Genomic DNA, 288,358 nt, shown 5'->3' with positions numbered 1-288,358 from the left:
AACTGGATAACCTAGAAGAAATGGACAACTTTCTACAAAAATACAACCTTCCTAGGCTGACCCAAAAAGAAACAGAAAATCTGAATAGAGCAATTACCAGCAATGAAATTGAACTGGTAATCAAAAACCTACCTAAGAAAAAAACTACTGGACGAGATGGCTTCAATGCTGAATTTTATCAAACATTTAGTGAAGGCCTAATACCCATCCTCCTTAAAGTTTTCTAAAGAGTAGAAGAAGAGGGAATACTACCAAACTGATTCTATGAGGTCAGCATCACTCTAATACCACAACCAGGCAAAGATACCACAAAAAACAAAATTACAGACCAATATCCCTGATGAACATAGATGCAAAAATACTCAACAAAATATTAGCAAACCGAATTCAAAAATACATCAAAAAGAGCATCCGTCATGATCAAGAAGGATTTATTCCTGGGATGCAAGTATGGTACAACATTCAAAAATCCATCAACATCATCCACCACATCAACAGAAAGAATGACAAAACCACATGATCATCTCCACAGATGCTGAAAAAGCATTTGACAAAATTCACCATCCATTCATGATAAAAACTCTCAGCAAATGGGTATAGAGGGGAAGTATCTTAACACAATAAAGGCCATATATGACAAACCCACAGCCAACATTATACTTACAGTGAGAAGCTGAAAGCTTTTCCTTTAAGATCAGGAACAAGACAAGGATGCCCACTCTTTCCACTTCTATTCAACATAGTACTGGAGGTCCTAGCCATGGCAATCAGACAACACAAAGAAATACAAGGCACCCAGATTGGTAAGGAAGAAGTCAAACTGCAAACCCTTTTGCAGATGACATGATATTGTACATAACAAACCCTAAAGAATCCACTCCAAAACTACTAGATCTAATATCTGAATTCAGCAAAGTTGTGGGATACAAAATTAATACACAGAAATCTGTTGCATTCCTATACACTAATGATGAACTAGCAGAAAGAGAAATCAGGAAAACAATTCCATTCACAGTTGCATCAAAAAGAATAACATACCTAGGAATGAACCTAACCAAGGAAGTGAAAGACCTATAGTCTGAAAACTACAAGACACTCATGAGAGAAATTAAAGAAGATACCAATAAATGGGAACACATCCCATGCTCATGGATAGGAAGAATTAATATTGTCAAAATGGCCATCCTGCCTAAAGCAATCTATAGATTCAATGCAATTCCTATGAAAATACCCTCAGCATTCTTCAATGAACTAGAGAAAATAGTTCTAAAATTCATATGGAAGCACAGAAGACCCTGAATAGCCCAAGCATTCTTGAGAAGGAAGAATAAAGTAGAGGGGATCTCGCTTTTCAACTTCAAGCTCTACTACATAGCCACAGTAATCAAGACAATTTGGTGCTGGCACAAGAATAGAACCATAGACTAATGGAACAGACCAGAGAGCCCTGATATAAACCCAACCATATATGATCAATTAATATATGATCAAGGAGCCATGGACATACAATGGGAAATGACAGCCTCTTCAACAACTGGTGTTGGAAAAACTGTACAGCTACATGCAAGAGAATGAAACTGGATTATTGTTTAATCCCATACACAAAAGTAGACTCGAAATGGATCAAATACCTGAACATAAGTCATGAAACCATAAAATTCTTAGAAGATGACACAGGCAAAAATCTCCTGAATATAAGCATGAGCAACTTCTTCCTGAACGCATCTCCTCAAGCAAGGGAAACAAAATCCAAAATGAACACATGGAACTACACAAACTAAAAAGTTTCTGTATGGCAAAGGACACCATCAACAGAACAGAAATGCATTGTACAGTATGGGAGAATATATTTGTAAGTAACATATCCTGCAAGGGGTTATCATCCAAAATATATAAAGAATCCACACACCTCAACACCCAAAAGGCAAATAATCCAATTAAAAAATAGGCGGAGGATATGAAGAGAAAATTCTCCAAAGAAGAAATTCAGATGGCCAACAAACACATGAAAAGATGCTCCACATCACTAATCATCAGGGAAATTCAAATTAAAACCACAATGAGGTATCACCTCACACCAGCAAGGATGGCCAACATCGAAAAGACTTAAGAACAAATGCTGTTGAGGATGTGGAGAAAGGAGAACCCTCCTACACTGCTGGTGGGAATGTAAGCTAGTTCAACCATTGTTGAAAGCAATATGGAGGTTCTTCCACACACTAAAAATAGAAATACCATTTGACCCAGGAATCTCACTCCTTGGAATTGACCCCAAGAATACAACTTCTCAGACTCAAAAAGACATATGCACCCCTATGTTTACTGCAGCACTATTTACAATAGCCAAGATATGGAAGCAACCTAAGTGTCCATCAGTAGATGAATGGATAAAGAAGATGTGGTACATATACACAATGGAATACTATTCAACCATAAGAAAGAAACAAATCTTACCATTTGCATCACCATGGATGGAGCTGGAGGATATTATGCTCAGTGAAATAAGTCAGGCGGAGAAAGACAAGTGCCAAATGATTTCCCTCATTTGTGGAGTATAACAACAAAGCAAAACTGAAGGAACAAAATAGCAGCAGACTCACAGACTCCAAGAAGGGACTAATGGTTACCAAAGATGAGGGGTGTGGGAGGGTGTTTGGGGAGGGAGTGAGATTGGGATTGAGGGTTATTATGTTTAGTATACATGGTGTGGGGGGTCACGGGGAAAATACAGACCATAGCACAGAGAAGGCAAACAGTGACTCTGTGGCATCTTACTACACTAATGGACAGTGACTGCATTGGGGGATGGGTGGGAGCTTGATAATATGGATAAATGTAGTAACCACATTGTTTTTTCATGTGAAACCTTCATAAGAGTGTATATCAATAATACCTTAATAAAAATTTTAAAACAAAAAAGAAAGGTTATATAAAAAGAACACAGGCATATTTGAAAAAGAACTAATTCTATCTATACCAATACTACTATGGTAATGAAAATAAACTCATTGAAAGTAATAGTTTAATGGATAGATTAGGCAGCTGAAGAGAGAAACAGTGAACTGGAAAATAAAGTTCTGTCATTGTTCAAACACTGGATGAAGACAACCTTCCAGACCTGAAATAAAGGCCCTTCCAGCCTTGTCCAGGAGCAAGTCTACCCCTCACAGGATGACTAGCAGATGTAAACTCCGACTTCAGACAGCACAGGCATCCAGGTCCTGTCCAGGCAGGTAGAGGGAGTGAGCTCCATAGACTCCTCCTGGGAGGGGTGCTGGTTGGTGGTACACCTGAGTGGAAGTCCCCAGCGGACAGGAGGTCACAGTTAACGTCAGGAGATTTCCATGATGCCAATGATATTGATGTCATTGTAGGGCACCCACACATGGGGTACCAAGGGGCCCAAGGCTGTACACCACGTGTTCAGGTCCTCCCCAATTCCTGTACTTCAGACACTTAAGTTGAACTTCACACACTGCCCCAAGTGATGGGTGTGAACATGAACTTGCTTCCTGACCCACCCCCACTCCGTCCAGGTGGAGGTTCCAGCAGCGACCCCAGTCAGAGACTCAAGATCACCATCCCCATGGCTGGCCCGAGCCTTCGTCCACAGGCAGGCTACACAGTCAGGCCTGGCTCTGTGTAACCACCACCCCTTACTGAAGGACCCCTGAGAAGCGTATAGGCGCACACATCTTAGTCTGGGGACATGTGCCACTGAAACTCAGATCACCACTGGGTTGAGCAGCAGACAGCATGGCTGTGGTGTGCCCTGACTTGTGTTCCCAGAATTCCATAAACAGTGTCTGGGCACATGTTCACCTGACACCCACAGTGACCAGCACGAGGAGGGAGGGAGCCTTGGACAAGGGAGACGCCAGGACCCTGGTGGACAGCAGTGGAAATCCCTGAAATAGAAGAAAATGTAAAATCAAGTGATAGGGCCTCAGCTGGAACATGGCCCAGCACCTCTGTCCTGACTTGCCCTCACACACAGAAAGGGACCTGACCTGGCCCTGTGTTGTCACCCAGGTTGGCTGCAGGGCCATGTAGGGAAAGCAGTGCTCAAGAACCTGACTGGCCTTCCCTCCCTCATCTAACTGACCTGCCCTATTATTAGGGCCCCTGTTGCCCTTAGCGACAGAACTCTGCAGGGTTCTGAGCAGTCCCCTCCAACCACAGACACTGGCACTTGGAGGCAGAGCTGTGGAGCCCCCACAGCCATGGAGGGCCGCAGTCTGCCACCAGACTCACGTGTCAGCTGATCCTGGAGCGCCTGTGGGAGGCTTTCCTGGCGATCGCTGAGAGCTAAGGTTACCTATCAGGACTCCTTGGAGTCCCCTGGGGAACCCTGGCAGGTTGTGTGCAAATGCTCCTTAGAGTCCCCTGGGAGACCCTGGCAGGCTGTGTGCAGATGCTTTTCACAGTAAGGAAAACATGGAATTCACGACGCACCAAGGCTCAGGGCAGAAGCTGTTCTGCCCGCCAAGAAGTACCTGGAAACCGTGGTGACACTGCGAAACAAACGACTCCAACTGATGACACTGGCAGGCCACCTGCGGGGGAGGCCAGTCTCCCACCCTACAAAGCCTGAGCTTGGCAGCGTTGGCCACACACCTGATGCTGTCCCTTCAGATCATTCTGGGCTTTCTGGCAAAGGAATGGGGGAGCCAGTCTCCTACACTTGCAAAGGCCACTGATGAGAAACCGACCCTCAGGGCATCACAAAGGATGGAGCACAACTTGGGAAGAAAATGCTGGATGACTGGAAAGGAAACACTGCTTTTCCAGAAAGGGCAGAAGTCCTTGCCCAGGACATCGCAAGATGGAGGCAGAAGCTAAAGGAAAAGGAGGAGAAGGAAGGGCTGCTGCGGTCGAATGCACTTGCAGAGCAAACTCTGAAAGAGGGAGTCAGCCGACTGCTGTCAGTGGCTGAGACCCTGCTCCACGCCGTCCCCGCCCCTGCCTCCCCTAGACATCTCCTGGAGGGTGGGAGCCTAGAAGTCAAGCAAAAGCCAGAAGCGGGAAGCTGCAAATACCCCGTCCCCCGTCAGAAGTGGCACTGAAGGCTGACATGCACGCTGCTGACTTCCCTGTGTCCCCTCAAAGTCCTGAGAGAGCCAGATCATTGAAGGAACAAAAGCAAGTGAATGAAGAGCTGAGAAAACAAACAGCCACACTCCAGGCAGAGGAATCACTGCTGAGGGGTGAAATCCTACAGCTGAAAAGTCAACTACTTCAGCTGAAGCTCCAGAATCTGCTTGAACTACACCAAGAACGTACCATGCAACTTGAGAACCAAATCGCTAAGGAGGAAAAGAGGTGTTCAGAAATTGAGAAGAAATTGATTAACTTGTGCAGAAACTGGAACTCCAAGTTTCAGATTCTCCAGCTGTGCAAGAAGATAGCTGAAGACATGGGCAAAGAATTGGAGAGAAAACCAGGTCCTTCTACCAAAGGGAGTTCCTCTTGCATGAGAAAAGGGCTGAGAAAAGCTGGAAGGCAGCCATGCGGACTGAGAGAGACCTCATGAAGCTAAGAGAAGGCGACCGTGTCAGACAAATGCTGGCCGGTGCCCAGGCCCACCTGCAGCCGTTCCCAAGTGGCCCTTTTGCTCCTGTTGCTCGACCTGCAGCCCACAGAGGCCACAAGCTGTCCCGGGATCCCCTGAAACCTCAGGCCCCCCCAGGAAGGAGGAGGGTGTCACCATGAGGGCCCAGGGTGCAGAGGTGACCTGCAGGTGTGACTCAGCTCACAGCAGCTGGGTCCTGACCACCCACAGCCATGGCACAGCTCTGCAGTTGTTTCTATCTTTAAGCTAATTTTGATTTCTCTCTTTTAGGTTTAGCTACTGTTATTTAACTGCTATGACAATTCTCTTGTTGAGTAAGCATAGCATTATAATCTTAAGAGTATTTTTCAAATAAAGTTTAATTTAATATTTTAAAAAATTACTATCCTTTGTCACCTTCATAGTATGAAAAGAAAATCTGAATTAGGAAGTAGGAAGAATCTCTGAATTAGTTTCTTATTAAACTGAGTAAATTTCCCTTAATAAAATGCTCACTACTTCTTTTATTTTGTTTTTGCCCCCCAATAATATCATCACTGACCCCAATATATAAGTGTACACCCAATGAGCAGAGAGATGCTGTCTTTTCAGTGAGTGGTAAGTTTCCATTATTCTTTTTGTATTCAAATTGTGTCAGTGCTTTGAGCACTAGAAGAATTTGCTTAGAGTAGTTTACCAACATCTTGCTTCTCGGAAACACAGACAATTTGAGTTTCAGTGACCTTCCATATTCACTTGTTCAATGCTTTCATTTTGTAGATAAGAAAATAGAGGACGAGTAGGGCCCAATTTCTAAATACCACACAGCTTCCCTCAACTACAAATGCCAGCTTCCATCCGTCTATAGTCACATGGTCACCTTTAAAATGTATAGTAAACATTTGAGTGTCTAATAGGCATTAGATACATTTACATGCTATTTCAGTTATGCTTATGGTTTGGTTAACATTTTGTTGTAGAAGTTGGAAGCCCCATTATAGAGACAAGGAAAATAAAATCAGTATATAACTAAATGAAGCTCATTGACCTAGGAAGTAGTGGAGTGTCCATTTAGTGACATCTCCAAATTAGATGTTTTTTTTTTTAATGCTTTACCATACAATTAGCCAGTAATTTAGTGAATGGATGCATGAACCCAGCACTCTGATTAGTGCTAGAGCATCTGCCGGCTAGGTTGAGGATCTTAGAGCTATCATGAGAAGAAAAAGAAGTCCCTTAAGCTTCAGTTGCTATCTTCTATTTGTTAGAATAAAGAGGGGGAAAAAATCTATTTCAGTAAAAGTATCCAGGGTGGTACATGGGTGGGAATGCAGAGCAAGTCAGAAGGATTCTGCCTCCTGACCACAGTGCATTGGCTCTGAACTTCTTGATTCCAGGCCATAATGATGGGCTCCCTTTCTAAATTTTGCAACATTTCTTGTCCTTGGTTAATTCTTTTGGTACTTTTTCATGATATCTACTGTATTGTTAGATGAAATGATGATTTATTTTGTCGTTATTTACATTTGCATGTGCTTAGAGGCCTCATTTTCCTCACCCTGATGTCAGCCCTGTGCCTAAGTCTCATGTCCCCTTGAAAACAAAAATCAAGAACCATGTTTTGTATAGCACAATCCTTTAAAGTAGAAGCTAAGATTTTATTTATTAATTGCTCTTGTTTTGGTCAAGAGTGCAAAGTGGGCAAATAGTTCAACAGACAATGTTTGTCTCTAGCTGTATTGTCTTTCCTCATCTTTCAATGCTTTCTCTCTCTTATTTTACTCTCTTCTATGCATACACCCCAAGTCCAAAAGAAACTAGCCCCTTAATACTTCCTACTAGATAAACTTTTTTTTTTTTAGATAATTATTTTTTATTGAAGGGTAGCTGATGCACAGCATTACATTAGTTTCAAGTGTACAACACAGTGATAAAACATTTATATACATAATTCTAGGTTCCAGCTATCAACCTACCAAGCTGTTACAATATTTTGACTGTATTCCTTATACTATACATTACATCCCGGTTACTTATTTATTTTACCATTGGAAGTCTGTCCTTTTTTTTTTTTTTTTTTTGTGAGGGCATCTCTAATATTTATTGATCAAATGGTTGTTAACGACAATGAAATTCTGTATAGGGGGGTCAATGCTCAATGCACAATCATTAATCCACCCCAAGCCTAATTTTCATCAGTCTCCAAACTTCTGAGGCATAACAAACAAGTTCTTACATGTAGAACAAATTCTTACATAATGAATAAGTTACATAGTGAACAGTACAAGGGCAGTCATCACAGAAACTTTCGGTTTTGCTCATGCATTATGAACTATAAACAGTCAGTTCAAATATGAATACTCATTTGGTTTTTATACTTGATTTATATGTGGATACCACATTTCTCTCTTTATTATTATTATTTTTAATAAAATGCTGAAGTGGTAGGTAGATACAAGATAAAGGTAGAAAACATAGTTTAGTGTTGTAAGAGAGCAAATGTAGATGATCAGGTGTGTGCCTGTAGACTATGTGTTAATCCAAGCTAGACAAGGGCAATAAAACATCCACGTATGCAGAAGATTTCTCTCAGAATAGGGGGGGTGAGGTTCTAAGCCTCACCTCTGTTGATCCCCAATTTCTCACCTGATGACCCCTCTGCGACTGTGCCTGTCTTAGGTTGTTCCTCCCTTGAGGAATCTTACCCGTCTCTGGCTAACCAGTCATCTTCCGGGGCCATACAGGGAAATGTAAAGTTGGTAAGTGAGAGAGAAGCCTTATTGTTTGAAATGGTTAGCTTTTTATTTCTTTGCATATTTATGCCCTGTAGCTTCTATGCCCAGCATTTGTCTTGAGGTATCTTTACCACTTGGAAGAATTATGATACTCGGTAAATTTGATATGAGGCACGAATTCTATTTAAGGGTTATAATTAGGAAGGAAGAAGAAAAGCTATAGAAGTAGCAGGGGGAAGAAAACATGGGAAGATTGATTATTTCTTTGACATATCTTCTTGTAGAGTAACTTCAGCATGTATAGGTTTTAAGCTACTACTTAAATTGCGCACACACATTAACATAATAGGAGTATAGTTACATAACCAAAGCATATCTGTAATTACCAGCCATCTAGAGTGAAACCAAGAAAACCACTTAGGCACCTTAGCCATTTGTGAAAACTTTTCTATGATATGGTGGATATTGTCCAACTGAACTTGAACAGTCTGAGAGAAATCAGGCAAATTAAAACAACCCATTCCTGGGGAATGTTCACATCCCTTATGTTCTATTAACAGTAAATAGTCTGTAGTTGTGAGATTTTGGAGCGCTACAATTTGCACTTCTCCTAATTCTTGGTTGAGTTCTAACAGTATAGATCCAGTCAAATTTGTTGTTTTACTGTATGCACAGGCCAGCTTAGATATCTCCTTCATTCCCATGGCAAGTCCAGGAGCTGGTGGGATGAGGGCATCTACAGCTGTAGTAGAGCGTGGATCTTTGTTGGGGTTTTTTGATGATCATCTTCTGGCATGAGTCTTCCAGAGAGTGCTGATGTTGGAAGTTCCCTTTCATATCGTATCTTAGTTCATTTTCGGGGTAGCCAAATTAGGCTTTGATCTTCTCTATAAACGCAAACAGACCCTTTGCCTACACTTTTATATGCCCTTTATACCCTTGTGCAGAACTCATTGGAGGTTACCACACAGGAACTGCCCTTTTCTTGTTCTGTTTTGTTTTGTTTTTGGTATCACTAATCTACACTTACATGACGAATATTATGTTTACTAGGCTCTCCCCTATACAAGGTCTCCCCTATAAACCCCTTTACAGTCACTGTCCATCAGCATAGCAAAATGTTGTAGAATCCCTACTTGCCTTCTCTGTGTTGTACAGCCCTCCCCTTTCTCCTACCCCCCCATGCGTGCTAATCTTAATACCCCCCTTCTTCTCCCCCCCTTATCCCTCCCTACCCACCCATCCTCCCCAGTCTCTTTCCCTTTGGTACCTGTTAGTCCATTCTTGAGTTCTGTGATTCTGGTGCTGTTTTGTTCCTTCAGTTTTTCCTTTGTTCTTATATTCCACAGATAAGTGAAATCATTTGGTATTTCTCTTTCTCCGCTTGGCTTGTTTCACTGAGCATAATACCCTCCAGCTCCATCCATGTTGCTGCAAATGGTTGGATTTTCCCTTTTCTTATGGCTGAGTAGTATTCCATTGTGTATATGTACCACATCTTCTTTATCCATTCATCTATCGATGAACATTTAGGTTGCTTCCAATTCTTGGCTATTGTAAATAGTGCTGCGATAAACATAGGGGTGCACTGATCTTTCTCATACTTGATTGCTGCATTCTTAGGGTAAATTCCTAGGAGTGCAATTCCTGGGTCAAATGGTAAGTCTGTTTTGAGCATTTTGATGTACCTCCATACTGCTTTCCACAATGGTTGAACTAACTTACATTCCCACTAGCAGTGTAGGAGGGTTCCCCTTTCTCCACAGCCTCGCCAACATTTCTTGTTGTTTGTCTTTTGGATGGCAGCCATCCTTACTGGTGTGAGATGATACCTCATTGTAGTTTTAATTTGCATTTCTCTGATAATTAGTGATGTGGAGCATCTTTTCATGTGTCTGTTGGCCATCTGGATTTCTTTTTTGGAGAACTGTCTGTTCAGTTCCTCTGCCCACTTTTTAATTGGGTTATTTGTTTTTTGTTTATTGAGGCGTGTGAGCTCTTTATATATTCTGGACATCAAGCCATTATCGGATGTGTCATTTTCAAGTATATTCTCCCATACTGTAGGGATCCTTTTTGTTCTATTGATGGTGTCTTTTGCTGTACAGAAGCTTATCAGCTTAATATAGTCCTACTTACTCATTTTTGCTGTTGTTTTCCTTACCCGGGGAGATATGTTCAAGAAGAGGTCACCCATGTTTATGTCTAAGAGGTTTTTGCCTATGTTTTCTTCCAAGAGTTTAATGGTTTCATGACTTACATTCAGGTCTTTGATCCATTTTGAGTTTACTTTTGTATATGGGGTTAGACAATGGTCCAGTTTCATTCTCCTACATGTAGCTGTCCAGTTTTGCCAGCACCATCTGTTGAAGAGACTGTCATTTCCCCATTGTATGTCCATGGCTCCTTTATCAAATATTAATTGACCATATATGTCTGGGTTAATGTCTGGATTCTCTAGTCTGTTCCATTGGTCTGTGGCTCTGTTCTTGTGCCAGTACCAAATTGTCTTGATTACTATGGCTTTATAATAGAGCTTGAAGTTGGGGAGTGAGATCCCCCCTACTTTATTCTTCTTTCTCAGGATTGCTTTGGCTATTCGGGGTCTTTGGTGTTTCCATATGAATTTTTGAATTATTTTTTCCAGTTCATTGAAGAATGTTGCTGGTAGTTTCATAGGGATTGCATCAAATCTGTATATTGCTTTGGGCAGGATGGCCATTTTGACGATATTAATTCTTCCTAGCCACGAGCATGGGATGAGTTTCCATCTGTTAGTGTCCCCTTTAATTTCTCTTAAGAGTGACTTGTAGTTTTCAGAGTATAAGTCTTTCACTTCTTTGGTTAGGTTTATTCCTAGGTATTTTATTTTTTTTGATGCAATTGTGAATGGAGTTGTTTTCCTGATTTCTCTTTCTGTTGGTTCATTGTTAGTATATAGGAAAGCCACAGATTTCTGTGTGTTGATTTTGTATCCTGCAACTTTGCTGTATTCCGATATCAGTTCTAGTAGTTTTGGGGTGGGTCTTTAGGGTTTTTTATGTACAGTATCATGTCATCTGCAAATAGTGACAGTTTAACTTCTTCTTTACCAATCTGGATTCCTTGTATTTGTTTGTTTTGTCTGATTGTCGTGGCTAGGACCTCCAGTACTATGTTAAATAACAGTGGAGAGAGTGGGCATCCCTGTCTAGTTCCCGATCTCAGAGGAAATGCTTTCAGCTTCTCGCTGTTCAATATAATGTTGGCTGTGGGTTTATCATAATTGGCCTTTATTATGTTGAGGTACTTGCCCTCTATTCCCATTTTGCTGAGAGTTTTTTATCATGAATGGATGTTGAACTTTGTTGAATGCTTTTTCAGCATCTATGGAGATGATCATGTGGTTTTTGTCTTTCTTTTTGTTGATGTGGTGGATGATGTTGATGGACTTTCGAATGTTGTACCATCCTTGCATCCCTGGGATGAATCCCACTTGGTCATGGTGTATGATCCTTTTGATGTATTTTTGAATTCGGTTTGCTAAAATTTTGTTGAGTATTTTTGCATCTACGTTCATCAGGGATATTGGTCTGTGGTTTTCTTTTTTGTTGGGGTCTTTGCCTGGTTTTGGCATTAGGGTGATGTTGCTTCATAGAATGAGTTTGGGAGTATCCGCTCCTCCTCTATTTTTTGGAAAACTTTAAGGAGAATGGGTATTATGTCTTCCCTGTATGTCTGATAAAATTCCGAGGTAAATCCATCTGGCCCGGGGGTTTTGTTCTTTGGTAGTTTTTTGATTACCGCTTCAATTTGCTGGTAATTGGTCTGTTTAGATTTTCTGTTTCTTCCTTGGTCAGTCTTGGAAGGTTGTATTTTTCTAGGAAGTTGTCCATTTCTCTGAGGTTTCCCAGCTTGTTAGCATATAGGTTTTCATAGTATTCTCTAATAATTCTTTGTATTTCTGTGGGGTCCGTCGTGATTTTTCCTTTCTCGTTTCTGATACTGTTGATTTGTGTTGACTCTCTTTTCTTCTTAATAAGTCTTGCTAGAGGCTTATCTATTTTGTTTATTTTCTCGAAGAACCAGCTCTTGGTTTCATTGATTTTTGCTATTGTTTTATTCTTCTCAATTTTATTTATTTCTTCTCTGATCTTTATTATGTCCCTCCTTCTGCTGACCTTAGGCCTCATTTGTTCTGCTTTTTCCAATTTTGATAGTTGTGACATTAGACCGTTCATTTGGGATTGCTCTTCCTTTTTTAAATATGCTTGGATTGCTATATACTTTCCTCTTAAGACTGCTTTTGCTGTGTCCCACAGAAGTTGGGGCTTAGTGTTGTTGTTGTCATTTGTTTCCATATATTGCTGGATCTCCATTTTGATTTGGTCATTGATCCATTGATTATTTAGGAGCGTGTTGTTAAGCCTCCAAGTGTTTGTGAGCCTCTTTGCTTTCTTTTTACAGTTTATTTCTAGTTTTATGCCTTTGTGGTCTGAAAAGTTGGTTGGTAGTATTTCAATCTTTTGGAATTTTCTGAGGCTCTTTTTGTGGCCTAGTATGTGGTCTATTCTCGAGAATGTTCCATGTGCACTTGAGAAGAATGTATATCCCGCTGCTTTTGGATGTAGAATTCTATAGATGTCTATTAGGTCCATCTGCTCTACTGTGTTGTTCAGTGCTTCCGTGTCCTTACTTATTTTCTGCCCAGTGGATCTATCCTTTGGGGTGAGTGGTGTGTTGAAGTCTCCTAGAATGAATGCATTGCAGTCTATATCCCCCTTTAGTTCTGTTAGTATTTGTTTCACATATGCTGGTGCTCCTGTGTTGGGTGCATATATATTTAGAATGGTTATATCCTCTTGCTTGACTGAGCCCTTTATCATTATGTAGTGTCCTTCTTTATTTCTTGTTACTTTCTTTGTTTTGAAGTCTATTTTGTCTGATATTAGTACTGCAACCCCTGCTTTCTTCTCACTGTTGTTTGCTTGAAATATGTTTTTCCATCCCTTGACTTTTAGTCTGTACATGTCTTTGGGTTTGAGGTGAGTTTCTTGTAAGCAGCATATAGATGGTTCTTGCTTTTTTATCCATTCTGTTACTCTGTGTCTTTTGATTGGTGCATTCAACCCATTAACATTTAGGGTGACTATTGAAAGATATGTACTTATTGCCATTGCAGGCTTTAAATTCGTGGTAACCAAAGGTTCAAGGTTAGCCTCTTTAGTACCTTACTGCCTAACTTAGCTCGCTTATTGAGCTGTTATATACACTGTCTGGAGATTCTTTTCTTCTCTCCCTTCTTGTTCCTCCTCCTCGATTCTTCATATGTTGGGTGTTTTGTGCTGTGCTCTTTCTAGGAGGGCTCCCATCTAGAGCAGTCCCTGTAAGATGTTCTGTAGAGGTGGTTTGTGGAAAGCAAATTCCCTCAGCTTTTGTTTGTCTGGGAATTGTTTAATCCCACCATCATATTTGAATGATAGTCGTGCTGGATACAGTATCCTTGGTTCAAGGCCCTTCTGTTTCATTGTATTAAATATATCATGCCATTCTCTTCTGGCCTGTAGGGTTTCTGTTGAGAAATCTGATGTTAGCCTGATGGGTTTCCCTTTATAGGTGACCTTTTTCTCTCTAGCTGCCTTTAACACTCTTTCCTTGTCCTTGATCTTTGCCATTTTAATTATTATGTGTCTTGGTGTTGTCCTTCTTGGATCCTTTCTGTTGGGGGTTCTGTGTATTTCCGTGGTCTGTTCGATTATTTCCTCCCCCAATTTGGGGAAGTTTTCAGCAATTATTTCTTCTAAGATACTTTCCATCTCTTTTCCTCTCTCTTCTTCTTCTGGGACCCCTATAATACGGATATTGTTCCTTTTGGATTGGTCACACAGTTCTCTTAATATTGTTTCATTCCTGGAGATCCTTTTGTCTCTCTCTATGTCAGCTTCTATGCGTTCCTGTTCTCTGATTTCAATTCCATCAATGGCCTCTTGCATTCTATCCATTCTGCTTATAAACCCTTCCAGAGTTTGTTTCATTTCTGCGATCTCCTTTCTGGCATCTGTGATCTCCCTCCGGACTTCATCCCATTTCTCTTGCGTATTTCTCTGCATCTCTGTCAGCATGTTTATGATTCTTATTTTGAATTCTTTGTCAGGAAGACTGGTTAGGTCTGTCTCCTTCTCTGGTGTTGTCTCTGTGATCTTTGTCTGCCTGTAGCTTTGCCTTTTCATGGTGATAGGAATAGTTTGCAGAGCTGGGACGAGTGACGGCTGGAAGGACTTCCTTTCTTGTTGGTTTGTGGCCCTCCTCTCCTGGGAGAACAGCGGCCTCTAGTGGCTTGTGCTGCGCAGCTGCGCACAGACAGGGTTTCTGCTTCCTGCCCGGCTGCTATGGAGTTAATCTCCGCTGTTGCTGTGGGCGTGGCCTGGCTCGGGCAGCTGCTCCAAAGTGGTGGAGTCGCGTTGGAGCAGGAGCGGCTGGGAGGCTATTTATCTCCGTAAGGGGCCTCCCTGCTCCCTGCAGCCCAGGGGTTAGGGTGCCCAGAGATCCCCGGATTCCCTACCTCTGGATTAAGTGTCCTGCCCTGCCCCTTTAAGACTTCCAAAAAGCACCCGCCAAAACAAAACAACGACCACCAAAAAAAAAAAAAAAAAAAAAAAAAAATTTTTAAATTAAAAAAAAATTTTTTTTTTGATTAAAAAAAAAAGGTGGTTGCTCGTTTTTCTTTATTCTCCGGTGCCAGCCTCGGGCCTCTGCTCACCAGTCTTGCTGCCCTGTTTCCCTAGTATTGAGGTACCTATCCCTTTAACACTTCCAAAAAGCGCTCACCAAAACAAATCAGCAAAAAAGCAAAAAAAAAGAAAATGGTTGCGCACTTTTCTTATGTCCTCCGACACCCGGCCTCCAGTGCCCGCTCACTGTTCTTGCTGCCCTGTTTTCCTAGTATCCAGGGCCCCCTGGGCACGTACTGTGTCTGCGCTCTGGCCCGGATTGCTGGGGCTGGGTGTTCGGCAGTCCTGGGCTCCGTCTCCCTCCCGCTCTGCCTATTCTTCTCCCACCGGGAGCTGGGGGGATGGGCGCTCGGCTCCCTCCGTGTGGGGGCTTGTATCTTACCCCCTTCGTGAGTTGCTGGGTTCTCTCAGGTGCGGATGTGGTCTGGATATTTTCCTGTGTCCTCTGGTCTTTATTCTAGGAAGGGTTGTCTTTGTTATATTTTCATAGATATATGTTGTTTTGGGAGGAGATTTCCGCTGCTCTACTCACGCCGCCATCTTCCGCCCCTCCTAGATAAACTTTTGTAGCCTTTTCTAGAAAATTAGGCTTTCCCCTGATTAATGCTTCATTTCTTTTGTGGCCTGATCTGTTATGTGTCACCTATCACAGAAGTTGAGCTAATAAACTAATTAGCACTGAAGTATGATGACTAGAAGAAGTAATTACTAATCTCTTAACAGAAGCATTAGGTTAAAACAGGATATTTGGAGACACAAGATTTGAGTCTATTCACTAAACTTTTAATTAGCACTTGAGTACACATTATGGCTCTCAAACATTTTCACCATTTAAGTAAAACATTCATAAAATTCATTATACTCCATGTCCCCTGTGTTTTGAAATACTTTGTTTATCACACAAAATTCATTTTTAGCAATATCTGGTTTCTTTATTACATATACACACCTATTAAAGCTTCTGGTCTTGATGAGATAACTAATGTACAATATTACTGAACTGGTAGGATTCTAGCCAACAGCCAAGAAACTCAGATTCTTAAACAGTCTATGCAGCCTTATCATTGTAGATGGATAATCTCCTTTGACATTTTAGAATATGGACTAAAACACATGGATTCCCCAACAATATCATCATATCTCTGGTGGTCCAGCAAGCCCAAGTTTAGAATCACTAGTAGAACAATTACTGTATACTGAGCTTGGCGCTAAGTAATATGAAACTAAGCCAAGTGCCCTTCCTTGAAATGCCTAGGGTCTGCTCTCTCATATGGATAACCTTGGCTTTTGAGTGTACAACACCTGCCTGGGTTTCTCACCTCTGTTTTGTTTATTCTGATATTTTTGACTATCTAGGGCTCTCCTCAGAATAGAGCACTTAAGCATTGTTATCTTTTGTTATCTCAAGCACTGGTAATTCAGATACTTCCTGCCTAGCAGGGGGCCTAGGGGCTGCTTCCAAGGAGAAACTGAAGAAGGCAGCAGAATTTAGATCATTCACGTGAAGATGGACTAGTCTCTCTGCATTCGAATTTCAGCTCTTCCACTTTTGAGCTAAAGGATGTTGGGCAAGTTTTTAACCCTCTTAATGCCTCATTTTTCTTACCTGAAAAATAGAAATAAGAATACTTAACTCCTAAGGTTTTAATGAGGATTAAATTATATATGTAAAGCATTTATCGTAATATAGTCACATAGTAATTAGTCAATACATTTCATCCATTATTATTACTATTAAAGGGGAAAAGAAGAGAAATAGTATCAGGTTTGAAGAGATCACTGCTTTGAGAGTTAAACAAAGGACAGGCTGAGGTAGATAGGAAAGAAGAGCAAAGGCAAAGAGCAATAAAGGTGAAGCAATAGGGTGGAAAAGCTTAAATTATAGCCCAAAGGACCTGATGTCTCTCTTTTCTGGGTAATGTTGGGTGATTGTGCTTATAATTTTAAATAGACATTGCTTGTTTTAAAGAAAAGAACGTTTTCAGGATTTATAAAATTTTATGTACAGAGGTTTTCCTTATACATAGTTTAAATGAAAATAAAATTAATAATGAAATCTAAGTTAGGCCAACAGTTCCAACTTTTAGCTCTTAGAATTTATGTCACTAAACTTCAGTGTTGGATTAGCAAAGAACCAAAATTCATTCTGTAACCTTGGAATTTGAGAGCTCTATTAGTTTCCTGTTTGTGTTGCAACAAATTGCCACAGACTTAATGAATTGAAACAACACAAATTTATGATTTTACCATTTTTGAGGTCAGAAGTCTGAAATGCATCTCCCTGGGCTAAAATCAAGGTATTGGTAGGACCTAGGGGAAAGTCCATTTTCTTGCCTTTTCCAGCTTCTAGAGCTAGAATGCATTTGTTGGCTTGTGGTTACCTTCCACCTTGAGAGCCAATAATGGCCAGTCAAGTCTTTCTCACATCGCATCTCTCTACACTGATTCTTCTGCCTCCCTCTTTTATATTTAAAGATTCTTGTGATTATACTGGCCCTACCCAGATTACCCAGGTTAATCTCTCCCCAAACCAAGGTTAGCTGATTAGCAACCACAATTCCATCTGCAACCTTAATTCCCCTTTGCCATGTAATTTAACATATCCAAGGGCTCCAGGGATTAGGATATGGTAACTTTGAATGGCCACTATTCTGCCACAGCAGTGTACTGACTACATTCTATTTTCTCAAGCTTACAGAACTCAAATAGAATAGAACCAAATTTAGATTTTCATATATATGGTTAATTAATACATTAATGGAGATTACTTCTGAAGTCCAATTAGAAAACAGTTTTCCTCATTTACTAACAATTTGAGGAAACTGATTACCTTTACTATGACCTCTTCATTTTAAATGAGAATCATAATACTTATTTTATATTGTGAGAATTAGAGTTAATTTATGTAAAAGATTAGGATGATACAAAATGAACAGTCCATATATTTAGTTATTATTGTTAGCCAGTTTTACTAACTATATAATCTCTTAAATTTATATGTGGTGTTACATATTCATCAATTATTATCAATTCATCCATGCACTCATTCCATCCATTGATCTACCAGCATTTGTGGGACATCTACTGCAAAATGAATGCATACTATATGTAATAGGAATAACAAAAATACCTTAAAATTGTATAGCACTTTGCATTCCCACCTGTTTATCCTGTCTGACCCTACTTAGAAGAAATGGTTCTTGCCCTCAGGGACTTGTAGTCTCCATGTGTATTGAAGTCTTGCAAGGTATTGAAGTCTTGCAATACTGAGAATAGGCACTCACTAAGGCATGAGAGTCATTCAGAGTAAGTCTACAGATACGGAGCACTTCACCAGGAAACAATACAGTGTCCACCATCCCTAGATTGTGTTCTTTCATACAGGGCCATAAAGACAAGTCTCAGCAGGTTAATGAGGCCCTGGCAGTTTAAGAGAAAAAACAACAAAAGTAGCAAAGAGGAAAACAATCTATGATGTGGTAGCTATAATAACTTCACGAGTTCCTCCATCAAACAGTTAAATCCACTCAATAAATTTCCAGGTTTATGCTTCTTCCAAAAAAGGAGTGGCAGAAAACCCAAAACAAAATTATTTGTGCAAAATTCCCTCAGGTTATGACCTGAGAAAGGTTTATAGAGCAAGCACTGTGCCACTTTCCCCAGAGCAGGTATTATGATACATCCACTTACTGTTTCATATGTTAATCATTGACTGAATAATCACTTCACACCTTAGAGGATAGGGTAGGGGGAGTTTGGGTAGTTTTCACTAAGATAAAGAAAAGACCATTGCAAAATAGGTGAAATGGTGAATCCTAAAAGAAACAGTAAATGAGGGCACAGACAAGAATTTTAGCTTGATTGTCCCATTCCTTCCACTAATCTCGAGTCTGGATGCCCATCGGGAGCTTGGCTCCCAGGTGGATTTCTGGGAAGAGAAAGCCACCATTTGCTCACTTTACCCTGGGGCCACCCAGCTGCCAAGTGTCAGCTGAACAGAGGTGCATCAGAGGCCTGCAGTCAAAAGGCAGCAGGATGGCCAATTGCCATGAATTTCTGCAGCAAGTCTGGCATCTTGGCATCTTGCTGCTCTCCCCCTCCCCCAGGTTAATTGCTGAGAACCTCCGCCTTAAAAGCTGCTTATTCTACCAACTTCAGCTGCTGCCCTCCTTTCCCGATGCTGCTCTAATTCCATACCTCCTTACACCCTGGAAGTGAAACAAAGTCCCTCATATACCTGGCTCTACTTGTGAGACCACCTACGCGCTAATGTAAATGTTTCTTTTACCCTTTATTCACCCCCATGGGTAAAGGCAAAATTGCCATGTCCCCCTTGGACCTGATTGCTAGGCAACGCTCAGCCATGTGAATTTGTCACTTCTGTTTGGCGCAAATTTCAATTTCACCTCCAACTGTAACAACACTGCTCGATATATTTTAGATGCCACTGTGGTTGGATGGCATCCCAGGAAAGATGTGAAGTACTACTGCCAGGAATGAATGATTGGCATTGGGTAAAGCAATTCTCTGAACTCAGCCTTGGCATACCATTAATTGTTAAGTCTGTTCTGCTACCACCAACCTCTTGTCAGAATCATGTCTATTGTAAGCCTTGCAACAAGAGTCCAAATGGTAGAGCTCCCTTTCAGTAAGATCCGAATTATTCCAATAATGAAGCAATGGATGTCTCGGCTCACATGTTACTTCTTTCTACTTTCCTCTATTGGCTGCACTTTCATGTGCAAAGAAAAGTAGTTCCACATTTGAATATTACTGAGCTAAATGCTATTGTGTGCCAATTCAGGTTCTGGCCCTGGATAAGAGATTTACCTTCCCTTTGGTTTTCTTCATCACAATCTGTTTTCATTCATGGTAACAATTAAATGCTGCTATGAGGAAACAAGTTATTAATGGAAGATAAAAATTTATGCTAAACACACTCTGCTGACAATAAATACATAACATTTGACATGTAAAATTTACATACTGACATTAAATCAGAAAACATGCAACACACAATTATAATTTTTGAATAAACACGAACTATCACTGGCAAGATATAATGCTGTAATTCCCAAAGTCTCCATCTAATATGGTCTCCCCAGTGTTCCTATATATGTGTTGAACATTATTTGTCCTTAAAAGACGTGTTCACTTGCCTAACTATCTATATCAAATATCCTTAAATACTGCACAATTGCTCAATTGAGTGCAGAGATGCTACAGTGTCGAATGCTTTCCTTTCGGTGCTCTGTGCTAAATACTGGTGAAAATAGTAAATCTGTTTTGATTCACCTTCAGCCCCTCTGTCCACCAACTTTTCAATCAATTAATTATTTTTTTTCCTCAAAGCAAAACATTCTCAGAAAGCTTGGAAATATTTTCCTGGAATGAAGTCTGATTAAATGGAAGGAGTCAATCAGCTACAAGTAAGAGCAGTGTTTCAGACTTAGCATGCATTCCTTGATTCATTGGAAACAAAAGGAGTTTCTGTAACAGTGTGAATGAACCATGGAGTGTGCATGTTCTTTTAAGAAAGGCCAAGGGTGCAGTTCTATTTTCTTAGCTCTGCTTTCATATTTATGTGTCTCATTTCCAGCTCATTGCTGATGCCTCAGTTGCGCTATCCATCACTACTTTTATCCTTCTTGTTCCTCAAAAAGAACATAAAATCCTTTTTTATGTGGTGGTAATATTATTGCAAATAAAAGCAAATACCAAAATCTTTATTAGTCTGCCAAAATAATAAACTATTTAATAAAAGCATGCTGTAAAAATAAGGTCATTTGCATCACTCAAGTTACTTGCAGGAAATACAGAGAATTATTGGTCAAAAAAGTACAAACCGACAGCAATTATTTCCGTTGTTCATCTGACACACTGTGCAATAGGGTTAAAATTTTGTTGTTATTTTGCATATTTTCTGGGGTTTAATGCCTTTAATATTGCTTAAAACTGGTTGCATTTTGGAAAATGAAAAAAAATGTCCAATTCTCACACAATACTATTTCCTCTTTGTAGAAATATTTTGGGTGAGGGATAAGGACTAAGTAGATTGGTCTCTTTTTTCATACCTTTTCCATAAATGTAGCAGTTGACCTACTGATAACCTTGGTATTCTAAGATTTACTGCCTAAATATTTACCATGTTAATATCCAATATTAATTTTATTTGCTTTGGATTTGTGTCCATGTTTCAGCTGTATAATTTTTCCCCTCTTTGTATTCACCTTTTGTCATTTTTGCATGCACACCAATATAAGATGTTTTATTTGAGGTTAGTTTAACAGCAAAAGTTAACAGTAAATGTACTATTTCTAAATAATGTTTGATCTTTTACCATATTGTTATATAAACCCAGTGATTCTTTTTCTTTTGCAATTTCCATCTTCAGCTGGCAGATTTGCAAATATATTATTGATATGTATGTAACCTAGCAAAATCAGCATCGTGGTAAGGATTAAAATATCACTTGTATAGCCCTTACATCGCCAAGAACAACCTGTATACCAGTTCTTCTCCATGAAAAGCAAACACAACAATTAAGCAAATGTTATAAATCTTTTCAAAACTACATATTAAATATTTACATTACTTTGTTCCATGATGACATTAAAAATCAAGAAAAGCTTTTCAAACTCCAGTTATTACTATTTTTACTTTATAAAACCTTTAGACTGTGGTTGTTTTCTTTGGGCCATAATTTAATCATTGCCAGTTTTACTGACTCCACATTAACCTGAGAAAATGAGGTACAATTCTATACAATGTAATGAACCTACGGGATAATTCAACTATGAAAATTTGGACATGTAAAATAGTATTTTAAGAGGCAAATAAAGGCAATTAAATTCAGACACTGTGTATGGCTTGAATTATGTACCCCTAAGATTCACATGTTGAAGCCCTAACCCAGATATCTATTTTAGCCAATTCTATCATTCAAATGCATTAAAGACACATAATCCAACTGACTGTGAGCAACTCAGTGTCACAGTAGAGCAAAACTCCAAACTGATTCCCTAAATTCTGTGTTGTCATACAAGTATAGTTCTGAAAATCTTCCTTCATATTTGAAATTCTTCATCCCAAGAGTTCTTAACCCATTCTTGCCATTTTTTTCTGGAGACAGTGTAGATCTACCCAGGGGGCACTAGGACAGGTTGCAGCCTACCTTGGCAGCAGAGATAACACTGGAGCCTCGGGGACCAGAAGATACCAAGACTTTTAAGTCCACCTAGAGGCATCATCTGATTTACTGCTCCATTCTCAGACAATGAGTGGGGACTTAAATTCTCAGAAACATTTGAAAAAGGGAACCTCTGGAAAGAGGATTGGAATTCCTGCTACTAAAGACAATATGGACTTGGAGCATTGTAATATGGTTATAAATATAAATGAGACAATTTTTATCACATATAGCATTTTTTTAAAATTCCTATTTTACACAGAAGGAACTATAGCCCAAAGATGATAACAGTCTCAAAGTTCATAATAGACCCAGGATTCAAACCTGAATTTACCTGGCTCCAAAGCCAGTACTTTTCCACAACCCCAAGTTTCCCTGCCTGATCCATCCATTTTCTGCTTTGTCAACTGTAGCATGTCTCTCCACCTACATTTAAGACAGCCACCTAAAAAGTAGTATCATCATACCTCAGATAAGTTAAGAGAGCATGTTTGAGGTGGTAAATTAAGCATAGAAAGAAGGTTAAAATGGCCTCCCACTAAAAGTGCATAGCTCTGTCTAAAAAGCTGAGATAAAACAGTTTGTGGATATGGAAAAGGAGAAGAATGTGTGGAGAAACCTTACCAGTTTGTACAATTCAAGCAAAGAGATCTATATTTTAACTGTGTAAATCAGATAATCATACTTTCCCATTACCAGCAAAGTATTATCCTGCTTTAGTCATCCCATGGCCTGCTTCTGTACACAAATCTCCCTTTGCCTGTCTCTTATAAGGGCACTTGTGATTCTGTTTAAAGGCCCCTGGATAATTCAGGAAAATCTCACCACCTCAGTATCCTTAACTTAATCACATCTGCAAAGATCCTTTTGCTATACAAAGTAACATTCGCAGGTTCCAGAGTTTAGAATTTACCTGGATATACTTGAGGGATATTATTCAGCCTAATACAGGCATTCATACAAGACCTGCATTTTATTAATAGAGAAATAAAGCAGTCATTCATATTTTTTAAACAAAAGTCTGTATGTTTTTAAGAAGATGGTGATAATATTTATTGAGTGCTTACTTTGTGCCAGGAAGAGCTCTAAATATTTTACATATATTGTCTAGGTTAATAACAACAAAACAAATTATAAGATAGGTTCTTTGTTATTCTACTTTAAGGATGCTGAAAACTGAGGCACACAGTGTGATTACTAAACTTGCCTAAGGTCACAACTACATCTATAAATTATCCAGATTAAGTACTTGCATATACAAATAAATTCCTTAAAATATCATTTCTATTGCCTATGTAGTTATTCTAGGACATTATGCAGTTTACAGGCTTGCAGCTACAATGTGTTCTTTTTTTATCAGTTATTTTCAGACAAACTTCAATTTCCTTGCTTTGGTATTTTTACATGGAATGGCTTCTAAACAATAAACCCACTAGTTTCTCATTCTTCTACCAGTAACAGTAATCCTAATTTTATTTCCTGAGCACCTTTCTTTCCACCAAAAGTCACAAAATTCAGGATAGGGTTATGTAGTAAAAGAAAGCAATGCCTTTCGCTGAAGAAGGATGAGAGAGAGTAGGCCTTGGCAGGCCTTGGCATTTGCTCAATATCTGTGATTACCCAACTCATTAATTGCTTGTTTTCATTTGAAAGTCTTCTCTGAATGTGTTCCTTATAACTTTTAAAACTTCTTTTCACTCCCTTGTTTTCAATGACCTCTTATAGGCTTACAGATGGAAATGTGTTTCCCTTATCCTTATAGGTCACCCATGTTCTATTTTTCTTTGTAGCTGAGGAGGGAGTGAACAAAAACAGCTTTGCCACTTAAGATCTTCAAAAACATATTCCTTAATCTTTGGTGCTTTCTCCATAGCTCAGCTACATGATGGTGTGTGGGAAAAAGTGTTTTTTTTTCTTTAATTTTAATCTTGGTGTTTTGAAGAATACACCTTAAATAATGGAAAAGTTGTAGAATTTGAAGATTCAATGAAAAGTTTAAGTTTGTTCTCAAACTTATTGGCAAAGATTATGGGGTTTATTGTGTTTAGCTAGGTTTTGAGTTGCCCCAAGAATGCATGATTTGTTGTTATTGGATTACTTCCCTTGTAACATTACCAGATTATATAACATTACCAGATTATACCTGGCCCCTTCAACTTAAATAAATGGAGTAACCCTCATGGGAAGAGTTTCATACATTACACCATGTAGGAAGAAGAATGATTTTCGGCAGACTCTGGCCTTTTAGTATTTCATAACCCATGCTACTATTGGTATTCTCTCTCTCCCAAACAAAGAAATAAATATACCATGGTAATATTATGCATAAAGAAGAATTGTCTTAAAATTGTGGCTAATTAGCTGTGGTGATAGGTCATGTTCAAATAAACCATATAGAAAAAGGCTGATTTAATTTTTTTTAACTACAAACAATACTGAAATCAGACTACTGAGAGAAGGAACTGAATGGTCAAGTGAGTCATGAAGTTTAGAAGTTAATTAATAAATTGGTAGAAATTCATGAGATAATTAGAGAATAACACAGACATTGTACTTCTAGCTTTATTTTATCCTACAGGACAGCACTTTAATAGATCTGGAGAATTACAGGTATATATACACACACAAAAGAGGGGAAAAAAATATAAAAGCATTGTTCTCATGACCCTACATTTAGGGTGATCTGTAAAGCGTTTTAATTAAAAAGTTGCTGAAGAAGAAACATCTGATGAAGAACAGAGAGCAGGTTCCTCAAGTGACTTAGCAGTTTCCAGTAGCATCAACTGTTGCAGTGAAAACAAAGATTTCTAATCTTGGAACTTGGCAGGTGAGTGAGGAACAGATTTCTCAATATAATGTTTTGATTTTTGAGAAATAAATGGATTTGTGGTTTTTCTTTTGCCTGCTCTACATTCAGTCACATAGTTTATTACCAACATGGGAGGCTGATTACAAATATTTTTATTAAAAGAATTCTCAGTTTTCTATTAACAATTTCCTAGAAATTTGGCCCCTTTTGGGATCTATAAGGTAGTTTAAGTCTGCAAAAGTGAGCATATACTTGAATATGCTGATATTAAGATATACATAAGCCTGTACATGGGTGTTTGAAAAGGAAGAGAGGATCTAATTGAGAAGTTGAGGTTTTTAGTATTAGAGTTTCTTTTTGAACAACATTAGTTTCTCTCACTTTATTAATTTCTCTCAACTTTTTCATTTTACTGATTGCAAATGTTGAGATGTTGAGAAGGTACAGAGTTGTTTGAGATATGTTTACACCCTGCAGCATACCATCTTAGGTTTCTTTAAGTGCAATGGATGTTGCATTAATGAGGGCTGTTGTCAACGCTATGCCAGTAAAACTGCCAATTAAGACAAGAAAAGGTACTTCTAGAGGTTTTTTAAAACATAAATTAGCTAGGTAATTGGGCTATATAAAAATACACTTAAAAAAATAAATTCCCCACTAATAAAGTGTTTTTGAGACAACTGGATTCTACCTATAAATTTTGCTCTTCTTCATGGTCTCTACCCCAACCTTGAAAATAGTCCCTTGTCCACTTGCCCACTGTACATAACCATGTGGGCCTCAGGAGTAATACAGACTATGAATTTACTGTTCAAGTATTTGTCTCCTAAAGTGAGGACAGGTAGGGAAAACACTAAGCAAGTCAATTTTTGAAAATCATTTGCAAGGCTGCTGTAACACATTTTGCAGAATGAAAACAGATGGTCTTTAGGATCTGGAGTATATTGACAGGGCATTTATAACTCAGAACACTAAGGGTATTTTTTACTATGGTGGCAAAGGGATACAAGCTGACATCTCAGAGAATATGGTATTTTACCTTGACAGAGTAAATTGTGAAAACGCCAGATTTCCACAATATTATATCTCACAGAATTAAGTCATCTAACATAATAAATCCTTTTAATTGTCTTTATCCAGTGGGTCAAAGTTCCTCACTTATTGTATACTAATATTTAGAACACAGTATGATTTGTTTTGAAGTATTTTATACTGAAAGCTCTTAAATACTTCCAAATATCAGCTTAATTGCCCTGATTATTAATATACATTTAAAAATCAACAGTAAAAGTTTTTTTCCTGATACATATGGCTAAAATAACCATAATTGTTTAGTAATGGTATAAAAATAACCACACCTTTTGATTCTGGTTAAATATTTAACATTAAGCTAATTTAATATGCATTTTGCGTCCATTAAACTTGATAACCATTTGAAAAACTCCACTTATACTACTGTAGACTTGGTGGCTTGATTTAAATGTGTCTTTTTTTCTTTATCAGAGGAAAAGAAAATTACTTCTTTAAAATTGTCATTTTTCTTTAATAATTTCTTTTCTCTCTTATGGCATCAGATAAAACAGAAGAGGCCTAATGTCTCTGTTTTCAGTGAAGAATTTTCATATAAACTAAAATATTCTCTTTCTCTCATATTACTCAAACTAGGTTCAACCACCCACCCATCCAACAATGATTAAGTGCATACCATGTTAAGCACTAGGACTAAAAATATAATAAGTAATCTTATCCCTTAAGAGTTGTGTACACTCAAGGTGCTAGTTGGGAAACTGAAGAAATTAGTGAAGGTGTGTGCAATAGCAAATAATCAGGAAGGGATATTGAGGTATTCAGGGACTGGCAACTCCAGGAGGCCTGAACCATTCCCAGACCCTATGTTTATGGAGGGATGGGGAAAAAGAGTGTTAGCAGCACTTGGTGAGGACTGTAGTTAGGGAAGCAGGGCCATAAGGCAGAAGAGTATAATCACTGCTAGAAACACAGCATGAAGGCAGAAAGCAGGGAAAGAAATATTCCAATTTCTCTTTCCTCTTTTATTCTCCTGTCTGGATCTCTGGCAAAACCCAACAGAAAGCCAGAGGGCAAAAGCCTGAGTGACGCAGTCCAACTGGGATCCATCTCAGGGCAGAATAGGGCAGAAAATGCATTGAGGCCATAAAAAACAGCCTCTGCAATGGCTTCCAATGATCCCTGCCTCCTAGTATTCATTCCCTTGTGTAATATCTTCCCCTTGTAGGTGGGCTACACATAGTTACACACTTCTGATGAATAGAATAGGACAAAAGGGTTGAAGTGTCACTTCCATGACTGGCTCCATCTTGGGCTTCCATCTTGGGCACTTCCTTGCTTTTTCACTGGCTCATTCTATGGGAAGCCAGCTATCATATTACGAGCTGTCCTATGGAGAGTCCCACATGGCAAGGAAATGAGAAAAGTATCCAGCCTAACAAGGAACCAAGGCCCTCAGTCACAATCCAATCTAGCCAATAGCAATGTGAGTGAGCTTCAAAGTGTCATCAGTCAAGTCTTCAAATGAGGCTTCGGCCCTCTGAGAGAACCTGAGCCAAAGGATCTAGCTAAACCATGTCTGGGCTCTGTCTCACAGAAACTGCGAGATAACAGAGGACTGTTGTTTTAAGCTGGTGATTTTGGGGAGTAATTTGTTATGCCACAACAGATAACTAACATGTGGGAAGAGAGAGGACAGAGAATAACCAGCAGAGTTCAGCATTTTTGCCTCACAGCACCTACTTTTGCCCTTTCATCACCTGAAGAAACTCTTGTCCCACAAACTAAAGTGATGCTAAGTCCATCAGCTATCCTATAATCATGGAGTGATTTCAGTTCATTCATGTCTTTTCCTGAAACTTAAATTGTATTTAACCTTGCATCAGAACTTTTCACATCCAGTAGCAGAGAAAGGGAAAAGAAAACAAGTTAACATAAGATGTAGTCACTATAATACCTGCTCTGTAACTGGGCATAAGATCTAAAATGATATCCATCGTTTCTTTTTTCCTATATTTTTGCTGACTGGGTGTGGGTAAAATTGTAATATTTCCAGAATATCTCACATGGCTTTAGTACCTCTGCATATCAATAGGCATTCAGAGATGCAAACAGGTATGGCTTTAGTGCATTTGCATCATTCCTCAGGGGTGGAGAGAAGTTCATCTCCTTATCAATGGGTAATTACCTGGACAACAGAGGGTTTATCTGTACCTGAGAGGTGAGGGGGAGGGCTGGTTTTGCTTCTGCTGGAGCAGGAGAGAAAGAAGGCCCCAGCTGCAGTTTATAAGCAATAAACAGATTTTAAACTTTATTTCTCTCTTTGACTGATTTTGGTTTTTAGAGGTATTTTGCCCTGGGATTTCCTCTCCCCGGATTTACACTGGGGTTATTTACTTGGTAGGGAGATCAAAACCTTTATTTCCACAATTTAAAATTCTTGGTGTTAATGGTCTTTATTGAGGTTCTGCAGTTTCCTATTGACCATTTTTATGGAATAATTAAGAGGTTCCTCAGTGAAACCCATTAGCTCCACGCATGTTCTCCTTGCCCCTTTTGTGTCACAGTAACCCAATTTCCCATGATAAGCAGATCCCATTGAAACAGGGACCCTGGATGTAGTCAGAGTAGGGTGAGGGTCTCTGGAATCAGCAAGGCAGGATATTTGCAATCAGAGCCATGTAACTACATGCAAAGAAACCCCCCTACTAAAACTCTGTGTTAAATCTTCAGCTCAAAGAAGAGTCATTCTTCAGTGAGATCAGTTAATATACCCCAGATAAAGAAGAGTAGCATGTATTTATTTTATGCTAATTATTTATAATCGTGTATAAGATTCACTTTAACATGCTTAAAGGCCCTGGTCTATGTGCTGTCTTTCCTCCTTCAGATCTAATGGGGTGATTTTGCAAACTGGGCAAACTAATTTAGCATGCAAGCCCAGCCACAATACAGTAAAAGGCAAGAAGGATTCCACCTTAAAGATAAGATTGCATTTAACTTATTCTTTAGCAAACAATTCCTCAGCCCACCTTGGGGTCAGACTGAGCAGGTGGCCTTGTTTCATATGCCCCCCAGACCAAGATGCTGGTATCTTCCGAAGAAATCAACAAAGCAGGAGGTTACTTGTATCAAGTTACTTGTAAATATCCCAGGACCACTTAGTAAATCCAAGCTTTTTTCATGTTCTCCAAAAATCCTTATCGGCCTATAAAACCCCTAGACAATGCACCACCCTGGACTTTCTTGTCCCCTCCTGGCGTGAGCCAGGAGTCTGTCCTTTCACTTTATTTCTAAATAAAATCCTGTTCCTTGCTCTCCTACCTTGAGTGTTCGTGAAGCTCATTCTTCGGCTTCGTGAACAAGAACCCTGGCATCACCATTACCTTAGCTAGCTGAGTATGACCTTCCTATTGGTTCTTTGGAATAAGGAGACCTAAATAACCAAACAACAATCTCAGCTTCTAATTTAATGAACAATGACTGTTTCCTGGCAAAAACTGTCTTACCTTGGGAATTGGAACTTCTAAACCTTATGAACCCTTAAGTGAAATATGAGATATAGTGAGAGAGGTAACTCCTGCCTCCACTCTTTGGTTCCTGAACCTCTCTATTCCAGCAATGGGAAAAATAAAATTATGTACCTACTGTTAGTATAGGTACTTAATACATTCTACAGCGTAGCAACCTAAACTCATCAGTTGTTAGTTTCTAAGTTGGCACCTCAGCTGATAAAAATGTATATTTTTAAATATATTCAGAAGCTGTGGAAATAACCATAGGATGGGTCTTGGCACTTACTGGAGCCACTGACAGATAGAATGGAGTCAAAACTTCATTTATTATCTGACCTCCATAAGTCTATATTCTTAACTACTAGACTATTATAATGGGTCTTTTTTTAAATGAAAACTTAAAGTTGGTTTATTTATTTTTTTATTGAAGTATAGTTGATACACAATCTTAGATTGGTTTCAGGAATTCAACACAGTAGTTCAACATTTACCCATATTATTAAATCCTCACCCCAACTAATGCAGCTATTTTCTGTCAACATAAGAAGTATTACAGAATCATTGGCTATATTATCCATGCTGACTACCGTCCCTGTGACCGACTTACATTATGATTGAGAATTTTTGTGCCCTTTATCCCCCTCACCCTACGTACCCACCCACCCCAATGCCTTCCCCATGGTAACCACTGTCACTTCTCAGTGTCAGTGAGTCAACTGTTATTTTGTTCATTCTGTTTTGTTTTTAAATAGTGTTTTGTATATAAAGACTAGAATTATCTCAGAGACACTATCTTTCCCTTCAACAGAAAAAAATCATCCTAGTAAGTGACCATAGGTTCATCTGAAAAAGCCATAGAAGTCATTTCTGGTCATACTGCAGGCCACATTCTTCTCCAAAGTGTCCTAGCTTACCCTTTAATTAAATGACTTGAGATGTGTGAATTGGTGTAAGTCTAGAAACTGAGTATGAGGCCAAGAATTCTCACTATGACAACTTAATTTGAATTTTTATTTAAGTCAAGAAATACCTTTGAATGTTGGCCATTTAATTCCCCAGTGACCTAATGATCAATTAATCACAGGCACACATATCCTTGCTGGTGAAAACACTCTAATTATCAGTGTCTAGTAGGATACTTGTGTCCAACTTGTCTCTGACACTTAGGAGCAGCCACTTGTACCTATTACTCTGGGATCCCATTTTTTAAAATTCAAATCATGGAGTTCATTTTCAGAGCCACGTCTCCCATGTTCATCATTAGCTGTTAGTGACAGCCACCACAGGGGTTTTCAAGGAGGCTGCTGTTCCCCTTATCAATGCATTTTAACATGTTTTGAATGAAAAAGATGTCCTCCAGGATGTTCTGGGGTAAGGGAGGTGAAATGATGGTGGAGGAAATTGCACATTTTAAATCTGTTCTAACATTCTCATTTCTCTAAGCCATCAAGCTTCATTTCCTACATTATGTTAGGGTAGCTCTATAATCTCAACCTCATTTATCATGGGCAACTATTAAGTTCAGGTTTCCATTAACCAGCCAACTTTGAGACTCATTTCCAACTGTTTCAGCTAAAATACTGACTATCAAATCCTAGAAGTTCACATGCATACCTTTAGCATACCACGGTGTTTCTCAAACTTTAACATGCACCAGTATCGCCTGTAAGTTTTATTCAAACAGATTTCTGAGCCCCCTGTCCTGGAGCTTCTGATTCATCAAGTGTAGGATGGGGATTCAGAATTTGCATTTCTAAGAAGTTCTCAGGTGATACAGATGCTTGTTAGCTGGTCCAATGACTGAACTTTCAGAACTACTGGCCCAATTCAATTGTATAGTTTGCATTGACCCAAACTCTGTAGAATTCAATCTAATTTATGCCTACTAGATACTTGATTATACAAATTGGTGAGATGACCTCCTCCCAAAGCAGATCTTGCAATTTTCTCTTGGGGTTTTGCCAGGATATCATTCTTTTTTTACTATGATTATTATTATTACCTTTTTTAAAAATTTTGATATTGTTAATGTACAATTACTTGAACAACATTATGGTTACTAGACTCCGCCTATTATCGTGTCCTCCCCACATGCTCCATTACAGTCACTGTCCATCAGGGTAGTAAGATGCTATAGAATTATTACTTGTCTTCTCTGTATATACTGCTTTTCTGGTTTCACCCCACCCCACTACATTATGTGTACATTATCCCTCCCTTCCCACCCATCCTCCTCAGTTCCTTTCCCTTTGGTAACTGTTAGTCCAGTCTTGGGTTCTGTGAATCTGCTGCTGTTTTGTTTCTTCAGTTTTTTTCTTTGTTCTTATACTCCACAGATGAATGAAATCATTTGATACTTGCCTTTCTCCACCTGGGATATTTCACTGAGCATAATATCCTCTAGCTCCATCCATGTTGTTGCAAATGATAGGATTTGTTTTTCTCTTATGGCTGAATAATATTCCATTGTGTATATATACCACATCTTCTTTATCCATTCATCTACTGATGGATACCTAGGTTGCTTCCATTCCTTGGCTATTGTAAATAGTGCTGAACTAAACATGGGGGTGTATATGTCTTTTTCAAACTGGGCTGCTGATTCTTAGAGTAAATTCCTAGAAGTGGAATTCCTGGGTCAAATGGTATTTCTATTTTGAGTTTTTTGATGAACCTCCATACTGCTTTCCACAATGGCTGAACTAATTTACATTACCAACAGCAGTGTAGGAAGGTTCCCCATTCTCCACATCCTTGGACACATTTGTTGCTGTTTGTCTTTTAGATGGTGGCCATCCTAACTGGTGTGAGGTGATATCTCATTGTGGTTTTAATTTGCATTTCTGTGATGATTAGCGATGTGAAGCATCTTTTCATGTGCCTGTTGGCCGTCTGAATTTCTTCTTTGGAGAACTGTCTGTTCAGCTCCTCTGCTCATTTTTTAATTGGCTTATTTGCTTTTTGTTTGTTGAAGTGCATGAACTCTTTATATAATTGGGATGTCAACCCCTTATCGTATAAGTCATTTATGAATATATTCTCCCATACTGTAGGATGTCTTTTTGTTCTACTGATGGTGTCCTTTGCTGTACAGAAGCTTTTCAGCTTGATATAGTCCCACTTGTTCATTTTTGTCTTTGTTTCCCTTGCCAGGGGAGATATGTTCATGAAGAAGTTGCTCATGTTTATGTCCAAGATATTTTTGCCTATGTTTTTTTCTAAGAGTTTTATGGTTTTATGACTTTCATTCAGGTCTTTGATCCATTTTGAGTTAACTTTTGTGTATGGGGTTAGACAATGATCCAGTTTCATTCTCTTACATGTAGCTGTCCAGTTTTGCCAACACCAGCTGTTGAAGAAGCTGTCATTTCCCCATTGTATGCCCATGGCTCCTTTATTGTATATTAATTGACCATATATTCTTGGGTTTATATCTGGGCTCTCTATTCTGTTCCAATGGTCTATTTGTCTGTTCCTGTGTCAGTACCAAATTTTCTTGATTACTGTGGCTTTGTAGTAGAGCTTGAAGTCAGGGAGCGTAATTCCCCCTGCTTTATTTGTCCTTCTCGAATTGCTTTGGTTATTTGGGGTCTTTTGTCATTCCATATGAATTTTAGAACTATTTGCTCTAGTTCATTGAAGAACACTATAGGTATTTTGATAGGGATTGCATTGAATCTGTAGATTGCTTTAGGCAGAATGGCAATTTTGACAATATTAATTCTTCCTAGCCAAGAAGAGCTAGGGGATGTGTTTCCATTTATTAGTGTCCTTTTTAATTTCCCTTAAGAGTGTCCCATAGTTTTCAGGGTATAGGTCTTTCACTTCCTTGGTTAGGTTTATTCCTAGGTATTTTGATGCAACTGTGAATGGAATTGTTTTCCTGATTTCTCTTTCTGCTAGTTCATTGTTAGTGTATAGGAATGCAACAATGTCTGTGTATTAATTTTGTATCCTGCAACTTTGCTGAATTCAGATATTAGATCTAGCAGTTTTGGAGTGGAATTTTTAGGGTTTGTTATGTACAATATCATGTCATCTGCAAACAGGGACAGTTTGACTTCTTTCTTGCCCATCTGGATGCCTTTTATTTCTTTGTGTTGTCTTATTGCCATGGCTAGGACCTCCAGAACTATGTTGAATAAAAGTGGGAAGAGTGGGCCTCCTTGTCTTGTTCCCGATCTTAAAGGAAAAGCTTTCAGCTTCTCACTGTTAAGTATAATGTTGGCTGTGGGTTTGTCATATATGGTCTTTATTATGTTGAGGTACTTGCCCTCTATACCCATTTCCTTGAGAGTTTTTATTATGAATGAATGTTGAATTTTGTTGAATGCTTTTTTATCCAGGATACCATTCTTACTATGGTCCTGGAGGCAGTAAGAGGTGAGAGGGTCTTGAAGAGAACAGATACCCACTAGAGAGGCAACTGTCCCAAGTGAAGTTACTGAAAAGTTTCTCTGCAAAGAAAAGACTGGTTTCCTCAGACAGTGGGAGAGATCTGCTTCTACTCACAAGGCAGGTTCCAGAGGATATGGACATTTAATGTTCTCAGACTCATCAGTTCCTGTCCAAAGGTCCCCATTCCAAATCATAGCTCTTCACTTCTTTCCAATAAGTGCCCCTACCTTAGTGTAAGAAATGTAAATTCAAATGTGGATCTTAGGTTAAGAAATCTTGCTTAAACTTTCATAAATACTTTCTGATATTCACTTCATGCTTTGGTTTAAGACTTTCAAGCACTAGGCTTATCTTTTTCTTTTTTATAAGCTTTAGAACACAGAAATAGCAAATCTCACAATCTTTTAATCCTCATTGTTGCCATAGTGATCAAATGCCACAACTAGTGATCTCCTAATGCCTTACCCCAGCTGACACTTCACCCAATATCAAAACAAGGGATAATTTGAGTAATAGTGCTGTAACTGAATGCCATGAATTACATTTTATGACTCACCTTCTTTGCTTAATTATCTATTCAATAAACTTATTCAAATTGAGTTAATTTGTACATACCAATATGACCTCTTTCACAATTACTTCCACAATTGCTTTACTTCTTAGAGTTCTTTATAGAAGTTCAAAATATGGTTTAGAAGTATTTAATTTCAACAGTTAAAAGGCTGTCATGACAAAATTCATTGACAAAACAACTTGTTTCCTGAAATAATTTCCTGAAAAAACAAGAAATGTAGTCTGATCTTAGCGTACAGATTACTTTGCTTTTAACATCTGTTGTTCATTCTTTCATCCATCAAATATCTGTAAGCACTTCCCATACACCAGGAAAACAGACAAATAGAAACTCCATGAGGAGGTGTGTAGGTTCTCTTGTTCGCACTCCCAAGACCTACGGTTCACCCTTTTGTGCCTTGCTCTGTTCCCCAGTTGGCTGATCTCTGTATCAATTGGCTTCCTTACCCTCTGATTTTGCATGTTATTCAGCCAGTGGCAAGCACTAGCAGGAGATAGGCAGGGCAGATAGAGAAAAAGATTAGGGTATTTTTTTCCTGTGTGATTTCCTTATCCTGGTGCACTGTTTTGGTAACGGCTACATCTACCAGTCTGTTACTAGAGCTCTTACTGAGTGAGACCTCTTCTATCACTCTAGTCTCTATAAAGGTCCAATGACACTATTTTCTTCCTTTCCCTCTCCAGATTTAAGGTACTCTTAGCTTCCTGGTGTTGCTAATTCCTGGATATCTCAACAACCCTGGGTGATTCCTTAATCTTGCCCATAACTCTAAAAAAGTGCTTTTATTCTATTTCTTTCAAATCCCAGTTTACTGCCATTAGTTTGACTGAAACAATAGAACTGGACATTCTTTGCCTTCATCCAACTGAAAATGTAGTAGGAAATATAGGCATTTAACATATTATAACTGGAAAGCACAACGTTGTGATGTGACCACACAGAAGCCTATCTTACCTAGCTTGTGAGATCCAGGCAGGTTTGTTATGTGAGATGTTAAAGTTCACATAGTCAAGAGTAGATAGCTAAGAATGTATGTATTTATATTTCAGCAAAAGAGTCTTCTGTGTTTTGAATCAAAGAGTTCTGTGAACTATAAAACTATTTGAGAATCTTGAAAAGTAACTTCAAGGAAAAATTTTGCTATTTTTGTGTTAGGATGAGGTAAATTTTGCCATATTCAAATTCAGTTCATTCTCTTTCACTTCACACCCTTACAAGCCATTCTTACACATGCTTGCCAGGTTACTATCCAAATAAAATGGCAGGATTATCTCCTTCCTGAGATAACTCAGTGACCCCCAAATTTTGGTCACCTCTAAAATCTCAATAGCTTAAACAACAAAAGTTTACTTCTCGATCATGCTAAATGTCTATCCTAGTACATGGGGGCTTTATTTCAAGAATTAGGCTGGTAGAACAATGGCTGGATGATTGCCAGTCCCTGGGCAGAGAGAAAAGAGAACCAATGAAGTATGTAGTGGCTCTTGAAAATTCTCCCCAGAAGTGACTTCTGTCACCTCTGCTCATTTCATTGACCAAAACAAATCACATAATCACTAGACAGAGAATGATGGTCTCTTAGTAAGGAACTCCACAGGGAAGGAAAATAGAAAATTTGGTGAACAATAATAAAAGCTACTGTATCTACCAGATGGCATCTTGTTAATAGATGCAAATCCTATAGTCTTGGAAAGTCTTGATAAGTCTTAGGAAGCAAAACTCTTTCCCATCAGATACAAATTTAGTGTTGAGTTTTTAACTAGTACTAATACGGACAAAATGTTTCCATTCATTCACACGTTAGTATTCTACATTAATAGCATTGGAATATTTCAACTGATTGACAATTATTGTGCATTCTCTCAAAAGAGAGAATTAAGGACATGTAAATATCCTTTTGCCTGAGAGGGGAGAAAGGAGTCAGTGACGAAGAAAAAGAAAAGCCTGTAAACTGTAAGGCTGAGAGCACTGATGGGAAGAGCAAGCACATCGAACACTGACATGCCAAAGTCCCCCGCTGCTGCCCCCTCCCACATTGGACACTGATGACGTGTCAAAGTCCCCAGCTGTTGACTCCTCCCAACCTGAAAAATGTGCCTTGGGCTAGCCAATCCCCACACCGCTGTAAGTCTAAGCTCTGCCTCCCCCTACCTTCTTTAAAAACTTGCTGCCTGTCTGCTTACACGCGAATTCCCCAGCCTCTATTTCTATAGACTGGGAAAATCTCGCCCGGGTGTTTGCGTTCAAATAAACTACCTGGCCCTTTGTTGCCTCTCTTTGCCTGCTTATTTCGACTGGAATTTATCTTACATAAACAAATTAGCTAGATAATTTATTTGTTCTTTATTATTTTATATCTCTACCTTTTATTTTAAAAAATATTTGAGATTTTAGGGACTGATTTCTAATATTGTTTTTTATTATCAGTATTCTGAAATATCAAATCAAACTAATATCCACTATAATTTTCCAAAGAATTTAACTGTAAAAAGCATTCATTTTTTCCAAGTCACAATACAAAATTATATCCAATCAAGATCATTATGTTAAAACTACATATGTATATAATTATCAACAAAAGATAAGTATGGAAAAATTAAAATCAGTATTTCTAAGGATATCATCAAATATCTCCCATTATTTTTATTCCATTGATGCTTATCAGTAAATTTGCTTGTTTAAAAATCCTAACTTTCATTTCTGTCACATTTTTTGTTGCAGATAAATTAAATCACACCAACCATATGTTCTTCTTCCTCATACCTGAATAGTTCTCAAATATCACTTACTTTCCCTGTATGTGCATGTTGAGATACATATATGAGAAATGAAAAACAATACTAGACTTATGTACACACATAATCCAAAATACACATTGCTAAACACAATGAAACTTTAATCTATTAGGCCCTACTAAAAGCCAATGTACAAAAATCTTATTGATGAAATGAAAGCTGAAAGAGAAAATTATCATAATTAAAATGTTCAAATTCTAAATATTACTATAATAGCAATGAAAATTTTCCAAGTTTAACCTCTATTTTTATAGACTCTGTTTTCCAGTTCCTCTCACAAATTTCTCCATTTCAGAAAAACATAGGTTTTTCCATTTAAATAAACTAATTAATTCAACTATCCTTACCATTGTGTCACCATTTCAAATTTAGTTTGTTGGACTTTGGAATTCATCTAATTACTCAGAAATACACAGCTGGAGAGAGAATTATTTATAAACTTTTACCAGAGCCATGAGGTATTGCTATGAGTGACTGCAGGCCATATATGTTCCATGGTGAAAAAGAAATGACAGATGGGCATGATCTTTATGTGCTCCCAATATTTTCAAAGCTGTAGTTGACCAGATTCAGATGGTTGATTTAGAGTCTAGGACACTTATATGTTTGGGCAAAACTTTAGAGGAATAAAAATAGGTGTAACATTGAGCCAGATGTCATAACATTTTACACCCATTTTACAGAGAAGTTCTGGAACAGAATTAGTGGTTGAAAATGTATTTTCTACATTTCTTGAGAAATGTTCTTTTCTAATGATATTAGCAAAGGAAGACTTTTTTCCCTTTTTTAATGGATTATTATTGCAACTCTAGAAATTCAGAATGTGTGAGAATATATGCCACTACAAAATTGCAAAGCAGATAGTTTTATGATTGTAAAACTGACAATCTGGCTCCGAAGTCAGGAAACCTGGGTTCTAGCCACAGCTCTGTCACTAAAACACTATGTAGCAAACACTAATTACCTGATATATCTGTATTTCTCTTCTTTCTTCACTAAATTGAAAAGAAAATATTTTCTTAAACCTATTTCAAGAGGATATTATTAAGATATATGAAACAGAACTTGTTAAAGTAGTTGGAACTCGTCAAAAGAAAGATGATCCATAAATGCACATTATAATTATACAACATTATGTATACCACACACCAGAAATTTCTTCCTAAATAAGAACAATGAATAAAATTACAAAGAAGGAATCTGGAGAGAAACTTTTTGAGTAGGGAATATTAAAAATATCAATTTATCATTATAAAAAACTCTAAGGTTTTCCTATGATGCAATTTTATACACAAAACATCTGGCAATGGAGATTGGGACTGGAGATATTAATATTATTTCCCATGTGTCAAATAGGTAACAATGAATTTCAAAAGAATTTCATCATCCATCTCCAATTTATTGAGACACCTTGAGAGAAGAATCTATAACGCTTGGTTACAGATTGGGGAAGTTACCTTGGAGACTAAACAGCTGAAGGATGGTATCCTCAAAAAACAATAAATTGGTAGAGGTATGAGTTGTAGTAATATGGTAGGAACATGACATGTCAAGATACTGACTTAGTTTTGAATGTGCTGGGAGTGCAACTGGGGATGTCCAGAGTTCTCTAAATTGGTTATATTCCAATCATATTTTGGAGGGGTTTCACTTTAGCCCCATTAGCTAGAATTAGAGACCTTGATGTTCTTGATGGAGACCTTTAAAAAAAATGAGGTAAGTCTATATGTAGTGATACAGAATAATGTCCTAGATATATTTAGAAAAACAAAATATACAACAATGAATGTAGCACGTTCCCCTAGGTGAAAAATAAGTGATATATGCTTACATATTCATAAATTCATCAAAAGATACAGAAAAGTGGGTAATGTGCTGCCTCACAGAAGGGATGTAGGAGACTGGAGGTCTGAAGAGGAAGAGAGACCGGTTTTATTCCTTGCTCTGAAATCTACATTGTCTGATATGTATAGCCACTCCAGCTTTATTTTTAATATTGTTTGCATAGTATACATACATACGTTTTTTATTAACATTATTTTACTTTTAATTTGTGCCTTCATATTTAAAGTGAATTTCCTGTAAACAGAGCATAGTAGGGTCTTGTTTTTTGTCCAATCTTTAAATCCGCATTTTTAGGTGGTTAGACATTGACATTTAATATACTTATTTATATTGGTGGATTTAAATCTAACAATCTGATACTTGTTTTCTCATTTTTTTCCCTTCTCTTTTTCCTCTTTTTTCTGCCTTCTTTTGGACTAAATGAGTATTTTTATATGATTACATCTTAACTCCTTTTTGACTTATTAGCTATAAATCTTTGTTCCATAATTTTTTAGTATGTGCTTTAGGATTTACATGTGACAGGTGCTATGACTAGTGTATTTGTGTATATTCAATCCTCACTTCATAAGGTAAGTTTGGATATTCCTATTTTACAGATGAAAAATAAAGGTCTTGCTGAAATTAAATTAATGTCTCAGAACCAGAATTCAAAGCCAGGTTTCTCTGACCCCAAAACATACTTTGTAATATTAAAACAATATTGGAATAACTTTTAATCTTTCATACAGTCAAAAAATCTATAAGAAAAACACAAGCTAAAAACTGAATTGCCATTACATTCTAAATCAATGAATAAACATGGAGATTATAAAGGCAGAAAGGGTTTAAACATAATGGATTGCCAGAATTTGGAAATAAATTCAAGAATATGGTATTGTTCTCTCTCTGAAACTGAGTACAGTAAAACAGAACAATGAAGAAATAAGCTATCTGCAGAAGTAAAATCTTACCCTAAAACAAAGCTTTAATATATGTTCCTGGTAATATTAATGAATAATGCAAATTTCCTGTCAGGTATTTATAACTGGCTAATGCCTGATAGAAACCAATACAGCATTTGAAAATGTAAGTGCTACTAATGATGGTGTTGGAGGCTTTAGCTGCCCCATAATCTCCAATACTACCCTCAGATAAACTCACAACTTAAATATGAGTCCTTAAGATACAAATGCAATTTTAAGACAAGCCCCCTTGCTTCCACTTTTAACTATTCAACCATTCATTAAATATCTTTGATACAGAAATTCTAGAACTCCCATTATATGGGGAAAAGAATGAAAGAAAAAGGATGCCCCACCAGTGCATGCCGATATATTAATCTCCTTCAAAGTTTAATTCCTAGAGTGCATATACTCATCCATATGCATATATTAAGTTTGAGAAAGGGAATTAATAGAATAATAACAACATTTATTGGATAATTAAAACTGACTCCATCCTTACCAATAATTGTTCTGTTAATTAAGATATTAATTGCATATAATAAATTTGAACAATTTTAAGGGAAGTGCTTGATGAATTTTGCCAATTGCATAACCATTGTGTAACCACTGCTCCAATCAAGGTATAGAACACTTAAAATATGACCTCAAGGCCTTTTGACCTTGATGACCTCTCTTCATTCTGACTCCAGGCAACATTGATCCCCTTTTTATCACTGGTACCTTTGCCTTTTATAGAATTTCATATAAATTGAATCATGTAAAATGTAGTCTTTTGTGTTTGACTTCTTAGCATGTTTCTGAAGTTCATCCATGTTGCTGTATGTATTCCTGAGCAGTATTCTATTGGTATGAATATATCATAGTTTGATTATCCATTGGCCAGTTGATGGTGATCTGGGTTACTTTACGTTTTTAGCTATTATGAATAATGCTGCTATGAACATTCACATACATTATGACATTTTTGTGAGGACATATGTGTTTATTTCTTAGAGGTAAATACCTAGGTGTGAAATTGCTGGAACATATGGTAAAGTTGTCTAACTTTATAAGGTATTTTCAAACTGTTTTACAAAGAGGCTGTATTCTTTTTACATTCCTACCAACAATGTACTAGGGTTTTAGTTGCTCCATATCCTTGTCAACACTTAGTTTTATCAGTCTTTATGACATTTGCTTGTGGGTATGTATTGATTTCTCATTTTAGATTTATTTTATCACACAGTATTTCAATGACAGAATATTTACAATCTGTGCTTTCCTATTAGCAAAATAATCAGCTGACTCACATGTATTCTGGTTTATTAGTGAGTCCTCCATGAAACTATATAGCTTCCAACAGTTCTCTATAGTTTAATCTATCCTAAATAAATGTAAAGTTGATTTTTTAAATCTATGGAGCTGAAGACTAGATCCTATACTTTTCTGTGATTTTATCAGAGTATTGCCTACCTGAAAGACCTAGCCTGAAGCAGTCAGGCATCCTTCCCCTCTTCCTTCCTTCCATTCTACCAATTATCCATTCTTCCAATGATCATCTATTTTATTTACAAAGATATATGTTGATTTTAGAAAGTTAAAACAATACAGGAAGGTATATGTAAGAAAGTAAAAAAAACTTTTTGAATGTTACCACCATCAACATGTGGATATTTTTTCCTCAGGCCTTTCCTTATATAAAATAAAAATAGACCACGTTGCTGTAATGAACTTTTAATTCTTTAACACCAATTATGTATGGTAGATCATATTTCTCCCTATTTTACAGATAACAAACTAAAGAAAAGAAAGTTTCAGTAAATTGTCTCAAATTACAAAGCTTAGTAAGTGGCAGTGCTGACATTCAAATTGAGGATCTAACTCCAGAATACAAGTACTTAATCATGATTCTACACTGTCTCCCATACATATGCTTATATATATGTGTGTGTATTCTTTGTATGTTAATGCAACTATATTTCATAGTGCTAACAAATATAGGTAGACACAATGATTGCATTATCTTTTTACTCTATGGGTGTACTGTGGTATATTTACCATAGTATATTTATTTAACCAATCCCCTAATTATTAATATTTAGCTTGTCTATCTTTCAATATTATAAACAACATCACAAGGAACATTCTGGCATAAACATCTCTGTATTATTGTCCAACTATCTCCTTGAGAGAAATTCCTAGGGATAGGAATGCTTATCAGAGTGTGTGCACATTAAAGATTTTATATGTAGTCCCAAACTGCCCTCCAGAAAAATTGAACTTACTTCTTCAGCAGCTGAGCATGAGATTGTTCCTTTCTCCATACTCTTGCCAGCTGCATCTTCACCAATTTTTGTTTCTTTTAATCTCTGCTAACCTGAAAGTTAAGAAATGGTATCACATGGTTATTTTATTCCACTTATTAATGGAACTAAATATTTAGTCTTTTAAAATATATAACTAATGCAGATATACTCATATAAAGTAGTCAAACAATACATAGATGTTTATGAAGTGAAAATTAGAAGTCCCATCTCCCCCTTTTCTCACCAAAAGTAACATTGTGACAGTTTAGTACATAACTTTGTAGAACCATAAATATCTACTTACATATTTATGCATATGTATAATTTTCCTTTGATACAGATGGAAACATCTTTTACAAGTTGCTTATTGTGCTTAAAATATGACTTAGAGAATTCTTCATTTTTCTTGTAGAAGTACCATAACTTATTCAGTTCTGTTGATGAAATTTAGGTTAATTATACACATTTTTTTCAATAAATATATATTAAGTACTACTCTACACCAGGACTATTCTAGAAATGAGAAATACAAAGTCCCTGTCCTGCTGAGATTTCCATTTTGCAAATTATGCTACAGTGGACACTCTTGTACATTTTTGCACATATATGGGTGCAAAATATCTCTAAAGGAAAGGGTATAAGCATTTAAAAATTTGATAAATAAACATAACAGGCCATCAATAAATACTAGCTGGGTAAATAAATAAGGATTACTATCTAAAGTTAAATTATGAAATTAATAATAAGCAGGTATGTTTATTTTGTGTTTATTTTGAGATTACATTTTTAAAAACTAGTTTCTAAGATTAAAGAAAGGAGCTAACCAAATGAAGATTTCTGTCATCTCTGGGAAAACTGGAAGAGCTGATAACAATAGGTCCACCTTTGCACAGGACAGCAAGAGCCAAGCGATGAGTGAGTAGAGGTTTGCCACTGTCTTCACCATTCCAAACTGTCTTATACCACTTCACTCATTTATGTTACCTGCATGGTTCCTTTGAACTTGCTGCTCTCTATTATGGAGTAAAGAGAAAAGTATCTAAGAGAGACAGACTGATTCTCAGGCTTACAATGTTTAACAGTGCCCTCATACAATATATTAATTCATGTAATACAGGAATTTCTTTTTCAGAAAGAGGGTTCATCAACTCTTTCTGAAAAGAAGTATAGAAAAGGATTCAGGAGGTAAAGGTCCTTCCAAACGTATCTTGGAAACAGGATATTTTGGTCCAAATAACCAGCTAGTCATTTCAGTGGCAGATATAGTATAGAAGTTAAGAACATAAGCTTTAAAACTAGACTGCCTGGGTTTGAATCCTGGCTCTATCACTTACTAGCTCTAAGACTTTGGGTAGTGCTATGGACTGGATGTTTGTGTCACCTCAAAATTCATTTGTTGAAGCTCTAATCCCTAATGTATTGTGAGGACCTTTGAGAGGTAGTTAGGTCATGATGTTGGACCCTCATAAATAGGATTAGTGCTCTTATAAAAAGAAGCTCTCTCCACCGTATGAGGATACATCCATCTGCAAACCAGGAAGAGGGCTCTCACCAGCACCTGACCATCCTGGCATTCTGATCTCGGATCCCCCAGCCTCCAGAACTGGAAAGAATAAATATCTGCTGGTTAATCCATTCAGACTGTGATATTTTGTTATAGCAACCCAAACTGACTGAGGCAGGCAGGTTGTTTAAATTCTTTGTACTCAGTTTCCTCATCAGTAAATAGGAATAACAATGTATCCTACTTTATAAATAGGCTGTGATATTTAAGTGTCACTATATGTAAAAGAGTGTCTGGTCTACATAAACTGCCATTATTAGTATAGGTGCATTCAGATGCTCATATAGTGATGTCCTTAAATTTATACTCCAAATAATTACTTAATTCCTTTTTTCCTAAATCCTCACCAGGAAATCTCATGGCTTCCTGTATGGCATGATTTTAGGAAGATGCACTGGCTTAAAATCCTTTCAAGGTCTCTGAGGGATAACTACCTGTGGAGTTTTTATTATATTATTTGAGCTTTATCAATCAGTACATCATTAAGATATGCTTCCAAGGAAGCAGAATTCAGTGACAGCTTGCAACTTTTTATTACCAGCTATAGTGTTTGGCTATGGGGAGTTTCCCCTAAGAAACTGGCAAGAGATAGAGGCTTTTTTGAAGCTGATTTTCTACTCACCTATTGTATTGACTTTACAAACTAATTCAGTCATTTATTTGTACAGGTTGAGATTGTAGGAAGTATGTTCACAATGCTTTTGAAAGTTGAATCTTTGACAAGTCATTTCAGCATATTATAAAAGCTATTTTTGACTACACTGATATAAAAAGTATTAACTTGTTGACATTGACAGGGCTGCAGTTACCTTGACACTATGTATAGCCCTATGCACATAAGGACCTTCCTAAACCAGCTTTTCTTGAAGTTTGGGCAAATTACTTATAGAGAAATGGATATTATTTGACAAAAATATATTTTTCTTATTCATGATTCCTCTTAAAAACACTTTGTCAGGATTCAATATTGTTATGATACATGTTCAAGATTAGTATATTTGTTTAAAAGTAAACTAAAATATTTCCTTAAAATACTGTTGTTTATAATTTAGACTTTCATGAATTCAGATGGACTTTCCATCAAATACTATTCTTAGTGTGAATGAACTCTTCATTCTACATTTCTTACTCTAGCAGGGCATAACATTAAACAAGTAATGTAAATGTTCTTTTTCCTCATTATGTGATTTTGTGAGTCATTCTGTGATGCTCAGATCTTTCAAAAACACCTGCTGTGGAGAGAACAGATGATAGACAGCCTTCAACTGCCACACTTCTGGATCCACTGTGGAGTTCAGAGGAGGACACCCTGCCCCCATGCCACTCCCAGTTTTTGATGGAACACATTAGGGGCAATAATCTGGCCTTTTCTGCTTACACAGCTTCAGCTGGCAACATGAACTCTACAGGCACAGAATCCAATTCCACGGAACATCTACAGTAAAACCCATTTCATAGAGAAGGGATGGGAATGGGCCCATGCCCACGGACTCTTACTGTCATGTCATATAGTATACTATTTACACAAAGCTGGTCTCACAGAGTACCAGAAAGGCCTACTGAAACAACAACTACATCAGTAGCTCAGAAACAATACTCTACAAGGATGGTGCACCATCCCTTAGGGTATAGTTTAGGCACTAAGTCAGAGATCTCTACATGGCACTGTATTTCTGATAGGAACGATGTGTCGATCTTGGAACCAAGGTATGAAAGCAAGAATGTCCTCATTTACAATAACTCCCAATAGGGAACTTTGTTCTTTACCTCCCACAACTTTGGGCTAAGCAGAGTTAGAGGTCCTAGTCTTCAAATGTTTTCTCTCTTGCTAGGGTGAACAGCAGTGATGCACTGAACTACAGGCTACTTAATAGTGAGGCACTTTTAACTCTTTGTACCCAGGGACCAGCAGGCGGGGATAATTAACTCTCATTAGCAAGAAGAGATGGGGCTGCTTTTACACAGTGAAGACAAGAAAGAATACAAATGCGGAACCCAGGTGATCCACTTGGGTGCCTCTTAGCCCTTGCTCAAAAATAACTGTGAATGGACACATGTAGCAACCCCAGACTAAAAAGGGTATGATGACCAAGTCTAAGACCTCTTAGAAATAAATGTTCAGGTCATACCACCAGGTAAATCAACAAGATCTGCAGAGCCAATAGACGAGAGTGAAAGAAATATGAAGAGAAAAGTGGAAGGCAGGACAAGTTCCAATACAGCCCAAGATCAATTGTAATGACAGGGACTATAGTTTGTTTTTGTCCTAATTAACTCCCCTTTCTAAATTTATCCTTAGCAAGAGGAGTTCATGGGGATCATAGAGGAGCTATATCATGAACATTATTATGAACTGACCGATAGTGTCTAGCTATAGCATGTTTGGATCCACCCTGAGTTGCACCAGGCCAAGCTTTTCCTGTGCTGCCCGCAGACAATGTCTGAGCACAGTGGAAATACTACAACTGGGTTTTTCCTGTTCAATTTTGGATTCCTCTAAAGGACATTTTAGTTCAGGATACCCCATTGGTCTGCTGAGGCTTTCAGAATTATAGTGTCATCAGGGTCTATTGCTACTCATTCTTTCTTCTCTGTCTGCTTTTCTAGGTTCAATCTGCATTCCAATCTGAGTCTCCCTGCCTTCTCCTTCCTCTCTCGTTATCCTTCAAAGGTATTTTCTCCAAATCAATCTCTTGCACATCTAACCCTGTCTTGGTGTCTGTACCAGAGGACCATATATGACACCGTGGGTGTTGCTTTCAAATTTCTGCAAAAGAAAATGACACCACACAAGGTGATTAGAATGATTTAAGAAAGATCCTCATTGGGAAAAGTTAGAACATAATTTAACCTATAGTTTCTAATATAACTCTTTTGAGAATCAAGAATTGCTCTGATTTTGTTCAGTCAGCTATTTAAAAAAAAACCCTCCAAAAATACATATGAATCTAAGAATAACCCTGATGGTTGATTTCAGAATTGCAAATATGACTATTGAGCTAGAATGGATTGAACCTATCACTTGTATTGTGGCCCTAAAGGGACATTCAAGCACAGAGCCTCCTGTGGTAACTGAAAGGAAAGCACTAATGAGAGGAAGTACAAAAAATTTTAAGAAGAACACATGTAATAGTGCCATCTTAGGTAGCCAGAAACATTCATCAATTAACAGAATTCATATAAAAAGTTTTTTAAAGGAGGGAATAGACGGTAAGAGAAACATTTTTTTTCATGGGAAACAAGGACCTGGAGAAGAGATACTTAATAATAAGGCACTGGAAGAGATATTTAATACAAAGGTGCTAGGATGATTCCAGTGGAGGAGAGCAACATCATCAAGCCAAGGACTGGGTGACCTAGGATAATGGTATAAACGTATTTCCTAAAATACAATTTAATTACAGGATATGCACATTGTTAAATAATTGTTTCTTAAGGGTGTCCTAAAACAAAGCTTACAGAGTCCAGTTACCAGACAGAAAGAAACATAATAATTCTAAGGATGTTGTTTTAAGAAGAGAGTCTGAGTACCTCCTCTCCCTATCCCTTTGGCAAGTTGCAAGGAAAAGATATCCCCTGGTTTAAACTAAAGAGGACTCTTTGAGAGTGTTCTAAATTTATTTCATCAAAATCACTCACTCACCCTGTTACTTATTACTAATTCAAACAATCTCCTGAAAAATGATGGCAAACAGGCAGAATAACCTTCCTGGTGTTAAAATTCCTCATTTGGCTTTCCATAATCCTGGGTAATCTGGCATCATTTTATATAATCTGGCATCATTTTATATCCAACCAATTTATTTTCCCCTCTCTCCAATATATTCTCATGACACATTGGGCTGGTTTCCCTGCTGCTACTGAACACACCACACTCATTTGTGTGTAGGGGGAAAATTCTCCTCTAGTCTCTTAGGGTCTCCAGCTGGGCCTAAGAACTGACATAAAACAACTTAACAGGCAAAAAGCATACAAGTTTTATTAAAATTTCTTACATGTACATGGAGTCTTCACAAGAGAATGAACAACACCTGCCTACCCTCACCTAAATGGTGGCACCTACATGCTTTTCTAAGACATCGAACAAAGAGAGGCAACTGTGGAAAATTATGTGGAGAGGCTAAAGGAAAATAAGAATTATTTTACAATTTTTGTTTGTGCAGATTTCTTTCAGCCTTGATTCCCTGTATCTGGCAACACGAATGTCTTCTTTCCTCCAGTACAGGGAGGGCACCTTTTACATGGGAGTTTTATCCCCAGCTTTCAGGAATAAAAAGGAAAGCCAGAGTGCCATTCATGCATCTGCTGTTTCTCAAGTACCTTTAACTTAAGATAAGCAATATGTCAAAGTGGCATATTTTGGGTAACATGTTCTGAACTCTTCTCCTGTCTAGCTGCCTTTGTTTGTAAGGTCCACCTGTTGTTCCTCCTGTTCATTTCTGCTAAGGTTTCAAATCCTGTTCTTATTCTAGCATTTACCCTGGGGGTTCAACTAATGGAGCTCTTACCACAAACATCACTTAAATTGTTATGACCCCCTGTGTTGGAAATACTTGATTAATGTATTTGTCTTATTTCCCCAACTGGACTGCAAACTCCTTAGTAAATATTCACAATTATAGAACTGGAGTTAATGAAAATATTATAGTATAATTAAATAGAATGCTTACTATACAGTGGCATGATTTTAAGTTCCTTATGTACATTTATTTAATTAAGGACATTGGCATCATCCTTCACAGTTTTCTTTTTCTCATGTCTTGTATCTAATCCATGCTCTATCTTAAAAATAGAGCTGGAATCCTCCTATTTTTCACCAAGTTCACTAGTACCATCCTGGTTGCAGGCTCCATTTCTCTCTTGGATTTTTTCAATAGCCACCTAATAGGTGTACTGTCAAGACAGCACAGTATATTCCCTTCAAAGTTTGACATCACAGATTCAAACCCTGCAATGGCCACCAATTTCACTCAAAGTATAAAAGACAAAGTTCTTTCTGGCCTACACAACCCTCTAGGGTCTCCCTCCTCTCTTCATCACTGGAACTTCATCTCCCACATTCTCTGCCCTGCTTTCTCTGCTTTAACCACAGTGCCTAGCCTTCTGTTTTGCACAAACACATAGTGCACCTAGGGTCTGGCTGTAGTTTTTTCTTGCGCTCGGAGCACACCTAGTCATACACAGCTAACTCTCTAATGTTGGCTCAATTCTCACGATCTCAGTAAGTCATCTCTTGATGCTCTTTTGAATTCAACTTGCCCTTTCATCCCCTTTCTGATTCCTCTCAATCTCTTAATTTTTTTTCATAGCAATTACCAATTTTTACATACTATGTTTTTTAATCTGTGTATTTTAGCCCTATTTAAACTTCATGAAGGTACTATCCTTTATTTTATTCATGCATGTATCCCCAAACCCTCAAACAGTGCCTGGTGAAAGGCACTCAGTAAATACTTGAATGAATTTAGAAGCTAGATTTTCTTTCATCAAGGCCACTGCTCTTTGGTGACCAGCCTTCCGGCTTCTCAGCTTCCATATGATGCTAACGGCCAAAACCACAAGAGGCTTAGAGTTCCTTAGGCTGGGTCAGGCTTTAGGTCTGGAGTACAAAGGAGATATAAGCTAAACTAAAGGGTACAGTTCGTTTCTTGGGGGTGACTGAAGAAGTAAGGAGAAACGTCCTCTCTCTTTGCACGTCCACGGGTGTTTCAATTTGTAGCATAAGTGACTTCGAACATTTTCCTACCAAAACAAACCCAGTGGCACCGTACTTGGACTCTGCGACACGGACTTTGCCCTTCCCCTCGCAGCTTCAGCGCCCTCACTTAGGTGGTTAGGCCATGCCTAAACGTCATTCTTTTCGGGGCCGGGGTGTCTCTGCCACAGGGCCGTGGCGCCGACCAGGCGTAACCTCCGCGGCCAGGTGTCCCGCAGGCAGCTGCAGGGGCCGCGGTGCCCTTCCCAGACAGGCGGCGAGGCCAACACCCGGGCGAGGCCCCGTAGAGCGTCACGGCGGGCGCCGCGGCGGCCACTGCTCGGCTCCAGCCCGCGCCCGCCGTACGCACGCGCACTGTGCCCAGCATGAGGGTGGCAGCTCTCATCAGGTAACGCGGCGCCGGGCCGCCTTCCTCCCTTGCCAGCCTACCCTCCAGGAGCGGAGGGAGCTGCCGCCGCCAAGGGCGCTTTAGAGAGGGTGTCTGGGCCCGAGCTGCCGGCTGGCGCTATTCGGCGACGCCTCCCGGACCTCAGGAAAAGGCGGGGCCTTAGATCCTTTGCCGCGCGGCTAGTCTCCCGGGCTCGCGCCCTGCAACCTGCCGGTCGTCGCTTCTCTGGTCTTCTGGCCCTCAAAATTGGATTCACTTGGGGAACTTTAAAAACTACTGATTCCTGCGTCTCATTGCCAGAGCCTTGGTTTAATTACTCTGACGCAGCCTGGGGTCGAATTCTTAAAAGTTTTAATGTTTGAGAACCAGGACGTGATTCCACTTAGCCCCACCAGCGCGTCTCACAGCTTTCTTCATCCCCTTCTGTAGCTCCCCTCAGTCTTTCTGCCGGGTCCTCTGGGTCCTGCGTCCCTCCTAACGCTGACACTGCCTCCACCCTTTCCCACTTAGGACCATCTCTCCCTCACCTGCAGTCCCACGTGTGTCTGGATTGCTCGTGATATGGATGTTTTGTACCTTGTGGTTCAAGTACAGAGAAGGGATCTCCTACCTCAGGATGGAGAAGGAATTGTATCAGTTTTATCCTAAATCCAGTTGCTTTTGCTACAAATACTTAGAGTGACCTCATGGTAACGGACTCTTGTCTCAAAAAGAAGTATGAACTCTATACTGAGCAGTCTTATTTGGGTATATAAAGTCCCATGACAACCAAAGACAGGCCAGTTTGTGTTGCCGTACTCAATCTGTAAACTAAAGCAAAAGGGAATGTAAAAATATTTAAAAGAGAATTAGACTATTTGAATATTTGATGAGATTTGTACCTATATAGAGTGCTTAAGATAATATCAAAGCCATGCGTTTTCTTTTCTAAGCCCTTTGAAGATTTCGTGAACGTTTTTTGTTCAATGCCCTAGGTAATTGATACTGGCAAACAATAGTGACTTATTGGCGATGTAGCATAATCCCTTCTGTAGTGACTGGCATATTCCAGTTTCTTCTGATTCAATGCCATTTTTAGAAGACTCTAATGTCAAAATATTTTTTTTTAATAATTATTTTTTATTGAAGGGTAGCTGATGCACAGTATTACATTACATTAGTTTCAAGTGTACAACACAGTGGTAGAACATTTATATACATAATTCGAGGTTCCAGCTATCACCCTACCAAGCTGTTACAATATCTTGACTATATCCTTATGCTATACAGTACATCCCGGTTACTTATTTATTTTACCATTGGAAGTCTGTCCTTTTTTTTTTTTTTTTTTTTTTTTTTTTGTGAGGGCATCTCTCATATTTATTGATCAAATGGTTGTTAACGACAATAAAATTCTGTATAGGGGAGTCAATGCTCAATGCACAATCATTAAACCACCCCAAGCCTAATTTTCGTCAGTCTCCAATTTTCTGAGGCATAACAAACAAGTTCTTACATGTAGAACAAATTCTTACATAATGAATAAGTTACATGGTGAACAGTACAAGGGCAGTCATCACAGAAACTTTTGGTTTTGCTCATGCATTATGAACTCTAAACAGTCAGTTCAAATATGAAAACTCATTTGGTTTTTATACTTGATTTATATGCGGATACCACATTTCTCTCTTTATTATTATTATTTTTAATAAAATGCTGAAGTGGTAGGTAGATACAAGATAAAGGTAGAAAACATAGTTTAGTGTTGTAAGAGAGCAAATGTAGATGATCAGGTGTGTGCCTGTAGACTATGTGTTAATCCAAGCTATAATGTCAAAATATTTTTAATCAATGAATTTCATCTGTAAAATGGATGATTAGGTTTGAAAAATTGTCTTCATTTGATCTAGATAGATAAGGATAAAAAAATAGTTCAGGAAATGAGTAATTCACATCCACGTGCAGTTTGTCAAAAGTTTTAACTACTGGAGTGAGACTCATCAACTGAAGATTCAGAAATCTTGGAGGGAAGGAGAGAATATTGGTGTGAAACATTACACTAAAAATTCTCTAATAGGCATATATTATTTTTATAATAAAGGAAACTACTGAAAAAAAGTCAATGTTGGAAAATTCTTGTTACTCTAATATCTGAATAAATGGTAGGAGACCTGTAAGTATGAGTACATAACAATACATATATATGAAAATGAATGCATACATAATATATATCCATGTAAACTTGAATATACATGAATTTAAACTTAAATATACTGAATTTATTTGCAATATATCTTTTTTGCATATATATGTACTAAAATGAGAGATGGGATATGTGTGTGTATTTTAGGGAATAAGTGAAACAAAGATTCTCACTTATCTTTAGGTCATAAAGAACATTATTTTCCTTACGCACAAAAGATTCAGCCATTGAATTTTGCAGTTGAATGACACTTTGAGGATTAGCTAGGACATTCTCTAATTTTATAATGAATCATGTAAACCCAAGCACATTGAGTAACTTAGCTTAGTATCCCAGAATTGGGAATTAGAATTCTGGTCTGCAGGATTTCTCACCTAACATATGCTTATGTGCTGTGTGATGTTCTTAGAGGGTAATAAAGTACTTGGCATTTCCCAAACTTCTTTGACCTTGGAAACCTTTTGTTCTTAGAGTATTTTCTGGACTCAAGTATTCCATAGAACACAATTAGTGAAATACTATATTAAAACCATATTTGAAATCTTGGCATATTTTAAAATAAATGATAAGGCTAAGTTCTGATTATGATTTAATCTTTAATATTCTAAATATTCTAAAGAATTTGTCAGATTCTTTTGTCCTGTGGAAATAGAGGAGCAATATTCAATAGTGGAAGTTGTTGAAGATGTACTTACGGTAATATCAGAATCTGAGGAAAGGGAGCGTGATGCATAGTTTCACTTTGTCCCTTGCAATCACTGAACCCTTGAGAAAATAATTGTTAACTGTAATGTGGTAGAGGTAGACAAATGTTAGGAACTAAAAAAAAAAGGCAAAAAAGGGCCAACTTACAGGATAATCAATATCTTTTTTAAAGTTTCTAGGGCTTTGAATAAATCTGGACATTGCCTGGGGATACTTTTGCAGATCTTAAGCAAAGGGAACAGAAGGGAAAAAAAGAAGAGAGGAAGCACTGATAAAAGAAAGGAAGAAATACGTAGTGAGAATTAGTAGAGTATTAAACCAAAATAGCACAGAGGTTGCCATTCAACCTTATTATAAATGAACTATAATTTGTCGTGACTTAAGTGATTTGCCCCTATCTTAGGTAGATTTGGACCTAGAATTTAAAAGTTCCTTTCAATCTGTTTATTGGATTTATGCTCAAGTCTTATCCATCATAATATATGTGATAGCTTCCATCATATGTGTGTGTGTGTGTGTGTGTATGTATAGTGATAGACCGATATTTTGTCAGTATAATTCAATATTTTGTTTTCTATTCCTGCAGAATTTGAACCCATCAGGTATATCAAATTTTGTCATTAGAATGGATCGCAAATATTTAATTTCATCTTAGATTTGGTGATGGTGGCCAATTACATTTCTTATAGTGAAACAGAATGAATGTTAATGTTTTTCTCTTTTTTCATAGTGAATTTCACCTAAAGAATATATATATATATAAGTATTTAGCTGGAGTGTAAAATTATATCATATTTTATTTGCAAAGCATTTTGTGTATTAAGTAAAGCCACAATCATAAACCAAAAAGTTATATCATATTTTGTTTAGTATGTTCTTGTTATAATGGCATATAATTTCATAAACTCTTTTTTTAAATTTCATAAACTTGTGAATAGCAACCTTAGACATCCAGATTCACTTGTTCAGTTTGCTTATGCTATAGAAATTGCATGGGTTTTTTTTGCATTCTAATTGTAAAGCAGTCCCTCAGATATTCTGAAAAGCTGAATAAATGTGTTATATTTTAATATCTAATCATTCTATGTTGAATAATGGTCAGTAACCTGATATCTCTTTATCTCTTTATTTTTTAGTGGTGGGAAGGACAGCTGTTATAATATGATGCAGTGCATTGCTGCTGGGCATCAGATTGTTGCTTTAGCAAATCTAAGACCAGATGAAAATCAAGGTAAGTATATATTTTTATCAGGTAGTTCTCTAAATGACTGAAAGTACAACTTCATAATTACATTCTTTTGTATGCAGTATGAAAAGACAAAAGAACTAATATATTTATCTATCACCTATTAGATGCTAGGTTCTGTTCTGTTTTCAATTACGTATCCTTTAATCCCCATAAGAGCGTGTAGAGTTTTATCAGAGAGAGATACTAAGGCTTAGAGTTTTATAAATTTGTCCAAGGTAAAATAGCAGGAATAAACTCACAGAGCTGAGACTTCAACCCTTTTCAGAATGTACTGCCATTGCACCACAACACATTTCTAAGCGTTTTAAGCAATGTGCAGGTAAATAAGATATAACCTCTAGGAGCTATGAGACATATATTGATAAATGATAACAAAATAATTTTATTGTTAAAAGGATCCAGTTTAGCCATTTTAGATGTAAGTTAAGTGTGAGACTTGAGAGAGGCATAAAATAATACATTTCCACATTTTACTTTATTCATAAAATAACCCACAGACCTCATTTTAGCTACTTTTTAAAGTTTTCTCCCCAATGAAATTTCCCCAATAAAAGGAAAAGAAGGGACATGAGCTCAATAGTCCAAGCAGGTTTATTGCTAAACCGGAGAGGGACCTCTCTGTTCTGGCGAGCAGAACAAAGAAGGCCTCTCTTACAGGCTAAGAGGCTTTTTATAACGTCTTTTGGGTGGGCTTTTGAGGGGGTGGGCTGGGGAAAGGGCGAGCTTGTGGCTTGCTGATGTGACCTCTGGAAAATGCTTGTGGCCTAAGTAAAATGAAACGTAAGTCTCTCTGAGATGGTGGGTGGGCTTATTCAAATGACAGTACTCCTGTCTGGGTTCTATCACCCAATTAGAACTTTTTCCTTTCTTCTGTGTCCATGTCTGTGTCCAGATTTCCGCTTTTAATAAGAACACCAGTCATATTGCATTGAAGGCCCATCCTAATAACTTCATCTTAACTAATTATGTAAGTGATGACCCTATTTCCAAATAAGGTCATATTTTGAGTTACTGGATGTTAGGACATCAACAGAAGAATTTGGGAGGGACACAGTGCAACCTACAACAATATCTTTTTCTCTACTGCAATGTAATTGAAATAGTTTTAGGTGTACAACATAATTATTTGGTAATGTATATACTGCAAATTGATTACTGCAATACATTTAGTTATTATCCATCACCACATATTAAAATGTTTTCTCCCAATTAGAACTTTTTAAAAAATAAAAAATGCATCAATTTGCTCTTTTATTATACCTGTATAGCTATAGATATTAACCACTAAAATTTAATAGGGAGAGATTAACATTTATCTAACTTTATTTATTGTTCACATGGCTCTTCTAATAAGATCTTTTTATCATCTCCTTTACTTAACTTCTTTTGAGACTCCATAGTTTTGCCTTACTGTTATTTTAGATGAATTAAATGAGTCGTGTATGTGAAAATGCTAATCATAGTTCCTGGCATGAAGTTGACATCCAGTAAATTTAGTTGAATCTGAATCTGACACTGAATATTTCCTTTTCTTCTTCTTTCCTTCCTTTGTTCCTCCCTTACCTCCCTCCCTTTCTCCTTCCTTCTTCTTCAAGGCTGCCAGTCTATTGGCTTTTTGTTTTTATATCTTTTTACAGTTGTCTTCTGTTTATTTTGCCTTTGCTTTTTATTGCCACATAGATTGATTGGAAGTTCCTCGAGAGGAGAGGTCATATTTTCTGTGTTCCTTTAATTGCTCCTTAGCACTTGGGACAGCTCTATGCCTCTGAAAGGCAGTCACCCGAACTTATTGGTAGATAGATGAATAATGAACTGACTAGAATTAGCCCTGGAATAGTGAGCAGTTATTTCGTCAGATATTTGAATTTTCTTTCTTTTTGATGAAGACCCAAGTAATGATGGAAATGAAGTGGGAAGATAGAGATTAGAAATATTTCATAGGAAGAATTAGAACAGTGCCTGTAGAGTGTCAGGGTAACATGCATTCAAGGATTTTGTACTGGAATTCCTATAATGAAGTGTATCTTTTTAGAAGTGAGGTGTTTTGAAAATGACTTACTTCTAACTTTAAATAATAAAGAGAAAACTCTTTGACTAAGGGTGAGTGGGTACACTGTAATTTCTATAAGAAGAATTGCCTTACAGTCCGTTCTGTTACCAAAGGAAAGAAACTTCCTTATCCCTCTGGCCAGACAAGTGGCTTTTTTAGGCTTTTCATCTGAGAGGTCTTGGTATGTAAAAAGCAGATGTTTATATAGTGTGTAATACATTAATGATATAATTTCCACCCCTGGAATTTCTCTCTTGTTTTCAGCTTTTCTATGTGAATTATTATAGTTACCTTGTACTCAATCATTAATGTATAATTTCCCATGTGCTCATGGTTTACTGGCAGGCTGGATAAGATGAAAAGCAAAGTGTACCTTTAAATTATATCTCACAGTGGAATGGACACATTTATTTAGAATATTGTTATAAAAAATAAATAGGAAATGGAACTAGAATATTATTAAATAAAATCTGGAAAAAAATCAACTATAGTAATTGTGGAAGAGAATACATAGCTGTGGGTTAGTAGATGGATAGAGTTAGCTAATCTTGATTTAAAGTCAGCAGAAAGTTGGTGATTATTGAATGAGTCATTGACTTCTTTTTTTGCCCGAATGTTATGTAAAAGTAACTGGTAGAGATGACTCCAGTATAAAGTGAAGTTGGTTAGAGTGAATTCACAGCACTGGCTTTTCAACATTAGTCTGGAAAGGAATTTATCCCCATCAATGGTGATAATATGAACTTGTCATAACACAAAACCATATCTTTAGATTTGTAGTAGGGACTTTTGTGGCATGTTAATTGAGGTGCTTCAGGCAAGAGAGGAGCCTTTTGGTTTTATTTGCACTATTACCATTTTTGCAATGTAGCTTCCATTAATAAAAGTTACATTGTGGTTAGGACTAAATGGAGCCTTAAAGGAAAGTTGTCTCCTAGTTTTTTGAAGGAAAAAGTTTTAATTCATATGCTAACATCAGGAAATTTCTTGCTAAGAGGCAAAAAGTTCTTTAAATATATTAATTTGATTGTATATCCTTTAAAACGAAGACATTTCAAGATCCAGCTGAAGTTTGAAATGAGGATAGGTTGGAAGGTTTTTGAATAACTTTGGCTCTATCTCTACTTCCAACTGTGACTAGGGGTAGACAGATTTGTTATAATAATGTGGGTACATTAAAGCCAGTCTGATGTGTGAGTTCAGAAACTTGGTGAGCCAAAATGTGATGGCATATGGTGATGGTTTGATTATGGGAGCAGCCCTTACTATATCATTTTCATGCCTTTTGATAGTATACTTTCACATTCAGTGGCAAGCCTGGACCTTCTCTGCATATATGCATATACACACACACATACATACATGTATGTTTGTAGTGTTTTGTAACTTTCTGTATAAACTTAACATTGTAAACACTTTCCATGTCATTAAGTATTTTTGTATCATAGAATCTCCTATATATCTTGGTTGGAACATAAATACCCTATGAAATATAAGTGTTCTGTGGATAGATAAATTTGAGAGATAGTTCATACTCTCTGTCCTTATTTAAGCACCTTAAAGCATATTAGCCTAGAAAGAATGACAGCAAAGGCACCTTTTCTATAAAAAACATGGTTTATCCCCATTTTTTAAATAAACCTATTTGACCACAGATTCCTTTTTTCATTCAATACCTATTATTGTATCAAGGAATTTCTATTTTGAAGAACATACTTTAGAAAATGCATTTCTTTAAAATCATTAATGGCTACATAGTATATGTCATTATAATAATATACTATAATTTTTAATATAATGCTCTTATAAATATCTTTGCAAATAATCTATGTGCATTCATGATTCTTTTTGCTAAAGAGTAAAGTTATGAGATCAAAAGTCTATTCCAGTATATTTCTAAGTCCACTTGTATTACCAGAGTCTAATGTGACTCATCTGTTTTGAAAATTTTACTCATTGATATTTGTGGAATCTTGTGACAGCCAGTGATTGTTACTGCTCTGCTTATGTGTCAGTACACATTTATAACTGCTCTAACAATATTGAGTTTTATTTATTTATTTAGATAAACAATTTTATTGAAAATATATTACAAAGCTTATGGGCCCACATGCAGCATGGTGATTTTTTAAAAATTTTCTTATTGAGGTAAAATTAGTATTAAATATATGTTAGTTTTAGGTGTTCAACATAATAATTCAGTATTGTATATACTACAAAGTGATCACAAATAAGTCTAATTACTATCCATCAACATCCATCACCCATTTTGCCATCCCACAGCCTACTTATCCCTCTGATAATTACAAATCTGTTCTCTGTATCTCTGTTTCTTTTGTTTTATTTGTTTGTTTCTTTTGACTTTTAGGTTCCACCTGTAAGTGTCATCATTCACTATTTGTCTTTATCGGACTTGCTTAGTATGATAGCCTCAAGGTTCATCCATATTGTCACAAATGGCAAGATTTCCTTATTTTCGATGGTTGAGTAGTATTTCATTGTATATGTATACCACATCTTCTTTATCCATTCATCCATTGATGAAAACTTATCTTGTTTCCATATCTTGACTCTTGTGAATAATGCTGCAGTCAACATGGGAGTAAATATGTCTTATCTAATTAACAGTTTTGTTTTCTTTGGGTATATATCCAGAAGTGGAGTAGCTGGGTCATATGGTAGTTCTATTTTTAATTTTTTGAAGAATGTTCATACTGTTTTCCATGACTGATGCACCAATTTACATTCCCACCAACAGGGTACAAGAGTTCACTTTACTCTACATCTTTGCCATCACTTGTTATTTCTTGTCTTTTTGATACCAGCCATGACGGGTGTGAGGTTATCTCTCATTGTGGTTTTTATTTGCATTTCCCTGATAGTGATGTTGCAATTCTTTTTATGTGCCTGTTGGCCATATGTATATCATCTTTGGGAAAATGTCTAGATCCTCTGCCACTTTTTTGAATTGGATTGTTAATTTTTTTGCTATTGAGTTGTTTGAGTTCTTTATATATTTTGGATATTAGCCCTTATTGGATATATGTTTTACAAATATTTTCTTCCACTGAATAGGTTACCTTTCTATGATGATGATGGTTTTATTTGTTGTACAGTAGCTTTTTGGGTTGGTATAGTGCCACTTGTTTATTTTTGCTTTTGTATTTTGATATGGATTGCATTGAATCTATAGATTGCTTTTAGCAGGATGGCTATTTTGACAATATTAATTCTTCCTATTCATGAGCATGGGATAGATTTCCATTTATCGGTGTCTTCTTTAATTTCTCTCATGAGTGTCTTGTAGTTTTCAGAGTATATGTCTTTTACTTCCTTGTTAGGTTTATACCTAGTTATTTTATTCTTTTTGACGTAAGTGCAAATGGAGTTGTTTTCCTGATTCTTCTTTCTGCTAGTTCATCATTAGTGTATAGGAATGCAACAGATTTCTGTGTATTAATTTTGTATCCTGCAACTTTGCTGAATTCAGTTTTTAGTTCAAGTAGTTTTTTGGTAATTAAAAATGTTGAGGTATGTACCCACTATACCCATTTTGTTGAGAGTTTTTATCATGCACAGATGTTGAATTTTGTCAAACACTTTTTCAGCATCTATTGAGATGACCATGTGGTTTTTATCTTTCTTTTGTTAATGTGGTGTGTTATATTGATTTATGAATATTGTACTATCCTTGCATCTCTGGAAAAAATGACTTTTGGTCATGATGGATGATCTTTTTGATGTGTTTTTGGATTCGATTTCCTGATGTTTCGTTGAACATTTTTGCATCTATGGTCATCAGGGATATTGGTCTGTAATTTTCTTTTTTTGTGGTATCTGGATTTGGTATGAGAGTGATACTGGCCTTATAGAATGAGTTTGGGAGTATTCCCTCCTCTTCTACTTTTTGGAATGCTTTAAGAAGGATTGGTATTAACTCATCTTTAAATGTTTGGTAAAATTCAGCTGTGAAGCTGTCTGTACCTGGAGTTTTGTTTTGGGGGAGTTAATTTTGATTATCAATTTGATTTCATTGCTGTTAATTGTTCAGATTTTCCATTTCTTCCTGGGTTAGGCTTGGAAGATTGTATTTTTCTAGGAAGTTGTCCAATTTATTGGCATATAATTTTTCATAGTATTCTCTGATAATTCTTTGTATTTCCATGGTGTCATTTTGATTTTTCCTTTTTCATTTCTGATTTTGTTTATGTGTGTACACTCTTTTTTTTCTTGTTATGTCTGAATAGGGGTTTATCTGTTTTGTTTATTTTGTCAAAGAACCAGCTCCTGGTTTCATTGATTTTTTTCAATTGTTTTATTCTGTTTCATTTATTTCTGCTCTGATCTTTATTATGTTCCTCCTACTGACTTTGGATTTCATATGTTCTGCTTTTTCTAGTTTCTTTAATTGTGATTTTAGACTGGATTGTCCTTGTTTCTTCTGGTTAGCCTGTATTGCTGTGTACTTTCCGCTTAGAACTGTCTTTGCCACATCCTGCAGCTTTTGGGCTGTTGTGTTTTTGTTCTTATTTGTCTCCATGTATTGCTTGATTTCTGTTTTAATTTGTTCATTGATCCATTGATTATATAGAAGCATGTTTAGCCTCCATGTGTATAAGTCTTGTTTTCTTTGCATAATTTATTTTTAGTTTCATACCATTGTGGTCTGAGAAGCTCCTTGATACAATTTCAATCTTTTTTAATTTATTGAGGCTCTTCTTGTGGCCTATTCTGGAGGATGTTCCATATACACTTGAGAAGAATGTGTATCCTGCTGCTTTTGGATGGAGTGTTCTGTAGATATCACTTTTGAGCTAATGTATTGTTCAGTGCCTCTGTTTCCTTATTTATTTTCTGTCTTATTGATCTGCCTATTAGTATGAATGGTGTGTTAAAGTGTCCTAAAATGAAGGTATTGCAATCTATTTCCCTTTTAATTTTGTTAATATTTGTTTTATATATTTAATTGCTCCCGTGTTGGGTAAATAGGTATTTATAATGATTATTTGCTCTTGTTGGACTGATCCCTTTATCATTAATTTAATGGCCTTTGTTTCTTTTTACTTTCTTTGTTTTGAAGTCTATTTTGTCTAAGTACTGTTACTCCTGCTTTTTTCTCTTTGTTATTTGCAAGTAGTCTTTTTCCATCTCTTCACTTTTAGTCTGTGTATGTCTTTGAGTTTGAAATGAGTCTCTTGTAGACAGCAATATAGATGGGTCTTGTTTCCTTATCCATTCTTCTACTCTGTCTTTTGATTGGTACATTTTGTCCATTTACATTTAAGGTGCATATTGATAGATAGGTACTTATTGCCATTTTATTAATTATTTTCTGGCTGTTTTTTATAGCTCCTCACTGTTCCTTTCTTCCTCTCTTATACTCTTCTCTTGTTATTGATGGTTTTCTTTAGTATTATAATGGATTCTCTCTAATTTGCTTATTTTTGTGTTTGTGTATTTATTGTAATCTTTAGTGTTGTGGCTAACTAAGGCTCAATGATAGCTTCTTTACTATATAATAGTCTATCTTAAATTGATGATTGCTCTGTTTCAAACACAATCTAAAGGTACTTCTTTTTTCCCTTCTTCTTCCACTTCTACATTTTTTGTATTAGATGTTATAATCTGCACTTTTTGGGTATCCTGTGATGATTTTGTATGTGCTTGATTTTGCTTCTTTTGTTTTGTTTTAATTTCCTACTGTTTGGTAATTTGTTGGTCTACTAACTTTACTGTAGGTTTATTTTCACTGGTGAAAGCTATTTGGCCTTAGGGTCATTTCCATCTACAGCAATCCTTTTAACATATTGTAAGTCTGACTTAGTGGTGGCAAATTCCTTCAACTTTTGTTTATCTGGAAATTGTTTAATCCCTACTTCAAATTTAGATGATAATCTTGTCAGGTAGAGGATTCTTGGTTGGAGGTCCTTCAGTTTCAATATATTACGTGTATCATGCCACTGGTTTCTGGCCTGTTGAGAAGTCTGCTGATAGCCTGATGGGATTTCCTTTATAAGTAGTCTTTTTTTCTCTCTCTGGCTACTTCCAACACATTCTCCTTATCCTTGATCTTTGCCTTTTTAATTATTATATGTCTTGGTGTGTCCTCTTGAGGTTCCTTTTGTTGGGCATCTCAGATTCTATGACCTGAGTGTCTATTTCCTTCCCTAGATTGGGGAAGTTTTCAACAATTATTTTCTTAAAGAGACTTTCTATCCCTTTGTCATTCTCTTCTCCTTCTAGTACCCCTGTTATGCAAATATTGTTTTCTTTGGAATGGTCACATAGCTCTCTTATTCTTTCATTCCTAGAGATCCTTTTTTTCTCTCTTCCTCAGCTTCTTTGTTTTCCTGTTCCCTAATTTCTAGTTCATTTACCCTCTCCTCTACATGATCTAATCTACTTTTAAATCCCTCCATTGTATGTTTCATTTCAGGTACTATATTCTTCAGCTCTGAATGGCTCTTTTTCAGGTCTGTCGCTTTGTCAACGTCCTCCCTGAGATTTTGAATACTTTTCTGTAAGTCCGTGAGCATGTTTATGACTTTTATATTAAAATCTTTATCAAGAAGATTGGTGATCTCTGTTTCATTTAGCCCTTTTTCTGGGGTTTTGTCTTATAGTTTTGTTTGTATCAAACTCCTCTGCCTGCTCATTTTGTCAGGGATTCTGCATTTCTTCCTTTGTATTAGATGTCTCTGCTATGCTTTCTGGTCTAAAAAGTGAGAGCTTTATGAAGAAGGTGTGCTGTGGTGTCCAGAAGCTCAAGATTCTTTACTTTCTAGTACCTGGTTCTGTTTTACAGGGGTCCCAATTGTTGGTGTGCTGTGGGTGGGCCACCTTTTTGTCTGTCTTATGTAGTGGTCTAAGTCTGGGTGGACAGTTGCTTGAGCTGCTGCCTTTGTGATCAGCTGAGGAATCTGTTGAGTTCTCTGTGCATGGGGCTGCTCTCTTCCTGGCCATCAGCAATGATACTGCTACAGAGTTAATGGGGTGAGCAGACCAATGTGCCCTGGCTGAACACGCTGTACCAGGTTTGAAAACCCACCAGGAGTAACAAGCTCTTAAGGCTGGCTCCTCCAGGCACCTCTCCAGTTGGGCTGAAATGGAGCCAAGCAAGCAGGGAGAGTCTCTCTCTGTCTTCCAGGCAGCAAAGTCTGATGCTGCCTCTGGGCCAAGTGTATTGTCTGTGGGCAGCATGCGTGGGGAGGAGCCTCGGGCTGCATTGCTTGCAAGGGGGATAGAGCATCTGGGGCTCCCAAGATTTCCCTATCTGTTGGGCCAAGGTAGGGCTGGGGAAGTATCCCCCACCTGCCTTTTCTCCTGAGGAGAGAGTTCCATCCAACCTTTGTCCCCTCTGGTAACCTTTCCATTGCTAGCAATTTTCAAACTGCTGCCTCTACTTTGGGTCTCAGGACTGGCAAAGTGTGCCTGCCCTCCACACTGGAGTCTTAGCCTCCCAGAGGGTTCCACCTGCCCCTGGTGTCCAGCCCTGATAATCACCAACACCCAACATAATGTGAGTTTGTGCTCTTGGAGCAGATCTCTAGGGCCAGACGTGCAGTGCTTCAGAGCTCTTACCCTGCTCCCTGCTCTGTTCCTCTTTCTCCTGACTGTTCCTTACCTCCCGAGTGGAAGAGCTTGGGTCCTACTCCTTCTCAGGCTTGCCACCTCACCCCTTTCTGGTCCTCTCTTGTTCCTCAGGTGTAAGGAGTCTGTTCTGCAGTCTTTAGGTCATTTTTAGGTCTAGTTGCATTTGCTGTGTTTTCCTCTTTTGTGTTTCTGGGAGGAGGTTTCCATCTTGCCTTCCTATTCCACCATTTTTAATCAGTCTGTCTACTAGGTCTTGACCACAGGGGCCAGAAGTGCTACCTGCCTCAGAAGATCAGATGAGGATCTGGGAGTCAGGAGATAGTGGGAGCTATAACAGAGCAAGGTCATCCACGTCTTAAGATTTTAGCATCTTGTTTTACATCTTTTTATTTTGTATATCCCTAAACTAAACATTGTAGTTATAGTTAATTTTACATTTTTTTTAAACTTATGCTAGTTTTATAAGTGATCCATCTACTACTCTTACATATATTCACCTTTACTAGTGAAATTGTTACTTTCAGACATTTTCTTGTTATTTTGTTTTCAGTTTAATGAAGTCTCTTTAACATTTCTTATGTGTTTAGTGGTGGTGAATCTCTCCTTTAGTTCTAAATGATTAATCATGCTGGGTAGAGTATTTTGAGTTAGATGGTTTTTCCTTTCAGCATTTTGAATATTTCTTGCCACTCCCTTCTGGCCTACAAAGTTTCTGCTGAAAAATAACTGACAGTCCTGTGGGGATCCAACTTGTCACAAGTTGTTTTATCTCTTGCTGCTTTTATTATTCTTTCTTTATCCTTAACTTCTGACATTTTAATTAATGTGCCTTGGTGTAGATCTCTTTGGGTTCTTATTTGGGACTCTATACTTTCTGAACCTGGATATCTATTTCTTTCTCTAGTTAGAGAAGTTTTTAGCCATTATTTCTTCAAATAAGTTTTCTGCCCCTTTCTCTCATTCTTCTTCTGAGCCCCTGATAGTGTGAATGTTTTACTGCTTGATGCTGTCCAAGAAGTCCTTTAATCTATCTTCACTTTTTTAAATTATTTTTTTCTTTTTGTTCCTCTGTCTTGGTGAGTTAAGTTGCTTTATCTTCCTGCTCACTGATCTGTTCTTCTGTTTCATTCAGTCTTCTGTTGAATCCCTCTGGTGTATTTAGTTCAGTTATTGTGTTCTTAAGCTCTGTGACTTCTCTTTGGCACTTAAGTTTTCTGTCTCTTGTTCTGTGTTTATTCTTCTCCTGAGTTCAGTGAGTATCTTTATGACCATTTCTTTGAACAACTTATCACATAGATTACTTATCTCTGTTTTATTAAGGACTTTTTTTGAGGTTTTATCTTGTTAAATTTACAACATATTCCTCTGTTTCCTTTTTCTGCTGGACATTCTGTGTTTATTTCTATGTATAGGAGAAAAAACTGTCTCTCCCAATTTTAAAGGAGTGGCCTTCTGTAGGAGGTTAACCTTATCATTCAATCTTGTCCTAGCTCTTCATTGTCTCTTGAACCTTTGTGATTGTCTAATTAGCCTGATTTATTTTTGTCCATCACAGTTGTTGAGGTTGGGCCAATACCTACTAGTGTTCAAAGGGAGTGATCCCAATCAGCACCTAGTTTCAGGCTGATTGAAGCCAGATCCTTAGGTAGCAGCTTTTCAAGTATGCAAATACATGCAGTCCTGTGGGACTGCAGTTATAAACCCTGCTGACCTTCAGACCAAGAGATCTGGAAATATCACCTAGGTAACTGAGCAAAAATCAGGGCTTCAAACAAGTGTAATAGGTCCTTTCTGAGAGGTACCAGTGAACTCTGAGGCCAAGGGAGGGTACTAAAATAGTGTCTCCCTACTCATGTTCCCTGAGAGTGCCTGTGTAGCTTCTGGAAGTGTGGCAAAACTGAAACCTGTCCCTCAGGTAGAAGCTCCAGTGTAAGTACATGGACCTTTTTCATAGACAGAGTGTGGGTGCATATCAGTCTGCTGTTTGTGTAGTGCACTGGGTGTGGTAGCCTACCCAGAACTGCCCTGTTGTAGTCCTGGGGGGCCCAGAAACACAACCCCCTATGGCTACCAGGGCCAGATGATACAAGAGGCATTCCCTGTGTGGACTGCACTTGCCCAGCTTTGGCCAGCATCCTGGAGATCGCTGAGAGTGGGACTTGTCTATGGCTTTAGTGATGCAGGGGATGAGCACTGGGAGCAGAGCACACCTGCAGTTGTAGAGATGCTGGAGAAGAGTGCTGGGCGTAGGGCATGCCCATGGCTTTAGTGAGGCTGTGTGTGTATGCCTGCCTGCACTAGCAATATAGAAGGCAGTGCAAAAATGGCCCTCACCAGTGCCTCAGTCCCTAAAAGTCCCAGCTGGTCCCTGCCCCTTGGGCACATACTTTTAGATTAATAAATGAATTTCCTTCATATATAATCTAGTCATCACTTGAGCTACTGCCTTTTCACTGGGTCCCAGGATGAGTGAGTTTTTGTGCTTGCCCCTCAAAAGGAGTATCTCAGATCTCCACAGCCCCTAGGGTTCCCTAGATGTAAGCCCTATCTGGTTTGGGGCTCATCTTTCTGGTTCATGTCCTAGGGATTGGGGTGCCTGATGTGGGGCACAAACCCCTCACTCCTCAGAAAGAAGCCCCAATCCTGTTAGATTCCTCCCTATTATGGGTTGCTGAACCAAGGGTGGGGTTTTTGGCGAGTTCATTTCTCCACCTCTCCTGTCATCTTAATGTGGCCCTTTTATCCCTTGTTGTGGAAGAGGCTGTTCTGCTAATTTTCAGGGTTTTTTTCATCAGGATTTACTCCATAGGTAGCTGTAGATTTGTTATATCCATAGGAGGAGGTGAGTTCAGGGTCTTCCTTATGTTGCCACTTTGGACCACCTCCAAATTTATATATGTTTCATTGGAGCGCTGAATATAAATATTAAGAGCATCTAAATTTTTTCTTAACAAACGTTTGTCACCTATGACTCTTTAGATATTAAGTAAGAAAGATTTTCTTCTATACTTGTATGACTTTGTGAATAACCTTGAATGATTTGAAAACCGATTTACATAATAAAATCTTTAATTGAATAAACGAATCAAAATTTATTGGATACATTCATCTTCTCTAAACATTTATTGTATATAGTTTTAAAAATTTATATATAATTGTATTTGTAATTAGCAGTAGAGATGACTGGAGCTGATGTAAATGGGATGCAACTATGGACAAATGTGCAGCTCTTATATTTTATTTCACTTGTAAATGCAGAGAGAGTGGAATAAGCTTTTAAGTTATGTGTTACTGCTCTCCATGTAGTAAAATAGATGGAATTTCAAATCCACTCTCTTTTTCACTATGTTTTACTGATTATTTCTACTTTAACTGTTGTAGGGGGTCCAGATGAGCTAGATAGCTACATGTATCAGACAGTGGGTCATCATGCCATTGATTTGTACGCAGAAGCGATGGCTCTTCCTCTCTACCGTCGCACCATAAGAGGAAAGAGCATGGATACCGGACGAGTGTACACCAGATGCAAAGGTGACGAGGTTGAAGATCTCTATGAGCTTTTGAAACTTGTTAAGGTATGCAAAGTGACCCATTAATTATATTTACTGACTTTTGTGTGTAATTTATTAAATTACATTTTCTGAATTATTTAGTAATAAATAATTTATAACTCTTAGTAGCCCAACTATTCTTTGAAAGGATATTTTGTCTTTTTGGATGGAAAACTGTTATTATGCCATTGTATTAAATAGCACTTAAAAATAAAAGTTTTGGTATATTTTGGCATCCAGGATTGTGAAATATATTTTAAGTTTTTCTTTTCCTTATTATTTTGTAGCTAGTAACCTTTCAGTCATTTTTTTAGCAACTACTTTTTGAATGTCTACAATAGGCTTGGTATATAGTTCTAGGCATTGGAGATAGGGCAGTGAACAGATCAAATTTCTGTCCTGTTGGAACTTATTTTCCAGTGGAAGGAGACAGACAACAAAGAAACAAGTAAATAATATGTTTGGTGGTAAAGTATACTATGAAGAATAATAAAGCAGAGTCAAGGTAATAAAAGAGTTATGGCAGGGTGGTCAAGCAAGACCTTTCTGTTATGGTGAAATCTGAGTAGACTTAAAGAAAGTGAAAAATAGAGCCTTGCTTAAATCTATTAGAAGAGTTATGAATTAAATATTTAAGTCCCTGTATATAAGAGTTTGGCAGCCCTTGTGCATTCAGTGTTAATTTCTCTCAACAGAAAGTTTAGGAGAGAAAGTGTGGGGTTCATGTATCTAGTAGGTACTATACTCAGTAAATGTTAATTAATGGAGGTTATTTTATATTAAGCTACTGTCTTTTCCTTCTTATTGATAGCCAACTATTTGAATATGAATTTTATCCAGACAACTAGAGTCAATTCATATAACGAAACTGAGAATTTAAGCCAATATCTCCTGGATATCTTATCATTTTTTTCGCAGAGGAAAGGAAGATTTCTGTCCCTTCTACCAAGGGACATTGTATTTCATTTTCTTATTCTTCAAAAAAATTCAGCTTTTTAGGAGTTAGGGCATGAACCCATGAAAATTTGCTGGTCTCAAATAGTTACTTCAATGATATACCTTACGTTTGATCAGTTAATATAGTTTTTGATTCAAAAACTGTATGTAGTACTTAATTTCTTAATTAAAGTATTTCATATTTTGTATGTCAGAATATTTTCATTTCTGTTTACCTTTTAAGTAAGAAACTGATAGGGGACATACCTTGAAACATTCCATAATTTACTGTTGAGTTATGGATAGCGTAAGATGTAGATACTTTTCAAAGGAAATCACAGGGACCTGATTTTTTCCCTCTGGGAAGATTAATACTAATAACAACAATTTTGATGATCAAACAAGGGTGGAAGTTATAAAGAGTTCCACTTTTAATGGTCTTTTGTCCGTGCAGACAACTAAGATCTTGAAAAGTGTTCACTTTGAAGTATGAAATACTGATGCAAATTCTACATTTTCAAAATTTCTTTTTCAGCATACAAAGAAACTAGATCCTAAGTTTTTAGCAAAAACCAATTATTACAAAGTGGTGGGACTCACAGTAGAAATAATTAGATTACTTAAAAATCACTGATAACTTTGGAAAAGCTATGTGATAATAACCTTCCAAGAAAGGGAAAGATAATAAATTACTAATCAATTTAATTAAAAATGGGCAGATTTGTAATAATTAAGGAGAAATTTCCCTTTCAATCCATGCTATCTTTGGAGAAATGGATGCTTTGCCATTATCTTTATAGTAACCGTCAGTTATGACATAAATTAATGCTAATGTTAAATCTTGACAACTGCTTTGGAAGTTTATACATGATAATTATAACTGTAGTTGAAAGAGATGTTATCAAGTTGTCTGGACTAAATAGTTCCTTCTTTTCCTGTATGGAAATATTAATTTTACTGTAGGATATCTTAAGGACATAAATATCGGAAATACATTGCCTTTATGGAATACATTGTATAACCAGGGTTTATAGTTAAATCCATTTATGAAACACTGGTGCAAAGACTCCAATAGAGGTCTTCCATATTCTAATGTATAATTGAGTAATTACAGAAAAAAATGAATCTGGAGGAGCTATAATTCTTCAAGTTAGTCTTCACTCATTCTAAGACAACATGAAACTGTGTATTTTTAGTCCTTTAAATATTAATGGAGCATTGAAAGCATTCAGATTCATTTTCATTTTAAACATTTATTTATAACAGTGCTGTTTTGTGACTTTCACATGTAAGTTAGTCTTTTGTATTATAATTCTTTTTTCCCCAAAATATTAGAGGTAATTTTTTAGTATAGGATGTTCCTTTTTACAAAATGTTTAATTGGCTATTGCTGAAAAGAAGTAGGAAAGTCTTAGAAGAATTTACAGAGTTAAAGTTTCTTAACTATTTGGTAGAAGTCATGAAAACTAGTAGAAATGTAATAGGCCTTTTGATCTCATAAATTACTAGATGATTATGAAAAATACATCTCAAACTGCTTGGAGAATACTGATTTTCACATAGCTAATCATTCTTTTTCTATGTAGAATTTCTTTAATATTAAAATGTCACTTCACTTCTTATCTGGGTTAATTTGGCATATAGGTAACCTGTATTATTACCTGAAAATAAAGTAATTTTCAAGTTATGTGTGTTTTCTTTTTACACAAGCAGTGTAATTGTTACTGAAGGTTACATATAAACACCATATTTCTATATAGAGTATATTTACAGATCAACATATTTTTTCTTTCTCCACGTCTGGAGCCACTTTTTACTGGATCTGATGTCTTCCTCTTTCTTCGTTTACTCCCTCTTTTCAGTGGAGTCCATCTTGAGGAACTTCATTAGAGAAGGAACTTTCAAATCCTTACATTTTGAAAATGTTCTTATTCTGTCCACATATTTGATTGATGCTTTAGATGAATTTAAAATTTTAGATTGAAAGTCATTTTTCCTCAAATCATTGAAGGCATTGCTCCATGGCCTTCTAGAATTTTGTTCATGAGGAGTTTGGTACTGATATGATATTTTGTTCCTTTTTAACTGAGTCATTTTTCCTCTCTATTAACTCTTAACGGTTGTATCTTTATGCTTGGTGTACTGAAATGTCACAGTACTGTATGTTGAATATTGCATATTGAAGGATGCTTCTGTATCCCTTCTGCAGCTTCCTATTGAATAGCAGCATATCTCAGTCATCTTGTCCTTAATGATAGTTCAGGGATGGCATTAGTCCAGGTGAAAGTCAGTAATAACATGGTATTCTCCTGGCTACTGGCCATAGTGACTGGATCCAGAATGGTTTTGTTAACCCTATGTGACAAAATAGAATGAAACCTAGGATGATGGATGTTTTGCAGAAACGAGCTTTTTCTCCTATACAGAGGTATGTGTGCATATGAGACCTAGAACTGCTATGGCCTTTTTATTTTTGAGGGAAGAAAACCTGAGGTCACATCTGACATACAAAAAAATGGCAGAGCCAATAGAATTATGTGAGGATGGCTCTGAGAAAACCTCTTCCTTTATTTATTTGATAATTTGCTCCCTTTGATTTTCTTGTTTCCCTCTTTCTGTTATTCTCTCTGATCAGATGTTAGACCGAGGTGGAATCTTCATGATTCTTGTCTTTTCTCATATATTTTCCATCTGTTTGTCTTTTTGTTATACATTCTGTGAGATTTCTTTTTGAATGTCCTACTTTCTTGTTGAATTTTTTTTATTTTAGTGATCATATTTCCAATGGCAAGAACTTGTTTATTGATTGTTCCTTTTTTATAACAACCTGTTTCTCTTTCTATAAATGTAACATCCCTACACCTTTCTAAAAATACAGATTAGTGATTTTAAACATTGTCTTTCATTCCCTGAAATATTGATGTTGACTTTGGGATCTTTTTTCTCATATCTCTTTAATGTTCCAGGCTTTTCTCAAATATCTTGGTTGCTTGTTCACATCTAATAATAAGGCATGAGGAAAGCTGCTTTTTGTTTTAGGTTTTCCAGCCTCACATCTCAGACTTGTTATACCTGGAGTTCAGGATAATGTGGCCTAGTTTGGTTCCTTTGTTGTCTTTCTTCTCTTCCATGCAAACAGTAGGTGAAAGCCTCCTCTGTTGATTTATCAGTCATCATTACTTCTTCATCTGCTTTCTAATTCAAGAAATTATTTGAAATCCTTTTTCTATTAATGTCTCCTGCCCTTATTCTCTTTGGTTTTTGGAGGCTATACTTTTATTTTCATTTTAATGGAATCGCTTGATGCAGCAACCTGTGTTAATTTCTTTCTAATGGAGTTTATTTCATATTATTCCCTAAGCTGAATATTCAAATTCTTTCTTCTAATCTTTGGAACTTTTTTTCTCTCATACTCTATTTCTCATTAAGTATTTTCTCTTGGTGTTGATAACCATAGATTTCTTTTTTTTTTTAATTTTTAATTTTGATATGACCATACATTTCTTAATGGATTCTTTTTGTGTTATTTAAATGTAGCAATTAATGAATAATTGTCCTTTTTTAAATAGGATATTTACTGTTGATAGAAAGGCTTGTAAATAACTGATTTTTTAAACTAGATTTTAATTTAATATTTTTAGAAAACATCGATTGCTATTTTACTCATATTGGTTAGATTTATTTTGATTACAAGGAACAGAAATTTATATTCAAGCTAGTTTAAATTTTAAAAAAAGAATTTACTGGCAATTGCCTAAACATAAGTTTGGCTTCAAGTAGACTTGATACAGTATATATATTATATAATCAAAGTCCTTTTATCCCCGTTTTTATCTCTTGCCTCTCCTTTCTGTTGATTAAATTCTGAGTCTGGACACTTATATTTAGAAAATGGTTCCATTTACATTCTTCCTGGTTCAAATCTATTAGGGAAAGCTCAGAGGAAAATCCAGCTTTGTTTCATTGTCACTCATTGTCCCAACTTGTATCATCCATAAACCATTTGTTGTTGGGAGATTATTTCATTTGATTGGGCAGGGCTAGAACACGTGCCATTCCTGGAGCAAGAGATGGAGTCATGATTACCGTGGCCACATTTTACTATGGTTCTGTGGGAAGAACAGAAGCCACTGTGGGAAGGGTGGATATCCAAATATAAAGCAGGCTGTTGCTCGTAGAAGGGTGAACTGTGACAGGGGAATAAAGAATGACAAGTTTCATGAAAATAAATAGGTTCCAACTGCTTACAAAGTTGGGGACCGTCCTAGATGGGTCTTCCAGTATCTCCCTCCTTTCCTCCTTCTCTTCCTGCCTTTCTTCTTTCTTATATTCTTTCAAATATAGTTGACCTTTGGAACCACAAGAGTGAGCTTATAATCTGAGACCTGTATATTCAGTTGTTTATGATTTCTCCACCAGGCATGGTAAATTTATTATCTTTCTGCAGAAATTCTTTCCATATTCTATATTTCCCTCTTAGTTAAAAACATCATCATTTCCCCATCACCTAAGGCTAACCTTGGGCCCCACTACTAGACATCCACTTTTCCTCAGTCCCTTCCCACCCCAGCCACCACCATTAGATCTCAGGACCTGTTGATATTTCATCTTTAACTCCCGAAATCTGACCATTTGACTTCATTCCCATCATTACTTGTTAATTACAAGTCAACTTGCCTTCTGTATTGACTTGTGCACCATCCAGCCCTTCTACCATATTGTCATCAGCTTATCTGCATAAATACTTAAATAACCCACTGTTAAGATAAAGTCCAAATACATTAGCCTGACACCTCTTCTTTAAGAATAGACCCTGGCATTCCTTCTACCTGTCTGATCCTATCATTCCCACACAAGTTTCTGGGTTCTAGTTATAATGAACTAATTAAGTTTCTAGGAAATTGCTTTTCTATTTGAGTCTTTGTGCTTTTCTATTATTTTATCTGTTTCCTAAAGAACCCCTTCTCTCTTTATACCCTTCTATGAAATTGGATCTAATTTCCCTTCTTCAGTCTTTTTCTTAGCAGCTTGCCTGTACTTATACTGTGCTTCTCAGGACATACTAGGATTGTTTATGGCTATCTCTTGCTAGATTGTGAAACCCTCAAAGACATACTCAGTGCTCTTCATTTTTATATCTGTAGTGTCCAGCAATGTTGTAGCATATGGATGGATTTTAAAAGTTTGTTGAACAAATTAGTCCAAAATTTAAGAAATGGTTTTTTAATATAATAATTTATCTGATTCAGGGGAGCCACAATATTATTATAATATGATGTGAAGCTATTGGTAAATTAATTTTATTTTTTTTCTATTGAAGAGCTTAAAATGAAATGGGGATCATGGTAAAACTTTTCAAAATAAGGTGTTCTATCAAATTTGGTTGTATAACCATTCGGTACACCAAGAATAATTTCCAGCTGCAGAAAATTCTATAAAAATACTGAGCAGATGCTTTTTCAAATTATTTTTGGTATCTGCATGTTAGAAAACATGGTTATTATGGTGGAAAATTACTCTGTGAATCTCTCTTCACTGTGGATCTTGGGGAAAACACCTAGATCATTGAGTGGCTTGAGGCAAACCCAAATGGTTTGAAGTGGGAGGAACATATAAGATGGCCTTAAGATTTGCAGGGAAGATCTAGACTTAGTGCTAATTAAACAGGCACATAACTCTATGTAGATTGCTCCTGGCTCTTCAGCATTGCACAGCTTGCCTCAAGGCCTATCAGTTCCCAAGGTTTTGGAAATTAAACTTGGTCCCTTGTCACAGAAAGGCTTTGCTAGTGTTAATTCTGGACTCCAAATAGGGAAAGTTGGAATTAGCACAGACCAGTGTCATTTTGATATCCAGGTGTGGTTTTATTGAGGCACTGCCGCTTCTGGCCCTTTAAGGTAATAAAGTCAAGCACACATGAGAAAGCACATCATGGAAGATCTGTCTGGAAATAAAATATTGGATCATACTTGTCAATTACTACAGTTTGTAAACTTAACACAGGACTAGAGTCTTCATCTATCACAACCATTTTGTTTTATTTAAGTGAAAGAGACTAGGATAAAAGAAAATATCAAAATGCATTATATATAGTAAGGTTAATTATTTTGTGAAATTTTTGTGTGTACATGTATGTTATGCTAGGCTGTTATATTGTATATGTATTTCTTATTAATGTTATGGTCAAGCAAATTTGAAAGCTATTACCCTGAAGGATTTTGCAAAAGGAATGACAGAATTGTCTAGGAAATTGCATTTCTATTTGAGTTTGTGCTTTTCTACCATTTTATCTGTTTCCTGAAGAACCCTTCTCTCTTTATACCCTTCTATGAATTGTGGCAAATGGCAGGATTTCCTTCTTTCTCATGGCTGAATAATACTCCATTGTGGTGTGTGTGTGTGTGTGTGTGTGTGTGTGTGTGTGTGTTTTCCCACAACTTCTTTATCCAATCATCTGTTGATGAATTAGGTTGTTTTCATATCTTGGCTATTGGAAATAATGCAGCAGTGAACATGGCATTGCAAATCATCTTTTTGAGTTCCTGTTTTTATTTCCTTCAGATAATATACTCAGAGGTGAGAATTGCTTGGTCATATGGTACTTCTATTTTTAGTTTTTTTAAGAATTTCCATAGTAGCTGAACCAGTTTAAAGTTCTCACCAATAGGGCACACAGTGTTCCATTTTCTCCACACCCTCCCCAATTCCCCAATATTTGTTATCTGTTGTCTTTTTGAAGACAGCCATTTTAATCGGTGTGAAGTGATATATCATTGTGGTTTTGGTTTGCATTTACCTGATGATTAGTAATGTTGAGCATATTTTCATGTAACTATTGGCCATTTGGATGTCTTCTTTGAAAAAAGTACCTGTTCAGTTCCTCTGCTCATTTTCTTTTTTTTTTTTTTTTTTTCAAGTGTACAACACAGTGGTAAAACATTTATATACATGATTCTAGGTTCCAGCTATCACCCTACCAAGCTGTTACAATATCTTGACTATATTCCTTATGCTATACATTACATCCAGGTTACTTATTTATTTTACCATTGGAAGTCTGTCCTTTTTTTTTTTTTTTTTTTTTTTGTGTGTGTGTGTGTGTGTGTGTGAGGGCATCTGTCATATTTATTGATCAAATGGTTGTTAACAACAATAAAATTCTGTATAGGGGAGTCAATGCTCAATGCACAATCATTAATCCACCCCAAGCCTAATTTTCATCAGTCTCCAATCTTCTGAGGCATAACAAACAAGTTCTTACATGGAGAACAAATTCTTACATAATGAATAAGTTACATAGTGAACAGTACAAGGGCAGTCATCACAGAAACTTTCGGTTTTGCTCATGCATTATGAACTATAAATAGTCAGTTCAAATATGAATACTCATTTGGTTTTTATACTTGATTTATATGTGGATACCACATTTCTCTCTTTATTATTATTATTTTTAATAAAATGCTGAAGTGGTAGGTAGATACAAGATAAAGGTAGAAAACATAGTTTAGTGTTGTAAGAGAGCAAATGTAGATGATCAGGTGTGTGCCTGTAGACTATGTGTTAATCCAAGCTAGACCAGGGCAATAAAACATCCACGTATGCAGAAGATTTCTCTCAGAACAGGGGGGGTGAGGTTCTAAGCCTCACCTCTGTTGATCCCCAATTTCTCACCTGATGGCCCCCCTGCGACTGTGCCTGTCTTAGGTTGTTCCTCCCTTGAGGAATCTTACCCGTCTCTGGCTAACCAGTCATCTTCCAGGGCCATACAGGGAAATGTGAAGTTGGTAAGTGAGAGGGAAGCCTTATTGTTTGAAAAGGTTAGCTTTTTACTTCTTTGCATATTTATGCCCTGTGGCTTCTATGCCCAGCATTTGTCTTGAGGTATCTTTACCACTTGGAAGAATTATGATACTCGGTAAATTTGATATGAGGCACGAATTCTATTTAAGGGTTCTAATTAGGAAGGAAGAAGAAAAGCTATAGAAGTAGCAGGCAGAAGAAAACATGGGAAGATTGATTATTTCTTTGACATATCTTCTTGTAGAGTACTTCAGCATGTATAGGTTTTAAGCTACTACTTAAATTGCGCACACACATTAACATAATAGGAGTATAGTTACATAACCAAAGCATATCTGTAATTACCAGCCATCTCCAGTGAAACCAAGAAAACCAGTTAGGCACCATAGGCATTTGTGAAAACTTATCTATGATATGGTGGATATTGTCCAACTGAACTTGAACAGTCTGAGAGAAATCAGACAAATTAAAACAACCCATTCCTGGGGACAGTTCACATGCCATATGTTCTTTTAACAGTAAATAGTCTGTAGTTGTAAGACTTTGGAGCGCTACAATTTGCACTTCTCCAAATTCTTGGTTGAGTTCCAACAGTATAGATCCAGTCAAATTTGTTGTTTTACTGTATGCACAGGTCAGCTTAGATATCTCCTTCCTCATTCCCATGGCAAGTCCAGGAACTGGTGGGATGAGTGCATCTACAGCTGTAGCAGTGCGTGGATCTTTGTTGGGGTTTTTTGATGATCATCTTCTGGCATGAGTCTTCCAGAGAGTGCAGATGTTGGAAGTTCTTTTTCATATCGTATCTTAGTTCATTTTTGGGGTAGCCCAATTAGGCTTTGATCCTCTGTATAAACACAAACAGATCCTTTGCCTACACTTTTATATGCCCTTTATACCCTTGTGTAGAACTCGTTGGAGGTTACCACACAGGAACTGCCCTTTTTTTTTTTTTTTTTGCTTTGTTTTTGGAATCACTAATCTACACTTACATGACGAATATTATGTTTACTAGGCTCTCCCCTATACCAGGTCTCCCCTATAAACCCCTTTACAGTCACTGTCCATCAGCATAGCAAAATGTTGTAGAATCACTACTTGCCTTCTCTGTCTTGTATAGCCCTCCCTTTTCTCCTACCCCCCCATGCATGTTAATCTTAATACCCCCCTACTTCTCCCCCCTTCTCCCCCCTTATCCCTCCCTACCCACCCATCCTCCCCAGTCCCTTTCCCTTTGGTACCTGTTAGTCCATTCTTGAGTTCTGTGATTCTGCTGCTGTTTTGTTCCTTCAGTTTTTCCTTTGTTCTTATATTCCACAGATAAGTGAAATCATTTGGTATTTCTCTTTCTCTGCTTGGCTTGTTTCACTGAGCATAATACCCTCCAGCTCCATCCATGTTGCTGCAAATGATTGGATTTTCCCTTTTCTTATGGCTGAGTAGTATTCCATTGTGTATATTTACCACATCTTCTTTATCCATTCATCTATTGATGGACATTTAGGTTGCTTCCAATTCTTGGCTATTGTAAATAGTGCTGCAATAAACATAGGGGTGCATCTGTCTTTCTCATACTTGATTGCTGCGTTCTTAGGGTAAATTCCTAGGAGTGGAATTCCTGGGTCAAATGGTAAGTCTGTTTTGAGCATTTTGATGTACCTCCATACAGCTTTCCACAATGGTTGAACTAACGTACATTCCCACCAGCAGTGTAGGAGGGTTCCCCTTTCTCCACAGCCTCGCCAACATTTGTTGTTGTTTGTCTTTTGGATGGCAGCCATCCTTACTGGTGTGAGGTGATACCTCATTGTAGTTTTAATTTGCATTTCTCTGATAATTAGCGATGTGGAGCATCTTTTCATGTGTCTGTTGGCCATCTGTATTTCTTTTTTGGAGAACTGTCTGTTCAGTTCCTCTGCCCATTTTTTAATTGGGTTATTTGTTTTTTGTTTGTGGAGCCGTGTGAGGTCTTTATATATTCTGGACGTCAAGCCTTTATCGGATGTGTCATTTTCAAATATATTCTCCCATACTGTAGGGATCCTTCTTGTTCTATTGATGGTGTCTTTGGCTGTACAGAAGCTTTTCAGCTTAATATAGTCCCACTTACTCATTTTTGCTGTTGTTTTCCTTGCCCGGGGAGATATGTTCAAGAAGAGGTCACTCATGTTTATGTCTAAGAGGTTTTTGCCTATGTTTTCTTCCAAGAGTTTAATGGTTTCATGGCTTACATTCAGGTCTTTGATCCATTTTGAGTTTACTTTTGTATATGGGGTTAGACAATGGTCCAGTTTCATTCTCCTACATGTAGCTGTCCAGTTTTGCCAGCACCACCTGTTGAAGAGACTGTCATTTCGCCATTGTATGTCCATGACTCCTTTATCAAATATTAATTGACCATATATGTCTGGGTTAATGTCTGGATTCTCTAGTCTGTTCCATTGGTCTGTGGCTCTGCTCTTGTGCCAGTACCAAATTGTCTTGATTACTATGACTTTATAGTAGAGCTTGAAGTTGGGGAGTGAGATCCCCCCTACTTTATTCTTCTTTCTCAGGATTGCTTTGGCTATTCGGTGTCTTTGGTGTTTCCATATGAATTTTTAAATTATTTTTTCCAGTTCATTGAAGAATGTTGCTGGTAGTTTCATAGGGATTGCATCAAATCTGTATATTGCTTTGGGCAGGATGGCCATTTTGACAATATTAATTCTTCCTAGCCACGAGCATGGGATGAGTTTCCATCTGTTAGTGTCCCCTTTAATTTCTCTTAAGAGTGACTTGTAGTTTTCAGAGTATAAGTCTTTCACTTATTTGGTTAGGTTTATTCCTAGGTATTTTATTTTTTTTGGTGCAATTGTGAATGGAGTTGTTTTCCTGATTTCTCTTTCTGTTGGTTCTTTGTTAGTATATAGGAAAGCCACAGATTTCTGTGTGTTGATTTTGTATCCTGCAACTTTGCTGTATTCCGATATCAGTTCTAGTAGTTTTGGGGTGGAGTCTTTAGGGTTTTTTATGTACAGTATCATGTCATCTGCAAATAGTGACTGTTTAACTTCTTCTTTACCAATCTGGATTCCTTGTATTTCTTTGTTTTGTCTGATTGCCGTGGCTAGGACCTCCAGTACTATGTTAAATAACAGTGGAGAGAGTGGGCATCCCTGTCTAGTTCCCGATCTCAGAGGAAATGCTTTCAGCTTCTCGCTGTTCAATATAATGTTGGCTGTGGGTTTATCATAGATGGCCTTTATTATGTTGAGGTACTTGCCCTCTATTCCCATTTTGCTGAGAGTTTTTAACATGAATGGATGTTGAACTTTGTCAAATGCTTTTTCAGCATCTATGGAGATGATCATGTGGTTTTTGTCTTTCTTTTTGTTGATGTGGTGGATGATGTTGATGGACTTTCGAATGTTGTACCATCCTTGCATCCCTGGGATGAATCCCACTTGGTCATGGTGTATGATCCTTTTGATGTATTTTTGAATTCGGTTTGCTAATATTTTGTTGAGTATTTTTGCATCTACATTCATCAGGGATATTGGTCTGTAGTTTTCTTTTTTGGTGGGGTCTTTGCCTGCTTTTGGTATTAGGGTGATGTTAGCTTCATAGAATGAGTTTGGGAGTATCCCCTCCTCCTCTATTTTTTGGAAAACTTTAAGGAGAATGGGTATTATGTCTTCCCTGTATGTCTGATAAAATTCCGAGGTAAATCCATCTGGCCCGGGGGTTTTGTTCTTTGGTAGTTTTTTGATTACCGCTTCAATTTCGTTGCTCGTAATTGGTCTGTTTAGATTTTCTGTTTCTTCCTTGGTCAGTCTTGGAAGGTTGTATTTTTCTAGGAAGTTGTCCATTTCTCTGAGGTTTCCCAGCTTGTTAGCATATAGGTTTTCATAGTATTCTCCAATAATTCTTTGCATTTCCGTGGGTCCGTCGTGATTTTTCCTTTCTCGTTTCTGATACTGTTGATTTGTGTTGACTCTCTTTTCTTCTTAATAAGTCTGGCTAGAGGCTTATCTATTTTGTTTATTTTCTCGAAGAACCAGCTCTTGGTTTCATTGATTTTTGCTATTGTTTTATTCTTCTCAATTTTGTTTATTTCTTCTCTGATCTTTATTATGTCCCTCCTTCTGCTGACGTTAGGCCTCATCTGTTCTTCTTTTTCCAATTTCGATAATTGTGACATTCGACCATTCATTTGGGATTGCTCTTCCTTTTTTAAATATGCTTGGATTGCTATATACTTTCCTCTTAAGACTGCTTTTGCTGTGTCCCACAGAAGTTGGGGCTTAGTGTTGTTGTTGTCATTTGTTTCCATATATTGCTGGATCTCCATTTTGATTTGGTCATTGATCCATTGATTATTTAGGAGCGTGTTGTTAAGCCTCCAAGTGTTTGTGAGCCTCTTTGCTTTCTTTGTACAGTTTATTTCTAGTTTTATGCCTTTGTGGTCTGAAAAGTTGGTTGGTAGGATTTCAATCTTTTGGAATTTTCTGAGGCTCTTTTTGTGGCCTAGTATGTGGTCTATTCTGGAGAGTGTTCCATGTGCACTTGAGAAGAATGTATATCCCGCTGCTTTTGGATGTAGAGTTCTATAGATGTCTATTAGGTCCATCTGCTCTACTGTGTTGTTCAGTGCTTCCGTGTCCTTACTTATTTTCTGCCCGGTGGATCTATCCTTTGGGGTGAGTGGTGTGTTGAAGTCTCCTAGAATGAATGCATTGCAGTCTATATCCCCCTTTAGTTCTGTTAGTATTTGTTTCACATATGCTGGTGCTCCTGTGTTGGGTGCATATATATTTAGAATGGTTATATCCTCTTGTTTGACTGAGCCCTTTATCATTATGTAGTGTCCTTCTCTATCTCTTGTTATTTTCTTTGTTTTGAAGTCTATTTTGTCTGATATTAGTACTGCAACCCCTGCTTTCTTCTCACTGTTGTTTGCTTGAAATATGTTTTTCCATCCCTTGACTTTTAGTCTGTACATGTCTTTGGGTTTGAGGTGAGTTTCTTGTAAGCAGCATATAGATGGGTCTTGCTTTTTTATCCATTCTGTTACTCGGTGTCTTTTGATTGGTGCATTCAACCCATTAACATTTAGGGTGACAATTGAAAGATATGTACTTATTGCCATTGCAGGCTTTAAATTCGTGGTTACCAAAGGTTCAAGGTTAGCCTCTTTAGTACCTTACTGCCTAACTTAGCTCGCTTATTGAGCTGTTATATACACTGTCTGGAGATTCTTTTCTTCTCTCCCTTCTTGTTCCTCCTCCTCGATTCTTCATATGTTGGGTGTTTTGTGCTGTGCTCTTTCTAGGAGTGCTCCCATCTAGAGCAGTCCCTGTAAGATGTTCTGTAGAGGTGGTTTGTGGAAAGCAAATTCCCTCAGCTTTTGTTTGTCTGGGAATTGTTTAATCCCACCGTCATATTTGAATGATAGTCGTGCTGGATACAGTATCCTTGGTTCAAGGCCCTTCTGTTTCATTGTATTAAATATATCATGCCATTCTCTTCTGGCCTGTAGGGTTTCTGTTGAGAAATCTGTCGTTAGCCTGATGGGTTTCCCTTTATAGGTGACCTTTTTCTCTCTAGCTGCCTTTAACACTCTTTCCTTGTCCTTGATCTTTGCCATTTTAATTATTATGTGTCTTGGTGTTGCCCTTCTTGGATCCTTTCTGTTGGGGGTTCTGTGTATTTCCGTGGTCTGTTCGATTACTTCCTCCCCCAGTGTGGGGAAGTTTTCAGCAATTATTTCTTCTAAGATACTTTCCATCTCTTTTCCTCTCTCTTCTTCTTCTGGGACCCCTATAATACGGATATTGTTCCTTTTGGATTGGTCACACAGTTCTCTTAATATTGTTTCATTCCTGGAGATCCTTTTGTCTCTCTCTATGTCAGCTTCTATGCGTTCCTGTTCTCTGATTTCAATTCCATCAATGGCCTCTTGCATTCTATCCATTCTGCTTATAAACCCTTCCAGAGTTTGTTTCATTTCTGCGATCTCCTTTCTGGCATCTGTGATCTCCCTCTGGACTTCATCCCATTTCTCTTGCGTATTTCTCTGCATCTCTGTCAGCATGTTTATGATTCTTATTTTGAATTCTTTTTCAGGGAGAGTGGTTAGGTCTGTCTCCTTCTCTGGTGTTGTCTCTGTGATCTTTGTCTGCCTGTAGCTTTGCCTTTTCATGGTGATAGGAATAGTCTGCAGAACTCGGACGAGTGATGGCTGGAAGGACTTCCTTTCTTGTTGGTTTGTGGCCCTCCTCTCCTGGGAGAACAGCGACCTCTAGTGGCTTGTGCTTGGCAGCTGCGCGCAGACAGGGTTTCTGCTTCCTGCCCGGCTGCTATGGAGTTAATCTCCGCTGTTGCTGTGGGTGTGGCCTGGCTCGGGCAGCTACTCCAAAATGGTGGAGTCGCATTGGAGCAGGAGCTGCTGGGAGGCTATTTATCTCCGTAAGGGGCCTCCCTGCTCCCTGCAGCCCAGGGGTTAGGGTGCCCAGAGATCCCGGATTCCCTACCTCTGGATTAAGTGACCCGCCCTGCCCTTTTAAGACTTCCAAAAAGCACCCACCAAAACAAAACAACGACCACCAAAAAAAAAAAGAAAAAGAAATTTTTTAATTAAAAAAAAAAAAAAAGTTTTTAATTAAAAAAAAAAGGTGGTTGTTCATTTTTCTTTATTCTCCGGTGCCAGCCTCAGGCCTCTGCTCACCGGTCTTGTTGCCCTGTTTCCCTAGTATTGGGGTCCCTATCCCTTTAAGACTTCCAAAAAGCGCTCGCCAAAACAAAACAGCAAAAAAGCAAAAAAAAAATGGTCACGCGCTTTTCTTATGTCGTCTGGCGCCCAGCCTCCAGTGCCCGCTCACTGTTCTTTCTGCCCTGTTTCCCTAGCATCTAGGGCCCCCTGGGCACGTACTGTGACTGCACTCTGGTCCAGATGGCTGGGGCTGGGTGCTCGGCAGTCCTGGGCTCTGTCTCCCTCCCGCTCTGCCTATTCTTTTCCCGCTGGGAGCTGGGGGGAGGGGCGCTCGGCTCCCTCGGGGCCGGGGCTTGTATCTTACCCCTTCGCAAGACGCTGGGTTCTCTCAGGTGCGGATGTGGTCTGGATATTTTCCTGTGTCCTCTGGTCTTTATTCTAGGAAGGGTTGTCTTTGTTATATTTTCATAGATATATGTGGTTTTGGGAGGAGATTTCCGCTGCTCTACTCACGCCGCCATCTTCGCCCCTCCTCCTGCTCATTTTCATTGGGGTGATTTTTTTGTTTTTTGTTTTGCTATTGGGTTGTATGAATTCTTTATATAGTTTGGATATCAACCCCTTATCAGATATATGATTTGCAAATAATCTCTCCCATTATGTGGATTGTCTTTTTATTGTTTTGACTGTTTCTTTAGCTGTACAAAAGCTTTTTAGTTTGATGTAGTCCCTTATTTACAAAATACAAAATCTTAATGGGTTCTGTAGGCTTTGGGGCATAATGTCAGAATCAACCTGACTTCAGCTCTAAATTAATTGACCCCTAATATTCTATGTATGGTTTCTCTAGTCTCTCACCGTCTGTAATTTATCCTAAAAATTCTTTCCAGGTTAGTCTTTCTAAAATGTATATCCAGGCACATTTGCCTCTTCATCAGAAATTGTTGTTTACCATTGATCCATTAGGCACTCAGCAGTATGACTTCAATTTGTCTCTCATCTGTTCCTAGTATTCCCCTACCTGGAACCTATGTTCCACCTAAACTAGACTATTGTCAGAATTCATTTTTCACCACATAGTCCGTGTCTTTCCTGCACAGTGCTATGTTTTAGTCAGAAATAATCTTTCCTTTCCAATTCCTTCTTTCACATAGCATCTCCTTTTGATATCTTCCTTGATATGCTGAATGTAATATATTTCTGTCTGGAATCCTCATAGAACAATGTATCTCTCATCTAGTACTTAATCTATGTTGATATATAGAGCTACTGTTGTTTGTTTTGTTTTATCTTGTGGGTTTTTGTTTAAAAATCTTAAGTACTTTCAGGTGCAGGGATTCTATTTCATTCTTTTTTATTTCTTATGGGACTCCATATAACTCTTGGACTATACAGGCATTGCATTCCTCTGCAATTCAGTTATTCTGTCTGTAAAATGTGGATATATTTTTCTTACTTTCCTAGTTTTCTGGTTTGAGAATAAATGAGAAAAAATATATGAACCTTTTCAGGTTTCTAGAAAGAAAGGTACTGTGTAAGTTGGTTTTACTTTTGTTGTTGTTCTTAACCTGCCAACTTTATGTCAGTCTCAAGCCTTTTTTCTTCTTTTTTCCCTAACTTCCAAAATAGTCCAGTAAAGCTAAATAATGTCAATTTTTTCATTACATACAAAGTTCAATTAGTATGTTAATATTAAGTAGTAGCTGCAATTTGGGATTGAGATGAATATAATTCCTTTTGACTTTATTGGTAAGTTAATGCAGAGAGGAAAAATAGTGATTGTTCAAATTGTCAAAGAGATTTCAATAGGGACAAAGTTGTATTTTATCTTAGAGTGAATTTATCCTTTTACATTTGTTGCATTTAATTTTTGTCCCTCCTCAGTCTTGTCTAGACTCTTTTAGTCAGATAATTCAGCCTTCCAAGAGACACATGGAATTAATATTTTCTATCTAGTTTCCTTAGTGAGTAAACTGAAGAATGGGTCATTTTAAAAGAAGATAAAGAGGTGAACCCCAAAATGACATCTTTTAATAGATGCTTTCTTTCCATTAAAATTTATTTTTGCATTTTTTTTTTTTAGGATTTAACTCTATGCTTATCTTTAAAATCTGAGAAGTACATTTTCTAGTAAGTCATTTGTAAAAGCTTGAAGCAAGGACTTCCATTTTAAAGTTACATGAACTGACTTTAGAGGATTTAGATTTTTGAAAGATTATATAAAGAATTAAAAGATTTAAAGAATTGCTTTTTGAATGTCTAGAGGAAGTAGAATAGGGTATTATCTGTGTTCCTATATGTAAAATCAGTTACCTCTTAATGCCAGCATAATGATATCACAATTATTCATAGCATTTACAGTGCTGAGCCATTTCGTTACTTTGTGTACTGGTATACAGTGGGTGTTCAATTAAACTTGCTAAACAAAGTGGAGCCTACCCAAACTTGACAAAATTCAACTAACATTGGTCCTTGTAGATTTCTATAAAAATATGTTAACAAATTAGAAGAGGCAGAAATTACTTATTAGACATTTCCCTTTCTTGTGCAGAATTCTGCTACCTACTATAGGATGTGTTCTAGAGCTAGAGAAATGACTCATGGTCTGTTTTAAGACCAGTTCCCTTGTGGATTCTTTTCTATGTAGTAATTTTGCAAGGAGGTAAAGAGGGGAGGGAAAATCATCATTTGACAAATAACCCATGATCTCTCTTTTGAGCCTTTCACAATTGAGCTCCTTTCATAATTTTTGTTGGTTTCAGTCATTTTTGTGACTTGCTTAACCCTTACCCAAGTTCTACTGATTTTGAGTAGTAGTCATATAACCTGGACTTGAACATAGAAAACTAATAAGAGTCAATATAGTGTAAATCAGTACAGGATAGTGTGATATTACAAGACAGAATTTATTAATCTAGAGAGGAGAAGTGTTTTTGAACTCTGAAATTTTGTACAAATATTTTGTATATTGTAAATTTTGTAAATTTATCTGGGGAGAGTTCTAAATTTTTATCATAGTCTCACAGTGGTCTGTCCTTCTCAAAAGTTTAAGAACTACTGTTTTAACCAGTTTAATCAATTTCAGAAAGCCTTGCAGTTTGCGGGTATTCATGACTACCCAAATGAAGAATCAGTTGTCCTCTGAGCCTGTAGAACTTACTACCCTATGTCCTGTGAGGTCAGAGAGACCTTCTGGGGCTTACAAAAACTGAAGAGGAGAGTAACATGGAAGCAGCACCTGAGAGCAGGTGAGGATGCCATGCATCTCTCAAGAAAGGTATACTAAGATCTCAATAGACTGTAAAGTGGCATCTTAAATTTTCAGGTAAAAAATGATGGGTACCAGAGAAGAGACAACAGACTTGAGGACCTGTATATGGTCTGGCTGGTTTTTAAGTTCTCAAGAGTAGCTTTTTAAAAAATTTCTGTTATGTTTAGTTACTTTTGGAGAGTTGTTGTTACATTATGCCTTGTATAAATAATTATTTGTGCAAATATCTTCCTTGTCGGTTTATAACTTCTGAAAGGCAGAGATTGTTTTTCAAACTGGATTCTCTGCAGTGCTCAATATGGTGCCTTGTCCAAAAGAGATGCTCAAAAATGTTTGATGTTTATTTGCTGTAAGGAGAGTTTCACCATCTCACATGTTCAACTTCATTATGGTCCAAAGTCTGAAATTTCTCTCAGACTTTGTCTTTGTAATAGTTTTGCCTTATTAACTCTTGGACACTTTTTATTGTGTGAACACTTAAAATCATGCAAGTCACTCTAAGTTGCCTCTTTATGTTGATGCTGGAAAGCACAAAGCCATATGATTTTTTAAAAATTATTTTTGTCTTATAACTTCCATTGTTAATGTAGAACATTATATTGATATTGTTATATATATATATATATAAGATATTATATCATATATTATATTGATAATGTAGCATTATCTGCCAGACACTGTTTATCAACTCTATACATTATATTCTAATTTATCCTTACATGAACCCTGGTTTATTATTTCTGTTTTTCAGCTAAGTCAAGTGAGATACAGAGAGTTTAAATAACTTGCTCAAGGCTACACAAATAGAAACTGGTAGAATGTGTACTTTTAATCACTGTGTTCTGCTACCTTCCAGCATTATGTTTGTGTTAATTCATGCAGATAACAATACATATATAGTGCGTATAGACCAGTAAATTAACAGTGAGACAGACAGGCAGACATGTGGTTTGATGAGGGAGGGTTGGGCTATTAAGTCAAGGATCAAAGTGATCTATCTGTATTTGAGGTCATCTCATTTCAGAGTTCTCAGAATAATTTGAGATCATCACTACTCAAAGTGTGGTCTAACAGTTGGTGCTAATTCATAAAGTGATTGTTATTGGTCCAAGGTCAGCTATTTATAGAAATTGAAAATAAGCACTTGTAAACTTTCATAGTTGTTTGAGAGTAATTTTATATCTGTTGAATCTAATAACTTAAATTTGGCTTTCACATTTCATATTTTTTTAATTTCTTTGTTTTAAAACATATTTTATTTGTATTTTATAGAAGTTTCTGTCTTCAAAGCCTTGGAAATTAAAAAAAGAAAAAATGACCATTAACATGAGTTAAAAAGTACTTCTCTAGATAACAGCTTTAAAATTTTCAAGCTATGGTTTGTTGGAAAAAAAAAAGACATGATCTGCAGCTTAAAATTATAATCTAATCTGAACCTATTTCTGCAGATCAATTAGGAGTTAGTGTATCTGGCAACTTTGTGAGTTTCTTGGATCTGTAAAAAGAGGCCCTAAGTTTAATTGACTTGGGGGAACATTTTTCATATTTTTCCTCTACTTAGTACTTTTTTTTCATATGGACATATTTTGATTAACCCCTTGGTCAAGGATAATAGCATGAGGAATTTGTCCATCATCCATACTTATAGTCTCCTTCCATGACTTATCAAAATAGCTAATAAGGTAATTTGAATTTTTCTTCCTGTTCACAATGTTCCCTGAAAAACAGCAAAGTTAAAAAAAAAAAAAAAAGAAAAAGGGCGGTAATACAATCAGAAAACATCGCTGATGATACCCGGCTTAGTGTAATAGATTTTTCCACTTAATGGAAAGCTAAGGTAATTTCAGTGAGACATGAGTTTAATTTTTAATTTTTACAACAGTTCAGTTTTTAATTTTTTTCTTTTGTGGTAGGTTAGTAAGTCCCCTTCTGTATTATAGTATGTTGTAAAATATTCTCATGTAAAGTTACCAACCCTAATAGGGTTTTTGAATGTTCATACAATTACTATCTCCTCTTTAAAATAATCTCTTTTTGTTGATCCTCTAAGGTAGCATTTGATGAGGAATCCCTTGCTATTTTTTGGATGTGTAAAATCTGGCCTCCAAATAGAGAAATGGGCTAAGGTTATGAACAGGCCATTCACAGAGAAAGAAATTCAAATGGCCAAAAAATGTTCAACTTCACTAACTCAAAAATGCACCTATCACTTTGGCAGGATCAAGAAATTATATTGGTTTTGAAGAGTACTGTTATGTGCTGCCAACAGCCCTATAAATTGGTTCAGCTTTTCGGAGGGTAATATGGTAGGACTCATAAGACACAAAAAAATACACTTACAAGCAGTTCCACTTTAGGGAATTTATTCTAAGGAGATAAATATGTACTAGAAAATTTAGAAAGGACTGTCAAACTAAATGATGGTTGCCCATACAGTGGAGTACTGGATAGCATCAAAAATGAAGTTGCAGAAATTCATCAGTATATATTATTATTAAGAGAATAGATTACCAGATACTCTGTATGGTATAATTAAATATTGGTTAAATGTATTTGTATAAATATATGCATAGAAAAATAACTGAAGGATAAATTTTAAGTCTGTATGTAGGCAGTATTAAGAATATTTGTATGATTTTTGCACATTGAAATTTTTAAATTTTTTCCTCTAATGAGCATGCATTGCATTTGAAGCTTCTTTGTTGAAGATTTGCCCTCCATTTTAAAATGCACAGAATATTATAGGAGGAAAGGAAACCTGATAATCAACAGGATGTTGCCATACCCCAGGTCCTTTTCTGAAGGTTCTTGAGGAGCCTGTTTTTCTTTCAGAGCTGGTTCTTAAAAGCTGTGTTTGAGGGCTTTTTTTCTTTCCTGTGACAAATGCCTATCATTTTCTAAACAAGAAAGCCAATGTCCCAGTTAGGTGTGTGGAGTTCTTTTCATTCACTCGCAGCCCTGTTGTGTTAATACTGAATAAGCAGAGACAGCCTGACTGGTGGTGAAAGATGGTAAGCCAGCCTCAGGGCTTTTTCTGGTCAGCCTTAAACCTCTGATTGCCACGTTTTCCTAATTTCCCATTTCCAGGGCATCACAGGAGTGACCTTGCTTGCTGAATATGATGCTCTGAATCTTTAAGATTTTCACATGCATTTGGAAGTGGGCAGTCAGGCAATTGTTTACAGGACTCCAAATGAACTGTGCACTCACAGCAAGTTTGATAAACACACATTTCCTCCTTTTATCAGTGAGATTGCAGAATGTGAAGTATGAGTTTCCAGTTTTACTCATTCCCCTCAACCCTTTTCCTGTTTAAAAACTTAGACATACTAATTGGATGCTGATCTGTCCCTGTTTTTTATTCTGCTTACTGGTAGTTGATAGCTTATTTCAGTACTTACCTAGGCAAGGTTTGGCAATCATTCAAAAATAAACTTTCCATGTATTCAACTTAAAGGAGATTCATCCCAAGGAATGTAATGTGAGCACTAATTAACAGTAATGACTGCTAATCACTTCGCTTTTTATACTCCTTTAGGAGCACTGCTATTATCCAATGTAGTTAAGTAAAATGCTTGTATATGAATCAACAGTGCTGCATCCTTTTAGCAGCTATTGCTCACAATCAAGCTTTGCATAAATGAGTTAACTAAAATTGATTTTAATATGCTATGTTTCTTTCTACAGTAGTAAACTAAAATATCAAGTTAAATATCCTGAATATTAAAAACATATTATCTGTTGTTTTTTTCTTTTTGCAGTCATCCTATGGTACATGAAAAGCAATATTACAAATAGATTTTCTCACAGTTCACATTTTCTCAGAGATTTGTTCAAAATTGCATGTGACTCCTCTTCATAGCCACAGCAGCACTTTGATTCTGTTGTAAGCATTTTATCAGATCAGTGAAAAGCAATAGGCTTGAGTTTAATTTTTCTGAATTTGTTCACCTACTTCCTAGAGGATCTTACAATTTCTTTAAAATTATATAGCCCATTCATATAATCTTGGTACATAGGATTGTCCATTCAGTGTTCATTAAAAAGGTTTGTTTTATTATATTAGTGTATTATTAGACGATTAAAACTTTCTGTTTATTTTCATGCATTCAACATACCTACAAATTGCCTAGCCCCAGGAAGAGACTAAGTGAAACTCATAAATTAATAATTTAGGGGAGCAATACTCAAGTAGCATTTTGGTTAAGTTAATAAGTTAAAGCCTTAGTGTCAGTGCTGGACACTTTAATAATGCTTTACTTTTGACTTTTATTGGCTGAAAAAACTTGTTAAACTGGGATTTTTGTAATAAAATCTACATACGATCTGAAGCCTCTTCCCCTCTTGTTGATTTATAAGTAGGTTGACACATTATTGAGGAATTAACACTTTCACAGTTCTGCATTTTGAGTTCCAAGGATGTGCTAATCTCTCTAGAAGTTTGAGAGTGACAAAATGAGTTGTATACTGTTTTTCTAGGGAATTTGGGATTCTTTAGAGGCCTTAGTTTTATGATAGTGCCTTTATTAATTAATGTTGATTTTTCTAACATGTGGTTATGTTTTGATGTGCCTTAATGTAGTATCTTCCTTTCTCACTTTACATATTATCTCACGTTGCCTTGTCCTGATGTTTTAATTCTTAGAGCTAATGTTACTGTTTCTACAGAGGTCAGCAATTTGGGACATTATTTTTAAATTACCAATGTAAAATAATTTAATTTCCTCTTTCCCTTTTCACTTTTGTATTATTTGTAGTGACAAAAGCATAAATTTTTGGTGAATAAACAAGTTGAAAAAATTAAGAGGTAGTGTAATAAGTTTTGTATTTTATTTACTAGTCTTATTGTAATACATCACAAACAAATATATAAAAAATTACCTTTGGCACTGTACTTAATTGAATTTAGTTTAAAAGAATTGTTACAGAAATGACATGAGAAAACAAAGTACATGGAAGCTTAATTGAGTGCTAGTATATATGTAATTTTAAGATTTGTGAGGGTTGTATATAACATATTTATCTTATACCCCAGTATATTGCACACTAGCATAAAAATGCATGTCTGTGAGGAAAAACTTGCTTTTTCTATTTTGTTTTGAATTGGAGTTTTTAATGTGTAATAACATTATGTTTAAAAAGAGGTATTTGTTTTGATCCCTTTTTTTTTTTTTGCAGTGTGTTTACTTTCATGTGAGCGTGATTGATCTGTAGCTGTCATTTTACCCAAAGAGGGGACAAATGGAATTGGCCTTTTAGACAAAAGTATGCAAACAGACTGCATTCTTTCTGTTGATAGAATTATGGAAGGATTGCATGAGGTGCCACATTCATTTTCCTATTGATTGTGGAGAGGATTCTGCAATAGGCTGCTGTTTCCATTGGATAAGAAGGCTCTATGATTAGTTACCTTTCTTATGAAAGCACTACAAAGGGGAATGCAAAATGTGTGCAGTGCAGTGTTCTCAATTTGACAGTTGTTTTTGTTAAGTTTTTTGGCCCATTGAAGTCCAGCCTATTTTAGAAAAACATATATCATATATTTTGTTTTTTTCCCTTATATTAGGCTTAGTAGATTTCCATGTATTTGACCCTTTAAAGAAATTACACATCACAGTTTTTCTAGGCTTCTATTGTAAAGCTTCAAAGCTGATGCAACAGTGCCCTCTATAGTCTTTTAAGGAACAGTCGATAAATGTAGATGATTTGGAATATTCAGGTAAGAAGCAGGATATTTAAATTTAATTTTTGCTCAGACAAGGGACTCCTATTTCCTAAGTAGACATTCTTGTTTTTCACTAGCGGCTTTATTTTAAACAAAGGGAACAAAAGACCATTCTAAGTTTTCATTTAGAATTATTGGCTACCTCTTGTTGTTACCCAGTGATAAATCTCACGTTTTATCAGACATTCATCAGAGTAATTTGAGATAGAAGGAATCTTACAAGTTGTACTGTCTCTTCATGAAATATCTTTTTGAAGTTAAGTTCCAATAGGAGTGTTTTAAAAAATAACTAGTTCCTTTGTACTTGTTTCTTCTATTTAATTAGAGCTTGAGTGGGCTGCCTAGAACCTAACTTTTGCTTGTTTCTGAATTTGGTACCCCAGGCTTTATACATTACATTATTTAAATTCAAACCAAGGGAGTTAAACAATGACTAAAGAAAGTATTTCTCATTCATTAACATTGATTTAAATTTTAGATTTGCCTTCCTCCTATTTTTGGTCACCTATTTGTATGTATTGATAATTAAATGTTTCATTGCAAAACACAACTTTATTTGAAGTTATTAGGTGATGATAAAAGAGGGTATCCTATTAAGTTATGTGTAGAAGAGAAAAGGTCCACAAGCTAAGTTTTAGTAAAAAAGACCATGGGTCCACACCCTAGCTTCTCCATGTATTCACTGTGTAATGTTAAACACATTTCTTAACCTCTGAGCCTGCTTTCTCATCTGCAAAATGGGAGTAAAAATAGCTTATCTTTTGAGGGTTTTATAAGAGATTAGAGATAATGTATATTAATTGGCTAATTGGCCAAGTCATTATAGATGCTCAAATGGTAACTTTATTTCAAAATCATAGTGTGAAGGTAAATAACATTGTTTTATAGGGGGAAATTTTAATATAATTCTAGAACACATTTAATGTACTTTAGATTTAAAAAAAAATTCTATCTCATAAATTCTGATGATTTAGGTGAATCTGAAAGCTAGCATGGCATTCTTTGGTAATGTGGATTGATAAAATGAGGTGTGCATTACCTTCCAATTCCCTATAGACCGATCCCTAAACTTCTTAAATAGGCCACGTTTATAAATTTTACTTTAGTAGATATTCTCCTACAAACGAATATTTAGCAACATGTGAAAACATAATAAGTGAAACTCAGAGAAAAGAGTCTTTTCTGTTTTTACCTTAGTGTATCTGAGAACTTAGGATACTTTTCACTTTACTTATTCTCTTAGTTGTAGTGTAGAGCCCATGTTCATATTTTCTTGGTAAATGGCTTTTGCTGTTTCTACCCAGCTTCAAAAAAGACTGATGAGTAAAAATAGAGAAATGGAGTTTTCTAGTAAAAGGGTAGATGGGGGCCTAAAGTCCCTCCCCCTTCTAAGGAACAAAGTTTAAAAACCCCTGTATCATGTACATATTTGTGTGTACATCACACACACACACACACACACACACACACACACTCTCTCTCTCTCTCTCCTTTTGTGCTGTGCAAGAGCTTTTGACTTTTATATGAATTCAAAGTACCTAATTCTGTACCTGGCACATAAAAGATGCTCAGTTAATGTGTGTACATAAAAGATGCTCAGTTAATGTGTGCTGAATGCAAAATTTTTGGAACATCATCCCTTATTGATATTTAAGGTTTGAGATACCATATGTATTAAAATGCAGTTTAATGTAACAAAGTAATATTACAGTATTTGTTTATCTGTGAAACATTTAAAACAAACACATTTCCGGTGTAATTCATCAGTTTATGATTAATAAATGGGAAATTAATAAAATAATTCAGAACTGTCTTCAGGGTGATTAAAAGCTGTTGTATTCCACAATAATTGATTTAGCTAGATTCTGACATTTCAAATGACCCAATGATAAAAATAATCTTGCACAAAGAATTTGTGAATTAAATTTTCTCAGCATACAGTAAAGCATTGTTTTTCTTGTAAAGTTCTTATTTGTGCTTCAGGTTGATTTTGAATAACCTTGAATTTAATGTTATAATAAAACACGTATTGTTTTTAGTATATCACTTGGGTTAAAATTGAGAACTGCAAAAGTGTCTTTTTTTATTAGTATAAAGAAGCAACCAATGTTTTAAGCCAACAGAATGAAAATGAACGTGCTCTTAATAAACTAAATATGGTAGTTCTTTTTAAAATAATGACCAGTTGCAGTAAGAAACATGTTTAAAATTGAATTCTGGTTTACAAGACTGACAAGAAGCTGTCTACCAAAAATAAAAATGAATAAGGTATTTTTTCTTTGCAATGAAAGTACCAAATTAAGAATCCACTTAATTAAAATAATGATAAATGTAGATTACATTACAGAAGACAGTGAAATACAGCTGCTCTGTCTAGTGAGAGCCTGCATAATTTACCAAGACTATACAAAGAAGCAATGGAGCAGCCACTGCAGACTGTTAGAGGAAATGTCCTGTTTGTTCTATATACATTTCTTTTTTTAATTAAAATGTCAATGATAATTTTATAGCAGTCCTCCAAAAAAAAATCCTTCTTTAAATTTCTTCAAAGTAGTAGATATAAAATGAGATCATTACTGCTGCTGAATGAAACAGATTAAACCTGAAGAAAAAAATAGCATTTACTTTTTTTATTGTTTTCTTTATTATGAATTGATAGTGAAGTATGTGATCATACATCTTTTTACATGAGTCTTGCATGAGAGAAATGTGGCAAAATCTTTGAATGTACATTTTATTTACAAATCTTTTGTAGCCACAAGCAAGATTAAGGTAGAGCTGTAAGTAGTCAGGTGGAGCCTACATCTACAAATAAAGATGTAGGTATGTATGCTGTGGAATTCTGAAGGTGAGGCAGACAGCTCTGGGTATATCAGGATTAGCTGGGTGGTATTTCTTCAACTCCGTACTGGGTTGTGATGAAGGATAATATGTTGCATGTTGTCAGTGTCTGGAGGCCAGAATGGTGGAGAACCTTTGCTACACTATATTTTCATCTTTCACTGTAATGATGACCAATGATATCTTCATGGTGACATATATTTTAAGAAAACCCATATTGTGTATAACAGTAAATGTTGATGGGTTTTTGTTTTTGTATTTTTCTTGCCTTGGAGGAGTAAGTGGGGACTCTGGAGCCAGACTTGTCTGTGTTCTAGGCTCAAGCCAGTTGTATGACCTTGGTTTAGTGAACTCAGTACCGTGGCTTTCACATTTGTAAAGTTGGGGCTAGTCTTAGTACCTACATTACGGTTTGTCATGAGCTTTTAAATGGATAACCCATGTAAAATAGATCATAAAGGAAGCCTTGAAAAATGTTAACTATTACATTATTATTATTGTCATTATCATAATTATTAATCACTAGGTATAACATTTCCCTTGCATTGGAGCAATAGAGCATTGCTCATACTTCAACTTAAATAGATCGTTATTATCTGTCATGGTTTATCTGGTTCTTAGGGAAGTTAACCATGCCCTTCTGTGTCTTCAGGTATAGTGTGTTAGAAATACTGCTCTTGTATTTTGTGGTTCCCTTTCCTCTTAGTACTTCATGTATCAGTTGCTCTGGCAGTGGGTGAATATGATGTCAAAGCTTGTGCATTTCAATATGTCTGTTTTGGATTTTGCTCTAGCTTGATACTGGCTAGAATTAACTGAGTATTTTCCAGAGTTAAGTTTTTCTAAAGGGTCTTTCAGATGCCCACCTACTAAAAACTTCTTAACTGGAAATGCTTTATAGGCAGAAAATGCACACATCACTAAGAATTTGAAAAGCTTATATAAGAAAACAATTTGAGGAGAAACTTCTTCAGATAAGTTTATTCTATACGCTTTTTTCTTTGAGCTTCAATAAAATGATATATGCAGGTACACAGATAAGGCAAACAATTCATTATCAAACCATTATTCATAATATTTATACGTAGTGTTCGAGTTGTAGAATGTAAACATCCATTTTTTTTTCTTTTGGTTTGTTGCAGGCTTTTTTTCTAGTTGCTGGAGATGTGACGGAGTGCCATCTCAGGGACTTAACACTTTTGAGCTTTAAGGGAGAAAGTTACTGCTATGTATTCATCAAAATGACTTGTCATGAGTTCTTTATTCTTTTAAAAAATGCTCCATATTCCTTGTAGTGTACCGCTTTGTTCCATGACTTGGCATTCATCCTTCCTTTTCTGGCCATTGTCACTTTGTCCTAAGAGTCCAGTGGTCTTTAATGCTCAGTATTGGTAAGTATCTCTGCCTGTTTGGGAATTATATTTATGACTCTTGATTTAGCTTATAATTTTGATTAATACTTTGAAATAATTTATCAGCTTCTTCTTAACCAACTTAGTAGTCGAGTCTTTAGGTTTCTTCTCTGTCCTGTTTCTCCCCAGTAGAGAGAAGATAATTACATATTGATACAGTTTTTCAATGCCTCCATCACTGTACTATACTACAAGGTGTTTGCTGAAGTGAAGATTTAGTACTAAAATTAAATCAAACTTCCAGTTCAGTATATCCTGAGGTCATTAAGTAGATACTACTTTTTAATTTTAAATGACTAGTTTTGGAAAGCTAGACCTTCCTTATTTATGGAAGCATCATCACATTTGTTTCAGATCTTCTTTAGAGCTTTCGCAGACTAGATTCTGTCAAAGACAAGAGAATATAAACTTTAATTTTAGGTTAATATCAAGCAATCTTGTATTCAGATGAAGTTCTTGAGCATTTATACTTATGCAGAAATGTTGTCTTCAGTTTTGAGTAACTTGATTTCTCCTTTTGTGCATTTTTCTTCACTTGTGTATATTTTAGAGAAAATAATGCTTTATAATACCTAAAACTAATCTAGTTTGTGAAGATTTTACATAGTTAAAAGATGAAACTTGTGTTAATGCTCTTTGCTTTATGGTTAATTGATAATTATTGATTCCCTACTGTGCGTAAAATCATTGTATTCACTTGTTTTATACAAGTGGACTTAGTATGACTAAGAACTCTACCCCTGTTTTTATTGACTTGGAATCAATTGATCAGTCAAACAATCTGAAATGGAAATGATTATGAAGCATTTACAACCAAGAAAAGTTAAGGGAAAATATAGTAGTTACAACTTACAGTTACTAATGAACATACTAGCTAAAATACTGTTTTGTAATGGATATAGCTTGTGGAATATACACATATTTGAGTAGATAGTTTTCATTATCTGGACAGTTTAAAGATGTGTTTTAACTGTGTTTAGCAGAAGAAAAGAAAAAAAGTGTCTTTGTAGCTATCAACTTCATAGAAAACAAAATTAGAATCTATAAATTTTGTTTTGTTATGATTTGATAGAAACTAGTTTCTTTCCTCGTATTCAGTCCAAGACTTGAAATAAGCCTCCTAACTACTATAATTTATTTTCTTAATTTATGATGCTTTTGAATAGTAAAAATAACTTTGACATTGATGATATCCCCTATGTTTTTTTTAGTCTAATGGATCTGACTTCTGCATTTTTTATTGTTTGTGTTTATGCTTAATTGTTCTTTTCAGTCTGTTTCCAACCTCTCAGGTAGTCTGAAGAAAGAGCTTTTGAGACTAGGTTCTTTATACTCCTATTGTAGACACACACAATTTCTTTCTTTAGTGGAATAACTTCATTATAGCCTTGCTGGGTTCTCACCCTTGTTCATGCTTTATTTTCATCTAAGTTTTCACATAATTTTCTTTGTTACTTGTAATAATTTTGCTTTTTAAAGAAAATATACAAAAGTATAAAAAAATGTGAAGTTCATACTCAAAATTCAGTCATTCAGGGGTAACATTTTGATGTATTTCCACACATATGTAACACATTCATAAATAAACATACATACACACACAAATAATCGTTTATTTATATAACTTTGTGGACTGCTTTTTTTAACTTTAACTATCAGAAGCATTTTTCCAAGCCATTAAAACCTCTTTATGAACATAATTTAATGGCTACTTAATATTCCATCATGTGGCTGTATAATAATTTCCTTAATGATTTCTTAATTTTGTAAATTAGGTTGAATCTAATTTTTTACTATAAATAATAGCACTTTGATGGGGGAACATCAATTATCTACATTTAAAAAATTAATTCCGAGGATAAATTTTCAGATGTATAATTAATGGATCAAAGTGTGTGATATTTCTCAGGCCACTGATACATATTACATAGTTGATTTCCATAAATAATATACCTGTTTATGCATGTTTTATTTATATTTTGAAATTCTAAGTCTTTGTTTAATGATTCTGAAACCTCAACTTGGAATTCTGTTTTTACAGTTCCTGGCATTTGGTGAATACAAGCTGGAAATAGCATTCTGCCCATCTTTGACTGCATTTTGTTCTTGGAACAAAACCAAAGAGATATGTGTTAGGGCAACTCAGTCATGTAATGCTCGGTATAGGGATTTTTTCCCCCATTATTGTGAGAAGTAGTTTCCAGTGATTTAATGGGGCTGTATTCAGTAGATGACCAGCTTCAAAGTAGGCTGTATTTTAATATACTATATACTAATAATGTGCTATGTGAATGAACATGGATATAATAGAGATATAAACATAAAATTTTTTTTTAATGTTACAGGTTTATTGTTAATTATAACTCATTTTTTCCAGTAGGTTCTATTTTCTGACTAGCCACACTGTGTTCTCCTCCTAGATATGAACTAGTTAATTTTCTTTTGGCATCATTAAGTTTGGCAGTATTTAGAAATTATTTCTAACTTTCTCATTAAATAAATGATGATGGAATATTGGATTAGTCATAATTAATCATGTTGAATATATATTTTTAATATCAAATATAATATTTCAGGCATATTTCACACTTGAGAAATTATTATTGCAGGTTTAGGCCATTACTTTATGCTCACTTAGGCATCCATAGAAACTACCATATGTTTCCCTTTTTTTTTTAACAACCTGTATTATCGATGTTGGCTATTTTTATTATGTCATTAAAAACAAAACAAACCATAGTGAGTTTGAGTTTTGAGTTTTGTTTGTGGATTTAGCATAATAGTAAAAAGTAGTACTATAATAATAATAGTAAGTTCATTTGTAAGCATAAAACAAATAATGTTTATTTTAATGGTAATTATTACTAAGTAATCTTTTAGACTTTGGAAAAAGAATATTAGATCACCTTTTAGTATAACTACCTTTTGCTGATGGCCTTTTTATTTTCTCAGAACCAGTTCTTTCCATGTTTTCTTGTATTAGGGAGTACTGGCTTCTGTGACACACTTTTTTAATGCTTATTTCTTGGTAGTTTCTTGTTAATGATATGAAAACATTGCCCTTCACAGTGGCATGGCCATGTTATGTGTAAGAGGTAGTGTATGGGAATGTTGTTGAGAAGGGGATGGTCACTCTTCTCCAAGCTTCTAGATTCTCACTTTGTATCTTACACTTTTCAGCTCTAAACACATCTATATAAGCACACTATTTACATTTTTATGGTTCCAGGAGCTCCCTATTCTTTTTCCTCTCATTTTCATTCTGTCTTTCCTTTCTCCCTTCCTCTTTCATCCTTCACATACATCTGTGCATGCACATATACATACATAGCATATATATATATATATATGTAAGTGAACTTACAGAAAACAGTTACAGGATCTAATTTAATTGCTTGTTTTACTTATATTTTCTCCCTCTTTCTCTTTCATTATTTAAATTGTGGTCATCTGTAACATTTATGTGTTTTTATGGGTATGAGCTGTTATGTCATCCTTCACTGTCTTATGTCTCTCAATGAAGAGTAAATGGTGGAACTAGAAAAACTCTTAAACTAGAATCCCTCACACTTCAATATACGGATGATGAATCAACTGGGCTTCTTACTAAAAATTCACGTCCCTATTCAGTTGGTCTGGGTGGAGCCTGAGATTTTTGTAACACATGCCAATGCTGCTGGTCTGAGGCTATACTTTGAGTAGTCAGATTTTAGAATCTGGTTTCCTGCTGAGAGAATCATTTAGTTAGAACAGGAATACTTGAGTTTTAAAGGTCAGTTTCTTTACACATTAGCTGTAAGAGTCTAATATCTGCAAGGATGGTGGTACATTTCTTTTAAAACAAAATTTGTCATGTTTCTACAGTTTTTTAAGGTAGGCGATTGTAAAGCATGGTGATTTAAAAGATGTGTGAGTTTTGGATCTTCTGTGATGGTTCTATTTACAGCTTCCCTAATTTAGTCTGCTACTTAGTGTAAACTAATGATGACATGTATCAAGGTTTATTTTTGGTGATTAGATTTTATGGTATATGATTTCCCATTGGTGGATGAAAAACTGGGAATTTTGCAGGTGAGGGTGAGGTGTGAGAAATTTGGAGCAAGGAGGGAGACTCTAGTGCAAATGAGAATTAGGTTACTGCAGAGAAATACTTTTATTCTTCCTCATCCCTGTGGTTATCACTAGGAAAATCATGAAAAACAAGACTGAAATGAATTACCTGTTGAAAGTGAGAAAAGCACCCAATTCATATGCAGGAATTGTCCTCATTATGCTTTTAAATAAGATGTCTTTTATGTCTTTTAAATAAGAGAATCCTCACAGTTTCCTGTACAAAAATGGCCATCTTCTAGCCATAAGGACATTTCAGAACCTGCAGCAGCGTGATTAAAAGATGGGCTGATTTTAGAAAGGAAATGATACAGCCAAGTTCTGCAGTTGGCTCATTATTTGCAGTCCAATAATCAAATGTGACCACTGTCAAAACGCCTCTATCTTTAAAGCTGGTCATTGTATGAAGTATTTTTATTTATAACGTTGTTGAAGAAAAATGATCATATTACCTGATGTAATTGTTTCCTGAGGTGGGAGAAGCCACATACTTTCTTATAAACTCAAAGAAAAGAAAGTGAGAAGCCTTTCCCCAACCAGTAAGCACTGTGCTTGAAAATTAATCATATTTTAATTTATGACAAAATTCACCTAGCATGAATTTTGCTTTTTCAAACCTTTTCAAACATTATTTTAGTACTAGATATAATATTTGAGTTATATTTCCAATCTTATTTTGTCTGTGTACTTTCAATGAATATAGATTGCCCTTTCTTTAGTCAACCTACATTCAAAAAGCTTATGTTTTGCCATAATACAGTAGAATTATTTGTGGTAATGTTATAAGTCTTTAAACTGCATGAACATTACCCTGTTGTTTTATTGTTTTATAATGTAAAAGTAAATGCAAGCATTAAGAAATGTGCAGTGCTGTCAGGCTCCTTCAGGATTTAAGAAAATTGCCCCAACTATTGAAGAACTGAAAATAATCTTTCAGGTTCCAGGGAGCAGTTGTGATAATATGCCTCATATTTTGCTTTTCTTACTCTAATCATGGTGGTGATTTGAGGCAATACAGAAGAAACTCAGATATTTTTTTATTTCAACAAACTGCTATAGGTTTGTAAGAATTATATGTAAAACAGAGTGGTTAAAAAATATGCATAAAATAGAGGACTCATTCTTAACTCCTTATAAGCCTAAACCATAAATCTGTTTCTTAAAATAATAAAAATTTTGCAGCCCACCTTCTTACCCCAGTTTTTTCGTTTGATATAATGGTCACAAATATTATGTGTTAATCACAAAAGTGTGAAATTGTGTTGCACTGCAAATTTCTCCTAAAAGTGAAACAAACATGCATACAAAATCTTAAAGCTATAACCTTCCAGAAAAGTTCCCATGAAGCATTTTGGATTTTTAAAACATAGGGAAGGAGATATTCCTTATGGTTTTAGCCTTTTTCCTATCTGTTTTAAAATATTTCCATTTAAATGCAGATTTTGATTTTCCATCTGGGACTAGGTAGAAGCCATTCTATTACACTACTAAAAGAATAATCCACTTTACACAACATTTCTCCCTAAAGGGATGGTCTTTTCTAGTCATAAGGTATTATTTTTCTCAGAATGATATTAACATTCATGATGTAACGATTTTATCTTGATTTGAAAGATGTTTTGTTCTGGCAGTAAAAAGGATTAGGAAAATGTCCTTTGTATCCTGTTGCTAAAAAATAGCCTTACCTGGCTCAAGATTGGGTATTAGTAATTTTCAAAGTGATTTGGAGTGGGTGTGTGATTTATATTTTTATAACATAAAATCTTTAAGCCCAGTGAAATCAAAATTGCCAGATTCATTTAATCAAATTCTTAAACATTGAGGTGTACAAATATATTTTTTTAATAGATCGAGGAGCATGTTTAAAAATTTCTGGAAGTGTTATAACATTTTTTTGCTTTCATTTTCTTTATGACTTGTAAAGAAGCCTTTTGGGTACATAAAAGAAGTGTTAAAGCAACTAGTTACTGCATTAAGTGCCATAGAGGTGTTGATTTTGCCTTACCTTCTAGATTTATTAAAACTTTAAGATAAAGAGGGATTACATTAATTAAATGGAATGTCTCAAACAGAAGAAGAAAGACTCTGAAGGCCTCTCTGCTATTTGTTGGGCAAAGTCTTGGCGTGTTGAATATAGCTATCCAAGGCTTAAAGCACGTTGGGACCCTGTGTGAGATGCCAGCACCATGCCCCTAGGCGAGCTGTCATTCAGCCAGCAGATTAATTAACCAGAGGCTGCAGAGCCTCGTGCTTTCAGTCAGCCCATTCTTAAGGCAGAAAATACAAGGTTTTTAAGACCTTAAAAATTCAAAAAAGTTTTTTCTTAAGAAAATCATAGTGTGTAGTGACACTTTTTCTGGGAATATTTTTGCTTATGCACATACAAATACACATTATTTTCTCTTTGCACGAGTGAGTGATTTTAATGGATTAAAAACTTCAAATTCCAACCAGAGTATGACCCCAAAGAGAGAATTTTTCTTGTATCAGTGTGCATCCTTAAAAAATTAATGATTTATTAAATCACACTGAGTAGGGAGCTCTTAATTAAGAAGAGATTTCAACAGTCAATTTAGAAAATACATTTATGTATCTGACTGATCACAGACTATGCTCGTTCAGATTTTCATTAAGATCACTTTTATCTTCAGCAAGGACATTTCCATTCATACATACATAGGAAATATTTTGAGATGAATGAAGATTTTACATGATAGTGTTTTGTTTAAACAACCAGGTTTTAAAAAGAACTTTTAACATATCTTACCTGTATATTCATCTTTAGAAATGAATACATTAAATTTGCCTGTTTCCTTTTTCTATTTAGTTCATTTTATAATTGCATTAAGCCTTATTAATAGTTATGGGTAAAATATTAATAGCTGATTATTTTCTAAATACAAAGCAAGGTCTAGATTGATAAGATAATGTTTTATTTGTGCCTTAAAATTAGGAAGGAAGAAGGAGATAGCTAAGTGTAAAAAGGCATGTTTTCATTTTAATTTTTTTAGCAGTGTAGAATACAATTCTCTCCCCCCACCGCCCCAACCTTTTTTCCCTGACACTGTCAGTTTTTTAGCGTTCTCACCAGAATGTATTTTGTTGTAGTAAATAAAAGACAAGTCATTATTAAACAGATTTTGCTGTTAATTCAATGTATGATTACCCTTTGCCATAGGTATTTTTAAGGGCTTTTATCCAAAATAAAATTCATTAAAAATGCAATTAAAAAAATCTATTGTTAATGACTGCTTGAGTGACTGGCTCATAATTGGCTCATTACAATAAAAAAAGTAACTGTTTAAAAATCTGACAGTGAGATACAGTACAGAGTGAACATTTCATTGTGAGGCCCTATGTGATTACAGGATCCTGAAGGTGAAGCAGAGAAGCATGCAGATCTGAGACTCCAGCACAACTTTCTCTTTTACACCAGTGCGTTGGCTTAGGTCATGACCTATCATGGGCTGTCCAAGTAGGAGCCCCTGTTATTTACAGTGTCCCACACTGAAGTAAACAAGTAATACATTCCACTTAAATGCTAGCACTCAGACTCCTCTTTGTTTCCCTTCCCCAGAAATCTTTTCAGTTGACTTAGATTACAAAGTTGTAATCAGGAAATCTTTAGTTCTGTTGGGGCTAAACTAACAAAGACAATATTGTCATACAAGCCATCATTATTACTTGTCCTTTTGTTAATACAGGAAAGCTTGTAAATGGTTCTTTTTCAAGCTCCAAAATTTTGGTATAGGCATTCCTAGAGATTTGTGTTTGCTGTAGTATTTTTGTGACTTAATATTTGCATTAAATTATTTTTATTTAATTTTAGTTTGTTTTATTTTTAGGCCATAGATCCTAAGATAAAAATATAAACTTAGTGATGCAGGAAGAAATGTAAACTGCATGTGTAAGGTTTTCCTCAACAAATCAAAGTTTTATTTCTCTTTGTATCTTAGACTTGACATACTATGGTCTTAGTAATGAATTTTATGATGCGAAAAGTCAGCTTTTCTGTGTAGAGTGTAAAATCTTAAAATACTGACAAGTGTAAATAAGAATGGTCATTAGCTCTCTGCTTCAAGTTCCACCTATAAGGCAAAAAAAGTTGCAACAGTAGTTTAAAGGGCTTCTTTAATGAGCCACATATTTTCAAAATGCTTTTCCTGTTTGAGGCTAGAAAAACAGTAAAAGTTTTAGACTGACAACTCTTGCTTTTGTTTAGTCTACAACAGCAATATTAATGTTTCTTTTGTGTTCTGGTGAGTGACTTAGGTATAATTTTGCATTACATGTACTAGAAGTTGAATTATTTTGAATTCTGAACTTTAGACTTGCCCATGTTTGAACCTGAGCAAGACAGTGTCTTCAGGATCAGAATCATTCAATACCATGTACATTATTAAATACAGTCAAAGAATGCTGATATCAGAATTTAATATAAATTAGGAAAAAACTCTCAGAGAGATACTCAATAGTTCTTAAAGAAACAAGATACATTTAATTGACTTCTGCTTAAGCATCCAAACTGCTTGGGTATTTCATCATTGTTCTGCTCTGTTTGTGCTACTTTGCATTTCTCTCATCACCTTATTTTGTGCCCTTTATGTTTTTTTTCTTTAATCAATAAAATTAAGAGAAATGCCCACAGAGTAAACAATTTCCACTATGAAAATAGTGGAAATCACTTTGCTTTCTTGTTGAATTTTTCTCTAAGGGTCTACTTAATGCAGTTTACCTTTACTCTCATAAGCAAACCTGAGCAATGTGTTTCCCACAGCTTCAATCCATCTCACACTTATATTTAGTTAGGCATATAAGCTGATGCTTTTGTGATTTGTAAATGTATTTTAATAAATAATTTGGTAAATGACATGGCTGTGTCATACCAGTGCCAAAATATTTTATACATCTAGAAATTACTGTAGTTGGAAAAACTATTGAGACTAACAGTTCAGTGTTTGGTTCATGTGATTATTCTGTAATATTTATAATTTGATGCCTATTTGTGATCAAGTCTTGTGCCTTGGAGATAGGCCTAAAATTTATGGACTTCTTTTTGTCTTCTTGTATTTTATTATTTACTCAAAGATTGCTTTTGTAGATGGTAGAGTTCTTTATTCACTGGCACTTCAAGAGTCTATACTTGTATTAATATTTAAACAAAAATATCCTCTGCATATTGCAAAGTTTTTAGACATTTCATAGGCACATAATGATTAATTAAGATTACGATGCCTCCTGTGATATATTATCTTCCCATGTTCAGGGCATATTGATTTTGAATATTAAAGAGCCACATCTATTCATTAATCAAGTAGGTTGTGAGTGACTACTCTATTCTGGGTACTGGATACAAATATCAATAAGAGAATGTCCCAACTCTCTAAGAGCTCATAGTCTAGATTACTAATGACCTTACAATATTATATTTGATGATAGTTATTTTTTAAAACAAATACTGTGTGAATATAGAAGTAGGAAAGAGAGATTAGCTTTTATCTGGGAGAGGAGCAAGATGAGCATTTAGGAAAACACAGATGAGTAATGATTCGTAAAGATGAGTAGATGAAGAATGATTTTCCAAACTGAAAGAACATTCTGTGTGGAGCATAGGATGTGATAAATTTGGGTGATTAGAGGATATCTCTAAGTAATGGCAGGAGTAAGAGAGAGAAGGTAATGGGAGCAGGTTGTGAAGAGCCTTGTGTGCCTTGCTGAGGAGTTTGAAGATCCCATTCTATAGGTAATGGAGAGTCACTGAAGGTTTATAACTTTAGCAGAACGGATAGATTTGTATTTTGTGGCAGTGTAGGAAGAATATAGGGAGACGAGAGATGGAGCCTAGGTCTTTCAAATACATTGAGATTAATGTGTCTCAAAATAGGAGGTAATGAAACCAAATAGGGAGAAATCAACACTGGATAAATTGGTGGTAATAATCAAAGCATATAATCATAATAATATGATCATAATCAAAGTTATGCGAGTAAAAATGTTGAGCCAGGTGATGATGTATTGCACAGAGGGAAAGAATTTAGGCTCTAGTAACTGGTTTCCCAGATGCCACTTACTAGCTATGTGACTTCAGGCAACTTACTTATCTCTCTGTGCCTCAGTTTCCTCTTCCATAAAATGGAGATAAAAACTGTCTATCTTATAGAGTTGCTGTGAGGATTGAATGAATTAATGTAGTGTTACTATTTTTGTTGTTATGCTGTTATTTAGAGTTGAGAGTAGGTTTATTTTCCCATGAAGTGTTTTTGTAAGGAGGGAGAAATACAATCAATAGAAGGAAAGAGCTTTGTAAGATGAGAGAGGTTGGGATGATTTCATAAATTAAAGAAAAACAGACAATTAGAGAAGAAGTTATTGAAGGTACAAATGATTGAATAAGATCCAGGAAGATGAGGGAGTGACAGTGTGAAGAGCACGTTGGTGGGTTAACTCTGGACAGAAGAATATAGATATGTTTAGAAAGAAGAAATGTAATAATAAAGGACAATCTATCCAATGGCTGCTGTTTTTATCAGTGATCTTAGAGACAAGACCATCTACCTCAAATGGGGGGAGATGATGGAAGTCATTAAGTGATTTGAGAAGAAATAAATATTTGAAATGGTCTCTTAGGGGAAAGGAGAAGGAGACTGAGGATTGCCAAACTGCCCAGAATGTGTATGTGGTTGGAAATCAGAAACTTGAAAATTTAAAGCAGCTTTTCAATTTTTAGAATTGAGAATGATCTTTAAAATACTATCACTGAGTTTATATTGCTTATATTACAAAGTGTTAATAAGTACCTAAATGTCAACTGCTTACTGTTCTTTAACTGATAATAAATGGAATACTCATAGTTTGGATTCATCCATAGAAAAAACTGAATGGAAGATTATTTGTCAATAGGGGAACAATGGTTGGAAATAGTAATGCAGAGATTCTGGTGGTATTTTGTTTTGTTTCTTCTCACTTTGATAACTACTCAGAGTCTCATTTAATGCTTATTTTTTCTTTTTAAAATTTTGATTGAGGGAAATTTCAAACATGTATAAAAGTAGAATAGCATAATGAATTGCCCTGTAGCTATCTCTCAACTTCAATAATTTTCAATTCATGGAATGTTTCATTTAAAGTGTATAGATTCCCATGATGTCTTCATTCTGGTACAATAATTAGCTGTTCCTTAATTATAAATATAAAAATGTTTAGAGTAGCATTTAAAATTATGCATCATTTTCATAAACAGATGTTGAAAGAGTAAGTTCTTCCCCCCATGCTCTAAATGAGCACATTAAAGCCATTGTTTTTACTGTTTTCCAGTTATGAAAATTAAAGCATCATAATTCCAGATTATTTATCAAGTGAGAGATTAAAGTCAAGATAAGAATATCTGCCATATAGATGATAAAGATTGAATTCACCTTGCGAATGTTAAACTTAAATCAAATGAGTTAAGGTCCAGCTTGAGAGAGCCTTTGACTCATTAGTCTTTCTTACCCTGGTTTGGGAAACTTTGAACTACTTTAAAATAGCACCCTTAAAATTATAAGAACAAAATTAAAATCAGAATGGGTTCCTACTTTTTCTAATACTGTAACTAACTTCTGATAAATATAATAACTTGAGTTTCTGAAGTTTCTTAATGAAGGAACAAAAATATGTTCAGAAAATTTTTCACGACCAACTTTTCAAGAACATACTTACTCTATTTAAAACAAACAAAACAAACTAGCAGCTGGATTGACTTTCCAGTATTCAAATAAGCTCAGTAGTTCCTGGATTTTTTTCTGTATGTATAACAGAGAGACTATGCCTTTGTTTTTTTTACTGGGATGTTGAAGAAAAGTTATACTTTTCTGTGTTTTTCATCTTTTATGTGAAACATGATGAAGATTCTTAGGAAAAGTTACAAGAAATTGACCTATGTCATCAGTTTAGAGGACTAATTGAATTTTTGACTAAACATTAATGCTAAAAGGAAGGCAGCTCTGGCATTCATGAATATTATTTCGCTCAAAAGTAAAGAAACGATATTAATAAGAGGCATTGTTTTCAACAGAAAGTGACATTAGCATAAATGGAAGCTACTAATATCTTTCCATATCTCAGGTTATCATTATTATTGATTATCATTATGAAATTGAAGGAAATACCTTTTAAAAGAGAATGGAGGATCACGGGAAGATGGCAGTGTGAGTAGTTCAGAGGAAATTTCCTCCCAAAACATATATATTTATGAAAATACAATAAATACAACTATTCCTAAAAGAGACACCAGTGGATGCAGTACAACAGCCAGGATACATCTACATCTGCGAGAACTCAGCATCACACGAAGGGGGTAAGATACAAGCTGCGGCCAGGCGGGACCCAAATGCTCCCCCACCCCAAAACCCGGCGGGAAGAAAGGAGTTGGAATGGGGAGGGAGTGAAAGCCCAGGACTGCTAAACAACCAGCTCTAGAAATCCGCACCTGGAACGCAGACACAAGGTGCACAGGTTGCTGGATATTAGAGAAATGGAAAAGCAAAACCTGTGGGCAGGTCCCCCCAACCGGTGCCCCTGAGACAAAAGAAAAGCGAGTGCTTTCTGCAAGTCTTAAAGAGACAGGGACCCCATAGCTGGATGAAGTTGTCGTGACACACATAGCCAGTAGCTGGGAACCTCGGGGAAACAGGCGCCCTAAACACCGGGGAAGCAGTACAGCTCTGAAGCCCCTCATGGCACTAAGCAGCCTGTCAGTTGTTCCTCCAACTGGCGCGGACCCCCGACACACTGGCTCAGTAGCAGGAGAGTGGCAGCGCATGCCAGGATGGCAGCGCCGGAAGGGACCAAGAGCAGATCCGTGCGCCAACGGCACCAGAGGAGACCAGGAGAGGCTTGTGTGAACCCACAGCGGCATGACCGAACAGCCCAGGTGCGGCTCACGCACACTGGCAGCAGGGGAGCCAGAGGAGCCCGGTAGAGGCCCGTGCGCACCTGCAGCAGACCCAGAGGGAGCAGGTGCACTCCCAGCAGCTGAACAGAATCCCAGCCCAAGGCACAGCCGCCCGGGCCAGACCCAAAGGCTGCTGCTGGCACAGAGCAGCCTGTCGGTCGCCGCTAGCACGGAGGAGCACACCAGGCGTGCCTGCCACTCCCCGCAGGGCTCCGCGCTGCTCTGACGGACACCCCGCCCACCGCAGCTTAGGGGACTAACCCAGTGGCTGCTGCAGGAGTGCGGGTAAACGTCACATGCAGCAGAGAAGGGCAAGGCATCCAGCAAGCAGGAAAGGACTTTCTTCTCCCAGCTGACACACCCGCAACCTGCCTACAGCCACTGCTATCACCATGAAAAGACAAAAAAATTTGGTCCAGTCCAAGATACTTCAAACAACACCTGAGAAAGGATCTGCAGAGGCAGACCTAACCAGTCTCCCTGAAAAAGAATTCAAAATAAAAATCATAAACATGCTGACAGAGCTGCAGAGAAATATGCAAGAGCTAAGAGATGAAGTCTGGAGGGAGATTACAGATGTCTGGAGGGAGATTACAGAAGTGAAACAAACTCTGGAAGGATTTATAAGCAGAATGGATAAGATGCAAGAGGCCATTGATGGAATAGAAACCAGAGAACAGAAACGCATAGAGGCTGATGCAGAGAGAGATAAAAGGATCTCCAGGAATGAAACAATCTTAAGAGAACTGTGTGACCAATCCAAAAGGAACAATATCCACATTATAGGCATACCAGAGGAAGAAGAGAGAGAAAAAGGGATAGAAAGTGTCTTTGAAGAAATAATTGCTGAGAACTTACCCAAACTGGGGGAGGAAATAGTTGCTCAGACAACGGAGGCACACAGAACTCCTGAGAGACGGGACCCAAAGAGGACAACACCAAGACACATAATAATTAAAATGGCAAAGATCAAGGACGAGGACAGAGTATTACAGGCAGCCAGAGAGAGAAAAAAGGTCACCTACAAAGGAAAACCTATCAGGCTATCATCAGACTTCTCAACAGAAACCATACAGGCCAGAAGAGAATGGCATGATATATTTAATGCAATGAAACAGAAGGGCCTTGAACCAAGGATACTGTATCCAGCACGATTATCGTTTAAATATGAAGGAGGGATTAACAATTCCCAGACAAGCAAAAGTTGAGGGAATTTGCCTCCCACAAACCACCTCTACAGGGTATCTTAGAGGGACTGCTCTAGATGAGAGCACTGCTAAAAAGAGCACAGAACAAAACACCCAACATATGAAGAATGGAGGAGGAGGAAAAAGAAGAAAAAGAAATAATCATCAGACTGTGTTTATAACAGCTCAATAAGCAAGTGAGGTCAGGAAGTAAGGTAGTAAACAAGCTAACCTTGAACCTTTGGTAACCACAAATCTAAAGCCTGCAATGGCAATAAGTACATATCTTTCAATAATCACCCTAAATGTAAATGGACTGAATGCACCAATCAAAAGACAAAGAGTAATAGAATGGATAAAATAGCAAGACCCATCTATATGCTGCTTACAAGAGACTCACATCAAACTCAAAGACATGCACAGATTAAAAGTCAAAGGATAGAGAAAGATTTTTCATGCAAACAACAGAGAGAAAAAAAGCAGGTGTTGCAATACTACTATCAGACAAAATAGACTTCAAAATAAAGAAAGTAACAAGAGATAAAGAAGGACATTACATAATGATAAAGGGCTCAATCCAACAAAAGGATATAACCATTATAAACATATATGCACCCAATACAGGAGCACCAATATATGTGAAACAAATACTAACAGAATTAAAGGAGGAAACAGAATGCAATGCATTCATTATGGGAGACTTTAACACACCACTCACTCCAAAGGACAGATCCACCACACAGAAAATAAGTAAGGACACAGAGGCACTGAACAACACACTAGAACAGATGGACCTAATAGACATCTATAGAACTCTACATCCAAAAGCAAGAGGATACACATTCTTCTCAACTACACATGGAACATTCTCCAGAATAGACCACATACTAGGCCACAAAAAGAACCTCAGTAAATTCCACTAGATTGAAATCCTACCAGCCAACATTTCAGACCAGAAAGGTATAAAACTAGAAATAAATTGTACAAAGAAAGCAAAAAGTCTCACAAACACATAGAGGCTTAACAACATGCTCCTAAATAATCAATAGATCAATGACCAAATTAAAATGGAGATCCAGCAATATATGGAAACAAATGACAACAACAACACAAAGCCCCAACTTCTGTGGGATGCAGGAAAAGTATTCTTAAGAGGTAAGTATAAAGCAATCCAGGCAAATTTAAAGAAGGAAGAACAATCCCAAATGAATAGTCTAATGTCACAATTATCGAAATTGGAAAAAGAAGAACAAATGAGGCCTAAGGTCAGCAGAAGGAGGGACATAATAAAGATCAGAGAAGAAATAAATAAAATTGAGAAGAATAAAACAATAGCAAAAATCAATGAAACCAAGAGCTGTTTCTTTGAGAAAAGAAACAAAATAGATAAGTCTCTAGCCAGACTTATTAAGAGGAAAAGAGAGTCAACACACATCAACAGAATCAGAAACGAGAAAGGAAAAATCACGACGGACCCCACAGACATACAAAGAATTATTAGAGAGTACTATGAAAACCTTTATGCTAACAAGCTGGGAAACCTAGGAGAAATGGACAACTTCCTAGAAAAATACAACCTTCCAAGACTGACCCAGAAAGAAACAAAAAATCTAAACAGACCAATTACCAGCAGTGAAATTGAAGCAGTAATCAAAAAACTACCAAAGAACAAAACCCCTGGGCCAGATGGATTTACCTCAGAATTTTATCAGACATATAGGAAAGACATAATACCCATTCTCCTTAAAGTTTTCCAAAAAATAGAAGAGGAGGGGATACTCCCAAACTCATTCTATGAAGCCAACATCACCCTAATACCAAAACCAGGCAAAGACCCCACCAAAAAAGAAAACTACAGACCAATATCCCTGATGAACGTAGATGCAAAAATACTCAACAAAATATTAGCAAACCAAATTCAAAAATACATCAAAGGGATCGTACACCATGACCAAGTGGGATTCATCCCAGGGATGCAAGGATGGTACAACATTCAAAAGTCCATCAACATCATCCACCACATCAACAAACAGAAAGACAAAAACCACATGATCATCTCCATAGATGCTGAAAAAAGCATTCGACAAAATTCAACATCCATTCATGATAAAAACTCTCAACAAAATGGGCATAGAGGGCAAGTACCTCAACATAATAAAGGCCATATATGATAAAGCCACAGCCAACATCATACTGAACAGCAAGAAGCTGAAAGCTTTTCCTCTGAGATCGGGAACAAGACAGGGATGCCCACTCTCCCCACTGTTATTTAACATAGTACTGGAGGTCCCAGCCACGGCAATCAGACAAAACAAAGAAATACAAGGAATCCAGATTGGTAAAGAAGAAGTCAAACTGTCACTATTTGCAGATGACATGATATTGTACATAAAAAACCCTAAAGACTCCACTCCAAAACTACTAGAACAAATATATGAATTCAGCAAAGTTGCAGGATACAAAATTAATACACAGAAATTTGTGGTTTTCCTATACACTAATGATGAACTAGCAGAAAGAGAAGTCAGGAAAACAATTCCATTCACAAATGCATCAAAAAGAATAAAATAACTAGGAATAAACCTAACCACGAAAGTGAAAGACCTATACCCTGAAAACTATAAGACACTCTTAAGAGAAATTAAAGAGGACACTAACAAATGGAAACTCATCCCATGCTCTTGGCTAGGAAGAATTCATATCGTCAAAATGGCCATCCTGCCCAAAGCAATATACAGATTCGATGCAATCCCTATCAAATTACCAAAAGCATTCTTCAATGAACTGGAACAAATAGTTCAAAAATTCATATGGAACCGTCAAAGACCCCGAATAGCCAAAGCAATCCTGAGAAGGAAGAATAAAGTAGGGGGGGGATCTCGCTCCCCAACTTCAAGCTCTACTACAAAGCCATAGTAATCAAGACAATTTGGTACTGGCACAAGAACAGAGCCACAGACCAGTGGAACAGAATAGAGACTCCAGACATTAACCCAAACATATATGGCCAATTAATATACGATAAAGGATCCATGGACATACAATGGGGAAATAACAGTCTCTTCAACAGATGGTGCTGGCAAAACTGGACAGCTACATGTAAGAGAATGAAACTGGATCACTGTCTAACCCCATACACAAAAGTAAACTCCAAATGGATCAAAGAACTGAATGTAAGTCATGAAACCATAAAACTCTTAGAAAAAAACATAGGCAAAAATCTCATGGACGTAAACATGAGTGACTTCTTCATGAACATATCTCCCCGGGCAAGGGAAACAAAGGCAAAAATGAACAAGTGGGACTATATCAAGCTGGAAAGCTTCTGTACAGCAAAGGACACCATCAATAGAACAAAAAGGTATCCTACAGTATGGGAGAACATATTCATAAATGACAGATCCGATGAAGGATTGACATCCAAAATATATAAAGAGCTCACATGCCTCAACAAACAAAAAGCAAATAATCCAATTAAGAAATGGGCAGAGGAGCTGAATAGACAGTTCTCTAAAGAAGAAATCCAAATGGCCAACAGGCACATGAAAAGATGCTCTACATCACTAATCATCAGAGAAATGTAAATTAAAACCACAATGAGGTATCACCTCACACCAGTAAGGATTTCCATCATCGAAAAGACAAACAACAACAAATGTTGGCGAGGTTGTGGAGAAAGGGGTACCCTCCTACATTGCTGGTGGGAATGTAAATTAGTTCAACCATTGTGGAAAGCAGTATGGAGGTTCCTCAGAATGCTCAAAATAGAAATACCATTTGACCCAGGAATTCCGCTTCTAGGAATTTATCCTAAGAATGCAGCACTCCAGTTTGAAAAAGAGAGATGCACCCCTATGTTTATCGCTGCACTATTTACAGTAGCCAAGATATGGAAGCAACCTAAATGTCCATCAGTAGATGAATGGATAAAGAATATGTGGTACATATACACAATGGAATATTACTCAGCCATAAGAAAAAAACAGATCCTACCATTTGCAACAACATGGATGGAGCTAGAGGGTATTATGCTCAGTGAAATAAGCCAGGCGGAGAAAGACAAGTGCCAAATGATTTCACTCATATTTGGAGTATAAGAACAAAGGAAAACTGAAGGAACAAGGAGCAGCAGAATCACAGAACTCAAGAATGGACTAATAGTTACCAAAGGGAAAGGGACTGGGGAGGATGGGAGGGGAGGGATGGATAAGGGTGGGGAAAAAGAAAAAGGGCATTACGATTAGCATGTATAGTGTGTGGGGGGTACAGGGAGGGCTGTGTGACACAGAGAAGACAAGTAGTGATTTTACAGCATCTTACCACGCAGATGGACATTGACTGTGAAGGGGTATGTGGGGGGTACTTGGTGAAGGGGGGAGCCTAGTAAACAATGTTCTTCATGTAATTGTAGATTAATGATACCAAAATAAAATTAAAATAAAAAAAAGAGAGAAAATGGTCCATGAGGGGTAAAAAGGGAAGAAATAAAGTGAACAATCTTCTGAATGGAGAAATTAATATGCATAGTCAAACTAAGTCCCATTGTATTTAATGTTAAAAATTAATTACCATAAAAAGAGAGTCCTTGTTAAAATCTGCTGGCTTACAATTTATTCCTAATAGAAATAAAAATGCTGGAAGATACCAAGCTTCCATGGGCATGGTGTTTTGCCTATATTTAGGTGCCTGGGTTATTTGTTAAATGAATAAATAAATGCCAGTGACAAAGCAGTGGGATGTTAGACTTCATGTGAACAAGTATATAGTAAAATAACCAACACTGTTTGTAGAACAATAGGTTGAGTTATTATTTAAAACATGACAGGGATCCCAAGTCAACATATACTTGTTCATAAAAACAGCCCTAGCACTCTCATTCTCCTTGATCACCAGATTGTATCACCAACAGGTACAGTTCTGAGAAAAGGTAGTGAATATCAAGTTAAATTGACTTCAGTCATATTGAGCTCCTTTTTATTATGCTGAAAACATTAGCAAGGTGGAGAATATAACCGTCAATGACCCATTCACTGACTGTAACAATATGATTCAATTTATGGAAAGTATAATGTTCAAGACTGAATAGGAAGCTTCTGATCAAGGGAGAGCCCATCTTTGTCTTCCCAGGGTAAGATCTGTCAGCATCATATAGAGTGATTATGTTTTAGTGTACATTAATATATTCATTTTCTGGAAAAATTGAGGGCTTACTTAGAGGATAGGACAAAAAAGGATAGGATATTCACTACAGGAATGAACCTAGAAAAATTTGACAACTTCCTTAAAATTATTAGCTTTTACCTCTTATCAACTTCTCAACCTCTTTGCACTGTGGAAAGCAAGCCACATCATTACAGTCTGTGACCTTGTTGATACCCAGAAGACTGATTGATGACTGGTCTCTTTATGGGCATGCCAGGAATCTCATCCCTGCTTCTGTTGACACTGCTGTAGCTATTAGTAAGGTACTTCCTGAATTTAATGGGAAGCTTGCCAGCATGACACCTCTTCTCCTCTGCCCGACAGGCAGACCTGCCAAATACAGTTACCAGAAAATAATTAAATCTCTGCTAGACCCATGAACCTGTGATTTCCCATTGCTGCTGTGACTACTTATTTCCCTTAATACTCAAGTCACTTATTAGTATACCAATGATTTGGGCTGTGATATCCATGCTGTTGACATTAGGGGCTTGGGGTCTGGGGCCTCTATCCCTATAATAATTGCCAGGGGACCATCTCTCATAACTCTTCCTTTTTTATCTTCCCTCTTCAGCAAAACATCCAGTGGAAACATTCCTATTTCACACCTATACCTTTTTCCAGGTTTCCATAAGGGTGGGGTAGGGGACAGAGACATTTCCGTATTCTGTGCCATTAACAAAATTTGTACTTGCCCAAATATGGTAGCTTTGGACAGAGGGGGGTACAAACATCAGCCTAATATGCATTTGTAACCAAAAAGGTAATGTAAATCTCATCAGAAAAAGAACTTGATGGGAGAAAAGTTGGGAAGGAAGAGAAGGGCAGAGGGTAAGGGAGGGAGGAAAGAGTCTACCTCTGTATAAGCTCTGAAAATCCTCCCCTTAGACTATTTCATTTGGTTCTGTTCATAACATCTCAGATGACACTTTGTCAAGGCAAAGGAAATTGGAAAGGAGTATGAGAAGAATGAACAAGTTCATTCTATATTTGGTATTCTACAATTGGCAAGAGACAAATTTAAGAAAATAGAAACAAACAGAGTGACTTTCTCAATGAACAGCAAACTGCCAGAACTTGCTACTCTAAGAGATGCAACATTGTGGGAATGGCTAAATAAATTATCCCATTAAATGGTATATTTTGTGCAGCCTTTAAGTGCTAAAGCCTATATACCAACACTAACACATAAAAGCATATATCAAGATACAAAATTATACATGTACTTTGCCAACATCTGTGTAAAAACTATGAATAGAGACTGAAAGGGAATATAATAAATATGTAATAACTTGGCCTACATTGGTTGAAGTGGTAAATGGTAATGCTAGACTTGGCATTGTTAAAAAAATTGCAACATATTAGAAAATGTCTGTTGTTTAGAATTATATAAGAATCTTTATGTATCATAATTTGTCTAATCCCACAGTAGAATAACTTATTCCCATCAACAGGGAAGCATGTACTTCCCACTGGTGGCCGTTTCCTAACTGTTCTTCCTGGGAAGGAGAGAGATGTAGGGTGGGCAAGGGGAATGAGTGGAAGATACCTCGATAACCCTAACCTTATGTTTTGATAACCATGTGACAACCTGTGCAAAATCTATCTGTTATGGTAGTCAAGGAAAAAGAGGATTCTCTAATTCTCTTGCAGGAAATTATTTCATTTATTTAAAACTGAGAGTGGGGAGGGAAGAGTGGATGAGGGATGGGGAAGAGAGAAATTAGTGTCGGTATAAGATCATGACTGTGTTGTTAAAAATGAGGGACCTGAGAATGAGAGGGTTTTTTTGTCTGTTTGTTTTTTTTTTAAACATTGTGTCATTCTGTTTTAGTTGACCTTGCCTTTCTGAATGCTTGCAAATATCCAGGTGCATGGTTAGTATTAAAGGCATGGATTATTTAACTTCTGAATTGAAGGATGTCTCTAAACTCAACAGAGAGAAGGGGCTAACTATGAAAATGTGGCCTTGAATGGTAAAGTGCTTCATAGTCTTGTGTCTGCTCAACCTTTAGAAAATGAAAAGGATGGTTTGCAGAGTGATGAACTAATGTTGCATAGGCTTCCTCCTAATACTGAGAAAAAGAAGAGCACAGCTCTGTAACAGTCAACAATAACATACCATCTTAACAGATGACATTCTTTTAGTCTGTTATCTTCAATTCATTTGGTATTTGGTGTTTCTAAACTATTGTACTCATATTGTTTTTACACTATTGGGCAGTGTTAATAGAAAGGCAATTGTTGCTTAAATACCTAGTGCTTTCAGTAAATAGTTTTAGAATGATAATGGATAATGTTAACTGAGTTTGAATTAGATCAGTTTTGTGCTTTGGTTTTATTACTTTTAACTATAATTTTGAGTCATCCTTTTCTCTCCATTTTATTGAGGGTTGATTGAAATTTTGATAGATTGACAGGATTAGTAGTCTTTTCCTTTCCCCTGCTAGAATATAAAGATTGATTAAAAGAGGGTTGTTTTTGTTTTTTGCTTTTGTTTTGCTAGCAAGAGTTAACCATGTTATAAGAACTCTGCTTCCTCAACTTCTGACTGTGGATATGGTTATAAAAAACTTAGGAGTACTCTCCCTAGGGTAAAAACTTGCAGTATAACAAATGAACACATATTGGAGAACAGAGTAGATTCCAATTCTGCTAGGTAACTTTGTATCTTGGTGTTAATGACAGTTTCCAAAATGTATAAATAGTTCAAAATTCACTCCTGAACACCAAACAGCAAAATTAAAATTTCACTATAAAGGAAAACTCACTAATAATCTTTTTCTTGATTCTATGATATTATTTTATACTTTAATTTCATTATATTTATTTTCATTTACTTAAAAAATATTCATTTAGTACTTACTGTGTGAAAGGCCCTATGCTCACTGCTAGGAGTATAATGGTGAGCATCTGCTTAGAGTCTAGTAATTAACATCTATGTTAATTATTAATCAATTACATAATTAGTTATTAGTGTCTACAGACATTAATCAAATAGACCATCTAAAACATAAAATTGTAGCTATGACAAGTGCTACAAAGGAGAAGCACAAGAGGCTATGAGAAGGAATTTAAATTGGTCAAAGATGAGGAAAGGCATTCTTGAAGTGAGGCTTGACCTAAGAAGTTTTTCCAGTAGGACAGTAGTATCCAAGCAAGTGCTTGAAAGGAATAGTGTTTCCATCCTAAGATGGGCATGGGCAAAAGCCCCTAGCAAGCAGAAGAGCAGCGTGGTAAGTAGAATTAGGCTGAGAGAAAGCCTTTGTGGCTGCAGTGCTCAGAGTGAAAGCTGAGAGTGATATGTGAAAAGACTAGAGATCTGAGTAGCAGTTACATGGGTTTTATTTGTAAGTATTCATCAAGCTGTCCCCTTTGATAAACTTTTCTGTATGGGTATTATATTTCAATAGAAAAGTTTACTTAAAATTCTTTGAGTGCACTTCAGTTAACAGTTTAAGGCTTCAAAGTTTTATACAAAAAAACACGTTAGTAAGGTGGATCATCTTCTTCTGGACTTCAGCCAACCTTGGGAAAGTGAAACCATGGATAAGGAGGGCCTACTGTATTGTACATTATTCTGTGGTAGAAAAATATCTTCTACTATTTTGCTTAAAAAATAATTCAAATTATCAATTTTTTCCTTTATAATTAGATGTGTTTTTATACCTTGTTTAAGGAATCTTACCCTATTCCAAAGTTGTGAAGGTATTCTATACTACCTTTTAGAAAATATTGTTGACCTACATACACATTTAGATGTACACTTGAAATTGATAGTGTGTAGTGGGAACTAGGGGTAAGATTTTTTTTTTTCCCAAGTGGATATCATCTGTCCCTATATTATATAACAAAACAGCCTCATTTTACCACATAGTCGTCTTTGTCATAAATCAAATGGCAATATATGTGTGGATCTGTTTGTCAATAGTCTGTTTTCTTGCATTGGTTTATTAGAACACTTTTTAAAATTATTATAGCTTTATAATGAGTCTTGATATCTGATAGTATAATTTTTCCAATTTTATTCTTTAGGAGTGCCATGGTTATAGTCAGCTATTTTAGAATCAAGTTGCCACTTTCTACAAAAATAATCAGCTGGGATTTTGAGTGGAATTGTACTGAATCTATAGATTAATCTGAGGAGAATCGACACCATTACAGTATTGAGTCTTTAGTCCATGACTGTAGTATATCTTCATGTTTATTTGGATCTTCTTTAATTCCTCTCACTAACGTTTTGAAGTTTTCGGTGTAGTAGTCATGCACATATTTCTTTAGATTTATATAAGGGTGGTTTTTTGATGCTCATGCTACCATAACAAAGGACCACGTAGTCGTTGTCTTAAACAACTATGAGAAATTTATTTCCTCCTAGTTCTGAAGGCTAGATGTCAGTAGGGTTGGTTTCATTCTCAGGCTTCTTTCCTTGGCTTAAAGATGACCTTCTTCAACCTGTCTTCATATGCTCTTCCTTCTGTGTCTGTGAGAATGTCTGTGTCCTAATCTTCTTTTCTTATAAGGACTCCAGTCTTATTGGATTAGGGCCCATGCATATGACCTCATTATATTTTAATTACCTCCTTAAAGACCCCATCTCCAAATACAGCCACATTCTGAGGTATTAGGGGTTAGGACTTCGATATGTGAATTTTGGGGAGAGACAATTCAGTCCATAACACAAATTATTTATTGCTGACATAGAAATACAATTATAATTTTGAGTATTGATCTTACATGTAGTGACCTTGCTAAATTCACTTAATTCACTTAATTCTAATAGTGTTTCTGTTAAGTTTTTTGTGTTTTCTACACACAGTCACATCACCTGTGAAATAATGACTGTTTTATTCCTGATCTCAGAGTAAAAGCCTTTAGTAGTATTTCACCATGAGGTAAGATACTTGCTAGGACTTTTTGTAGGTACTTTTTTTTAGATTAAAATAGCTTTCTATTCTTCATTTGTCAAGAGTTTTTTGTTGTTTTTTTAAATCATGAACTAACTTTGAAGCTCATAGACTATTTGAATGTTAATTGTTGCTATAATGGGGAAAATTGATGGGATATATTGATGATTAATTTTGGCATGGAGAATAGTGGGAGAGGACTTTTTTGTTCATTGGAAATTGAAGTTTTATGGTATCTCCTGTGAAATTTGAAAGGAATAATTTAGAGGATGCTGGGAAGATTAGTTTGAAGTGTGAGTTGCATTTAGAAAGTTAAAAACTCAGCTAATATTTCTAAAGCTCCAGATTATAGTCATCAGCACTTAAGTATATTAATACATTTTTTATTTTTTTAGTTTTTAATCAAACAGATATCTAATGTTGTTGCTCATTTTCAGTTAATAATGGAAATAACTGCTCTGGTTTCTTTGCTTTGATATTTTGGACTTTGGTGCTCCAAAGTAGTGAGTATGTACAAAAGGTCACACTGTACATTACACAAATTATTACCATTTGGAGCTATCCAGAAATCATTAAAAAGCATGTCATAGATTTTACTTTGAGTCATTCAGATAAATGATGATGAGGAGTGGTCATGATAATAAGCATTAGCAATAGTAGTAAGAGTAATAATAACTAAAGATAATATATTTTGAGTACTTTAAAATCACTTGCTTTTGAACAGGCACTAAGTGATTTTATATGTATTGACACAATCCTTACTGTAACTCTCATGACACTATTTTATCCTTCCTTTTTACAGATGTGGAGACTGAGGCACAGAAAATAAGTAACTTGCTCCAGGTCACGCAGCTAAGAAATGGTGGAGCCATGATTTGAACCCAGAGAGTTGGCCCCAGAGCTTTCTCTAGAAACTCTGTCATGTTATGCTGGGGTAGAAATCTTTAATAGAATCTTAAAATAGATGGATAATAATATATTTTAATCTCAAATTCAGAATATACAACAGGAGCACAAAAATGTTATTAAAATACTCCCACATGACATGTAAGAGTTATCCACATTATGACTTCATTTTTTGCCCCATACATGAGCTAGGGTAGTAGTTCCTCTCCCTCTTGTCATTCCTAAACCATTTAGTCCAACCCACGCCCCACTGCTCCCCTTTCTACATCAAACCACTTCACGTGCTCTTGATAGCATTAGAGCTGTTCTGTAATGAAATTAGATATAATGAATCATGGTCCTCAGTTTCCATATGAATAAAACAGTTGAATTATTTAATCTCTAAAATTCTAGAATGACTTAACCTAACCTTAAAGACTCTTTTAAGAATGCCTTTAATGACCCTTCAGGTATCCCAGAAGTCACATTCTAACTTCCTCTTCTTTCTCCTATTAAGCCTGTTTTTCTTTATACATTCTATGTATGAGATTAAAGGGTTTTTTTTTTGGTTTCTTAAATCCAATTCTTTTTGATATTGTTGTTTCATTACTAAAATTTTAACTATTGCTTTCTATTCTTTTTCAGTACAAGTATTATCTATGGGTGTATTATTGGTTCAGTAAGTTAGCCTGAGAATCTAACCATTATTTAGAATAGATTTGTGAACATAATTCTTTTGTGGGCTAAAGTTTGCACACATACTTTACACAACAATAAACACATACACACAGCCTGTTATTTGTGGCTGTTTAATTCATTTATTTAGAAATAAGGAGTGAGCCAGTTAGCTTTGTTTTGTCTATGACTGTAGATTCAATTTCTAAACAATGAGAACTATCTCAAATATGTTTTATTTTGATTGCAAGTGAGAGAATGTTGGTGAATCTGCATAAATCTACTACTCTTGGATAAAGAACTTAAAGTTAGTGACCTTCTTATGTCAGGAAATAGAATGTTTTGTTTTTTAATGTTAAAGATGGTGGTAAAAATCAGATGAAAGTACTTTACACATTTTGGACCTATATTTGTAAAGTTTTATCTTGTGTCTAGTAAACCAAGTGGAATCCATTATTCATTTCTTCCTATACCATTGCTCTTATGTTTTAGTATAGTGGTTACAAGCCCAGACTCTGGAGCCAGTCTTCCAGGGTTCAAATCCTGGTGCTGTATGGCACTAGTAGTTTTATGTTCTTGAGCAAGTTACTTAAGCCCTCTGCACTTCAGTTTTATTTATAAAATCAAAAATAAAAGAACATACATTATGAAGTATGGTGAAGATTAAATAATATATGTAAATCTCTTAGCAGATAGCATGCACTTAAATTTAACAACTCTATTAGTAATGCTCTCAAGCTTGAAAATCTCAAGTTAGTCAGAGCCAGTGGAAATAATCCTTTGCAAGAGAAAAATATTACTGAATCTTAGGAAATCTGAATCCTACAGATGATGTTTACTGATAAAGTAGGATGGAAATTTTATGGATTATCTTCTCACACCCATATGATGATAATTTTCTTTGTTAGCTGGCAAATACTCTAATGTCTGAATGAAAAACTTGAATAACATAGTAGGTGAATTAATTATCTTCCTTCACTGACCTCATATTTGATGTTGACCAGGGCGAGTCAGATGATTAATTGACAATGACACTGAGGAAGCAGTTATAGGAAGAAGTTGGAAGAACTTAGGGTAGGACACTAATTTCAGTAATAGTTTACTTTACAGAAAATTTTTCTTTACAAATCCAGTCACTTCCCTTTTAGCCAAACCAGGTAGTCAGCTAACCTTATGTAGTGTTCTTGTTTACTCTATGCTGGGCACTGTATGTAGGCATCCATATTTCTCTTCCGTAATGTTGTACATACAGCCTTTTATCTGCCTTTGTTCTTCTGTTCTTTAAATATACACACATATATAATCTTTAAATCCCAAAGCAAGCTGAGATGGCACAGTGTGTTTAAACAATGTAGATTTCATCAGACATCACTTTTTTCCAGATACATTTTTCCAAATGGAAAGATGGCTCAACATTTTCTATTATTATTTTAGATGAAATGTACTGCAATATGTTGTTGATATTGTACTGAAGTAAATACTGTATGCTCAAGTCTCTCAGGGACCCTCATGAAAATGAGATGCATGTCCCAGGAGGCTATCTCAGAAAAGAGAAATTCTAAATAAAATGACATGAATGAAGAGGCACACTAGAATTTATTACAAGAAAATATTTTTTTATATAATACTGAACCTGAAGAAAATAAACTGGTATAACACATTGCTATTATTTTGTGTCTGTGTGTGTGGTCACATAGACATAATAATTCATATTTTTTCCCTTTTTAGTCAGACTGATGATATTTTGATTTACAGTGATGGAACACAGTTCACTTATTGGCTATATTGCCCATTCATTTCGTCTACTACAAAGCTCTCTATATATACTGATAATTCAGGCTATCTCCTTTTCTGTTTCTTTCTTTTTTTGCTTTTGGATTCCTTTAAGAAGGCTAGTGGGGAGAGACAAAAATCTCAAAATCAGACTTTACTCTTAGATGAAGTGCAAATTAACCCAAGAATTGAGGTGTAGTTTAAAGAGGGCCATAAGCCTATAATAGATTTGGTCCAAGTAAGGAGACAATTGCTTAGTCTTCTTTTAGCATAGAGTGTTTTCTTTAAGTTTGGGTGCTCCTTCTGTATGAGGACATTCCTTCTGGACTTACGTGTTTTCTTTTTTTTTAATTGAAGTATAGTTGATATACGATCTTATATTGGTTTCAAGTAAACAACACAGAGGTTCAACAGTAACCCATATTATTAAATATTTACCCCAACTAGTGTAGTTACTATCTGTCAACATGGGAAGATATTATAGAATCATTGGCTATATTCCCCATGCTATATATACTACCATCCCTGTGACCAATTTATATTATTGTTGAGCATTTTTGTGCATTTTCAATATTTTTATCTAATTGTTTTTTGCTAAAAATAATTTATTTCTTTTTGCTACTTTTAAAAAGTAATCATTATTAGGTTTCTTTTAAATCAGAAAAATATTAAAAAACATCTTGTATTCCCATAACCCAGATAACCCTTGTTGACATACTAAAAAAAAGTTCATTATTAGACAGACAGAACTGCATGTGAAGGTATAGAATTTGTTTCCATCCTCCCAAAGCAAAACATTTAGTACTTTCTGTATATTGCACCAGAAAAAAAAAATTTGTGTTGAATCTTGTATTATGTAGACAAAAGGGACCTTATTCTATGTACACTCTTGTATACATCAGGGTTTTTTTTTCTCAATATGTTAAGGAGAGCTTTCCAAATATGTGTCCTGAAATATGTATTTTTTATGTCTATTCAGAGTAATTTAAACATGAGAAAGAGAGATGCCCTTTCCTGCAAGAGTTTAGAGAATACGTTTTGTTTGCAGTTATAGTTCGTGTTTATTAATATGCATAATACTTTTTATGTTGGTTGGGTCTGGTTACAACTGACAGAAATTGAGTTAAACTAATTTAAGCTAGAAAAAGATGTTTAAGGACAGAAGAAAACCTCATGAAAGTAGAACTAAGAATTGGAGTACTTTCAAAACCCTTCTCTCATTGCTGCTGCTCTTTGCTTATTCACTCTATTTTCTGAGTAGAGTGGTTTTCTCAGATCCCCAGATCATCTGGTAGAAAACATGACTGCTAATGGTTTCCAAGGATGTAACTATCTTTTCAAGAGTCCATCTTAGCCTGAGAATGAAATTTCAGTTTCATTTTCAAATTCTAAGAAACAAATTGTTGTCCCGCTTAGAGTTCCCACTATCAAACCAATCAATTGTTGCCATAGGGACGGAATAATCTTGTAAAAACTAGCTGTGGTTAAAACATAGATGGGTGGGCATTTTGCAGAAAAGGGACCCTAGACAGACAACTAAGTATCTGTTTACTATATCCTTCGCCTGAAATTACAAGCTACTAGGTGGTTTTATAGCTTGCTGTGCACTAAGTTTCAGTATCAATCTTGTATTTCTGGGGGATTTGGTACAATTCAAGTCTCATTATTCCTGAAATACAGTGTCGATGGTCCTCAACCAGATTTCTTAATTCCATTTTTCTGATTAATAATTTTATTTCCTCATCATTTCTATCTTTTATAAACCCGTAGAACTTTATTTTATATAATGTATAATTTATTCCCTTTTTTTCTTTTCAAGCTTCTATTTAATTATTTTAACTAGCTAGTGATCTGTGGTCTCCTAAACTCTAGAAATATTTGGAGAAGGACAGTGGTTGGTGGGAAGTGCCCTGTACTAAGAAGCAGGGTGTGAATTTTGAATTCACTACCTACTCAATGTATCACTATAACCTAAGTATGGCTTAGTAAACTGTCTAGCTCACCACAGGCTTGTGAGAAGGCGCAAACAAGATAATGCATATGAAATTACTTATAATTCAGAAGTATTCTATCCAAATAAATTATTATTAGACATTTGACTTTGACACAGAGATAGTGAAGAATGAGAAAAGAAAGTCTTGCCTTGCCAACTGATCAGACACTGATGAAGGCATGTGATTTTGTGGAAGAACAAAAGGTCCTTGTACAGCTGGCCACCTTTATGATATGTATAAATATGAAATTAGATTAGCTGTTAAAGATTACTTACATCTGAAGATAATCCATGCTGATGTTTTGGGCACAGGGTGAACCATAGAATAAAACTCGTCTTTGTAATGACCTAATCTTGTAATGGGATTGACAAAAAAGAGTAAGACCATTTAGTTATTTCAATGTAATAACATATCCTGACACATGACTTGTGTAGCAATGATATAAGCATGTAAGACAACACATGGCAATGTAAAAAAATTTAATCCCTTCACCAAAATTCCTAATTCTAAACTTTTGGTGTATCCCCTACATGCCAGTTAATCATCATTCCTGTCCCTGCCATGCATGAAACTTTCTCTCTACTACTTACTAGCTATGTGACCTCGGACAAGTTATTTAACTTCTGTGCCTCAGTTTTCTCATCTTTAAAACTGGGATAATAGTAGTACCTACCATGGAGAATTGTTGTGAAAATAAAATTATGTTAATACATGTTAAATATTTAGAACAATATCTAGTATGTGGTAAATGGCCAATAAATGTGAAAATAATCATTTTATTGTTTTTTCATTTAATGACATTTTCATAATTTTGCTATTTTGTAGAAACTTCTGAAACTTTGTTAAACATAAGAAATGATTGCTTGCATTTATTTTCTGCAAATAGCATTTTCTCTTTTTGAACTTTTTACTGTACAAAATGTCAAATATACATAAAAGTTGAAGGAACAGTGTAACTAACCCAGTTACCCAACGCCTATTGTGTTTGGCAGCCTCTAAGATGGCAGCAGTGATCTCTGCTTCCTAGTGTCAATGGTCTTTATAATCTTCTCCCTTTACATACGGGGACACAATGACTTAGTTCTAACCAACAGAAAGCATCAGAAGTGATGTAATGCCACTCTACGAATAGGTTATAAAAAGACTGTTTTTTGTCTTGTTTGCTTCCTTTCCTGTTCTATTGCTCGGTCACTCTTAGGGAAGTAAGCCACCATGTTGTGAGTTGCTCCATGAGGCCACATGGCATGGAACTGAAGAAGACCTTCAACTGAGTCAGTGAGAAGCTGGCACACTCAAGTCAGACAGTCCACAAGTAACTGAATTCTGCCAACAACCATGTAAGGGAGCTTGGAAGCAGATCTTGCCCCATTTGAGTCTTGAGGTGAGGCCACAGCCCTGGCTGACAGCATGGCTGTAACTTCATGGGTGATCTTACACCAGCAATGTCCAGCTAAGCTGCACTTGAATTCCTAAAGCACAAAATCTGTGAAATAATAAATAGTTGTTGTTCTAAGCCAGTAAGTTTTGGGATAACTTCTGATGTGCCAAATTGAATACTAATACAATCAGCTTTAAAAATTATCAAGGTATTACAAAACTTATTCCATCTATATTTCCCTATGCCTTGTTTCATATTGATTATTTGTTTTCATAGCTTTGAGGCATAATTTACAGCATGCTATAAAATTTACCCATTGTAAGTACAATTCAAATGATTTCAGTAAATTTGTAGAGTTGTGCCATCGTCACCACAGTCCAGCTTTAGACCAGTTTCCTTATGCCATTTGAAGTCAATACTTGCTTCTATATCTCAACCCCAGTCAACCATCAGTCGTCTTTCTGTCTTTATGGATTTGCCTCTTCAGAATGTTTCATATAAATGAGGTCCTCTAATATATAATCTTCTGTATGTGGTTTCTTTCACTTAGCATAATGTTTTTAGGTTCATCCATGTTGTACATCTATCAGTATTTCATTCCCTTTTTTGCTGAATAGTATTCCATTATATAGTTATGTCACATTTTGCTTGTCCACTCACTGCTTAATAGAAAATTGAGTTGTTTTCAGTTTTTGGCTAGTATATATAATGCTGCTATAAACATTCACATGTAAGTGTATATACATGTATTTTCATTTCTCATGCATAAACACCAGGAATGGAATTGCTAGGTTGTATGGTAAATTTATGCTTAACTTTTTAAGAAACTGCCAAACTGTTTTAAAATATGACTGCACCATTTTAAATTTCCACCTGTAATGAATGAGGGTTTCAGTTTCTCACATTCTCACCACCACTTGTTATTTTTGATTGATGACATTCTAGTGAGGATGTACTGGAATCTTATTGTGGTTTTAATTTGCATTTTCCTAATTACTGAAGATACTAAGCATCTTTTCATTTGTTTATTAGCCATTCATAGATCTTCTTTGGTAGAATAGTTATTGAAATATTTTTCTCACTGTTTAGTTATGCTTGTATTCTTATCAGTCACTTGTAAGAATCCTTTATATATTCTGTATGTTATTCCTTTGTCAGGTGATTTGCAGGTTTTTGTTTTGTTTTTTTTCAGTCCATGGCTTATCTTCATCTTCTAACTGGTGGTTTTTGAAAAACAAAATTTTTTAATATGAGGAAGTCTAACTTGTCAGTTTTATTCTTTTATGGACTCTGCTTTGGGATTGTTTTTAAGCAAAGGCCATTCATATTTTCTTCTATGTTTTCTTTAGTTTTATACTTTTCATTCTTATCTTTAAATTTGTAATATAATATGTTTTTAGTCACTGTTTTGTGTATATGGTGTGATGTAATTGTAAATTAATCATCTAGCATATGGATATCCACTTGTCTCAATACCATTTATTGAAAAACTATCCTTTCCCCACCAAATGGCACTGGAAAGTTCATAAAAACCAATTGACTATAAATGAAAAGGTTTCCAAATCTAGTCAGCTTCCTCTGGCAATAAAACCACTGTTTTTCACAGCTTGCTCTGCCATATTGTTTTTGATAGTTTGTCTAGGTTTATAATTGCTTTTGCAGGGATAGGATTTGCTGATAGTAAATCCACCACACTGGTGGATAATTTAATTTTTCCTTTTCAGAAAATTTTGAACATTTCAAAAGAGGGTAAAGTAATATAATGGCCCCAAGGCACTTATTTGGTAGCTTCAACAATACCATAACCCATCTTGTTTCATTTATATACCCATTTTCTTTCTTCCCTTCTATTATTATTTTGAAGCAAATACCAAATATCATACAAATATTTCAGCTCCTATCTCTAAGAGATAAGGTTTTCTTTTTAAATATAATGGCAATACCATAATTACACATTAAAGCAATTCACAGTAATTTCTTAATTGCATACCTAGTCAGTATTCAAATTTCCAGTCATTTCATAAATGTCTTGCTTCTTTGTTTTTTTTTATTTTTACAGTTGTTTTGTTTAAATCAGGATCCAGAAAAGTTTTATGCATTGTAATTGGTTGATATGTCTTTAAGTCTGTTTTAATCTGCATGTTTTTTCTGCCTCTCTTTTAACTTCTTTGTGGAATAAACTACATCACTTGTCCTTTAGTTTTCCACAGACTGACAAAATCCCCACAGTGTAATGCAATGTGTTCTCTTGTTCTCTTTGATATCCTGTAAATTGACAGTTGGATCTAAAGCTGTACTGTCCAATATGGTAACTATTAGCCACAACTCATTATATAAATTTGTTTTAATGAATTAAAACTAAGTAAAACTTACAAGTTACTGCTTCATTCTCATTAGCAACATTTCAAATGCTCACTAACCCCATGTAGCTAGTAGTTACCACATTGGACAGCTCCAGTAGAATATGTCCATCATTGCTGAAAGATCTGTTGGAAGGTGCTGATCTGGAAGTTTCAGGGTCGATTTTTTTTTTGTTTTGTTTTGTAGATAATTATTTTTTATTGAAGGGTAGTTGACACACAGTATTACATTAGTTTCAGGTGTACAACACAGTGATTCAACATTTATATACATGATAATTCTAGCTACCAGCTATCACCATACAAAGTTGTTACAATATTTTGACTATATTCCTTATGCTATACATTACATCCTGGTTACTTATTTATTTTACAATTGGAAGTGTGGACGTTTTTTTTTTTTTGAGAGGGCATCTCTCATATTTATTGATCAAATGGTTGTTAACAACAATAAAATTCTGTATAGGGGAGTCAATGCTCAAGGCACAATCATTAATCCACCCCAAGCCTAATTTTCGTCAGTCTCCAATCTTCTGAAGCATAACAAACAAGTTCTTACATGGAGAACAAATTCTTACATAGTGAATAAGTTACATGGTGAACAGTACAAGGGCAGTCATCACAGAAACTTTTGGTTTTGCTCATGCATTATGAACTATAAACAATCAGTTCAAATACGAATATTCATTTGATTTTTATACTTGATTTAAATGTGCATACCACATTTCTCTCTTTATTATTATTATTTTTAATAAAATGCTGAAGTGGTAGTTAGATACAAGATAAAGGTAGAAAATAGTTTAGTGTTGTAAGAGAGCAAATGTAGATGATCGGGTGTGTGCCTGTAGACTATGTGTTAATCCAAGCTAGACAAGGGCAATAAAACATCCACGGATGCAGAAGATTTCTCTCAGAACAGGGGCGGTGAGGTTCTAAGCCTCACCTCTGTTGATCCCCAATTTCTCACCTGATGGCCCCCCTGCGACTGTGCCTGTCTTAGGTTGTTCCTCTCTTGAGGAATCTTACCCGTCTCTGGCTAACCAGTCATCTTCCGGGGCCATACAGGGAAATGTAAAGTTGGTAAGTGAGAGAGAAGCCTTATTGTTTGAAAAGGTTAGCTTTTTAACTTCTTTGCAGATTTATGCCCTGTGGCTTCTATGCCCAGCATTTGTCTTGAGGTATCTTTACCACTTGGAAGAATTATGATACTCGGTTAATTCGATATGAGGCACGAATTCTATTTAAGGGTTGTAATTAGGAAGGAAGAAGAAAAGCTATAGAAGTAGCAGGCGGAAGAAAACTTGGGAAGATTGATTATTTCTTTGACATATCTTCTTGTAGAGTAACTTCAGCATGTATAGGTTTTAAACTACTAATTAAATTGCACACACACATTAACATAATAGGAGTACAGTTACATAACCAAAGCAGACCTATAATTACCAGCCATCTCCAGTGAAACCAAGAAAACCAGTTAGGCACCTTAGGCATTTGTGAAAACTTATCTATGAAATAGTGGATATTGTCCAACTGAACTTGAACAGTCTGAGAGAAATCAGACAAATTAAAACAACCCATTGCTGGGTACGGTTCACATCCCATATGTTCTTTTAACAGTAGATAGTCTATAGTTGTAAGATTTTGGAGCGCTACAATTTGCACTTCTCCAAATTCTTGGTTGAGTTCCAACAGTATAGATCCAGTCAAATTTGTTGTTTTACTGTATGCACAGGTCAGCTTAGATATCTCCTTCCTCATTCCCATGGCAAGTCCAGGAACTGGTGGGATGAGTGCATCTACAGCTGTAGCAGTGCGTGGATCTTTGTTGGGGTTTTTTGATGATCATCTTCTGGCATGAGTCTTCCAGAGAGTGCAGATGTTGGAAGTTCTTTTTCATATCGTATCTTAGTTCATTTTCGGGGTAGCCAAATTAGGCTTTGATCCTCTGTACATACACAAACAGACCCTTTGCCTACACTTTCATATGCCCTTTGTACCATTGTGTAGAACTCATTGGAGGTCACCACACAGGAACTGCTTTTTTATTGTTGTTGTTGTTATCATTAATCTACACTTACATGAAGAATATTATGTTTTCTAGACTTTCCCCTATACCAGGTCCCCCCTATAAACCCCTTTACAGTCACTGTCCATCAGCATAGCAAAATGTTGTAGAATCACTACTTGTCTTCTCTGTGTTGTACAGCCCTCCCCTTTCTCCTCCCCCCCATGCTTGCTAATCTTAATACCCCCCTTTTTCTTCCCCCCCCTTATACCTCCCTACCCACCCATCCTCCCCAGTCCCTTTCCCTTTGGTACCTGTTAGTCCTTTCTTGAGTTCTGTTATTCTGCTGCTGTTCTGTTCCTTCAGTTTTTCCTTTGTTCTTATACTCCACAGATGAGTGAAATAATTTGGTATTTCTCTTTCTTTGCTTGGCTTATTTCACTGAGCATAATACCCTCCAGCTCCATCCATGTTGCTGCAAATGGTAGGATTTGCCCTTTTCTTATGGCTGAGTAGTATTCCATTGTGTATATGTACCACATCTCTTTATCCATTCATCTATCAATGGACATTTAGGTTGCTTCCAATTCTTGGCGATTGTAAATAGTGCTGTGAAAACATAGGGGTGCATCTGTCTTTCTGAAACTTGATTGCTGCATCCTTAGGGTAAATTCCTAGGAGTGGAATTCCTGGGTCAAATGGTAAGTCTGTTTTGAGCATTTTGATGTACCTCCATACTGCTTTCCACAATGGTTGAACTAATTTACATTCCCACCAGCAGTGTAGAAGGGTACCCCTTTCTCCACAGCCTTGCCAACATTTGTTGTTGTTTGTCTTTTGGATGGCAGCCATCCTTACTGGTGTGAGGTGATACCTCATTGTAGTTTTAATTTGCATTTCTCTGATAATTAGCAATGTGGAGCATCTTTTCATGTGTCTGTTGGCCATCTGTATTTCTTTTTTGGAGAACCATCTGTTCAGTTCCTCTGCCCATTTTTTAACTGGGTTATTTGTTTTTTGTTTGTTGAGGCGTGTGAGCTCTTTATATATTCTGGACGTCAAGCCTTTATCAGATGTGTCATTTTCAAATATATTCTCCCATACTGTAGGGTTCCTTTTTGTTCTATTGATGGTGTCTTTTGCTGTACAGAAGCTTTTCAGCTTAATATAGTCCCACTTGTTCATTTTTGCTGTTGTTTTCCTTGCCCGGGGAGATATGTTCAAAAAGAGGTCACTCATGTTTATGTCTAAGAGGTTTGTGCCTATGTTTTCTTCCAAGAGTTTAGTGGTTTCGTGACTTTATTCTTCTTTCTCAGGATTGCTTTGGCTATTCGGGGTCTTTGGTGGTTCCATATGAATTTTTGAATTATTTGTTCCAGTTCATTGAAGAATGTTGCTGGTAGTTTCATAGGGATTGCATCAAATCTGTATATTGCTTTGGGCAGTATGGCCATTTTGACAATATTAATTCTTCCTATCCACGAGCATGGGATGAATTTCCATCTGTTAGTGTCCCCTTTAATTTCTCTTAAGAGTGACTTGTAGTTTTCAGAGTATAAGTCTTTCACTTCTTTGGTTAGGTTTATTCCTAGGTATTTTATTTTTTTTGATGCAATTGTGAATGGCATTGTTTTCCTGATTTCTCTTTCTGTTGGTTCATTGTTAGTGTATAGGAAAGCCACAGATTTCTGTGTGTTGATTTTGTATCCTGCAACTTTGCTGTATTCCGATATCAGTTCTAGTAGTTTTGGGGTGGAGTCTTTAGGGTTTTTTATGTACAGTATCATTTCATCTGCAAATAGTGACAGTTTAACTTCTTCTTTACCAATCTGGATTCCTTGTATTTTTTTGTTTTGTCTGATTGTCGTGGCTAGGACCTCCAGTACTATGTTAAATAACAGTGGGGAGAGTGGGCATCCCAGTCTAGTTCCTGATCTCAGAGGAAAAGCTTTCAGCTTCTCGCTGTTCAGTATAATGTTAGCTGTGGGTTTATCATAAATGGCCTTTATTATCTTAGGGTACTTACCCTCTATTCCCATTTTGCTGAGAGTTTTTATCATGAATGGATGTTGAACTTTGTCAAATGCTTTTTCAGCATCTATGGAGATGATCATGTGGTTTTTGTCTTTCTTTTTGTTGATGTGGTGGATGATGTTAATGGACTTTCGAATGTTGTACCATCCTTGCATCCCTGGAATGAATTCCACTTGGTCATGGTGCACAATCCTTTTGGTGTATTTTTGAAGGTTGGTTTGCCAATATTTTGTTGAGTATTTTTGCATCTACGTTCATCAGGGATATTGGTCTGTAGTTTTCTTTTTTGGTGGGGTCTTTGCCTGGTTTTGGTATTAGGGTGATGTTAGCTTCATAGAATGAGTTTGGGAGTATCCCCTCCTCTTCTATTTTTTGGAAAACTTTAAGGAGAATGGGTATTATGTCTTCCCTGTATGTCTGATAAAATTCCGAGGTAAATCCATCTGGCCCGGGGGTTTTGTTCTTTGGTAGTTTTTTGATTACCGCTTCAATTTCGTTGCTGGTAATTGGTCTGTTTAGATTTTCTGTTTCTTCCTGGGTCAATCTTGGAAGGTTGTATTTTTCTAGGAAGTTGTCCATTTCTCCTAGGTTTTCCAGCTTGTTAGCATATACGTTTTCATAGTATTCTCTGATAATTCTTTGTATTTCTGTGGGTCCATTGTGATTTTTCCTTTCTCGTTTCTGATACTGTTGATTTGTGTTGACTTTCTTTTCCTCTTAATAAGTCTGGCTAGAGGCTTATCTATTTTGTTTATTTTCTCGAAGAACTAGCTCTTGGTTTCATTGATTTTTGCTATTGTTTTATTCTTCTCAATTTTATTTATTTCTTCTCTGATCTTTATTATGTCCCTCCTTCTGCTGACCTTAGGCCTCATTTGTTCTTCTATTTCCAATTTCGATAATTGTGACATTAGACCATTCATTTGGGATTGTTCTTCCTTTTTTAAATATGCCTGGATTGCTATATACTTTCTTCTTAAGACTGCTTTTGCTGTGTCCCACAGTAGTTGTGGCTTTGTGTTGTTGTTGTTGTAGTTTGTTTCCATATATTGCTGGATCTCCATTTTGATTTGGTCATTGATCCATTGATTATTTAGGAGCTTGTTGTTAAGCCTCCATGTGTTTGTGAGCCTTTTTGCTTTCTTTGTACAGTTTATTTCTAGTTTTATGCCTTTGTGGTCTGAAAAGTCGGTTGGTAGGATTTCAATCTTTTAGAATTTACTGAGGCTCTTTTTGTGGCCTTGTATGTGGTCTATTCTGGAGAATATTCCATGTGTACTTGAGAAGAATGTGTATCCTGTTGCTTTTGGATGTAGAGTTCTGTAGATGTCTATTAGGTCCATCTGTTCTAGTGTGTTGTTTATTGCCTCTGTGTCCTTTCTTATTTTCTGTCTGGTGGATCTGTCCTTTGGAGTGAATGGTGTGTTGAAGTCTCCTAGAATGAATGCATTGCATTCTATTTCCTCGTTTAGTTCTGTTAGTATTTGTTTCAGGTATGTTGGTGCTCCTGTATTGGGTGCATATATATTTATAATGGTTATATCCTCTAGTTGGACTGAGCCCTTTATCATTATGTATTGTCCTTCTTTGTCTTTTGTTACTTTCTTTATTTTGAAGTCTGTTTTGTCTGATACCAAAATTGCAACACCTGCTTTCTTCTCTCTGTAGTTTGCATGAAATATCTTTTTCCATTCCTTGACTTTAAGGCTGTGCATGTCTTTGGGTTTGAAGTGAGTTTCTTGTAAGCAGCATATGGATGGATCTTGCTTTTGTATCCATTCTATTTCTCTGTGTCTTTTGATTGGTGCATTCAGTCCATTTACATTTAGGGTGATTATTGAAAGGTATGTACTTATTGCCATTGCAGGCTTTAAGTTTGTGGTTACCAAAGGTTCAAGGTTAGCTTCTTTACTATCTTACTGTCTAACTTAACTCGCTTGTTGAGCTATTACAAACGCGGTCTGATGATTCTTTATTTCTCTCCCTTCTTATTCTTTCTCGTCCCTTCTTCATATGTTGGGTGTTTTGTTCTGTGCTCTTTTTACTAATGCTCCCATCTAGAGCAGTCCCTGTAGGATGCCCTGTAGAGGTGGTTTGTGGGAGGCAAATTCCCTCAACTTTTGCTTGTCTGGGAATTGTTTAATCCCTTCTTCATATTTAAATGATATTCGTGCTGGATACAGTAGTCTTGGTTTGAGGCCCTTCTGTTTCATTGCATTAAGTATATCATGCCATTCTCTTCTGGCCTGTAGGGTTTCTGTTGAGAAGGCTGATGATAGCCTGATGGGTTTTCCTTTGTAGGTAACCTTTTTTTTCTCTCTGGCTGCCTTTAATACTTTGTCCTTGTCTTTGTTCTTCACCATTTTAATTATTATGTGTCTTGGTGTTGCCCTCCTTGGATCCCTTGTTGTGGGAGTTCTGTGTACCTCTGTGGTCTGAGAGGCCATTTCTTCCCCTAGTTTGGGGAAGTTTTCGGCAATTATTTCTTCAAAGACACTTTCTATCCCCTTTTCTCTCTTCTTCTTCTTCTGGTACCCCTATAATGCTCATATTGTTCCATCTCAATTGGTCACTCAGCTCTCTTAGAATTCTTTCATTCCTGGAGATCCTTTTATCTCTCTCTGCATCACCTTCTCTGCGTTCCTGTTCTCTGTTTTCTAGTCTATTAATGGTCTCTTGCATCTCATCCATTCTGTTTTGAAGTCCTTCCAGAGCTTGTTTTATTTCTGTATTCTCCTTCCTTAGTTCTTGCATATTTCTCTGCAAGTCCATCAGGATGGTTATGACTTTTGTTTTGAATTCTTTTTCAGGAAGACTGGTTAAATCTGTCTCCCCAGGTTCCTTCTCAGGGGAAGATGTGGCAGATGCCGAAGCTGTCTGGGTTAGTCTTGTCTGGATCATATTTTTTTGCCTTTTCATGTTGACAGGTGCTATTGACTGTCAGCTGGGAGGGCCAAACTTTTCACTTGCTACTGGCCTTTCTTTACTGGGACAACTGCGACCCCTAGTGGCTTGTTTTGGGTAATTGCGTGTAGATTGGTTCTTTGTGTCTTGCCCGGCTGGAGTGGAGGAAGCTCCCTTTCTGAGGGCGTGACCAGCCTTAGGCTGCTTCTCTGCTTTCGCAGCACCCGGAGGGGTAATGGACAGGGGGGCTGTTTGGCTGTTTACCTCCGTGAAGGGTCTCAGAACTGTTGCCCAGGGGGTTAGTGCGCCCGGTTTTCCCTGTAATTTCCAGCCACTGCGCTGTGACCTGTGTTGTTTTCGTCCAGCTGTTATGTCCCTGTCCCTTTAAGACTTTTAAAAAGCACTCGCTTTTCTTTGTCACAGGGGCATCAGCTTCGGAACCACTCAGAGGTCTTGCTGCCCTGTTTCCCTAGTTTTCAGCCCTCCACGCATGCACTGTGTCTGCTCTCTGGTGCTGATGGCTGGGGCTGGGTGTTTAGCAGTCCTGGGCTCCCTCTCCCTCCCGCCGGGAGCTTGGGGGAGGGGCGCTCGGGTCCCGCCGGGCCAGGGCTTTTATCTTACCCCTTTCACCAGGCGCTGGGCTCTCGCACATGTGGATGTAGTCTGGCTGTTGTCCTGTGACTTCTGGTCTCTCTTTTAGGATTAGTTGTATTTGTTGTATTTTCAAAAATATATATGTTTTTGGGAGGAGATTCCCACTGTCCTACTCACGCTGCCTTGTTGGCTCCGCCTCTCTTTTTTTGTTGTTGTTTAAGAGTACTTCACAAATGGTGGTCTTCCTTCAGGACACATAGAATATCTATTTGTCTCTTTTTTGTGATGTTGCTTAGATCTGATGATTGTTGCTTAGATTTATTATTTAAAAGGAGATTGCAAAAATGGTCATATTAATGATTATATCATCCCTGCTTCACTTTTTGACTGTAATATCCTATAAAGGGAGACTTTCCTTCACCTATTATATGAATACCCAATAATAATAGAGTTCATATAGGAAAAACAGGACAAATTCTTAATTCTTAACTTATTTGAAAATAATATTTACTTAAAGACAATGCTCAATCTTAAATATAAGGTGGTTTAAATTATCTTGTTAAATCATTTTAATGAGATTCCTAAGTTAAATATTAATATGTTGTATGTAAAATATGATAGTGCTTGTTTAAAGATTTTGCTTAAAGATAAAAATTTTAAATTACTATAGGTTTTACAGATAACCTAGGTAAATTTCACAAATGTACTTGCTATTTATGTAGTTGGTATTGACTAGAAATCTACATAGCCTTTATATTTAACTGTTGTGACTGTTCATATAATGTTAGTTTATTAAATTTTGGGAGGCTTGTTCATGCCAAATTCATTTTTAAAGATAAGTCATCATCAGATATCTGATAGAGATCATCCTTACATAGGATTTCCTGAAAGAATTGTCTACAGGTAAATGTTCTGTAAATATGTGATTTTTTAATGTGAAAAGCCACAAAATGCATATATATCTGTCTGTAAATAATCATCTATTGTATATTAGGTTTTTTACCAGTGCTCTTATAAATTCTTGTTGGCTTGTACCCACCCCAGGAGCAAAACTTGACTTTTACTATAAAATCAGATAATTATTCAACACATGCAGGGGTCAAAGAGTGTTAATGCAACACATGCATTAACAAATCTTGTAGTATGAGAGGAGACCAGAAAGCCCTGGGGACTGCTAGAAGCAGCTAAATTAAGTCACCTCTTGGTGACCAGTTTAAATATCATCTTGTAACCCTGAGATGATTTTTCAGCTGCTCTTTGGTGAACTCTGAAATGTGTAGAAGTCTTGAAGAAGTGTTAACCTAGTCTTAAGCAGTGTTAGCCCTTGATGGACTCCCATCACCAATGCATTTCCTGAAAGGTGTACATTGCTGTTTCTAGCAGTCAGGGAAGAAAAACTACTTTCTCTGCACTTCAGATAATTCTTGACTAAAGCAGTAATTTCAGAGGGTCTGTAATAAGCTTTTCAATATATTGAGAATCAAAACTGTAAGATACAATGATCATATATCCTTACATGGGCACTAAGTTTGAAATTCTGTTGGGTAACTTTAATTTATAAGAATCTCTATTTAGCAGCTTATATTTGTGTTGAATTAGCCCAATTCTTCTCCTGTCATAGATCTGCTTGCTGAAAAGTTGCAGTTGATAAAGGGGAATGAAAATCTTGTCACAGTTGAATACATTATCTGATCATAGTAGAAGAGAAGAATAAAGATAATGGGGTATTAATTTGAAATTTTCTTTGTCAGAGGGTTTGGGACTCCTGTTCTGCTTTATAAATGGATTTTTCATAGCTACTGCCCATTATGTCTTTCAAAGATAATTTTCTATTCTTTTCAGATTTAGCTTCTATCTTGCAGTTGTTACTGAAATATCAGTTTATAAGATAGCCTTCTTCTATAGTTAAAGCAATCTTAATTAGGAATCTGAGAATGCTTTGAAAATCATAATGTGCTCAGAAAGTTTAAGGGTTTTCCAGCTTCACTATCTAATAATTGTAGGAGCTTTTAAATCCTTTTATTAAAATAATCAGGCCCCTGATAATATGCATTATTTTAGTTGGTAATATTGCAAATGACTGTTGGTGTTCATTGTCACAGGTTAAAGGTGATCATCTTTTAAATTAGTATCTTGCAATAGTTTTAAACTACACCCCAGATTTAAAAAAAAAGAAAATTAGAGAACTTGTGCCATTTTAGACACTAGGTAGAACCGTGCAGTAAGTGATCTTGAGTTCATATACACCTTCCCTTAACAAACCATTAAATATTTGGTTTGCTTGGCATCATTTTTGAAGTATCCTGAAAGTAGTATGGCTGATAAACTCTTTTTCAATAAAATCTTTATGAGAAGCTAGTTTTAAGAATTCTGCTTCCCTAATCCACTACATATTTTTATTATATGTAGGTTTGTTTATACATTGCATGCATATGCATGTGTGTGTTGTATACAGGTGTGGAAAAAGTATCTAGAGCCTTTTCTTGAAATTACATTTTTTTCTTTAAAATTTTAGCATAATTTGAACATTGAATATAATATTTCTTTCCAGACAGACATTGTTACAGTAGTAAGCTGCTCTGTTAAGTTATAAGCTTATCAGTAACCTTTACACATAATGTGATATTGTCTGAATGTCTTATTTTGTTCAGCTTTCTCTGGCACTGATGAAGCCTAAGGCTGCTGTTTCTTTGAGTTACTGATAATTTTTTATCTGATTAACTGACACATTTAGTAGAAATCAGACATAGCCCTTAGGCGGGGCATGGATTTAATTTAAAAAGTATCAAAGGTTTGCTCTGTGTGCTATTTAATCATCATGTTTATCAGGCAAAGAAAAATTACTGGAAGGACCATAGGGAGAGGGTTATCTTAAGGAGCAGTAGCTTGGGAAATTGATAATCGCTACAAGGTAATTTACTGCTAACTTTTACATTCATTAATATAACATTTCCCGCTAATAATTACAGTGCATGTAATATACTAATTAAATTGAAAGCATTATCACTAATTTTCTTTTTGCTGAACCCTAAGATGGCTAGATAAGAAGTGAGAATGTGGAATTGAAGAAAACCCATGTAGTCACACCAATTTAAACAATTGGTTAGTTGGCCAGTTAAAACATTTTGGAGATAGAAAATGAAACTACTATGAATGTTCAAAACAACTCGTTTTAGGCTGTGACAAGGAAATAAAATTTCTAAATGAATGAAATCACTATGTACTGTAAGTTTATAAAATATTACACTGGTCTGACCTATAGAAGTAATACATCTACCAGGAATCAATGTATCACCACTATCCATGTGTATGATGGCACCACTCTAATGAATGAGTGTGCTGGGTTGATAGAGTACACTGATGCTATGGGGACTTTGCAGTACCTTTGTTTGTTATATAGCTCATAACACTTCATAATATGATTCATTTTTTACTTGGAAAAATACTTCATGCTGTATAACAAAGCACAGAATCTCCAAGTTAATATTTAACAGAAAACCTACCCCCTCCTCCAGAGATATCTAAACAAAACAAAACAGTCTAAAAAAGGATTTATTTAAAATTTTATGTAATTCAGACAATAAATGTTATACTTTGATACATAGTTATTGTATAATTATACATTTTAATCTAGCAGTAAGCCTCCAGGGTTTTTCCCACTTTCATTAATGATATGCATAGGGTATAATAAAAACTAAAATAATCATTGCAGCTTGTATGAAAAATAAAACCTATAATTAAGAAGTTTTATCTTTGTAGATATGATGAAGTATCATACCACATCTAAATGTCTTTTGTCACAATTCACAAATGTTACTTGTTTTTATTTTGTTTGGTTTGCTTTTCTTTTTGAAACTTTCATGTTGCATTCATTTTTAGAACAGAAAAGTTTAGTTGTTTCCATGGAAAGAAAATGTTGTAAAAACGAAAACTTTATTAACTGAAAATCTGCATGGTCTTTTGCTACATATATTTCATAGATTATTTTTCTTAACACTAAGTGTTAACTGTTCTATAATGAATGGTCTCAAGACTAAATAAATGTATTGGGCTTTCTTTATAATATACTTTGTTACTGGCAAGTGGAATTCAGTCTAGCCAGTCTGTCATGTACTTGATTAATTATGGGACCTTGTTTTAAAGTTTTACTTCTAAGTAATCCCATAGGATAGATCCTGAAGACTTTGTAACTGCACACTTTTAGTGTAATTTTTTTTTCCTGTACACTGAATATAGTTTATAGTAGCAGTAAACTAAAATCATCAAGTAGAGAAAGCAGAATCTTTGTGCTTCTGTGTGTACTTTTTAAAGAAGATCATAGACTGCTTAAATGAGTGTTCTAATTTTCTGGTATTTTAGGATCAAAGATCATTCCTAGCACTTATTTATATTAATTTCTTTGATAACCTGCTTTAGAAAAAGTGAGGCTGTGTTTCATTTATTTGATTTAACACAGCAGGACCAAGTCACAATGTACCTTCTCAGATTATCTGTTGTTTCATCATCCTAACTTTTTAGATACAACCATATTTATTAGTCTGAACAGCTCAGTCAAAAAAACAAAAGACGTGCAAAGAAGTTTCAACCTCTTATTTACCAGTGAAAGAAGTTAGGATCTTGGCTGAGGGAAGACCCATAGTTAGTAATCATCGACAATATATACCCTGTAAGATACTATTTCTACAATGGAATTTCAGTCAGTTGGGAATATTTCTTGCTTTTATAAATCATCTAATGATTTTATAATTTAAAATGGCTATATATTTTTTAAGCGTTCTATTAAAAATTAATAAGCCTTCTCTTGTCCCAGATCTTTCCATTTCTTCTGTACCCTTTGTAGTCACTTAGAGTGATGTTTTAATATTTGTTTTGTTCACTTCATTTGCTGTTTTATAGTATTAATTCTCTTTTCATATATTTTTTTCCAGCTCCATGTAAGCTTCTTTAGGACAAAGACTGTGGCTTATATTGCTTTTTAATATTCTTCATAGTTTTTTTTCTTTTGGTTTATTTTGTTACTCAATTATTTTTGCTCTGTTACCCTTCTCCTTTTCTTGGTTGTCTTTATTAATTCAGTCTTCTTTACATTAATTTCAAGTTCCTCTCATGCTTTATGTCCAGATATTAATGTTATTAAAATGTTAACATAATTTAACTCTGGTAAAATACAAAATGCTTTAAAGCAACATTGAAATCCCCTGTTTCTTTTAGCAACTGCATCAGAAAGGTTTGCATTTTTGTAATTGACCACAGAGTTTCAAACACGTGACCTAAGAAATACGCAATTCAACTTAACGTGTCCCCAGTAGCATTGCAGTCTTTTTAATTATAACCAGATGTCATCTAAGGCAGTGCTCAGTCTGGAAAGACATTAGCAAGTTTGGAATACTGGCTCTGATTAGGTTCTCCAGTTTTATGATTTCTGAGGGCCTTAGATTGCAGAGAGAGCTCAAAGAAACTAGATAAAATCTGTAGTTTCTGAAACCATTAGTGATCTCTGGGTTGATTTCTAGATCTACCTTACAGCTGATATATGACCCTGAAACTAGAAGATCACACCAGCAATCTCTTGGATATATGTGTGGTTTAGTATATGGAAGGAAGATCTATAAAAGACCATCTCTGTGTTTTGTTTAACTCTCCATCCTATCTCTGTTTTATATAATATTTAATTTTTGGCAGCTGAAATCAGGATGGCTGTGCATTTAAATACACTTTATACTATGTCTGCTGATACAGTGCTTCATCATCTAGATGCAGGGGTGAAGCCTGAAGGAAAGATAAAATCAAGAACAGCAGTAGCCGTTCAAGCTTTTTCTCAATTCTCCTGAGTGTGATAGTTTGCAGATGGCATGAGAGGCATTATTCTAACTACTCATTCATAGGAATGGGTCTTTATGTTCCAATTTCTGATGTCAAAGATCTTCTGAATGAAGACATTTCGGCATTTCCTACTTTTCAGAGCAGCTTTAGAGCTGATAGTCATTAATTACATAGTGCTGGCTTGTTGATGACTAGTGATAAATATTTTTAAATTATTTATTTTAATTCTTTACATTTATATAGTGCTCTAATATGATTTGAGAGAAACACTGTTTGACTGGTGGTCAGCATTTTTTTTTCTCAAGAATGCTAAAATAAATTTTAAATCAACTAAAAGATGATCTACCAAGAAAAATTGGCAAATAGATCTGTGTTCTGACTTAATAGCCTAACCATGTGCAGGCCATCATCAGGTTAACCTTAAAAGAATTCTGGTAAGTGCAATCTCTGCCTTGAAACTTTGACATTATAGCTGTTGGAGGAGTTGTTTGTTTGTTTGTTTGTTTGTTTAGTTTATCAAGCAGAGTTAGTAGAATGTAACTGGTCCTCAGTATGTGCTTCTCCTTTATGCAATTCCATATGTTTGTGTGGAAACATTCTGCTGGAGTTTTAAACCTAGTGACTTTATAGTTGTAACAGCACTTCAGGCAATAATATGTAGATCAGGGCTAATTAGAATTTTTCCCTTGAATTTTTTCTCTCTGTTAGAAAAAGGAAAAAAATCACTTGGTTTGGAAACCAGTTTCCTGCCAAATTTGCTCAGGGCAATGATTTAGAGGGTTTTGCTCTTGATGGTGTTGTTAGCTTTATTTATTTATCAAATAAATAATGAGTTCACCTGGTTCAGAATTCAAAGTATCCAAAATGTTCATGGGAACCTTCAATCTGTAGCCAAGCTGAACAGAATCTGTGGGCAACCTCTATACCTAACACTTGAGGTTGGCAGTGAGGGGCAATCCTTATGGAACTGAGGCTTTAACCTGTGGGATGGGACACTTCTCCAAGTACCTAGTGTCGGAAGTGAATTAAGTTGTAGGACACCCAGCTGGTGATGCAGAGTGCTTGATATGGGAAAACCCACACATGTCTGGTGTCAGAAGTGTTTTAAGTTTGGTAGTACTAAGAGAGGAAAGGAGAAACACAGGAGGAACTGGGTTTTTACTAACCCAGTGGTTATGTTATTTCTGATGTGGGTTTTCATTTTCATTTCCTTAATGGAAGAACACATAACTGGATGTTGGGAGACTTGAGTCCTTATCCTGATGATGATACCTCTGATTTATTTGGTGAACTTATGAAAACCACAACACTTGCTTCATCTTAAAGCTAGTACCATGACTTTTGTTTTTCCAAGGATTGTCACCAGACTTTGTGTAAAAATGAGACAACTCCTGTTTGTTTGATTATCTACATGGCATTTTTAAAGTAATATATGTAAGATTCTTCTGCTACCCAGGACTTTTAGCAAAATATACTGTAGTTTGAAAGTAAGTATCTTAAAGAGTGCTCCTAAGTTTCCATTTTGGGTATAGTCAATGAGGTTGCTTCTGTCAGTTTCCTGATTTGGACATATAAGAATCAGAAGAAAAGAGAATTGCAAATAGAGCTGGTAGCCCTCAATTCTTAACCCTTTATGTGGTGATACTATAAATTGCTGAATTTTATGATATATTACTACATCTTACTAAGGTTGGCATTTTCTAGAAAGTCTTTTCTAGACAGCAAGCTTCATGAAGATAGGGACATTGTCTGCCTGTGTGTTGTTATAGGATTGCATATAGGAACTCAAATATTTATTCAACAATTTACTAAGTAAAGATAAATAGTCTGTTGGAAATTGGCCTCTTGCTGATTTTTAGACATTCAACTTTGGTAAGTAGTTTTTTTCTTTTCTTTTTAAAATGTTTTTCTTAAATCGTTACATACTCTTAAGGTCACTGACCTGGTCCTGGGCCTCTTTGCCTTCTTATCCATTCTTTGTCCCTTCCAGGCATGTTTGATATACCAATGGGGCTTAGTGGGCTTAGATTCCCTTGCTGCCATTAGCTGGCTTTTCCTTGCATTTAGCCAATGGAGGCCACAGGGAAGATTGAAGGTCAGAAGGAAGGGAGAAATCCTAGTCTTTCCTTTTTTTCTGCCTGGTTAGAGTCACTACGATAGCTGGCTTAACTCTTGCTTCAGATCCTATTGGACATGTCCACTGAGGTTCCAGCTTCTGACAGGGAACTTGGTTCCTGGGCTCTGGAAGAACTCCTTTCTCCCTTCAGCCTAGGGATAGTAACTGTTTTCTTCTATTGCTGGTACCTGGGTTACCTAACTGTGCTCCATTTGACATATCAATTCTGTCACCTGTGTAATCAATTCCCTGCACCTTTCTTTGAATCCTTAAAGTGATTTTTGTTTATGGTTAGCTGATAGAGTCATCAAAGTCCTAATCTTATAAAGTATTACTTTAATATTGCCCAAGACTAAAATAAATAGTTATCCCTTTACATTTATTATTGTAGGAACCATAAAAGTGATTGAATTCTTCTCACTGATTTTAAGACACTGTATTGGGTGCTATATAGATGCTAACAGCACCTAATAGAACTGTATATATAACAAATATGTACAAAATGAAATACCATATGTAAAGCACTTTAGGAAGTGTGCTGAGTAAGATGTATAAAGGGCTTAAAGGAGGGAGAGATAATTTCTTATCAGAGGGATCAGGTGTGGCTTCATAAGTTATAAAGAATGAATAGAATTGCACTTTATGGAGATTAGGGCCTTAACGTGGGTAGAAAAATTGCAAATGGAAAGAAAAGTAACAAAGGAATGGAGATGGAAATCAGTGTATTTAGCTTAAATAGTAGATTGTTATATAAAGAATTTATGGAAAAAAATGTAGATTAGAGAAATTTAGCAAATGGGGAATGTGATGAGATTGATTTTAGGAAGATAAATATGTTAGCTAGATCAGTGGAAGGGAGAAGAAATTAGAGGTGGAGAAAGCAGTAATAGCCCCATTGATACTGTTCTAGGGAGAGCTGAGAAGATCTGAACTAGGAATACTGTAGTGAAGTAGCTAATTTGCCCTACCTGGTGACTGGATATGGGGAGTCTTTGTATCTCAACTCTATCTGACTGCAGGTAAGCACCCACAGAATGTGGAAAGTCTAACGTTACTTACACATTTTGAGCCTGGGTGATGTTAGTGATAAAAATAGAGAAATGAGGAAATAAAGAAGGCTAATGAGGAAACAGTAGTATTTGTATTACCCTTTGTGATTATTTGAACACTTTCCCATTTGTCATACTAGTTGCTTCACACAACCCTATTGGACTAGATGTTATTTATATTTTATGAAAAAACATTGCTTAAGAGAGTTAAGAGGTTTGTACAAGATTTTGTTATGGGTATGTTGTAAAGCTGAACATTTTAACTTAAGTCTTCCTTATTCCTGTTTTTCTTTTTTAATAATTCACTTTATTAACTTCCTTAATTACATTTTAAATCATGTATTCTTTTGACCATAAATCATAGTTTCTATAGTAATTATAATAAGTTTAATTTTGGACATGTTTTTAAGGACAGTTATAAGCTTTTAAAAATATTTATCTTTTGAGGGTACATTATTGTTTATTATTGAACTAAAGGTCAGGGGCTCCTCTTATTTTGTTTTGCTTTCTGGAGGACACCCATATGTTAAGAGATTATGAAACGATACATTTTCTCATGCTTGTGTCATTCTTGAACTGGATAATATTTCTGTATGTTAGTAGAAGTATGACTGAACTGGGAAATGACTTATCAGAATCTTTCCATAGTAGTGCCATCAAAATGTTTTGTGAACCTGTAATACTAAACATATATTGGTCATTTAGCAGTCCTGCACTTGGTCCTATATTCCCTTCTAGCAATTGCATCATATTATTTATTTATTTTCTCATGCTTCAGTTTAGTTCCCATCAACACCAATTTATTACCTTCTCTTGGTAAGGTCAGTAACAACCAAATCCAGTGGATACATTTCATTCTTTTTTTACCCCCAATCTTTCCTTTCCTTGACCTCTTTGTTATACTTGGCACTGTAAAACTTCCTTCTTTTTAAAACCTCTTTGACCTTGGCTTCTGTGTTATCCCTCCCTTCTACTTTTCCATATGTCTCTGTGTCCTCAGTTTTCTTTCAAGACCCTTCTTTCTTTACCAACTTTATAAATGTTATGGTTCCTCACAGCTTCATTCTTCACCTTCTTACAGTCTGTACTTTCTTGCTGTTTGATGTCATCTCTTCTCATAGTTGCAGCTACCACTGATGTACACATTTATATCACCCAATTATACCTGTTTTTGAGCTCCATACCCAAATATCTACTGGAAATCTTTCTTTGAATGACCAAAGACACATAAGGCTCAATGTTCAAAATATTACTCATTATATTCCTCCCCAAATTTGTGTATTTTTTATAAAAGCAGTGCCATTACTGTCTATCAAGTGACCAAGCCAAAAACTTGAGAGCATTCTGGATTCCTTTATCAGCCACATGCCACCAAACTCTATTGATTTTTTTCTTATTTCACAACTCTTCTGTTTCCTTTTCATCATCATAACCATTGTCTTTAGGCTTTCATCATTTCTAACTTAGATTTCTTTAGGGTTCCCTAAGTAATTGTTCTGTTTCCTTATAATTTTCTGATCAATACTTTACATAATCTTTTAAAAATGTAAGTCCAATTTTTTTTTTGGGGGGGAAGATGGCAGCGTCAGTAGGGCAGTGGAAATCTCCCAAGACCATATATATTTTTGAAAATACAAGAAATAAAACTACACCTAACAGACAGACCAGAGGATGCAGTACAACAGCCAGGCTACATCTACATCTGCGAGAATGCACTTTTCATGAAGGGAGTAAGATACAAACCAAGGCCCGGCGGGACTCAAGCACTCCCCCCACCCCAGCCCAGAGGTGGGAGGAAAGGAGTCAGAGTAGGGAGGGAGTGGAAGTGCAGGACTGCTAAATGACCAGCCCTAGTAATCTGCACAGGGAGCACAGACACACATAGCATGGTGTGCTGGAATATTAGGGAAATGGAAAAGTAAAATCTGGGAGCAGGTCCCCCCCACAGCCGGCTCCACTGGGACAAAAGAAAAGCGAGTGATTTTTGAAAGTGTGAAAGTCTTAAAGGGACAGGGGCTTCACAGCTGGATGGAATCATCACGGCACACTCAGCCCAGCAGCTGGGAATCCCGGGGAACTTCAGACACCCTAATCCCCTTGGTGGCAACACAGCTCTGAAGTCCCTCACGGTGATAAGCAGCCTGCTGTTCATTCCCACTCCCACACAGCCCTAGCAGAGCAGCCTGGGAGCAGGCTGCCCAGGGCCTCTTCCCAGCGTGCAGCCACCCGGGACAGATCCAGGGCCGCTGCCAGCAAGCAGCTGGCCAGGGAAGGGTGCGAAGGGGCGCCATTCTTGCAGGACAGCACACAGCACACCTGGCGCACCTACCAATCCCCGCTCGGCTCTGGGCAGCCCCAAGGGCTGCTCCCAGTGTGCAGGTAACTGGCACAGACAGTGGAAAAGGGCAGGGTGACCAGCAAGCAGGAAGGGACTTTGTTCTCCCAGCTAACACATGCGCTACCTGCCTATGACTAGCTCTGTAGCCATGAAAAGGCAGAATAATTTAGTTCAGTCCAGAATCACCCAGACAACCCCTGAGAGAGAGGCCCTGGGGATAGATTTAACCAATCTTCCTGAAAAAGAATTGAAAATAAAGGTCATAACTGTGCTGATGGACCTTCAGAGAAATATGCAAGAGCAAAAGGATCAAGTTGAGAGGGAGAGTATAGAAATAAAACAATCTCTGGAAGAACTTAAGAGCAGACTGGATGAGGTGCAAGAGGCCATTAATAGAATAGAAATCAGAACAGGAATACAGAGAAGCTGAGGCAGAGAGAGATAAAAGGATCTCCAGGAATGAAAGAATATTAAGAGAACTGTGTGACCAATCCAAACAAAACAATATTCGCATAATAGGGGTACCAGAAGAAGAGAGACCTAAAGGGACAGAAAGTGTCTTTGAAGAAATAATTGCTGAAAACTTCCCCAAACTGGGTAAGGAAATAGTTTCTCAGACCATGGAAGCACACAGATCTCCCAACAAAAGGGACTCAAGGAGGAAAACACCAAGACACATAATAATTAAAATGGCAAAGATAAAAGACAAAGACAGAGTATTAAAGGCAGCCAGAGAGAGAAAAAAGGTCACCTACAAAGGAAAACCCATCAGGCTATCATCAGACTTATCAACAGAAACCTTATAGGCCAGAAGAGAATAGCATGATATATTTAATGCAATGAAACAGAAGGGCCTTGAACCAAGGATACTGTATCCAGCACGATTATCATTTAAATATGAAGGATGGATTAAACAATTCCCAGACAAGCAAAAGTTGAGGGAATTTGTCTCCCAAAAACCACCTCTACAGGATATTTTAAAGGGACTGCTCTGGACTGAAGCACACCTAAGACTAAATAGATATCACCAGAGAAAATAAAACCACAACAAAGAAAGACCAAATACTAACTAAAGGCAAAAAATGAAATCAACTATGCACAAAAGCAGTCAAAGGAAACACAAAAGACTAAAGATTAAAAAACCTAACATATAAAGAATGGAGGAGGTAGAATAAGAAGGGAGAGAAATAAAGAATCATCAGACTGTGTTTATAATAGCTTAATAAGTGAGTTAAGCTAGACAATTAGATATTAAAGAAGCCACCCTTGAACCTTTGGTAACCACGAATCTAAAGCCTGCAGTGTCAATAAGTATATATCTTTCAATAATTACCCTAAATATAAATGGACTGAATGCACCAATCAGAAGACACAGAGTAATAGAATGGATAAAAAAGCAAGATCCAGAGAAGGAGCCAAGATGGCGGCGTGACTAGAGCAGCAGTAATCTCCTCCCAAAACCACATATATTTTTGAAAATACAACAAATACAACTCTTCCTGAAAGAGAGACGAGAAGGCACAGGACAACAGCCAGACTACGTTCACACCTGCGAGAACCCAGCGCCTCGTGAAGGGGGTAAGATACAAGCCCCGGCCCCATGGGACCCGAGCGCCCCTCCCCCCAGCTCCCGGTGGGAGGAGAGGAGTCGGAGCGGGGAGGGAGAGGGAGCCCAGGACTGCTGAATACCCAGCCCTAGCCATCCGCACCAGAGTGCAGACACAGTGCATGCGTGGGGTGCTGGAAACTAGGGAAACAGGACAGTAAGACCTGTGAGTGAGTCCCTGCAGCCAATGCCCCTGGGACAAACAAAAGCAAATGCTTTTTGAAAGTCTTAAAGGGACAGGGACCTCACAGCTGGATGGAAGCATCCCAGGACACTTAGCCCAGCAGCTGGGAATCCCAGGAAACACTGGGCACTCTAACCCCCTGGGCAGCAGGAGAGCTTGGAGGCCCCTCACAGAGATAAACAGACTCCCAGCCACTTCCCCTCCAACACGGCTCTGCCATATTGGAGCAGCAGCCCGAGGCAGGCCATGCCCACAGCAAATGCGGAGCTAAACCTCATAGTGGCCGGGCAAGAATAAGAAGCCCCATCTGCGTGCAGCTACCCAGCACAAGCCACTAGAGGGCACTGTTCTCCAAGGAGAGGAAGGCCACAAACCAAAAAGAAGGGACATTCTCCAGCCATCACTTGCAACAGCTCCGCAAACTATCTCTATCGCCATGAAAAGGCAGAAAAATTTGATACAGAGCAAAATCACAAACCCTAAGAAGGAGACAGACCTAACCAGTCTTCCTGAAAAAAGAATTCAAAATAAAAATCATAAACATGCTGACAGAGCTGCAGATAAATATACAAGAGCTAAGGGATGACGTCTGGAGGGAGATTACAGAAGTGAAACAATCTCTGGCAGGTTTTATAAGCAGAATGGATAAGATGCAAGAGGCCATTGATGGAATAGAAACCAGAGAAGAGGAATGCATAGAACCTGATGCAGAGAGATAAAAGGATCTCCAGGAATGAAATATTAAGAGAACTGTGTGACCAATCCAAAAGGAACAATATCTGCATTATAGGGTACCAGAAGAAGAAGAGAGAGAAAAACGGACAGAAAGTGTCTTTGAAGAAATAATTGCTGAGAACTTCCCCAAACTGGGTAAAGAAATAGTTTCTCAGACCATGGAAGCACACAGATCTCCCAACAAAAGGGACTTAAGGAAGAAAACACCAAGACATATAATAATTAAAATGGCAAAGATAAAAGACAAAGAAAGAGTATTAAAGGCAGCCAGAGAGAGAAAAAAGGTCACCTACAAAGGAAAACCCATCAGGCTATCATCAGACTTATCAACAGAAACCTTACAGGCCAGAAGAGAATGGCATGATACATTTAATGCAATGAAACAGAAGGGTCTTCAACCAAGGATACTGTATCCAGCACGATTATCATTTAAATACGAAGGAGGGATTAAACAATTCCCAGACAAGCAACAGTTCAGGGAATTTGCCTCCCACAAACCACCTTTACAGGGTATTTTAGAGGAGCACTCCTAAACAGAGCACAGAAGAAAATGCCCATCATATGAAGAATGGAGGAGGAGGAATAAGAAGGGAGAGAAATAATCATCAGACTATGTTTATAATAGCTCAATAAACAGTAAGGTAGTAAAGAAGCTAACCTTGAACCTATGGTAACCACGAATCTAAAGCCTGCAATGGCAATAAGTACATATCTTTCAATAATCACCCTAAATGTAAATGGACTGAATGCAACAATTAAAAGACACAGAGTAATTGAATGGATAGAAAAGCAAGACACATCTGTATGCTGCTTACAAGAGGCTCACCTCAAACCCAAAGACATGCACAGATTAAAAGTCAAGGGATGGAAAAAGATATTTTGTGCAAAGAACAGGGAGAAAAAGCAGTTGTTGCAATACTAGTATCAGACACAATAGACTTCAAAACAAAGAAAGTAACAAGAGATAAAGAAGGACACTACATAATGATAAAGGGCTCAGTCCAACAAGAGGATATAACCATTCTAAATATATATGCACCCAATACAGGAGCACCAGTGTATGTAAAACAAATACTAACAGAATTAAAGGAGGAAACAGAATGCAATGCATTCATTATGGGAGACTTTAACACACCACTCACTCCAAAGGACAGATCCACCACACAGAAAATAAGTAAGGACACAGAGGCAATAAACAACACACTAGAACAGATGGACCTAATAGACATTTATAGAACTCTACATCCAAAAGCAACAGGATACACATTCTTCTCAAGTCCACATGGAACATTCTTCAGAATAGACCACATGCAAGGCCACAAAAAGAGCCTCAGTAAATTCCAAAAGATTGAAATCCTATCAACCAACTTTTCAGACCACAAAGGTATACAACTAGAAATAAATTGTATACAAAGAAAGCAAAAAGGCTCACAAGCACATGGAGGCTTAACAACATGCTCCTAAATACTCAATTGATAAAGACCAAATTAAAATAGAGATCAAGCAATATATGGAAACAAATGACAACAACAACACAAAGCCCCAACTTCTGTGGGACACAGCAAAAGCAGTCTGAAGAGGAAAATATATAGCAATCCAGGCATAATTAAAGAAGGAGGAACAATACTAAATGACTACTCTAATGTCACAATTATTGAAATTGGCTAAAGAAGAACAAGTGAAGCCTAAGGTCAGCAGATGGAGGGACATAATAAAGATCAGAGAAGAAATAAATATAATTGAGAAGAATAAAATAATAGAAAAAATCAGTGAAAACAAGAGCTGGTTCATCGAGAAAATAAACAAAATAGATAAACATCTAGCTGGACTTATTAAGAGGAAAAGAGAGTCAACACAAATCAACAGAATCAGAAAAGAGAAAGGAAAAATCATGACGGACCCCACAGAAATACAAAGATTTATTAGAGAATACTACGAAAACGTATATGCTAACAAGCTGGAAAACCTAGGAGAAATGGACAACTTCCTAGAAAAATACAACCTTCCAAGACTGAACCAGAAAGAAACAGAAAATCTAAACAGACCAATTACCAGCAACAAAATTGAAGCGGTAATCAAAAAACTCGCCAAGAACAAAATCCCCAGGCCAGATGGATTTACCTTGACATTTTATCAGATATACAGAGAAGACATAATACCCATTCTCCTTAAAGTTTTCCAAAAAATAGAAGAGGAGGGAATACTCCCAAACTCATTCTACGAAACCAACATCACCCTAATACCAGAACCAGGCAAAGACACCACCAGAAAAGAAAACTACAGACCAATATCCCTGATGAACGTAGATGCAAAAATACTCAACTAAATATTAGCAAACTGAATTCAAAAATACATCAAAAGGATCATACACAGTGACCAAGTGGGATTCATCCCAGGGATGCAAGGATGGTACAACATTCGAAAATCCATCAACATCAGCCACCACATCAACAAAAAGAAAGACAAAAACCACATGATCATCTCCATAGATGCTGAAAAAGCATTCGAAAAAATTCAACATCCATTCATGATAAAAACTCTCAACAAAATGGGCTTAGAGGGCAAGTACCTCAACATAATAAAGGCCGTATATGACAAACCCACAGCCAACATCATACTGAACAGTGAGAAGCTGAAAGCCTTTCATCTAATATCGGGAACAAGATAAGGACGCCCACTCTCCCCACTGTTATTGAACATAGTACTGGAGGTCCTAGCCACAGAAATTAGACAAAACAAAGAAATACAGGTAATCCACATTGGTAAAGAAGAAGTCAAACTGTCACTATTTGCAGATGACATGATATTGTACATAAAAATCCCTAAAGACTCCACTCCGAAACTACTAGAACAAATATATGAATTTAGCAAAGTTGCAGGATACAAAATTAACACACAGAAATCTGTGGCTTTCCTACACACTAACAATGAACTAATAGAAAGAGAAATCAGGAAAACAATTCCATTCACAATAGCATCAAAAAGAATAAAATACCTAGGAATAAACCTATCCAAGGAAGTGAAAGCCCTATACCCTGAAAACTATAAGACACTCTTAAGAGAAATTAAAGAGGACACTAACAAATGGAAACTCATCTCATGCTCCTGGCTAGGAAGAATTAATATTGTAAAAATGGCCATCCTTCCCAAAGCAATATACAGATTTCATGCAATCCCTATCAAATTACCAACAGCATTCTTCAATGAACAGGAACAAATAGTTTTAAAATTTAAAATTCATATGGAACCACCAAAGACCCCGAATAGCCAAAGAAATCCTGAGAAGGAAGAATAAAGTGGGGGGATCTCACTCCCCAACTTCAAGCTCTACTACAAAGCAACAGTAAACAAGACAATTTGGTACTGGCACAAGAACAGAGCCACAGACCAGTGGAACAGAATAGAGACTCCAAACATTAACCCAAACATATATGGTCAATTAATTTGATAAAGGAGCCATGGACATACAATGGGGAAATGACAGTCTCTTCAACAGATGGTGCTGGCAAAACTGGACAGCAACATCTAAGAGAATGAAACTGGATCACTGTCTAACCCCATACACAAAAGTAAATTTGAAATGGATCAAAGACCTGAATGTAAGTCATGAAACCATAAAACTCTTAGAAAAAAACATAGACAAAAATCTCATGGACATAAACATGAACAACTTCTTCATGAATATATCTCCCCGGGCAAGAGAAACAAAAACAAAAATGAACAACTCGTACTATATCAAGCCAAAAAGCTTCTGTACAGCAAAGGACATCATGAATAGAACAAAAAGGTATCCTACAGTATGGGAGAATATATTCATAAATGAAAGATCCGATAAAGGCTTGACATCCAAAATATATAAAGAGCTCATACACCTCAACAAACAAAAAGCAAGTAATCCAATTAAAAAATGGGCAGAGTAGATGAACAGACAGTTCTCCAAAGAAGAAATTTAGATGTCCAACAGACACATGAAAAGATGCTCCACATCGCTTGTAATCAGAGAAATGCAAATTAAAACCACAATGAGATATCACCTCACACCAGTAAGGATCTCCACCATCCAAAAGACAAACAACAACAAATGTTGGCGAGGTTGTGGAGAAAGAGGAACTCTCCTACACTGCTGGTGGGAATGTAAATTAGTTCAACCATTGTGGATAGCAGTATGGAGGTTCCTCAAAAAACTCAAAATAGAAATACCATTTGACCCGAACTTCCACTCCAGGAATTTACCCTAAGAATACAGCAGCCTAGTTTGAAAAAGACAGATGCACCCCTATGTTATCGCAGCACTATTTACAATAGCCAAGAAATGGAATCAACCTAAGTGTCCATCAGTAGATGAATGGATAAAGAAGATGTGGTACATACACACAATGGAATATTATTCAACCATAAGAAGAAAACAAATCCTACCATTTGCACCAACATGCATGGCGCTGGAGGGTATTATGCTCAATGAAATAAGCCAGGCGGAGAAAGACAAGTACCAAATGATTTCACTCATCTGTAGAGTATAAGAACAAAGAAAATGACTGAAGGAGCAAGACAGCAGCCGACACACATAATCCAAGGATGGACGAACAGTTACCAATGAGAAAGATGCTGGGGAGTATGGGTGTGAAGGGAGGGGTAAGGGGGGGAAATGAAAGGGGGCATTATGATTAGCATGTATAATGAGGGGGGGCTCGGGGAGGGCTGTACAACACAGAGAGGACAAGTAGTGACTCTATAGCATCTTATTACACTGATGGACAAGAGACAGTAATGGGGTAGGTGGAGGGGACTTAGTGATGTGGGGAGTCTAGTAAACATAATGTTCTTCATGTAATTGTAGATTAATGATACCAAAATTAAAAAGTAATTTAAAATTTTTGAAAAATTGTAAGTCCAATTTCACAATAATGTTAATATTCTTAACATTTCATTCTTATTGAATAGAACAATTTAATATTGTTAAATGTTCATACTGCCCAAAGCAATTTACAGATTCAATTCAGTCCTGTCAGAGTTCTAGTGACGATTTTCATGGAAGTGGAAAAAAAGTCATAAAATTTGTGTGGAACCACAAACGACACCAATGGCCAAAGCAAGCTTAAAAAAGAACAAAGTTTGGGCCATCACCCTTCCTTATTTCAAACTATTTAACAAAACTGTAGTTATCAAAACAATAAGGTATTGGTATAAAATCATACATAGATCAATGAAACAGAATAGAAAGCCCAGAAATAAACCCATGAATATATGGTCAATTAATTTTCAGAAAAGGAGCCAAGAGTATACAATGGGAAAAGGATAGTGTCTTCCATAAATACTGTTAGGAAAATTAATTAGCTACATGCAAAAGAATGAAATTGGACCCCTTCTTACACTACATATATAAATCAAGTCAAAATGGGTTAAAGACTTGAATGTAATATCTGAAACTATAAATCTCCTAGAAGAAAATATAGGGAGTGTTCTTCTTGACATTGGTCTTAGCAATTATTTTTTAGATTTGATACCAAAAACAAAGGCAACAAAAGAAAAAATAAACAAGTGGGACTATATCAACTTAAAAGGCTTCCTTCCATTAGGCCTCAGAAACCATCAACAAATGAAAAGGCATCCATCCTATGTAATGAGAGAAAATATTTGCACACTATATATATGATAAGAAATAAATAACCAAAATACACAAAGAACTCATATAACTCAATAGTATAAAAACAAATAGCCCAATTAAAAAACGGACAAAGGACCTAAATAGACAATTTTACAAAAATACATGCCAATGTCCAACAAGTACATGAAAAGGTGCTCAAAGTCACTGATGATCAAGGAAATGCAATAAAAACCACAATAAAATGTCACTTCATACCTGTCAGGATGTCTAATATCAAAAAGACAAGAAATAACAAATCCCGGCTAGGATGTAGAGAAAAGTGAATTCTTGTACACTTTTGGTGGGTATATAAACTGGTAAAGCCACTATAGAAAACAGTATGGAGGTGTCTCAAGAAATTAAAATTTTAATTACTATTGATCCACAATCCCCCACCGGGTACATATCCAAAGGAAGTAAAATATTCCCCATTTATATTAGTTGCATTTTAAAAATTATCTCAAACTAATGAAAAGAAGTTTCCTTAGGTGCTTAAAAAATGAATACAGAAAGCAGTTTCTGAAAAACTCTTGCCACCACACTGCTTTGCTTAGAATTGAATACTTCTTGACTGTTGCTTCATTCTCCCAAAGATTAACAGTTTAATCCTTTGTTTGTTTATTTTGTTATTAAAGAGTATCACTGAAGTCCTCAAAATACCACCTTATCTTTTTAGCAAGAGCTTTCTTGGGAAACTCAAGGGAAAAAGCAACTGTAGTTCTAGACCTCTGTTTACTTTCATACATTGGTTGAATTTGGTCTAGTATGACCAGTAATCTCTAAGATTCTTCATTGAAGTTTGGATGCACTATGTAGCTAACGGCTGATTTATTTCAAAACTGGGAGTATCATACAGTGGCAACTAACATGGAGACTCAAAAGTAAACAAAAGATGGCACTGTGAGAGGAGAGATAGAGGCTTCCTCTTAAAACTGGATACAATTAGAAAATTTAATTGGCACAACTAATCTTGAGAGAGCAACAGGAAAGAGGATGGCATCAGACTGCACACACCTGGGGAAAAGAGCAGACCTCAGCGAATGGGGTAACATACCAGAGCTGTGGCTCCGCGGGACCCGAGCCCCTCCCCCACCCCAGCTCACCAGCAGGAGGAAGACAAATGGAGCAGGGAGGGAGTGGAAGGCTTGGGACTGCTGAATACCTAGCTCCGGAGATCTGCTCTGGGAGCACAGACCTACATTTCATGGTGCTTTCATGAGACTCGCATGACTACTGGGTTGGAGAGTCAATACAGGCAGAGTTCCTGGGGAGACTGGGATTCCGGCTGCTTGTGGAAAGCAGGGATCCATATCTGGCTGCTCCGGGACAAAAACATACCTGTGTGACCGGCCCACTGGCTCAGGCAGTGGAGACAGGCACAGCAGCCGGGAGGTGGGGAACAGCTCTTTCCTCCCCCCAGGCATCAGTACCGCTCCCCTGCAACCCCCGACATTGCTTCAAGGGCTCAGCAGCTCCAGAATAGAGCTTCTGGACACTAGAGGGCGCCATATACAAACATGAAACACCAAAGGAACCTTGTCCAGAGTAAAATTATTAATACAATTCCTGAGAAATATTTAAATGATATGGACCTCATGACTCTTCCTGAAAGGGAGTTCAAAATAAAAATCATCAACATCCTAATGGAGGTACGGAAAGACATCCAAGAACTCAGGAATGAATTCAGGTCAGAGATCCAATCGTTAATTAACACAATGGAGGGTATTAAAAGCAGGTTGGATATGGTGGAGGACACAATAAATGAAATAGAAACTAGAGAAGAGGAATACAAAGCTGAGGCACAGAGAGAAAAAAGGATCACTAAAAATGAAAGAATATTGAGAGAACTGTGTGACCAATCCAAGTGGAACAATATTCGCATTATAGGAATACCAGAAGAAGAAGAGAGAAAGGGATAGAAAGTGTCTTTGAGGAGGTAGTTGCTGAAAACTTTCCCAATCTGGGGAAGGACATAGTCTGTCAGGCCATGGAGATTCACAGATCCCCCAACGCAAGGGAACCAAGGAAGACAACAGCAAGACACATAGTATTTAAAATGGGAAAGATCAAGGATAAGGACAGACTGTAAAAAACAGCCAGAGGCAGAAATAAAATCATATACAAAGGAAAGCCCATCAGACTAACATCAGACTTCTCAGCAGAAACCTTACAGGCCAGAAAGGAGTGGCATGATGTCTTAAATGCCATGAAGCAGAAGGGCCTGGAACCAAGATTACTTTATCCAGCAAGATGATCATTTAAATTTGAAGGAGGGATTAAACAATTTCCAGACAAGCAAAAGCGGAGAGAGTTTACCTCTCACAAACCATCTCTACAGGCTATTTTGGAGGGTCTCCTGAAGATGGAAGTGTTCCTAGGGTTGGATAGCTGTCACCAGTGGTAGTAAAATCACGGTAGGGAGGGTGGAGCAGCTGATTGTGAGGCAAATGCAAAATCAAATTGACTATCCCCAAAGTCAATCAAGGGATAGACAAAAAGTACAGAATTTGATACCTAATATATAAAGAATGAAGGAGGAAGAAAAAGGAGGAGAAATAGAAAAAAACCTTTAGATTGTGTTTGTAACAGGATACTAAGTGAGTTAAGGTAGACTCTTAGATAGTAAGGAAAGTAATCTGGAACCCTTGGTAACCACGAATCTAAAGCTTGAAATGACAATAAGTACATACCTATCGATAATCACCGTAAATGTAAATGGACTGAATGCACCAAACAAAAGACATAGAGTCACTGAATGGATAAGAAAACAAGACCCATCTATATGCTGCTTACAAGAGACTCACCTCAAACCCACAGACATGCACAGACTAAAAGTCAAGGAATGGAAAAAGATATTTCATGCAAACAATAGGGAGAAAAAAAGCAGCTGTTGCAGTACTAGTATCAGACAAAATAGACTTCAAAACAAAGAAAGTAACAAAAGATAAAGAAGGACATTACCTAATGATAGAGGGCTCAGTCCAACAATAGGATATAACCATTCTAAATATATATGCACCCAACACAGGAGCACCAGCATATGTGAAACAAATACTCACAGAATTAAAGGAGGAAATAAAATGCAATGCACTCATTTTAGGAGACTTCAACACACCATTCACTCCAAAGGATAGATCCACCAGCAGAAAATAAGTAAGGACACAGAGGCACTGAACAAAACACTAGAACAGATGGACCTAAGAGACATCTATAGAGCTATACACCCAAAAGCAACAGGATACACATTCTTCTCAAGTGCACATGGAACATTCTCCAGAATAGACCACATATTAGGCCACAAAAAGAGCCTCAGTAAATTCAGAAAGATTGAAATCCTACCAACCAACTTTTCAGACCACAAAGGTATAAAACTAGAAATAAATTGTACCAAGAAAGCAAAAAGGCTCACAAACACATGAAGGCTTAACAACATGCTTGTAAATAGTCAATGGATCAATGACCAAATTAAAATGGAGATCCAGCAATATGTGGAAATAAATGACAACAACAACACCGAACCCCAACATCTGTGGGATGCAGCGAAAGCAGTCTTAAGAGGAAAGTATACAGCAATCCAGGCATATTTAAAGAAGGAAGAACAAATCCAAATGAACAGTCTAACATCACAATTATCAAAATTGGAAAAAAAAGAACAAATGAGGCCTAAAGTCAGCAGAAAGAGGGACATAATAAAGATCAGAGAAGAAATAAAAAAAATTGAGAAGAATAAAACAATAGAAAAAAATCAATTAAACCAAGAGCTGGTTCTTTGAGAAAATAAACAAAATAGATAAGCCTCTAGCCAGACTTATTAACAGAAAAAGAGAATGAAGACACATCAACAGAATCAGAAATGAGAAAGGAAACATCACAATGGACCCATTAGAAATACAAAGAATTATTAGAGACTACTATGAAAACCTATATTCTAAGAAGCTGGAAAACCTAGAAGAAATGGACAACTTCCTAGAAAAATACAACCTTCCAAAACTGACCAAGGAAGAAACACCAAATCTAAACAAACCAATTACCAGCAAAGAAATTGAAGCAGTAATCAAAAAACTACCCTAGAGAAAAACACCCGGGCCAGATGGATTTACCTCAGAATTTTATCAGACATACAGAGAAGAAATAATACCCATTCTCCTTAAAGTTTTCCAAAAAATAGAAGAGGAGGGAATACTCCCAACCTCATTCTATGAAGCCAATATCACCCTAATACCAAAACCAGAAAAAGACACCACCAGAAAAAATTACAGACCAATATCCCTGATGAACGTAGATGCAAAAATACTCAACAAAATATTAGCAAACCAAATCAAAAATATATCAAAAGGATCATACACCACGACCAGGTGGGATTCATCCCAGGGATGCAAGGATGGTACAATATTCAAAAATCCTTCAACATCATCCACCACATAAACAAAAAGAAAGAGAAAAACCACATGATCATCTCCATAGATGTTGAAAAAGCATTCGACAAAATTCAACATCCATTCATGATAAAAACTCTCGCAAAATGGGTATAGAGGGTAAGTACCTCAACATAATAAAGGCCATATACGATAAACCCACAGCCAACATCATACTGAACAGCGAGAAGATGAAAAGTTTTCCTCTGAAATCGGGAACAAGACAGGGATGCCCACTCTCCCCACTGTTATTTAACATAGTACTGGAGGTCCTAGCCACAGCAATTAGACAAAACAAAGAAATACAAGGAATCCAGATTGGTAAAGAAGAAGTTAAACTGTCACTATGTGCAGATGACATGATATTGTACATAAAAAACCCTGAAGACTCCACTCCAAAACCACTAGAACTGATATCGGAATACAGTAAAGTTGCAGGATACAACATTAACACACAGAAATCTGTGGCTTTCTTACACACTAACAATGAGCCAATAGAAGGAGAAATCAGGAAAACAATTCCATTCCCAATTGCATCAAAAAGAATAAAATACCTAGTAATAAACCTAACCAAAGAAGTGAAAGTCCTATACCCTGAAAATTATAAGACACTCTTAAGAGAAATTAAAGAGGACACTAACAAATGGAAACTCATCCCATGCTCTTGGCTAGGAAGAATTCATATTGTCAAAATGGCCATCCTCCTCAAAGCAATATACAGATTTCATGCAATCCCTATCAAATTACGAACAGCATTCTTCAACGAACTGGAACAAATAGTTGAAAATTTCTTATGGAAACACCAAAGACCCCGAATAGCCAAAGCAATCCTGAGAAAGAAGAATAAAGTGGCGGGGATCTCACTCCCCATCTTCAAGCTCTACTACAAAGCCATAGTAATCAAGACAGTTTGGTACTGGCACAAGAACAGAGCCACAGACCAGTGGAACAGATTAGAGACTCCAGACATTAACCCAAACATATATGGTCAATTAATATTCGATAAAGGAGCCATGGACATACAATGGGGAAATGACAGTCTCTTCAACAGATGGTGCTGGCAAAACTGGACAGCAACATCTAAGAGAATGAAACTGGATCACTGTCTAACCCCATACACAAAAGTAAATTCAAAATGGATCAAAGACCTGAATGTAAGTCATGAAACCATAAAACTCTTAGAAAAAAACATAGGCAAAAATCTCATGGACATAAACATGAACAACTTCTTCATGAATATATCTCCCCGGGCAAGAGAAACAAAAACAAAAATGAACAACTCGTACTATATCAAGCCAAAAACCTTCTGTACAGCAAAGGACACCATCAATAGAACAAAAAGGTACCCTACAGTATGGGAGAATATATTCATAAATGACATAAATGACAGATCCGATAAAGGCTTGACATCCAAAATATATAAAGAGCTCATACACCTCAACAAACAAAAAGCAAATAATCCAATTAAAAAATGGGCAGAGGAGCTGAACAGACAGTACTCCAAAGAAGAAATTCAGGTGGCCAACAGGCACATGAAAAGATGCTCCACATCGCTAGTTATCAGAGAAATGCAAATTAAAACCACAATGAGATATCACCTCACCCCAGTAAGGATGGCTACCATCCAAAAGACAAACAACATAAGTTGGCGAGGTTGTGGGGAAAGGGGAACCCTCCTACACTCCTGGTGGGAATGTAAATTAGTTCAACCATTGTGGAAAGCAATATAGAGGTTCCTCAGAATGCTCAAAATAGACTTAACTTTTGACCCAGGAATTCCACTTCTAGGAATTTACCCTAAGGATGATGCAGCACTGCAGTTTGAAAAAGACAGATGCACCCCTATGTTTATCGCAGCACTATTTACAATAGCCAAGAAATGGAATCAACCTAAGTGTCCATCAGTAGATGAATGGATAAAGAAGATGTGGTACATATACACAATGGAATATTATTCAGCCATAAGAAGAAAACAAATCCTATCATTTGCAACAACAGGGTTGGAGCTAGAGGGTATTATGCTCAGTGCAACAAGCCAAGCAGAGAAAGACAAATACCAAATCATTTCACTCATCTGTGGAGTATAAGAACAAAAGAAAATCTGAAGGAACAAAAGAGCAGCAGAATCACAGAACCCAAGATTGGACTAACAGTTACCAAAGGGAAAGAGACTGGGGAGAACGTGAGGGTAGGGAGGGATAAGGGTGGGGAAAAAGAAAGGGGGTATTATGATTAGCATGTATAATGTGGGGGGTGGGGGCATGGGGAGGGCTGTGCAACACAGAGAAGACAAGTAGTGATTCTACAACATCTTACTATGCTGATGGACAGTGACTGTAATGGGGTTTGTGGGGGGGACTTGGGGTAGGGGAGAGCCTAGTAAACATAATGTTCTTCATATAATTGTAGGTTAATGATAACAAAAAAAAAGTAAAATAATACATTATTAGTTTTAAGCATAAATAAATGACAAATGATTATGATTTTCAGCAAGTTCTTTGTCATTTAATTCTCAGCCTTAACTTTTCACCATTTAGTTGAGAAAGCTCACAAATCTCACAGAGGGACACAATAATGCTACAAATTAGTGACCTAATACTCTCATGAGCTCACTGTTTAATGGTAGAACTTCAGATAGTGATCATTTTCCATTTCAGAGGTGTTTTATATTAATGATACTAAGAAAAACAAAAGCCTTTTTAAGAAGTCAAACAATATTTTTAGTCAGTTGCCTGAATCTGTCACTTTGAAAATTCTCATGTCACTTTCAGAATTACTTCATATAAAATAATATTCATTTCTGTGGCTATTTTTATAACCATGGATTTGTGTAATTCTAAAGTGAAGAACTGGAAATTTAACAACAAAAAAAAAAATATGTACTGCTTTACTGACCAAAAAAATTTCTTATTTAGTTATCCAGGCCCTCAAACATCATTGGCATTCACAAATGTTTCTTATTTAATAATGTCCTGTTGCTAGATGTTCAAATATCACCAGTCAGAGCTATAATGCAAATGTGCTTCTTTAATGAATGGTTCATATTAAAAATGTTAGAATGCTTTTCAGGTGGAAAACACTTTAAATTCAGCAGATCATTTTTTTTCTCAACAGGCAGGAACTCATTAACAGAATAATACTGGTAACTGAACATTTTTCAAAGAAAATGATATCCCTGATAAATGCTAGCTGTGTATCTTCTCATCGTTAGAATAAGTAGTCCTAGTTTTCATTTGTAAAAAAGGACAGCTTGTTTTCAATTTATCTTACAGGCTTTGTGAACCAACCTCTCAGTATGGAGACAATTGAATATTGAGTGCACAAATCTAACTTGGACCTACATATTTACCTTTATACCCTCTTTCTAAATTTCGAATTATCACTATTACCGTATGGCTAAATGCCTTCATCATCCCAGTCTCTGTATTGGGTTCCTTTTAGCTGTGAAGTGGTAGAGCTTTGCACATGAGTGAGAATAACACATTGGGTACATGTCATAAAAGTGCATTTTCCTCCTTGTTTTATCTACGATACTGATACTTTAGTGTCCTGATTTATAGAATACTCATTAATGAGGCTTTAAGAGTAGGCTATAAACTATTTTGGCTGGTCCATGTTCGTACTTCTGATGATTAATACTAATGACATACTGGGCCCTTAATTGTTTGGTTGTTTAATATGGAAGGTTAAACCAAACAATTATAGAGATTGAAAATAGGAGATACCTAGATAGAATGGCATAGATTTGTTAACTGATAAATTATATATATATATATTTTTTTAGAGCCAGATTTCTTTCTTTGAAGGCAAACATTTCATGGATTTTGTACATTAAATGTTATTTGAAGAAGTTATAGGAAGACAGTAGTAGGAATAATTATCTATTTCCTTATAGTCAAGAAGGACAAAGAACATTTCAGACTCTTTAGTCTTTGGAGTATAATTTTCTTTTACAAGTGTTTCTTAATGTCATTCCCAAGCAAGAATTTTGTCATCCATTATACTGTATATAGATTTAATGTCACTTATTTTACTTACTTCTTTACATCCTTTGTAATGTTATGTCCATTCTTCTGCATCCTTCCCAGGATTTTAATTTCTTAAATTCAGTATCTGTGCTGTTGTCAAATGTGTTTCTCCCTTCCTAGTAAAGGACCTGTCACACAGTAGGCCTTCATAAATTACGATTTAATAAATACATGAATAATTTTATCTGCCATTTAACCAGCAGTGGAACAAGAGATGAATACATATATTCATAGGTGTACTTTAATAATTTCCCTGTACTTGAAAAAGTAATATATGTGTTATAAAAATATTTAAGAAAGTTTATAAAGTTGGAAATAAAATAGCATGATGAAGTACTATTCAGAAATAAGCATTATTATAATTTTTCTGTTTCTGGGCTCTTTCCAAGCCTATGGGTTTTTCAAAAAACATCCATGTGTTTTAATATATAATCTGTAGAATTTTTTGCACTTAATCTTATCATAAATATTTTCTCATATTGCATGTACTTTGAAAATATGCTTTTTAATGAGTGCTTTGTTTTCTCTGTTCTAAATGTACTATGGTTTATTCAGCCATCCTTTTATTACTAGGGATTTTAGGATTTTTCCAATTTTTATTCTCGTTACATGAAAAATATAAATATAATGAATATCCTTACACATAAACTTTTGTACATGTTTATAGTTATTTGTAGAGACTAAATTGCTGGAAACAAATATAAAATTGTTGGTCTAAAAGAATAAACATAATAAAGGTCCTTGGCACATATTGCAGAATTGCTTTTTAGAAAGGGTGCACAAGTAACAGCCCCATCAGTAGTGTATGAGATTATGCAATCCCCCAGGTCCTCATCATCTTTAAGTATTAATCAAACATTAATCAAATTATACACACACATACATTTTTGTTGACAAAAAATAATTCTGTTTGTTTTTCTGAATATTGAAATTAGTCATTCATATTCTCAAAAAAATGCCTATTATCTTTTCTCATTTTTTACTATTGAGTATTAACCTGTTACTTATTAATTTACAAAGATTAATCCTTTGTCATGTATGTTACAAAATGGTATTTTTATATTATTTATTGCCTTAGTTTTGTTTTGGATGCTTGTTGAAGTGTACAAATACTGTTATTTTATGTAGTCAACTTTATTCAATTGTAAACATGTATTGACTATTGAATGAGTATTGTCCCAGGTGTTTTTCCAGAGCTGAGGATATATATAGTGGGAACAGGACCAAGTACCTGCCCTCATATACCTGAAGACAAAAAAGTAGATTTGAAGATAAAGAAAAGTAAATAAGTAATTATATGATATAATTTCAAGCAATGCTACAAAGTAAATACAGCTAGGATATAGAAAGTGACAGTGGAGGACTATTTTAGAAAGAAAAGTCAGAGAAGGCTTTTCTGAGGTACTGAGAAAGACTCAAAAGAAATGAGGAAACAAGCCATGTAAATATGTCTGTTATAGGCACAGGGAAAGTAAGCCCACGAACTCTGACAGAAGCAAGCTTAAATGTTTGAGGAACAATGAGAAGTCCAGTGTGGATCATTGGAGTGAACTGGGAAGGCAATAGCAGCTGTTACAAATCTGTACTGGGCTTTTAGGGCATGGGATTGTGGTTTGACTCTCAGCATTTCTTTCTTTTGATGCAAATTGTATTGCATTTTAGCAACTTTTCTTTATATAAAATTTATAGTATAGGCTCCTCCCTAACATCGATGTAGGTGAAAATGTATTCTTTCTCCTTAGGTTTCTTATTTCTCCACCTCATTCACTTGCTTTCAGAGAGGGAGGATTGGTGAACACAGATCTGTTTCCTACAGTTAGTCTTTATTTATAGTCTCTAAAAATGCAGCTTGTGGTATCATATGTCTAAGGATTGGTCCTTTGTTCATTTTACTGGTTTTCTAAGATTCAGTTCTGTCTTCTAGCAACATTTTTTCCTAATACACCTTGATTATTTTTTGTATGTCACTTTTTTCTTCTCTGGCATCATTAATTACAGTTACTGGACTTCTATTATCTCTCCCTTATATCCCTTATTTTTTTTCTTTGTACAAAATTTCATCTTTTTTATTGCTTCTGTGGTCCAAACAAGCGTCTTCATTGTACATGCCACCTTGCTAATTTGTTGTTTTGGGTTGTAGATTCTGGATCTTTACTACTTCTCATGCCAAAATTATTTTTGTAATTGTGTTTTTCGTACAATGTTTCTTTTTAAAAAATGTAATTCTCTCATTTCCACCTGCCTTCTTTTCATTTCCTTTGTCTTGCCTATGGGTTTCAGCACTGGAAAAGTTCACTATGGATTCAATGAGACCAAAGAAATGACAGTGGAACATTCTTGGGGTGAAAGGGTTTATAGGCAACTTTATTCCCATGGTGGCAGGTCAATCACTAGAACCCCATCCACTCAGAGCAAGTCTGCATGCAGCAAGCCGGCCTCCGTCTGGGTCTCTCTACCCCTGCAGCTGTCTCAGTCTCTGTCCTCAGCGCTGCCACCACTCCAATTTCGTCGCTGCTCTCCCGCAGACTTGCATCCCTGCAGCCCAGAGCACTGGGCAGATCTCTTTATATAGAGTCAATAATGACATATTGCCTACATGTGTGGGGTGAGCTAGCAAACCAGGGCCAGGTGAGAATTCTGGCCACAGGAACCTTCACTTTATCCACATCCTTTCATTTTGTTCATTTGTTCTTTAAATTCTATTTTGTACACATGATAGCTTCTGAAACTTCACTTTTTCCTTGTGATTATTTTTTCCAAAACTATTTCCTCTGTATCTTGGGTTCACTGTTTTCTTCTCAGCAGTGCAGCAGCTTTTGGTAGACCCAATGTGGTTGGGGGGTTTTGTTTGTTTTTTCTGTTTACCAATATGGTATATCTGCTTACCAACGGTATAGTGTAGCTATATGTAGGTTCTGGGGTTCATAGGCAGTGCATCTGTCCAGAGAAAGATATTGGTACTTTTTGTGACAATTCTCAAGCTTCTAGGCCTGAAGTCTCCTAGTTCCCACCCATCCTCTTCTCCAGAAACATATTAACTGAAATCTTTTTTCATCTTTGTTTTTCTGCTATAACCTGTCTTGCCAGTGGGTTTCAGCCCTGGAGAAGTTCACTATGGATTCCGTGAGACCAAAGAAATGACAGTGGAATGTTCTTGGGGTGAAAGTGTTTATAACTAACTTCATTCCCATGGTGGCAGGTCAGTCTCTAGAATCCTGTCCACTCAGAGAGAGTCTGCATGCAGCAAGCCCATCTCTGCCTCTGGGCCTCTCTATCCCTGCAGCCGTCTCAGTCTCTGTCCTTGGTGCTGCCACCATGCCAGTCTCGTCTCTGCTCTCCTGCAGCTTTGCAGCCCTGCCACCATGATGCCCAGAGCACTGGGGTGGAGCTCTTTATATAGAATCAATAACAATGTGTTGCTCACACATGTGTAGTGAGCTAGATAACCAGGGCCGGGTGAGAATTCTGGCCACAGGAAGCTTCACTTTACCCACACTCTACTCCTCCAAGATTCTTGCCTCTCAATCCTCTGCAATGGTCTCTGTGCAAGGAAGCTGGAACACTGTAAAAGAACCATGGGTGGGCCTTACAGTACCCACCTTCTCTAGCCTCTCCAGCAGAAAATCTTGCACACACACAGGCCAATCTTGTTGCTTTATCTCTGCTTTCTGATTCATCCTCAGTAGCCAGAACTGCTGCTCCGGTCTCAGTTGTTGCCAGAGCTCCAGTCATCCAATTTCCTTCTGTCTGCTCCTGACTTTTCAAACCAACCCACATCTGGATCTGCGTGACCTTCACGGGGTCCTTTAAATTTTTCCTTCGAAAAAGCAGCCTGTATTTCCTTTTGTGCTTGAGCCTGAGGATAGAAGCAGAGCATGGAGTGCTCCACAACCTGAGGAGGGGGCTGCACCTCTCCTGAAAGAACCCGCGGTTGCTGAGTCCTTCTGGCTCTTCACCAGCTTTCAACCAGGTGGGGTCTCAATGGAGGAGGGGCCGATGACTCCGGCACAGGCAGGGCCTCCACCCCAACCTGTTTGTCAAACCTCCGCTCCTCCATTTCTGGGGCTAACGGCTCCAGTACATTGTTCACCTGCCCCACGGCACCTGGCAGCCTGCACTCCCATACTGCTTCTCATGCTGCTTCCTCTTGGGTTACCACGACATCCTTTACTATTTCCACAGCACTTAGTAGTGACGCCATATCATTCGGCAACAAATTTTCTTTCTCTTGGGGTGAACCCCAGTCCTCCACCCCTTCACAGTACCACATGTCCACTGGGGGACACTCAAATGTCTCCCTGTCCATAGGTGCAGACTGCCAAAACACTCCTCCCATGAGGGCAGCCTGTTCTTTTCCTTGGTCAACAATGAACCCTGCCAACCACTGCCAGTTGTCTTGCCAATGGGTTTCATCCCTGGGAAAGTTCCCTATGGATTCAATGAGACAAAAAAAATGACAGTGGAACGTTCTTGGGGTGAAAGGGTTTATAGCCAACTTTATTCACATGGTGTCAGGTCAGTCGCTAGAATCCCATACACTCAGAGCAAGTCTGCATGCAGCAAGCCGATTGGTCTCTGCCTCTGGGCCTCTCTACCCCCCGCAGCATCTGTCTCTGTCCTCTGTGCTGCCACCACTCCAACTTCTACTCTGCTTCCCCACAGCCTTGCAGCTCTGCCACCATGTCACCCAGAGCACTGGGCAGAGCTCTTTATATAGAATCAATAACAACGTATTGCCCACACGTGTGTAGTGAGCTAGCCAACCAGGGCCAGGTGAGAATCCTGGCCATAGGATCCTTCACTTTATCCACACTAAACCAGAATTCAAATCTTTTAAAAAGTAGAAATCCCTATCCCTATCCTTCATTTTCATTCAGTCTTGATTTCCAGGGTGAGTCATCCCTATTAGTAGTGTACTCCGTATTCTTCCAGAAGAAGGCTTGGTCCTAATCTCCTTAAAAAAAAAAAAAAAAAGCTCATCACAGCTAAATTCATCACATTTTCTTTAAAAGGCCAAAGACTGGGCTTTATTTATATATGGATAGCATGTATGTTCTTGTGTATTCATACTAACACCACCAGTTTTAAATAAATCAGCTGTTGCTGCATTGTATGTCCCAAATTCAATGGTCAGACCTAGAGATTGCCGAGATTCTTCCACATTAACAATTAAAAACATGTTCTGAGAAGTATGGTTGATCATCTGTATGGATTCTTAAACATAGTGTTAATATATTGGCTATTTCTGAGTAAATCCTTGGTTTAACTGTCCTTTTACATACAGGTAGGTGTAGAAATAGTGTTAACAATAAAACCATGTTTGTACCAGTTTATGAGTATGTGTTTGCTTTTGCAAGTGCTGGTATTGTTAGGACTGGCCATGTAGGTCAGATAGCTGCCTGGACTAACTTCTCAATAGTTGCAGGTGTGTTTCACATTGACAGAGATTGGGGAGCAAAGGTGATCTAAGCAACAGGTGGGCCTGTATGTCTGCTTGGCCAATCATAAAAATCTCTTAGCAGTTCTTATTTACAAAACAACAAAGATAATCTACCTTGGAGCATTTTGGAGAGCAGTAACTAATATAATGTTTAATGACATTATGCACTGCTGTTTGTAGTTCTCAGTGATACTATTGCTGACTTTATTTCCTGAGATGAATATATCCATCATTAATAGTGGTAATAGCCTAAACTGAATAGTGTTCATTTGGGCCTGAGAGTCCCTGTGGCTTAACAATGTGTCAGGCTACTACGAATCCAGTCTCTAACTTCTCTATTACTTACATTATTTTTTTCTCTACCTTTGGTCCTAAATACTTGATTACTTTTTAGACATTTTTTAATTGTATTATTATTATTATTTTTGGTATCATTAATCTACAATTACATGAAGAACATTACATTTAATAGACTCTGCCCCATCACCAAGTACCCCCCACAAACCCCATTACAGTCACTGTCCATCAGCGTAGCAAGATGCTGTAAAACCATTACTCGTCTTCTCTGTGCTGCACAGCCCTCCCTGTGCCCCCCACATTATACATGCTAATCGTAATGCCCCCTTTCTTTTTCCCTGCCCTTATCCCTCACTTCTCACCCATCCACCACAGTCCCTTTCCCTTTGGTAACTGTTAGTCCATTCTTGGGTTCTGTGATTCTGCTGCTGTTTTGTTCCTTCAGTTTTCCTTTGTTCTTCTACTCCACATATGAGTGAAATCATTTGGTACTTGTCTTTCTCTGCCTGGCTTATTTCACTGAGCATAAGACCCTTTAGCTCCATCCATGTTGTTGCAAATGGTAGGATTGGTTTTCTTCTTATGGCTGAATAATATTCCATTGTGTGTATGTACCACATCTTCTTTATCCATTCATCTACTGATGGACACTTAGGTTGCTTCCATTTCTTGGCTATTGTAAATAGTGCTGTGATAAACATAGGGGTGCATCTGTCTTTTTCAAACTAGGCTGCTGTATTCTTAGGGTAAATTCCTAGAAGTGGAATTCCTGGGTCAAATGGTATTTCTATTTTGATCTTTTTGAGGACCCTTCATATGGCTTTCCACAATGGTTGAACTAATTTACATTCCCACCAGCAGTGTAGGAGGGTTCCTCTTTCTCCACAACCTCGCCAACATTTGTTGTTGTTTGTCTTTTGGATGGTGGCGATCCTTACTGGTGTGAGGTGATATCTCATTGTGGTTTTAATTTGCATTTCTCTGATGACTAGCGATGTGGAGCATCTTTTCATGTGTCTGTTGGCCATCTGAATTTCTTCTTTGGAGAACTGTCTGTTCAGTTCCTTTGCCCATTTTTTAATTGGATTGTTTGCTTTTTGTTTGTTGAAGTGCATGAGCTCTTTATATATTTTGGATGTCAACCCTTTATCAGATATGTCATTTATGAATATATTCTCCAATACTGTAGGATGCCTTTTTGTTCTATTGATGGTGTCCTTTGCTGTACAGAAGTTTTCCAGTTTGGTATAGTCCCGCTTGTTCATTTTTGCTTTTGTTTCCCTTGCCCGGGAGATATGTTCATGAAGAAGTCACTCATGTTTATGTCCAAAATATTTTTGCCTATGTTTTTTTCTAAGAGTTTTATGGTTTCATGACTTACATTCAGGTCTTTGATCCATTTTGAATTTACTTTTGTGTATGGGGTTAGACAGTGATCCAGTTTCATTCTCTTACATGTAGCTGTCCAGTTTTGCCAACACCAGATGTTGAAGAAGCTGTCTTTTCCCCATTGTATGCCCATGGCTCCTTTATCATATATTAATTGACCATATGTATTTGAGTTTATATCAGGGCACTCTTGTCTGTTCCATTGGTCTATGGGTCACTTCTTATGCCAGTACCAAATTGTCTTGATTACTATGGCTTTGTAGTAGAGCTTAAAGTTGGGGAGCGAGATTCCCCCCGCTTTATTCTTCCTTCTGAGGGTTGCTTTGGCTATTCGGGGTATTTGTTGTTTCCATATGAATTTTTCAACTATTTGTTCCAGTTCGTTGAAGAATGCTGTTCGTAATTTGATAGGAATTGCATCAAATCTGTATATTGCTTTGGGCATGATGGCCATTTTGACAATATGAATTCTTTCTAGCCAAGAGCATGGGATGAGTTTCCATTTGTTAGTGTCCTCTTTAATTTCTCTTAATAGTGTCTTATAGTTTTCAGGGTATAGGTCTTTCACTTCCGTGGTAGGTTTATTCCTAGGTATTTTATTCTTTTTGATGCTATTGTGAATGGAATTGTTTTCCTGATTTCTCTTTCTGCTAGTTCATCATTAGTGTATAGGAAAACCAGAAATTTCTGTGTATTAATTTTGTATCCTGCAACTTTGCTGAATTCATATATTTGTTCTAGTAGTTTTGGAGTGGACTCTATAGGGTTTTTTATGTACAATATCATGTCATCTGCAAATAGTGAAGTTTAACTTCTTCTTTACCAATCTGGATTCCTTGTATTTCTTTATTTTGTCTATTTGCCATGGCTAGGACCTCCAGTACTATGTTGAATAACAGTGGGGAGAGTCGGCATCCCTGTCTTGTTCCTGATCTTAGAGGAAAAGCTTTCAGCTTCTTGCTGTTTATTATGATGTTCGCTATGAGTTTGTCATATATGGCCTTTATTATGTTGAGGTATTTGTGCTCTAAACCCATTTTTTTGAGAGTTTTTATTATGAATGGATGTTGAATTTTGTCGAATGCTTTTTCAGCATCTATGCAGATGATGATATGGTTTTTGTCCTTCTTTTTGTTGATGCGGTGGATGATGATGTTGGATTTTTGAATGTTGTACCATCCTTGCATCCCTTGGATGAATCCCACTTGGTCATGGTGCATGATCCTTTTGATGTATTTTTGAATTCGGTTTGTTAGTATTTTGTTGAGTATTTTTGCATCTACGTTCATCAGGGATATTGGTCTGTAGTTTTCTTTTTTGGTGGGGTCTTTGCCTAGTTTTGGTACTAGGGTGATGTTGGCATCATAGAATGAGTTTGGGAGTATTACCTCCTGTTCTATTTTTTGGAAAACTTTAAGGAGAATGGGTATTATGTCTTCTCTGCATGTCTAATAAAATTCCAGGGTAAATCCATCTGGCCTGGGATTTTGTTCTTGGGGAGTTTTTTGATTACCGCTTCAGTTTCGTTGTTTGTAATTCGTCTGTTTAGATTTTCTGTTTCCTCCATGGTCAGTCTTGGAAAGTTATATTTTTCTAGGAAGTTGTCCATTTCTTCTAGGTTTTCCAGCTTATTAGCCTATAGGTTTTCATAGTATTCTCTAATAATTCTTTGTATTTCTGTGGCATCCATCGTGATTTTTCCTTTCTCGTTTCTGATTCTGTTGATGTGTGTTGATTCTCTTTTTCTGTTAATAAGTCTGGCTAGAGGCTTATCTATTTTGTTTATTTTCTCAAAGAACCAGCCCTTGGTTTCATTGTTTTTTTCTATTGTTTTATTCTTCTAAATTTTACTTATTTCTTCTCTGATCTTTATTATGTCCCTCCTTCTGCTGACTTTAGGCCTCTTTTGTTCTTCTTTTTCCAATTTTGATAATTGTGACTTTAAACTATTCATTTGGTATTGTTCCTCCTTCTGTAAGTATGCCTGGATTGCTATATACTTTCCTCTTAAGACTGCTTTCACTGTGTCCCACAGAAGTTGGGGCTTTGTGTTGTTGTTGTCATTTGTTTCCATATATTGCTTGATCTCTATTTTAATTTGATTGTTGATCCATTGATTACTTTGGAGCATGTTTTAAGCCTCCATGTGTTTGTGAGCCTTTTTGCTTTCTTTGTACAATTTATTTCTAATTTTATAACTTTGTGGTCTGAAAAGTTGGTTGGTAGAATTTCAATCGTTTGGAATTTACTGAGGCTCTTTTTGTGGCTAGTATGTGGTCTATTCTGGAGAATGTTCCATGTGCACTTGAGAAGAATGTGTATCCTGTTGCTTTTGGGTGTAGAGTTCTATAGATGTCTATTAGGTCCATCTGTTCTAGTGTGTTGTTCAGTGCCTCTGTGTCCTTACTCATTTTCTATGTGGTGGATCTATCCTTTGGAGTGAGTTGGTGTGTTGAAGTCTCCTAAAATGAGTGCATTGCATTTTATTTCCTCCTTTAATTCTGTGAGTATTTGTTTCACATATGCTGGTGCTCCTGTGTTGGGTGCATATATATTTAGAATGGTTATATCCTCTTGTTGGACTGAGCCCTTTATCATTATGTAGTGTCCTTCTTTATCTCTTGTTATTTTCTTTGTTTTGAAGTCTATTTTGCCTGATACTAGTACTGCAACACCTGCTTTTTATCTCTCTGTTGTTTGCATGAAATATCTTTCTCCATCCCTTGATTTTAGTCTGTGCATGTCTTTGGATTTGAGGTGAGTCTCTTCTAAGCAGCATATGGATGGGTCTTGCTTTTTTATCCAATCTATACTCTGTGTCTTTTGAGTGGTGCATTCAGTCCATTCACATTTAGGGTGATCATTGAAAGATATGTACTTATTGCCATTGCAGGCTTTAGATTTGTGGTTACCAAAGGTTCAAGGATAATTTCCTTACTATCTAAGAGTCTAACTTAACTCACTTAATATGCTACTACAAACACAATCTAAAGGTTCTTTTTTTTTTTCCTCCTTTTTCTTCGTCCTCCTTTCTTTATCTATTAGGTATCATATTCTGTATTCTTTGTCTATCCCTTGATTGACTTTGGGGATAGTTATTTTTTTTTTTAAATAATTATATTTTATTGAAGGGTAGTTGACGCACAGTATTACATTACATTAGCTTCCAGTGTACAACACAGTGATAAAACATTTATATACATAATTCTAGGTTCCAGCTATCACCCTACCAAGCTGTTACAATATCTTGACTATATTCCTTATGCTATACATTACATCCCAGTTACTTATTTATTTTACCATTGGAAGTCTGTCCTTTTTTTTTTTTTTTTTTTTTGTGAAGGCATCTCTCCTATTTATTGATCAAATGGTTGTTAACAACAATAAAATTCTGTATAGGGGAGTCAATGCTCAATGCACAATCATTAATCCACCCCAAGCCTAATTTTCATCAGTCTCCAATCTTCTGAGGCATAACAAACAAGTTCTTACATGGAGAACAAATTCTTACATAATGAATAAGTTACATAGTGAACACTACAAGGGCAGTCATCACAGAAACTTTCGGTTTTGCTCATGCATTATGAACTATAAACAGTCAGTTCAAATATGAATACTCATTTGATTTTTATACTTGATTTATATGTGGATACCACATTTCTCTCTTTATTATTATTATTTTTAATAAAATGCTGAAGTGGTAGGTAGATACAAGATAAAGGTAGAAAACATAGTTTAGTGTTGTAAGAGAGCACATGTAGATGATCAGGTGTGTGCCTGTAGACTATGTGTTAATCCAAGCTTGCCAAGGTCAATAAAACATCCATATATGCAGAAGATTTCTCTCAGAACGGGGGGTGAGGTTCTAAGCCTCACCTCTGTTGATCCCCAATTTCTCACCTGATGACCCCTCTGCGACTGTGCCTGTCTTAGGTTGTTCCTCCCTTGAGGAATCTTACCCGTCTCTGGCTAACCAGTCATCTTCCGGGGCCATACAGGGAAATGTAAAGTTGGTAAGTGAGAGAGAAGCCTTATTGTTTGAAATGGTTAGCTTTTTATTTCTTTGCATATTTATGCCCTGTAGTTTCTATGCCCAGCATTTGTCTTGAGGTATCTTTACCACTTGGAAGAATTATGATACTCGGTAAATTTGATATGAGGCACGAATTCTATTTAAGGGTTGTAATTAGGAAGGAAGAAGAAAAGCTATAGAAGTAGCAGGCGGAAGAAAACATGGGAAGAATGATTATTTCTTTGATATATCTTCTTGTAGAGTAACTTCAGCATGTATAGGTTTTAAGCTACTACTTAAATTGCACACACACATTAACATAATAGGAGTATAGTTACATAACCAAAGCATATCTGTAATTACCAGCCATCTCCAGGGAAACCAAGAAAACCAGTTAGGCACCTTAGGCATTTGTGAAAACTTACCTATGATATGGTGGATATTGTCCAACTGAACTTGAACAGTCTGAGAGAAATCAGACAAATTAAAACAACCCATTCCTGGGGAATGTTCACATCCCTTGTGTTCTTTTAACAGTAAATAGTCTGTAGTTGTAAGATTTTGGAGTGCTACAATTTGCACTTCTCCTAATTCTTGGTTGAGTTCCAACAGTATAGATCCAGTCAAATTTGTTGTTTTACTGTATGCACAGGCCAGCTTAGATATCTCCTTCATTCCCATGGCAAGTCCAGGAGCTGGTGGGATGAGTGCATCTACAACTGTAGCAGTGCGTGGATCTTTGCTGGGGTTTTTTGATGATCTGGGGATAGTTATTTTAATTTTGCATTTGCTTAGTAATTAGCTGTTCTACTTTCTTTACTGTGGTTTTATTACTTCTGGGGACAGCTATTAAACCTTGGGAACACCTCCATCTATAGCAGTCCCTCAAAAATAGACTCTAGAGATGGTTTGTGGGAGGTAAATTCTCTCAGCTTTTGCTTATCTGGAAATTGTTTAAGCCCTCCTACAAATTTAAATGATAATCTTGCTGGATAAAGTAATCTTAGTTCCAGGCCCTTCTGCTTCATTGCATTAAATATATCATGCCACTCCCTTCTGGCCTGTAAGGTTTCTGCTGAGAAATATGATGTTAGCCTGATGAGCTTTCCTTTGTATGCCAACTTATATCTCTCTCTGGCTGCTTTTAATAGTCTGTCCTTATCCTTGATCATTGCCAATTTTATTATTATATGTCTTGGTGGTGTTCTCCTTGGGTCCCTTGTGTTGGGAGATCTGTGTACCTCCATGGCCTGAGAGACTATCTCCTTCCCCAGATTGGGGAAGTTTTCAGCAACTACCTCCTTAAAGTCACTTTCTATCCCTTTCTCTCTCTCTTCTTCTTCTGGTATCTCTATAATGCGAATATTGTTCCTCTTGGATTGGTCACACAATATTCTTTCATTTTTAGAGATCCTTTTTTCTCTCTGTGCCTCAGCTTCTTTGTATTCCTCTTCTCTAGTTTCTATTTCATTTATTGTCTCCTCCACTATATCCTACCTGCTTTTAATACCCTCCATCATACTCTTCAACGATTGGATCTGCAACCTGAGTTCAATCCTGAGTTCTTGGATGTCTTTCTGTACATCCATTAGAATGTTGATGATTTTTATTTTGAACTCCCTTTCAGAAAGAGTCACGAGGTCCACATCAGAATTCTGCCTGTATTAGCTTTCCAACCCCATAATCACATGAGTATCATGAAAGCACCATGAAATGTAGGTTTGTGCTCCCAGAGCAGATCTCCGGAGCTAGGTATTCAGCAGTCCCAGACCTTTCACTACCTCCCTGTTCTGTTTCTCTTACTCCTGCCGGTGAACTGGGGTCAGAGAAGTGCTTGGGTCCTGCTGGGCCACGGCTCTGGTACTGTACCCTGTTCCGTGAGGTCTGCTCTTTTCTCTAAGTGTGCACAGTCTGGCACAGTCCTCTTTCCTGTTGTTCTCTCAGGATTAGTTGCACCAACTATATTTTCTAATTGTATATGGTTTTAGGAGGAAGACTCTGTCTCTCCTCTCATGCTGCCACCTTTAATCCTACTTTTTAGTCATTTTAATGACAGGAATATAATTTAATGTGTGTTGAACTCTCCAAATTCTCTGAATTTTGTTGAATTTAGCAGTAGATATTCATTGATTTATTAATAGTATTTATTTCATTGAGGATATAAAATTCATTCTTTGGAGAATTTGACAATGAAATATCAGGTGTTTTATTCTTGCTTTTATCAAACATGACTGCAACTTTTCTCTCAGTGAGCATAACTAATTTCCTACTTGTAAAATACAGTGGTTCAGTTGAACTTTCCATAGCATATGTAAGAAAGAGCATAGGTGTGGTTGGTAGACAGGCCTCAGTTTAAAGGGTGGCTATTCTAATGGCCAGCTTTATCAACTTGAATGGATTAGTCTTGTTCTTTCACATATAAAATCAGTTTAATAGTGTTTTCATTTGTTAAAAGGAATGACTGATATAAGCTGTACAAAGTACCTAGTACTAGGTAGAAATCTTAGTATATGGTATGCACTTGGTATTACTGTTTCTTTAATCTTCCTTTTCATCAAAATTCTCTCTGTGGTCACCACCAATTAGTGTGGTCACCATTACTCTCTCCTAGTAGTATCTGTTATTATTAGGACAGTTTTTTTTCCTGTGTCTTCACCAAATATTCCTCCTCTTTCCTCTCCTTACATTGTTCTGTACCCTCACAGTCTTACATATAAAACATTCTTGGTTGTATGTTTTAATATTAAGTGAACAATTAAAGAACAAGACAGCATTACTGTCAAGGATGTTACAAGGCTGGTTAAATTGATATTACTTTCGTAAGCACTGTGGAGTAGCTCTCCAAGCTATAGACTTGATTTTGAAGATGTACCAAGAAGTTGTCAGCTTCTCTAGTATAGACTAGTATAGAATCAAATTCATTTAGGACTATTGTGTAAGCCAGAATGCCAATTTGTAAATTTATAATGTAGACCATTTGTGTTAAATAGATAAGAATGCTTGTTTTGATGGATTACATGATCTTTCTGGGTTTGAAAAAGGCAACCTAAATTAGAGTCTGAAGGTCACTTAATGGTCATAGAATTGGATCATGTGAAATTGGTTCTAATCTGGCCAAATTTCTGTGTCCCAGATTCTATATTAACTATTTTCTGCTGCTCATTCATTTTTATTTCATTTATGGCACAAGATGATTTATTTAGGTATATCTTTATGCCACTTTATTCTAGCAGTCATATTCTTTCTGCTGATAATTCTATTGCTATTATTTTACTACTATTGTTAATTTGCTGACTTCTTTCCCCAAATAATATGTATCATGGGTTAGTGTCTGAGATTAGCTTTATATTTTCTACAGAGTGGATTAACTTTGAAGTTAGTACTATATTCTGAATGATTAAGAATCCAACAGCAGTGTTACTTATCCTTGGGTTAGTCAGGACTCACTATGTGGTAAAAGTTGGCTGCAGCTGGACTATAGAGTCAGCTGTCAAGTATTACGTATTAGGATTCACCAGAGAAATAGAACTAGTACGTGTAAGATTTAGTTAGAGATTAATTATGAAGGATTGGCTTTTCTGATTATGGAGGCTAAGAAGTCCCATGATCTGCCGTTTGCAAGCTGGAGGCTCAGGAAAGTTAGTGGTGTAGTTCTAATCCAGACACATAGGCCTGAGAACAGGGAGACCCAATGGTGTAAATCCCAGTCCAAGCTTGAGGTCCTGAGAACCAGGAGTGACGATGCCTGTGGGCAGGAGAAGATGGATATCCCAGCTCAAGCAGAGGGCACATGCACCCTTCCTCTGCCATTTTGTATCATTAAGGCCCTCAATGGATTGATGATGCCCACCCATGTTGAGTAGGGCTATCTTCTTTATTCATTTTACCAATTCAAATCCCAATCTCTTCCAGATACATCCCCACAGAAATAATATTTTATCATCTGAGTATCCCTTGACCCAGACAGGTTAACACATCACAGGCCAGCAGGTTAGTGTTGAGAAGTGATAATGAGCAGGGTGTTAAGGCCCAGGAATGAAGGGTTTAGCTGTGAAATTGGGCCTTTATCCCACAGGAGTAATAATAGTGGTGGTGGTATTGGTGGTGTTAGTCAACAGTAGTAGTAATAGTAAAAGTACTAACAGTGGTAATTATAGAAATAGAATAAAAAATGAAGATTATGATAATGACAGAAGAAAACATTTACTTAGTGTTTACTAGGTGTGGGACACTGTTATTTATCTGGATTTTTACACAATCTTTATTACAAACCTAGAAGACAGGAACAATTATTATCCTGACTTTATTAATAAGAAAACTGAACACAGAGAAATTACATAACTTGTTCAAAATTACGAGCTAATAGGTGGTAAGGTTGGATTCCTGATGGGTAATAGTAATCATGATCATTGAACAAAACTTCAGATAGACCTATATTTATATTATGAACTCCTGGATTGGAGAACTCTAGGCTCTTCTACCATTAGTTCTGCCTTCCGTGTGGTTACCACCTTTCCTCAGGTCAAGAGTAGGCAGATACAAGTAAGGGCTCACAACATTTGACCTTGACTTGTTTTTCTTAGTTATTTTGTACATTTTTCAGCAGTGAAACTAAACTGGGTCTTCAACTTTGTCACCATTTCTTGCAAGAGAAGGGCCTTTATATAATTTGACACATTTTGGTTTTTCTTATTGAGAATTTTAACCCTCTTTTGTATTATTTCTACAATAATTGGTAAGCATACTTATTTTTACATTTCCTGTTGCTTTTCAAGTCAGAGTTTTTAACACTTGTCAAAATAAAGATGCTCTGTAAAAAGAAGTATATTTAGGCCTAGTTTTGAAGAACAGTTAGAATTCAGGTGAGTATATAGTTCTAGAGATGATTAGTTAGGTATCCTCAAATAGAAAATAAAAAAGATAGAAGAGAATTCAAAAGAATGACTAGACTAAGAAGAATAAATAATAATTATTTTAGAGTTATGGTGAACATTTAATGGGAATCATAGAATGTTTTCACATTTTAATTGAATAAAAAATGTCAATTATTATTTTCATAGTGGCTTGAATTAGTTAAGAAAGAAAAACACCAATGCTTTTATTTTTGTTTCCATGATCTATAGAGAAATGCACACACATGTATAATATTCAGTACTTTATACTTTCCTTAGCAGAACTTCAAATAAACACCTGTATGGTATAGGAATAAAACTGAAATTTTAATATTTTGTTCACTATTCCGTTATCTCTGCTATATTTGCATTTAATGAGGAACAATATGCCTTGACTTTTTCTAATGAACACAGTGACTTTTATGAAAAGAATATGGCTAGGCAGGTTAGAGAAAGGTTATAAGCATATGTTCTCACAAAGTTGCTGAAATAGGAAAGTAAAGGAAATAGCTCTTTTTCTGAAAAGCTTATCTAATAGAAGGAATCATTTTATTTTGGGGAGGTTCAGGCAGATATTTCTCTATCATTTTGGAGGGGAGATTTTAACTTGGCTTGATCTCCAACGTATGAGCAATTCCTGTTGTTCACTTTTGTTTATTGATTATGATATCCTTTGAGTATACAGTGGCTTATTGCATTATGTCTCAAAGTATTTCATTTGTTTTTATGTGAAATACTATTTTTTTCTTTGTAGGTTTCCAAGTTTAGAAAGACCAGAGTATTAATAATGAAATCATCTCTTTGAAGGAGTTTTGTCTGTGCTCCAAATACTAGGATAGATTTTCTTTTACACCTATTTAGAGAATTTCAATTCAGTTTGTTGTTAGTAATAACCCCCAAGTCACTTTCTTTATATCTATTTTCTTCATACACTTCCCTAGCATATAACTGTATTATATTACTTTTCTATAAGTGCACTATCTTATACATCTTACATTGAATGAAATCTCATCTTAAACTTGTCCTTCCAAATCCCCAAGTTGTTCTTATCCATTAATGTACTTGATTGGATTGATCTCCTTTACCTTTCTTTTTTTTTTTTTCTTTTTGCAATGCTTCCTAGCTTTGTATCATTTGCAAACTTGATTACAGTTAAATTTATATTCTCCAGTCATTGATAAACACACTGTCAAAACTAGTTCTCTGTCCTGTCCTGTGGGACTCTGCTGGATATAATGCTGGATGTTCTCAGTTGTAACTCTGTTGATAATAATCCATTGCTTCCATTCCATCATAGAATTATTTTTCTACTGTTACCCAGACAATGGCCCTACCATCTCTGCTTCCTGGATGCTCTCATGTCAATCTTCATTTTCTAAGATCCAGATAAAAATCATACCATTCCTTTTTTGGTATGGAGGCATGTGAATTCCTTATTTATTTTGGATGTTAACCTCTAATCAAATAAATCATTTACAGATATATTCTCCCATACTAAAGGTTGCCTCTTTGTTCTGTTGATGGTGTCCTTTGCTATACAGAAACTTTTTAATTTGATGTAGTCCCACTTGCTCCTTTTTTATTTTGTTTCCTTTGCATGAGGATGTATCCAGGAAAAAATTGCTCATGCTTATGTTCAGGAGATTTTTGCCTATGTTTTCTTCTAAGAGTTTTCTGTTTTCATGTCTTATATTTAAGTGTTCGATCCATTCTGAGTTTACTATTATGTATTGAGTTAAACAGTAATTCAGTTTCATTCTCTTCCATGTAGCTGTCCAGTTTTGCCAATACAAGTTGTTGAAGAGGCTGTCATTTCCCCATTATATATCCATGTTTCTTTTATTGTCTATTAATTGACCATATATGTGTGGGTTTATATTTGTGCTCTCTGTGTCCTGTTTCATTAATCTGTGGGTCTGTTCTTGTGCCAGTACCATACTGTTTCGACTAGTGTAGCTTTATAGTATGGCTTGAAGTCAAGGAGCATAATACCCCTCGTTTTGTTCTTCTTTCTCAGGATTGCTTTGGCTATTCAGGGTCTTCTATGGTTCTGTATGAATTTGAAGATTATTTGTTCTAGTTCATTGAAAAATGCCATTGGTATTTTGATAGGGATTGCACTGAATCTGTAAATTGCTTTGGGCAGGGTGGCCATTTTAACAATACTAATTCTTCCTATCTGTGAGCATCAGATATATTTCCATTTATTGGTGTTTTTTTTAATTACTCTCATAAGTGTCTTATTGTTTTCAGAGTACAAGTTTTCGCCTCCATAGATAGGTTTATTCCTAGGTATTTTATTCTTTCTGATGCAATTGTGAATGGAATTGTTTCCCTGATTTCTCTTTCTGCTAGCTCATTGTTAGTACATAGGAACACAACAGATTTCTGTGTATTAATTTTGTATCCTGCAACTTTGCTGAATCCAGTTTTTCTAATAGTTTTTTCATAGAGTCTTTAGAGGGTTCTGTGTATAACATATTTTTTAAATTTTTTCTTAAGGTATTATTGATATACACTCTAATGAAGGTTTCACATGAAAAAACAATGTGGTTACTATGTTTACCCATATTATCAAGTCCCCACCCGTACCCCATTGCAGTCACTGTCCATCAGTGTAGTAAGATGCCACAGGTTCACTATTTCCCTTCTCTGTGTGACACTGTTTTCCCCATGATCCCCCCACACCATGTGTACTAAACATAATACCCCTCAATCCCCTTCTCCCTCCCTCCCCATCCACCCTCCTATACCCCTCCCCTTTGGTAACCGCTAGTTCCTTCTTGGAGTCTCTGAGTCTGCTGCTATTTTGTTCCTTCAGTTTTGCTTCGTTCTTATACAAGTGAGGAAAATCATTTGGCACTTGTCTTACTCCACCTGGCTTATTTCACTGAGCATAGTATCCTCTAGCTCCATCCATGTTGTTGCAAATGGAAAGATTTGTTTCTTATAGCCATAAGAATAGTATTCCATTGTGTATATGTACCACATCTTCTTTATCCATTCATCTACTGATGGACCCTTAAGTTGCTTCCATATCTTGGCTATTGTAAATAGTGCTCTGATAAACATAGGGTTGCATATGTCATTTTGAATCTGAGAACTTGTATTCTTTGGGTAAATTCCAAGGAGTGAGATTCCTGGGTCAAATGGTATTTCTATTTCTAGTTTTTTCAGGAACCTCCATATTACTTTCCACAATGGTTGAACTAGCTTACATTCCCACCAGAAGTGTAGGAGGGTTCCCCTTTCTCCGCATTCTCGCCAGCATTTGTTGTTCATAGTCTTTTGGATGCTGGCCATCCTTACTGGTGTGAGGTGATATCTCATTGTGATTTTAATTTGCATTTCCCTGATTATTAGTGATGTGGAGCATCTTTTCATGTGTCTGTTGGCCATCTGAATTTATTCTTTGGGGAACTGTCTCTTCATATCCTCTGCCCATTTTTTAGTAGGGTTATTTGCTTTTTGTGTGTTGAGGCGTGTGAGTTTTGTATATATTTTGGATGTTAACCCCTTGTCAGATATGTCATTTACAAATATATTCTCCCATACCGTAGGATGCCTTTTTGTTCTGCTGATGGTGTACTTTGCCATACAGAAACTTTTTAGGTTGATGTAGTCCCATGTGTTCATTTTTGCTTTTGTTTCCCCTTGCTTGAGGAGATGCATTCAGGAAGAAGTGGCTCTTGCTTATATTCAGAAGATTTTTGCCTGTGTTGTCTTCTTAGAGTTTTATGGTTTCATGACTTACATTCAAGTCTTTGATCATTTTGCGTTTACTTTTGTGTATGGGGTTAGACAGTGATCCAGTTTCATTCTCTTGCATATAGCTGTCCAGTTTTGTCAACACCAGCTGTTGAAGAGGCTGTCTTTTCCCCATTGTATGTCCATGGCTCCTTTATCATATATTAATTGACCATATATATTTGAGTTTATATCAGGGCTCTCTAGTCTGTTCCGTTGGTCTATGGGTCTCTTCTTGTGTCAGTACCAAATTGTCTTGATTATGTGGCTTTGTAGTAGAGCTTGAAGTTGGAGAGTATAATCCCCCCAGCTTTATTCTTCCTTCTCAGTATTACTTTGGCTATTTGGGGTCTTTTGTGGTTCCATATGAATTTTAGAACGATTTTCTCTAGTTCGTTGATGAATGCTGTTGGTGTTTTGATAGTAATTGTATTTAGTCTGTAGATTGCTTTAGGCAGGATGGCCATTTTTACAATATTAATTCTTCCTATCCATGACCATGGGATGTGTTTCCATTTACTGATATCTTCTTTAATTTCTCTCATGAGTGTCTTGTAGTTTTCAGGGTATAGGTCTTTCACTTCCTTGGTTAGGTTTATTCCTAGGTATTTTATTCTTTTTGATGCAATTGTGAATGGAATTATTTTCCTGATTTCTCTTTCTGCTAGTTCATCGTTAGTGTATAGGAATGCCACAGATTTCTACATATTAATTTTGTAACCTGCAACTTTGCTGAATTCAGATATTAGATTTAGTAGTTTTGGAGTGGATTCTTTAGGGTTTTTTATGTACAATGTACATGTTATCTGCAAACAGGGATAGTTTAACTTCTTCCTTGCTAATCTGGATGCCTTTTATTTTTTTGTGTTGTCTGATTGCTGTGGCTAGGACTTCCAGTACTATGTTGAATAGAAGTAGGGAGAGTGGGCATCCTTCTCTTGTTCCTTATCTTTAAAAAGGAAAACCTTTCAGCTTCTTGCTGTGAAATATGATGTTGGCTGTTGGTTTGTCATATATGGCCTAAAGGTATATTGAGGTATTTGTGCTCTAAACCCATTTTTTTGAGATTTTTAAATCGTGAATGGATGTTGAATTTTGTCAAATGCTTTTTCAGCATCTATGGAGATGATCATGTGGTTTTTGTCATTTTTTCTGTTGATGTGGTGGATGATGTTGATGGAGTTTTGAATGTTGTACCATCCTTGCATCCCAGGAATAAATCCTACTTGATCATGAAGGATGATCTTTTTGATGTATTTTTGAATTTGGTTTGCTATTATGTTGAATATTTTTGCACCTATGTTCATCAGGGATATTGGTCTGTCATTTTCTTTTATTGTGGTGTCATTGCTTGGATTTGGTATTAGAGTGATGCTGGCCTTATAGAATCAGTTTGGAAGTGTTCCCTCTTCTTGTACTCTTTGGAAAACTTTAAGGAGGATGGGTATTAGGTCTTCACTAAATGTTTGATAAAATTCAGCGGTGAAGCCTACTGGTCCAGGAGTTTTGTTCTTAGGTAGGTTTTGATTACCAGTTCAATTTCGTTGCTGGTAATTGGTCTGTTCAGATTTTCTGTTTCTTTCTGGGTCAGCCTTGGAAGGCTGTATTTTTCTAGAAAGCTGTCCATTTCTTCTAGGTTATCCAGTTTATTAGCATGTAATTTTTCATAGTATTCTCTAATAAGTCTTTGTTTTTCTGTGGTGTCCATAGTGATTTTTCCTTTCTCATTTCTGTTTCTGTTTATGTGAATAGATTCTCTTTTTTTCTTGATAAGTCTTGCTATGGGTATATCTCTTTCATTTATTTTCCTGAAGAACAAGCTCTTGCTTTCATTGATTCTTTCTATTGTTTTATTCTTCTCAATTTTTTATGCTCTCATCTTTATTATGTCCCTCCTTCTACTGACTTTGGGCCTCATTTATTCTTCTTTTTCTAGTTTCATTAATTGTGATTTTAGACTGCTCATATGAGATTGTTCTTCTTTCCTGAGGTAGGCCTGTATTACAATATACTTTCCTCTTAGCATGGCCTTCGCTGCATCCCACAGATTTTGCGGTGTTGAATTATTATTGTGATTTGTCTCCATATATAGCTTGATCTCTGCTTTTATTTGGTCATTGATCCATTGGTTATTTAGGAGCATGTTGTGAAGCCCACATGTGTTTGTGGGATTTTTTATTTTCTTTGTGTAATTTATTTCTAGTTTCGTACCTCTGTGGTCTGAGAAACTGGTTGGTACAATTTCAGTCTTTTTTAATTTCCCAAGGCTTTTTTGTGGCCTGCTATATGATCTATTCTTGAAAATGTTGCATGTGCACTTAAGAATGTGTATTCTGCTTCCTTTGGTTGTAGAGTTCTGTAGGTGTCTGTTAGGTCCATCTGTTCTAATGTTTTTTTCAGTGCCTCTATCTCCTTACTTATTTTCTTTCTGGTTGATCTGTCCTTCAGAGTGAGTGGAGTGTTGAAGTCTCCTAGAATGAATGCATTGCGTTCTGTTTCCCCTTCTAATTCTGTTTATTATTTGTTTAACATATGTAGGTGCTCCTCTGTTAGGTGGATAGATATTTATAATGGTTATATCTTCTTATTGGATTGTCCCTTTTATCATTATGTAATGTCCTTTTTCTCTCTTGTGACTTTCTTTGTTTTGAAGTCTATTTTATCTGATACAAGTACTGCAACTCCTGCTTTTTTTCCCTATTAGTTGCATGAAATATCTTTTTCCATGCCTTCACTTTTAGTCTGTGTAATGTCTTTGGGTTTAAAGTGAATTTCTTGTAGGCAGCATATGGATGGGTCTTGTTTTTTTATCCATTCAATGACTCTGTGTCCTTTGATTGGTGTATTCAGTCCATTTACATTTAGGATAATTATCGATAGGTATGTATTTATTGCCATTGCAGGCTTTAAATTCGTGGTTACCAAAGGTTCAAGGTTAACTTCCTTACTAGCTAAGCGTCTAACTTAACTCACTTAATATGCTACTGCAAACACAGTCTAAAAGTGCTTTTTTTTTCTCCTTTTTCTTCCTCCTCCATTCTTTATATATTAGGTATCATATTCTGTTCTCTTTGTCTATCCCTTGATTGACTTTGGGGATAGTTAATTTAATTTTGCATTTGCTTAGTAATTAGCTGTTCTGCTTTCTTTACAGTGGTTTTATTACCTCTGGTAACAGCTATTAAACCTTAGGAACACTTCCATGTGTAGCAGTCCTCCAAAATACATTGTAGAGTTGATTTGTGAGAGGTAAATTCTCTCAGCTTTTGCTTATCTGGAAATTGTTTAATCCCTCCTTCAAAGTTAAATGATAATCATGCTGGATAAAGTAATGTTGTTTCGAGGCCCTTTTGCTTCATTGCTTTAAATACATCAAGCTGTGCCCATCTGGCCTGTAAGGTTTCTGCTGAGAAGTCTGATGATAGCCTGATGGACTTTCCTTTGTATGTCAACTTATTTCTCTCTCTGGCTGCTTTAATAGTCTGTTCTTATCCTTGATCTTTGCCATTTTAATTACTATATGTCTTGGTGTGGTCTTCCTTGGGTCCCTTGTGTTGGGACATGTGTGGATCTCCATGGCCTGAGAGACTATCTCCTTCCCCAGATTGGGGGAGTTTTCAGCAATTACCTCCTCAAAGACACTTTCCATCCCTTTCTCTCTGTTCTTCTTCTTCTGGTACCCCCATAATGAGAATATTATTCCATTTTGATTGGTCACACAGTTCTCTCAGTATTCTTTCATTTTTAGAAATCCTTTTTTCTCTCTGTGCCTCAGCTTCTTTGTATTCCTCTTCTCTAATTTCTATTTCTTTTATCATCTCCTCTGCCATATCTAATCTGCTTTTAATACCCTCCATTGTGCTCTTCTATGATTGGATCTCTGACCAGAATTCATTCATGAGTTCTTGAATATTTTTCTGTACCTCCATGAGCATGTTAATGATTTTTATTTTGAAATCCCTTTGAGGAAGATTCATGAGGTCAATTTCATTTGAATCTTTCTCTGGTGTTTTATTCATAATTTTACCTTGAACCAGGTTCCTTTGGAGTTTTATATTTGTATGTGGTACCCCCTAGTACCCAGAAGCTCTACTCGCTGGAGCTTCTCAGCCCCTGAAACAATGTTGGGGGTCACGGGGGAGCTGTACTGGTGCCTGGAGGAAGGGAAGAGCTGCTTCCTGCTTCCCAGCTGCAATGCCTGCCTCCACTGCCATATCCAGTGGACTGAGCACACAGGTATAAGCCTCTATGCTTTGCATTTGTAGTTGTTGTTGTAGACAGGGCTTCCCTCTGGCTGGCCTAACAGGGTAGGTAGGGTTTGCCAGTTTGCAAGCCAGGTGGGGCTGGCTGGGAGAAAGGCACAATGGGTTGTGTATCATGGAGGGGGTCCTTGGAGCTGTGTAGCCAGCCAGGGAGCTGGAGCACCTGAAGATTGTGAATGCTCCCAACCTGCTGGGAAGAATACACCCGGACAATTTTGTCTACCTGCCCTTTCTCCTGAGCAGTAAGTTCTGTGCAGTCCTTACCCCTTTAGCAGCCCTCTTGCTGTTAGGAAGTCTCTCAGACTGCCTGCCTTTCTTTTGTCCCAGAGCAGCCAGGTAGGATCCCTGCTTTCCAGAATTGGCTGGAATCCCAGTCTCTCCAGGAGTTCTGCCTGTCTTAGCTTTCCAACCCCCTAATCATGAGAGTACCATACAAGCACCATGAAATGTCGGTTTGTGCTCCCAAAGCAGATCTCCGGAGTTAGGTATTCAGCATTCCCGACCTCCACTCCCTCCCTGCTCCATTTCTCTTCCTCTCACCAGTGAGCTGGAGTGGGGGAAGGGCTTGGGTCCCACCGGACCACGGCTTTGATACATTACCGTCTTCCATGAGGTTTATTCTTTTCCTTAAGTTTGTGCAGTTTGGCACAGCCCTCTTTCCTTTTGCTCTTTCAGGATTAGTTGTATTAATCATATTTTCCTATTATATGTGGTTTTAGGAGGAAGCCTCTGTCTCACCTCTCATGCCACCATATTTAATCCTCTCCCTCTCTGTTTGTAATACTATGTCATCTGGAAATAGTGACAGTTTAACTGGGAGGTTACTTATAAAACTAAAAATAAAAAGAAAACATACAACTCAGTAATTTTTCTAGCAATTTACCTGAAAAAAACCAAATCCCTGATTTGAAAAGATACATGCACCTTTATTTTATCACCATATTATTTTAAATAGCCATGTTATGGAAACAACCTAAGTATCCATCAATAGATGAATGGATAGAGAAGATGTAGTACATATATGCAGTGGAATATTATTCAGCCATAAGAAAAAGAAAATAATCCTGCCATTTGCAACAAATGGATGGAGCTAGAGGATATTATGCTAAATGAAATAAGCCTGGTGGAGAAAGACAAATACCACGATTTCACTTATTTGTGAAATATAAAAGCAAAACAAAACAAAAGAAAATGAACAAAATGAGTACTCATAGACACTGAGAAGTGACTAGTGGTTACCAAGAGGGAAGGGTTGGGGTCGTGGGAGGGGAGAGGGAGGGGGATAAAGGGGCACAAAAATTCTCAATTATAATTTCAGTTGGGCACAGGGATAGTAGTACAACATGGAGAACATAGCCAATGATTCTGTAACATCTTCCTATGCTGACAGATAGTAACTGCACTATTGGGGATGAGGATTTAATAATATGAGCAACTGTTAAACCTCTGTTTTATAAATTTGATATACAATATAAGATTGTATATCAATGATACTTCAATTAAAAAAATCATTGTGTTCTTTTATCTACTTATGACATTGCATCGTTATTTTTAAAAACATCTGGAAAAATATTGTTCTTTAATAGAAATTTCTCAAAAATTTCCATTGAAAATCAGTGAGTTTTTAAAAATATGTTGTGAGGAAACATCTTGAAAGTGCTGCCTGAGTCTTCAGCTTCTCCATGGAAAATGGTGTCTAGTAATTTCTATTGTAAGTAAAAAGAATATTTTCCCCACAGCTGAAAGGATGACTTAAATATATGTATTTTTTCCTGAATGTAGATTCTATTTGCAGTAAATTACTCTGGTTAAAGATGGTTTCCTAGATGAGAACAAGTTCAATTATAATTTTCAGAACATGATGCAGAGCCACATGTTTGTTTATTTTTTAAATTATATTGTTTTTTACTTCATTTTTAGGAAAAAGAAGAAGTAGAGGGGATATCAGTAGGTGCTATACTTTCTGACTATCAGCGTGTTCGAGTAGAAAATGTGTAAGAGAACATGAATTTTTCCTTTATTTTAAAATTATGTGTTAGGAATGTGAGTAAATAAAAAAATTATATACAAATAATAAATAGATACGATATTCTACATGGCCCATGGAACTAATGTGTTTACCTAAGTAACAAAAGTTTCATTTTTACTTTTTTCTATCCTTATTCCATACATGAAAAAAACTCTAACCTACCATAAGGAAAAATAAATTATGTATAATAAAAAATTGCGACAAAGATTTTTAGTCAGAAGTATTCTTTTCAATTTTTCTTTATTTGAATCAGTATACCCTTTTAATCACTTTATTAACTCATCGTTGTTTGTAATAAAAGTCAAGAGCTAATAAAGGAACGAAGTAATATGTTAGAGAAAAAAAAGCTTATTAAAGAATCTCCACTTCTTTGGTCTTTAGAATTTAGTTCATGACCAAAAATATTACAAGGAATTTTTATGTCATGGCACTCCCCATCCTCACCATCCTGCAAGGTACGTAGAACTTGTAAAACATTTTATTTACAAATATCAAAACAATAAATTGCACTGCTGTATTAAAAAACCCTGAGGTCAAATGATAATATTATTTAATACTGGCTTGGCAAAATGCCACCTGACTGAATTTGTTCTGATTTTTAGTTTATTTGTATACATGAAATATTGTATAGACTTTACACATAATTATATTAGCAGAAAAAAAATGTCCTCCAGTGTTAATCTTAAGCACAGTTTGACCTGTAAATAAATAATTTTGCCATTCAAAGGGTAAATGGAAATAAGGTAAGGGCTGTATTATGTAACAGTTTCATATGCTTGAAAAGAAGCAGTCATATTGACTATCCAATTAAAAATCGTGTATTAATGGACTTGAAACTTAAGTTTTATTTTTTATTTCATTTATTTTTTTCTCTAATTCTATAGCAAATTTAAGGCAGTTAAAAATACAAAATTAAAAAAAAAATGAGGACAATGCAGGGCAAAGCATAATTCAGTGAAAAGGAATATGATGGTCTCATGTTCTGGAGGTATATCAGAATCACTGGAAAAAAAGAGTGAGGGTGAAGTAGGGGAAGTCAAATGTGTGTTTTGAAAGTTTTCCTTAAATTTTACCTGCTTGCATTTGAGAACAACTGATTGGTATATATAGATGGAGATGGATTGCATATCCCTTAAACCATACATTAGAAGTAATATTATTATTATCAAGTTTTAGGTCATTTTCTCTGATAATTGTTTAGTTTACAGGTCTGTTTTTTTTAGAAGTTCAAACTCACATGGTTTCATGGGTAGCCAAACTGCACACAGGGCTGACATCTATGAAAGTTGAAAAGCCAAATGAAAATGTGCTCCTGATTAGGAGGCTGCCTTTTATCTATATGGAAGAGCCCATGTAGCATACCTATGAAGAGAGGCAAGATTTTTTCAAAACACAGTCTTAGGTACACTTCAACACACAGTTAAATGCCCAGATTTTATACCAGAACACATATCTGCAATAATTTGATCCTTGAAAATTTTAAAGCAGCGTCATTAGTCCATTAGTCTGCAAACTCAGTTCTGAATTAACCTATCTTCAATTTTTTCTAAACAGCCATTAAAAGAAAGACCCCTTAGTATTTCTCATTGATAAACACAAAGCTATTGTGTTGCATCATTATTTTTCCAAGATACAAAGCATTTAATAAATGTCATAAGCTCAAATGCAGTAGTGATCTATAGAGGAAGTGTATTTGAGCCTTGATATTTTTAACTGTTAAAGAATTTAAATAGGTAAAAAATTTAAGTCTACAAATAGTCAAAAGATTGTGAATATCAAAGCAGCAACCAAAAGTTATGCAATAAGGATAGGAAGGAATAAAGTTTTTTTCAATTAAAAAAATCTTAGCTAAGAAAGGTAGATTAGTTTGATTAGTAGGTGAGAGGTGAGAGGACAGCAAGAACTGTAATGCTTGTGTCACATGGGTAATTTTAATTTTATTATTTTTGTATTAACTGCATCATCATTGCTTTAAATACCCTGGAACATCTTACAAAAGAAAATTGTATAAAATAGTCTCTGTAGTAAGGAAGGTTTTGGTTTCTTCAAAAGTCAGGTTTTATGTACATGAGAAAAACTGATATTTTTAAGGTAATGCATGAGTAAATGACCAGACATGGTATGTTTACTAAGTTTTGGGATTTTCTGGGAGAGAGATCACTCTGGGCTGGAATAGTCAACCAGGCAACCTTACAGACACTAGGGATGATGAGTCTTAAGAGATGTAATTTTTATTTGGGATCTGATCTTAGACACTTACTGTGTGACTTTGATTACTATTTATCGAATACCTATTTTATCCAGGCATTGTACTACATTTTTATCTATGTTACTTCTAATCAATTAATTACATTCCTCCTTGAAAAAGTGACATTTAAGCAAAGGCATGAGTCAAGGAAGAAGATAGGGAGCATGGCAAGTATATTAGGCAAAGTGAACAGGACTGGGGTAGCAGGTTGTAGTGAGTGGAGAGTAATAGGAAATGAGGTATGAGAGCTAACCAGGGTGAGATCCATGAAGGTCTATCGCAATGACTTCTACTAGGAGTGATGGGGAGAGTTCTGAACAGAGGAATCCCATGATCTGTTTTATATTTTAAAAGGATCATGCTGGACTACATCAAAAATTTATTTTAAAAGTTAGAAGGATATTGATGTGAGAGATAATTGTGACTCAGACCAGGGTGTTAGTAGTAGTATTGGTGAGATGTGATCATATTCTACATTGTAGTAGACTGGATAAAGAACCCAGTTTCAAACCCAGATTTGTTCTGACTCCCAAATGCATATTCTTTCTATTGCACCATAAGGCAAAATATGTTGTACAATGCCTGCAGCATATTAGGTATTCAATATATTACACTTTTTGGTCTTACTAATTTTCTTCGCACTCAGAGTCAAATTCTTAATAAAATTTTTTGTAGTACGTAAGAATAGTTTATGTAACCATACATTGTAAATTTAATCAATATATGATTATTTTATTAGGATAAATATTTTGCCTATTTTGCATATGTTTCACAATTTTGACACCCAAGTTCTAAAAACGAGTAATTATCCATTGGTATTTGGAAGCTTTTTTGCATAGATTTCTAAACTTAGAGTCTTACTAAAATTAATATTTCTAACCTGCCTGGAGATTTCTTTTTTATACACTTATGCACAGCCCATGGAAATTAAATATGTTTATGTTGTATATATAAACTTCATTATGCAGAACATGTTTTTTAAAGCATTTAAATGCTTAAAATCCTTGAGTGAAGCATTATGTTTAAAATCAAAGTAATTGCTATTGATACAAGTATAGAACATTAGATATCATATGGGGTTTTTTTCTTTTTATTTTATAGGTGTAAAAGGCTTAATCTCCAGCCTTTAGCTTACCTTTGGCAGAGAAATCAGGAAGATTTGCTCCGAGAAATGATATCATCTAACATTCAAGCAATCATCATCAAAGTAGCAGCTTTGGGTATGTAGCCTGACCATTAGGAAGACTGTCTGTTACCACACAGATAATCTGAGTTCTCTAATAAGCAATTACAACAAAAGAGGAAGAATTATTTGGAATAGAAAAATGTGGTGTCACAAGCTGAAGAGATTAAGTTAGGAGAAATTTTAAAATGGCTTTTGACCATTTACCAAAGTGGTTAATAGTGAGCCTCTTTTTAAAAAATATATAGCTTGCTTTAAAGCTGGTATTGTATTATGGTCTTCTATTTAAGTTCTTTTTATAGGATTTGGAATTCAGGTTCATAGTAAACAAGATATATAGGTTAATTTTCCTTTTTTGAAGCTTATTAAAATCGGTATTTGGCACAACACATGATATTTTCCTTATTTTTTTAAAATGTATTTTCAATACTGCTAAAATAGAAAGATTGGCTTTGTTTACAGTATCAGAAATAAGCAGAGTAGTGGGTTTTTGTTGGGAGTGGTGAGAAAATCATATTTGAAAGAATGTCATTTGATCAGTTAGCATAGACACAACAGGCAGATGATAATATGATCCAAACATATTTAATTTGTTATTTTGAATTTTATAATTATATTCATTTTCAAGAAACTGTAGGGTTTGAGTCCCATACATTTATTTCATGAACTTATTACAGTAAGTGCCCTAGAGCCTCAAGGTTCTCAAATTCTAAATAATGTACTACATTTGAGAATGTTTACCTTCCTCATCTCTGAAATAACAAGCCCACAAACTGTGGAAGATTTTATAGACAGATTCACATTCTAAACAGCCATTAAAAGAAAGACCCCATAGTATTTCTCATTGATAAACACAAAGCTACATTCCTCTTGTTGAAGCTGAGGTGTTGTCTTTAGTGGAAAGCCTTATATAAAGAACCTGAGTTGATCTTAGCTGTTAAAAAGAGAAAGATTGAGCTGGTGTTAGTTCTCATTTTTGAGAAAAGGTTGCTGCACAGTTCTTGAGATTGAAGTTATCACTATAGATATATCTATCTTATGAGTTTCTCTATGACTCTGTACACCAAGTATGCATTCTCTTTCTTTTTGAATTTTCTAAGATTGTCTAGTTCTGTTATGAAGTTCATGTGACACCTCACCAGACAGTACACATTTTTTCCCTCTTACTCTTAGAGAATGAAATGAATTAGAACTTAGAAAGAACCTGCCTCATTAGAAAGAGCTATCAAATATGACCTTACTGCCACCTTTATTATAACATAACTGATAATGCTTTTCTTTCCATTTGTGTGTGTGGATGTGTCTTTATGTAGGAGTTAAAGTTGGTGATTAACTGTATTAAACTTTTGGGTAAAGTAGAAAGCTGATTTGTCCTTGGCATCCCAATGACAAAGGTACTGATCTGGTTTTAACATTTACAGCATGTAATTTGTACTGATTAGATATAGTTGTGTAAAGATGAAAGTTGCTCTTGATAACAGTGTTTAAAGAAAGATTTATTTAGTGGCATATCCCTCCTAAAGACACAGAAACATATGAATGATGCAATATAGGTCTCCAAGCCTCCCCTCACCTCTATTTAAAATTTTCAGAAAAGAATTTAAGCAAAAAGTGGGACAATAGGACCTTTCCATTGGAAAGGGGATCAGCAGTTTTGTGCCTTATTACCTTATGGAGTAGTCTTAGAAAAGGGTTGGTTCTACATGGATATATAGAAATATATTTCTGATAATTATGATACATAACCTTGGTATTTTACAGGCATCAGTGAACTCAGGAACTTTTCACATTAGCAGTTTAGTACTTAAAGAAGTTTCTGGTTTTAGACTTATTTAAAGAACTATTTGCACATTGTATTTGAGGATAATCCTGCCTCTTAGAAATATATTTTTTTAATTATATGAGTATTATAGGAAAACATTCTTGCCATGTAATATTAAATTTTCATAGAGAAAAGATTCCATATGTTTCTATTTCTTCCTCTTCCGCCAACACCTCCCTTTTCCAGGGTACACACAAGAGTGATGGCTGATTGTCTTTCTAGATCACTATTTTTTGTGTGTACATTATGCATGTGTAGAAATACTGTGATTATTTTATGGATTTAAAAATACTACATGCATGAATCGTATCTTACTTTATGTATTAGTCAGCAGCTTGACTTTTTTACTCAATATTATGTTTTGAGAATTTTTTTCTATGTCAGGAAATGTAGATTTACCTCAGATACAGTCCTCAAATAGGTATCACCTTAGTAATCATGAGCCTTAAAGGCTGCTATGAACCTGATCTAACAAAGCTTAAAATCAAATATCAAAAGTATCAAACCAATTCCAAATAACTTAACTCATGCCAGAATAAAATCCTGAACCATTTTAAGGAATACAGTAAAATCCAACATACAATAATAAAAAATTCACTATGCCTTGCATCTAAATTATCAGGCAAGAACATTTGACTGATACTAAGAAAATCAGAATAGACCCAGATTTAGAATTAGGAAGTTAAATAGCTTTTATAAATATGCTCACTGTGCTCAGAAAAGCAGAAGAAAGTATGATTATGATAAGGAAAACCAAAGATATAAAAAGTCCAAAGTACAACTTCAAAAATGCATTATCTGAAATGAACAATAGACAGCAATTGGACATTGAAGAAGAGATGAATGAACCTGAAGACAAATAAAGGTGTCAAAAGTGAAGCATGAAGGATAGAAATGACTGAAAGTTATTAACACAGCATTGATGAGCTGTGGGACCATATCAGACACCTGGCCTAATTGTTAGAGTCCCAAGAAAGGGGCTAAGGAGAATATTTGAAGAAAGGATGGCCAAAGATTTTCCTTTTTGATGTAATTTGATGAAAACTATAAATCTATAGATCTAGAATTTCAGTGAATCTCAATCAGAAGAAACAAAGAATATTACAAAGTAGATTATACTCAAATTGCCAGAAACCAGTGGTAAAGAGAAAATTTTAAAGTAGCCAGTGTGAATGGATTAATTCTATACAGAAAGCAAAGATTAAAATGTTAACAGACTTTGCTTCAGAAACTATGCAAATTGGAAAATGATGAAAAGACATCCTTAAAGTTCTGAAAATCAATAAAATTGGCAAGAATTTTATACCCAGTAAAATCAGATTTCAAAAGGAAGATCACATAAAGACATTTTCACATGTACAAAAGTGAGAGAATTCATCATCTACAGAATTGTATCACAACTAATAGCAAAGGAAGTCCTTCTGACACAAGGAAAATAATCACTGATGAAATCTAAATCTTACAAGAGGACAAAGGGCAATGTAGATAATAGAGTAGATAATTCTAAATCTATTTTAACTTTTTGAATCTCTTTGAACAATAGATTATTTAAAGTGAAAATAATAGTGTGTTGTGGGGTGGACAGCACATAAGAAGTAAAATACATAATTGCAGTAGCACAAATAACAAGAGGGAAAAATATAGTAAAATGAAAGTACAGTGTGTAAGATTCTTAAATTATACATGATGTAGTATAATATTACTTGAAGGTAAGGTAGATTAAAGATTTAAATGTAAATCATAAAGCAAATACTGAAAAATAAAACAGAGGTGTAGGAGATAGGCCAGTAGTGAAGAGTAGATTGATTATTGTAAAATAATCCAAGAGAAGACAAGAAAGAGTTTTTAAAAAGAACATAGAACAGATGGGACAAATAGAACAAAAAAAAATTAGATGGTGTATTTAAACTTAATCAGTTCAATAATTACATTAAATATAAGTGACCTAAATCTATGTAAATAAAAGGAAGGGATTTTCAGATTTGATTAAAAAACAAAAAACTAAGGTCCAACTATATGTTATCAATGAAAAACCTGCTTTAATTATAAAGACATAGAAGGTTAAAAGTGAAAGGATAGGCAAAGATATTCCACTAACTAAAAGAAACTGAAGTGGTTGTATTAATATCAAACAAAATAGTCTTTAGAACAAATATTTTAGGGATAAAGAGGGACATTTTGTCATGATAAAGGGATCAATTTATCAAGATAGAATAAAAGTCTAAAGATTTATGTGCCAAAGCAAACCTTTAAGATATACAACATGAAACTGATATAAGGAAAATGTACAAACCCGAGATTATGTGTAAAACACTCAACATTTCTTTTTAAAAATAGCTAAACCAAATAGCCAGGAAATTTTTAGGGATATAGAAAGTTTGAATAACACTACTAATCAATGACCTACTTGCCACTTATGAAACACTGCACCACTTAACAGCAAAATACACATTCAGGTGCACATGGATCATTCACCAAGATACACCATATTGTGGATCATAAAACAAATCTCAGTATGTGTAATCATACTGAAATCAGAAAAGTATGTTCTCTGACCACAGTGGAAGTAAATTGGAAAATAATAACAAATATATTTGAGATATCCCCCACATTTTAAAAATTATCATACTTCTAAATAACTTACTAGTCAAAGAAGAAAATATTCGAATTGAATGAAAATAAAACTTCAACATATCATAATTTGTGAGATATAAATTAGGCTCCTCATTATATGATTCTATTTTTAAAAATAAAATGTATAGTGATAGAGGGTAGATCACTGATTGCCAGGTGCTGGGGGTTAGGGAAGAACTGACTACAAAGCAGGAAAAAGACAGACTACAATTATCTCATGAAGTTTTTGGAGGAGAGGAATGTTCTGTATATTATGATGGTGGTTACATGCCTGTGTATATTTATTTTACATTTAAAATTGGTGAATGTTATTAGAAAGCTAATTTTAAAAGTAAAAATGAATATGGTAGTAGATATAATTCCCCAAAGACAAGGGCTGGGCATATGGATTATGTTGGACCTCTAGCAGAAGCCCCAAGGGACTGCAAGTGAGTGTTAACTGGGATGATGCCTGTTCTACTCTAAGCTTTATTTAACTTCTTCAGAAAGCAACATTGGAAAATACAGTTTAAGACTGGAGCAGCTAATTCCCAATCCCTTGGTCCAGTTCAGTATATTCTAGCAATTGAACATATTTCACTGCTACAAATACACAGAAATGAACAAGAAATATTTCATGGACATACTACATTTGTTAACACCCTTAGAGCAGTGATGTCTCTGAAAGTTGGAATGGGCAATTGATGCACTGGTTAATTAAAATGTCTCATAAAAACAAATCAGTTAAGTGAATTTTTACTAACACTAACAATGAAAAGAAAGTAATACCAAGACTCTTCTAGGAAGGTTTCTAGGATTGGAGGTAGGAATGCGGTTATGGGGGAAAATGCAAGTGCACAACTATGTATTTTTACTATTTCACAGTTTTTGTTTTTGTTTTTTTGCTTAATCTGATGGTCCCAGGCCTGAGTTTAAAGTTATCTACCAAAGGACAGTGCTATCAAGGCACAAAATGTAGTATTAATACCACTAAAATTCTTATTCTTCAAGACCCTTACAGGTATGTCACAGCCTAACCCATGTAGGAAAATTAAGGCCTGTCTATAAACACAGGGCCATGTGTCCTGTGATTCTTTATCTGTAAAATCCTATAATATCAGTTTGGAAGTGAGTCTTGGAAGTGTTAACAAGGCTGCTGTTTTTACTGACCCTGTGGTTTTATAATACATCTACTAAACCAATAAGACCAATCATAATGGAAGGTGTACAAGTAAAACAGGTAATAAATGGAAATGGAGGGAATCATAGCGATGAAAAGGAACTTAGAGGTGGATCGTAATTCTATGGAGGTAACAGTCATGTCATCTGCATGCCAGATCCTCCAAGCTGGAGAATAATACTCTAGGTGTCCCTCTCAGATCAGATGCTGACTACTCAGCTGATGTTGAGAGAAAATTCTGGACCTGTTTTCTGCAGAGAAGGGAAGTTGCTGATAATATGAGCTCTCTCTAAAGATTCTACCTGGATAATATGGAGCAACAAATGACAGAATGCCACCTGATGACTCAACATAGAGTATTTTATAACAGTTACCACTCAGTTATGGCTTTGGGGCTATTCTGATAATTTTTCTGATGATTTGACTGTTACTAATGAAATGTACAGTTGAAGGATTCTGAACAATAAAGTTTTAATACTTTTTGTGGGCATAAACAATATTTTGCTGATATCTACCTAAGTATAATGGAAAGCAGATTTCTGCTGCCTGTCATAGTTTGATCTAGTCCTTTGAATAAAGAATATATCAATGTAAATGGAATTCAGGGAAATTGGAATACCAATCTTGAGGGACATGGATTTTGGGAGCGATATAATGAGTCAGTATTACTGATAACTCCTCTCTGGGGTTATGTAAAGTATGTTTATGGAAAACCTATGGCACCCAGGCAGAGCTGTATTTGGTATAATATACTAATTGATGATCTCATGGGACTTATATCACTTTTGTATGTGAACTATTTTCCTAAATTGCACAGATCTGAATAATGTACCTTGCTAATAGCCCATGTTGTGACTCAGTTACTATTGCCTCTGCTATAGGGATTTTTGATACTGGTTTTGTGGTACTACATCAGATCAAAATAATGTTCCTGTTTACATGCTAGTCCAAGTCGAGACACCAGAGGGAGCCCTCTTCTAGGTGACTGGCTGCAGCTAAAAATGGCCCTGGAGGAACAACAAAGCTCTAAATGACTGAACTAGCAAAGTTTTATTTTAATGGAACATCATGTCAGTGAACAGTACAGGAAGAAGACTTGTATTCTTATCCAGGAAAAACTATTGAATATTCTAAGCATTATGGAAGTTGCTCTTTTTAAAGATCAATGACCAAGAGCCACAAATGCCAAGCTAAGTATGCCATTTTATGGGAAGTCTAGATTATGGTAGAACATTACTGAATAGTGTGGCCTTCACATTTGTTTGCAAATGGCCCAGGGACCACAAATATAAAACATATTTGTCTTTCCTCTGGTACTTTGGTTGAGATTGGACAGATGTAAGAACAACACCTTGTTGTCATGAAGAGAGCGTGTTTCATTTGCATGGCATCTGGAAACCAATGACTGTTAAAACCTGTACTGTGATATCTGGGATACAGTTATGCCCTCAGACCAGATGGAATCCAACATTTATTGAACAGTAATCTTTGGTCACTACTCCGGTAACTGTCAGTGTGAATGTGCATGAGTTGTTTTGTTGGGCGAGAAATGGTGAATGGTATTATAATTCTAATTGACCTTGCATGCAGCTTGGGCCAGAGTATATCCAATGTGACAGCAAAGGAACTGGAAAGCTATTCTGATGGTCCTGGACCTGCCCTGATTTGCTGTTTTATGGAGATATAATTAACATACCATGTAATTCACCCAATTGAAGAGTAAAATTCAATGTTTACTAGTATATTCATAGGTTGTGCTACCATTACCATAATGTATGACTGGATAGATATTGGAACTCCAGAGGTATGTGTTTATATTTTGAGGTTGGGGGGATGAGACCAGAACCTTGGAGATATCTCCTGGATTGTAAAATTGGAGACACTAGTTTTATTACCCCCACATATTTTTTTTTCTTATATTCCAAAGTGTGAAGATGCAAGTCCTTTTCTTAACTTTTCCAAGTAAACTCAGAAGGAGAGGGGAACAACAGTCTCTTTTTCACTATGTAAACGTTCAGATTTATCTTGAGGGGACTCCTTACCTACAGTAGATGCATTTACTTTAAAGATTACATCTCATTCTCATCATCTTGCTCCTGGGGTAAGAGATGGGCAGAGAAGAACCAGAATGGTATTATCTACTTACTGCATGTAAGTAGTAATGATAATCTGTTCTCCAGACAACTCATTTTGGCATTTAACAGATTGACAAATAGGAATATTAAAAATTTAACAATATATAAAAGCCTCAGAATAACTGCTAAAAAGAATGTTTTACATGTGCTTTCCTGAATTTCCCCTATCATTTTTAAGAGTTCTCTATCTCTTTTGTCTGAACATACAGCTATTACCATTGTGCAAAATTTTTTAAACAGTTTTATGGAGATATAATTAACATACCATGTAATTCATCCAATTGAAGAGTAAAATTCAATGTTTTCTAGTATATTCATAGGTTGTGCTATCATTACCATAATCAAATTTTAGAACATTTTTGTACCCCTAAAAAGAAACCTCTACTCATTAACATTTATGCCCTATTTTCCTCCAACCTTCCCCTCCCACCCCAGTCCCAAGCCCCATGAAGCTACTGTATACCTTTATATATTGGCCTATTCTGGACATTTCATATTCTTGGAATCCTACAGTATGTGGTCTTTGTGGCTGGTTTCTTTCACTTAGAATAATATTTTCAAGGTTCATCTATATTATAACAAGATCATTATTTGATTTCTTTTTATTGCCATATTAAATTCAAAGATGAATTGTCCTTTTTATGTATTGCTTGCTTCAGTTTGCTAGTACTCTGTTTAGCAATTTTACATATATGTTCATAACAACATATGGACAAGCGTGGGTAATAAGGTTACCCTGGCCTCATAGAGATTGAAAGTGTTTCCTCTTTTTCTCTTGTCTGAAAGATTTTCTGTAAGATTGGTCTTCTTTCTTCAGTATTTTGAAGTACTTACTGCTTAAGCCATCTAGACATGGAGATTTCTTTGTGGGAAAGTTTCAATTAGAGATTCAATTTATTTGATTAAGATGATTCATATTTTTTATTTCTTTTTTCAGTTTTATAAATTGTGTTTTTCTCTGAGTTTAGCCATTTCTTCTAAGTTTTGGAAAGTTATGGGTATAAAGTAGTTCCTGATGTCTTCTTATTATCTTTTCATTATCTGCAGGATCGATAGTGATGTCATCTTTTTCATTCCAATTGTTAATTTGTTGTTTTCCTTGCCTTTATCTGTCTTTTAGGGGTTTATCAATTTTATTAGTCTGTTGATTTTGATGATTTTCTATATCATGTTGGTTTTGTATTTCATCAATATCTGACGCTATCTTTATTATTCCCTCCCTATACTTTCTTTGGGTGTAATTTATTCTTCATCACTTTTAATTTTTTTTTTAATTGGAATATAATTGACATATAACATTATATTAGTTTCAGGTATACAACATAATGATTTGATATTTGTATATACATTGAGATGATTCCTAATTTTTTGATGCGCACACACACACACACACACACACGCTAAATTTGCCCTTGTTTTCTAATATATTTATTTAAGCTATAATTTTTCCTCTGATTGCAGCAACAGTTGTATTTTCATTACCAGTTAGTTCAAAATAGTTTCTAAGTTTCATTGAAATTTCTTCTCTAATTCATGGGTTATTTAGAAATGTATTACTTAATTTCATGCATTGTTTAATTTCCAAACATGAGGATTTTCTGTTTATGTAACTGATTTCTAGCTCAATTACATTTTGGTCAGATAACATAATTAGGATTATTTCAATTCTTTGAAATTTTGCTGAGATGTTTTATAACCTAGTGTATGGTATAATCAATAAGTTATTTTAAAATTTTTCTTCTTTAATCCATTTTATGTCATCAATTTTTCATGATTTATTGCTTCTCCCTTTATGTTCTATTTTTTTCTATGTGGAACATTTTAATGTTTTCTGTTTTTCTGGGAAGGGTGCATCCTATTAGTAATTAGCTTTAATCTTTTCAAAAGCATTCTTTAACTTACAGTTCCTTAAATATCAATATCAAAAATACAATAATGTCTTTTACTTCTTCCTAATCAATATAAGGAATTTAAGAGGCTAGGCTCATAAATAGGCCATAAATGTAGTTCTTTTGGAGTCCTTAGATCCCAGGGATACAAAAGATTGGCCTTTAATTCAAACCTTTCTGCTCTAGTTTTTCAGAAATATGTTTGTTAATATGTTAGGTCTCATTTAAAATGAATAGAAACATTTTCAGGGTAAGGTGATCTGGAGCTCTGACAGTTACTTTTTATATGTACAGGACAACCTGTGCAGTGCGTCTGGGAGTCATAGCCAAATAAAGACACCTCTACTTCTTTGTTCACATCCATAGAAGACACACATATCAGAAACCCATGTCAAGTTTCTAGAACAATGGTTTTCAAACTTGGTTGTACATCAGAGTCACTTGTTGAGCTTTTAGAAATCCCTGTGCCAATGCAGCTATCCAGAACAGTGAAGTCAGAACACCTAAGGATGGAATCAAAGCACATGTGTTTTTTTAGAGGCCCCCCCAGGTGATTCCAATATGAAGCCATGGTAGAGAACCACTATTGAGTGCAAAGGTTATCAAACTACTACTTGCATGCCAAATTTGGCCCATCACCTGAATCTACAAAAAAGTTTTAGTAGAACATAGCCATACTTATTTGTTTACATACTGCTTATGGCTGCTCTCTTGGTACAGTGGAAGAGTTGAGTAATTGCAAAATCATATGGCCCACAAAGCCTAAAATATTTACTGTCCAGCTTTTTATAAAAAAATGTTTGCCAATTTTAGTCTAGAGAGACCTAATGGGATTTCACTCTACTCCAGCATTTTCACTTATTAGCTGGATGTCTTTGTGGGTATTTCAGACCTGGAATCTTGCCTTTCTGCCTAGGAGAATGCCATTGATTCCTGTGTCTTCATACAGTTCTTTCTTCTAATTTAAAGAAAATCTGATCCTTTGCCTATACCTGTTGGTATATATATTCAGTGACCATCATCCTTTAATGTTTCCATTTCTCCCCCATTTCCTAGTCCCTAACATTTGAACCCATATTAGTATTGTTACTATTTATTGAAGCTTTGTTTCTCTTCAGAAGTGAATTTGAATTTGTATTTAATAGACTGATTTGCAAGACTTCTTTGATACAATTATATGTCTGACTCGGTTTTAGTGTTTGACACTAATTATTTTGTCCCATGACTTACCTATTCTAGACCTCTTTATTTTTTTCTTAACTCATTATAGTGGAATATATCTTTAATACCTGTCTCAGGCATTGTATTTCCAAAATAACTTTTTTCTTGAGTCCAGATTATCTTTCTCTTGCCTTAACATATGAAAGCTAACACATTTTTATGGATAATTTGAGTTTTCCCTTTTTTATGTAATTAAGTTGCCTGTCTGTGTGTATACTTTTTTTGCTAATAATTCAACATTTTTTATTGATATTCTTCTTCCTTCCCTTTCTGGGGTACAGGAAATGCTTTTGATTTTATTAAACAACTCCCCCCATCTCCAACTAGGCCCCTTTTTCTTTTCCGGTTGTGTTCATTGGGCTAATTTCTGGTAGGATCTGTTCATTGTCTGAGAGCTTCTGTTACAGATGTGGGTCTGAAAAACCTATCCAGGAGGATGGTGAACAATGATAGAAACTGCCCTGCAGTGAACCCTGTATCTGGAAGACCGGTGTCTTTTTTAGGAGTGTAAGTGAGCAATGTACTCTTCCATGAAATATTTTTATATTTTTACCCATTTTAAATGTCATGTAGTTTTCTTTCTTTTCTTATATTCTTCTAATGTAATGTAATATAATATAATTAATATAATATTCATATACTTCCACCCCTTGTGTATAACTAGAAGACTCTTGTCCATATTTGGTCATCCACCTGTTGTCTACCACAGCTACACATTAGTATCCCATGGCAAGACTTTGGGAAAAGTACTTATATGCAGGCCTTTTTCCCAGATAGTCTGACTTAGTGGTTCTAGAGTAGGGCATGGGTATTGGTAACTATTAAAAGTTTACCAAGTGAGGAGGGGCGGAAGATGGCGGCGTGAGTAGAGCAGCGGAAATCTCCTCCCAAAACAACATATATCTATGAAAATATAACAAAGACAACCCTTCCTAGAATAAAGACCAGAGGACACAGGACAATATCCAGACCACATCCGCACCTGAGAGAACCCAGCGCCTCGCGAAGGGGGTAAGATACAAGCCCCGGCCCCGCGGGAGCCGAGCGCCCCTCCCCCCAGCTCCCGGCAGGAGAAGAGCAGGCAGAGCGGGAGGGAGACGGAGCCCAGGACTGCCGAACACCCAGCCCCAGCCATCCGGGCCAGAGTGCAGGGCCCTCGATACTGGGAAAACAGGGCAGCAAGAACAGTGAGCAGGCACTGGAGGCTGGGCCACAGAGGACATACGAAAAGCGCGCGACCATTTTTTTTTTTTTGCTTTTTTGCTGCTTTGTTTTGGCGAGCGCTTTTTGGAAGTCTTAAAGGGACAGGGACCCCAATACTAGGGAAACAGGGCAGAAAGACCGGTGAGCAGAGGCCTGAGGCTGGCACCGGAGAATAAAGAAAAACGAACGAACACCTTTTTTTTTTAATTAAAAAAATTTTTTTTGTTTTTTTTTGTGGTCGTTGTTTTGTTTTGGCGGGTGCTTTTTGGAAGTCTTAAAGGGGCAGGGCGGGTCACTTAATCCAGAGGTAGGGAATCCGGGATCTCTGGGCACCCTAACCCCTGGGCTGCAGGGAGCAGGGAGGCCCCTTACGGAGATAAATAGCCTCCCAGCAGCTCCTGCTCCAACGCGACTCCACCATTTTGGAGTAGCTGCCAGAGCCAGGCCACGCCCACAGCAACAGCGGAGATTAACTCCATAGCAGCCGGGCAGGAAGCAGAAACCCTATCTGCGCGCAGCTGTGCAGCACAAGCCACTAGAGGCCGCTGTTCTCCCAGGAGAGGAGGGCCACAAACCAACAAGAAAGGAAGTCCTTCCAGTCGTCCCAGTTCTGCAGACTATTCCTATCACCATGAAAAGGCAAAGCTACAGGCAGACAAAGATCACAGAGACAACACCAGAGAAGGAGACAGACCTAACCAGTCTTCCTGACAAAGAATTCAAAATAAGAATCATAAACATGCTGACAGAGATGCAGAGAAATACGCAAGAAAAATGGGATGAAGTCCGGAAAGAGATCACAGATGCCAGAAAGGAGATCGCAGAAATGAAACAAACTCTGGAAGGGTTTATAAGCAGAATGGATAGAATGCAAGAGGCCATTGATGGAATTGAAATCAGAGAACAGGAACGCATAGAAGCTGACATAGAGACAAAAGGATCTCCAGGAATGAAACAATATTAAGAGAACTGTGTGACCAATCTAAAAGGAACAATATCCGTATTATAGGGGTCCCAGAAGAAGAAGAGAGAGGCAAAGAGATGGAAAGTATCTTAGAAGAAATAATTGCTGAAAACTTCCCCACATTGGGGGAGGAAGTAATCAAACAGACCACGGAAATACACAGAACCCCCAACAGAAAGGATCCAAGAAGGGCAACACCAAGACACATAATAATTAAAATGGCAAAGATCAAGGACAAGGAAAGAGTGTTAAAGGCAGCTAGAGAGAAAAAGGTCACCTATAAAGGGAAACCCATCAGGCTAACGTCAGATTTCTCAACAGAAACCCTACAGGCCAGAAGAGAATGGCATGATATATTTAATACAATGAAACAGAAGGGCCTTGAACCAAGGATACTGTATCCAGCACGACTATCATTCAAATATGACGGTGGGATTAAACAATTCCCAGACAAACAAAAGCTGAGGGAATTTGCTTTCCACAAACCACCTCTACAGAACATCTTACATGGACTGCTCTAGATGGGAGCACTCCTAGAAGGAGCACAGCACAAAACACCCAACATATGAAGAATCGAGGAGGAGGAACAAGAAGGGAGAGAAGAAAAGAATCTCCAGACAGTGTATATAACAGCTCAATAAGCGAGCTAAGTTAGGCAGTAAGATACTAAAGAGGCTAACCTTGAACCTTTGGTAACCACGAATTTAAAGCCTGCAATGGCAATAAGTACATATCTTTCAGTAGTCACCCTAAATGTTAATGGGTTGAATGCACCAATCAAAAGACACAGAGTAACAGAACGGATAAAAAAGCAAGACCCATCTATATGCTGCTTACAAGAAACTCACCTCAAACCCAAAGACATGTACAGACTAAAAGTCAAGGGATGGAAAAACATATTTCAAGCAAACAACAGTGAGAAGAAAGCAGGGGTTGCAGTACTAATATCAGACAAAATAGACTTCAAAACAAAGAAAGTAACAAGAGATAAAGAAGGACACTACATAATGATAAAGGGCTCAGTCAAACAAGAGGATATAACCATTCTAAATATATGTGCACCCAACACAGGAGCACCAGCATATGTGAAACAAATACTAACAGAACTAAAGGGGGATATAGACTGCAATGCATTCATTCTAGGAGACTTCAACACACCACTCACCCCAAAGGATAGATCCACTGGGCAGAAAATAAGTAAGGACACGGAAGCACTGAACAACACAGTAGAGCAGATGGACCTAATAGACATCTATAGAACTCTACATCCAAAAGCAGCGGGATATACATTCTTCTCAAGTGCACATGGAACATTCTCCAGAATAGACCACATACTAGGCCACAAAAAGAGCCTCAGAAAATTCCAAAAGATTGAAATCCTACCAACCAACTTTTCAGACCACAAAGGCATAAAACTAGAAATAAACTGTACAAAGAAAGCAAAAAGGCTCACAAACACATGGAGGCTTAACAACACGCTCCTAAATAATCAATGGATCAATGACCAAATCAAAATGGAGATCCAGCAATATATGGAAACAAATGACAACAACAACACTAAGCCCCAACTTCTGAGGGACACAGCAAAAGCAGTCTTAAGAGGAAAGTATATAGCAATCCAAGCATATTTAAAAAAGGAAGAGCAATCCCAAATGAATGGTCTAATGTCACAATTATCGAAATTGGAAAAAGAAGAACAGATGAGGCCTAAGGTCAGCAGAAGGAGGGACATAATAAAGATCAGAGAAGAAATAAATAAAATTGAGAAAAATAAAACAATAGCAAAAATCAATGAAACCAAGAGCTGGTTCTTCGAGAAAATAAACAAAATAGATAAGCCTCTAGCCAGACTTATTAAGAAGAAAAGAGAGTCAACACAAATCAACAGTATCAGAAATGAGAAAGGAAAAATCACGACGGACCCCACGGAAATGCAAAGAATTATCGGAGAATACTATGAAAACCTATATGCTAACAAGCTGGGAAACCTAGGAGAAATGGACAACTTCCTAGAAAAATATAACCTTCCAAGATTGACCCAGGAAGAAACAGAAAATCTAAACAGACCAATTACCAGCAACGAAATTGAAGAGGTAATCAAAAAACTACCAAAGAACAAAACCCCCGGGCCAGATGGATTTACCTCGGAATTTTATCAGACATACAGGGAAGACATAATACCCATTCTCTTTAAAGTTTTCCAAAAAATAGAGGAGGAGGGGATACTCCCAAACTCATTCTATGAGGCTAACATCACCCTAATACCAAAACCAGGCAAAGACCCCACCAAAAAAGAAAACTACAGACCAATATCCCTGATGAACGTAGATGCAAAAATACTCAACAAAATATTGGCAAACCAACCTTCAAAAATACACCAAAAGGATTGTGCACCATGACCAAGTGGAATTCATTCCAGGGATGCAAGGATGGTACAACATTCGAAAGTCCATTAACATCATCCACCACATCAACAAAAAGAAAGACAAAAACCACATGATCATCTCCATAGATGCTGAAAAAGCATTTGACAAAGTTCAACATCCATTCATGTTAAAAACTCTCAGCAAAATGGGAATAGAGGGCAAGTACCTCAACATAATAAAGGCCATCTATGATAAACCCACAGCCAACATTATATTGAACAGCGAGAAGCTGAAAGCATTTCCTCTGAGATCGGGAACTAGACAGGGATGCCCACTCTCTCCACTGTTATTTAACATAGTACTGGAGGTCCTAGCCACGGCAATCAGACAAAATAAAGAAATACAAGGAATCCAGATTGGTAAAGAAGAAGTTAAACTGTCACTATTTGCAGATGACATGATACTGTACATAAAAAACCCTAAAGACTCCACCCCAAAACTACTAGAACTGATATCGGAATACAGCAAAGTTGCAGGATACAAAATCAACACACAGAAATCTGTGGCTTTCCTATATACTAACAATGAACCAACAGAAAGAGAAATCAGGAAAACAACTCCATTCACAATTGCATCAAAAAAAATAAAATACCTAGGAATAAACCTAACCAAAGAAGTGAAAGACTTATACTCTGAAAACTACAAGTCACTCTTAAGAGAAATTAAAGGGGACACTAACAGATGGAAACTCATCCCATGCTCGTGGCTAGGAAGAATTAATATCGTCAAAATGGCCATCCTGCCCAAAGCAATATACAGATTTGATGCAATCCCTATGAAACTACCAGCAACATTCTTCAATGAACTGGAACAAATAATTCAAAAATTCATATGGAAACACAAAAGACCCCGAATAGCCAAAGCAATCCTGAGAAAGAAGAATAAAGTAGGGGGGATCTCACTCCCCAACTTCAAGCTCTACTATAAAGCCATAGTAATCAAGACAATTTGGTACTGGCACAAGAGCAGAGCCACAGACCAATGGAACAGACTAGAGAATCCAGACATTAACCCAGACATATATGGTCAATTAATATTTGATAAAGGAGCCATGGACATACAATGGTGAAATGACAGTCTCTTCAACAGGTGGTGCTGGCAAAACTGGACAGCTACATGTAGGAGAATGAAACTGGACCATTGTCTAACCCCATATACAAAAGTAAACTCAAAATGGATCAAAGACCTGAATGTAAGTCATGAAACCATTAAACTCTTGGAAGAGAAAATAGGCACAAACCTCTTAGACATAAACATGAGTGACCTCTTCTTGAACATATCTCCCCGGGCAAGGAAAACAACAGCAAAAATGAGTAAGTGGGACTATATTAAGCTGAAAAGCTTCTGTACAGCCAAAGACACCATCAATAGAACAAGAAGGATCCCTACAGTATGGGAGAATATATTTGAAAATGACACATCCGATAAAGGCTTGACGTCCAGAATATACAAGGAGCTCTCACGCCTCAACAAACAAAAAACAAATAACCCAATTAAAAAATGGGCAGAGGAACTGAACAGACAGTTCTCCAAAAAAGAAATACAGATGGCCAACAGACACATGAAAAGATGCTCCACATCGCTAATTATCAGAGAAATGCAAATTAAAACTACAATGAGGTATCACCTCACACCAGTAAGGATGGCTGCCATCCAAAAGACAAACAACAACAAATGTTGGCGAGGCTGTGGAGAAAGGGGAACCCTCCTACACTGCTGGTGGGAATATAAGTTAGTTCAACCATTGTGGAAAGCAGTATGGAGGTACATCAAAATGCTCAAAACAGACTTACCATTTGACCCAGGAATTCCACTCCTAGGAATTTACCCTAAGAACGCAGCAATCAAGTTTGAGAAAGACAGATGCACCCCTATGTTTATTGCAGCACTATTTACAATAGCCAAGAATTGGAAGCAACCTAAATGTCCATCAATAGATGAATGGATAAAGAAGATGTGGTACATATACACAATGGAATACTACTCAGCTATAAGAAAAGGGCAAATCCAATCATTTGCAGCAACATGGATGGAGCTGGAGGGTATTATGCTCAGTGAAACAAGCCAAGCGGAGAAAGAGAAATACCAAATGATTTCACTTATCTGTGGAATATAAGAACAAAGGAAAAACTGAAGGAACAAAACAGCAGCAGAATCACAGAACTCAAGAATGGACTAACAGGTACCAAAGGGAAAGGGACTGGGGAGGATGGGTGGGTAGGGAGGGATAAGGGGGGGAGAAGTAGGGGGGTATTAAGATTAACATGCATGGGGGGGTAGGAGAAAAGGGAGGGCTGTACAACACAGAGAAGGCAAGTAGTGATTCTATAACATTTTGCTATGCTGATGGACAGTGACTGTAAAGGGGTTTATAGGGGAGACCTGGTATAGGGGAGAGCCTAGTAAACATAATATTCGTCATGTAAGTGTAGATTAGTGATAGCAAAAAAAAAAAAAAAGGGCAGTTCCTGTGTGGTAACCTCCAACGAGTTCTACACAAGGGTATAAAGGGCATATAAAAGTGTAGGCAAAGGGTCTGTTTGTGTTTATACAGAGGATCAAAGCCTAATTGTGCTACCCCGAAAATGAACTAAGATACGATATGAAAAAGAACTTCCAACATCTGCACTCTCTGGAAGACTCATGCCAGAAGATGATCATCAAAAAACCCCAACAAAGATCCACGCACTGCTACAGCTGTAGATGCACTCATCCCACCAGTTCCTGGACTTGCCATGGGAATGAGGAAGGAGATATCTAAGCTGGCCTGTGCATACAGTAAAACAACAAATTTGACTGGATCTATACTGTTGGAACTCAACCAAGAATTTGGAGAAGTGCAAATTGTAGCGCTCCAAACTCTTACAACTACAGACTATTTACTGTTAAAAGAACATATGGCATGTGAACAGTCCCCAGGAATGGGTTGTTTTAATTTGTCTGATTTCTCTCAGACTGTTCAAGTTCAGTTGGACAATATCCACCATATCATAGATAAGTTTTCACAAATGCCTAAGGTGCCTAACTGGTTTTCTTGGTTTCACTGCAGATGGCTGGTAATTACAGATATGCTTTGGTTATGTAACTATACTCCTATTATGTTAATGTGTGTGCGCAATTTAAGTAGTAGCTTAAAACCTATATATGCTGAAGTTACTCTACAAGAAGATTTGTCAAAGAAATAATCAATCTTCCCATGTTTTCTTCCGCCTGCTACTTCTATAGCTTTTCTTCTTCCTTCCTAATTACAACCCTTAAATAGAATTCGTGCCTCATATCAAATTTACCGAGTGTCATAATTCTTCCAAGTGGTAAAGATACCTCAAGACAAATGCTGGGCATAGAAGCCACAGGGCATAAATATGCAAAGAAGTAAAAAGCTAACTTTTTCAAACAATAAGGCTTCTCTCTCACTTACCAACTTAACATTTCCCTGTATGGCCCCGGAAGATGACTGGTTAGCCAGAGACGGGTAAGTTTCCTCAAGGGAGGAACAACCTAAGACAGGCACAGTCGCAGGGGGGCCATCAGGTGAGAAATTGGGGATCAACAGAGGTGAGGCTTAGAACCTCACCCCCCCTGTTCTGAGAGAAATCTTCTGCATACGTGGATGTTTTATTGCCCTGGTCTAGCTTGGATTAACACATAGTCTACAGGCACACACCTGATCATCTACATGTGCTCTCTTACAACACTAAACTATGTTTTCTACCTTTATCTTGTATCTACCTACCACTTCAGCATTTTATTAAAAATAATAATAATAAAGAGAGAAATGTGGTATCCACATATAAATCAAGTATAAAAACCAAATGAGTATTCATATTTGAACTGACTGTTTATAGTTCATAATGCATGAGCAAAACCGAAAGTTTCTGTGATGACTGCCCTTGTACTGTTCACGATGTAACTTATTCATTATGTAAGAATTTGTTCTACATGTAAAAACTTGTTTGTTATGCCTCAGAAGATTGGAGACTGACAAAAATTAGGCTTGGGGTGGAATAATGATTGTGCATGATTGTGCATTGAGCATTGACTCCCCTATACAGAATTTTATTGTCGTTAACAACCATTTGATCAATAAATATGAGAGATGCTCTCACAAAAAAAAAAAAAGAAAAAGAAAAAAAGAAGGACAGACTTCCAATGGTAAAATAAATTAGTAACCGGGATGTAATGTATAGCATAAGGAATATAGTCAAGATATTGTAACAGCCTGGTAGGGTGATAGCTGGAACCTAGAATTATGTATATAAATGTTCTACCACTGTGTTGTACACTTGAAACTCATGTAATGTAATACTGTGTGTCAACTACCCTTCAATAAAAAATAATTATTTAAAAAAATAAATAAAAAATAAGTTTACCAAGTGATTGTTTCCAAGGGGCAGCCAAACTTGAGGACCATCTCTCTCTAATAATTATTGTGGTACCTCATTGATTTTTCAACATATGTCTAACATCAAAATGCTCATCTTCATTATATTCCATTGTTTGGGATTTTTATTTCTCTAATTCTTATAATAAAATTGTTGTTCCAGGAAGATGTGCGATGTTAATCTGGACCTTTGTGGCCTGTGGCACATTGCTGTTTATATACCATAGTTGAAAGAGCTCTTTATTTTATCATGGTTTAAGTTGATCTTCAAGAAGGAGTAGACTTAAAATCAAAATATGTCATTTCTATGTCTATCACTTCTTATCCTTGCAACCTAGAGAATTCTTAGCCTCAGAACCTCCATTCTCATAAAGCCCGCATTTTCTTGTCAGTAAAACAAATATTTTAGCAATTGCCACTAAACATTCACTACTAAAATAGGAAATTATGTATAAAAGTTTTTGAACAGTTTAACATGTTACAGTATTACATAGGTATAGAGGTAATTATGAGCAACTTTTGATATGCTGTTATGTATGTGAACAAGTAAACTTGGTAAATTTTTCTCCTATATTTAATTTACTGCTTCATTTTCTGGTTTGGCAAAAGGAAACTTGGGTGTTGTACAACTTTGCTGAAACATAAGTCCATTATACTTGCCTTTCTTTCTTGTCCCTTCCTCTAAAAATTATTGGAAGTTTCCCATGCAACAGATGGGTTATAGGGAAGACAGTTAAAGCCTATGGTTTTCAGTGGAATTGAATCAAGGAGATGTATTTTTCTCTTTTTGACAGGCTTAGAAAAGTCAGTGTCTAAACTGTAGTTAAATCTTAGGGCATTTTGGCTTCCTGTGCCAAATTATTAATCTCACATTTTTATTTCCTGCATTAAAGGTATTTTTTAAGTTCAGATATAGTTATATCTCACATAGTTAACCTCACATTTTTATTTCCTTCATTAAAGGTATTTTTTAAGTTCAGATTTAGTTATATCTCACAGAGTTCATCTCACACTTTATTTGCTTTGTTAAAGATATTTAAGTTCACATATGGTTATATATTTTAGGAAACAAGTAGTATCACAATTTCTAAATAATACTATTTTTAAGTGATCCTAAACTGTGCAATTTGAAAGATACAGGAAATGAATTCATAGTTGACATTGATGATGACTTACAACAGTTTTTCTAAGAGGATATGTTTACATTAAGTAGTTAAAAACATAATTATAATGTTTATTGCACAAAGCCCAGCATTATAGTGTCTTAAAGAGCAAATGCTACAAACAGTTTTAGATAGTAATTAGACTGAAAATCACTGATTTTATTTCATTTTAGTTTTTGGCTACTGGATAAAGAAAGATCTTATAAGAATAAATTTCTCACCTGCCTTAGGCAGGAGTAATTAGATATAAGCATATTTAATGGGGCCTGTGTGCTCTGGGGCCATTCAGCTATGCTTCAATAATTGCAATTTTTTGAAGTATAAAGGTTGTTTAACATACCAAGTGGCAAAAAAGTTAATGTACAGGGTATCTATTTATCTTTAAGGTAAATAACTGTAGTACTTTATAAACCAACCAGTAATGAGTGCATTAACAAATAATAGACTCCAGGCAGGAGAAGTGAATGCAGCTGATGATACACAGTTATTACTTTCATGTCCCCAATTCATTAATGTTAACATGTCTTGAAACTACTTCCATCCTTTGTTCCCTTTATTCTGTGTACTTTCACTGGAAAAGTTCAAGGTTCACTTGAACAACATATAGTTAAACAGGTAGATACCGTATTTTGATAATTTATTTTTCAATTCAATCTTTACAAGTTAGCAAGCTTAACTTTGTTCCAAGACACAGATTCATATTAACAAATTAGTCTTTTCCACTAGGTTGCTCTTCTGTCCACAGTTTCCTAGGATCTAGCTGCTGTTCAATCATTGTTTTGATATTACCACTCCTAATTCATAAAAATTACATACCAATATGCAGTTAAGATAAAATAGTATTACCAAAGTCTTACTCATGCTAGGGTTAGATTATTTTCATTACAGAAATCCTTTCAATATTGCATTCTGTTGATATTTAAAATATGATTTAATTTACTTACAGTTTTTCAAAGATACCTGTCATGTGTAAAGACACCAGAATTGTGTGTATGTAAGAATGTGTGTGTAAGTAATGTAAGATAAAACAAATGTCTTAATAGTTAATTCATATTTAGTTAAAAAAATAAAACGAATATGAAGTTTATAATAGGTCAGTATCAACATATAGGGAGGCCTCTATTGATGTATCACATCGCTTTTTCTTTATCCTACCTTTTCATTCTTTTAAATGATCATTTGAGTGAGTACTTGCATGAACTGCTGACTAAATTTGCAGATAACACTGTCTTGGTATCACTAATATTTTGAATATTTTGAATGATAGAGTCAGAATACTCTTTCATATTAATTGGATGAAACTAGGGACTAAGTCTTACCAGGTGTAATGTAGTAGGGGTAAATCTAAAGAGTTCTGAATGTTTATCCCCAAAACCACCATCACAATAAAGGGTGGATAAGATACTGCTTAACCCTAGCACTTGAGGGAAAATCTCTGAGGTTTCATGATATTACACTTGTATGTGTCAGTGGCACATTGTGGCTGACAAAGCAGCTAAGAAGATCTGTGGGTTTGCACTAACAGAGTTAAAGTAAAATATTGTGTTTTGTTTATAGCACCTTTGTTTAAGAAGTGTACAGCCATAGTAATTTAAGAAAAAGGCAGGATTGAGAATTGGATGTCAAATCTATGCAAAAGGTATTCATAGAAAAAAAACACCTGAAAATAAAAATGTCAATGCATTAGTAGGAGATATCTCCAAAAAGTGTTAACATGAAAAATTTAAATTTTCTTTTTTATGTTTTCTGTATTTCCTACAATGAATAGAAATTGCTTTTTTTTTTAATAGCGGGAAAGATTACATTAAAATGGGACACAGAAACAACTATCATTCTGTGACTGGAGAATGAACAGAACAATGAAAAAAAGACAGACAATGGTGCCACAGGAAGAGTATTCAAAGAAGCTATATACTTAGTCTGAAGTAAAGGCAGCAGGGGACTGGGCCAAGGAGAATGGGATTTTTAAAGCAATCCACAGTATTTTAAAGGCTGCTGGTACTTCCTGTGGCTTCAGAAGACAATTCTAAGAGCAAGTAGAAGTTGTATAGTGAAACAGGTCTTGGCTTGGTGTCTGAGCTTTCTAACTTTTGTAGCTCTCAAATACTAGCAAAGGAGGTTGCTCAAGGCCCTTGTGAGGCTATATTCAAGGCTCTCTTACATGACTCTTGCCCATTCCCATATAATATTCATCTTTGGGGCTGAGACAGAAGAGGTCATCAGAGATTGTAGAATTTGGCTAGCTAAGGTTGCTTTTGGGGGGAATTTCCATCCTTCCCTAATGGCTTCTGATTGTACTCTTGAATGATGAAGTTTTGCCACCACTGGATAGTTTCAGGATAATATTGCCACTGGCTCTGAAGGCAGTTCTACAGAGAGAATTTTAGAAATGGTTTGATTAAGGGAAAATACATATTATTGGAATAAGCATCTAGCATACAAAGGTGACTACTTTGATGGCAACAGCCCTCATTTGACATAAAAAACAGTCTCATTACTTTATTATTTGTTAGTTTTTGTTGAAATCTGATACACAGAGCACAATGATAAGAAACTTGAATTCAGTTACAGTGTTCACATTCCATTTGATAAGTAAAAATTTTTATTACTTATTAGATGCTTAGCTTGCCATGCCTCTTGCTCTTTGTTTTCTAGATTTGGGAGTATATCTTTCTTCCCTACTTTTACTCTGCTCCTTGTCTATAGCAAAATGCTTTTTGTGTTTTTAACCTGAAGGTGATCTTTACTTCTCAAGAGCTAACTCAGGGTTAGGGAAGAAAGGAGAAATTGCCCCTGAAACTGTGTTCAATACTTAACAAGTTTACAGTTAATGACAGAAGTTTCTCTGGTGGCCTCTCCTGCCAAAGACTGTGCTTATTTATTTTCCCCAGTAGTCTCATGTGACCTTGTTAAAAGCTTCATGTAACTCCCAAATAAATTACATTTACTGGTGTACTTCTATCTAGTATTTTATTGACATTTCCAGATAAGTTTAATAGGATGGAGAGAAACAGTGTTCTCTTTATAGACTCACTGGGTGATTTGACCTTAGCAGGTTAACCTTATCCTGATGTTGAAGGAAGCTATTCTTAATGAGAGTCTATCAGTTTCTCTATTATCACCAAGAGAACCACTGGACTGTAATTCTATAAATCTTAATTTGACTGCTTTTCCTCCCTACAGAAAACCTACCATATTAGCAAAATTGCAATATTTGGAAATAGTTGCTGGGTTTGCAAATACATTGCATATCCTCATCTGCAGCTCAGGCATTTCACACTTTATTTACTTCAGAAACTCTCAGTTGGATACCATCTGGTCATGGTGATTTATCGCTGTGGAATTTCTCAAGTTGCTCTATTATTTCCTCCTAGGAGATTGCCCTCTGCTACTGCCCCACTCATTTTCTCAGAAAGTGCCCTTGGAATAGTCGTTTCCCCAGTATCCTGTACAGCAAAGGTCAATGCCAAATGAAACTGAATTAAACTTCTCTGCTGCTTCTCATCCTCTTCCTTGCTGTCCTCATTGCATGTCCTCATTGCTGAGAAAGTCAGCAGGGAGTCCAAACTCTCACTGGCTGTTTAGTTCTCATGGTAACCTATTGTCATTTTACTTTTTAGGTTCTTCTTATTATTGACAACATATTTTTGGTATTCAGGAAAAAATGTTAAATATTAAAAAATGTTCTAAATACTTTCTTTGTGTTCATAAATATTACCTTGGAATTGTTTCCAGGTCTTTTTTTAAAATCTATCCACAGATTTCTCTTCTGACTTTTCAAGTAAGTGCATAGCTCTCTCATAGCCAGTGTCCTTATCTGTCTTCCAAGCAAACTGGATAGTTTTCAAACTCTTTACTTACCTCTTGGAAAGCCGCTAACCTTTTTTTTCAATTTTTAATACTTTCTAGTCTCCTGCTTTGGGTTGACCTTAAGAGATGCCTATACTAAGTAGAACACAAGCTTTAATAGTGCAGCCTTTCCACTTGCTGAGTTCTACACATGCACACCTGTGGTAATTCCTATGTGTTACATTAACCTGTTTCCTCTTTTGTAACTGCCCAAATAAGCCAAGATAAGCCATATTAATTATTGCTTCTACACATTGTGCTCTTCTGTCATTCATTTGGATAATAATGGACATAATTAAAATCATTCATTGCAATAGAAGTTCCTAGAAAAGAATGCTGAACAGTAAAGGTTAAAAGCAATTTGCATTATTCTTTCATATTCTTTCGTTAACATAAAAATTTTTTAACTGAACTTTGTTCAAATAATTATTTAGTTAAAGGGTTATTGAATGTGCATTCAAGGATAGTTAATTGCTATTAGAAATATATTTCTACTTTTATACAAAAGTACTTTATTTAGCTCATAATTTTTAAACTTATAACTCAGGTATTAAAACATCAAAAGTTGAGACTTTTAACATTTTCCAAATGTGTTGTAAATTACCTGCTATTTTAAATTGAGGGAGGAAATCAAGGTTTAAATATCAAATTTTAAGTATATGTGATATAGTTCCTTAAGATTCAAATATGAATACTATTTGTCCTATGGACAGCCACCCCTGAACAGAGTGGCTTTTGCTCAGTCTGTAAAGGAGAGTAACAAATTATAACAGCAGAGAAAATAAATGCTGATTTTCTTCATTTTATTGCTAACACATCTTTTCTTTCTTTAGATAGCACAGGCTTCTCTAAAAAATAAGTTATACCTGTTAACTATTTGGTGCTAGTATGGATATATTCTATGAATTTTTAAATAGATTAAGATTCCATCCATCTCAGAGCTACTTTGTATATGTATTTGCATGTGCAATGTGTGTGTGTGTGTGTAAAATATGTTAATATAAATTATGTATTATATATTGCCTTTCAAGAAATATGTATTATAATTCCAAAGCCTGTCCACCTTCATCTCAGCCAATAGCTCCAATTCTCTTTATTCTTAAAAAAACTAAAAATTCACAAAATGCCATATTGACAAATGAATAAGTTCTTATTTAAACACATTCTATAATAAAAATTAGCTCTCTGTAGTAACATTTATGCTGTGTCAGACAGCTTACACTAAAACAATTTTCATGATAATACGTAACAATTCATTAAAACCTGCTCCTGGAAAGGTTAAGTCCATAAGTTTTTTCTATTTGTCTATTTAGTAGTAAGACTATTTAATAACTATACCATTCAAGAAGATATCTGTGTTTAGTGCCTTAATGCAAATACAGTTTCATATTTGCCATGGTGGGAAAGTGAGACTATCCTATCTTAGCTGAGGACTCAACATGTGTGTATTAGAACTGCTTGGGGCAAGGATGTATCATAAAGTTTGTAGGTCTTGTCCTCTTGATGCCGGGGTTCTTGTTCACGAAGCCAAAGAATGAGCTTCACAAACACTCAAGGTAGGAGAGCAAGGTACAGGCTTTTATTTAGAGATAAAGTGAGAGGACAGAGCTCCCGGCTCATGCCAGGAGGGGACAAGAGAGTCGGTGGTTGGCTCATTGTCTAGGGGTTTTATGCGCGGTTGAGGATTTTCAGGAATGAGGGTAAAGGGTTAGGCGTGCAGATTTGTAAGACCGCCTGCCCTGCCCTCAAGGTGTGCTGGGCTGTTGTCTGTTTGCTTGGGTTATTTATAGTTGAGATTGCTTACCAAAGTAGTCTTTTGCCTAGGTTGCAGATTACGATTAGAGAAGGGAAAATAGCACATAGTTACAATTAAAATAAACTGGGCCTTTTAGCAGGATAAGGTAAATTTTACATTGTCATGATGTAATTGATACAATAAAGTGATGGTTTGTGCTGAGATACCCTTCTTTATCTGCAGAACACTCAAACATTCCAGGCCAAGTTGCTCCTGGCCTTTTGAGCTTTAAGTGATTTTACTGAAGAATGTCTATATTCCTAGTCATGTATACAAATCTTTACCATAGAGAATTAGTGTGACTCTGACTTTGCATAATGCTTAACACAGAGTTTTGACAGGGACTTCTTTGCGTATTGTTACATTGTTCTGGCTGTAATTATCTTGCTTTGCATTTTCTCCAGAGGCCCTCACCCTACTCTACCTAATCCCGTGGTCCCTGCCTCACTCTGATGAATTCTCTTTTAGATAGGTAGTCTTATATTGATTGATGTCTCAAATTTGTATAAATGCATATAGATCACAGTCAGTGTAAACTTAATTGGGATTCTGCATCGGGTTCCCTTTACTTTGTTTTCTAGCCAGTTTATTCTTTCACTGGAAAAGTCTTAGGACAGTCTTTCTTCTAAATTTGATTCCATCTTCACTCAAGCAAAATTTAGTTCAAGTTCTGGGTTGTTTAAATCTTGATGTTTTCTTCTCTCTTTATTCAACAATCTTTTCAATAGAGTTTGGAATGGAGAGGGGATGTGTAATATCAGGGCTACTGAGAGGAACAGAGCCTGTAAGATATAAACGGAGATGCATTGTGAAGAATTTGCTTAAATGACTAAATGGATGGAGGCTGCAAAGTCTCACAATCTGCTATCTGTAAATTGAAGACCTGAGAAATGCAGTGGCATAATTCAATCGAAGTTCAAAGACCTGAGCACCTGGGAAGCCAATGATGTAAATCCCAGTCCAAAGGCAGGAGAAGATGAGATGAGATGTCCCAGTTTAAGCACTGAGGCAGGAAGAAAAGGGGTGAATTCCTCCTTCCATCTGTTCCTTGTTCTATTTATGCCCTTAGCAGATTGGATGATGCCCACCCACATTCCAGAGGGCAGTCTACTTCTCTGAGACCACCAATTCAAATCCCAATCTCATCCAGAAACACTCACACAGACATATCTAGAAATAATTTTTTATCTGGGCACCCGATGACCCGCTCAATTTGACACAAAAAATTAACATCACGGGAAGGAAAAAATTAGATATGCCAGTGCTCATATAACCATCTGTGGGTAAAATTGTAGCATTTCCAGAATATCTCGCGTTGCTTTAGTATATCTGCATATCAATAGGCATTCAGAGGTGGAAAGAAGTATGGCTTTAGTGCATTTGCATCTTTCCTCAGGGGTGGAGAAGTTCATCTCCATATCAATGGGTGATTACCTGGGCAACAGAGGGGTTATCTGTACCTGAGAGGTGAGGGGGAAGGCGGGTGTGGTTGCTGCTGGAGCAGAGAAGATGGACTAGACTGCAGTTTGTGAGAAATAAACGAGTTTTAAACTTTATTTCTCCCTTTGACTGATTTTGGTTTTTAGAGGTATTTTGCCCCGGGATTTCCTTTCCCCAGACTGACACCATCTCACTCAGAAATATGATTGAAGGGTTTTTGAATGAAATGGACCATATCAGATTTGCATTTTGGACAGCACTCTGACTGCAGTGTTCATTATAGCCTGATATTTCTCGAAGCTCTTTGCTATATTTTCTCTTCTCACTTTACATATTCTTCTTGAGTGATTTCATCTCATGGCTTCTCTTTCTATATTAGTATCTCTACCCCAGATCTCTGTGCTCATATACCCAATTAACAATTAGATATCTTTTCTTGGGTGATTCATTGGAAGCCCAAACACATTTCTAAAATTGAATCCACTCTTTATTTTCCTTTTCAAACTTTCCTCTGTTCTGTTTTTCTATATCTGAAGTAAATGGTGTTTGCTGCCCCCATCTTTTAATTTGGCCAAAGTCGTAAACCTGAAAATCATCCTTGCCTTTTCTCTTTCCTAAATTACCCATGCCCAGTTCATCAGCAAGTACTGTGTATCCTACCTACTATATGTTGCTCTCAAATCTGTTCTCCTCTTTGCATACCTATTGCTTTGTCAGTTTGTAAAGAAGTGCAAAGAGCATCAAAAGTCAGGAAAAAGAACTAATAAAACCTAGCTAAACCCTAGAGCAAGAGCCACCCAGTTTTCGTAGAAACTACCAGAAGCTAACATGCCTGCCCTAAGTTAGATAACCAGAGGTGGGCAGTAGCCTCGGGACCTAACCCGTGATAAGTCACGAAGACATGCTTGTGTGAGCTAGAGATTACGGGAAGCGGTTAGGTAACCGGGGCGTTCTCGTTTTCAACTCCATTGGTTAAAATATAGAATGTGTTTTAAAATTATTGGTTGTAGAAATGCGCGGGCTTCGGTGCAACGGCTGTGAAAACCCTATATAATCCCTACCTAAAGTTGCCTGGGGGTCGGCAGCTCGGACTCGACCTGCGTGTCAGGGGAGGTGCTGTCGGCCCCAGCTAGCTGGCTGAATAAAGACTTTGCTTGGATTTACATCTCCGTGTCCGTATGCTTTGTTCTCTGGGGAAACCCCGGATTCCTGGACCCTAACAAGTTACATCCTCTTTCACTAACCAGTGCAGCGGCCCTTTTGTTTGCTTTTTTTACCTTCAGTCTTGTTTCCTACTGAGGAATTAAGAGTTGAGCTAGAGTGATCTCAAAGTCAAATTAGATCATGTCATTCCCCTGCTTAGAAATTCCGTCTTCTCTGTGACCTTACATTCAAGTATAAACTCTTTAAAATGAAACACAATGCCCTTATAGCATCTGGCTTTTGTCTACTTCTTTAACCTCAATTTTCACCCCTTCATCTACTCCCTGCCCTTATCCAGCTTCTTTCAGTTTCCAGTACTCATCATGTTGAAAACTACCATGAAGGATTAGGAAAATGTTCCTAAAATAAATATTTCAAATCCCCCTTTTAAATAAATATCTTTGTTTGAAGATGTATCTTTTATATTTTACTCATTTTTTACATATTATAACTATTAGTGTTTTTAAAGATAAAAATAAGGACCAGAACATATTATCATTAACTGCATAACTATACTTAACATGACTTATTGGTCATTCATTTCATGGATACCATGGATCTTAAAAGTGAATTCATAAATTATCTGTGTCTCTCTTACGTTACTTACACTGAAGTAAAATACTAGTTTATAGATTTCAGAAAGAAGTTATGTTGAGAGGACTTCTAACACATCTGTAAGATAGGTAAGCATTTAGTGGCCTAATTGTAGAAATGGAAAATCTGAAATTTGAAATAAGACCCTTCCCCAAATAACTGAGCTTGCTTTTTATTTGGTCACATAATCAGTTTTTCTTATCTGTCCTTATAAACACAAATTTAGTCATTTTATTTCTAAAATCCTCAATTACAAAATAATGGTGTGCTCCACTGGAGTCTGGGAACAAAAAAAGAAGTTGTAAAATCATTAGAGGTTTTTAAATGGAATGTACTGTTTCTGGTGGCTATTGAGCCCTGGTAGAAATAGGAAGAGATTATTAGGGGTCTCTGTGTGTGTGTGTGTGTATGAGTGTTTAACTTTTGACGATACATGATACATGGGATACTCCATTCCTGTCTGCATTGAATTTATCGAGAATTATAGGCAGACTAGAAATTACTTCTCAGAGTGATTACACCTTTTCTAGTATCACCTACTGATTTTACAGTAAAAGTCTAGGCTACAAAAGTTGAGATGAGAGCACAATTCATTTTACTTGACTGTTAAAAATAGCATTATCAAACATTTTGTGATGTTTCTCTCATATCATATATTGGGCTGTCATGAAGAAATAAACTTCCACTTCCTTTCATGATAGTGGATAATAAATTGACTGATATAATTCAGTTGAGAAGTTAAAAAATGCACTGAAAATAATGGGGCATAACATGGTAGGGTTAACATTTATTCATAGATGATGCAATTAAATAAAACAGGCATTAACTTCAAGGTCAGTCAGTAAAGTAATAAAATTGAATATTTTAATTGAACTGTAATTGCTTCCCATTGATACATGAAAGTAAAGTAAAATAGATGTCAACTCCACAAATTATGGTTCTTCCTCCTAATTAATTTCTTAATTCTGCATGGAGTTATCCGGTGCCTAGGTCTTGTTGTGGGTTTATTCATCCACCCAGCTTCCATCAAGGAATGTCTATAAGACCTGATTAAGTAGTTGGTGTCAGGATTTACAGTAAATTTTTTCTGTACTTTGGAGAAAATTTTATTAGTAATTTAAAGTAACTTGTTTATGTATTTGAGTTAAAATTTAAATATCATCCTGAGTCCTATGGATTTTAATTATCTTCTTTATTAATATTGATATTTCCTGATGCTGAAATATATCAACATTAATAAATGTAACCATCTTAATGATTATAAAGGTTTTCATATGGGAGATAGATACATTGAGACTCACATTGCATAGCTGACTGATTCAGGAGGTAAATTGAGCAGACTGTTAAGCTTATGGTGAAGCACAGTTTATGTCCATTCATGACCCAGGTTTCAGTAGAAAAGAGACACTTAAATTGAGTGAATCTAAAAAAAGAAACATCTTTTTTTAGGGCTAGGATAAATTGAAGCTTTTAGATAAAGTTGGATTGCATTGAAAAAGCCCATGAACCTATGTGGCTTTTTCATAGACATTTTCATAGTCCCTCAAAGGGTTTTAAGGTAATGCAGTTTTATGTAAAATGGGAATTATGACATTGCAAAGATTAGCAGAGATTTTCAAACTATACTGAAATTGTATTGGTTCTAGATAGAAGAGTTTATTTAAAGAAAGAGAAGATTATGCCTTTTGGAGTGGCTGCATTTACCAATTAAATGCAGTTTAGGCAACTGCTTAAAAACTGAAAATAGAATGGATGTAAAGAGAAGGATTTTTAAATTACTGAAATATTGTTACATATTCTTATATTTTAAGATGATTCTATATAATAGAATCATTTGAGAGCAAGTATATTGCTATATTAGCATCTCTCTTGAGTTGTATTTAGAAATATAAGTAGATTGTTGTTGGTAAAACAAGTAAATTGAAAAATTATTTATGTTGTCTAAGCTTTAAGTTTTAACTCAGATATTGAATTCATTATTTAAAATATTTCTCTCTAGACCATTTACAGCATAAAAATTATTTTTAAAAATCCAATGATAAATATGTTTTATTGATGCTAATATGACCCTGACCTTCCATTCTCAATTTTGACAGATCTCGGATGTCAGAATTCTTCAAGCATATCATCTAGTTAGAAAATGCCGAAACAAAAATGCATGAGATAAGAAAATAACATCTTTCAGCTTCACAATTAGAGATAAGCTAACCACTTTTTCAGGTTAAAGTGATCTTTTCCCCAGAACCTTTTTAAAAAATTATTTTAATAATTGTCTTGTTCCATTTAGAGAACTTAAATATTATAGACTGTACATACAGTACTGTTTCTAAATGAGTGAAACTGTTAAGAAAATGTGTGGAAGTGAAAGAAAATTAAATATTCGATCATCCATTATATTTATAAAAATAAGTTACAAAGATTTTTCATTTTCATGTAGTTTTGTTTATAAAATCATCAGTGTTCTAGCAAGATTTTGCAAAAGTTCTATATCTGAATATATTCTGGGATAGAATGAGTAATCGTCATACTATATTCCTGACTAATATTCCACCTGTAATAGTCTCAACCAATTTAAAAGAGATCTCAAAGATCAGGCTGGCTCAGGCCATTGATTTCTAAAGAACAGTAGCTTGAATTGCTAGGGATCTCTGGATTTTATCCAAGAAAATACTTTGCAAAAGCAATCTGAAATGTATGCTATATGGGCAGTGATCATGAGGTCCCCAGTGACTTGTCACTTTCTAATGAACAGAAAAATGAAAGCAAAGACAGACTGCCCTCAGAGTAACCAGCAAGACATCTGAAGAATAGGACTGGAGCAGTGAATCAAGTACAGAGGAACATGTTAGCCTGACAAAAGTTATGTTCATATACAATGTTAACTTAAAGTGAAAAGGTCCATTCAAAAGTGTAATAGACTATTATATTCAGTCTAGACAAGAAGTTTAATTATTAAAACTTAGGTATGTTTTGGGAAAGAATTATAGTCTATTTAAATAGCATCATGTCATGAGATAAGAACTCTAAATCATTGTCCATGCCAAAGAAGCCTACCAAAATCACCAGACATAACCTCTGATAAATTTACAATGTATCAAAATTTTTTATTTCTCAGGTCCTGCCATTCTTTTGGTTTTATATGTCCAAAGAAATAACCTATTACTTTATGTATGTGAAATGTTGTTACTGATAGGTCTGCCCTCTGTGAAATGTCTAAAGCATTGGACCATGAATCATAGCAGCATCTACCATCCTCATGAAAGATGGCATAGACCCCATTACCAAAACTTGTTTCATTATTACCTCTGAGAGAAAAGAAATGTAGCTCTTTTATTTCAGCTATTTTATACTTTTTTAATAATCTCCTGCTGTAGTGAAATATATGATATGTTTCAGGAAAATATTTGAAAGTCTTCCTTAAAGTTTTAAGTTTTGATTTATTTTAATTGTTTAAATGCCATAGAATTTTCAGTGCTTAGCCCAGGAATAAATACATTGAAAATATTTCTATGAATACAGAAAATTCTTGAAATAACTCATTTTTAACAAGGTATACCTGTGTGATTATCACAGATTTATGTGGAAAAATTGTGCCCAATTGGCTTATGTTTACATATTTTACAGACTCAAGCTTACCTAAAGGCAAGCCAAACTACTTTATCCATTGTGGAATGCAGCCATCTCTGGAATGAGATACAACAGCTATTTCTGTACTTTAACAGTTCAGACTGAAGCCTGATCATTTTACAATGAATTAAAGATAGTCAGAAAAATGGGAAGATCAGTGGTTTGATCTTTCAGTGCCTTGCCTATATAAAACTATATGCTCTTAAATTACCTTCAAACCTTTTAGACAGGCATTTATTTACTCTCGCCCTTACAGAGAATGTGAAACATAAATTCTAAGATTTAACCATGAGACTTTTAGAATGTTATTAATGATATGTAGGATAGTGCCCCAGTGCTGAGTGTAATAGATGTGTTGTATAACTAATATATAATCAAAGAATTGGAAGGAAAGCTAAAAAGTGACAACTCAATTCTTTTGAGTCGTATTAAGATGGGATAATTTTGTTTTAAATCCAATTATATGTAGTTTACAAGAGGCAACTAAAGCAAAAGCACACAGAAAATCTGAGAATAGATGATGGAAAAGTAGATACCCGAGAAAGTATTAACAAAAGAAAGCTGGTGTTGTAATGTTGGTAAATAGAATATAAAATAAAGATCAGATATAGAGATGAAAAGGCCCCTACTTCTTGATAAAAGAAATAATCTCAGCAAGAAGTTTTAGAAATCATGAATTTGTGTGTACATAACAACATAACTCTCAAATATATAAAGCAAAACTGACAGAATTCTAAGAAATCATTAAAACTAAAATGATCAGGGAAGATTTTCCCACCTCTGTACCAGAAATAAGATTCTAATATATAATGTCATAGAAACCAAATATTAATAAGGTCATAAATGATTTAAACAGAAGAATTAATAATTATGTTCATTATTTTGTATGTTTGGGTACAGAATCTTCCTTTAAATAGAGAGCACATTTTCATGTTTGAACACTTCCCATGTTTGAACACTTGCCATGTTCAAATCAAGACACTAGAGATAAATAAGCCATTGAATAAACACAAAGAAAGAAGGACATGATAAAGGAAAAGTTAAAATTTATGAAGTTGAAAAGGGAAGAAAACACTGAAAACAACAAAAAGCTAGTACTACAAATTGTCAAATATCTGACAAGATCTATCAAGACTAAAAGACCAATTACCAATAAAGTATTCTTCCCTAAATGAATCCATAAAACAAATGGAAACCCTGGGAAAAAGCACACTGGATAAGCAAAGGACTAAATGGCCTTGTTTAGAAGCATTTTGATATTACTATAAAAAGGATGAGTAGTCTATTAGAAAAACAAAGAATATGAAAAATCTTTGACTTAAAGTAAAAATAAAAATGAAGTTACAAATCTGGCCATAAATTTCTGAAAAACATGTTCACCAAATCGTACAATAGTAAAGACGTGCAAAAGAAAATACCAATAAGATAAATTTTTCTGACAGAATGGCAAAAGTTTTAAATTTAATATCTAGTATAGGTGAAGATGCTGAGTACACAATCTCTGTAGAATAGACAAAGTGCAAAATTTGGTGTTTGTTCATGCTCTAAAACAGCAGAACTAACAAGTATGATCATGAAAACAACAAAGAAACCTTAGCAAATGAGGCAATGATGGCAACATTCTTAACCCAACAAGGAGAAGCAAGATGATGCAGTAGTTGCAAGTGTGGACTCCACAGCCAGACTGCCTGGATTTGAATCCTTATTTTACCTCTTGGTAGTGGGCCTTGGAGAGTCATTCTACTTCTCTGTGCCTCAGTTTTCTCATATGTTTAATGGACACTTACTCATTGGATTCTTATGATAATTCATCTAGTTAATATTTGTAGACCACTTACAATAGTGCCTTGCACAGAGTAAGCACCATATAATTTGTTTTTTAAATAAATTTCACAAGGAAAATTCCTTTCTGGCAGCTGTTATGTTAATTAGCAAACTTTTCTCTGCTGCTCTAAGGTAAAGATAATTGAGCAATAGATGTGGCTTATGGAGTTATAGGTTCTGATTAGAGTCCTTTAGTTGCCAACTAATATCTCACTGGTTATGCTGAATTATTTAAAAGTAAATTGTAAGGTCATGCCCTCCAGTTTTCAACAAAAACAATCAAATACCCACTGTGTACAGGCACAATTCCAGGTACTAAGGAATACAGACAAAAATCCCTGTCCTCAAATAACTTTCATTCTAATGGAGAAAAGAAAGAAGTAAAATATAAAAAATAAAATGTAAATAAATAAATTGTAGTCTGAAAGATGCAGACTTCCATATGTATGAAAATTTTGTGTTTGGCAAAGGTGGCATATGCATCAGTAGGGAAGGGATTCCATAAACAGTATTTATTATCCATAAATGAGAGATAAAGTTATAGCACTATATGTAATAGTTGAAAGTAAATTCTACATAGATTAAAGATAGAAATGTGAATAACACAAAGTATTAAAACTGAAAACAAAATATAAGAAACTAACATAAATGATGACCTTGGGGGAGAAAAGTGTTTATTAAAATACAAAGGGACAAAAATTGAGTAACAATACTTTTGACTACTATAAAATAAACATGTTTATCAAAAGACTCTTCCCCAGTTAAAAAAAGTGTAATGACGAGACACTGATTATAGATATTTACAGTGTCCTTAATGATGAACAATTAGTATTCAGAATATATCAAAAACTATGAATCATAAGAGCTAAAACTCAGCATTAATAATGGGCAAATGATTTTAATAAGCAACTCACAGAAGTGAAAACCTGAATGAATGGGCAATGAAATAGGAAAAGTGTGTACTTTTAATAGTAATCTGAAAATGAAAATTAAAACAAGTATCTAAAGCAGTTACATATATATGCACACACACACACATATATACTGGATTGGCAAAAAAATCTGACACCTCTAAGTTTTTTCACATTATGATTATGGGAATTTTATTTCCCTGACAGTGGAAATACAAATTGGTATTACTACTTAAAAGAGCATTTGGCAATATCTAAAAGACTTGAAAATCTTAAATATATTCTCATCTGTCATAGTTATTTCACATTAAAAGTGTATTCACTGAAGCTTAAGAGTATTTGTGGCAAAACTGAAATTAGAAACAACACAGTGCCCAACTGCCCGTCTACTGGAGTGTGGCTATAAGTTTTGGTATATCCATATAATGGAATATAATACAACATGAAAAATGAATGGACCAAAGCCACAGTAGTCAATACAGGTAAATCTCATTAACAATGTGAATTTTAATAAAACGAGTTAAAATTACATTATTTGTTTAAAATATATACACAACCAAATACTGTTTACATACATTTGTAGTAAAATTATAAAAACATAGTTGGGAAGTAACTCACGAACTTCAGAACTGTGGTTATCATGTAAAAAGGAGTAGGGGAAATTAATTAGGGGTAGATGGGCTGTGAAATTCTATTGTGTTGGTGTTTATTTCTTAAAGAGAATGTTGCAGAGGAAATATGGCAAGATGTTAATGCTTATCAAATTTTGGGTGGTGATTACATGGCTGTTGGTTTCAAAATATTTAATTTACTTATTTTAAACACTGACTTACAAAGTGATTGGTGGGAATAGAAGAACTAGACAAAGTTCAAGTTCATCTATATTTTTACCTATCCCATGGAAATTTCAGTTTTAGTGAATACAACAGAAGAACAAGATTGCTGTGAAGGAAGTTCATTCAAATAATCTGCCAGTGCTACTGGTCTGAGCGGTTTGCTTTGGGTGACCTAACAATACACAGTGGCAGAAGAATCCTTAATCTTTACCTGACTTCTGTTTTACTACTATGGTATGTAATTATATGATACACCATGTTACCTAAAAAGGCATCCAACTAAAAGCAGGACATTTTAATTGATTTGTATAATTAATAAGTTAAATGGTCGAAGCCAATAATAAATAAAGATAACTTATTTAAAAAAAGCTAAGCCAATGGATGTAAATATCAAAAATGAATTCATTCATTTCCTAGTTGACTTAATGGCACATGATTTTGTTTTTTTCCTGGCAGGTTAGCTTCAGAATGTGGTGAGAGTTCTTTGCACACACTTGTCTACCTACACTCCATTACCTATGTAACTTTACTGTTATATAGTTGAACATCATTATCAAAGATTATAGACATGCTATTGGTACAATTATGATTTTCCAGAGTTGTACGTTTTGGCTTGGAAAACACATTGTCACACAAGTGGTCACTGAAATGAAATTTCATCTAATTTAATAACACAATTATTTGTCTCCATAGTTGTGTCCTACTATTAAGCAGATTATACAGGCTAAAACACACCTGTATTTTCTACTTAATTCTCTAAGTAAGAAGTTTGAAATTTAGATAAAATAGGGAAGTTAGAGAATTCTTTGTGGTGTCCTGAGTAAAATAAACCATAATAGTTAAAATACCAAGGATTTAAATGTCATATCTTTGCAATGATACTTGTTTTTTCCATCCTAATTAAAATAGCTCATAAAGGAAAAAGGAATTGAAACAATGCTTCTGCAATTGAAATTATTTGGAGTGAAACTCATTTTTTAGGAGCAAGAAAACCAGTTACCAAAGGGGAATAAGAAAGCAAATGCTATAAAAATACACTTTACTTTCAGATCAAAGCAACTTAAATATATACATTTTCCTAGGTGAGGAGGGCCCAAGGGAAGGAGAATGTGTCTTTAAACTTCCAATTTGATAATTATCTTAAAAAAAAAATTTAACCTTTCTTGGCAGGTTTAGATCCAGATAAGCATCTTGGAAGAACCCTAGATCAAATGGAGCCTTATCTCTTAGAGGTAAGAATTTATACTATTTCTCAAAATATAGGCATCTAAAGGAAGAAAAAAATTGTGCCATGATAGCATGATTATAAGGTTTATTTTAGGAAAACTCAGATACATTCATGATAGAGCTTTATGAAAAAATTAAACTTCCAATGTATATGACAATGTCTAAAATTTATTATGAAAATTTTCATCATCTTGTTCACCTGAATAAAAAGTAAGCTACACCTAAATGGAAATTGTTCTATCAGCAAGTTTACTTTTATTAAAATGGACATTGTATGCTTTATAAAAAGTACCACACTCCTAAAGTATCTGATAGTGTCTGTGATCAGGTGGTTTTCATCAGAAATGTGAGCTTCTGATCAAACTCAAATTTCATAGAAATTTCCTTTAGAGATTATCTAATCTAACCTCTTCTCTTCTACTAATTAGGAAGTTAGCTTGCATCGTAAAGAAATTATCCCAAGTTTCAAATTACCACTGTTTAACCCTTATCATTATCACATCCTAAATACTTTCTAAACATTAAAGAAAGGTTTATTTTCAATCTTTTCTATTATCTGTATTTTATAAAAATTTTGTGGCAAATGTGATTAGTATGGCAATGCTAAATTAACTAAAACAGTATAATTTTAGAGTTTTCCAATTCCACAGTTATGATGGAAGAAAGAAAATCATCCTACTTCCATGAAATAACTGAACTCCTCTAATATGTTTTCACTTTCCCCTCCCATGCTCTTAACTCATTAACCTCATCTCGACATTGTTAATACTGTTGCTTTGATATGGACTATGATAGTTACACTCTTCACTAACTTTATAGGTTTCACATTTGCTTTCAGATTTATATTTGATTATTTTATGGTTTATCAATATGTATCAAATGCTTAGAAATCCCTGAAATGTTCCTTCTTTCATTAAGTACTATTAATCACCTAATATGTGCCAGGCAAATAGTAAAGATAAAAATAAAAATGAAATTATTATATAATGTGACAAATTATATTTGATTTCTAGATAATTTAGTATCACATATTTAAATCTAATTGACACGGTGCTTCCCTTGCCCCTCGATAGGACTCTTCTTATGGCAATTTGTTCTATGCCAACATTTTATCTATGTTCAGCTCTATTCACTATTGTCAGATTAGATTTCACTTCCACAAAAAAACAATGTAGATAAATAATGAAATTTAATGTATGGGGATGAAAGAAAAAGAGGTTCAGAAATGAGAGACTGGGGCTTTGGCAAAAAAGCTTTTCATAAGCTGCTTCTAAAATTTGAAACTATGAGTTCAGATTTCAAGTATATAGAGATTCTTTGTAAAAAAGGTAAGTAAGGTTTTGGGATTGCCATGATGTTAATTATGAATTAACCTGGATATTATCATGGGATGTTTCAACACAAATATACAGAGATCATTTTATTCAACTTCAGCAAGTTCTTCTACCTGGCATGGCAATCTTATATTTCTCCACAAAAATTCTCTACCTGTTCTCCATAGTGGCTATTTCATTCCTTCTCTACTGTCCTCAAATTTTAAATCCCTTCACCTTTCCCCTCACTTTGAGGGGATGACTCATTTCTTTCTTCACAGAAAAAAAAGAAGCCATCACACTGGAAATCCCTCTCTCTCTGTTTACCACCCCTACTAAATTACCTGTACCCACACTTATCCTTGCTTCCAGTATCTAGGAGAAGTGTCCCTCCTCCTGTTTATGGCTGATACCCTACCTGTGCCCCAGGTATCCTTTTGCAACTGCCTTCTTAGAGACCTTGCAGTCAGCCCACCTCCTCCAGTATCTTCCTCTGCTCTCTCTTTATTATCTCCTTCACATCAGTATGGAACATGCCACTGCCTCTCCCATCCTGAAGATTCCCTCCCTCCACTCTAGTTACTTCCTTAGCTACTTCTCTTTCTTCTTTTCTACGAAACCAAAAATTTCAGAAGTGTTTTCTGTATTCATAGTTGATATATCTTCATGTCTCAGAGGCTAAAGTACCTGGAATTTTCTCCTTCCACCTTTAAATGGATGCAGCTCTAGACAAGATCACCCACAATCTCCATTTTACTAAATACAGTTGGTACTTCTTGGTCCTTATTTGATAGTTATAACCACTCCTTGAAATGCTTTTATTGGCATTAATGATGCTACACTTCCCTAGTTTTTCTCCTTTTGTTCTGGTCACTCTCAGTCTCCTGCCGTTTCCTAGGTTCCATTTTCACTCTACAGGCTTTTTCTGGATGATCTCAATCATTCACATGGCTTTAATTACTAGCTCTATTCCATTGACTCCCAATTCTTTCTAGCCCAGATTTCTCTACTCAGCTTCAGTGACCAGAGGCCCCACAAATTAAATCTCTACAGACTTGATTGTGGCCTTAATATACATCACTTTTTGCTATTCCTTTTGTCATCACCTTAGCGTGTCTGTCATTTCAGGCCTAGAGTATTCACCTCCAAATTTGCCTTTACCTTCTATTTTTTCCAAAGAATTCATTTTGCTTACTGCATCAAGATAATTGTTCTAATATATTCTACTTTGTGTCACTCGCTCACTTCAAAATTTTAAGTGAGTCCCCTTTGCCTACAGGCTGAAATCCAAATTCTTTAGCTTCCTCTTTCCAGTTACCTCTTCTGTCGAGTGCATTAGCATGCTCTTGTCTGCTCTGTCTCCAAAACATACTCTAAATCCCACCACTTCTCACCTGCTGCTGCTACCACCAAATCATAACCATCTCTTGTTTAGAATAAATACTTCATCAACCATTGCCCTATTATGATCCATTATTTATACAGATGCCAGAGTGATTTTTTTTAAGTACAAATCAAATCATATCACTACTTCATTCAAAGTTTAAATGTTTTCTGATTACAGTCAGAATAATAGCCACACTCCTAAGAGATCACAACTAATGAGAGCCTATGTAATCAACATACTGTCAATCTTTGAAGGCTTGTTTTCTACCAGGCTCTATTTCACTCACTGAGCCATAACCATAAAGCCTCTTTATTACTTAAACACACTTTATTCCCCCTTTTTCTCCTTGTACTTTCATCTACCCAAAATGTTTTTTCCTCAGACTATCAACATGGTTGAAGTGACATAATTGAAGTGACAGCTCATATGCTAACTCCTCAGAAAAGCTTTCCTGACTACCCAAGCTAACAAAGATCTCTCCAGATGATCTTATTTATCTTCTTACATGTATATTGTCTGTTGTCCCCCCAGAAACACTAGACTGTGATCTCTAATAACCTTCCAAGATTTTGGCAGACATTGGTTATTTAGTTCTTTCATTCAGTTCTTTGTTTACTTGTCTATCTATCCATTTGTTCCTCTCATCTGTAAATTATTTCATATTTATTGAGGACCTGTTATGCTGTGGTGAGCACGAACTATACACGATGAATTAAACAATATCCTTGTTCTTCAGGAGTTTACAATCTGCCATAGCTGTTTTCAGACCTGAGGGTGCAGTTTGCTGGGGGCCATGTTAAAAATGCATGTACTCTTTTCCCAGCCCAAGAAATTTCAATTCAGAAGGACCAGAAATCTGATTTTTAAGCAAGCACTAATTCTAACACAGTGATTGAGTATATAATCTTCTAGTGTCTCAGTGTGAACAACATATTTCAGGCTCTGACTTTATATATTTCTCTAAAAGAGTGTACATCTTCTTAAAAGCGTCATTCGTTGGCTTTCCTAATACTGCTCACTCCTAAAACCTTTCTGAGTACTTTCTTAGCTTCCTTTGGGGGCTTACCATGTATGTTCCACACCTTATTTGTTGTGATTTTATCTATAGCCTTAGTCCTATGGTGATATGAAATACCCCCGTGACTTCAACTACCAATTTTATTCTTACAATAATTAAGTCTGTTCTCTCATTTTCTTATGCCCCCAGCATGTGTATTCAGTTGCCAAATGGACACTTCCTCTCTTAAATGTCCTCAAGCACTTCAGCTTCGACTGTGCAGACCTGAACATTTCTTCCCTGACGTATCTATGCCATATTTATGTTTCCTGACAATAAAGGGTCTCACTGTCTACTCATTTGTCCAAACCAAAATAATGAATTTAATAAGTGATTTCATATACTCCATACTCATGAATAAGAACTCAAGTCCTTTTAATTTCAACTTCTCAATATCTTATTGTCTGTCCCTTTTAATCCTCATTGTCACCACATTAGGGTCTCCCCTTGGTTACTACAGCAGTATTCTAGCTCAAGTCTGTCTTCCTCCTGCCTTACCTGTTGTCAATCCACTGTCCACAGTACTGCCCTCATGATATGTATGAAATACAAATCTGATCATATTGCACATCTCTTATCAACTTTTGAATTTCTCCCCATTGCCTAAAATAAAATTTAAACAGTTTAACATGGCACAATCTGTCCTTGTGGAAAACAAGGCTTGTAAAATAGGCAGTCTCCTATATCAACCCTATCCTTAATCAATTTTGAGGTGTCAGTGGTTTCCCTAGATGAAATGTTCCCTCATACCTCCATGTTCTACTCCCCTTCTCTGCACACTTTCTCTCTCCTTCACTCGAGTAAATCCAGTGTCCTTAAAGCCTAAACTCAGAGTTCAATACTGTGCTGTTTTCATGCTTGAATAAGCCTATTTGAACTGCCATTTCTTCTTCACCTTCTAGTGTGTTGCAATTCTCATGCAGTATTTTATTTTTCTCTGAAATAATGTTTATTATAAAATTAAGGAATCTGATATATAAAAAATAAATCCAAACACTGTAAAATACCAAAATATCTTCCACTGACCCAAAACCCCATATTTTTCTGTCCTTTCCCAGAGGAACCACTCTTCTGTTGATCTCTTCAAAAACATTTTTTGCATATGTAAATTTATATGCATATGTTTATCCATTTTTGCCTAAATTGGCACACACTAGGTATATTCTTCTCTATCTTCCATTTTAACATATAAAAATTCCAAGTCATTTGTTCCACACACAATGTGGTCTATTATATGGATAATATATTAAACCTGCTCTTTCACTGATGTTCTTTATTCTTTACTAATTTCTTTAATTTCTTTTGCTATTACAAATAATGCTAGAAAAAATTTTTCATTTATATACTTTGGGACATATATGAGTTTATCTGTAAGATAAAATCCTATAATGGAAATACTGGATCAGAGGGCATATGTGTTTAATTTTAATAGATATTGAAGACATCCATTTCCAGCTATGGTGGAATAACTTGCATTAGATAACCTCCCAATGCAGACAACTAGAAAAGTTGTATGAAATTACAACAAAAATAATGTTGGAAGGTATTGGACATTTACAAAAACTGAGATAATTAGAGGGGCTAGAATTTCAATGAGAACCAAAGCCCTGAGTATTGCCTCTTTTCCCCCTTAGGGCATTTTCTAATTCAGAAATGCCACAGGGATGCCAAGAAGTTGAGGAGAAAACTCCAGCTGGAAAACTGACTAGGGCTTTAAGCAGCTTCATGAGGTTAGGGAGACAAAAGTTGGAGTTTTGGGCAAACCGAAGTGGAGTGGCACTGGTTAGCCCTCCAGGTTTTCAGCTGGACTCCTGAATGGGCTTGTATCTTAGAGGTTAGAGGCAAACCAGAAATAGTCCAGCCCTTGCAAATACTTTATTCAGCTTTGAATCATATCAATCCTAGACTGAATTAAAGTGATCTGATCTTACTCTTACTGCCTCTCTCTTGAGAAAAATAACATGATTCAGAGTCTCAGATTATCTCTAAAATACTTCACATAAAGTTTTCAGCAGGCAATCAAAGCTGCCAAGCTTAACAGGACACCTGATGAGATAACTGAAACTGAAAGAAAAACTTTATACAGTGGAAATAGTCTCAGAGGATATCCTCATAATCAAATGATCAGATTTAGACTTTAAAGTCTAATGGCATTGGGTGAGATGAACTGTTCTAGAGATTTTGAATCCGTATTAAAAAATCAAATACAATTCCAGGATTTGAAAATACAGTACCTGAAATTAAGAACACAACATGTGGGTTTACCAGTAGATTTGATACAGTTGTAGACAATTAAAGAACTGGAAGATAGGGTAATATAAAATACCACGACTAAAGCACAGAGAAAACAGATTGGAAAATAGAGAAAAGAATATAAAATATGTAAGGGAGAGGTGTTTATCATACATGTAATTGGAGTTTCAGGAGTGGAGGAGAGTGAAAAAACACAAGCAATGTTTAAAGAGATTTTACTATAGGACCAACTATGGTTATTTTTGCTACTTTTGGCAAGTAGCTACTCAAGATGGTAAAAATTGCTCTAAAAGGGAAGGATTAATATTAATGGGTAATTGTACATTTTGAACAAGAATTCATTTTTCAGATACTTACAGAAAATCATGCAAAGCAATTTGAATGTTTTTTTTCTCTGGCTTCTGCATAGATTATCTGTGTGTAAATGAGCTCTCTAAAAAGTGAGTGCTTCATAAATTTTCTTTTTTTTGTTTTGTTTTGTTTTGTTTTGTTTTGTTTTTTTGAGGTTTAAACTATGTTTTTTTTTTTTTTTTTTATTGAAGGGTAATTGACAACAGTATTACATTACATTAGTTTCAGGTGTACAACACAGTGATTCAACATTTATATACATGATAATTCTAGGTACCAGCTATCACCATACCAAGTTGTTACAATATTTTGACTATATTCCTTATGCTATACATTACATCCCGGTTACTTATTTATTTTACAATTGGAAGTGTGTTTATATATATATATATATATATATTTTGTGAGGGCATCTCTCATATTTACTGATCAAATAGTTGTTAACCACAATAAATTTCTGTATAGGGGGGTCAATACTCAATGCACAATCATTAATCCACCCCAAGCCTAATTTTCGTCAGTCTCCAATCTTCTGATGCATAACGAACAAATTCTTACATGGAGTACAAATTCTTACATAGTGAATAAGTTACATGGTGAGCAGTGCAAGAGCAGTCATCACAGAAGCTTTCAGTTTTGTTCATGCATTATGAACTATACACAGTCAGTTCAAATATGAATATTCATTTGATTTTTAAACTTGATTTATATGTGGATACCATATTTCTCTATTATTATTATTTTTAATAAAATGCTGAAGTGGTAGGTAGATACGAGATAAAGGTAGAAAACAGAGTTTAGTGTTGTGCTCTTACGAGAGCAAATGTAGATGATCAGGTGTGTGCCTGTAGACTATGTGTTAATCCGAGCTAGACGAGGGCAATAAACAATCATGTATGCAGAAGATTTCTCTCAGAACATGAGGGGGGAGGTTCTAAGCCTCACCTCTGCTGCTCCCCACTTTCTCACCAGATGGCCCCCTGCGACTGTGCCTGTCTTCGGTTGTTCCTCCCTTGAGGACTCTTACCCGTCTCTGGCTAACCAGTCATCTTCCGGGGCCATACAGGGAAATGTTAAGTTGGTAAGTGAGAGAGAAGCCTTATTGTTTGAAAAGGTTAGCTTTTTACTTCTTTGCATATTTATGCCCTGTGGCTTCTATGCCCAGCATTTGTCTTGAGGTGTCTTTACCACTTGGAAGAATTATGATACTCGGTAAATTCGACATGTGGCACGAGTTCTATTTAAAGGTTGTGATTAGGTAGGAAAAAGAAAAGCTATAGAAGTAGCAGGCAGAAGAAAACCTGGGAAGATTGATTATCTCTTTGACATATCTTCTTGTAGAGTAACTTCAGCATGGATAGGTTTTAAACGACTAATTAAATTGTGCACACACATTAACATAATAGGAATATAGTTACCTAACCAAAGCATACCTGTAATTACCAGCCATCTCCAGTGAAACCAAGAAAACCAGTTAGGCACCTTAGACATTTGTGAAAACTTATCTATGATATGGTGGATATTGTCTGACTGAACTTAAACAGTCTGAGAGAATTCAGATAAACTAGAACAACCCATTCCTGGGGACTGTTCATATCCCATATGTTCTTTTAACGATAAATAGTCTGTGGTTGTAAGATTTTGGAGTGCTACAATTTGCACTTCTCCTAATTCTTGGTTGAGTTCCAACAGTATAGATCCCGTCCAATTTTTTGTTTTACTGTATGCACAGGCCAGCTTAGATATCTCCTTCATCATTCCCATGGCAAGTCCAGGAACTGGTGGGATGAGTGCATCTACACCTGTGACAGTGCGTGGATCTTTGTTGGAGTTTTTTTTTTTTGCTGATCATCTTCTGTCATGAGTCTTCACGAGAGTGCTGATGTTGGAAGTTCTTTTTCATACCGTATCTTAGTTCATTTTCGGGGTAACCAAATTAGGCTTTGATCCTCTGTATAAACACAAACCGACCCTTTGCCTACACTTTTATATGACCTTTATATCATTGTGTAGATCTCATTAGAGGTCACCACATAGGAACTGCTTTTTTTTTTTTTTTAATCATTAATCTACACTTACATGACGAATACTTTGTTTACTAGGCTCTTCCCTATACCAGGTCCCCCCTATATACTCCTTTACAGTCACTGTCCATCAGCGTAGCAAACTGTTGTAGAATCACTACTTGTCTTCTCTGTGTTGTACAGCCCTCCCCTTTCTCCCACCCAGCTATGGATGCTAATCTTAATATCCCTCTTTTTCTGCCCCCCCTTATCCCTCCCTACCCACCCATCCTCCCCAGTCCCTTTCCCTTTGGTACCTGTTAGTCCATTCTTGAGTTCTGTGATTCTGTTGCTGTTTTGTTCCTTCAGTTTTTCCTTTGTTCTTATATTCCACAGATGAGTGAAATCATTTGGTATTTCTCTTTCTCTGCTTGGCTTGTTTCACTGAGCATAATACCATCCAGCTCCATCCATGTTGCTGCAAATGGTTGGATTTGCCCTTTTCTTATGGCTGAGTAGTATTCCATTGTGTATATGTACATCTTCTTTATCCATTCATCTATCGATGGACATTTAGGTTGCTTCCAATTCTTGGCTATTGTAAATAGTGCTGCGATAAACATAGGGGTGCACTGATCTTTCTCATACTTGATTGCTGCATTCTTAGGGTAAATTCCTAGGAGTGCAATTCCTGGGTCAAATGGCATGTCTGTTTTGAGCATTTTGATGTACCTCCATACTGCTTTCCACAATGGTTGAACAAGTTTACATTCCCACCAGCAGTGTAGGAGGGTTCCCCTTTCTCCACAGCCTCGCCAACATTTGTTGTTGTTTGTCTTTTGGATGGCAGCCATCCTTACTGGTGTGAGGTGATACCTCATTGTAGTTTTAATTTGCATTTCTCTGATAATTAGCGATGTGGAGCATCTTTTCATGTGTCTGTTGGCCATCTGTATTTCTTTTTTGGAGAACTGTCTGTTCAGTTCCTTTGCCCATTTTTTAATTGGGTTATTTGTTTTTTGTTTGTTGAGGCGTGTGAGCTCTTTATATATTCTGGACATCAAGCCTTTATCGGATCTCTCATTTTCAAATATATTCTCCCATACTGTAGAGTTCCTTTTTGTTCTATTGATGGTGTCTTTTGCTGTACAGAAGCTTTTCAGCTTAATATAGTCCCACTTGTTCATTTTTGCTGTTGTTTTCCTTGCCCGGGGAGATATGTTCAAGAAGAGGTCACTCATGTTTATGTCTAAGAGGTTTGTGCCTATGTTTTCTTCCAAGAGTTTAATGGTTTCGTGACTTACATTCAGGTCTTTGATCCATTTTGAGTTTACTTTTGTATATGGGGTTAGACAATGGTCCAGTTTCATTCTCCTACATGTAGCTGTCCAGTTTTGCCAGCACCATCTGTTGAAGAGACTGTCATTTCGCCATTGTATGTCCATGGCTCCTTTATCAAATATTAATTGACCATATATGTCTGGGTTAATGTCTGGATTGTCTAATCTGTTCCATTGGTCTGTGGCTCTGTTCTTGTGCCAGTACCAAATTGTCTTGATTACTATGGCTTTATAATAGAGCTTGAAGTTGGGGAGTGAGATCTCCCCTACATTATTCTTCTTTCTCAGGATTGCTTTGGCTATTCGGGGTCTTTGGTGGTTCCATATGAATTTTTTAATTATTTGTTCCAGTTCATTGAAGAATGTTGCTGGTAGTTTCATAGGGATTGCATCAAATCTGTATATTGCTTTGGGCAGGATGGCCATTTTGACGATATTAATTCTTCCTAGCCATGAGCATGGGATGCGTTTCCATCTGTTAGTGTCCCCTTTAATTTCTTTTAAGAGTGACTTGTAGTTTTCAGAATATAAGTCTTTCACTTCTTTGGTTAGGTTTATTCCTAGGTATTTTATTTTTTTTGATGCAATTGTGAATGGAGTTGTTTTCCTGATTTCTCTTTCTGTTGGTTCATTGTTGGTATATAGGAAAGCCACATATTTCTCTGTGTTGATTTTGTATCCTGCAACTTTGCTGTATTCCGATATCAGTTCTAGTAGTTCTGGGGTGGAGTCTTTAGGGTTTTTTATGTACAGTATCATGTCATCTGCAAATAGTGACAGTTTGATTTCTTCTTTCCCAATCTGGATTCCTTGTGTTTTTTTGTTTTGTCTGATTGCCGTGGCTAGGACCTCCAGTACTATATTAAATAACAGTGGGGAGAGTGGGCATCCCTGTCTAGTTCCCGATCTCAGCGGAAATGCTTTCAGCTTCTCGCTATTCAATATAATGTTGGCTGTGGGTTTTTCATAGATGGCCTTTATTATGTTGAGGTACTTGCCCTCTATTCCCATTTTGCTGAGAGTTTTTATCATGAATGGATGTTGAACTTTTATCAAATGCTTTTTCAGCGTCTATGGAGATGATCGTGTGGTTTTTGTCTTTCTTTTTGTTGATGTGGTGGATGATATTGATGGACTTTCAAATGTTGTGCCATCCTTGCATCCCTGGGATGAATCCCACTTGGTCATGGTGTACGATGGTTTTGATGTATTTTTGAATTCGGTTTGCTAAAATTTTGTTGAGTATTTTTGCGTGTACGTTCATCAGGGATATTGGTCTGTAGTTTTCTTTTTTGGTGGTGTCTTTGCCTGGTTTTGGTATTAGGGTGATGTTAGCTTCATAGAATGAGTTTGGGAGTATCCCCTCCTCTTCTATTTCTTGGAAAACTTTAAGGAGAATGAGTATTATGTCTTCCCTGTATGTCTGATAAAATTCCGAGGTAAATCCATCTGGCCCGGGGGTTTTTTTCTTTGGTAGTTTTTTGATTACCGCTTCAATTTCGTTGCTGGTAATTGGTCTGTTTAGATTTTCTGTTTCTTTTTGGGTCAGTCTTGGAAGGTTGTATTTTTCTAGGAAGTTGTCCATTTCTCCTAGGTTTCCCAGCTTGTTAGCATATAGGTTTTCATAGTAGTCTCTAATAATTCTTTGTATTTCTGCGGGGTCCGTCGTAATTTTTCCTTTCTCGTTTCTGATACTGTTGATTTGTGTTGACTCTCTTTTCCTCTTAATAAGTCTGGCTAGAAGCTTATCTATTTTGTTTATTTTCTCGAAGAACCAGCTCTTGTTTTCATTGATTTTTGCTATTGTTTTATTCTTCTCAATTTTATTTATTTCTTCTCTGATCTTTATTATGTCCCTCCTTCTGCTGACCTTAGGCCTCATTTGTTCTGCTTTTTCCAATTTCGATAGTTGTGACATTAGACCGTTCATTTGGGATTGCTCTTCCTTTTTTAAATATGCTTGGATTGCTATATACTTTCCTCTTAAGACTGCTTTTGCTGTGTCCCACAGAAGTTGGGGCTTAGTGTTGTTGTTGTCATTTGTTTCCATATATTGCTGGATCTCCATTTTGATTTGGTCATTGATCCATTGATTATTTAGGAGCGTGTTGTTTAGCCTCCATGTGTTTGTGAGCCTTTTTGCTTTCTTTGAACAGTTTATTTCTAGTTTAATGCCTTTGTGGTCTGAATAGTTGGTTGGTAGGGTTTCAATCTTTTGGAATTTACTGAGGCTCTTTTTGTGTCCTAGTATGTGGTCTATTCTGGAGAATGTTCCATGTGCACTTGAGAAGAATGTGTATCCTGTTGCTTTTGGATGTAGAGTTCTGTAGATGTCTATTAGGTCCATCTGTTCTAGTGTGTTGTTCAGTGCCTCTGTGTCCTTACTTATTTTCTGTCTGGTGGATCTGTCCTTTGGAGTGAGTGGTGTGTTGAAGTCTCCTAGAATGAATGCATTGCATTCTATTTCCTCCTTTAGTTCTATTATTATTTGTTTCAGGTATGTTGGTGCTCCTGTATTGGGTGCATATATATTTATAATGGTTATATCCTCTTGATGGACTGAGCCCTTTATCATTATGTAATGTCCTTCTTTGTCTTTTGTTACTTTCTTTATTTTGAAGTCTGTTTTGTCTGATACCAGAATTGCAACACCTGCTTTCTTCTCTCTGTTGTTTGCTTGAAATATCTTTTTCCATCCCTTGACTTTAAGTCTGTGCGTGTCTTTGGGTTTGAGGTGAGTCTCTTGTAAGCAGCATATGGATGGTTCTTGCTTTTTTATCCATTCTATTAATCTGTGTCTTTTGATTGTTGCATTCAGTCCATTTAAATTTAGGGTGATTATTGAAAGGTATGAATTTATTGCCATTGCAGGCTTTAAGTTTGTGGTTACCAAAGGTTTAGGGTTAGCTTCTTTACTATCTTACTGTCTAACTTAACTCGCTTTTTGAGGTATTATAAACACAGTCTGATGATTCTTTATTTCTCTCCCTTCTTATTCCTCCTCCTCCCTTCTTCATATGTTGGGTGTTTTGTTGTGTGCTCTTTTTAGGAGTGGTCCCATCTGGAGCAGTCCCTGTAGGATGCCCTGTAGAGGTGGTTTGCGGGAGGCAAATTCCCTCAACTTTTGCTTGTCTGGGAATTGTTTAATCCCTCCTTCATATTTAAATGATATTCGTGCTGGATACAGTAGTCTTGGTTCAAGGCCCTTCTGTTTCATTGCATTAAGTATATCATGCCATTCTCTTCTGGCCTGTAGGGTTTCTGTTGAGAAGTCTGATGATAGCCTGATGAGTTTTCCTTTGTAGGTAACCTTTTTTTTCTCTCTGGCTGCCTGTAATACTTTGTCCTTGTCTTTGATCTTTGCCATTTTAATTATTATGTGTCTTGGTGTTACCCTCCTTGGATCCCTTGTCATGGGAGTTCTGTGTACCTCTGTGATCTGAGAGGCCATTTCTTCCCCTAGTTTGGGGAAATTTTCAGCAATTATTTCTTCAAAGACATTTTCTATCCCCTTTTCTCTCTCTACTTCTTCTGGAATACCTATAATTCTTATATTGTTCCTTTTAGATTGGTCACTCAGCTCTCTTAAAATTCTTTCATTCCTGGAGATCCTTTTATCTCTCTCTGCATCAGCTTCTCTGCATTCTTGTTCTCTGTTTTCTAGTCCATTAATGGTCTCTTGCATCTCGTCCATTCTGTTTTGAAGTCCTTCCAGAGCTTGTTTTGTTTCTGAATTCTCCTTCCTTAGTTCTTGCATATTTCTCTGCAAGTCCATCAGCATGGTTATGACTTTTGTTTTGAATTCTTTTTCAGTAAGACTGGCTAAATCTATCTCCCCAGATTCCTTCTCAGGGGAAGATGTAGCAGATGCCGAGGCTATCTGGGTTAGTCTTGTCTGGATCATATTTTTTTGCCTTTTCATGTTGACAGGTGCTATTGACTGTCAGCTGGGAGGGCCAAACTTTTCACTTGCTACTGGCCTTTCTTTACTGGGACAACTGCGACCCCTAGTGGCTTGTGTTGGTTAATTGCGTGTAGATTGGGTCTTTGTGTCTTGCCTGGCCGGAAGGGAGAAATTTCCCTTTCTGTGGGCGGAATTTGTCTCAGGCTGCTTCTCTGCTTTCGCAGCACCCGGTGGGGTAATGGATGGGGGGTGCTGCTTGACTGTTTGCATCCGTGAGGGGTCTCAGAGCTGTTGCCCAGGGGGTTAGTGCACCCGGTTTTCCCTGTGATTTCCAGCTGCTGTACTGTGACCTGGGTTGTTTCCGTCAAGCTGTTAAGTCCCTGTCCCTTTAAGACTTTCAAAAACCCCCCGCTTTTCTTTGTCACAGGGGCATCAGCTTCGGCACCCGCTCAGAGGTCTTACTCCCTGTTCCCCCAGTATCCAGGGCCCCCTGGGCATGTACTGTGTCTGCGCTCTGGCCCGGATGGCTGGGGCTGGGTGTTCAGCAGTCCTGGGCTCCGTCTCCCTCCCGCTCTGCCTGCTCTTCTCCCACCGGGAGCTGGGGGGAGGGGCTCTCGGGTCCCGCCAGGCCGGGGCTTGTATCTTACCCCTTTCACCAGTCGCTGGGTTCTCGCTGGTGTAGCTGCAGTCTGGCCACTGTCCTGCGTCTTCTGGTCTCTCTTTTAGGGCTAATTGTGTTTGTTGTATTTTCAAAAGTATATATGTTTTTGGGAGGAGATTCCCACTGTCCTACTCACGCCGCCATGTTGGCTCCACCCTCCATAAATTTTCATACAATTATTTGCTTCTCACCTCATTCACAAGAGTTATCTGATACAACCTAGGTTTCTGTTAAGAGTACCTTTTTTCCCTGTTCTTTTTTCCTTTTATTTAATTTACCTGGTACTGCCAATATCTTACCCTGCTGTTTTAGAGGAAGGAGTTATTCTGCTGTGTAATTTGGGTTAGTTCTCCACATTCTCCACTGTTAGCTTCTGACTCAGTGTTCTTGTTTCTGTTAAGTTAGCTGATTCTGTCCTTCCTCCCTTTTTTTTCTCTATCTCTGAGAGTTTATGCCTTTCTATGTCTAAAACCTTCCAATAAGGTTTTAGAAGGTAGTGACAGTAGATGTGTGGATTCAATTCATCTTTACCAGCAGTAGTTACTCTTTAGTCAAGAGATTTCTTAAGATCATCTAAGTGAAAGTTATCTGCTGGATGGAAGATTGAAATCATACAAAAAATTATAAGTATATGGATTCGGTTGCTTTTTCCAGGAATGTTCACCTAGAATTGGGAAATCTGACTTCTAGCCTTCAATAAAAGGTTAGCAGTTATAGTGACTGTTTAAAGACTATAGCACTCTGCTGGTTACTATAAGAACTAAACCAGGTTAATACATCATGCAGATTTCAAGCTTGAAGCTCTTTCAAGCTCTGTTCTATATGAGTTAACTTGTCTTCCTTATAGATTTAACAGAAGAACCATTTGCAATCCTCGCTACCTATCACTTAAACAAAAAAGCAAAAGAGAGATAATTTCACCAAAGTTGATTTGATGTTGTGGCTGAGAGAGACATAACTTTAATCCTTGTACTCTGCAGTGCTGACTTCGTGGAAAAGAACACCTTTAACTGACCTTGAAAGTCAAGAGGAAGCAGAGATTTTGAATTCTGAACATAGCTGAATTGGAAGGATATGTGAAACTTTATGGTTGAGATGTCCACTAACTATTATAAATATAAATTGCAAGGTGTATTAAAATGTACTCTTTTAAGAAAGTAAAAAACATGTGCCATAGAATTGCAAAGAAAAGAATTACATATTGCTGAGAGAATTCTGAGTAACTTCAGAAACAAATTAACTAGCTGGATTTCTTGGAGGATATTTTTGAGTACTTGGAGAGGAAGCTGAAAAAGAAGATTGAAGCCATATAGTGAGAGATTTTAAATACTGAAGTGAGGATTTCATTGTCTAAACAGTGAGGAGTAACTGAAGGCTTTAGAGGAAGGTAGTAGGATTCTTAAAGTTGTTCTTTAAAGATATAACCTCTCAGGAGTGTCCATTGATCATTGTACTTAAAGAAAAGAAGTGATGGTCCCCCATAGTTCGTGGCTGTTCCAATACATGACCTTGAATATGTCCCTCACATTTCTCTGAGTATGTATTATAAATGAACTCTTAATTGGTGGTGTCATATGGTACTAATAGAATTGAATGATCAGTATTTATTAAGGATTTCTTATGTGCCAACTTCTATGCTAACTGCTATCAGAGGTACAAAATAAGTCAGAGATTTGGCATTTTTCATGGAATGTAGAGTCTAACAAGTGAGGGGGGAACCCTAATAACTTGAATCAGATACCAAGCCAAATTGGTATTTACTATAAGTGTATTTGGGAGCTAAAAGATGGAAGATGGCCACATGAAAGAGAGTAGCTGAGGATAGTATCATGAAAGGGTTAGCATCTAAAATGGTTGAAAGATAAGTAAAATTTCCCTGGGCAGTGTCAACAAAGTTTATCAATATGACTGAAGATTCCTTGGCAAGAAGACATGTAGGGACAATGATGTACTTGGTTTACACAAAACAGAACTGGTGTTGGCGGGTTAATAAGAAACAGATAAAGTGGGAATTTAACATCCAATCATAAAGGGCTGTGAGAGATGGGCCAGGGAATATGGGCAATGGGCAAGAAATGCACAAGATACAGAAGGCTCATCAGCATGGATTTATATTATTAAAAGATATCTCAGGAAATTTAATCTGGCAGCAGACTAGAAGGTGTACTTTAAAGATTTGACCTGGCATGAATCCATGGCAGCAGTATTCATGGATTTCAGAGTAGAAGAAATTGGAAAAGAAAATGAGTCTATGATGCTGTTAGAGGAAACATATGAGAGTTTGGAGTATGAAACAGCTGACAGTAGAAGTGGAGAAACAAAACAAAACTGAAAGAAAGATTTTGGTGAAAGATTAAATAAAAAATGGCATCAAATTGCCAGAGGTGACAAAGGAAGATTCAAAGATTAGTTCACACATAATGATTTGGGAAGATTTAAAGTATTTATTTTTGTGGAGGAGAACAGGGTTGAGAAAGAACTTGGTCTTAAACATACTGAGTTTTAAATTACTACATTTGAACCAAAGGACTAAAGTTTGTTATTCATCAGCATATTGTAGAAAGAGGACACAACTTTAAGTTCTAGTTTATAATTTTAAGCTTCATAACCTTTGCAGATTAATCTAGATCTTCCCCCTAGAAAAGCAAAACAAATTTTAGTAGATATTATATTGGATATAGATAATGTGCTGGACAGTACATTGGGCTCTCCTTTAATATGGTTTTATTCTTGATATCAGCTCTCCTGTGAGGTAGGCACTGGTGTCATCTCCATCTTATAGATCAGCAGTCTGAGGCTCAGAGTTTTGCTGACCTAAAATTGCTCATCTAGAAAACAACAGAGTCAGAATTTGAACCAAGGACTGTCTGTCTCTAAAGCTAGTGCTTTAACCAATTGTGCAATGCTGCTTTCATTGCACCTCACTACAATATGTGCTTTGCCTACTCTCAGTGTTAAGCTGTGCATTTCTTAAGTGCTTACTAACTGTTATACTCTATGCTAAGTGCAAAAATTCTGAGCATATGAATGCCATGGTCATATATTGTTAAGGACTGTTAGTATGGTGATAGCATGTAGTATTATAGATTGGGAGAGGTGAAAACAAAGCAGGAAGACAAGAGATTCATATGTCTTCATTCACTGCCACAGCCCTAGAGTATAGAATAGGATCTGGCTTAGTAAGTACTGAGTGAATATTTGTTGATTCAGTAAATGAATTAATGAAAAAATTTCTAATGTAGGCTATGTGGCAAGGAAAGGAAGGAGTTAAGTTTTATCCCAATATTTCAAGCTTACTTGAACTATTGCAGAAATAGGGAATTGAGCAAGTAGAGGTTTTGAGGAAAAATCAAGGACTTTGTTTTATTCATGTTGAATTTGAAACAAAAAGGCTCCCAAGTAAAATACTTGTATGTATCATTAGTTTTAATACAAAAAAGATCTTTGTATGTATCATCAGTTTTAATGCTCACCACACTCCTGTAAGGGTAGTTATTACCTAGGAAAATGGAAATCAGAGAGGTTAAGTAATTTGCTGCCAGTTCTATGCCCAGTAAGTGTTGGGAATCAAGATATGAACATAGATCTATGTAGCTCTAGTTTTCCATCTTTACTGAAATTACTCCCTGTTCATGAACTTTGTCTATATTTTCCACTAAATTCTTTAAGATTTATAATAGTTGTGTTTAAAGACCTTGTCTATTGATTCCAATATTTAGTTAATGTGCTTGTCTGTTTCTATTTTCTGTTTGTTTTTTTCTTGATGATAGGTAACATTTTTCATTTTCTGACTTAACTTTTAAACATATTTTATGGTAGATATTGAATAAAAAGGAATGGTAGACTGACGTAAATAATATTTATCCCATGTTTTATTGCCCTTGTCTAGCTTGGATTAACACATAGTCTACAGGCGCACACTTGATCATCTACATTTGCTCTCTTACAACACTAAACTATGTTTTCTACCTTTATCTTGTATCTACCTACCACTTCAGCATTTTATTAAAAATAATAATAAAGAGAGAAATGTGGTATCCACATATAAATCAAGTATAAAAATCAAATGAGTATTCATATTTGAACTGACTGTTTATAGTTCATAACGCATGAGCAAAACTGAAGGTTTCTGTGATGGCTGCCCTTGTACTGTTCACCATGTAAGAACTTATTCACTATGTAAGAATTTGTTCTCCATGTAAGAACTTGTTTGTTATGCCTCAGAAGATTGGAGACTGACAAAAATTAGGCTTGGGGTGGATTAATGATTGTGCATTGAGCATTGACTCCCCTATACAGAATTTTATTGTTGTTAACAACCATTTGATCAATAAATATGAGAGATGCCCTCACAAAAAAAAAAAAAAAAAAAAGTATACACTTCCAATGGTAAAATAATAAGTAACCGGGATGTAATGAAGATAGTCAAGATATTGTAACAGCTTGGTATGGTGATAGCTGGTACCTAGAATTGTCATGTATATAAATGTTGAATCACTATGTTGTACTTCTGAAACTAATGTAATGTAATACTGTGTGTCAACTACCCTCCAATAAAAAAATAATTATCTACAAAAAAAAATAATAATATTTATCCCAGAAAATCCATAATTCTTCCTCTACCTGACAACTAGTCTGGGGTGTTTATTCTCTTTAATCTCCAGTTGAACTGGGTCTGGTCTGAGTTGCATTTTGTTTCAGTTCACTACTTGTTTCAAATGCTTTGAGAGTAGGATCAAAGCTCTTCCTTATCAGGGCTTGTGATCTCTGCTCCAGTAAGTCTGAAGGTACCTCTCCTTCTCTCCCTCACTCTTTCTCTCTCTCTGTCTCTTGTAAACATACACACACACACATACACACACATCCTTTCCCTCCCCCTGCTTTGTAGTCCTGCCACGAGTGTTTTGTGCCTTTTCACAGTCTTCCTGCTCTCAGCCTCTCCCTGACTCTTCCCTGGCTTTGCAAGCCTTAGGAAAAGTTTGTCAGTCCTCTGACCTGTCCCCAGCCTTTGCTGTAGTAAGAGCTCAACAGATAATGACTTGAAGAGATGTTCCCAAGGGGATCTCTTCCTTCTTCTGCCCTGGCTTCAGCCTTCTGCATGTAGCCACTGTGTGCACTTGGTTAAGACTCTGTGGGAAGGAATTAGCATGCTTACAGACATCCTATGTCTCCGCAGGACTCTAATAAGCCATCACCAAAGTCCACAAATAGCCATAACAGTTTGAATGTTTTCTACATCCACCAATAGAAATCCCTCATCTATGGAGGTTTGCTTCTTCTCTCTGTATTTCCATTGGGAAAGTGGCAATGGATCTTCACTCACCTAGGAAAGGTTCACCCTGGTCTGCAATGTAGTCTATCCAGACTTGTTTGTGTTCTCTTCTCTCTGTATGTAAAATAAATAAATAAGGCAAGATTTTTTTTTTTTAGCCTGTCTGGCATATTTTTGCTGTTATGGCTGTTACTTCCTTTTTTTACATACTAACTGAAACTATTAAATATTAAATATATTTCAATCATCAATGAGTATTAGACCTTAGCCAAAAACAGACAATATGAAAAATGGTTATTTTTTATTTTCATTATAGATCTCCAACTTTATTAACTTAAATATGGAAAGATGATAATTCAGTGAAAATCTAAAATTTAGAAAAACTGTTACCTACTTAGTATTTTCAGTTTCAATAATACTAATAGAGAAACTTAGCAAAGAGAACTCAAAAACTGTTTGGAGTGATTAAGTCCTACATACAATAATGCCAGTTTTGTGTTGGAGTAAGACACAGACCTGTTGGGAATAAAGTTGCTACATTCCGTGAAGAGTGTAGTTACTATTAACACTAATTTACAGCTTTTAGGAAGTTAAATTGAATGTGGTGTACCACGTATTTGTCTCTGGGATGTGCCCATCTGGATTCTCCACTTACCTAAACTGACCCTTTCTATCACATGCATACATCTTCTTTTTGTCCTGCAAGGTTGTTATTTCTACTAGAGTTCTATGTCTTAGCAGGAGATTCATTAAAGACAGTGGTAGCATAGGCTTTGCTTCTTGAGGAGGTTCTCTTGGGACATCAAAGGGCCTGAGAGCCAGCTAAAAGTAAGCCAATAAAAACAGATTTTTCTGTGAGTTCTTATGTCTATTAGAACTTGACTAGCAGAGTTTAGAGGGGCCACTAAAGACATCCTAAGGATTCATAGACAAGTTCTTGGTTCATGGGCCATAAAAAACACTGGACTCATAGTCCAGATTTCTTGATTTGGAATCTGTGTCCATGCGAGGACATCAGTAGTAGAAGGGGAAGAGAGAGTGTGCATCTTATTTACAGATGCAGGATTACTGGCTCATTATTTTTGTCGTGTTGAAAAGTAGGGTTCAGCATATGTGGTAAGCTTCAAGAAACCAGGGACATTGTCTTTATTTTGGATCTTCCCCATCAACAAGGCATGCCTAACATCATTGTTCAATAAATAGCCATTAAAAAACTGATCAAATGAATATTATGGAATATTTTATGTGAACTGAAAACGTCACTGGGTACATCCAAATTTTAGATTTCCTAACACTTTTTCCTAACAGATTTCCTAACAGTGTTTTTACAATGATAATATGTTGGATTAACTTAGCAGCTTGCATTATTTTTACTGTAGACTAATAAGAAGTATTTCATTAGGATAACAGCCAAACCAGGTTTACTAAAAAATCCAGTTATTATTTAGTAGTAGATTATAGAAATTATGCAAGGTTTCAGAAAACATTTTCTAATAAAAGGAAGCTAATAATTGATAAGGCGTACTCCCAGATAAAAAAGACTGGCCATAAAGGTGAGATGAAGTTATCCAGGTGGGTGGAGCCAAGATGGCGGCGTGAGTAGAGCAGCGGAAATCTCCTCCCAAAACCACATATATTTATGAAAATTTAACAAAGACAACTATTCCTAGAAGAGAGACCAGAGGACACAGGACAACATCCAGACCACATCCACACCTGCAAGAACCCAGCGCCTCACGAAGGGGGTAAGATACAAGCCCTGGCCCCGCGGGACCCGAGCGCCCCTCCCCCCAGCTCCTGGCGGGAGGAGAGGAGTCGGAGTGGGGAGGGAGACGGAGCCCAGGACTGCCGAACACCCAACCCTAGCTATCTGCACCAGAGCGCAGACACAGTGCATGTGTGGGGTCCTGGATACTAGGAAAACAGGACAGTAAGACCTGTGAACGGGTCCCTGAGGCTGGCACCCTGGGGACAAAGAAAAGTGAGTGGCTTTTTTTTTTTTTTTCTTTTTTCAAGTGCTTTTTGGAAGTCTTAAAGGGACAGGGACCTCAAAGCCAGACAGAAGCATCCTGGGACACTTAGTTCAGCAGCAGGGAATTGGGGGAACTCTGGGCACTCTAACCCTCTGGGCAGCAGGGAGCACCGTGGCCCCTCATGGAGATAAATAGCCTCCCAGCCGATCCACCTCTAACACTGCTCCACCATCTCGGAGAAACAGCCCGAGGCAAGCCACGCCCACAGCAACAGCGGAGATAAACTCCATAGCAACTGGGCAGGAATCAGAAGCCCTGTCTGTGTGCAGCTTCCCAGCACAAGCCACTAGAGGTCGCTATTCTCCCAGAAGAGGAAGGCCACAAACCAACAAGAAGGGAAGTTTTTCCAGCCGTCACTTGTGCCAGCTCTGCAAACTATCTCTATCGCCATGAAAAGGCAAAATTTCAGGCAGACAAAGATCACAGAGTCAACACCTGAGAAGGAGACAGACCTAACCAGTCTTCCTGAAAAAGAATTCAAAATAAAAATCATAAACATGCTGATGGAGATGCAGAGAAATATGAAAGAGCTAAGGGATGAAGCCCAGAGGGAGATTGCAGACACCTGGAGGGAGATCACAGACGTCCGGAAGGAGATTACAGAAGTGTAACAAACTCTGGAAGGATTTATGAGCAGAATGGATAGGATGCAAGAGGCCATTGATGGAATAGAAACCAGAGAACAGGAACGCATAGAATCTGACACAGAGAGAGATAAAAGGATCTCCAGGAATGAAACAATATTAAGAGAACTGTGTGACCAATCCAAAAGGAACAATATCCGTATTATAGGGGTACCAGAAGAAGAAGAGAGAGAAAAAGGGATAGAAAGTGTCTTTGAAGACATAATTGCTGAAAACTTCCCCAAACTGAGGGAGGAAATTATCGAACAGACCACAGAAATACACAGAACTCCCAACAGAAAGGACCCAACAAGGACAACACCAAGAAACATAATAATTAAAATGGCAAAGATCAAGGACAAGGAAAGAGTTTTAAAGGCAGCTAGAGAGAAAAAGGTCACCTATAAAGGAAAACCCATCAGGCTATCATCAGACTTCTCAACAGAAACCATACAGGCCAGAAGAAAATGGCATGATATATTTAATGCAATAAAACAGAAGGGCCTTGAACCAAGGATACTGTATCCAGCACGATTACCATTTAAATATGAAGGAGGGATTAAACAATTCCCAGATAAGCAAAAGTTGAGGGAATTTGCCTCCCACAAACCACCTCTACAGGGTATTTTAGCTGGACTGTCCTAGACTGGAGCACTCCTAAGACTAAACAGATGTCACCAGAGGAAATAAAATCACAACAAAGAAATTAGACCAAGCAAATACTAAAGGCAAAAAAATAAAATCAACTACCCACTAAAAGCAGTTAAAGGAAACACGAAAGAGCACAGAAAAAAAACAACCAACATATAAAAAATGGAGGAGGAGGAATAAGAAGAGAGAGAAGAAGAGAATCTCCAGACAATGTATATAACAGCTCAATAAGCGAGCTAAGTTAGGCAGGAAGATACTAAAGAGGCTAACCTTGAACCTTTGGTAACCACGAATCTAAAGCCTGCAATGGCAATAAATACATATCTTTCAATAGTCACCCTAAATGTAAATGGACTGAATGCACCAATCAAAAGACACAGAGTAATAGAATGGATAAAAAAGCAAGACCCATCTATATGCTGCTTACAAGACATGCACAGACTAAAAGTCAAGGGATGGAAATACATATTTCAGGCAAAAAACAGAGAGAAGAAAGCAGGGGATGCAGTACTAATATCAGACAAAATAGACTTCAAAAGAAAGAAAGTAACAAGAGATAAAGAAGGACATTACATAATGATAAAGGTCTCAGTCCAACAAGAGGATATAACCATTCTAAATATATATGCACCCAACACAGGAGCACCAGCATATGTGAAACAAATACTAACAGAACTAAAGGGGGAAATAGAATGCAATGCATTCATTTTAAGAGACTTCAAGACGCCACTCACCCCAAAGTATAGATCCACTGGGCAGAAAATAAGTAAGGACATGGAGGCACTGAACAACACAGTAGAACAGATGGACCTAATAGACATCTATAGAACTCTACATCCAAAAGCAACAGGATATACATTCTTCTCAAGTGCACATGGAACATTCTCCAGAATAGACCATATACTAGCTCACAAAAATAGCCTCAGTAAATTCCAAAATACTGAAATTCTACCAACCAACTTTTCAGACCACAAAGGTATAAAACTAGAAATAAATTCTATAAAGAAAACAAAATGGCTTGCAAAAACATGGAGGCTTAACAACATGCTCCTAAATAATCAATGGATCAATGAACAAATTAAAATAGAGATAAAAGATTATATGGAAACAAACGAAAACAACACAAAGCCCCAACTTCTGTGGGACGCAGCGAAAGCAGTCTTAAGAGGAAAGTATATAGCGATCCAGACTCACTTGAAGAAGGAAGAACATTCCCAAATGAATAGTCTAACATCACAATTATCGAAACTGGAAAAAAAAGAAAAAATGAGGCCTAAAGTCAGCAGAAGGAGGGACATAATAAAGATCAGAGAAGAAATAAACAAAATTGAGAAGACTAAAACAATAGAAAAAATCAATGAAACCAAGAGCTGCTTCTTTGAGAAAATAAAATAGATAAGGCTCTAGCCAAACTTATTAAGAGAAAAAGAGAATCAACACACATCAACAGAATCAGAAATGAGAATGGAAAAATCATGACAGACTCCACAGAAATACAAAGAATTATTAAAGACTACTATGAAAACCTATATGCCTACAAGCTGGAAAACCTAGAAGAAATGGACAACTTCCTAGAAAAATACAACCTTCCAAGACTGAACAAGGAAGAAACACAAAGGTTAAACCAATTAGGAGCAAAGAAATTGAAACAGTAATCAAAAAACAACCCAAGAACAAAAACCCCGGGTCAGACGGATTTACCTCGGAATTTTATCAGACACACAGAGAAGACATAATACCCGTTCTCTTTAAAGTTTTCCAAAAAATAGAAGAGGAGGGAATACTCCCAAACTCATTCTATGAAGCCAACATCACCCTAATACCAAAACCAGGCAAAGACCCCACCAAAAAAGAAAATGACAGACCAATATCCCTGATGAACGTAGATGCAAAAATACTCAACAAACTATTAGCAAACCGAATTCAAAAATACATCAAGAGGATCATACACCATGACCAAGTGGGATTCATCCCAGGGATGCAAGGATGGTACAACATTCGAAAATCCATCAACATCATCCACCACATCAACAGAAAGAAAGACAAAAACCACATGATCATCTCCATAGATGCTGAAAAAGCATTTGACAAAATTCAACATCCATTCATGATAAAAACTCTCAGCAAAATGGGTATAGAGGGCAAGTACCTCAACATAATAAAGGCCATATATGATGAACCCACAGCCAACATCATATTGAACAGCAAGAAGCTGAAAGCTTTTCCTCTGAGATCGGGAACAAGACAGGGATGCCCACTCTCCCCACTGTTATCTAACATAGTACTGGAGGTCCCAGCCACGGCAATCAGACAAAACAAAGAAGTACAAGGAATCCAGATTGGTAAAGAAGAAGTTAAACTGTCACTATGTGCAGATGACATGATATTGTACATAAAAAACCCTAAAGACTCCACTCCAAAACTACTAGAACTGATATCGGAATACAGCAAAGTTGCAGGATACAAAATTAACACACAGAAATCTGTGGCTTTCCTATACACTAACAATGAACCAATAGAAAGAGAAATCAGGAAAACTACTCCATTCACAATTACATCAAAAAGAATAAAATACCTAGGAATAAACCTAACCAAAGAAGTGAAAGACCTATACCCTGAAAACTACAAGTCACTCTTAAGAGAAATTAAAGGGGACACTAACAAATGGAAACTCCCATGCTCCTGGCTAGGAAGAATTAATATCATCAAAATTGCCATCCTGCCAAAAACAATAGACAAATTTGATGCAATCCCTATCAAATTACCAGCAACATTCTTCAATGAACTGGAGCAAATAGTTCAAAAATTCATATGGAAACACCAAAGACCCCGAATAGCCAAAGCAATCCTGAGAAAGAAGAATAAAGTAGGGGGAATCTCACTCCCCAACTTCAAGCTCTACTACAAAGCCACAGTAATCAAGAGAATTTGGTACTGGCACACGAACAGAGCCACAGACCAGTGGAACAGATTAGAGACTCCAGACATTAACCCAAACATATATGGTCAATTCATATTTGATAAAGGAGCCATGGACATACAATGGAGAAATGACAGTCTCTTCAACAGATGGTGCTGGCAAAACTGGACAGCTACATGTAGGAGAATGAAACTGGACCATTCTCTAACCCCATACACAAAAGTAAATTCAAATTGGATCAAAGACCTGAATGTAAGTCATGAAACCATAAAACTCTTAGAAAAAAACATAGGCAAAAATCTCTTAGACATAAACATGAGTGACCTCTTCTTGAACATATCTCCCCGGGCAAGGAAAACAAAAGCAAAAATGAGTAAGTGGGACTATATTAAGCTGAAAAGCTTCTCTACAGCAAAAGACATCATCAATAGAACAAAAAGGTACCCTACAGTATGGGAGAATATATTTGTAAATGACAGATCTGATAAAGGCTTGACATCCAAAATATATAAAGAGCTCACCCACCTCAACAAACAAAAAACAAATAATCCAATTAAAAAATGGGCAGAGGAACTGAACAGACAGTTCTCCAAAAAAGAAATACAGATGGCCAACAGACACATGAAAAGATGCTCCACATCGCTAGTTATCAGAGAAATGCAAATTAAAACCACAATGAGTTATCACCTCACCCCAGTAAGGATGGCTGCCATCCAAAAGACAAACTACAACAAATGTTGGGGAGGTTGTTGAGAAAGGGGAACCCTCCTACACTGCTGGTGGGAATGTAAATTAGTTCAACCATTGTGGAAAGCAGTATGGAGGTTCCTCAAAATGCTCAAAATAGACTTACCATTTGACCCAGGAATTCCACTCCTAGGAATTTACCCTAAGAATGCAGCACTCAAGTTTGAAAAAGACAGATGCACCCCTATGTTTATCGCAGCACTATTTACAATAACCAAGAATTGGAAGCAACCTAAGTGTCCATCAGTAGATGAATGGATAAAGAAGATGTGGTACATATACACAATGGAATATTATTCAGCCATAAGAAGAAAACAAATCCTACCATTTGCAACAACATGGATGGAGCTAGAGGGTATTATGCTCAGTGAAATACGCCAGGCAGAGAAAGACAAGTATCAAATTATTTCACTCATCTGTGCAGTATAAGAACAAAGCAAAAACTGAAGGAACAACAGCAGCAGAATCACAGAACCCAAGAATGGACTAACAGGTACCAAAGGGAAAGGGACTGGGGAGGATGGGTGGATAGGGAGGGATAAGGGTGTGGGAAGAAGAAAGGGAGTATTATGATTAGCATGCATAATGGGGGGGTGGGAGAAAGGGGTGGGCTGTACAACACAGAGAAGACAAGTAGTGATTCTACAGTATTTTGCTATGCTGATGGACAGTGACTGTAAAGGGGTTTGTGGGGGGGACCTGGTATATGGGAGAGCCTCGTAAACATAATATTCTTTATGTAATTGTAGATTAATGATAAAAAAGAAAGAAAGAAAAGGGTGATTACTCCCTTATAGGATAAAACTAACTGCAAATCAACAATTAATGCATGCTTTAAATATCCTTAATTTTGATCATTTAAATGGTGTCAGATGATCAGCTATGGAAGTACATTTTTCTGATTATATTCCTTTCCCTTAAAAAAAAAAAAAGCAGTTCCTGTGTGGTGATCTCCAATAAGTTCTTCACAGTGGTATAAAGGGCGTATCAAAGTGTGGGCAAAGGGTTTGTTTCTGTTTATACAGAGGATCAAAGCCTAATTTGGCTCCCCAGAAAACGAATTAGGATACGATATGAAGAAGAACTTCCAACATCAACATTCTCTGGAAGAGTCATTCCAGAAGATGATCATCAAAAACCCCAACAAAGATCCACGCACTGCTACAGCTGTAGATGCACTCATCCCACCAGTTCCTGGATTTGCCATGGGAATGAGGAAGGAGATATCTAAGCTGGCTTGTGCATACAGTAAAGCAATAAATTTGACTGGATATATACTGTCAGAACTCAACCAAGAATTAGGAAAAGTGCAAGTTGCAGCGCTCCAAAATCTTGCGACTATAGACTGTCTACTGTTAAAAGAACATATGGGATGTGAACAGTTCCCAGGAATGTGTTGTTTTAATTTGTCTGATTTTTATCAAACTATTCAAATTCAGTTAGACAATATCCATCATATCATTGATAAGTTTTCACAAAAACCTAGGGTGCCTAACTGGTTTTCTTGGTTTCACTGGATATGGCTGGTAATTGTAGGTCTGCTTTGGTTATATAGCTGTATTCCTGTTATGTTAATGTGTGTATGCAATTTAATTAGTAGTTTAAACCTATACATGCTTATGTTACTCTACAAGAAGATATGTCAAAGAAATAATCAATCTTCCCATGTTTTCTTTTGTCTGCTACTTCTATAGCTTTTCTTCATCCTTCCTAATTACAACCCTTAAGTAGAATTCGTGCCTCATATTGAAATTACCGATTATCAAAATTCTTCCAAGTGGTAAAGATACCTCAAGACAAATGCTGGGCATAGAAGCCACAGGGCATAAATCTGCAAAAAAGTAAAAAGCTAACCTTTTCAAACAATATTGCTTCTCTCTCACTTACCAACTTTACATTTCCCTGTATGGCCCCGGAAGATGACTGGTTAGCCAGAGACGGGTAAGATTCCTCAAGGGAGGAACAACCTAAGACAGGCACAGTCACATGGGGGCCCATCAGGTGAGAAATTGGGGATCAACAGAGGTGAGGCTTAGAACCTCACCCCCCCTGTTCTGACAGAAATCTTCTGCAGCCATGGATGTTTTGTTGCCCTTGTCTAGCTTGGATTAATACTTAGTCTACAGGCACACACCTGATCATCTACATTTGCTCTCTTACAGCACAAAACTATGTTTTGTTTTCTACCTTTATCTTGCGTCTACCTACCACTTCAGTATTTTATTAAAAATAATAATAATAATAATAGTAATAAGGGAGAAATGTGGGATTCACTTATAAATCAATTATAAAAATCAAATGAATAATCATATTTGACCTGATTGTTTATAGTTCATGATGCGTGATCAAAACCGAAAGTTTCTGTGATGATGTCCTTGCACTGTTCACCATGTAAGAACTTATTCACTATGTAAGAACTTGTTCACCATGTAAGAACTTGTTCGTTATGCTTCAGAAGATTGGAGACCATTGAGAATTAGGCTTGGGATTGATTAATGATTGTGCACTGAGTCCCCTATACAGAATTTTATTGTTGTTAACAACCATTTGATCAATAAAAATGAGAGATGCCCTCTCAAAAGAAAAAAAAAAGGTGAGATGACATGGCTCACATTGTAAAGTTGCTGTAATGTGAAGACCAGTGAAAGGGAGGTCAGCAAAAAAGGGAACAGGCACCAGCTGACAGAACAATAAAGCACCCCTGAAATCCAGGTTATTATACCTACACTTTTATTGCAAAGCAGATATTAACTTAATTTGGCTTAATAAAAGTAACCTGTTCATGTTATCTTCTCCCCTAAGGACCAACTGCCATAATTCCTTGCCAGTTCTCTACCTTCATGACCCAGTGTGGTACAAATTTATCTGCTTTTCTCTTGTAACCTCTTATAGAAAATACTACCCAGTTTTCTTTCCCTCGCTTTTCTTGCTGTTTGGCTTTACAGTGTCATTCACTTTAGTACTGATCCTTGGAGGCAGCAGAATTCTCACGGATCCATGCTTTAAATCCCTAAGTTTACAGAGTCAAAAGTTGAAATGTAATGGATTTAGAATTACAGCACAAACTCAAAAATAACCAAATAAATGTGTAACCTTAGGTGAAACTGAAGACTTAGGCCATAGTCTCAGCACTGGTAGTAGCAGAGAATATCAAAGCCGTCACTCTTCCTTTGAGCTATCAGGACTGTGGCTTAGAGAGGCTATAAGCAGGGAAAGCTATGAAATCAGAATGAAGGAGATGGAATCACAGTGATAAAGCCTTGACACAAGAGCAGAAAGAATCTATGACACAGCCAGTTAGAACCTGCTGAGCCCTAATCCTGGCCATATACCAACCAAACAGGAGATTATTTTACTCTGAGTATCACAATCATTTAAATAATATAATTTACACTTAATGCAAATCACAGGTTTTCTTGTTTCTTTGCTTGCTTGTTTGTTTTTTAATTTCATGTTTAATTAGAAAACGTTGCAAGCTATTCCAACCTTTTTTAGAGTTAGACCTTTTTAAGACTTTTCTACAGCTTTAGAACTTGAGAACTAGTGCTCAATACATTTAGAACTTAACTAATAACCTCAAGCAGAACAGCATATGTGTGCTCGCCTTTTGTTCACAGTCATAAGGAATAGTCTTAGATTGCTTTCTCTGTGTCTCTAAGAAATGCTCTAAACAGAGTGTATTTTTCCCTCATCCTCATATAAGGCCTAAAGGGCAAAGGAAAAGCAGAGTTTCGTTGCATAAGTTCTGATTTATTGGATAAGACTTATTGCCTTTTTTCCGTAGCCTCCCTTTGAATCTAAAGCAAGTGTCATTCCTAAAATTTATATTAATCTTGAAGTTTTCTTCTTATACATAAAATATACCTTTTTCTCTAAAGGTTTGGGGATTACTAGATATCCTATACCATGTGATAACATTTTCCAAGTGTCTTTAATCATGTTTTAATCAGAAACAGTTATTTTCCCATAGTTCATGATCTATTTTGAAATTAAAGTTTCTTGGATGGATATTTCTTGGGACAAAATAATATGTTAAGTAAGTGTTTTTGCTGTATAGTTTTTTTATATAAGTTTTTATTTTTTTATTTTGCTATCATTAATGTACAATTACATGAACAACATTATGTTTACTAGACTCCCCCTATTATCAAGCCCCCATCAAATACCCCATTACAATCACGGTCCATCAGTGTAGTAAGATGCTATAGAATCACTACATGTCTTCTCTGTGTTATACTGCCTTCCTTATGTACACCCCCTACATTATACAAGCTAATCACAATGCCCTTATTCCTCCCTTCCCACCCATCCTCCCAAATTCCTTTCCCTTCGGTAATTGTTAGTCCATTCTTAGGTTCTGTGAGTCTGCTTCTGTTTTGTTCCTTCAGTTTTTTCTTTGTTCTTATACTCCACAGATGAGTGAAATCATTTGATACTTGTCTTTCTTCACCTGGCTTATTTCACCGAGCATAATACTCTCTAGCTCCATCCATGTTGTTGTAAATGGTAGGATTTGTTTTCTTCTTATGGCTGAATAATATTCCATTGTGTATATGTACCACATCTTCTTTATCCATTCATCTACTGATGGACACATAGGTTGATTCCATTTCTTGGCTATTGTAAATAGTGCTGCGATAAACATAGGGGTGCATATATCTTTTTCAAACTGGGCTCCTGCATTCTTAGGGTAAATTCCTGGGAGTGGAATTCCTGGGTCAAATGGTATTTCTATTTTTAGTTTCTTGAGGAACCTCCATACTGCTTTCCACAATGGTTGAACTAGTTTACATTCTCACCATCAGTGTAGGAGGGTTCCCCTTTCTTGACATCCTCGCCAACATTTGTTGTTGTTTGTCTTTTAGATGGTGGCCATCCTAACTGGTGTAAGGTGATATCTCATGGCGGTTTTAATTTGCATTTCTCTGACGATTAGCAATGTGGAGTGTCTTTTCATGTGCCTGTTGGCCATCTGAATTTCTTCTTTGGAGAAGTGTCTGTTCAGCTCCTCTGCCCATTTTTAATTGGTTTATATGCCTTTTGTTTGTTGAGGTGCATGAGCTCCTTATATAATTTGGATGTCAACCCCTTATCAGATATGTGATTTATGAATATATTCTCCCATACTGTAGGATGTCTTTTTGTTCTACTGATGGTGTTCTTTCAGCACAGAAGCTTTTTTACTTTGATATAGTCCCACTTCTTCATTTTTGCTTTTGTTTCACTTGCCTGGGCAGATATGTTCATGAAGAAGTTGCTCATGTTTATGTCCAAGAGATTTTTGCCTGTGTTTTTTTCTAAGAGTTTTATGGTTTCATGACTTACATTCAGATCTTTGATCCATTTCGAATTTACTTTTATGTATGGGGTAAGACAATAATCCAGTTTCATTCTCTTGCATGTAGCTGTCCAGTTTTGCCAACACCAGCTGTTGAAGAGGCTGTCATTTCCCCATTGTATATCCATGGCTCCTTTATCATATACTAATTGACTGTATATGCTTAGGTTTATATCTGGGCTCTTTATTCTGTTCCATTGGTCCATGGGTTTGTTCTTGTGGCAGTACCAAATTGTCTTGATTACTGTGGCTTTGTAGTAGAGCTTGAAGTCAGGGAGCATAGTTCCCCCTGCTTTATTCTTCCTTCTCAGGATTTCTTTGGCTATTCGGGGTCTTTTGTCATTACATATGAATTTTAGAACTATTTGCTCTAGTTCATTGAAGAATGCTGTAGGTATTTTGATAGGGATTGCATTGAATCTGTATATTGCTTTAGGCAGGGTGGCGATTTTGACTATTAGTGTTCCCTATCCATGAGCATTGGATGTGTTTCCATTTATTGGTATCTTCTTTAATTTCTCTCATGAGTGTCTTGTAGTTTTCAGAGTATAGGTCTTTCACTTCCTTTGTTAGATTTATTTCTAGGTATTTTATTCTTTTTGATGCAATTGCAAAAGGAATTGTTTTCCTGATTTCTCTTCCTGCTCATTCATTGTTAGTGTATAGGAATTCAACAGATGTCTGTGTATTAATTTTGTATCCTGCAACTTTGTTGAATTCAGATATTAGATTTAGCAGTTTTGGAGTGGATTCTTTAGGGTTTTTTATGTACAATATCATGTCATGTGTGAACAGGGGCAGTTTGTCTTCTTCCTTGCCAATCTGGATGCATTTTATTTCTTTGTGTTTTCTGATTGTCATGGCTAGGACCTCCAGAACTCTGTTGAATAAAATGGTGAGAGTGAGCATCTATGTCTTGTTCCCGATCTTAAAGGAAAAGCTTCCAGCTTCTTGCTGTTAAGTATGATATTGGCTGTGGGTTTGTCACATATGGCCTTTATTATATTGAGGTGCTTGCCCTCTATACCCATTTTGTTGAGAGTTTTTATCATGAATAGCTGTTGAATTTTGTCGAATGCTTTCTCAGCATCTACGGAGATAATCATGTGGTTTTTGTCCTTCTTTTTGTTGATGTGGTTGATGATGTTGATAGATTTTCGAATGTTGTACCATCCTTGCATCCCTGGGATGAATCCCGCTTGATCATGATGGATGATCTTTTTGATGTATTTTTGAATTCGGTTTTCTAATATTTTGTTGAGTATTTTTGCATCTATGTTCATCAGGGATATTGGTCTATAATTTTCTTTTTTAGTGGTGTCTCTGTCTCATTTTGGTATTAGAGTGATGTTTTCATTGTAGAATGAGTTTGGGAGTATTCCCTCCTCTTCTACTTTTTGGAAAACTTTAAGGAGGATGGGTATTAGGTCTTCACTAAATGTTTGATAAAATTCAGCAGTGAAACTGTCTGGTCCAGGATTTTTCTTCTTAGGTAGTTTTTTGATTATCAGTTCAATTTCGTTGCTGTTACTTGGTCTATTCAGATTTTCTGTATCTTCCTGGGTCAGCCTTGGAAGCTTTTATTTTTCTAGAAAATTGTCCATTTTTTCTAGGTTATCCATTTTGTTACCATATAATTTTTCATAGTATTCTCTCATAATTCTTTGTATTTCTGTGGTGTCCATAGTGATTTTCCCTTTCTCATTTCTGATTCTGTTTATGTCTGTAGACTTTCTTTTTTTCTTGACAACTCTGGCTAGGGATTTATCTATTTTGTTTATTTTCTCAAAGAATCAGCTCCTGCTTTCATTGATTCTTTCCACTGTTTTATTCTTCTCGATTGTATTTATTTCTGCTCTCATCTTTATTATGTCCCTCCTTCTACTGACTTTTGGGCCTCATTTTTTCTTCCTTTTCTAGTTTCGTTAATTGTGAGTTTAGACTGCTGATATGGGATTGTACTTCTATCCTGAGCTAGGCCTGTATTGCAATATACTTCCCTCTTAGCATGGCCTTCTCTGCGTCCCACAGATTTTGCTGTGTTGTGTTATTGTTGTCATTTGTCTCCATATATTGCTTGATCTCTGTTTTTATTTCATCATTGATATATTGATTACTTAGGAGCATGTTGTTAAGCCTCCATGTGTTTGTGGGCTTTTTCAATTTCTTTGTGTAATTTATTTCTAGTTTCATACCTTTGTGATCTGAGAAACTGGTTGGTATAATTTCAATCTTTTTGAATTTACTGAGGCTCTTTTTGTGGCCTAGTATATGATCTATTCTTGAAAATGTTCCATGTGCACTTGAGAAGAATGTGTATCCTGTTGCTTTTGGATGGAGTGTTCTCTAGATGTCCATTAGGTCCATCTGTTCTAATACATTGTTCAATGCCTCTGTCTTTTTACTTATTTTCTGTCTGATTAATCTGTCCTTTGGAGTGTGTGGTGTGTTGAAGTCTCCTAAAATGAAGGCATTGTGTTCTATTTTCCCCTTTAATTCTGTTAGCATTTGTTTCACATATGTAGGTGATCCTGTGTTGGGTACATAGATATTTGTAATAGTTATATTCTCTTCTTGGGCTGACCCCGTCCTTCTTTGTCTCTTGTCACTTTCTTTGTTTTGAAGTCTAATTTGTCTGATACAAGTACTGAAACTCCTGCTTTTTTCTCCCTGTTAGTTGCATGAAATATCTTTTTCCATCCCTTTACTTTCAGTCTGTTGATGTCTTTGGGTTTGAAGTGAGTCTCTTGTAGGCAGCATATAGATGGTTCTTGTTTTTTTATCCATTCAGTTGCTCTATGTATTTTGTTTGGTACATTCAGACCATTTACATTTAGGGTGATTATCAGTAGGTATGTACTTATTTCCATTGCAGGCTTTGACTCGTGGTTACCAAATATTCAAGGGTAATTCCCTTACTATCTAACAGTCTAATTTAACTCACTTTGTATGCTATTACAAACACAGCCTAAAGGTTCTTTTTTATTCCCTCCTTTTTCTTCCTCCTCCATTCTTTATATGTTAGGTATCATACCCTGTACTCTTTGTCTGTTCCTTGATTGACTTTGGGGGTAGTTGATTTGATTTTGCATGTGCTTTGTAATTAATTGTTCTACTCTGCTGTGGTTTTATTTCCCCTGGTGACATATTTAGCCTTAGGAATACTTCCATCTAAAGCAGTCCCTACAAAATGCACTGTAGTGGTGGTTTGTGGTAGGTAAATTCTCTCAGCTTTTGCTTATCTGAAAATTGTTTAATCCCTCCTTCAAAATTACATGATAACCTTGTCGTGTAGAGTGTTCTTGGTTTGAGGACCTTCTGCTGCATTGCAATAAATATATCATGCCACTCCCTTCTGACCTGTAATGGGTTTTCCTTTGTATGTGATCTTTCTTTTCTCTCTAGCTGCTATTAAATGTCTGTCTTTATCCTTGATCTTTGCCATTTTAATTATTACGTCTTGATGTTGTCTTCCTTGGGTCCCTTGTGTTGGGAGATCTGTGCACCTCCATGGCTTGAGAGACTATCTTCTTCCCCAGATTGGGATGTTTTCAGCAATTACCTCCTCAATAACACTTTCTATCCCTTTTTCTCTCTCTTCTTTTTCTGCTACCCCTATAATGCAGATATTGTTCTATTTGGATTGGTCACACAGTTCTCTCAATATTCTTTCATTCTTAGAGATCCTTTTTTCCTCTCTGCCTCCGCCTCTTTGTATTTCTCTTTTCTAATTTGTATTCCATTTATCGTCTCTTCTACTATATCTAATCTGCTTTTAAATCCCTCCGTTTTATGTTTCATTTCAGATATGGAAGTTCTTAATAATTGAATCTCTGTCTTAAATTCGTCCCTGAGTTCTTGAACATTTTTCTGTACCTCCATGAGCATGTGTGTGATTTTAATTTTAAACTCTCTTTCAGGAAGGTTGGTGAATTTAGTTTCATTTGGCCCTTTTACTGGGATTTGTGAGATTTTGGTCTGAACCACATTCCTTTGACATTTCATAATTCTGTGTGATGCCCTCTAATGCCCAGAAGCTCTAGTCTCTGGAGCTGCTCAGCCCCTAGAGTGAAGTTGTGGGTCGTAGGGGAGTGGCACTGGTGCCTGGGGGGAGGAAAGAGCTGTTTCCTGCTTCCTGGTTGCAGTGCTTGTCTCCAGTATCAGATCCAGTGGGCCAAGCACACAGGTGTAAGCCTCTGTGCTTGGCGTCTGTAGCTGTTATAGGCAGGGCCTCCCTCTGGCTGGCCTGACGCCAGTGCAGTGACTGCTGGTTTGCAACCAGATGCCGACAGGCCAGGAAGAAGGCACAACAAGCAGCATATCACAGTGGGGGGCCTCGGACCTGAGTAGTCAGCCAGGGGGATGAAGCACCTGAAGCTCCTCAAAGTTCCCAACCTGCTGGGCATTGTGTGCCCAGACAACCTTGTCCACCTATCCCTTCTCCCACATAGCAAGCTCCATGCAAACCCCACCCCTTCAGCAGCCCTCTCACTGCTAGGAAGACTCTCAGACTGCCTGCCTTTCCTTTATCCCAGAGCGGCTGGATGTGGATCCCCATCCTCCACAAACAGCCAGAATCTCAGTCTCTTAAGCACTCCTCCTGTCCCAGCTTCCCAACCCCACCAACCTCCACAGCACCACACAATGTAGGTTTTTTTGCTCCAAAGCAGACCTCCAGGGCTGGGTGTTCAGCAGTCTTAGGCTTCCACCCCCTCCCCACTCCATTTCTCTTCTTATTGCCAGTGAGGTGGGGTGGGGGAAGAGCTCGAGTCCTGCCGGATCAAGGCTTTCATATGTTACCCTGTTTCATGACGTCTGCTCTGTTCATGAGGTCTGTATGCAGTCTGGTGCAGCCTTCTTTCCTGTTACTGTTTTAGGGCTAGTTGTATTAACTATATTTTCATACTACATGTGGTTTTGGGAGGAATTCTCTGTCTCACCTCTCACACCGCCCTCTTGAATATTTTTTGCAGTATAATTTTAATTTCTGGTTTCTTTTTTTTTTCTTTCCAATTTTCAGCTTTCTAAGAAGTATGGAGTCCATGTTTGTGGAGAAGGTGGAGAATATGAAACGTTCACTTTGGATTGCCCTCTATTTAAGAAGAAAATAATTGTGTAAGATATCATTTCAGCATAGTCTTCCTTTTCCTTAAATTTAAGTGATGAAAGCAACTTAACATTAAGCTTGAGGCAACTTTTGTTGGGAGAAATAGAACATGTCCTCTAGATTCACTAACACTCAATTGTTTAATACCAGTGAAGTCGTCTGAATACCTAAATCAATACCTGACAAGACGAGGCCTTCATAGAAGGCTATAAACTTTTTAGACATTGCACTTTCGTTTACTTGCTGATTATGCCCTGCAGTAAAACTGGTCCGTACACACTGACACTTTTATCCTTTCATGAAGTGTGAATTGCCTGTATTATTTATCTTTCATTACAGCTGCATTTGATAAACTGCCACATCAGTAGCCTGTGGGTTCCATTAACTCCATCCTCTTTTTCCTTTCTCTTCATTTTACAACTTAGAATGGTAATACTAAACATTTCTCTTCAATTATTTGGAGTTATTTTTACATGCAAACTTTGTTTTTAACTGAATTTGCTTTATGGTGAGTAGTGTGATTTATTTGCCATGAATCGTTAAAATTAGTGTAGCAAAAAAAGGATTTTTTTCCAGTTTGTTACACTGTTATCTATATTCTAATTTATGTCACTTTCTCATATGCTAAGAGAGCACATTGTCTTCTTTTCCTATGCTCTTATGCTTCTTGGAAAAGACTGTCCAAATTATGCTTCATTTCTGAAACCTCATCTGATGAAATATTAGAATCCTGTACTGAATGAACAGCTTCATTATGTTCAACACAAGAGGTGATTTCTATTAATAATGAGGGGAGGAGTGATCTAAGAAAATTAAGACAACTCTAGGTGAATTTTCTAAAATATCCATTTATCTGATGTAGACATTTTCATTACCATATGTAGAAGGTTGACCCACTCTTCTGTCATGTTCTAAATTTTTTTCCACTAATAATCATCAACAAAATAATTCATTTGGCAAATATTTATCAAGTACCTAGCATGTCCAGGCATTCTACTGGGTACTGTTCATGTTTGAAAATAGTTCCTGCCTTCGAAGGAGTGGAAGGAAGACACATCTGTATATAATTATGATATGAGACTGTGCAAGGTTAAGAGTCATGAGAATAAGTTTGTAGATGGGAGATATTTACTCTGGCTACTATGATCACAAAATGATTCATAAATGAAGTGTGCATAGGTATTCTATGAAATAATATTGTTTGCTTATTCAAGAACAGCATTTCCATGCTAGGGTGAAATTGTGGTGTAATGAGAAACTTGTGATGTATTTACATATTAATATGGGACTAACCAAATTAGGGGAAAACCACAATAAGAGAACAATTGCCAAAGAATAATACTTTTCCCATTTACTTGACAATTTGAGGTCCTAGAAGTCTTTATGGACAACCTAGAATTATAAGACATGTACTGCTTTATTATGCATAACCAGAAGGTGTGTTTATCATAGTACTTTAGACCTGAACACAGAAACTTTTTCACCTCATCATTTTGTAGTCAAGGAAACCTCAGCCTGACTGAGGCAACAGCATGAGGGAAATTAGTCATTCTATTAAAGAGAGGGATGTTGAGGAGTTGTGTTATAACCCTCTAGTGTCAAAATGAGCTGTTCAGTTCAACTGAGTAATCATTTATTGAGGCAAATTCTGTGAGTGGCACTTGGCAAGCTGCTGCTCTGCACTGTAGGAGTTCTTCTTATGACAGGATAACATGGGGTAAGTGTAACAGACTGCCGTGTACCTTGAGATCACAGGGGAAGCACTGGCTTTACATTCTTACTCTCTTACCAGTGAATCACTAATCTAATTCTGATGCTTAAGCATATTGTGCTTTTTTCTTTGAAGGCTATCTCTCACCTCAGCTTCATAACTTTCTACCTGATGCCATTTCTACCCATTGTGCTAAATCCTTCCATTTGTAAAAGGTTTTGCTTCTATTGCTTCCAGTGGTTGTTCTCACACCTGAACTCTCAGAACACACAGTTCTCACAAATAAAGTTTGTTAGTGTCAAGTTAATTTGTCAGTTGTTTGTTTTTAGCATATCCTATTTCACTTAATTTTATGTATTCTTTTTCAGTTAAATTGGGGGTTACAGGTTGGGAAATATCCTAATTCACTGGAAAAACAATGTCACCTACTATTTATATTTACAAAATCTTTCCTCCTCTTTAAAATAGAAAATGTCCTTATCATATCTACCTGATAAGCACTAAATATGATACTGTGAGTGAATATGCATGTGAATGAAAGTTATCTTAGAAATAATTTTCCATATTACATAGTTGAAAAATAAGTTTAGGCCCTGTAACTATTTGTTAACAATGGATCATTAATAATAATACTAGATCCCACAACTAAGAATTCTCACTGGGGACAAATTTAACAATTTCTTCTGTTATATTTGATATAACAGTGGTCTGCCACAATTAGCATACAATTAATTGACTATTAGGAATCCCATTTCATATGTCTGAATGAAATTTTTTTGATAAAAGAAAACCACTCTTAGGAGAGAAAAATAAACTTTTATTTGCAAAATGATTTGATTATAACCTAGGGATTTTTTCCCAAAAACACAGATTGAATCTTTTTTGTATAATAAAGTAAATTAGAGAAATTGGGTTTATTATAAGATACATTTTGCCCCAAATTCCAGATAACTTTTTAAAAATCTTGTGGGGAAGACTGATATAGCAATATTTGGAAGTAATTTAAAGATTTTCTAACTAGAACATTTTATAATTCACTTTTTATCTCAATTAATATGTGATTACTCACCTCTAGATACAAAATTTTAGATCAGAAAGTGAGGGGTTTTTTTTTTCAAAGAGCCTTGTTGAAAAAAATTACAGCCTGGCCTTTCAGATACAAGGATAATTGCAAGACAATTGTATGTCCTCAAATAAAGAACCTACTTCTTTTTTTCTTCTTACTCTAAAATATATATTACATATCAGAAGTAAGAACTAAAATCCTAATGCAGTAATGAAAGTGATAATTTTCTTCTCTGTTATTGAATACATTTTGTAATATCAGTATTGATATAGCCCCACATTTCCATTTGAATTATCAATATTACAATACTACTACAAAGTTGCTACATATGAGATGGAGGGAAGAATGGGAAGGAAGGAACAAATGAACTAAATTCTATGTTTAAAACACCGTTTAGTCATTTTACCCACCTACTCCTATTTTCTACCCATTTAAGGCATAATAGCACAAATCATTTTTATGTGGCATTTAGCAATGAAGATGGATCAAGTGGTTTCCTTATCTGCTTTCACATATTACCTGGGAATTTATTTAAATTTATGAAATTATTTCCTTGTATTTACATTTTTAGACCTACTAAGCATTATTTTTATTATGCTAGAGATTATGGTATATAGGCATATGGGTGTGTATATGCATGTATATATGCAAATGCCTCTATGAGGAATTACGTATTTGTGTTAAGATAGGTAATTGAAAAATCAATGTAGGTTAGCACAGTTTGACAGTTAGTGTGTAAATATGAAGGTATTTAACAAAGTTTAACTATGCAGTTACTTATTTATTCAACAAGCCTAATGAATACCAGGTAATGTACTCTGTACTGAGCCTAGAGAGAAGGGTGGCAGGGGTAGTGAAGGACAGGCAAACAAAGATGAAATTTTGTTGGCCGCTCTCTAAGAAAGCAAGCAAGCATGCAAACACATAGAGTAAATGTGTTATGAAAGGGCTGTAAACGATTACTAAAGCACATGAAGGAGAAAACTAGGATGTCAGGGAAGACTTCAAAGAATAACATTGGAGAGGTCTGTGAGAGTAAGTGTGAGTCCACAGGGAGTATCCGTGTGCAGTTGTCTTTTGAGAGAAGAGGTAAGAACAAAACCATAGCTGAGTCTCAAGCGATATCAGGTTTTGTTTTATTTTGAAATGAGAGGGTAGAGCCTGACCTCACACCTCTGGAGCCTGGCAACAGGAAAGAAAGGCTCAGACCTGACTCAGCTGTTGTTTTGAAATTGTTGCGGGCTAAGCCTAACGCAGCAATGAAAGGGAGCATGGGCAATCTCATAGCTACGGAGAATCCTCCGTTGTATAAGAGGTAGTAACTGCACTGATAGCGGGAAAGGAGAAGAGGGTAGCCAAGTGGAAAGCATCTTTGCTGTGGCACAGTTGGTCTTAATTTTCTGGATTACGCTGAGGATATTCCAACGGCTTCTGTTTCAGGTTTCCGAGAAATTCATGAAGCATTCATGACAGAAATCAGAGACCCTTGAAAATTGAGTTTCAGGTGATAGTTTATGAAAGATAAAAGAAAAGCAATAGTGGTATTATTCTGTTTGAAACTAAAAGCTGTTCTTTTGAGATAGAGTCTCTCCCAATTGACTCACACTTTGTAAAAGTGAATGAAATTATGTTAGTCAAGAAGAGATTATGGATTTAATAAAATTCATAAAAATTACATTCTTCATTTAATGTTCAGAATGTTGTATATTTTCTCTGGATAACAATCTTAATTCAGAATTCAGTAATTATATCAATTAAGTGAGCTTTTTTCTGTCAACCTTTTGTTTCTAGTGGTGATAACTGGCATTAGAAGGGAGAGCCTGAAACCCTCTCTATTAATATAGCATTGGTTCAGGTTAATTATAGTTTTGGTATGCTCCATTGTCAAGGATATCAAAACCAAGATGCCTAGATTAGTATAATTAGGGCTCAGGGTCAGTTTCCAATGCTGGGATCAGGAAGAGAGAGATTGAAATTTAATGTAAGAGGAAAACTGTACACAGGAATTGGAATTTGGTTGATGAGCCAAGATAAAACTGGAACAGGCAACTCTGGAATAAATAGAGAAACAACAAAATTAGGGCTAACAAGCCAGAGCGGCAGGAGGTAGAAAGCAAAAGGGCCTTCTCTTTACTTTCTTCTTCTCCTACTTCTCCTCTTTATACCTGGAGGCATCTTTTGGTTGATGTAGCCTGTGAAGGCAAATTGTCTTTCTATAGTGTAATTTGCTTTCCTTTTAATGCCATAGGAATCCTTTTGAATGTTATTTTTCCTAAGTGCTAATAAGATACATATTTGATACTAATGGTTCATAATTTTTTTATCATCAAACTTTTTTTTCTGTATCTCTGATGGTTCAAAGAGAAAAGTAAAAGTAAACAGATTTTATCCATGAAAATTTGTATTTTGGAGCAGGAATTTTGAGGTTTCTTCTATTGCCGCTAAATAACTTTGCATTACAAAAGTTGATTCAAAAAATCTTTTACATTAGTGGCAAATAGTCAAATAAAGTAATTTATTTTGCCATACTACAAAGGTTAAAATGCAAGCAGTGTGTTAATATAAACATTGGAACTAATGCCTGAGGTATTAAAGAGATATGAGGAATTTCTATTTTAAAAATTTCAGTTGAAATGCAAAACACTGTTTCTTAATAAACAACAATAAAAATAATTAGTTATTAGAACTTCACACATAATCTTAGTTATTCATATGTGTTTTACAGGGTATCTTTGATAAAAGCTGAGTTAATTTACATGTATCCATATGGTGCCAGCAAGCAGTTCATACCATTTTACCTGAATGTGGTAATTACTGTGTCAGACAATCAATTTTAATAGCAATGATATTGCAGTGTGAAGAGTTCATCTAGAGCTTAAAACCATCACCAGTACTGCTTTTGTGAAGGATAATTGAGATTTTGTGTGAAACACTGAATGAATTACCTCTTGAAAATGAACAGAATAATGAAGATAAAGCACTATTGTTTAATGGTTAGCCCATACCAAGCAAATTTGTGAAATGAAATTGGGGTTTTATGTCTCAAAACTCTTCAGAGAACTTGAAAGTTGAGCTGTGTGTCATTATAAAGATAAAACTATTTTACTTTTCCATGGAAGGTTAGTATCCTTGATCATTGTCCCAATTAGTTATTGGATTAAAAGTAGATGCTAATCATTGTTTGTATACCAATGTAAATAAATACAAAATGACGATTTTTGATCTCTTCTAGTCTGTAGCGGGAATGATTTGCCACAATGTATATAGTAGATAAGTGTATTATAAAATTTTTATGTTTCAGAGATTCATCAGAAGTAGTCACACATTCAGCTGATGCATTTGCACCTGTGGCTTATCTACGCTTTTTAGAATTGCACTTGGAGGACAAGGCAAGTAAATCTAAGATTCACAGTGATTTCAAGAGAAAACTGAGATATAGGCATTGGTTCCCTATATATAATTCTATAAAAGCAGGTGAAAGGGCAAAACAATTGATTTTATCATTAGTGATTTTTTTCAGATCCTCAGTCACTAAGAATTTTGCAAATGTTTATAATGTTATAAATGTTAAGATCTCTATATGACACAAAAACAGAGAATGATTATTGCTGTCATTTCTCCAGAAGAATTAAAGATAGACAGGATTGAAAATAGGTCACTGAATTGGGCTGAAAGATGATGAATTGACTTTTAGCAAAAAGCTGGTAATTTTCAAGAGAATGAAGCTGTACTGTTCAAACATCCCCTGGCCCCACTGAGGAATCTCTCACTTCTAGGTCTTTGCTCTTGTTGCTTCCATGTTCACAAATAGAAGATCAGAATCACTGGATTCTTCCTTAGAAGTGTCAGCTGTTATATGTTCAATTCTACCTAAGTAGGTCATTATTTACCTTGCTGTTGTGGTATTTCATTAGTCTTCAGAGTCCATTTGCCCTCTTGCAGAAAAGAATCTTAGTTCTTCAAGGTGAGGTATTCACTGACATTGAATAAATATGGTGCATTTTCCTTCTTTTTTTTTTTTTAGGTATCCCCAGTGCCTGACAACTACAGAACATCTAGTTATATACATAATTCTTGAAAAGCATTTTTGAACATTGTTTACTAAGTTGCCATCTGTATGTGAAAAAGATATATATAGCATTTTCTCAATTATCATGTCCAGCTTTTTCTTGTTACATTTTTTTTTATTGTTAGAAATGTATAGCTTCATTAGAAGAAATAAATAGAACCATGATTAATCGAGGAAATATGAATGCTTTGCTCACTAATACTACCAACTCCCTCAGGAAGTTTCCCTGACTTTTCTTAACACATCCTATCCATGACCTCTATGTTATATATGCCCTTTTCTCCCCCTTTACTTCATCTCCAATTCTCATTTCTATAACATTTCTTTGCTTCCATTACAGTGGTTCATTTTCTTCCTTCTCTCTTTCCCGCTCTCATCTCTACGAAAAATATCATGATACACAGGCATTTGAAAATGAGGGTGAAAAGGCAATCACTTTATTTAGACAATAAGTCTATTTTACTGGGAGTCATCAAAGTGATTTATCATTTTTATTTTAAATATATTTATTGTATCAACATTATTGAACAATCAAGAATATCATTACCTCTTACCGGTTATTTTACAACATTAAAAAATGCAACCACTTTCATGTTACCTAGGCTAATGTTAGACAACTTTATTTTGAATAGACTTTTTTTTTAGAACAATTTTAGATTCACAGCAAAATTGAACTGAAAGTAAAGAGAATTCCTACGCACTTTCTGACCCCAGACATGCACAGCCTCCTGCACTATCCACATCAGGTACTTATCCCCCAAAATTCATAGTTTACATTATGATTCACTCTTGATGTTGTATAGTCTATGGGTTTGGACAAATGTATAATGACATGTGTCTTATCATTATAGTACCATACAGAAGAGTTCCACTGCCCTAAAAATCCTCTGTGCTCTGCATATTCATCTTTCCTTTCCCTCTAACCTCTGGCTACCACTGACCTTTTTACTGTCTCCATGGTTTCGCCTTTTCTAAAATGTTATATAGTTGGAATCATACATTGTGTAGCTTTTTTTACATTGACTTCTTTCACCTAGCAATTTGCACTGAAGATTCCTCCGTGCCTTTTAATGAGTTTTTAAATGCTGAATAATATTCCATAGTCTGGATGTACCACAGTTACCCGTTCACCTACCAAATTGATTGCTTCCAAGTTTTGGCAATTAAAAATAAAACTGCTATAAATATCTGTGTGCAAGTTTTTGTGTGGACGTAAGTTTCAACTCATTTGGATAAATATCAAGGAGTGTGATTGCTGGATCATATGGTGAGAGTATGCTTAGTTTTATAAGAAAGCACCAAACTGTCTTCCAAAATGGCTGTACTATTTTATATTCCCACCAGGAATGAATGAGAATTCTTGTGATTCTGCATCCTCACCAGTATTTAGAGTTGTCATTGTTTTGCATTTGCCATTTTAATAGATGTACAGTGGTATCTTATTGTTTTAATTTTGTATTTTCTGATGACATATGATGTGGAGCATCTTTTCATATGCTTATTTGCCATCCCTGTTTCTTTGGTGAAGTGTCTGTTCAGATCTTTTGCCTATTTTTGAATTGAGTTTTTTGTTTTCTTATTTTTGAGTTTTCAGAGTTCTTTGTATATTTTCAATAGTTCTTAATCAGTATATCTTTTGCAAATATATTCTCCCAGTCTGTGGCTTGTCTTCTCATTCTCTTGGTAGTGTCTTTCACAAAGCAGAAGTTTTAATGTTAATGAATTCTAGCCTATCAATTATTTGTTTCATGGAACATGTCTTTGGTGTTGTAGTTCAAAAGTCATCACCAAACCTAAGGTCATCTAGATTTTTTCCTACATTATCTTCTAGAAGTTTTATAGTTTTGCATTTTACATTTGGATCTGTGATCCATTTTGATTTAATTTTTATAAAGGCATGTAAGGACTGTGTCTGCAATCATATTTTTGTATGGGCTATCTAGGTCTTCCATCACCATTTGTTGAACAGACTGTCTTTTCTCCATTATTTATCATAGTTCAGTATTTGTGTAGACCTATTTCTGGCCTCTCTATACTGTTCCACTGATGTATTTGTCTTTTCTTTTGCCAGTACAAATGTATTAATTACTGTAGCTTTATAGTATGTCTTGAAGTTGGTAATGTCAGTCTTCCAACTTTGTTCTTCTCTTTCTAAGTCTTTTACCTTTCCATATAGACATTAGAATCAGTTTATTGATATCCACAAAGTAATCTGCTGAGATTTGGATTGGGGTTGCACTGAAGCTATAGATCAAATTGGAAAGAACTAACGTCTTGACAGAATTGAGTCTCACTAATCATAATCATGGAATATGTCTCCATTTATTTAGTTCTCCTTTGATTTCTTTCATCAGAGTTTTGCTTAGACATCCTCTTTTATCTTCATTATTAGAATAATGTGTTAAATGTTGCCTCCTTTAGGATATTTTTTTTTCAAATGACAAGCTTTAAGGTATCACTTTCAGTGTATATCCAGAAGGAATCAGTGGCTTGGAAAAGCTTTGGCTGAGTCGTCACATTTACTCCTAAGCCCACCCTGATAGTAGAGAAGGGAATTCTCTACAGGGAAAACAAAATTAGATCACCAAAACAAAGATAAGTGAATAAATGCTAGAGGGCAAAAATGACTAATACTCTTCCACTTGTTTTATCAAATCACATTGTCATTTCAAATTCATTTTAACAAATTAATTATCACTCTACCCCAAATAATAGTGAGACCTAGAATGTGGTACCTTGAATACCACTCTGAATAATTCCTTTAGTTGCCATTCACTCTGTAATAACATTTGCAATCTAGCTTTACCTCATTTACTTTGATAAACTTCTGTTGGTCCTGTCTCAGTCTTCATAAGCCTTAATTCATCCTTTTCCTTGATAATATTGGCCACCATCCTGAAAATCTCCCTTGTAATAGTTAGATGTCATTGTCCTATTCATTTTTCTTCTACTCATTCAAGATCTTCTCCATCTCCTTCAGTCACTTACTTGGCTTCTTACCTTCAACATATATATATATATATATATATATATATATATATATATATATATATATATATATATATTGCCCCAAGTTCTTTCTTTTTATGACTCCAATGTTTTCTTTTTCAATATTTTCTCTTTAAGTGAACTCCTTGCTTTCATTCTCCAATATTCTATTACACTGCCATATTGATTTTCCTTTCTAGTTGTTGTTTCTCTACACAAAAATCCATAATACTACTACATTGTTTTCTAAATAAACGAGATGCTTAGCCATGAACTGAAGGCCATCTGACATGTTACCATAACATTCCTTTTCAGTCTTGCTCCCAGGACTCCCCTACACGTAGTTTTATATTATAGTTGTTTAAGGGCTTATCTTATTTTTACTAGGATGTAACTTTCTTGAAGGCTCTTCCTTTCCATCTTCATACCCTCTATAATACTTACTGGTTTACAATAAGATTCTTGAACTTAATTATTTTTCATACTTGGCTTTCCTTCTTACAGAATTTTATAGATATGTGTTCCCATTTCATCTTGCATACCACCTAATGAAAGTCACTTTCTTGTTTATTTTTATTTTATCTTGTTGTTAGAAGAAAATGTTGCAATCATTTGAGATGTTGTTAGTATAAAATTTATCACTAAAATTTTCACTTTATGTACAATGACCCTTAAACTTTTCTATTGAATAATTAATCTATTTTAATTTTACCTTTAAGTTAAAATCTTAAAATTATTTACGTAAGTGTAAAACATATCAACTAAACATGGGACCCAAAAAAATAATAATAATGGAAAGCTCCAGGTTAAAAGTGTGGAAATACATTAAAATTTCTTTTGGATCTCTGATTTTATTGCTTATGGCAAACTCGATGTTAAAATGTACCATTCATCTCTCTAGTGACAGACTTGAGAAAGTAAAAAATACAAAGCTTTACATAAATCAGCCAAAAGATCATATTAAACTACATAACCTTTTCTAGAAGAATCAAGACTTTTAACTATTGAGAAATTCTTTCTTCCTTATGTAGTTGTTTTGGATTTTTCAAACAGCTTTATAAGAAATAATATTTTGAATTATTGTTGGCAAAACCATTGCCTCTATAAAGAAACAAGGTTCACAGAAATTTAGCCCCAATTTTACTAATGTACCCAACTCTTCACCTAGTACTTAATTTTGTTTTTTGTTGTTGTTGAAATAATTGTACAAGTACTAATATACTTATTATCACTTAGCACTGATTTTTGTTGTTGAAATAATCTCATGGGACAATTACATTTTACACGTTATTATAAAAGCTTACATTTCTGGAAGTTGTAACCTTTTAAAGATACCATAGTCTCATAGCCCATTCTTGGCTCTTTCATTATATTTTACTCTATTTCAGAAATATCAAATATCTTGACAAACTTTATGACACTAAACTATCTCTACACTTTCATTTTTTCTCTTCAATCCAATGAATACCTACTCTTTACCATTTGCAACAACATGAATGGAGCTGGAGGATATTATTCTCAGAAAAAAACAGCAGCAAACTCACAAACTCCAAGAAGGGACTAGTGGTTACCAAACGGGAGGGGTGGGGGAGGGTGGGTGGGGAGCGAGGGAGTAGGAAGGGGATTGAGGGGTACACTTGGTGTTGGGGGGATCACAGGGAAGACAGTGTAGCACAGAGAAGACAAGTAGTGACTGTGGCATCTTACTACACTGACGGACAGTGACTGCAATGGGGTGTGGGGGAGACTCGATAATATGGGTGAATGTAGTAACTACATTGTTTTTCATGTGAAACCTTCATAAGAGTATATATCAATAATACCTTAATTTAAAAAAACTGTTAGGCCTACATGGAATTCACTATAAATAAGGGCAAATAACAGTGTAATTCTAATTCTAAAGTGAATTTATTACAGGTAATCATTATTCCCAGCATTATGATTACAGTGACAGATATCACTAGTTTGGGTAATCTGAACTGAAGTTATGGCCATAATATATTGTTGATTCAAGATGAAGAGTGATGTGTGGGATATGATCCTATTTTTCTAAAAAATAGTGGTGGAGGCAGGGAGCTTACTTTTTTATTTTTATTTGAATGAGGATAATTAGAAGTGAGCATATAATAACCAGACTGATAATATTGCTTTGTTTGGGGAAAGGGAATATGAAGAGAGAAAACACAGAGAAGTTTAATTCATTATATACCTGTAATTTTTGACTTCTTATTATGAGCATATACTTGTAAATTTAAAATTTTTTCATTAATAAAATTAACTAGGGTGGGGAGGGGAGGGAGTTCTATTGCTAATAAACAAGTATTTAAATGTATTCTACAACATTTTAGTAACCTAGATAGAAAGAGACATACTCTAGCCCTTGAAAACTTTCCATAGAATCCAAGTGAAAACAGTACTCACAATATGTTTTGAAATCTAGTTGATCCTATACTAAAGTCTAAATAGAGAATCTGGGGGAAAGTATATATATGTATGATGACTGAAAGTATTCAGATGGCAGGCCTCTTGAGTATACTGTGCATGGGATTTTGCTCTAACTGCTCATAGCAACCTGTATTAATCTGAAGGTTCCCTCCATGGAAGTATGCTGTCATTTTTTCCATGACTCCTCATAAATTTTTCCTTACAGATAGCACAAAGGAAGGAGGAGGATAAAAGATAATTTATTCACCAACTTTTGATTCAACACAACTTTCCTACTCCATCCCATCCTCTCCCCATCTTTGCCTTCAAGCTCACAAGCAGAGAACTGATTTGGTAAGGGAGCAAAGCATTGAGCAGGCATTGAGCATATAGAATTCAAACCTAATTCTATAACCTTCAAGGATATAACTTGGGATTTGCATAATTTGGGCTTAAGGTACCACTGGGTCATTGACACTGCAAATGGTCATTGGAGAAAATTAATAAATCTACCATCAGATTTAACCAATTTAGAGAATTATGTGACTCATTTCTGTCCCTAATGCATGGACTTCAGTAGTAATGATAACATACCTCTGTGTCTGGAAGTCAGGAACCAAACTGGACAATGGAAGAGTGATTTTTAAACCCAAAATCTATGTTGGACTCATCAGTTTGATACGTTGATAAAAATAACCAGTCAGGTGATTTCCTTCTCTGCTTTCAAACTGTAATTGACTATATTTTTTTCTTTAAGTTTTACTTAGCTTTTATGTTCTATGCACCTTTTATTGTTTTAAAAAGTAAAGTTTCTGATTGGTGTATTCTGATTGGTGTTTCACTTTGGTCATTCCCTATAAAAGAGCAGTGGCATACCATCATTTCACTTAACATATTTATTGAGTGCTTGCATATATATGTTTGGCATTGTTCACACAGTGGAGGTAACATAATGAACTGAACATCCAAAAATCATTTCCTTCATGGAGTTTTTACCCTATGGAATGAGACAGACCAACATAAACATAAAATAGAAGGAAAGTTGCCTCAGTGCCCCAAAAAATGGGGATTAGGTTTTATGGAATAAGCATGATCTGAGAATACTGGGCTTCTGTACTGACAGATTTAAACCCGGATTGATGTTACTAAAACTAGGTTTTCTTGGTCATATGGCAGATTATGGTGGTAAACTGAGTGTCTGGATTAGGATAGGGAAGAATAAGTCTTGCCAAAAGCCTATAGATTCAGCCAAAGGAAGATACAGTGAATTGGAAGAGAGATTAAAAGAATATATTCAGAATGAAGTATGAAAAGAAACAGAAGATAATACTACAGATTCAAAGACATATAAACAGTAAGAAGGTCTAAAACACATGTAATTAGAATGTCTGAAAGAGAGGAGAGGGTTAGTGGGAAAGGTACAGTAATTGAAAAGATAATGGCTGAGAACTTTCCAGAATTGATGAAATACACCAAAGTATAGATACAAACAGTCTTATGAACACCAAACAAAAAGAGATTCATATTTAGGCATATGATGATAAAATTGCTAAAAACAGAAGGCAAAGAAAAAAATTTGAAAACAGCCAACATGCGTTAAAGACAGTCTAGTTTCAAAGAAGCAACTATTGGAATGAAACCTAACTTTTAAACAGACAAAAAAAGTCCAAACAGTTGAATCAGGTCTTTTGTAGTGCTAAGTGAAAACAGTTCATCATAGAATTATGAATTATGTACCCAGCAAAAATATTCTTGAAACAAAAGTGAGGGAATTTTCAAAAGATAAGTAATGCCTACAAAACCACAGTAATCAAGACAATTTGGTACGGGCAAAAGAACAGACCCATAGACCAGTGGAACAGAATAGAGAGCCCAGATATAAACCCAAGCATATATGGTCAATTAATATATGATAAAGGAGCCATGAATATACAGTGAGGAAATAGCCTCTTCAACAGCTAGTGTTGGCAAAACTGGACAGCTACATGCAAGAGAATGAAACTGGATTATTGTCTAACCCCATACACAAAAGTAAACTCAAAATGGATCAGAGACCTGAATGTAAGTCATGAAACCATAAAACTCTTAGAAAAAAATATAGGCAAAACTCTCTTGGACATAAACATGAGAGTCATGAACATATCTCCCCAGAAAAGGGAAACAAAAGCAAAAATGAACAATTAGGACTATATCAAACTAAAAAGCTTCTGTACAGCAAAGGATACCATCAGTAGAACAAAAAGACATCCTACAGTATAGGAGAATACATTCATAAATCATATCTGATAAAGGATTAATATCCAAATTATATAAAGAGCTCATGCACCTCAACAAACAAACAAGCAAATAAGCCAATTAAAAAATGGGCAGAGGAGCTGAGCAAACACTTCTCCAAAGAAGAAATTCAGATGGCCAACAGGCACATGAAAAAATGCTCCACATTGCTAATCATCAGAAAAATGAAAATTAAAACCACAATGAGATATCACCTCACACCAGTTAGGATGGCCAATATCCAAAAGACAGACAACAAATGTTGGCAAGGATGTGGAGAAAGGGGAACCATCCTACACTGCTGGTGGGAATGTAAACTAGTTCAACCATTGTGGAAAGCAGTATGGAGGTTCCTCAAAAAACTAAAAATAGAAATACCATTTGACCCAGGAATTCCACTTCTACAAATTTACCCTAAGAGTGCAGGAGCCCAGTTTGAAAAAGACATATGCACTCCTGTGTTTATCGCAGCACTATTTACAATAGCCAAGATATGGAAGCAACCTAAGTGTCAATCAGTAGGTGAATGGATAAAGAAGATGTGGTCCATATACACAATGGAATATGATTCAGCCATAAGAAGAAAATGAATCCTACCATTTGCAACAACATGGATGGAGCTAGAGAGTATTATGCTCAGTGAAATAAGCCAGGTGGAGAAAAACAAGTATGAAATGATTACACTCATCTGTGGAGTATAAGAACAAAGAAAAAACTGAAGGAAGCCGAGGAGGGGTGGAAGATGGCGGCGTGAGTAGAGCAGCGGAAATCTCCTCCCAAAACAACATATATCTATGAAAATATAACAAAGACAACCCTTCCTAGAATAAAGACCAGAGGACACAGGACAATATCCAGACCACATCCACACCTGAGAGAACCCAGCACCTCGCGAAGGGGGTAAGATACAAGCCCCGGCCCGCGGGAGCCGAGCACCCCTCCCCCCAGCTCCCGGCGGGAGCTGGCAGAGCGGGAGGGAGACGGAGCCCAGGACTGCCGAGCACCCAGCCCCAGCCATCCGGGCCAGAGTGCAAGGCGCTCGATACTAAGAAAACAGGGCAGCAAGAACAGTGAGCAGGCACTGGAGGCTGGGCGACAGAGGACATAAGAAAAGCGCGCGACCATTTTTTTTTTGCTTTTTTGCTGTTTTGTTTTGGCGAGCGCTTTTTGGAAGTCTTAAAGGGATAGGGACCCCAATACTAGGGAAACAGGGCAGAAAGACCGGTGAGCAGACGCCTGAGGCTGGCACCGGAGAATAAAGAAAAACGAACGACCACCTTTTTTTTTTAAAAAATTTTTTTTTTTTATAATTAAAAACTTTTTTTTTCTTTTTTTTTTTTTTGGTGGGCGTTGTTTTGTTTTGGCGGGTGCTTTTTGGAAGTCTTAAAGGGGCAGGGCGGGTCACTTAATCCAGACGTAGGGAATCCGGGATCTCTGGGCGCCCTAACCCCTGGGCTGCAGGGAGCAGGGAGGCCCCTTACGGAGATAAATAGCCTCCCAGCAGCTCCTGCTCCAATGCGACTCCACCATTTTGGAGTAGCTGCCCGAGCCAGGCCACGCCCACAGCAACAGCGTAGATTAACTCCATAGCAGCCGGGCAGGAAGCAGAAACCCTGTCTGCGTGCAGCTGCGCAGCACAAGCCACTAGAGGTCGCTGTTCTCCCAGGAGAGGAGGGCCACAAACCAACAAGAAAGGAAGTCCTTCCAGCCGTCACTCGTCCCAGTTCTGCAGACTATTCCTATCCCCATGAAAAGGCAAAGCTACAGGCAGACAAAGATCACAGAGACAACACCAGAGAAGGAGACAGACCTAACCAGTCTCCCTGAAAAAGAATTCAAAATAAGAATCATAAACATGCTGACAGAGATGCAGAGAAATACGCAAGAGAAATGGGATGAAGTCCGGAAGGAGATCACAGATGCCAGAAAGGAGATCGCAGAAATGAAACAAACTCTGGAAGGGTTTATAAGCAGAATGGATAGAATGCAAGAGGCCATTGATGGAATTGAAATCAGAGAACAAGAACGCATAGAAGCTGACATAGAGAGAGACAAAAGGATCTCCAGGAATGAAACAATATTAAGAGAACTGTGTGACCAATCCAAAAGGAACAATATCCGTATTATAGGGGTCCCAGAAGAAGAAGAGAGAGGAAAAGAGATGGAAAGTATTTTAGAAGAAATAATTGCTGAAAACTTCCCCACACTGGGGGAGGAAGTAATCGAACAGACCACGGAAATACACAGAACCCCCAACAGAAAGGATACAAGAAGGGCAACACCAAGACACATAATAATTAAAATGGCAAAGATCAAGGACAAGGAAAGAGTGTTAAAGGCAGCTAGAGAGAAAAAGATCACCTATAAAGGGAAACCCATCAGGCTAACGTCAGATTTCTCAACAGAAACCCTACAGGCCAGAAGAGAATGGCATGATATATTTAATACAATGAAACAGAAGGGCCTTGAACCAAGGATACTGTATCCAGCACGACTATCATTCAAATATGATGGTGGGATTAAACAATTCCCAGACAAACAAAAGCTGAGGGAATTTTCTTTCCACAAACCACCTCTACAGAACATCTTACAGGGACTGCTCTAGATGGGAGCACTCCTAGAAAGAGCACAGCACAAAACACCCAATATATGAAGAATCGAGGAGGAGGAACAAGGAGGGAGAGAAGAAAAGAATCTCCAGACAGTGTATATAACAGCTCAATAAGCGAGCTAAGTTAGGCAGGAAGATACTAAGGAGGCTAACCTTGAACCTTTGGTAACCACGAATTTAAAGCCTGCAATGGCAATAAGTACATATCTTTCAATAGTCACCCTAAATGTTAATGGGTTGAATGCACCAATCAAAAGACACAGAGTAACAGAATGGATAAAAAAGCAAGACCCATCTATATGCTGCTTACAAGAAACTCACCTCAAACCCAAAGACATGTACAGACTAAAAGTCAAGGGATGGAAAAACATATTTCAAGCAAACAACAGTGAGAAAAAAGCAGGGGTTGCAGTACTAATATCAGACAAAATAGACTTCAAAACAAAGAAAGTAACAAGAGATAAAGAAGGACACTACATAATGATAAAGGGCTCAGTCCAACAAGAGGATATAACCATTCTAAATATATATGCACCCAACACAGAAGCACCAGTATATGTGAAACAAATACTAACAGAACTAAAGGGGGATATAGACTGCAATGCATTCATTCTAGGAGACTTCAACACACCACTCACCCCAAAGGAAAGATCCACTGGGCAGAAAATAAGTAAGGACACGGAAGCACTGAACAACACAGTAGAACAGATGGACCTAATAGACATCTATAGAACTCTACATCCAAAAGCAACAGGATATACATTCTTCTCAAGTGCACATGCAACATTCTCCAGAATAGACCACATACTAGGCCACAAAAAGAGCCTCAGAAAATTCCAAAAGATTGAAATCCTACCAACCAACTTTTCAGACCACAAAGGGATAAAACTAGAAATAAACTGTACAAAGAAAGCAAAGAGGCTCACAAACACATGGAGGCTTAACAACACGCTCCTAAATAATCAATGGATCAATGACCAAATCAAAATGGAGATCCAGCAATATATGGAAACAAATGACAACAACAACACTAAACCCAACTTCTGTGGGACACAGCAAAAGCAGTCTTAAGAGGAAAGTATATAGCAATCCAAGCATATTTAAAAAAGGAAGAGCAATCCCAAATGAATGGTCTAATGTCACAATTATCGAAATTGGAAAAAGAAGAACAGATGAGGCCTAAGGTCAGCAGAAGGAGGGACATAATAAAGATCAGAGAAGAAATAAACAAAATTGAGAAGAATAAAACAATAGCAAAAATCAATGAAACCAAGAGCTGGTTCTTCGAGAAAATAAACAAAATAGATAAGCCTCTAGCCAGACTTATTAAGAAGAAAAGAGAGTCAACACAAATCAACAGTATCAGAAACGAGAAAGGAAAAATCACGACGGACCCCACGGAAATGCAAAGAATTATTGAAGAATACTATGAAAACCTATATGCTAACAAGCTGGGAAACCTAGGAGAAATGGACAACTTCCTAGAAAAATATAACCTTCCAAGATTGACCCAGGAAGA

At 36.4% G+C, this 288,358-nt stretch overlaps 1 protein-coding gene and 1 long non-coding RNA gene across 7 annotated transcripts; both read left to right on the top strand.

Moving 5' to 3' along the window:
* The first annotated feature begins 49,889 nt into the window (after positions 1–49,889).
* DPH6 (diphthamine biosynthesis 6) lies at positions 49,890–282,784 on the top strand. Of its 6 annotated transcripts, none has more exons than XR_008992555.1 (10): positions 49,890–50,047; positions 54,071–54,165; positions 67,208–67,401; positions 190,894–190,967; positions 194,352–194,470; positions 232,680–232,741; positions 269,610–269,704; positions 272,528–272,588; positions 275,775–275,866; positions 282,185–282,784. XR_008992555.1 is itself a non-coding variant. In XM_057488655.1 (9 exons), the coding sequence occupies exons 1-9, from the start codon at positions 50,025–50,027 to the stop codon at positions 282,211–282,213; spliced, it is 783 nt and encodes a 260-aa protein (XP_057344638.1). In that variant the 5' UTR covers positions 49,897–50,024; the 3' UTR covers positions 282,214–282,784. The 6 variants fall into 6 exon arrangements, 4 of the variants coding, with proteins under 4 accessions (XP_036743469.2, XP_057344638.1, XP_036743467.2 ...); XR_005025236.2 differs by lacking the exon at positions 282,185–282,784 and adding an exon at positions 276,498–277,727 and having other exon boundaries at positions 275,775–275,862; XM_057488655.1 differs by lacking the exon at positions 272,528–272,588 and having other exon boundaries at positions 49,897–50,047.
* On the top strand, positions 253,723–263,504 carry LOC130679549 (uncharacterized). Its single transcript, XR_008992556.1, has 3 exons — positions 253,723–253,830; positions 261,845–262,860; positions 263,247–263,504. It is a non-coding gene; the product is annotated as an uncharacterized LOC130679549 (long non-coding RNA).
* Positions 282,785–288,358: the final 5,574 nt, after the last annotated feature.

The sequence above is a fragment of the Manis pentadactyla genome, chromosome 11 (assembly GCF_030020395.1).
Source record: "Manis pentadactyla isolate mManPen7 chromosome 11, mManPen7.hap1, whole genome shotgun sequence".
Lineage (NCBI taxonomy): Eukaryota > Metazoa > Chordata > Mammalia > Pholidota > Manidae > Manis > Manis pentadactyla.
The sequence above is the reverse complement of the archived record's forward strand: the minus strand, read 5'-3'. Positions and strand labels throughout refer to the sequence as shown.

Coding starts and splice junctions, on each gene's coding strand:
- DPH6 (XM_036887572.2), top strand. CDS start 50,025: ATGAGGGTGGCAGCTCTCATCAG. Junction 194,471..232,679: donor CATCAAAGTAGCAGCTTTGG/GTATGTAGCCTG, acceptor CTTTCTTGGCAG/GTTTAGATCCAGATAAGCAT. Junction 275,863..276,497: donor AATTGCACTTGGAGGACAAG/GCAAGTAAATCT, acceptor TTTTTTTTTTAG/GTATCCCCAGTGCCTGACAA.